Source organism: Dipteris shenzhenensis, chromosome 14, assembly GCF_047967505.1.
Source record: "Dipteris shenzhenensis isolate YYH24624 ecotype China chromosome 14, Dip_SZ_1.0, whole genome shotgun sequence".
Classification (NCBI taxonomy): Eukaryota; Viridiplantae; Streptophyta; class Polypodiopsida; order Gleicheniales; family Dipteridaceae; genus Dipteris; species Dipteris shenzhenensis.
In genome coordinates this window covers 41,123,202-41,361,164 of record NC_141609.1, presented here as the reverse complement: position 1 = coordinate 41,361,164, position 237,963 = coordinate 41,123,202, and the positions used below count along the sequence as shown (strand labels likewise).

The 237,963-nt window shown below is 44.8% G+C and overlaps 2 protein-coding genes across 10 annotated transcripts; one reads left to right on the top strand and one right to left on the bottom strand.

The window, feature by feature from the left end:
- The first annotated feature begins 18,898 nt into the window (after window positions 1–18,898).
- Window positions 18,899–190,638, top strand: LNO1 (Nuclear pore complex protein). 5 transcript variants are annotated; one of them, XM_087384480.1, is made up of 20 exons: window positions 18,899–19,096; window positions 19,523–19,734; window positions 33,236–33,428; window positions 59,845–59,994; window positions 69,074–69,198; window positions 89,487–89,599; window positions 93,723–93,862; window positions 113,317–113,479; window positions 126,812–127,116; window positions 127,208–127,336; window positions 138,469–138,591; window positions 138,714–138,838; window positions 140,835–140,993; window positions 141,148–141,205; window positions 158,819–158,952; window positions 159,132–159,250; window positions 176,363–176,735; window positions 187,613–187,877; window positions 188,090–189,904; window positions 190,137–190,638. In XM_087384480.1, exons 1-20 carry the CDS (start codon window positions 18,928–18,930, stop codon window positions 190,295–190,297), a joined length of 5,031 nt encoding a protein of 1,676 aa, XP_087240606.1. In that variant the 5' UTR covers window positions 18,899–18,927; the 3' UTR covers window positions 190,298–190,638. The 5 variants fall into 5 exon arrangements, with proteins under 5 accessions (XP_087240606.1, XP_087240604.1, XP_087240605.1 ...); XM_087384478.1 differs by having other exon boundaries at window positions 138,301–138,591; XM_087384479.1 differs by having other exon boundaries at window positions 127,208–127,414.
- A 17,100-nt stretch (window positions 190,639–207,738) lies between these two features.
- LOC147894630 (ER membrane protein complex subunit-like protein) lies at window positions 207,739–219,141 on the bottom strand. 5 transcript variants are annotated; one of them, XM_087385135.1, is made up of 9 exons: window positions 219,043–219,135; window positions 218,567–218,812; window positions 216,211–216,353; window positions 209,271–209,327; window positions 209,002–209,155; window positions 208,677–208,774; window positions 208,524–208,589; window positions 208,353–208,399; window positions 207,739–208,184 (listed from the first exon to the last, which is right to left on the bottom strand). In XM_087385135.1, exons 3-8 carry the CDS (start codon window positions 216,328–216,330, stop codon window positions 208,361–208,363), a joined length of 534 nt encoding a protein of 177 aa, XP_087241261.1. In that variant the 5' UTR covers window positions 216,331–216,353; window positions 218,567–218,812; window positions 219,043–219,135; the 3' UTR covers window positions 207,739–208,184; window positions 208,353–208,360. The 5 variants fall into 5 exon arrangements, with proteins under 5 accessions (XP_087241261.1, XP_087241263.1, XP_087241262.1 ...); XM_087385137.1 differs by lacking the exons at window positions 218,567–218,812; window positions 219,043–219,135 and adding an exon at window positions 218,445–218,543 and having other exon boundaries at window positions 216,211–216,333; XM_087385136.1 differs by lacking the exons at window positions 218,567–218,812; window positions 219,043–219,135 and adding an exon at window positions 218,445–218,465.
- Between the last annotated feature and the right edge of the window lie 18,822 nt (window positions 219,142–237,963).

The window sequence follows — 237,963 nt, the reverse complement described above, 5'->3', positions numbered from 1 at the left end:
TGATGCAAAATATATGCAAAATATACATGTATGTAGCTTGAGTGTAGCAACCTGTATACAATTAAGACCACTTCTCCTTCAATCCTCCTTCAAATATTCTTCAAGGATTAGAGATGTCAAGGTCTTTGTGACATCTAGGCAGAGATGCCATTGTCCTTCAAGGGTTGGAGAAGTTTAAAAGTATTTTTGATTCATCAACTCTAGACATTATGTATATCCAACTCTAGAAGGACAATAGCATCTCTGTGTCCCCATTTCAAGAGCCTTCTAGTTGTGGCTACTATGCTGGTTTTGTCTACTATGTATATCTATTCCAAGCACAAAGTTGGTTTATGACAATCATATTAACTAGTCTTTGGCATGAACTAGCTCGATGATATATTGCTATTCTAACATCGGGCTTTTATGACATTAAGTATAAGCTCCCGTGGTGTTTGAATGCAACTCAGCTATATTTTCTCTTTTTCGATATGAATTCTTTCCTTGCAAAAAATAAAATAAAAAATAAATACTTAAACTATACAAAACAACAATTTCAACCATCGAGTTGATTTAGGACAACCATCATCAACCTTTTCTGTAGATGACTGAGTAATTGGTGCATCTATCTCCTATGTATTTGAGGTTTTCCACTTTGATTCCTCATCAACGATTACATCTCTAGAGATAATGACCTTGCGGTTGATGGGATCATACAACTTGTATGCTTTGTTGTCTTCACTATAGCCAACCATGATGCATTTGCGTGACTTCGCATCCAATTTCCTGCGATGATCATGATGTATGTGGGCATATGCTATGCAACCAAATATGCGGAGATGCCCAATGTGTGGCTTGTGTCCAATGAATGCTTCATAAGGTGTCATACCCTGTATCGGTTCGGTTGGAATCCGATTAAGCATGTAGTTTGCAGTGGCTATTGCTTTTGCCCAATACTGATTCGAAAGATGCTTCTCACTAAGCATTCTCTAGCAATGTCTGCTAAAGTACCATTCTTCCTTTCAGCTCTTTCATTCTGCTGAGGAGTATCTGCACAAGTGAATTGTCTTCGAATGCCGTGACTTCTACAAAAGTTCATGAATGCTAAAGACATGTATTCACCTCCTCTGTCTACATGACTTTGATTTTTCTTCCTGTCTGGTTTTCTACCATGGCTTTGAATTCTTGAAATTTGGAAAGGACTTCAGATTTCTCTTTCAAAAAGTAGACCCAACAAAATCTTCTGTAGTCGTCAATGAAAGTCAAGTAGTGAAGTGAACCATTGATGCTATAGGTTTGGGCATAACCCCATACATTTGTATGTATCAAATCAAGAATACCTCGTGCTCAAGAGGTGCTTTTGCCGAAGTTGGTTTGCTTTTGTTTGCTGAAGCAGCATGCTTCGTAAAATTTTCCAAGAAAACTATAGCTTAGGAATCCCAAATGCCATATTCTGATTCCTGAGCTCTATCAAGCTCTTGAAATTGACATGTCCATTTCTCTTGTGCCATTTTGTGAAAAGTGGCATCTATTGCGGTTGAGCTAACATGGCATGCAAATCTAGTACTATGGCTAGCATTCTGAACAAGCTTCCTTCCTTGACTGTTTTTCCTACTAGCTGAAATCCTCTGGATTTGTGTCTGATAGTGCATTCATCTCTGTCGAAGATGACTCGATTGTTATGTTCTATCATTTGTCATACTGTGACAAGAGGTTCTTGCTGAGCTTTGGAACATAGAGTACATCTTTCACCAATCCTTTTCTACCAGTCAAATTGTTCATAGGGACAATGCATGTCCCTTGAACTGGGTTCGGTGTATTATCTGCTATGTAGATGACATTCTTCTGGCCTTCTAATGGTTTCATCTCTGTGAACTATTCCTGATGTTTTGTCATATGAGATGCATTGTGTTGATGTACCAAGGATCTTGATCTGCTTGATCGACTTGATAGCTGAAATCCTCTTTTGAATTGCAATTAGTGTCTAGATACACTGTCTAGATACACTATATCAATCTTTTGCATTTCCTCATTTGCAAGGAAGATATTCCCATGTTCATTTGCATAATGACTGTGACTAGAATGTCCACCACAATGATTTCCTCTTCCGTGGGAATTCCCTTGATTGTTACTGGATTGACTGCCTTAGTCGTATTGCTTCTTATGGCAATCTCTTTCATAGTGTCTAAACTTATGACAATAGTTGCACTAGATGTTTAACACGTTGGTGGATGCATTCCCTCATCCTTGGAATCTTCCTCGGTTGGAATGATTTCCTCTTTGTTGATTCTGATGTTGATGAGGATGATGTTGATGTTGATTCTGACTTTGATGCTGATTTTGTTACTGATGATGGCCACTTCACTGGAATGATCTATACCTCTGCCTCTGCTTCTATCTAAAACTGTGAATGCTTGATCATTGGAATGAACTTTGCGTGCATGTGAATGGCCTGAGTCTTGAGTTCTTCACCAAGTAAAACTAATTGAAGTTCTTCCAGTGTTGGAATTTGCCATTGGATGGCAATACCCTAGACTAGATTCTCGTATCCCTCTCTTAGTCCATTCAAGATGACTTGAACCATTTCAGCTAGATTCATGGTCTCTCCTGCTGCTGCGAGTTGATTGTTGTAATCTTTGATCCTGAGTACGTAAGCATGACTGGTGTCACTACTGTTGCAGAAACTCTAGTCGATTTGGTTTCTCAATGTGAGAATCCCGGATGTGTTCTTGGACTCGTAGAGAGCTGTGAACATATCCCATGCTTCTTTTGATGTCTTAACTGTGTTGAGCTATCCTAGCATGACATCTTGCACATTCTGCTTGATCAGATGATATGCATACTTGTCTTTATTGTGCCATTTTGCATGTGCTCAAGCAATGATAGGATCTGCTACAGGTGCAAAAACTGTTTGTGTAGCTGGAGATCGTGCTATAGATCATGTTGTTGGTGATGTGACAACAGATGGAGTAGAGCTACTGCTGTGGCTGGATCGTCCAATGGTCTAGGTGTAGATCCATCAACATACTCCCATTTGTCCTGAAATACAAGAATGGTCTCCATTCGGTATTTCCATGTGCCCCAATTGGAGTTGCCTAGCTTAGCAGATGCCTCCAGGTTGAGGTTGCTAGTCATAGACATGGTGCAAGAAATGTACTCAAAGTGTCTATGATATCACTGTCTGCATCAACTCCAAAACACTAATTGTGGCAAGTGAAATTTGAACTATCGATGAAGGTAGAACTACAATATATAATCTGATTTTTTACAAGGCTTGTGGCAAATGATGCTGAGAATAGCCAAGAGGCTTTACAAGGCTTGAAATGATGTGCACAAATGCCAAAAAATAGCCCAATTAAAGGCTTCACAATGGTGGCAATGTTAAGTGCAAATGTGCAATAGTCTGCAATCTGCCCACTGATACAATGTGCCAATACCACTGAAGACTACTCATTGATCCGAAGATGGTAGGGTTTTAAAAAATGTAATGAGTGTGAATCCACATGTGACCATAGGGACTAACTCCAAGTAGGAACCATTCGAGAATTTTGGGCATGGCTTATATTGGCAACTTGGAGAAATTTAAATCATCTCCACTATGGTGACCTAGTCTACTCTGATCTAGATCTAGACCAACCATCGATTGAAGAAAAGAATAGAAAATAATTTATTTTTCTTTGGTTCTTTTTATGTGCTGGGGCACATTTGTCGATGTACAAGCTTATGTGCATGTAGGAAGTGGATTTGTCGGTGAGGCTCAAAAGTGTGTGATAATTGCACCAAAATATGTGTATGATGTGACGAGCACATAGAGCACAAAAAATTGAGCGATTCTCCTTTTTGGAGCGCCCTCAAATTGTTCCTGGATCAAGAGATACGACTTGATCTATGTGGAGGGGTAAAAGGAGTGCAAATGTGCTAAGTGATGATGTGGCACTTAGGGGGTCACATGCAGTGACTGTGCTTGTGAAGAGGTGTGCCATTGGAACTATGTGCTGATGTGTCACCTATGTGCACATGAACTGTACACAGTGTGCTTACAGAGGACAGTGTGCCTGCAGGGGGCAGTGCTGACTAGATAGGTGAGGTGGTAGTTTGACTGACCTAACCCAGGGTCAGGTTGACCTATCAAGGTAACCATGATGATGTGGCAGTTGAGCTGGCTTAATGACGTGTTAGTATGATGTGGACACTGATGATTGGACTTGCCTACATGGTAGGTGATGACATGGCAATCGGGCCTTATCTGATGACATGGTAGGATAAGACACGTGGTAGTCGACTGCCAATGGTGACATGTCACTGCAGATGTGGTGCCACATGGCTGGTTGACCAAGCCCTTGGGTGTGATGCCCTTGAGGATAGGGTGAATGATGTGGCAAAGTTAGCTGCCATGTGTCGTCGCTAGACAAGCAAGGATCTTTTGAGATTCTGGTGGAATCATGAAGATTTTATCACAGAGATTCCATTAGTGTAGGTGCTACTGTGAGGTCGTCGGTCCATGAGTAACATTCGTTGAAGGAGGTATGTTTGTCTCGGGTCATTTTGGAGCCTAGCTGATGTAGTTGTAGTTTTGGAGTAGACAATTGGAGGGCTCATTGAGCTTTGTGGTTGACGGGCGTTGCTGTTCGTTGGGCAACCAATTGACAAAAACAATCAATGTAGAGGTGCCCGTCGTTTGTAGGCTGTGTGTGCATTGAGAGGAGCAGTTGCAGCTACTATCATTGATATCTTGATTGCTTGGATGGGCTGCCAGTAGAGTCGGTTACTGCACATGGGCTCGAGTTGCATTGGCAAGAGATAGTTCGTTGGTAGTGTCAGGCTGGAATGAGTTAGCATTGCTATAGAGAGGCGGTGGCTACTAGTCGACCGTCGCAAGTGATGTGCAATCTGACCAGCTAGAGACGTTGGCGCCATGATGAAGGCAAGTAGGTTGCCCATGGAGAGTCACCATTACTTCTTGTTGCTTGGTGGCTGGCTGCAATCTTGAAGTTTGCTGGAGGCTTGCGAAGGAGATCACTGGCTTGTAGGAGTGGACTTCAATGGTCCTTCAGTGCAACAGGAGGCGTTGAGGAGTTGTAGATAGGCGTTTGGGGATATTGAGGACTTTAGATGCTACACCTTTGGAGACTAGTTTGGTGGCTGGCTGTGAATAGGTCATGGCACCGTCTCATATGGCAAAAGGGTTGTGCAAGGAGTTCGAGGCGGATGAAGACACTACTGCAAGTAGTTGATGGAGGCCGCTGGTGGCTCAAGAAACTCAAGAAGAGCTTGTCTCTCCCTCAAAGGCTCACTAGTACTCAAAGAAAGTACATATCTCTCTCTCACAGGTCTCTCACAACAGAGAGACTCTTTCTCCCTGTAATCTATTTCTCTCAAAAGCTCTTTCTCTTTCTCAAGCAATGAACGAAAATATGGAAATTCTTCCAAAATGAATGGAATTTTCTCTCAACATAGTGAACGAAAATCTTCTTTCGACGGAATTGAACTTGCTCAAAGAACACTCAAGAGAACCTCTCAATATCAATCTCTCTCGTGATGATCTCGATGCCTCAGCAGAAGGCAAGGGAGATCTAATACCATGACAAAATATGAAGAGGGGAGAGGAGAAGAGTGGAAATGAGAAGAGAGGGCACAGCTAGAGAGCACACCACAAATGACTAACTGTACACTAGATTTAGTTGAAAATGTAGAATATATAAAAACCCATTTAGGGTTACGGTTAGGGCATCTAACCCTTTCCTTTACAGCACTCTATATGTGTTAGTGCTATGCACATGTAAATGGAGAGGTTAGCCACAAGCCATGTTATAACATCATAGCAACTTTTCTTGAGGTCATGTCAATTTGTGTCCATAAAGAACTCACTACCCATCATGTTTCCCCTATAAAGAACTCACTTAATAACACCACCACACCCATCATGTTTCCCCTTGCCATGGCTAGACCCAAGGAAATTCCACATCATGTTTAGACCAGTTAATGTTTTAAACCTTGAGACAAAAGTAAAATCCATGGGCTAATTAAATTGATAGAAAGCACCACCTAACCACACCTAATATTGTATTATCCTATACATGAGGATAATCTTTTTCAAACCATTCCCAATGCAATAGAAGGCATGCTAAACAAACAAGGTATCATGTTTCTTGTCATAAAAAATATAGAAATGGTACGTGCATCGCTTTCCTAAACTTCTGTGAGCCAACAGGCAAACTGGTATTTTTCATAAAAGAATCAAAGAGATGACTATAGGTGACGAGTTCTCTTAATAATAGCACCACATCCATCATGTTCCCCCCTTTCCATGGCTAGACTCAAATAAATTCTACATCATATTTAGATTGGTTAGGGATTCAAATCTTGAGACAAAGTAGATTCCATGGCCTAAGAGGAAGCCCCATTAGACCACACCTAATGCTTTATTGTTTCCTGAACATGGGGATCATATTTTTTAAACCATTCTTAATGCAATAGAAAGGCATGCTAAGCAAACAAGATGTCATGTTCCTTGTCATACAAAATGTAGAAATGGTAAGTGCATTGCATTTTCCTTAACTCTTGTGAGTTAGCAAGAAGACTAGCATTAGTCATAGAAGAATAAAGCATATGAGTATAAGTGATATGCACTAAATTGTTATCTGATTGGGTATTAGTGAGAGATTTGTATCGCATCTTGTTCTTGAAATAAATTATTTCCAACAACATCTACCACAGACATAATTGTGTCATGGGGAAATTAGCAAGGCATGTATTGAATTGCTTCTCTTGCCAGCTAAGTGTGAAATCATGAATTATGTATTTGGAATGGATTTAACCAAGTGATCTAGGGGATCCCTTGGCTGAGTGCTCATACTTACTTAGTAGCCGCCTCTTTTTATCTAGTCCTTCAACATTGACATGTTCAAATCTCCTCCATTTTTTAGAAACAAGGTAACCTTGCCTCGTTTCATTTGGACAAACGTGTTTTAGCTTCAACTTCATACCACAATATGATCATTTTCCACGATTGCATTCAATGGAATGCCATGTAGGGTCCATTTTTTATGGAACACTAGCTCCCACATAGACGCTAGGATACTAAACCTTGCAATCCATGACGAGGATCCAAATGATAGCATCCATCTGTGAGACATTGGCATTTATCTCCCCATAAACCAATGCTCTAGCATGATTGCAAGTAAAATCATTCAAAGCTACTGAGCCAAGTCAAAGTCTATGTGTTTTGCCACAACACCCATTCTTGTTTCTAAGTTTCTTAACATACTAGGGCTCACAATGCTGAGAGCTCCTTTTCCAAATTGAAAGGTTATTGTTCTCAGCCATAATTTTGAGATATAATTATTTTTGTTCATCCAACATGTAGAAAATAAAATTTTGACTATGAACAACTATAACAACACGATGTTCCAACCATCGGACTAGTTTTAAACATAAATTAAAGTATTAATTAAACTATAACATCATGCTATCCTAACCATTAGGCTTGTTTAACCATGGGTTGGTGTCACACTAAGAGAATAAGTCAAACTATTACTAGGTTGATTTAGGATAATCACATTAACCCTATGGGAAATAACTTTGGGAAATAATCACACCAAATGCACACCCATCTAAAGTCATTTTGCTACTATTTTTTAAAGCTTACATATTCATATTCTAGCCTTTACATCACCTTATCCTAAATCTTTAGGCTCATAATGAGCTTGTCTAAGCAATCACACATAAATAGCCTTATCGTAAATCTTTAGGTTCATAATGAGCTTGTATGAGCACTCTATTTCTTGCTTTATTCCTATGAAAATGCTATTGGGTATGATATGCCCACTTGCCCTTGGGTTGGATTTGTGTAGCAGGCATTGCATGTTAGATATAAGTCTTCTAATACAGCTCTCCTTTGGCAATACAGTTGGGGCTTTGGGAGACATTTTTTGGGCAAGAATAAAATGAACTTTCATTTTTAATTTACATCACTTATACATAGTTGACCATGGAAATAAGATTTGGGAGATATTTCTTACAAATATAATATCCTTTTGGGCTTTCTTTAGGCTAGGTACTCTTCATGCTACTGCTCTTACTCGTAAGTGCTAGTATAGAGTGTTTGAGAGCTAATTGAAGGTTCACACTACTATGAATAGAAGTTGACAGGCTTGCTTCATTGAGAGCTATGTTGCATTATTGCTAAAACAATTATGACCCTTAAACTTTCAAGCTTAAGCTTAATGCACCAATCTTTTCCTCCCATAGCATTGCGAGCCTTTCAGCTCAAGAGTCCCTTCAAAGCTTTTTTTTGAGACACGAGATGCTATCATAAGGCCCTTTATTTTCTTAGGCCAAAACTCCCTAACTCACTGCAAACCCACCTCACAAGCACTTGCAACTTTTGAATATTCTCTAATTTTGGCTTGCAAGGATCCAAAGACTAGCTACCCTAGGATCCATTCAAATATCCCTCTTTAAAAGGGTGTCAATTAGAGGCAATTGCCACATACACAAGATACAAAAAACACACCATGATCTCTCACCTTTCCAAGGCCTAAGGTCACTCTCCCCCAAAATCTCTTTCTTCCATCACAAAATTTTTGGGCTAAAATATGGGCTTCATATAAGAAGCCCTTTAACAATAGCAAAACCTCCCTCGTTCTAGGAAAGATTATGTTTATTCATTAAAAATTCCCCAAAAAAAGCCTCATCAACACCTCACAATAAAAAACTTCCTCTTGACAATCATGGTCAGGCCTTCACTTTTTCTTTCCACACCCAAACCATCCATAAACTAGAAGCATGGTCTTTTTTCTTTTTACTTGAATAATTTATCTTAAAACTCGAAGTTTGACTACATCAATCTTGCCTCCATTTCTAGAGATATTCCACTCTCCACCTCCACCAAATGCAAGCCCCCAGCCTCCACCTTTCAACTTTTGGCTCCTACTTTTCTCTCTTCCTTGTGTACTTTTCTCTTCCATTGCTCAAACTCTTTGAAAGAAAACTTGTATTTGAGACTGTGCACCATTTTTTTCCTTTACTAAGGCCTAAACTACTCTATTGGTGTCTCTCCCTCCGAATTAGGATCGTGACTCATCTTAGTTTTGAGTAATTATAAGAAAGGCACATGAAAATAAGAATATAAAGAGTTACAAGGGATTCCGAATAATTATTGACTTTTTTAGACTACATACAATGAACAATACAAAGAATTGTGACAATCTTCTAGTTCATGCGCTCTCATCACTACAAATTTTATATCTATCTCTTAGAATAAAGTATTGTCTTTACATATCAATGTCGGATTACAAAAAATCAGAACTAAATAGGCTACCAATATTTAGATCCTATTGTGAGCTAGCATAGCTATGTCATTGTGATTCTCATGCTTGCTCTTGCTAGTATAAAGTTTTGAGTTGTATTATATTGATATGTGTATGGGTAATGCAATCAAGAGTTGTTGCAACATGTATGTGAGCTAGCTTAACTATGTTGCTTTGGTTTTTTGTGTACTTATTAGAATATAGATGCCACTTCAATTGGCTTAAGGGTTGCATACTAGTAACAAGGGCCATAAAAGAGGAAATTATGAGTTGCTACAATGATGCCACTTATGAAGATTTTCTATGACTTCGTGTTCAAATGCATTCCATTTGTATCAATCTTATACTACTCAAATTGATTACCATCATGTGATCATATTACGTTATCAAAGAATAAAGCATATTACCATTATCTAAACAATGGATATGTAGTAGTAATCTAAAAAATGAAAAATGAAAAACTATATAGGTGAAATAAATATTCTTATGTATCTTGACATCACAATTGAGAGCTACTTCCAACCATTTGGTTTTCATATGGTAGGAATTGTATATCATTTTGGGGGATAAGTTCGACCTTTCTTGGTTCTTAAAAAAGTCATCATATCATCCTCTCATTTTGTTTTATGCCCTACATATCTTTTGAACCATTTCTCCATAATTGTATTGAAAAAACATGACTTTCATCTCCAATAAGACACTCACCTTGCTTTATTTTCCCTTAATTTGTGCAACCTCTCCTTTGACACTTGGATTCTCTTTATCATCCCAAAGCAGAGGCATGGATGGATACAACTATACTAAACATTAACTATCGCACTAGCCATCCTTCTTCTAGCTATACTCTAGCCTTGCATTCGAACCCATACAATCCTTGCATTGTCAAGCACAACAATTGAAAACAAAAAAATTCCACATCGCTTGAGCATATTTTTATAGTGTGTTTTAAGTTCATAATAGGGGCTACTAAAAATGTAGCCTAGTTTCACATCATCCAAAAGTATGGTAAGGCACCCATTCTCAAACTTATGAACGTGTTGAGCACAAAGAATCTAATTCACATATTATAGTTATGATGTAAGCGCTAACATTGAGATTACCTATATCATCACATGAGATGATGTATGTAACAATGGTCAATTCTGATTCCCCACACAATGATTGGGGCATAGACCCTACCATGGGCTAAGGATTTGTTTGGCTTCTAGATTTGATTTGATGCATAGAAAGAATAATGTTTTTTGTCGAATCAATAGCCATGTCAACCCCATACTGAGGATCATGCCATTCAACTAATGGTAAAGTCTTCTTGTAAATAGGGTTAAGTAGGAAAGAAAATGGGGGCATTGAGTTATATTTGTCTTGAACCCCAAGATTCAATTAATATGGAAGATGAATCTAAGAGCCGACCAAAGGATGAAGTGGGACCCCAACCAAAAGACAAAAGGAGATGCCAATCAAAAGGCATTGCAACTAAACGATGCTCCCATTGAGCAACATCTTTGAGAGAGTGGTTGAAGGTCCGAGCAAAGTGATGAGCGCCATGAAATTCCTAGCTCACTCATCTTCTGAGCACCATTCAAGAAGCAATAAATATGAGAAACAATGATGGTAGCCAAAATTCAATGCATAGAATGCTTGATGGTGAGTAGCCAAACACAATGTAAATATAATATGACAACCAAATTCAATCTTTGTTAAAGTTAATAAATGTCAAAGTCTATCCTAAATCTAATGATGATTGTAAAGGCGGTGGGTACTACTCATTGCCTCTATCAGTTGAGTGTTAGACTACTTCTATGTATAAAAGTTGTAAGAGTCTAAGTAGTTGGGATCCATTAATTTGGGAGAAGTTGTGTGGTGGAGTCCAACCAAGTGCTATTGTATCTAGCCGATTGGAAATTTAATATACTCACAAAGAGAGCAATTTTTCATGAGACTTGACACCTAGATAGGAAAAAGGCTAGAAACCATCATTGAAGAAGACAAATCTTTGACATAGGAATGTGGGTAGGCCAATCAATTCACCATCACTGACATTGACCATTGAGAGGCTGAAGGGTGTATGAAGAGAGTCAAGGTACCCCAATTCTAATGAATTTAGATGAGATTTGGCCAAGAAGCATATTCACATCACTCTACAAGGAAGACCAGAACAAGCACACCAAGTAAGTGGAAATGAAAAAAGAAAGAGCAAAAAGAAGACAAGAATAAAGAGAATAACAAAGAGAAGATCGAGAAATAAGAGAAGGGAGAAAAGACGCGATGACAAAGGTGATAGGAACTATGTCACCCCACCAGAAAGCCCGTACCGAGAATGAGGACCAAGAATATGAATGAAGTTCCAAAACTTTAATGGGTTTGAGAGAAAGAACCCCCGATCCCATGTTTAGAATTTATGAGAATAAAAGACATCATATAGATCTATCATGAGGAGGAGTACTTGTTACTTCCCCATAACATTCGCCAAGCTAGCCACTGAGCAACTGGTATGACCAGTACTACAATGGTCACGACTCAGGATGAATTGAAGGTTGCATTCCTGAAAGGTTCTTGCACAAATTCAGGAAGGAGGATGTATTGCTGAAGCTCAACAATTTCCACCAATGGAAGGGCAAAGACATGTATGATTTTGTAGCAAGGATGAGGCTGCTCATGAATCAACTCAGTAATGCAAAAGATGGAACACATTGAGGCTCTAGCTGGTGAGTGGCATAGATTTGGGACCCAAGCTATGTAGCATGGAAATAACGTACCCAACAAGGATTTATGATAGATTTCTCAACAAAGCTAAGTGTTAGAAAAGGGGACCACAAAACCTCAAAGAAGAAAGAACCCACCCATATGCCACGAAGCATAGAATACAAAATAGTGACCAAAAAGGACACCAAGAAGAAAAAGCTCAAGAAGCTGCTCAAAGAGATGGACATTCAAGGAAACCTAAAAAACGGCAAAGTCTAGTGCAAAAAATGCGAGACAAATGGTAGCATAGCAAATAAGTGTCAGTCCAATTGGTTTGGCAACATTTACAATTGTCTAGGCTGTGACACCAAAGCTTGCTTATGCAATGAGCTCTTAAAGAAATCAAGTGCCACAATAGCTAAAGAAAGCCTATTAAGGTGCTATCAAGGTGAAATAATGAGGATGAATAGTACAACATGCTACTTCTATGGAAAGGAAGGGTACCACAAAAGCAAATGCTAGCTATGGAAGAAGCAACTAGAGGAAAAAGCATGTGACAATGATGACTGTGCATCCCAAGGAGGCATGATTATCAAAGTGGTCACAAGATCACAAGGTCTAGCAAAGATTGAGACACCCAATGCAAGACAACCGTGCAAGACAACCGTATTCTAGATGGAGGAAAGAAAAGAAAACAACAACAAAGGTCAGCCACCAATAACTAAAGTAGAAAGAACCACTCGTCAAAGTGGAAGCCATTTTGGGTAGACAACTAGAAGGGCAATCAAAGCACAAACGATTGGTAGAGGGTAGCGAACCTTTGAAATAAGGAAAAGAAGATAGCCACCTAATGGAGAAAATAAATATCGATTCGGCATGGGACAAGTTCAAAGAATTTAACATCACGCTCACTATCGGCCAACCAATGGAACTTGCTCCTCACTACACAAAGTTCTTCCAAGGTCTAGTCTTGGACCAATGACCCACAACCACATCACTTGCATTGATAATCCAAGTGACCATAACTATAATCTTGAATGAAAAACAACCCATGATTGATATCAAGGTTCATAATTACAACATGAAGGGTGTGGTGATCAATGGGGGTTCAATAATAAACATAATATTGGGACAAAGTCCAAAAGAGGCTCAAGTTGAAAAGCTTAAAGACCTCTCTATTAAAAATCTAGGGTAGCCAGTGGACACTTGGTAATAGTACAAAAGATTCTCAGTCCAAGGCTATGTTGGAGCACAATTATGCCAATGTAGTAAAGCATTGTAAGCATTGCGATGTGTGTTAACAAATTCGGACCTACCCCCCCCCCCCCCCCTTTTCCCCTTAACTACTTCTAAACTACTTACTCTCTCCCTCCTCTAGCTACCTCGTTCCCTAAAATTCCCCTAACTACTATATACCTTAACTTACTCTAAACCTAACCTACTCTTACCCTAACCCAACTAGCTATCTCCCCGCACACTCACCTGCCTTCCCCCCTCCCCTGACTATCATTGACCCAACGGCCGACTACCTCAACTATCGAACTTCCCTTCCCTCTTGACTATTCCCAAATAGCTTTAAATACCCACCTCCTTGCCTACTTCAGTTCGCTACTCTACTTGATCCACCAACTCATCTCCCAACTAGTTACTCTACACTCTTCTACATCAACCTGCCATGGATTAGTGTAATTATCCCTTGGTATTAAGGGAAATATTAATCACCTTATGGTGCAGATAACTCGTAACCATAACCCATGTTATGAGAAAGGGGGGCGACTAACACTTGTACATTTTGCTAAGTTGATAGTATGAATATAGAACACTGTCTCCAAAACCAAAAGCCCGTACATTTGACTTATGCATGGGAGCCTTTCCCAAAGTGGAGGTTAGACTTTGTGGGTCCCTTTAACATGGCATTATAGCAAGGAATTGGAACATAGTGGCGGCAAACCATGTCATGTGGTGAGCCAAAGCAAATGTCCTCAAGGACACCACAACATGTAGCATAGCAAGGTTATTGTATGAGAACATGATGTGCCAATTTGGGTGTCCCATTAAAATAATGTTTGACCAAGGGGTGTACTTTATCAATTCTATCATTATCATAATGACGAATGAGTTGCTCATGCAGTACACGATGTGCACAAAAAAAGAAAGCAAGAGTAAAGAAGTAGCCCAAGAAGCTCAATTCTAGATATGGCTCAAGCAACAAGCTGGTGGGAGTGAGCCAATGGTGAAACACATGGTCAATCAAAGGAAGAAGGAGCAAGTTGTGACACTAGTAAAAAGCAAGCCCATAAAGCTCAATGACAAAGACACTCCAACGCCATCCTCGCTAGACAAAAAATGGCTTCAAGCTCAGTGCAAAGCATAGCAAGTAGGGCCAATACCGGTCTCATCACCCATTGCACTCTCCAGCCCCATCACCACTGAATATGCCTAGAAACACGCCATCAAGCAGAAGATCGACAAGGTGTTCAAACTTTGACAAATAGCAAACAAGCCTCAAGACATGCAGATCATAAAAGAATAAGTAGGTTGGAGATCCAGAGGGATTGCTACATGAAGAGAATGTCTCTTTGGTTCCAAATCAGGTAAAATCTTCCAAATTATGTGCAAATGCAAAGATCTATGAACCCCTCAATAGTAGGTAGAACAACAGATGCTTTTGTGCGCAAGTGCCAAAGTCTGAAGCCATGAGGACGTTGCTTGAAATAAAGTTGGAGTGAGTGTTGAACCTTAAACTCTTGGGCCTTTTATACATGGAAGGAGTCTAACACTCGACTAACTGAGGTGGCGAGTACTTCCCACCACATTTACAATCATTGAATTGGGAACATTTGGCTGTTATATTACAAAGATTGAATTTGGTTGGTAGACCATTAATGTCATACGTGACAACCCGACTTGAAGCGCCATATGCATTGATTTTCATTCACCACAGCCATTCCTTGTATTTACTACTTCTTGAATGGTTCTCAGAAGACAAATTGAACTGGTGGGTTTATGTTGCTCATTACTTCACCCAATTCTTTGGCCACTCTCTCCAAGGTGTCACTCTACGGAAGCATCATCTGGCTACTAGGTTCTTCACTCAGGATCTCCCCTTTTCTTTTGGTTGGAGTCCCACTTCATCCTTTGATTGGGGCTATTGGATAAGACGTCGAGCTTAGTTGAGTCTTAGTGGGGGTTTGTCAAAAGTTTTACCCCCCCTCCAATGGGGAACATAAAACTCAAAATGACCTGGAAAGAAACCAAGGTTGAGGTTGAAAGTGTCACCTCAACCTTGCTGTAGTCTCTAAGAAAAAGGGGGAACCCCTCCATTCCCTAAAGAATATAAGCCTCCTAGTTGAGGCTGCCCGGGAAGAACCTTGCATGCTCACCCAACTAGCCATCAATGTGTGAACCGTGTTAGCCCAAATACTAGCCAAGGTGTGAGAGGGATGGACGTGAGATTCGTCTAGGTCCTCTGTGCATCTGGTCCTCCAATCTGCCAAGCAGTTATGCTAGCTAGTATTAGTAAGAAAAATGCTCATAGCCTCAGCCACACAAAGAGGAAAAGAAAAGGGGCAAGAGGGCATCCCTGACGGACCGATATGGAAATATGAAACTTGTCTCCCCTAACCCCTCTTATGAGCACCTGGTTGTGGGCTGACTTGTACATGGCTGAGACCCCTCTGATCCATGCATCTGAAAATCCAAAGTGATGAAGGGTGCCCTCCAAGAAGTCCCAATCTACCCTGTCATAGGCTTTTTCAAAGTATAGGAGTATAATTGCAAGCTTTTGACCGCTTTGCATGGCCCACTCAGAAGCTTCCCAAAAGGAGGATATATTATCAAAAGCGCTTCTACCATAAACAAACCCTATCTACGTATAAAAATTAGATCAGGGAGAAAGGGATGCAACCGCTGATAGATTGCATTCTCCAGGATTTTGTAACAAGTACCCAATAGGGTGATGGGTCTCCATTGTGACACTCAATTTATGCACCCCCCTTTTGGGATTAAATGTATGAGACCATTTGTAAATGAGCCAATACATCTCCTCGGAGTCCCAAACACCCTGCAGGGTTGAGGTGATGTGATCCCCAATCATATCCCAAAAGGTCAAGAAAAAAGGAGGGCGTAAGCCCATCTGAACCTGGGGGGAACCTGGGCATTTACCCGTATGAAGGGCAAGAAGAGAAGTCTTGAATTCTAGGTTGCTAAAAGATGCATCAAGAGACGGTATGACGTGAAAGTATCTTGCCCGACTTTATACAATCACTGGCATCCAGTTTGTGCTCTTGCAAGAGTAAAACATCAATAGAGCCACCAGTAACACTTGGATGAAATCACCTATTTGCGGCGAGCGATGAGGGACACCACCAAGGCCCTGTATGTTGTAGCTAAAATTCCTCGGGAGGATTTAGAATGGAACGTCTTACTTGACCTAGTGGTAGAAACAAACCCCTCACCAAAGGAAGACCTCCTGCTCAAAGAGCAAGGGATAGAACCAAGTGGCAGAAAATCAACAGGAGAAAACACCCTTCCATCGGAACAAGAAGATGCCCTGTCAACAAGAATCCCAATCACTACCTCACCAAAAGTAGAGGGCATAAATCCTCCTCGGAGAAATCTGCCAGGATAGAAAAGGAGTTATTGTTAATCAGGGCCGACATAGGGGTGCGGAGGATCCCTTCAGAAGGGAATTGGACAAACAAGGTACCCAACCCCCTTTGGACAAACAAGGTACCCAACCCCCTTTCCTCTATCCAAGAGGGGAGTTGAAGACTGCGAGGCCCCTCCAACTAGAGAATGTGCAAGGTCAGGGAAAGGGGTTGCCACTATGATAGGGAGATGGGTCCAAGGGAGAAGCTGCAACCAGGGCTGCACCTGTAGCTAAAGCGTCCTGGACTGCATGGTGGAGGCTGCGTACGAACTAGAACCCAACAAAGTGCTATGGGTGCCGCTAGGGGACGTGAGGCACCGAAGGTAGGAGGCGGCAATACCAAAGGGGCACTTTGTCGAGGAGGAGCGCTCTGTCATGGAAGAGCAGTACCACCACCTTGCCGAGGTCGAGGGCGGGTGCAAGAGCTATCCCACCCCCCCCGTTGAGGTCGAAGGGGAGCTGCTATACCAAAAGGCTTTTCAGGCCTTTCTTCTTCTTGGGCAATCCTTGACAAAATGCCCAAGGGTCCTGTAGATCCTGCACCAGTCCTATCTGCCTTCAACCTCCACTCTCTGTTGAAAGAAAGATCTATCCGGGCACTGAAGCAAGATATGATCATCCAAAATGTTAGGGTCCTTTGTAAGGATCCTAACTCTAGGGACCTTGTCAGACCTGGTTGCCTCTGCAGCTATCAAGGGCAACTCAGGGAGGGGGGATCTCAATGACCATACCAAAGTGCTCCCTAATGACATGAAGAAGGTGATGGTAGACATGGAGGAGCTCGGGAAAACTAATGAAGAGTGAAAATGCATCCTTATCCTCCTCAAGAGGGTCAAAGCCTAGAGAGAAGGCAACAAAGAAAAGCTTCCTATGTCCAAGCTATAGAAAATGGGCTTAGAGCACGGCGCTTGTAGCCTCTGGAGAGTAAAAAACAACCTGGAAAAAACCTCATCACAAAAGGTGAACATCTCTAAATCGAGGGGTGAGGTTTGGGGGAAGCGTTGCAAGCATCTAGTCTCTAGCTTGTGACCTAGAAGGATGAGACCCATAGATGCGTGCAATCAAAGTGGTCGAGCATTCAAGCTCTAGATCTTTCTTGAGTTGCCGTAGCTCGTCTTTTGAAAATGTGATAGTTTTTGTGGTCGGCGAAGGCATACTAGGATTGGCTGTGGGAGGATCCATTGCCAATCGAGGTGAGAAGGCCATGAAAGGACGAGACATATATGAGAATATACTAAGGCTACCATAGATTATGCTATGGAAGCAAGCATGGTGGGGTCAATTTTGGGATTGACATAAATAAAGCTTATGGCAATCTTAGATGGGATTGGAAAAGATGGGGTTAGGATGAAGATTTACCAATATGGCCAATGCATCGTCTTCTAATGCACTCTCTATTTGAATGGAGGTGTTGCTGGTTCCCTTAACATGAAGAGATCTGTAAGACAAGGCTATTTGGTGGCCTTGCTCCTTTTTGCTTCGGCTGTAGTTGCACTAACATATGTGATTAAGAATGTGACATCAATCATATTTTGGAAATGCTAAAAATGATGAAGAATGTAACAACAATTTGAATATTGGAAATGATAAAGTTGCCTTCGAGGAAATCCTATAGCTTGTAGTTGTTCTAGATGATGTTGCAACAAGATCTATGACAAGGTGGATACCCTAGTAGGTCTTACTAGGTAAGGTCTGAGACTTTTGTGTTGCTTTAGGGTTTGTATTTAGTTTAAGGAAGATTTATGCATTATGGTAGCAGGATGGGGATAAACTTGCATGGATAGACACGTGTCAAGTAAGGTGGGTTGAGACAAGGGAAGATGTGAGCTATCTTGGAGCCTTATTGGGACTTGCGGTAACTTTGAAACATAGATTTGATTGGGTTTAAGGTAAGGTAAGAGAAAAGTTCAATCATTGGTACGGTAATGGAATGCTTGGGGCCTTGCATGTTCTTTATGCTTCTATGGTATACTTGGTCACTATTTCAGATTTCCCACCATTGTATCCATAAGAGGAGACTTTAAGATTAGAGCAACAAGGTGTTTGTATGCAGTGCGCCGTGGGTAGGTGTAGGTACTGGGAAGTGGCTATTTTGGTGTGATAAAGTGTTAACTGGTTAGAGTTGATTGCATCTCCTTCTTGAAGGAAAGAAAGAAACAAAGAAGAAAGGATGGTCATTGGGTGGGCTCAAGCGGCAGGGTGTTGAGCCGAAGAAAAAATAAAAAAAAAGGTCAACTGCTAAGGTTGACTAAGACATGAATTTGAAGAAGACGCACAAAGTTGTGCCTTGTTCGCGAGCTTGCCATGGCCATGGAGGTTCAGGCAGGCAAATTCACAGAAGCCCACGGCATCATCTTCAAGAGAGTCGGGCCCGACCTGCTCGTGGAGGATTCAGGCTTCAAGGATTTCATTCCTGTCCAAGCTCTCGCTGTCTCCAACAAGTTTGGTCTCACCTTTTTCGCGCATTCTAGCGGTGAGGAACACAGAGAGAGAGAGAGAGAGAGAGAGAGAGAGAGAGAGAGAGAGACCTTTTTCGCGCATTCTAGCGGTGAGGAACACAGAGAGAGAGAGAGAGAGAGAGAGAGAGAGAGAGAGACTTTGAAGATTGATAGGACGGTGAAAAACATGTTCCAATGTGGAAGACTTAAATTGTCTTTCCTTGCCTGGTTTTCGAATTTTAACGATAAGTTGTCCGTCACATAGGTCCTATTCACTGGCTTTATGATGGCAAAGGGGTGGGCCTCATGAGTATGCACCACAGCAAAATGCTGGCTCACAGCAACTTGGTCATGTATTCATCATAAAAATCAACGCTTAGGAATGTTTGATGCCAGGGTAACATGACAGGATCGTTTGTATTTAGTCTCAAAGCGTCTCTGTTATTGTTATTTTGTGGCAGGATTTTGTGTTGCACGCACAGCTGATCTTGTTCAAGCTTCGAAGGACTTGATCAATTCTCCAAAGAATGAAGGCAATGCCATTGAACGGAGTTTAACAAGTGTTTGCTTGCCGAATATTCGAATATTAATGCTTTCCAAGGACGAACTTACAATTGCTGCATGCGTAGAGAACAAAGTCCATTTTTACCACATACCAAGTCTTGTGCAAAAGGTCCCCTCTCTCTCTCTCTCTCTCTCTCTCTCTCTCTCTCTCTCTCTCTGTGCGCTCGCTTGCGCGCGTCTGCGTGTGTATTTTTTTGGAATTTAGATGCTTCCCGAGGGCGACCAAGTCTTGTGCAAAAGATTCTCCCTATGTTTCTCTCTCTGCTTTGTGTAGGTCATGTGATGGGTTCAAACATGACCTATCCCAATCTAGAGACCTTCATTCCCCTCTTGCAGGTCACAAAGGAAAGGGGAAAGACAATTTTTTGGGGATGTTTCCTTAGAGATAATGGCCTTAGTACACTTTAATTTGTGTAGTCCTGAATGGCAGTATGCATTGGTCATGGACCATCACCCTTCAATTTGTAAAAGGCTATCAACATGGACTTGTCACGCACATGGGCTAGACTGAGCAAATATCACCCCTTACTTTCAACGTCAGGCTGTTAGGCTTTCTTGGTAAGCCCTTGCTGTTCAGCCAGCCCCTGCTTCCAAAGTAGCCCGTAGTCTCAAAGATAGTAGGGCAGCATATACCTGACTATCCATGCAGTAGAGTGATGGGTTCCCACGGATCACACTAGGGATGCTCTTCTCTTCCATTGTCCCCGCCTCCATCTATTGGCTTGCCAGACTCATACACGTCCCTCTATTTTAACAGCCCGATCCTTTGGTGGCCAGATCTGGCCCTTGGTCGGGTCATATTCCAGGCATTTCAGCCCTGTATAATCCATCCACATTGTGAAAATGACATCCTAATCATGGCTCAATAGTAAGGCAACATGTAGGAGTGCATTGTGAACTCGACACCCTAATATGGGCCACATGCATAGCTGCAGGCGCTTGCATCAGTTTTCTATCTAATCTTAAATTGGATCCATAGGTGTCAAGCCGTGATGTTCATATGGGGGCTCACATGTGGGGCCAATGTTGGACAATATCCTTGTGTCAAATCAGTGCTCCAGCTGCTTCTTGGGATCATCTCTCAAGGACATCTTGACAGTGTCCTACATGGTTTAGGCTGTACTTTGACACTGTTGCTTGTCTTAGTACAGCTCCTTTCACCTTGGGCTGTTGCTCATCTGTGATATCACTAAGTGGTGGGCCAATATAGGGCTTCAACCATGCCACGTGAAAGCCGTTATGCATCGTTCATTTGTCTGGTAATTGCAGCTTCATAGAGACGTTGTTGATCTTCTCAATGAATTATGATGGGGAATAGTCCGAAACTTCTAAAGGATAACTTAGGGCATCGCTTGCCCACCTGCTTTAACCTTTGCTTTATAATTCTTAGATAAACCCAATCACCCTTTTTATAGTTGACATATCATTGGGACTTATTGGCTTGGCGTGTATAGGTTGCTTGTGCTTTGGCAAGGCGTTCTTTAACTGACTCCGTGATCTCGGCCATGGATTCTTGTTTTCCAAGAGCTGCGTAATCATCAGCTCTATGGAAACAGCAAGAAAAGTGATTTTTTCTTGGAAGAGCTCCACTACTTGGAGCACATAATTTCCAAGGATGGAATATGGATGGATCTGGCGAAGATCCAAACTATCCAGGAATGGCTAGAGCTGAAAACTGTGCATGAAGTCCATAGTTTCCTGGGCCTCTGTTCATATTACAGAAGATTTATCTCAAAGAGAAGTTGACTACAGAGCCAATTCCTGATAGCTCCTGATCTATATCAGCCTTTTGATGTTTATTGTGATGCTTGTGGAGAGTGTGTTGGGGCTGCATTACATCAGAATGGTCATGTAGTGGCTTATGAAAGCCGGAGACTATGGGATGTCGAGAGATACTTGAATCTATGAAAAAGAATTGCTAGCTGTGATTAATACGTGGAAACACTTGCAGACTTTACTGTAAAGATTGACCACCAAAGTCTGAGGTATTTCTTGACTTAGACTAAGCTCTCAGAGAAGCATGTGAAATGTGCATAGTTCACATGTGTGGGTGTGTGGATTTGTATGTGTGAAAGCATATTTTTATACTATGGTCTACATCCAGTGTTGGGCGCTGATGATGTCAGTGGGGATGTCATAGTAGCTAGTTCCTACTATGCATGATGGAGTTTATGGTTTTCAATCTTATGAATGACTATCGTGAGATTGAAACTGCACTATGTTGTATTTTTAGAGGATGAGTTTGGGAATGTTCCCGGATTCATCTAGGTATATGCTTCTGCCGTATTAGCGGACATGCAAATTTCACCTTGTGAAGTTTTCGTCCAAGTTGCGGCTTGCTAGTATTGCGATCATTCTTTCTATCTTAAATGGTGCGTTGTCCTATTAGCTAGATTTAGATGCTCGTTTGGGAGAGACTATTGTAGCTTGAATGAAAAGATTTTGGACTACTTTTAGATTAGCCTTCTCCTTTAGTGCTAGCCTTCGTCATGGCTAAGTCTGCCCTTCACCTCCGGAGTGCTGACAGAAACTCAGTACAAAGACTTTGTATAAATGGATGCTCAAGTATGTGTGGTGTGTGGATTTGTATGTGTGAGAGCATATTTTTATACTATGGTCTACACCCACTGTTGGGCGCTGATGACGTTAGTGGGGATGTCCGAGTAGCTAGTCCCTACTATGCGTGATGGAGTTTATGGTTTTCAATCTTATGAATGACTATCGTGAGATTGAAACTGCACTATTTGTGTTTTTAGAGGATGAGTTTGGGAATGTTCCTGGATTCATCTAGGTATATGTGAAATGGGCAAATATGCTGTTAATGTATCATTTTCAGATTGTCCATACTTTAGGAGCACAGAATAGAGTGGCTGATGCTTTGTCTCGAAGACCCCAGGTCAATAGTGTGACAATTACTAATCACAGGGATCTTGAAGACATGAGAGAATACTATGCCACTGATGTAGACTTTGGTGAAATATTGCAGCAAATGCAAGAGGGGCAGTCTTCAAGCTAGTATTCTTTGAAAGAAATCTTCGAACGAGATTTGATTGTCTTCTCATGACCAAGTATTGGTGTATTCCACAAAGTTGTAGACAGTAACTTGCCAGTAGCCATCTCCACATAATGTTGATACGTGTATTTAGCTTTGACTATATGATCAATAGTATCCTTCACTTTATCATCTGAAACCTGAAACAACTTTTCCCCTTTCTCCTTGCAAGATGGTAGACTATCTTTCTTATGAACCACATGACTGAACGAAGTTGTAATATATGGCACAATCCTAGAAAATTGATTTGGAGTTTGGGACTGTTTTCTTGAAATCTCTTGCATTAATTTTGGGTATCAGAGTGTTGCCTATGAAACCTTTTCACCTTGCTCTGTAGCTAGTAGATAAGCATTAATTTTGGGTATTAGAGTGTTGCCTATGAAACCTTTTCACCTTGCTCTGTAGCTAGTAGATAAGCATAATTCTTTTTATCCATATAATCATTCCGAACGAATAGAACCACTCGCTCAATAAACCAACCAAGCTATTGTTTGCGGATTGGATCGCACACTTAATGAGGGATGACTGCTTATGCATCACCTGAGATATGAGGCAAAAGATTCTGGAGGAATGCCATGCACCTCCATATGCTGGTCATAGAGGAATTGCAGCTACCACTTAGGCTTTAGAGAGGTATTTTTATTGGCCAGCTATGCGTAAAGATGTACACTAGTTTGTTACAGAATGCCTCACTTGTCAAAAGGTCAAATATGACAGGCGAAAGGCACTTGGCCTACTTATGCCTCTTCCTGTGGCTCAAGCACCATGGGAAAGTATTGGAATGGACTTCATTGTTGATTTGCAAAGATCAAAATCAGGGAATGATGGGATATGGACTATCATTGATAGATTCAGCAACCAAGTCCATTTCATTCCAGTACGCAAAACCACAAAGGCAGATCTATGGCCAGGTTTTTATGGCACAGATCTTTAAGCATCATGGAATGCCAAAGTCCATTGTTAGTGATTGAGACCCCAGAATGACCAGCCTACCTATTTTGGAGAGCCTTGTTTGCTAATATGGGGACCACTCTGAAATTTTATTCTTCTTTCCATCCCCAAATAGATGTCAAAGCAAAGTAGCGAGTTCAATAGTGTTAGATCTTTTGAAATTACGTGGTTGACCAAAAATCAGATTGGGAAAAGTACCTGCCACAGGTAGAGTTTGCACATAACAATACTTTTACAGCTCCATAGGGAAAGCTCCCTTTGAGGTCATTTATGGGAAGGTGATTCTGCCACCTATCTCGAGGACCAAAGACGAGATATTTGCAGCTGATTAGTATGTCAGAGACCTTCAGACAGCTTTCAGCCAGGTTCAGACACCAATAGAAAAGCATAAGAAGGCTGCAGATAAGCACATGACAGCTAGATTTCAAGCGAGGGGATCGAGTACTTTTGAAGCTCAAAAAAGCCAGGCTCCACAAGCTTAAAGGCAAATAAAAAGTGTGTGGTGCTGGACTGCTCGCATCGATGTCTGACTCCGGTTTGTCATTCCAGATCACCTGCATAGACTTGCAGCTGGTATGGAGGATCAAGCGTACCTACTTGATGTAATGTCGCCATAGGGTTGTGTGCTCGCTGTAATCATAGTGAGCTTATAAGCCCCATCCAATCCAGCCAGATATGAGTGTGTACCGGATTGATAGTTACTCGTAGTTGTGCTTCAAGCAGCAGCAACCGGGTCTGAGATGCTTCATGTTGACTTCTGAGGCAGTCAAGCATCAGGCAGTCAAGCATCTGGAGTGCTCTGCATCAGTGGCTTGCTGAGTGTTGCAGAGACTTGCAACCTTCAAGCTGAGTTGCACAATGCCCGCCTCCATCTACTCCCTTTGATCTACTGCCTCCCTCATCGTTTCATTCAGGGTGGACTGCAGCTTAGCAAACTGCCATCGAAGATGCTCGGTTTCTGGTGGGCTATCTGCCTCCAGGAATTGGAACAGATACGGGGCACACTGCTGGGCCACCAGTCAATCCAATCTAGTCTGTGGGGTAGCCAGGACATTTGGGGGGTGGAGGGGGTGCATGACTGAGAGGATAATCGACAACGGAGAATCTGACTTTTGCTTCTTGTAGGGCTTCAGAAAGAAGAAATCACTATCAGTTTCCTATTTTGGAAGAAGAGGTTATGCTGTCATCTTTTAGGACGAGTCACTGTGATGGCTAGTGAAAATGACTTAAATAGTCAATACAAGCACTTTAAATTGGGATTCACACTAGGTGGACAAACATGACAGCAGCATGTCAAATGCATGTGTGGCAACAGTTGCTTCTGAAATTCAAAATTCAGAATTATGGCATGCAAGATATGGTCATGTGAATAATGGAACTTTACAGTTATTGCAGAGACATGGGATGGTAGAGAATATGCCTTCTTTGGAGGTGCCCCTCCAAGTTAGGGTGAATTTGGGGAAAAATGCACAGGAATGCTTTTCCGAGAGATGGATCTGTTAAAGCTGAAGGACACTTGCAGCTCGTACACAATGATGTGTGTGGTCCTATGAGGACACTATTTTTGGGACAAAATCTGTATTTTGTGACCTTCGTAGGTCTTTTTCCCAGATTCTCATGGGTACGAAGGTCATTTTTTCAGATTCTCATGGGTTTATCCCTTAAAAGAAAAATCTGATGTTTTGCAATGCTTCAAGCAGTTTGTGGCTATGGTTGAGAATGAGTCAGGATGCAAAGTGCAGATTTTGAGAACAAACAAAGGTGGGGGAGTATATGTCAGATGCCTTCAAAGATTTCTTGAAGGAGAGAGGCATTAAGCATCAATGCATAGCTCCATAGACACCTCAGCAAAAACGTGTTGCTAAGAGGAAAAATAAGTCTTTGATGGAAATGGCCAGATGCATGATTACGGGTTAAAGACTACCGCTCGAATTTTGGCTGGAGGCAATAATGTGTGCAGCACCCTACACATGAGAATGTTGTAGATCTTTTCACCAAGTCTCTGCCTAGAGCAAATTTTGAAGTTCATCGCAAAGCTTTAGGATTATTTCCATTTGGTGCTTGATCCATCACCTTGTACATGTTTGTACTATCGCTACAGGGGGGATTTGTAAGATGGTAGTAGTGGGTTAATGTGAACACCATACCCAAGGGGCACTTTTGTCTTGAGTTAGGAGTTTGCCCCCTTCTCCCCATTTTTGACATGACATACAAAATGTTGGGGCTCTTCCCATGGCCACTGAAGACCTCATTTAAAGGCACAAACAAAAGGAGTGAGCAATAGGTTAGGGCAACAGTTTCTGGCTTCAGTCCTGCACTAGTGGGCAGCAGCCCGCTCATAGTTACCAGAAACGGCCGTTTTTGGCTTGGAAACGAAAACGCCGAAACGGAAACGGTGTTTCTTCCAGAAATGCCGTCTCGTAATCTTTGTTTGTTTGTTTTTTTTAAAGGGTGTGTGTGTGTGTGTGTGTCGGGGTGTTGTGGTGGCCCTCTTTTGATTAAATTGTTTTTGCCTTCTTTTGATTAAAACATTTTTGATCTTTAGAACAACAAAAATTCTAAATTTGTATGATTGGACTTATTCTAGTCTTACAAAGGTATATAAAACATTTTTCGCCGATTCGTCGCCTCATGTCGTCGTTTCCGTCGTCTCCCATGTTGCTGCTTCCATCCCGTTGCTTTCCAGCCTCTCCATCTTTGATTCCTAGGCCTTGGCACCCGCAACCTGCTCTCCTCTCCATCCCTCCATCCTGTAGGCTGGTAGTTGCTCTCCATCCTAAGGCTGCTCTTAGCTCTCCATCCCTCCACTACCTCTCCTCTCTTACCTCTCCATCCTCCTTCTACCTCTCATCCTCCTCCGACACCTTCTACCTCTCCATCCTCTTTCACCTCCCCGTCTTCCTTCTACCTCTCCATCCTTTCTCACCTCTCCATCCTCCCTCTCAAACTTCAGATTGTTGACACCCCTCCCAGTACAGCTTCGTCCTCGCAGCTTTTCACTCCTAGTTTATCCAGATCTTTTGTGAGTGCGGTCACAGATTTCGCTCAGTACCCAGACAGGCATGAGGATTGGGAGATCCTAGCAGATGAGATCGAGCGAGATTATCAGTCACCCACGCTGACAGGCACCTCGTCGCAGATTCTTCCTCTCCCTCTCACCTATTCCAGGAGCAGAGTTAGGACGGCTCAGCCCTTTTCAGCTCTTCTGGCTCCTAGACCTGACCCCAGGATGGTTGACAGAGATCTGTTCGTTGAGTTTTGGCCCTTTTTGGCTCGAGGGGTTACCACAGACTCCCTCACTCGATTGGAACTTCTCCCAGTGTTTTGCCGACGATCAGAGGAGGTAGAGGAGTACTTGGAATCTGTTACTCTCTCCAGAGAGGGGCACATTCTTCGTTTCTCCGCAGGCAGCTTTCGATCTCGGGGGAGCGAAAGCTGGTCAGCTGAGTTACTTGACAGGGAGATTGCTAGACAGCTCATGAGCATGACTCAGTTTTCATCGGTTCACCGTATTGTCGACTCGCAGATTAATTCATGCATTAGGACTCTTCGACCTGGCTTCGGTGGCAGGGCCTTTTTGTTTCTGTTCTTTGAGGTTCAGGGAGACTTTGATTTGCCCAGGAGTGCTGGTTGGTTTGACTTTTAGCTCCTCAGTTCGTGCGAGAGTACTATTCCCTTGGATGGAGCCATTTTACATGAGTTGGGGCAGATTTGGAGTTTGATCAGAGACCGACTTTGGATTGCGCCGTCAGAGAGAGAGATTTGTGCTGTTGCCACTGGCACCCACTCACTTCCATCCGATGTCTAGGTTGTCCATCATTTCATGGAATGTGAGAGGACTGAATGGCCGCAGATTTACCTCAGATGCAGATGGTCGTAGATCGGGAGTTCCTAGATTGCAGTTGCTTAGGGACTCCCTTCGGTTTATTTCCTCAGGGTCCCCTCCAGACATTGTGCTTATCCAGGAGCATAAGCTCTCCCAGGACAGGATTGACAGATGCAGATCCTTACTCAGAGGACAGAGCCGGACATATTGGAGCCCAACGGATGGCACGAGGGGAGGAGTTTGCATTTCAGTTTCAGCCACGTGGGCCTCAGAGATCACCCAAGAGGGTACACTAGTGGAGAGCAGGGCATGTTATGTTATTCTTCAGATTGAGAGCACAGTAGTTGGTGTTCTCAATGTGTATGCTCCCACAGATCCAGCCCACAGATGTGCTTTTTGGAGACAGCTCAGAGAGTCCCTTCCTCAGGCAGACACCTAGATTGTTGGAGGAGATTTCAACATGGTTGAATTCTTTGAAGACAAGTCGGGCGAGACAAAGGGTGGCTTTTCTGACAGGGAGAGAGTGGAGTGGGATAGTTTTGTTTTGCATGCTGGACTTCACGATGCAGCTCGATTGGACGACTTTCTTCACTTGGCTGACAGTCTTCAGTTCTCTTGGTTCGGGGTTTTCCATGGCTCTCTTTCTTTGGTCAGACTTGATAGGTTTTATATTGGCCAATGGGGCCAGGCCAGAGGAGGACAGATTGGGATCCGCCCGGGTTATGTTTTATCTGACCATGCTCCAATCCTATTGCAGATTCTTCCTACCTCTCGATTGGAGAGCACAGGCTCTGTGAGAGTTCCGGACTTTGTTTTTCAGGACACAGAGTTCGTGGAACGGTTGAGAGAGGCTTGGTTGTCAGAGGAGACTTCTGTGGATCAAGGCTGGTTGATGTGGGTAGAGGGGGCTTTGGCTAGAGTTAGCATGGCCTGCCAGTTCAGGGCAAAAGAGGAGAAGGAAAAGCTCAGAATCAGAGATCGGAACGCAAGAGCGGAGGTATCCAGATTTCAGAGATTGATTCAGAGTTTTCCTCATTCTCTTTTCATCAGAGGGCAGCTTTCGGAGGCTCAGGAGAGACTAGAGGAGATTCAGGGCAGGAGGGCCCAGTTCAGGTTTTACTCCCAGCAGACTTTCTGGATCCAGAAGGGGGATAGATGCTCTAGAGAGTTCTTCGGGGCAGTGGGTTAGAGATGCTCTTCGGACAGCCTTCATAGGCTTGTGGATGAGGCCGGGTCTCTTCAGACGGGCCCTCATCGTCTTGTTGAGATCACTTCCGATTTCTATTCCACTCTTTACACCGTCGATCCAGTCACCGAGGAGATGATCAGAGCCAAAGAGGAGATTTGGAGTCATGTCCACCAGATGGTCTCAGACAGGATAAGTCATGTTTTGGATAGCCCACTATCACTTCTAGAGATCACGGACACGTTACATGAGCTGCCCGGAGACAGATGCCCGGGGGAGGACGGCTTGTCGCCACTTCTTTTCAGAGCTCTTTGGGATACAATTGGGCCTCATCTACTCTCTGCCTTTTCAGAGGCTCTCGATACAGGATCTTTGGGCGAGACATTATGCACAGGTATGATTTGTCTCATCCCGAAAGGGGGAGACAAGACAGTCCTACGCAATTGGAGACCCATTACACTTCTAGGAACAGCCTACAAGATCCTAGCGAAGACCTTGGCTCTTCGCTTAAAGCCTATGTTGCCAGATATCATCAGAGCTACTCATACATGATTTGTCTAAGATCGGAGTATCTTGGATAACATCTTCACTTTTTGGGAGGCCACTCACTGGGCACAAGAGAGTCAGTAGTCTTCTTCTCGATTTTGAGAAGGCTTATGACAGGGTGGACTGGGGTTTCTTGGAGCGCACTATGAGGAGGCTAGGCTTCAGTGATAGATGGATTTCATGGGTCTCCTCACTTTATTCTCACTCTTCTAGCAGGATGGTGGTCAGTGGAGGCAGAGGACCGGCTTTTCAGCTATCCAGATCGGTACGACAGGGATGCCCGCTTGCACCTTACCTTTTCCTTTTCGTAGCGGAGGCTATGGGATACTTTATGCAGGCTACCAGTCATGGCACTTTGGGCCTTCATCTGCCTATCCGGTAGGAGCAGGAGCTTCTGGACACTGAGTTTACTGATGACACGGCACTGACAGTCAGAGGAGATGCATATAGTCTTGCTACTGTTGCGGATTCAATTGACAAGTTCTGCCTAGCCTCAGGGGGACTTGTCAATTGGAACAAATCAAAAGGCATCTGGACTGGAGCTCAGCAGGATACCCCAGCATGGGGAGGAGACAGAGGCTTTGTATGGATACCCAGAGGCACCTCCACGAGATATCTAGGCTTCCAGGTTGGCATTGAGGTGTCCCCGATGCAACAGTTTGCTCCAGTTCTTGAGAGTATCCGGAGAAAGCTAGCCTACTGGAGTACGGCTAGACTTTCTTTGGCCGGAAGAGCGCTGGTACTCAACCAAGTTCTACTAGTGACCATGTGGTACGTTGCGTCATGTTGGTGCTTTCATGCTGACTCGATCCGTCAGGTGAGGAGATTGCTTCGGAACTTTCTGTGGAGTGGTGGTGATGGTTCTGAGGACACTAGGGCCAGAGTTTCATGGGATACTATCACTTTACCCTCCTCGCAGGGAGGACTTGGGGTTCTTGATCCGGAGATGCAGAGCAGAGCCCTTTTAGTCAAACTTCTTGTTAGAGGTTTGACTCCAGGAGATCAGCCGTGGAAGCAGTTCCTACTGCATGGGATTCACCAGTGCACCCCCAGAGCAGCAGGCCAGTGGGCAGGTAGAGTTAGTTGGATCTTCCTGACGGACCAGCATTCTCAGCCTTCCTCACCACTTGTGAAAAGGCTTATTCAGATATGGGATCATTTTCGACAGCACCTCATCAGAGCAATTCCCTCCTCCAGAGAGGAAATTGCCCGACAGCCACTTTACCATAACCCCCTGGTTCGGTATCAGGGATCTTCCCCTGGTACAGAACTTAGGACTCCCTTGGCCCGATGGCATGCTCAGGGGGTTGTGACAGTAGGAGATTGGTTCAGGGGAGGTGTGGAGATGTCAGAGGAGGTGATCAGAGATAGACACGGGCCACTGGGACAGATTGCTGCCACCAGATTACTGATCATGAGAGCTATTCCTCAGCAGTGGAGGGATATACTTACAGTTTCAGCCTATGTTCACCCCATCTCTACTTGGTCAGGTTGTTTTAGTGAGGCTGGGCTATGCATTGGAGTTCGTTTAGGACCGGTACCGTTTATTTATTTTGAGACGGACTCCTCTCACAGATTGTATCCCACTCAGCCCGTGGATCGATAGGAGCTCCTTTGGCAGAGAGTCAGGGTCATTGGTTGCCTGGGTAAGGAATGGGCCACAGATCCTTCCAGGTTGGCCATTGCAGAGGATACTAGATGGAGACTTTGGATTTTTCAAGGTCGACCTCTTGCGGGGCTTGACTGGGACCTAGGTGAGTGGGCATGGCCTGCTCTGGTGGCAGGCAATCGTCCTCTTTGCTTTTTCCAGTACTCGACGAGGGCAGGTTACAGGCTTCAGCAGAGAGACTCTCATCACCTACCATTTGCCTCCCAGCATTGGCACGCACAGGGACTTATTGCAGAGCTCTTGCTGAGCTACTGGACTCACTTTTGGGGCATCAGTAGAGCCAGGAAAGTCTCCTACTTTCTTTGGCTCACTATACATAGGGGCATACCTTTGGGTACTTGGCTTCAGCAGATGGGTAGACCCTCCTTGTGTATGCGTTGTCAGCTTGCAGAGGAATCTAGCAAGCATTGTTTATGGAGCTGCCCCAGCTCTAGAGTGGTCTGGACAGGTATCTTCAGGTTGTTCTCACATGTTACATCCGAGTCCTTTCTGATGACATGGGGCGTTGCCCTTTGGGGGAGAGGATCTGGAGCCTTTACTCTCTTTGAGTCAGAGCCAGGAGACCATGGTTTCTTCATGCAGCGTCACCAGAGACAGGGTCCCACAGAGGCCAGCATCATGGAGCCGCAGGATTTGCTTTTGGTACCTGTACCAGCTCAGGATTCCCTGCCTACTTCAGCTGTAGGGTCAGCCTGGGAGGTGATTTCCAGCATTACCCTATGGCGGATATGGTGTTCGCGATGTTCTTTTGTCCTTGGGGGCCATTTATGCACGGAGGCTGACACTCTCGCTTCCATTTGGGCGGAGATTATCTTCACTCTCAGGAGTCAGTGGGAGCGGTGTACAAGCACCTCTTTGGCAGCTCGTGGGAGACTTATATCCTTCATGAGGACATAGGACTCCTCATTATTTTTTCATTTGACCCCTTTTGGGATGTCGTGGCATTTTAGACCACCACCATGGCTTTTTTGCCACATTGTTGAGGCTAGGGATAGAGTACTTTCTCTCCCACCTGTTGTATGATTCGTTTTGAATGGAATATATCACTCTTTTATTTAAACTTCAGATTGTTGTAACTTCAAACTTGTTAGAAGTTAGAACTTAGAATTTAGTTCATGACACATGTTGATTGTTGAAGCATCATTCATGGATAATAGATGATACTAGATAGATCAATCATCATAGGAATTTAGAATCATAGAAGCATGCATGATGCTTCAAGTATAGGTATATAATTTGCACTCTATTGATAATTGTAGTATGTATAAAAAATAATATTTTATACATAAATTGTACCATATTGCCATTTCTTCCGTTTTCGTTTCGACAGGGGACCAAAACTCGGTTTCCTTGGTTTTTCCTGTTTTCGTTTCTTCCGTTTCCGTTTTGGCTGGCAACTATGAGCCCGCTGTCCACGTAGTGAGTGCACCTTTTGGGTCCTCTCTTTGGACATTCTTATTCAGTCATTGGTTGCCATATCCTGCTGTCCATTCCACATTTGACCGCAGTTTACATCTCCATGTATGTGTGCATATCCTAGAGTTCTCAAGCGTGATCAAGTGGGCGATTCAAACTTTTGCTATGTGTTCTAACATGGTACTAGAAGTTAGGACTTGAGCTAGAAGTACATGTTTAGATATTTTCTAAGAAGTGAAGGATCAATGTGCTTGGGTGCACACTGCCTAATGTTTGTACACTCTTTAAGGGACGCAGGGGTGAGGAAGGCACTTGTAACTTGTGGAGAGTGATAGTGCAACTTTCATGTATGTAGCCAACACATAGGGTATACCTGGGTCTACCTAGGTAGGGCTCATCAGCCGTGAACATAGGCTGACCAGTAGTCGACTTGGAGATGACCTAAGCTGGCTTCCATGTGGCAATTGTGCCATGTCATCACGGGAGCCTAGAAAATGTGCACTCATATGGGTGAGTATGTGGATATGTGCATGAACAAGGTTATGACCATGCGATGCCTTTGGATGTTGTAAGTTTGGTGGGGATTGCAAATAGCTACTCCTACGATGGACGACAAAGTTGAGCCTTTTCAACCGTATGGGTGATGAGGTTAAAGACTGCACTTTTCATTTAATTGCTCGTTTTACAAATTTTTTTAAAAGGAAACTTTATATTCTAGTTTTATGATGGTGCATATATACTTTTGAAGGTGTTTCATGTGTGTGCACACGTACGTGTACACACACACACATCCTTAACTTCTGAGTGTAGTTACGTTGACTGCATTTGGTATATCATTAGTGTCTGAAATGTAGTGGATGAGGTCTATGGAGCACTTATACTTCTTTTATAGCAATATTCTATCACTCTTTGCAATTTGATTTATCATCAGCCTTTCTTTGTAAACAATGCATCTTTTTGGCAGGGAAAGGGCAAGGGTCAGACAGAAACATCACTGCACCAGTTTATATCAGTCCTTGAAGAAAATAGTAGCATTAAAGCATTTGTGTGGAACCCAACCAAAGATGATACTTTTATGGTACTGTCTAGTGGCGGAAGGTTGAACAGTGGGCGTGTCGCAGATGAACTTAAATTCATTGCAGAAGGTGTTGAGGCAGGTATGATGCTATCGTTGCCTTTGTGCTTCGTAAAACTAGCAACTTTAGGACTATCCTTTAGGGGATTTAAATAACCTTCTCGTTGCCTGTTTGCTACACTCTTTCTTTTATATTGTGACTTGGGATAGGGAGAGGATACATGCTAGCTTTCATATTTTGTAATGAGGACAAATTGTTTTATGTAAACGTAGTGTGGCTTGCAATCAAACCATGTGTAGCAAATACTATTTCTAAGATCTAGACGTAATTCCTATTATATTCAAAGAGGATAGTTTTTGAAATCTAGAAGCAAATTGTTGTTTTCTATTAATTGAAGCAACAAGGATCTGAATGTCTTGCTTTCTCAATACTTGTGGAAAAGGGAAAGGTCATGATTAGTTACAAATGGGGAGTTGACCATGGTGATCTGAGTTCAAACCATAAGAAATAAACTGGATAAAATGGTGAAATCTTTAGACGCTTTGGTAGCAACAATAGACATGTTTCATGCCCTTGCAACAAGTATAATGGATGGTCCTTATCTTATGAAGAGAAGGAGTTCAGACCCCAATGTTCGAATATTTGAATGTTCAAATCTTTACAAGAGGCTTTTAAAAATTGCCTTGATGATATTGTTATACTAAATTTTAGTTTATGCTAAAGGGTGTTTTTGCATCGGAAGCTGTAATGCCTCTTTGCTATGGAGTATCGAGGAAGATGGGGGACCTCAATATAGTTGTAAGCATAGTAGGCCCGAAACATGTTTTGGGACAGCCCGAATCATACGAAACGTTTTGGTTTTGAAACAAGCGTTTCAGGACCCCCAACCCCCAATGTTCAAAAAATCCCAATTTGTCCCAATTTTGGGAAATCTAGTGTCATGTTGCATTTTTGCCACCCGTACGTCTCAAATTGCTGCCCGTATACTGAAATCGAGACCTTCAGCCCGTACATTTTCCTTTAGCCCCGTCCAGGTGCAGCACGGACGTAAATCCTGATTCATGATTCCATGTATCTTTTTTGATTTTGAAAAATGACCATTGATGCTTGAATCTATAATGATGTGTTGTTAATTTTCTGATTTAGGATTTAGTAATATGTTTTAAGCATCCAATTTCAAATTCTAAGTGTATTTTTGGGAAAAAACATATATTTAAATACCCTATTATGCCCAAAACGTTTTTACAAATGTTTCGGGTTTGCCTCAAAACGTTTCCGTAACCCCGAAACACATTTCGAAACTCCTTGCCTACTATGGTTGTAAGTGTTGTGTTGTGTTCTCATAGAGGGGTAGAGTGGTTAGGAGTTAAAAAAAATTAAGGTGTGGCGTAAATAGGAACAAGAAGGATCGAGTGGATAGGGTGACAAGGGGAAAAATCTAGAGAGAGAAAGCACGTGGGAGGAATGGGAGGATGAGAGATGTACAAAAAGAGGGAGGTATGGGGACAGAGGTTTTGCTGTGTGTGGTTGACAAGATGTTTTTGGAACGAGCCTCTCCCTTCTTCACCCTTGCTTTCATAGACGAAGTTCATGGCCTTTAAATTTTTAATCACAATTACATTTGGTGCGGTGAGTGTGGGGGCTCGAGGTCACGGTGGGAGAGGTTGCAAGACGGGATAGTTGGTTATGAATTGATTTACTATGCTGAAAAGGCTAAGAGGAGTGTGGGAAATATTGATACGTTGCTGCAGCCAAATTATATTGACACGACCTTTTAAAAAGACGTTTTGAAGTTGACGATAGTCCTGCTCAAGGAACTTAGATGAGGTGATTGGGTTTTGATAAGGAAAATGACAATTCAAACGCTTGTACAGAAATCAGAGATACCCAAGTTTGAAGCAATAGGCAGGAGAGACGTTTCTTTAAGCTTGATTGATAGGTGACAGTCATATGATGCCCAAAGTAGTAAGTGTTGGAAAGAAATGCTTGCATACATAAAAGAGCTGTGATCATTGCTGCTCTATAAAGTCAAGCGATGAGCATGCGTGGTTGGAAGGCAACGTCATGGTTATACAGATACGATGCCAGGATTAGTGAGGCAATGTGGGTTGAGAGTGACGATGGTTGTTGACAGTTTGAGCTCATTAAAAAAATGGTGACCAGAGCAAATTCATTAACTTTGAATACATGTGATACAAAGGGATGATACAATCAAGCGAGAATTGCAGACACGCCAAGGCATCCTAGGAACTAGCCCATTCTTCAAGGGCTCAATGGCAATACCAAGCCTTGGCCTGTGCGACCAGCTACGAGCCCAGGAGTGAAGGTGTCGTGAGATAGCACTTCAACGATCTAGCGCTCTCCTCCTGTCAGTTCGTGACTAAGGGAATGCTCATCATATGCAACAAGCCTTTCCCAAGTCAATTCGCAAGCGCAACGAGAAGGGCCTTATCAGTCGCCTAATTCACCCAATGGGAACGCAACGTGCATCAACTCCTTTGCTGATGGCCCGTGCTCCACCCGACCAGCAACATAAGCTCTCTACAGATCCCGCAGTGCTCCATGCCTCTCTGCCTTCAGCCCAGCAACTAATGCGTACCCATGCCACATTTAGCCAGCCTGCGACATGCTCTCGCGTGCACCATCTCCTTGTTGTCCAGCCCACCTCTTCTCGTCGACTTGCGAGGAGCCTTCCATGGACTTCCTTTCTAAATTCAATTGCATGGGCTAGCCACGTGGCAGCCCATGATTTATTTTCCCTTTGGACCTTAAATTGCCCCCAGGCTTTCTAGTTGGTCATCACCAATGACCAACTTTCGTCATGGCTGAGTCTGCCCTTCACCTCCGGAGTGCCGACAGAAACTCAGTACGAAGACTTTGTATAAATGGATGCTCAAGTATGTGTGGGTGTGTGGATTTGTATGTGTGAGAGCATATTTTTATACTATGGTCTACACCCATTGTTGGGCGCGCTGATGACGTCAGTGGTGGGGATGTCATAGTAGCTAGTCCCTGCTATGCATGATGGAGTTTATGGTTTTCAACCTTGTGACTATCATGAGATTGAAATTGCATTATGTTGTGTTTTTAGAGGATGAATTTGGGAATGTTCCTGGATTCATCTAGGTATATACATTTGCCCCTTGCCCCTTCTATGGGGGCCATTCCAATGACCAACTTTGGATCCTAAGGGTTCTTTGCCCCCCTCTTGGTCCAAACCACAAAATTCATCCCCAAGGAACAATGGTTAGGGGTTCTAGCACATCAAGCAACCCATGCCCTCGCTCCTTGTTTGTTGGAAAGGTCACCTCCCCATTTGTAAGCCCCCAGATGAGGAGAATGTGGGGGAGGGAGACCTAGGGCAGGATGTGCCCGTGGGTTTGGTTGGAGCCAACAAATCAGGCTTGGAGATGGGCTGGTTAGGGGGGGCTGAATCCTCCAATAAATGGAGGGCTTTATGCCCTGGAACAAAGGCTGTAAAAGGGCCTAGTGTCACGATGACGTGAAATTATGGGACTTTTGATTTGCGACTCTTGTAATTTGCGCGTGACTGCCTTGAGCCTTTGGGAAGCGAGGGTCGACTTGGGGAATTAAAATTCCCTAGTGGGCCCTTGGAAATAGTGAATGTGCGCCCTGTTACTAGGCAATTAATTCCTAGGGCCAAAGTGGTGCAATTAAAAATTTCTATTTTTAGCACAGGGTTAATAAAACAGCGGGAGAGCCCTTCTTTTGGATGCAGAAGGCCAAAATCAGTTCCAGAAGGAGCCAGATCATCAGTTGGGAGCTGCCAGAGCCTGCTAAGTGCCGCTAGACCCAAATCGTCATCTCCCAGGAGCTTCCAAAGCTTGCCAGGGAAAATCGCCATTAGCCATGGCCAATTGTAGTGCATCGAGGGCCTGCCAGAGGAAATCGCACCTGATCCAGGGGCTTGTTGCAGATTGCAATTTCATCCAGGGTGTCTCTTCCATATTGCGACTTCATTTACAAGTCTTCTGAGCTGTGCCAGGTGATTGCGTCCAGTTCCAGGGCTGTTCCAGGTGTTTCCAGGTTGTCCAGGTTGCTACAGAAGATTGCGATTTTGCTTCTGGGTTGTCTAGGCTTTGTAGGAAAACTTGCGATTTGATTTCTGGAGTTTTCTGGGTGTTTTGGTAACTTTCCAGGCGGGGGGTGTTCACTTCACTTCTAAGCTGCTCTTGGGGCTGTGCCAGGGCAGAATCAGCTTTTCTTTGCAGGATCTAGGGTTTTCCAGCCCCGGTGACCTATCTTCTGTGGGTACTGGGTAGAAGAAGGCTTGCTTTTGCCGTCCCCTGATTGGTTGCTGGCTAGTTATTGCGTTTGGGTTTCTTTCCTTGTGAAGAAAGGTTGATTCTTGCTGTTGGGTGGTGGTCAGAGAGGCTATAGATTGAGGCAACCTGTTTGGGAGTGTTTTGTCGATTGATTGCACTAGAGTTTGGCTGTTGAAGGCTTTGTCTGGCAGTTGTTCAGCTGTATCTGGCTGGTTGGGCACTTGGTTATGCAATTGCAGGTGTGGCACAAACAGTGGATGCTTTTGGGGTCTCTGTTGCTTGCTTTGGTCGGCTGAGGACAGGAGGTTGTCTAGTAATTGGATGCCATTCACCGTTTGGAGTTGAGCAGGGAATTACAGGGTGGGCTGGACGGGGAGTCTGCGGGCGTTTGTTTGCCTGTGGTGCAGCCTCCCAGAGACCTTTGTAATCAGCCTCTTGGTTTCAAATGAATGTTAAATAAATACCGCAAGGGGCGCCAACGTTTGGGGCCAATCAGTGTCCTTGTTTCTGAGTAGGAGCGCTCTAGCTCCCCTGTGATTTAATCTGTGGTGCATATTTTTTTGTCAAATTACTGTGTATGCTGTAATTAAGTGGATCCTACCATCCTTTACGTTGTTGAGGCTGGTTTCAGTGGTTCCATTGCCGGGATCCACCTAACTTCTTCAAGAGGGGAGCGTGTGGTTGGCTTGGTGCAAGTCGAGCAGTCTAGGTGAAGAAGACAGCATACTGTTCCGTAAATATGTCTCACAAGGAGAGATCTTTGAGTCTTACTGGAGTCTCAGTCTTATGATGATGATTAGGGTGCAAGAGAGGAGTCCCAGCATGTTGCTGAGCATCAGGATGATCGGACTGATGAGGAGAATGTGGAATTATTCAAGGCAGAGATGTAGAGTTTCATGAATGATGAGTGCTTTCACGCAGTTCACACAGGATCCTTGCTTCCAGAAGATGATGAATTCTGATGTGCAGCCGAAGAAAAGGAAGCCCGATGATGGGCATAGGGATGTTGAAGCTAACAAGAGACCACATGTCAGCTTTCAGGATCAGCCCTCTCAAAACCTTTATGGTCAGCAGCAGCCTAATGCTATTCCGGGGCCAACTCGAGGTAATAATTTTCAGTCCATGGTTTCCGGACAGCAAGGACTTATGGCAAACCCGGCGCAGCCAGGTTATTTTGGTGTTGGTTCAGTGTTTCAGGCTATGGTCAGCCCACAAGCCCAATTTTCGGGTATGCCTGCCAGTGAAACAGTTGGATTTCATCCTAGTTTACAGCCCATGGGACAGAATATGATGTATGCAAATGTCAGTAGCAGGTAACCTTGGTTTGGGAAATATGCAAAATATGGGTGCTGGTCTGAATAATACATCTTTTCCCAATGCTGGTAGTGTGGGAGATAGAGTGAGTGCTGCTGTCCCTTTTGCCCAGGCACCTGTATATGATAATTTGGCACCTCAAGGGAAGATGAAGGGCTTTAAAGAGGCCGGTGTAGCCATAAAATTTGAGACATTTAGTGGGGTGCAGGATAAACTTAAGGCCTTGACCTTTTTGCAGCAGTTTGATGCCCTACACAGGAGGGAATTTTACAGAGTCATCCAAAATATGCCGGGCTGCAAGTTTTCTACAGGGGAATGCACTTCAGTGGTGGATCACTATGCTTATGCAAAACACCGCACCAAACACCAAGCAGGTGTTTTCACTTGCTTGGCTTACCACAACTTTTGAAGTGGATATCATGACTGCTTGGCATGAGCTGAATTCCAATAATTGTCGCAATTTGGAAAGTATAACAGCAAGTTTTGTGCGGCTTTGCTGCATGTTAGCTCCTACCAGATTGTTCCTTTCACGGAGCAAGTTGAGAAATATTACTGCGGGCTGCCTAAGGAGTTGAGAGACTACTGCACAAAGACTAAAGTTTCGAGCCACGAAATGTTCCGAAGAGCAAGAGTTCCTAATTCCACAGCGGGTTGTTTACGGCTGGTTTTGTATAACACCGTATACAGGTACTTGTAAAAAGAATTTTGTATGGCAGAGTCTGCCACTCTTTTTGGCATCCGATTCTGGATGATGTATGTTATACGGTTTGTAGGATGGTGTTGGAATGCTCTTTTTTGTCATGTGGTTTCGACAAAAAGGGAATGGATTCCCCTAGACCTTGGTTCCGGATGCGCAATTCCTGGAAGTGGTCTATGTCGTGCATCGTTGGCCGCGATGTACATGGTGTACTAGTCACATTGGGTGTACTAGTCGCTTGGTTTGCAGTGCTATACGTATTTGTTATCTGCAGCTCTACAAATCGTATATGCACTGTTGGTGATCTGTTGGCGGCATGGTTGGCTGTCCACTCAGAGTTGGATTTGATATCTCAGGTACTTCGGATGTTCATGATGTACCACTAGTGTGGGTTTGAAGAGATGGCCATAGGTGGGTAAAGCATGCATGAACTATCCTTGGGAAGTACGGGTCTGAGTATCTATGTGCATGCATTACGTGTTTACATATGCTCATGATGTACCATTGGCAGTGGGTCCTTAGGGATGGCCATACGTGAGGTGGATCGGACATCATGGGGAGCATATTGTTTGTGAATGCATGTATGCATGTATGTGGAATGTTTGCTTGTCTTTTGCCTAACAAACATTGTAGTGTTTCCACTTGGTTTTCTTTTGTAGGTAATTTTTGGCAATCGAGGACATTTGCCTTCTTTCAAGAGGGGGGTTTGTCACGATGACGTGAAATTATGGAACTTTTGATTTGCGACTCCCGTAATTTGCGCGATTGCCTTGACTCTTTGGGATGCGAGGGTCTGGCCATGGGGCGGGACTTGGGGAATTAAAATTCCCTAGTGGGCCCTTGGAAATTGTGAATGTGCGCCCTGTTACTAGGAAATTAATTCCTAGGGCCAAAGTGTGCAACAGGTTGGCCAAAAGTTACTAGGCAATTAATTCCTAGGGCCAAAGTGTGCAACAGGAGGGCCAAAAGAGTGGTGCAAGTAAAAATTTCTATTTTTAGCACAGGGTTCTAAAAACAAGAGGAGAGCCCTTCTTTTGGACGCGGAAGGCCAAAATCAGTTCCAGAAGGAGCCAAATCATTAGTTGGCAATTGCTAGAGCCTGCCAGGTGTTGCTAGAGCCAAATCATCATCTGCCAGGAGCTTCCAAAGGCCTGACAGGGAAAATCGCCATTAGCTAGGGCCAGTTCTAGTGCATCTAGGGCTTGCCAGAGGAAATCGCACCTGATCCAGGAGCCTGTTGCAGATTGCAATTTCAGCTAGGGTGTCTCTTCCACATTGCAATTTCATCTACAAGTCGTCCGGGCTATGCCAGGTGACTGCATCTAGTTCCAGGGCTGTTCCAGGTGTTTCCAGGTTGTCCAGGTTGCTACAGAAGATTGCGATTTTGCTTCCCGGCTGTCCAGGCTTTGCAGGAAAACTTACGATTTGATTTTTGGAGTTTTCTGGGTGTTAATGCTGATTTTGGTAACTTTCCAGGCGGGGGTGTTCACTTCTAAGCTGCTCTTGGGGCTGTGCCAAGGTAGAATAAGCTTTTCTCTGTAGGATCTAGGGTTTTCCAACCCCGGTGACCTATCTTCTGTGGGTATTGGGTAGAAGAAGGCTTGCTTTTGCCGTTCTTTGATTGGTTGCTAGCTAGTTATTGCGTTTGGGTTTCTTTCCTCGCGAAGAAAGGTTGATTCTTGCTGTTGGGCAGGGGTCAGAGAGGCTATAGATTGAGGCAATGTGTTTGGGAGTGTTTGGTCGATTGATTGCACCAGAGTTTGGCTGTTGAAGGCTTTGTCTGGCAGTTGTTCAGCCGTGTCTGGCTGGTTGGGCACTTGGTTGTGCAATTGCAGGTGTGGCACAGACAGTGGATGCTTTTGGGGTCTCTGTTGCATGCTTTGGTTGGCTGAGGACAGGAGGTTGTTTAGTAATTGGATGCCATTCACCGTTTGGAGTTAGGGAATTACAGGGTGGGCTGGACGGGGAGTTTGCAGGCGTTGGTTTGCCTGTGGTGCAGCTTCTTAGAGACCTTTGTAATCATCCGCTTGGCTTCAAATGACTGTTAAATAAATACCGCAAGGGGCGCCAACGTTTGGGGCCAATCGGTGTCCTTGTTTCTGAGTAGGAGCGCTCTAGCTCCCCTGTGATTTAATCTATGGTGCATATTCTTTTGTCAAATTATTGTGTATGCTGTAATTAAGTGGATCCTACCACCCTGTACGTTGTTGAGGCTGGTTTCACCTAGAAAAGACCCTTACACAGGGTCCTGGTTTGTAAGAAATCCTAGATTTACTATATTTAGAAATGTGCTAAGGAACAGAAAGGAGACTGAAAAAGCAGAGACCAAGGAATATTTGTATTGCTTGAGTGTCTATAGTGTGTCATCCATACAGTTGGGCCTCTCTTGTATAGAGAGTAAAGAGTCACACATGAAAAGGTGTGTACTCCAAAGTGTATGTGCATGAAGAGGTGTGTACCCCTTGTGAAGGGTGTGACCCTTGATGAGAGGGTACATTACAATGGTAGTGTCTCTTCAATAGAATGTCTCTTGTGAAGGGTTGTGCCTCATAGGAAATGTCCCGTCGAAAGGGCATACCCTTCCACAAGTGTCCATTCATCAAACCATCCATAAGTCTAAGGTATAGAGAAAGGAATACGTCACAGATTGTGACATCCCCTCTGCTGTCAGGGTAGTGCTGTAAGTCTTCATCAGATTGCCAAGTAGCGTCAGAGTTGTCCAGATATCGCCAAAGAACAAGAAATTTTGTGATAAGTCGATGTCGAGTCTCTCGCTGTCGATGGTTTAGAATACGCTTAGGAATAAGGAGAACATAATCATCTTCGATTTCTGGGACATAATCACCTTCAGGAGGAACTGCTTCATCGTCTGGAATGTACGTCTTTAGCCAAGAAATATGAAATGTCGGATGGATTTTACCCCATGATGGTGGTAATTCCAATTTGTAACCTAAAGGTGAATTTTTCTTGACGATCCGGAAAGGTCCATAGTATCTTGGTCGCAACTTAGGAAACATAGACTTGACCGTCTTGTAGCGATGTGGGGCTACAAATAATAGCACCATGTCACCAGCTTCAAATTCCAGGTGACGTCTATGTTTGTTAGCGGACCGTTGACACCGCTCTTGCGCTTTTCGCATATGATCCCTGACTTGGAGTAGAATGTCTTGCATCTTTTGAACCAGCTGATCAGCTAGGGCCACTCGATGTTGAAGTACAAAATTCGTTGGTACAATCGGAGTGTGTCCATAAGCTGTTTGGAATGGAGCCATGCTGATGGCACTATGGAAAGAGTTATTATAAGCAAACTCAAGGAGTGGTAGATACTCTTCCCAAGCTGCTAGGCGTGACTGAATATAGTGTCTAAGCATTTCTTCCGGAACTTGGTTGACTCTTTCAATCTAGCCATGTGATTCTGGGTGGTAGGCTGAACTGAACAGTAGAGTTGCACCCAAAGATTCGAATAGTGAAATCCAAAAGTGACTGGTAAACTTAGGATCTCTGTCGGAGACGATATTCTTGGGCAATCCATGGTGTCGGAAGATGTGTTGTATGAAGAGTTTGGCAATGTCCGGAGCCTGGGCACTTTGCAAGCAACAAAGTGTGCCATTTTGGACAATCGATCAACAATTACCATAATCTGAGTGTTATTTCTGGAGGATCGTGGTAGTGTTGTAATAAAATCCATGGAAATACTTTCCCACCTTTCAGTTGGAACTGGAAGAGGTTGAAGAAGTCCTGCTGGAAGTCATCGGCTTGCTTTCATTTGTTGACAAGATAAGCAAGATGTAACCATTTTGATGACGTCGCTTTTCATCTGAGGCCAGTAGTATGTTGCACTGAGTAACCTGTAAGTCTTGTTGATGCCTGGATGGGCAGCATAAGGAACTAAATGATGCTCTTTTAACAAAAGACGTCGAACATCCTTGTCATGTGGTACACAGACGCGATCTTGATAATACAGAAGGTCGTCCGTATAAGAATAGGAAGAGAAAATCTTCTGTTCGGAAGTCGAAGGTTGATCTTTCGAAAGAACTTGTACTGTTGTGCCGAAGTCTTTATCATTGAGATACTTCCCTTTGAATGAATTCGGAACATCCACAGATAATGTAGAGATTACCATAGTTAATGCTAGAGTTAACCTGCTGAGAGCATCTGCAACTACATTGCGTAGTCCTGGAATGTACTCAACGGTCATGTGAAAGTTGGCCAGAAACTCAACCCAGGGTGCTTGTGGAGCGTTCATTACTGGCTGAGTAAAGATATACTTTAGAGAGTGATGGTCTGTCTTTACCACTGAGTCGGCTCCCATGAGATAATGTTTCCAAGAGCGATAAGCATGTACAATGGCAAGAAACTCCTTATCATAAACCGGGTATCGGGTTTGGATATCAGAATGTTTATGGCTGTCAAAAGCAATAACTCTGCCTTCTTGCATCAAGACTGGTCCTGTAGCGATGTCGGAAGCGTCGGTCATGACCTCAAACGGAAGGTTTGGGTCAGCAATAGCCATAACTGGTGTGGTAGTGAGTGCTTGCTTGAGTTGTTGGAAACTATACTCTGTTTCAGAAAGCCACTGAAAAACTGCCGTGCTTTTCAATAATTCGGACATAGGAGCTGCAATCTCGGAAAACTGATAGACCTTTGTATGGTAGAAGTTTGCAAATTCGAGAAAAGAGCGGACATCACGAACATTCTTAGGAGTAGGCCAGTTTCGGATTATCTCGACCTTCTTGGGATCCACAGAGATGCTTTGAGCTGAAATAACATGTCCCAAATATTCGAGTTGGGTTTTGAAGAACTCACTCTTCTCAACGTTGATGTAGAGAGAATTTGCGCGGAGAATTTCAAAAACTTGGTGAAGATGTTTGTGCTCATGTAGGGATCTTCTGAAAACGAGGATGTCATCGAGGTAAACGATGACAAACTTATCGAGGAAAGGCTTGAAGATGTCGTTCATTAGTGTCATGAATGTGGCCGGGGCATTATTTAACCCAAAAGGCATGACCAAACATTCATAGTGTCCATACTTTGTTCGAAAAGCTATCTTGTACTCATCACCTTCTCGTATGCGAATTTGATGATAACCTGAATGAAGATCAATCTTTGAGAATTGTGTTGCGTGTAGAAGTTGATCGAGGAGGTCATCGATGCGAGGCAATGGATACTTGTTTTTTATGATGCAGAGGCGCATTGACTTATTCTTCTTTGTTTCCACAAGTAGTACAGGAGATCCGAAAGGGCTGTGACTGGGCCGAATGTGACCTTTGTCGAGTAGTTCGGTCACCTGTCTTTGGATTTCTTCATTTTGAGTGTAAGAAACCCGATAAGGAGGTTTTGACGGTGGATTACTACCGGGAATAAGTTCGATTGGGTGATCCATTGGTTGTCGAGGTGATAACTGCTTTAGCAATTCTTGTGGAAAAATATCCAGGTAAGGCTGGAAAAAAGGTTGGTTGAGGTACTCAGGAGGATCCTTTGTTGGTGTTTTCTCTACTGCTGTAACCAACAGAAGAAGTCTTTACTTGACGTTTATGAACCCACTTCTTTACTTGTAGGGCGGAGGCAATTGGAGTTGAAGGAGAGTCCCTAGAACCAGTTAGCTCAATAAGTTTTACCTGGTGGACAAACTGGGTAGTATGGCTGCGAAAACTGATTGATGGATCATAGTCGTAGAGCCACTGTTGTTCGAGGATGACATTGTACCGAGAAAGAGGCATGATGTCGAAGTTCAACTTGCCTGTATAATGTTGTATGCGAAAGGACAGGTTTTTGATCCTAGAATTGCACAAAAATGTAGTTCTGTTTGCGAGTTCAATCTGATAGTCCATAGGACCAGGACTGGTGGTCAACCGAAGTTTTTCGACCATAGAACTAGCTAGGAAGTTATGAGAGCAGCCACTGTCAATGAGGATAGTAACTGTTGTTCCTCGAAGCGATCCTTGGACGCAAAGTACTTGAGTGGCTAGGGAAGGTTCGGGGTTGCTGGCAAGGCTCATGTGGATGGTATTTCCCATTCGAACAGCTTTGCCTTTCTTGTCTTGTGTTGGGGTAGCATCTTCTGTTTGGGAAGTGCTAGGTTCCATATTGGAATTTTGCTTTGGTCGCTTTGGACAATCGAATCATCTATGGTCGCCCATGCAGATGGTACAAAGTCCTTTTGTGCTGGAGTTGTTCTTCTTGTCAGTGGCCGCACCTTTAGGTTGGTGATGATGGTCATGACTTTGTGAAGACGAAGAGGCGCGATCCTTGGAGGAGTGCTTCTGTTGGGATTCAGCATACGATTTCTGAGACTTGTAGGGATCTTGAGACTGTTGTTGACCTTGATTACCTGATTTTTTTCTGAACTTGGGGTTATCTTGAGAGTGAGTACCCTTGGCCATAGTAGAGTTCTGTGTTCTATTAGAACTCTGCTTCCCTGTGTTTTGGAAATCGGTAATGCGCTCTGCGTAAGCAATAGCGCCAGCTGTGGTGGTGATGTTTGCTTTGAGGACATCAATGCGTAACGAGGGATTTCGGCCTGAGATGAAAGCATGAAGGTAATCATCATCAGTTAAACCATTGATCTCCAGCACCAATGTGGTGAATTGAGAGATGTAGGAAGACAGGGAGCTCGTTTGCTCCAACTGTCGGAGTTTTGAATGTGCTTGGAAGTCCGCATTGGCAGGTATGAACTGCTTACGGAGCACGTGTTCAAAACGTTCCCAAGTTAACACACTTTTGCCGTCCTTTAAGCGTCGTTGCCACCATAGGAAAGCTGTATCCTTGAGGAGGGAGGCTGCCAAGGCAATCTTTTTGCCTTTAGTGAGGTCAATAGTATCAAAGTACATGTGCAGTCTTGCGAGCCATTGGTTAACTGTTCGGCGATTTCGTTGACCAGTGTAGGCTTCCGGAAGTTTAATGTCAAGTCTTTTAGTTTTGGAAGCTTGGAGTAAGTGGTAGAGGGCACGGAGTTCAGTGTTTCTACCTCTAGTGGAAACAAGTCCACATAGTTATCCGGTGGCATCACATCATTCTCTGTATGTGTGGTACTGCGAGAATCCTGGAGTCGTTGGACTTTCTGGACCAAGTCGGAGATGCTGTCCTGAAGCTGAGAAATTTGATGTTGAGGTAATGCGTCGCCTTGTATATTGACTTTAGGGGTCTTTTTTGCACTTGAGTCGCTTATCTCCGGAGAGGTTGCATGCGAGCATTGCGACATATCTGAGGTCCCTGTGAGAAGAGCACGAACCTGCGCTCTAGTTTGTACCATTCCTGGAAGATGATCCGGGCTGCTCCCTGAGATTGCTCATGTTGGAGGGGGCCGGCGAGGCAGGATGGAACCACCCGTGGAAATTTGGTAAAGGAGGTCCTGTTTGAGGTAACACTGGTGATGCCGAAGTGGGTGTTACTGCTCGTGAGAGTACAGGGGTAGGTTGCATAGTCCACGGATCTTAGAAGGGATAAGGAGCTGCGTTGGGAGCGGAGGATAACCAGGAGAAGGAGTGCCTTTAGAGTGTAAATGCTGTCTTGGGGAAGGTAAAACCTGTGCAGGAGGATATGTGGGAGCTGAAGGAGGTGGAGAGTACCTTGGAGATGCTGAAGCTGAGGGGTAAAAGTCTCTCCAAAGATGGACAGCAAACTCGTGAGGAATATCGGGTTCTGGGTATCTACGTGTCTCGTGAAGCACAATCTGGACTGTGCTGAGGAAGTAATGTAATTGAGGTGCCTCACGCAGAAGATATAGGATGTGGTCCAAGTCACTGGAAGGGCATGTGACACAAAAGACCCACGATGCAAAAGCTCCGAAATGGGCTGGTTGTGCAATCTGAACACGATATTGTGTGATAGATGATGCCTTAGGTGTCCTTGAAGGGATTGAGGCATTACCAGGGGTTTCCATGCTTTAAGAGGGGGCTTTCATTTGCTGTAATTTGATAATGAGCAGTAAATAACAATATGAAAGCGAATCCTTAGAAAAAGAATGGAAAGAATCCACCTGGCATAGATTAGATCTGCCAGACTGTGCTGAAAAGCGTGTACCAACGGTGGGCTTCGGGCTGGAAAGAGTACAGCATCAATTGTGAGTTGAAGGAGGTCCTGATGTCGAGTTGGTAGAAGACGAAAGTCAGGCTTCAAATTTTGAAATTAGGGTTTGCTGTAGAGGGAGGCGATTCGGCGACCAAACAGTCCGGTTGTGGGCAGAAATATGTTGCCAGCAATAGCACGATCAACCAGTTGGGGCTTGATCAGTTGATAGAGGCGAGATCTTGGAAAAAGATGGACTGGTTGAAGTGATTTGCAGTAGAAGAAGATGGCGAATTTCTGGCACCTACGCCTTGTTTGCAGAAATCCGGGCAGCGGCTGCAAAGGGGATCTGTTCAAACAAGAGGTCTTGTAGGTAGGTATGCAAAAAAGCCGGCTGACGCAGGCAATCGAGAACTTTGCAAGATGGAGGCCTGACGAAGGGCACGGCTGGGTGCAAGAAGATGGCGCAATCATGTACGGCAGAAATAGGCGAAACAGATTTCAGGAATTTGCGTTTTGATTCGTGCGCCTATTGCTGGGTGGTGGTTACCAAATATTAAAATGTGGGTTTAGAGAACCCTTGGGTAGTCTAGGTTAGGCCTTGGGTGTAGGGCTGGTTGCCCTTTTTAGGCCCTCTAGGCACCCTTTTGTAGGTTGGTGCTTGGTGCCAAAAGGTGTGTCTATTCTAAGGGGTATGACCCTTGGAATATGTGTACCTTTTCATGAAGGAGTGTAACCCTGTTTTAAAGAGGTGTGTCCCCACACGAAAAGACGTGTCCTTTTTTTTTTCCACGATGGGGTGTGTCCCTTGGGTGAGGAGTCAAAAACTCTTCATCAAAAGGTGTGTCCAATGGTGAAAAAGGTGCGTCCCTTGGTTTTGGGACAGCCCAAGCACATCAAAAGACACGATTTTTGTCGTGTCCATTCACATCAACTCGTGATGTGAGGGAGATAGAGAGGCCACTGATGACTTAGGTGGGGTTGGCGCTAAGAATTTTCACGCTCATCCTCTCCATCTCTTCCATGCACCAAAGTACATGGATATCCTTCTAGCGGAAGTAGATATGTATCAGATAGGTGCTAGAAGGTGGGGGGCTTTTCCTACAGGCAGGAGGAAATTTGCTCTGATACCACTGTAAGAAATTCTAGATTTACTATATTTAGAAATGTGCTAAGGAACAGAAAGGAGACTGAAATAGCAGAGAACAAGGAATATTTGTATTGCTTGAGTGTCTGTAGTGTGTCATCCATAGAGTTGGGCCTCTCTTATATAGAGAGTGAAGAGTCACACATGAAAAGGTGTGTACTCCAAAGTGTATGTGCATGAAGAGGTGTGTACCCCTTGTGAAGGGTGTGACCCTTGATGAGAGGGTACATTACAATGGTAGTGTCTCTTCAATAGAATGTCTCTTGTGAAGGGTTGTGCCTCATAGGAAATGTCCCGTCGAAAGGGCATACCCTTCCACAAGTGTCCATTCATCAAACCATCCATAAGTCTAAGGTATAGAGAAAGGAATACGTCACAGATCGTGACATGATTGGGCTGGTAGGGGCAGCCAACCAAGTCGGTTTTTTAGGGCAGAGAAAGTAAGCTAGGAAAAGGTTTTCCAGCTGGCTATTTTGAGGGCCCTTGGGGCCTATAAAAGGAGAGGCCCTGGGCCTCACAATTTGTCCAACAGCTCAGACATCAGAGGAGCAGCAGGAGCAACTATACTCACACCCTCAGGCCTACATCCAGGAGGTAGAGGGGACTAGGAGTTGTTGCAGACAGAGTTCATCTAGGGCTGGACCTTGGCTGTCTTCTAGGGCAGCAAGGTGTTTGGACCTGGACAGAAAGTCTACATAAGCTCAAGGAGGAGCACGTGGGCTCGAGTCTAGAGATAGCCGCAGATAGGAGAAGTACCTTGTGGTAAGATCAGAGGACCAAACCATTGGTGGGACTCTCTTTGTATTGTGTCCATAGCTTTGGACATAAATATATTATTTTGGTGTCTTCTATATTTGGTTGGTTCATTGTCTGTGGATGAGTCTGCACATCTATCCTATACACATAAGTTTAAGAAGTTTGTGATTCCACACTCCCACACACACACACTATGTGAGCTCTTGAGCTATTCTATCAGTCTTCCACTATGCGTACCCTATGTTGGTCCATTTCTAACATGGTATCAGAGCCCAAGTAGGAGGCTCACAGGTGTGGGAGCCTGAAGGCAGGGACCTTGCTGAAGGACGACCTTGATTCAGAAGCTCTTGGGAATTGACTTCCACGATTGGAGGACAGTGCTCTTGCGAGAAGGAGGGTGACTCAGGTTCAGTCAGGTGTGTTCAGAGTTCTGGTCTACTGAAGGTTGAGTTTGTTCGACTTTGTTGTGTGGTTTAGCAGCAGAGATGTCGATCTCTTTATCCTCTTTAGTCCTTGTTCTCCCTTTCTCCTCTCCTAGATTTCTTTTTTTCACTATCCCTAATTTTGGAGAGTCTGGGAAACTGGACGGGTCAACTTACCCGATTTGGAAGGTGAAGATCCGGAGTCATTTAGTGGCTCGAAAGTTGTGGAAACTGACAACGGGAGTGGAGGCGAAGCCGGAGGATATGGTGAACAAGAAAGGGAAGATACTCATGCCTATAGACGGAGAGGAGCTCGAAGCTTGGGAAGACAGAGATGCCCATGCCCTAGCATTGATCATAGGGACTACGGCGGACTCTGTGCTTCCTCACATCCAGATGGTCGAGACGTCAGTAGAGGCGTGGGTCATTCTGAAGGATCTGTACGAGATAGACAGCACATCCCGGATCGTGTTGCTTTAGCATCAGCTCTACAACCTTGATATGGATGAGGGAGATTCGGTACATGACCACTTGACGAAGGTCAAGGAGGTGAGGGATCAATTGGCATCAGTTGGTCAGAACGTGGACTCGTGCTGTTAAATATTGATAGCACGAAGCTCTTTAGGACTAATGATACTAAGGTTAGTGTGCATGCACATGCACACACACAACTCACAGCAGGGAACACACTCAACTCACAGCAGGGAGGCACACGTGTGCACCCACACCCACACACACACACACACACACACACACACACACACACTCTTGCAGGCACAAACTTGCAACACAACAACAATAATAGGGATCATGGCGATGAGGGCAATGCCGCAAGAATGCACCCTCAGTCCCTGGCTCAGAAAAGCAACATTCCCTCAACATTCTAGGGCACTGCTGTCTAGATAGTCTATAGACTGCTGATTGGTCTGGTCTGGCTGACCCAACCAGGCCGACCAGGCCCTCCTTCGCCCATAAAATGCCCTGGTGCTGGTGTCTTACCTTGCCCATTCCAGGGCCTGCACCAACCACCACACCAGCCCTAATCCAGGGCTATCACCAGCCATTGTTGCTGTCCTGGGTGGCCTACAAGGCTAGCCTAAAATCAATGTACTGTTGCTGCCAAATCGGTAACCCTCTGATCAGCCCTTGTGACAGTCCTTCCCTCTGGCCACAATGCTTCTCTGTCACCTCCTATCATGCCCACACGGGAGGTCTTATACCCATTTTACTACAGATATCAAACCCCTTAGTCCTCATTTGGAGGCTCACAGGTGTTGCATTGACCCTTATATTCCAACACCCCCTCTTAGATATCTTCATCATCAGGTTCACGATCCACACCTCCAACATCACGAGGTCTTGCTCCGCATCGTACACAAACATTTGGAACCAACCCGGAGTACTGGTATAATCATAGCACCATCTTTCAGTGGCAGTACTCATCCAAGTCACAAGCACACTGGAATTGTCAAGATGCCATGGCTCCAACATGTCCATCCAATCTTCCCCCTCAAAAGATGGTAATAGACTAGATATTGCAAATAAGCATACTTGGTTTGTTTCAACTCTATCATTAGGACCCCAATCCTTAAAACCTGTATAGTGAAATGCTTGTCCACTAACTAACCCTTTTTGAGAAGCTTTGGAAACCGCTCCCAACTACTTCCGGAACCATGCTTTCATTGTGTGCGCTCTCCAGTGAGCTCCAGTGACCATCCACAGTGCGTCCTTTTGCAGATATGTGCTCTCTACTGGCTGTAGGTATGCACTAAGATCATCTCCAAAAGGTGAGGGTTGCTTCCAGTCTGGACTGCTGAAATGCCCCAGCACTGGGGCCTTTTTATAGAGAGCTTCACACTTTCCAGATCGGCCGACCAGTCTGTAAAACAACCAACCAGCCATAGACTGGGCCGACCCAGTGTGCTGTTTCTGCCTACCTATTTATGCAATTATAAGGCCCTGTGTGTGCAAACTCTTGCTGCTGGCTCCTGCTTCAGCCTCCAGCTCTGCTGCAGCGACCAGGCCATCTCCTGCAACTGCAACAGCCTTTCAACATGTTTATCTTTGGCAGCACTTGGGTGGTCCTGCACAGCAGATCCACGATCCTTGTGGGAGCTCCAGGAAGACCTACCATTGCTGTTCCAGTCCTGCAGTACCAGTCGCACTGTCCTGTACATGCTGCTGCACCATCCGCACAGGTTTGCTTTCTTCCAGAGCTCTGTTGTTAACGGAGCCCTAAGTCCTTTATTCTGTGGCAGCCCACATGGCAGCCTACAGTGCTGCCCACGTGGCTGTCCTGTTGGGAGGCCTGGATTTACGAGTGAGAGGTTAACCAAAGTGTTGAGCACCTTCATTACACTATGGGAAAGATGTACGCCATCTTCTCCCTGTTCTAGTGATGCCCTATGGGCCCTGGTATGTGCCTTGTAGGCATAGTTATAGGCACTTAGTGTATTTTGTGCCTTTTATGCCACATAGGACACTTAGTCCTAGGGTCACCTACAAGTACTATGTACTTTTCTTTTCATTCTACTCTAGTTGACGTTATTGCTGCTATCTTTCGACTCTTGTACCTTGTACTTGCTCTCTTGTTTATTGATCCTACAGTGGTATCTGTGTTAGAAATGACCCAACAGAGGGTACACACAGCGGAAGACTTATAGTAATGCCTAGGAGCTCACACAGTGTGCATGTGGGGTGTGGAATCACAAACTTCTTTACTTAATGTGCATAATATAGATGTGCAGACTCAACAATAGACAATGAACCAGCCAGATAGAGAAACCACCAAAATATATATTTCCGTCCAAAACTATGGACACAATACAAAAGAGATAGATCCAGAGTCCCACCAATGGTGTGGTCCTCTGATCTTACCACAAGGTCTTTCTCCTATCTGCCAGTTATCTCTAGACTCGAGCCCGCGTGCTCCACCTCGAGCGTAGGTAGACTTTCTGTCCAGATCCCTTGCACCTTGCTGTCTTTGCACCAGCCTAGGTGGGCAGCACCCTCAGCTAAGTCTGCAGCTACTGTTAGCTCTCTTCTCCTCCAGTGATGAGGCCCAAGACAAGGTTCCTGCTGCTCCTTTCTGATGGGACTTTTCTGCTGCTCCAAGTGATGATGATCTCAGCACCTTGCTGCCCTAGAAGACAGCCAAGGTCCAGCCCTTCCTGGCTAAGTCTGCAGCCCTTGTTGCACTCTCTCACCTCTTGTAGATAGGCCCAGAGAGTAGGCTTCCTGCTGCTCCTTTCTGCCCTGGAACTGCTGGTTGCTGGATGATGAAATGAGGCCCGAGGCCTCTCCTTTTATAGGCCCCAAGGGGCTGGCAAAACCTACCGACCCAGGCCCCTAGATCTGGCCGACCTGTTCAGTTCTTCCTGCCCTTAAAAACCGACCTGGTTGGCTGCCCCTACCAGCCCAACCAGGGCCCTATATAAGGGTCTTTTCTAGGCCCTTTTTCAGCCTTTGTTCCAGGGATTCAGCCCCCCTGGCCAGCCCATCTCCAGGCCTGATCTGCTGGCTCCAACCAGACCCACCAGCCTCAGCCAATGGCCGACCCAGGTGCTGCTGCTCCCTTCCATGGTTGCGCCACCTGTAGGATCTGTTGCAGGCTGTCCATCTGCACACAGATGCCCTCCACATAGGCGCCTTTGTCTGTGCAACCCCGCGCCATGTCTGCTGCCCCTGACTGACCTCATGCCAGGTTAGATCCAGGACTTTCTGTCCCCGCCTTCTACTCCTTCCACAGGTTCTGTCTGTCGTAGCCATGCTGGTCTCTTTGATGTGAGGTGCTGCCCATGTGGCAGTCCCCCTCTCTTTCCTCTCTCTTGGGCACATCCTGCCCTAGGTCTCCCTCCCCCACGCTCTGCTCATTTGGGGGCTTACAGATGGGGAGGTGACCATTCCAACAATTAGAGCTCAGTTCGACTTGTCTCCTGCCCCCGGATTTGCACCTACTCCCTATACCTTCATCCGTACAGTCCGTACGCTGGTACGGGTGTTTTGTACGTTACCCATGTCGTACATCCTCCGTACAGATGTACAGAAGGTTCCGTACAACGTACCTGCTCCGCACTGCGCAATGTACTTGCTCCGTACTGCGCTCCGTACAGCCACATACTTTCTCCGTACTTTATACTTGCGCCATACATAGTACATATAGTACTTGCTCCGTACGTTGTACGTACACCGTACATTGGACCTACTCCGTACATCCGTACCGTACATCCGTACAAGAGCACTTGCACCGTCCGTACAGAACACATGTCCGTACAGCTCGTACTTGTTCCGGGATTTCCATACAGGTTTGGCACGTGTGAAGTCATATACAGGACTTTGGCAAAATTTGGGGCTTTCAATCATCTCCTCTAGTTGCAACTTCTTGCAAGAACACTAGAGTTTTGGGATTTGGTCTGCAATTCCTTGTTTGATTGCAGTACATTGGGTCAGATTGCAGGACATTGAGTCACATTTGCAGGACATTGGGTCAGATTACAATACATTGGGTCACATTTGCAAAAATCTCAGCAAAAATTGGAGCTTTTTTGTATTTGCCCTCTTTTTGGCCTATTTGCCCTCATTAAATTTGGGGCTTTTGCTAGATTTGCTGTTTTTTGCAGTGAACATTGCCTGACACAGTCACATTTGGGTCAAATTTGCATTTGCCCTTTGATCTGGGCTGGAAATTTGCAAAACATTTACTTGTAGACATTTGCTGTCATTTTTGGACAGCCAGCTCTTTGCAGTGATAGCCTTGAGGCTTTTGTGTTTTCAGGTCCTCTTTTTTTTTTTTCAGGGTATCCCATTTGCAATGGTTGGCAACAATCATGATCTATTTGGCATTCTTCGTGAAGATGATAAGTTGGATGGGACCAACTATCCGATGTGGTCCTATCTCATGATACATATTCTTGTTGCAAGGCATTTTTGGAATATTGTTTCTGGGGTTGATCTGAGGCCAGCCAATGCTACAGTGGTTGCCTCTACTGCTCGTCCCTGTGCAGAGGGTACTCCTCTTGATGCCTTATCTTCTAGCACCCCTGTTGTTGCTCCCCCAACTCAGGAACAATTAAGATGGGATGCTAGAGATGCAAATGCACATTCCTGTATCGCTTTATCATGCAAGAGAATCATTATTCCACACATCCGGTCTTGCAGGACAACAAAGGATGCTTGGGACAAATTGGCTTCTCTTTATCAGATTCGCAATGAGGCACGTGTTGCATATTTAAGAAGGCAATTGCAGGAAGTCAGTATGAATGAAGGTGACTCTATGGATGCATACTTGACAAAGGTCAAGGACCTCATGGAACAACTTGCCAATATTGATGAGGTGGTGCCAAATTCTCAGCTTGTCAGTATCACATTGAATGGACTACCAGATACATATCAAGGGTTTGCTACAACCCTTCGATTAGTGGCCATGGGTAATTCAGACCACTACTCTTTTGATCAGCTAGTCACATTGCTTTTGCAGGAAGAGCAAAGTCGAGCCAATAGACAAGCTATTATTCCTGATCATGCATTTGCTTCACAGCAGACAGGAAGAGGCAAGGCTTCCAAGCCCATGGGCAAGCCTAAATGTGCGCATAGCAGTGGCAATTCCTCCAATGCATCTAAAAATACAGCAAATAAGTCAAAGAAGAAAAGATGCAACTATTGTCACAAGCCTGGACATGACATTTCAGAATGCAGGAAGCGCATTGCTTTGGAGAAAAAGAAAGCAGGATTGACAGTTAATGCCTCACATGCAATTGAGTCCCACGAGCCAGAAGATGCTTCACATGCACATGCTCTTTAGGATGATTGGGCATGGGCTGTCCATTGCTCGTTTGATCCCTCCAAAGTTGATGCACTCTTTACTGCTAATGATGCTCAGTCTTGGTATTTTGATAGTGGTGCTTCCAAGAACGTCACATCTTGCAGACAGTTGTTTCATTCCTTAGCTAATGCACCTCGTGGGGGAACTGTCACATGTGCTAATAATGTCTCCTATGCTGTGAAAGGAATTGGAGATGTGCAACTCACATCCATTTCAAGCCATCTTGTCACTTTGACAAATGTTCTCTTTGTGCCTGGAATTGAAGTCAACTTGATTTCAATTTCAAAAATTGCCACTTCAGGTTTCAGAGTGATTTTTGATGGATACAGATGCCTAGTATATGATCTTCGTGATGACAATGCCATAGTTCTCACTGGCACTTTGCAAAAGGGCCTTTATCACCTTGATGATCACTCAGCTGCACTCTCTATTGAAGCATTTGCTATTTCAGATTCACAGCTTGCTGAAACTCATCTTTGGCATGAGAGAATGGGTCATCTGAATTATAGAGCTCTTGCCAAGTTACATTCACAGGACATGGCAAATGATGTACCTCAAACTCACACAGTTTCCAAACATGTGTGTGAGGGTTGTCTTTTGGGTAAGATGCATCGGTTTCCTTTTCAAAAGAATTGTCCAAAACTCTCACAAAGGAAATTGCAGCTAGTGCACAGTGATGTCTATGCCCAATGAGGACAAATGCCATTGGGGGGTACAAATATTTCATGACTCTCATTGATGACTTCACAAGATATTGCTGGGTATATGCTTTAAAAGCTAAATCTGAAGTGTTCTCATGCTTTCAGAGGTGGCTGAATATGGTTGAGAATGAATCGGGATGCAAGCTTGTCACCCTCAACACAGATAGGGGGGTAGAATATATGTTAAAGGAGTTTGATGCATTTTTGTCTTCACGGGGCATTGTTCCCTCATGCACTACTCCTTACACTCCTCAGCATAATCCTGTTCCTGAAAGGAAGAACAGGTCCAGTATGGAGATGGCCAGATGCATGCTTAAGGCTAAGTCCTTGCCCAATAAAATTTGGCTTGATGCAGTAATGTGTGCCAACTATGTGCTGAATAGATCACCTACAAGGGCATTGAAGACTATTACACCTTATGAAGCATGGAAAGGCAGAAAGCCTTCACTTTCACACATGAGAGTTTTTGGGTCTCTTGCATATGTTCATGTACCATCTCAGCTGAGACATAAGCTCGATGACAAGGCAATCAAATGCATATTTATTGGTTACAGCCAGGAGAGCAGAGGGTGTAGGTTATACCAACCAAATACTAGGAAGATTATTGTCAGTAGAGATGTAATCTTTGCTGAACATTCGGCTTCTCCTCTTGTGGACTGCAAGGCTAAGCCAGGAGTTGACATGTTTGATGCCTTTGACTCTTGGTTACCTCTTCCTTCCTCAAGAGGGGACTTTGACCAGCAACATGAGCCTCCTGCAGGCCCTCCAACAAGCAATGATCAGCCTGTACAACATGCTGATTTGCAGGTTTCTCTTCCAGCACAAAATGATCCCACTATTCATGATGCAGTGATTGAAGAAAGAGCTGTCAATAGACAGCAAATGCAAGTTCCCAGATGGCTTCTTGATACATTAAGGGACAGGAAACAAGATCAACCATTTGCTGCCTGGACAAGATCAGGGAATAGACAGATGCATGGTCACTTTCTTGAGTTTGCACTCCTTGCTACAGCTTGCAATGAAGAGCCTTTGTGCCATAAAGATGCTTTTGACAGCAAAGAGTGGATGGATGCAATGAAAGCTGAGTTTCAATCCATTGCCAAAAATGACACATGGGAATTAGTAGATCTCCCTCCGGTCAAGCATGCCATTGGTACCCGGTGGGTCTACAAATTGAAAAGGAAATCTGATGGCAGTATAGATCGAGACAAAGCCCGTCTTGTTGCAAAAGGGTATGCCCAACAACAAGGCATTGTCTCTTTGCAGAGACATTTGCTCTCACATCCAGGATTACTACCATTAGATGTGTCATTGTCATTGCCATTGCAGCCCATCTTCATTGGCAAGTGCACCAGCTTGACATCAAAACTGCTTTTCTTCATGGGGATCTGCAGGAAGAAGTTTATGTGACACAACCTCCTGGCTTTGAGGTTGTTAATTCTGAAAACAAGGTATGCAGGTTTAGAAAAGCCCTTTATGGTTTGAAGCAGGTACCCAGGGCATGGTATGCCAAAATTCATGCACACTTACTATCCCTTGGTTTTCAGAATAGCCCCACAGAACCCACTCTTTATGTTGTACAGTTCACAGCATTGGTAGGCAGTGAAGAGAGTTTTCAGATATCTCAGAGGCACTCAAGATTTTGCTCTCTTCTATGGTGATCAGGGTTCACTTACCATGCATGCTTACACGGATAGTGACTGGGCAGGTTGTTTGACACCAGAGTGTCGCATACCGGCAATTGTTTTTTGCTTGGCAATTCATGTATCTCTTGGCTTAGCAAGAAGCAACCAACAGTTGCCACATCTAGTTGTGAGGCTGAGTACAGGGCAGCCTTCAGCGCTACAGTAGAGTGTGTCTGGCTTCGACAGTTACTTATAGATCTTGGTATTCGCCAGACATCCTCCACTATGGTCTACACTGACAGACAGAGTGCTTTGGCCATTGCGCGTAACCTAGTGTTTCATGCGCGTACCAAGCACATTGAAGTTCATTATCATTATGTTCGAGAGCGGTTGTCAGCAGGAGACATAGAGTTGTCGTATCTTCCCACAGAGGACAACATAGCAGATATGTTTACAAAGGCACTTCCTCATCCCAAGTTTGAAGTCTTCCGACAGGCTTTACACTTGGTTCCCTTTGTTACATGATGTGACATACCTTGTACATTCATAGGTGGCTATATCCTTTTGGATGAACATGTAAAATACCAGGTATTCTGAGACGTTTCTGGAATACTTCAGCCCATACCATGGAGGGGGGTTTGTAGGCCATCTTCTCCCTGTTCTAGTGATGCCCTATGGGCCATGGTATGTGCCTTGTAGGCATAGTTATAGGCACTTAGTGTATTTTGTGCCTTTTATGCCACAGGACACTTAGTCCTATGTGACACCTAGGACACTTAGTCCTAGGGTCTACCTACAAGTACTATGTACTTTTCTTTTCATTCTACTCTAGTTGACGTGGCGGTTGCTATCTTTCGACTCTTGTACCTTGTACTTGCTCTCTCGTTTATCGATCCTACAAAAGTTGCAGTGACCAAGAGGGCTGTAGGATGGTTTGTTGCTCCTTAGTAGTGCTTAGTGTTGGCTGAGTCGGACAGGCCAACTAGTCTGAACAGTTGGAGTAGGCCGATTGAGCGGTGATATGGATTCGGCTAGAGGATTTCCAAATTCATCGAGTGCGATGTTGTAAACAAGGATTAGTGTGCAATCTAAGCCGGAGGTTGAATGGTTCGAGTTAAGTTGAAACTCGGAGTTGGAGTATGGTCGAGAAGTGTAGGGTGCTTTACAAATTTTATATGTTAAATCTTGTAAGTAGGCTGTTTTTAAAAGTTGTTCCCCACTTATTAAATCCTGTCAGTTAACTCTTTTCTTTTTTTTTTGCAAAAAAGAGACTTCTATTAAGTAAGAAAGAAACTCGCTAGAGCAAGCTCTGTGCGGAAATACAACATGCTAAGCATGTAATAAAAACACCTAAGAGGAATGAGGTAGATAGAAACCAAGGCTGCCCCCTTTATTTGAGACTTGTGGGTGTGTGTGAGTTCTGGCTACACTTTTGAAAGGATTTCTTAGTGGAAAGCCTTCTTCCTTGCTTAAATTTTAAAGATGATTTGGAAGCATGTTGGTTTGTCTCCAGCTATCTGTGTTTATGACACGCTATTATACAACCATGCAAATATTTTGTTTTCTGTAAAAGTATGCTTTGACTATCATGAAGGTGTTAAGGGTGAACAGTGACATTATTGTGATGAACAATGGCTGGGAGGAACGCCAATGGATTTGATAAATTGGCTTGTTTGCATTGAAGGTGGTATTGACTTGTTGTCTGTTTTTTGATTTGGCAGCGGATTGGAGTCCAGATGGCCAGTTCTTAGGCTTTATCACAAAAGATCGAGACTTTTGCTTTGTTGATACAGATTCGTCAGCCAATTTCGACTCCAAGCTTCCATTAGACATCTTCAGAGAAGCTTCAGATGATAGTTTAGACGCATCTGGTATGGACAGACAACTAGATCATGCAAGAACTGTGGAATCTGGATGCCTTGATATGATATCTGCATTTGCAAAATGTTCACGATGCCAGTTTTTGAATGATCATCATGCTTGCTTTTTGTCTCCTGGTTTAAAATTGCCGTCTGTGTATAGAGTCGAAGGCGCCCCTTTATCGCTTGGATTTCTTCATCTCTTGATAAATGCGTTGCCTATACGGTTTCTTACCTTTGCTTTTAAATTATTTGACTTTGCAAGATTGGATACATTCTAGCCTTTTGGAGGCATGCAACTTTTCTGTGCCTGTATTTGTGAACTAAGCTCAGGTATTCAGAGGGTCCAAGCGTTAAGTTTAATCTTGTCCTGTCAAACAAAGAGTTGAAATTTCATAGATTTTCTTAACTAGCAGTAGTCATTTCCCTTTCCGTACGTTTGGCTCTTTGCTGTGTAGACAGGCTGAGCTTTTGGATGCAATACATTACAATAATCTGTACTCGCAAATGATCAAATATGTCAAGATTATCGTGTATGGACTTTAGAGTATGTAGAGCAGGGCCGTGTTCACATGCTTTTTGAAATCTATCAGTGATCCCTGTAGGATAAGGATTCAATGCCTGTGATCCCTCTAATATAGCTAGAGAGAGAGAGAGTGAAATTAAAAAATTGACTTGAAGGAAGGGGATGCTTTACTGTTTGGTGGCTTGCTTGAACATATATAGACATGCTGAAAAACCCCTACAATTTAGGTTCTCTTTTTTAAATGAGGGACCACTTTGAAGGCAAGCATACAACTAGGAGTATCTTCATCATTTATGTAAGTGAAGAGAGAGTGTGCAACAAAATGTATTATGGACCTAATAGGTGAAAGGAGAAGCATGCCTGTTGCATAGTAAATGGCACAATCAAATTTGGTTCAAGTCAACATCCATCAACTGCAAGAAGCTTCTTTATAAAAATTAATAATCTAAACGCTAAAGAATACACTGCATGTTGCTTCGAGAAAACACTGTCATCAGGGGGAAGTAAGTGCTCAAGTAGAGCACTAATTTTGTTTACAAAAACTTGCTCCATAACAGTGAGAGTACTTAGCAAGGAAAACCTATTTAGCCCACCACCTCAAGCTTCAACTTAAGTGTCAGGAGAGTGTGTGCCTCCAATGCTTATTACCTGACAACATGAATTTGAAATTGGGGGGCAAGAAGTTCCACTCGGAGAACCATACTTGATATCATGGTGATGTTTTAAAAGGAAAGACAGGAACACAGCTCATTGTGGAGGCCAAGTGCAGCTATCAACACGCTAAATGTGTCAGAATAAAAGGGCCAACTCCCCATTTATAAGCCCCCAAATGAGGAGAGCATGGGCGAGTGACACCTAGAGAGAATTAGGGGACAAGGATGGAGGAACGGGCTGCCACATGGGCAGTACACAGGCTGTCACATGGGCAGCATACATGATCTATCTGAGGGTTGATCCTTGTTTTGTTTAACTGGTTTCCCCCTGGAAGGCTGAACATTCCACATCGGACTGCCCTTCATTCGGGCTGCCCATGGGCCTGTAGGGAGGCTGCAATGGCTTGAGTACAAATGCTAGCATTGAATTGTGGTTGACAGCTTCGTTCGTTCGTCTGGGCATGCTATTGCAATTCACATTTGTTCTGTTTATGCGGGGCAGATTGCCGTTTCTAGAGGCCAAGTTAAGCATGAGTTGATCGGAAGGAGTGCTGTGTGTGTTGGAAAGAAGGGATGAATTGTGAGGCAAAACAAGTAAACTAGTTGCTTGATACAAATGGAAAGAGAGAAGACAAGATGAAGCTACTCAAGGCAAACGATAAAATATTTCTTTGTATTACAGTGGCTCTTGGCAATATTACAAACACTATGCACCCTCTATTTGTACTTAGCAACAAGAACGACCCTGTCAACCTCTTGTCCAGGCCCTTATATACTATCTTCTTTGACAGGGTGTGGCGGGTACCATCTGCCCGAATTTACATTTGTCCGCACCTGCCCGTCAAAGGATAGGTACCATAAAGGTTGGTGCCGAAATGTCTTAACATAGGCGGCTCCTGCTGCTCGGGTTGGTGCACTCCAACAATGGTGGATTGGTCCAATGAAGACGATTCTGACTTGGGCGAACGGATAGCCCCTCACTTGGCTCAACCCTTGCCTCCATTCTTCTCCGTGTTGTTGGCACCCTTTGCTGCTAGGCCTTGGCTTCGTCCCTTTGTTCGGCCTCGCCATTATTTGTTGAAACCTTGTCTCCCTATCCGGGGGCTCAATGGTACCCCAAGCTGATGCTTTAGCTATGTCCTCACATCTTGAATCTGCTGCTTCTATGCCACGTATCCCTGCTTGTATTGGTGTTCTAAATTTGTGATGCTTCGACCTTTGAGTTGTGGTGCATCTTATATTTTCGGTCCTTCAAGATCTTCACGTATATGATGATGTCTTGCCGATTTACAGACTTGGTATCTTCTCGATGGTGCCTAGTAGTGTGTTTCAGTGGTTGGCCACTGTTATGTCAGCCATAATCGCTGAAGCAAAGAGCTAGGTTATGGTGAGGCTGGAAACCAGAGGGCTCGATAGCACTTGCAGTTAGCAGGGACTTTGAGGGCTTGGGTCTAGGGTCATACCTAGGCTTAGTTATTTATGAGGAGGTGCAAGAGAAGCCTATGGGAGGGATTTAATGGTAAGATCCCTTGTGGGACACATTACACCGCTACTTGGCAAGGGCTGGGTTTAGGGGAGGTTTCTAGAGAGAGAGAGCTCCATCTTGGAAGAAAGGAGAGAGAAGGACCTCACGGGGGGTTCACATTGAACTACAGCAGGAGCACTCTGGGAATCGAGGCTGGTTGGAGAACTAGACTGGATCCCTCTCATTCAGCTTATGTTGTTATCAGATCTTGGTGAGATTCATGGTGAGGAAAGAAACAAAATAAAAAGGGCACTGATTGTCATCTTCATTGGGAGTCTTGCCATTTCTTGCGAATCCTGTTTTAAGGTCGATGAACTGCTTCTGCTTTCAAGTAAGCCTATATCAATCTTTTATGGATTACTTCGAGGCAGAATACAACAGCAACCTGCTGTCTTGAGCACATCTCTTTCGGCTTTCTTGTTGATTGCAATATGAAGTAGACGCGTTGCCAAACAAAATAGGCTGACAAATGATTTACACACAGGTCCCTAGAAGACGATGATGGTCGTGTAGTAGCAGTTGAAAGTCTATTGTTGCTTGCTGGCTGCAATCTCTTCCAAATAATGCTAATCTTCCAAATAACGCTTCTACATCACGCTCTTCTTTGAGGTCTATACGCAGGAGGAATCGTTGGCCATGTTAGCTTTCAAATTAAAAAATAGGAAAGCAAAAATTCTCAGAAATGCAGAAAGGATTGCTCCGATGGAAAAAATAAGGAAAGATTAATCGATGGGTCTAAAGCATTGCTTATCTTCTTAAAAGCCAGACTCGACGGTGGTCTGTGTATAGTTCATATCTGGGTATATGCTGCAGTTAGTGAGGGAAAGAAATTGTTTTTTCCAAACAAAGCCTAGAAGCTTGATCCATTGAGGCTTACTGCACGTATGTTTTTTGAAGTACAGGTGGCTAGAAGAACAATCATTTTGGGCTCAATCTATTCAAAAGAAGTATTTGAGGCTATGCAACCTGCAAGCATTGTATTGAGTGAAGCATAGACATGATCATCTGCAAAACCAGGTAGAATGTGGTGACGCTACGTAATACACAGAGAAAGACCACAAATCAAAACAGGGAAGCCACATCATCTTAAGGAAAAAACCTTAGGGGGGAAAAAGAACACATCATCCTTTATTTTTAATCCCTCTCCAAGGATTTCTACACGCCTCGAAACTTTCAAGTTCAAAGTTCTCCTATTTCAAAGCAAGGGATTGGCAAGTGAAAGGGTCAACTTTTGAGATCGAGCTCGTGGATGAACTGAATTTAAAAAGTGGGATTGAAAGCCAAGAACGTGAAACAAAAGCGCGAGTTGACTTCGAAGACAAATCCAAGGTCTTGAACAAAAGTGGACATCGTATCGTTCTCTGTTTGATAAAGCTTTTTGCTTTATAATTTCGGGAAAATTCTCATTTTTATAATGACGAGTCAAGAGAGAGAGAAAATGATTAGTGAAAGTGATGAAAGGGTGAGAAAAGGCAAGGTCATTGTTGAAGAGGAATCACATGATGAAACACACAAGGCAACTATGGATTTGGAGGATGTGGATTATGGTGATTACGGAATTTTGTACTTCGAATTCTAGAATCACTTCATTGATGGTGGCCTTGATGAGCAGACTGATCTGTAGAAATGGCTTCAGCACAAATCCTTCCCTGGTTATATTTTAAATATTGATGCTATCTCACCACAAGCAATGAAGGATATTCTAAAAATATTCTACGGACACATGATGTCATTAGTCATGATCTATAGATGGAATCCAAGAGATGCAGCAGTTGAAACCACCAAATGTTTCACAGGTGTTATTGCTAATTGGTGGGAGTTCTTATCAGATGAATCCAAAGAGCAAATCTTTGCAAGTGTTGATGCCAATCATCAACCTAATGCTCCGGATTCCCTCATAGCTGCAACGAAACCCGAACACAAAATATACAATCACGGTAGAGTCTATAAATGACTCTTGAAAAACTCAGTCATCTCTAAGTTATTTGATTCTGTGCTCGGTCTGCAATCTCGATCGCAAGTGCTCATCTTTAGCCTCAGCTTGACATTCTCATGGCCCCAAGGCAGCTAGCTTCCTTCTTCTCCCCTCTTAGCTTCTTCCCCTCAGCCTTTCCTCTCCCTTCTCAGCCTTTTCCCTCAACCTCTCCCTTCTCTGCCCTTCTCCTCAGCCTCTCCTCTTCCTTCTCAGCCTTTCCCCTCAACCTTTCCCTTCCCCTCAGCCTCTCCTCTCCCTTCTCAATCCTCCCCTCAGCCTGCCTCTCAGCCCTTCCCAACCTCTCCCTTCTTAGCCTTTCCTCAACTCATCATCCTCTCCTTCTCTCAGCCCTCCCCCTCTCCATCTAAACCCCTCTCTCTCCCCTCAACGTCCTCTTTCCCTCTTCTACCCTTCCTTCCTAACCCTCTTCTATGACGGACGGAACTTCAATTGGTTTGAATTGGCCTTTGATCCTTGATTGATGAATGGCAACCCATCCAATCAATCCTCCCCTATTCCACTAGCCGTGAGAACTTGTATTTTCTCAAAAGACGAGCTGCTATAGTTGCAAAAGAGCTCTACTACTCTTTTTGCACGCATCCATGGGTTCCACCCTACTAGATCCCAGGCTAGGGATTGGATGCTTGCAGCATTATTTGAGGACCTTGCCCGTCACCCTCACTGACATTAGATTATTGGGACGAGGATTCTTTCAGATGGCTTTTGACACACCTGGAGCTGCGAGCACTGTGCTCAAGTGCAACCCCTTACTGCTTGGTCTCAGGAAGATCTTCTTCAAGCCCTTCTCTCTCGGTTTCAACCGTGTAGAGGAGGATAGGCAGATGATGTCTCTCTTCATCAAATTTCCAGGTTTGCTCTAGGTGTATGTACCATAGGATCCTTGCCACGATTGGAGCTACTTTTGGAGTGGTCATTGAGATTCCTCCCCTCCCTCATTTGCTTTCTTTAGCGGCAGAGGTGATCAAATCCGATGTGGTACCTAGAGTTAGGGTCATTGTCTCTGACCCTAATTGAATTTGTAGGGTCTTTGGGCGTTTTGCTAGAGATTGCCCAAAGAAGAAGAAAAGACATAGTGGTGGTGTTCCTTCTCGTACTCCTCAGAGTGTATCTTCGGCACCATCTCGTCACTCGACACGAGCCGCACGTTCAGTATTTCTTGCTGGTCTTCGCTGGGTTCCGGTTAGGGTCCTTGCTTTTTCACCACCTGCAGATCAGGAGGGGCCCTCTCTTGTTCCGGACCCAATCTCGGACGGACCTTCGGACATTCCATTCTGGTTGCTGCTAGTGATTCTCTTGATCCTCCTTAGGCTGCGACGAGTATTATACATGAGGCTATCCCGTGCTCAGCTTGGGATGCTATTGCCTTGAAGGTTGCCTCGATTGTTGCTCCAGATGATGCCTAGATAGCAGCTCTCCACCTTGACCCGATTATAGCCTCGGTAGATCTTCACGGTCATGGTTCCTCAAATGAGCATAGCAACCATATCATGATAACCCATTTGTGTCACACGCAATGCTGGTATGATCTCCCGGTACTTAAATTTTCCTCAATGCTCGAGAGGAGCACAGCAACTTGATCATCTTCCCCTACAAGGGCCTTCAGACTAGCAAGCTGAGTGACAAGGGGTTCCATATGAATCAAGTGAGCAAGAAGAGAGTCTTCATGCTTCATTTGCAGCTTGAAGAATTCCTGTTTGAGGAATACCTTTGAATTGATGATTTTGTTGCCGAACAATTCTTCAAACTTACCCCATAAGTCATGAGCAGTGGAGTCAAAATCAAAATGATGAATAACTTCATCACCCAACCCCAAACCAATGAGAGAAAGAGATTTGTCATTCAGATTCTCCCAGTGTACATTTTTCTTTTCATCTGATTGTGGCTTTTTCTCCTTGCCACTCACAACATTCCACACTCCATCTTTCATAAGTACAAGACGCATCTTTGTTTGCCATGTAGGGAAGTTCTATCAGTAAACTTCTCGAACGAAATGGTAGTTGATTTGGAAGACTCCATGGCTGGAAAAGAGTAGAAATGCAAGTGTAACTATGGAAAGATCACCTTGGTAAGTTCTTCATGAGCTGGAGCAGGTCTGGAACTTTTTCATGGCAGACAGAAGTAGAAGGACAGCAGCTCCAAGAGAATGACGGGCAGAATACGGTCACCAACTTGCGGGCAGCAGCTCCAAGAGAATGTCAGGCAGAAGGAGCAAATGACGGGCATGTCACGTCAGTACGGAGGGTTGGTACGGACTTGTTGTGCGCAATGGCAGAAGCAACAGCAGTTGGTGGCAGTCCCGAGGATTGGTACGGGCTTTGTACGGCCTGTTGTACGGATCAGTCCGTACTGTTGCATACAGTCCATACGGCCTGTTTGCAGAGGGTTGGAGCAGTTGGAGGCGAGGCTACCAAGATGGCTGATGGCGAGGCAAAAGAAGCGGCTGTTGATGAGGCATTTCGGGCTGAAGAAGGGCTAGTTGATGGCGAGGTAAATCAGCTCCAAGTCAGCTCCCGTTGATGAGGCTTGGATATGAGGAGAAGAGAGCTCAAGGAAGGAGAGAAGAGGGCAGCCTTCCAAGGAGGATGAGGTAGAGTAGCTTCATTGGCCTCCCTCACCTAAACTTCTTGGAAGGGAAAGGGAAAGGGAAAGAGAGAGCAGGGCTAGGAACATGGCTCTGATACCACATGAAAGATCATAGTGGTAGGGAGAGAAGCAAGCTAACACTAGGAATGGAAAGGAAAGATAACAAGCATAATGGAAATGAAATGGAAAGAAAATGAAAGCAATGGACAAGTAGTGTCACACTATATAGTGTTGTACTTGTCTTGAGTCTTTTCATATCAGTCAACATCAAGCTCTTTGGTATCACGTGAGTAGACTCTAGAAAGCCATAGTGTATATGGGATAACTCCCAATATGACACGTGGCATGTCTAGGACTCACTAGACTATAAAACACCCCCTAGACACTTAGAACACTCATTTTTTGACTCACTTTGGCTTCATATTCCAACAAAAAGATGGCTCCGTTTGCTGCAGCCTTTGAAGTAGGCGGCTCCTCTTCTGCCAAGTGCCTTTATGTATGCTTGAGTAGCTGCTCAAAAATGACTTGTTACCATAAAGCTATAAGGTATCATACCTTACGGATTACGAAATAATAGAAAGGTGAAAGTGACAAAGATTGGGGAAGAAAACTATTGTTTCAAAACACCACCAATTTATTCGTTCACCAAGTTAGGCACAAAATCATGAATCATCTCCACTAGGGATTGCCGAGCATTCGGTACTACTACTTGGTTGTTCTTTGTTGACATGTGCTTCCTTTGCAGCTCTCCTACTGGATGTAGTTGTGCAGGTAGGTCTGTTTTGGATCTGCTGGATGGCTGCTCCGACATGAACCTCCTTGTTGGCCTGGAATGCAGCCTAAGTTTCGTTCACTGGAATAGATGACTCTCCCCTCATGGGGCCTATTGTTAGGACATACAGCCCTCATTCCTGGCGGACCTGCAGCAAACTAGCCGACCAGTCTGTCAGCCAACCACAGACTTGGCCGACCCAGTCTGCCCCTTCTATGCTTAGTCAACCCTGTCTTGGGTCTATTTAGGGCCCCTCTTGTCAGGTATTACCCCATCCCTTTGCAATCTGTCGGCCTTGCAACAGACAATAATCTCGAAGCTTTACTGTCGACCAGCTCAGTCCCTAGACTGCTCCAGTTGTGGTACCTGCCGTACATGCTGCTGTCTAGCCAACTTGATCCTGCTGTCCTGGTGTACAGTCCTGTTGACGCAGCACCTTTCCAGTCTATGGCCTGCACCAGCCTCTGCATATCCTTCTCTCCAGAATCTCTGCCAGCGATTGCTGTTGCTGGGGTGGCCTTTGAGGCTGCCCTTAAACTAATACGAGGAGGTATATATCCTGCCCATGTGGCAGCCAGTCTGCTGCACACATGGCAGCCATCATTCTAGCCTCTCCATCCAATCTAACATTATATGTTATCCTCCCCCATGTCCTCTTCATATGGGGGGCTCAAAAAGTGGGGAGGTGACCCTATTATTCTAATAGGAACTAGGGAGCTCCGAAGAGGGAAGTAGGAACCAGCGAGTGTGTAGTTCTGGGGGCGTAAGTGAGTGAGGAGTTGAGGGGAAAGCACTAACGTGCACAGAAAGGAGGCGAGATGGGATGAGAGGCAAAACATTGGGAAGATGTACATGTGCTAAATCTGTAGTCCAGACTGTTCAATGTGTTATGTAAAGGCGATGTCATGCATTGTCTAGGACAACATTGTTGCAACGCTTTAATATTACTGAATTTTTTGGAAGCTTTGATTAGGATGGTTTTTTTGAATGGCTTTTGGAGACTAATTGGTTATTATGTGCTATGTTCTTCTTGCAGTTGACATGTTGAAGTGGGTTCGTTTGGATAGCTTGTTGATCAGCTGTTTGTACATGGATGGTGATGGGCAAGAAGTTGATTTTGGGATTTTTTTAGTTTTCTCCACTGAAGGACATATTGCCAAGGTTCTTATGGAACAGTTTTTTTTGGGAATGACAATTAATAGCATATGTGCTTAAGCTGCGACTTGTTGGCCATCGTATCTTTTAAAAGACAGTGAACTTCTCATGTGGAGCCCGGAATGTGAGCTTTTGTAATATGTCGTGAGGTTGCCAAGGTTATTTTCTCATAGTAAAATATGAATCCAGCTTCTTTAGTAAGACAGTTGAAGGTGATTTGATTATTTAGCTAGCACCAAATGTGTGAAACGTCCAAACATTTTTAGGTTCCAAATGCTTGGTAAATTTGATAGATGGTGGTGAAGTTTCCATGTGTGTATTGGTTGTAGATTAGGTTCCCATTATAAAAAAAAACTGCTCTAGCTAGCCCCCATTTCCCCTTCCTGCCCGTACCTCTTCTGCATTCTCCCCTCCCTCTTCCATTTCTTTTCTCCCTCCCCATCAGCTTGTCGCACGGGAGTGTTAGCAGCCCGTTTCTTGGCTGTTGCTGGAACCCGCTTGAAAACTCGGCCTACGCAACTTTATTCAATGCACAATTTCTCTCCCTCTCTCTTCCTCTCTCCGCAAATAGCTAGGGCCCAGGACAATCTGTCGGGTGGGACCCCCCAGAAGGATTTTATTGCTTGAGAGAAAAATGAAAACAAGTGTTCAGCGTAGAGCTGCCGTTACAAATTCCAAACGTGAATCGCTTTTTACAAAGAGCTCATGGCTCAATACTTTGGCAACATGCCAAGTGTAAAAAAAACTAACTAAAATTTAGTACAGGCCACAAAGGGCAATGTCAAGGGTCTTCGATGTTCCTTGGTCACACGAACATCTTCTGTTCGCTTGCTAAGCTCCTTAGCGCTTGGGAAATCAACCCTTCTTAGTACCTGCAACAATTAATCAAAGCTCACCACCATGGCTCCCATTAATTGTTAGCGCTGTTGCATGCAAATAATAATCTGTGGACTAATCCTAGTCACAGTGGGCGTCCCCATTGAACACATGTGCGCACAAGATAAAACATTCTCTCTGGTTGACCGAGCACAACTCTCCAACCGAAGTTGGCACAATTCTCCAACCGAAGTTGGCACATCTTGGTTAACCACAGTTAACCCTCTTGGTAGAAACCAAGTCTTCCTGACCGAAGTCAGGCTTACTTGACCGAAGTGAAGTATCTTTGACCAATAGAAAAACTCTTTTGACCATAATTAACCTAGATGGAAAACTCTTTAATTATGATCAAATAAATGGTCAACTGTACTTTGACTTAGGATATTTACATTGTGGATGTCAGGATATTTACATTGTGGTGACATCCCCTCGGCTTCTAATTAGTTGACCTCAACTGAAAAGCTTCCTTGTAAACATCTAAAAGCTGTGGATGATCAGTCAACATGTCCTCATCCATCCAATTGGCATCCAATGCCGAATAATTCTTGAATTTTACAAGATACCTGTAAAATTCCTTGCCCTAAGGGCCTTTGTGTACAGATGGTACACAATCTGCTCTGGCTGAAGGACACCGTCACCTCCAGCTGCTGCCGTTCCTGTTCAGGTTGCCTCTACTGCTGCAGATCTGCCTGCCATTTCTGCCCCGATTTTGTGAGCTGAAGGAGCTGCCTACGACTTTCTGAAGCTGCTGCCCGTACCTTTCTGTTAGAAACAATGGAGGAGCTGAAGCTGTTCTATCTCTGCCTCCTTCATCGGCTCAAGGGGCTGTCTCTGCCTGGGATTTATTGCGCATCATCTAGAGGCAGCTGCAGATCGACTTTCCTCCTGTTAACGAGCTATTTGCTGCATTCAGTTCTGCCATCACTTCCTCTTGAAGAGTCTACAAGGTACTGTGCATTGTCTCTTTCAGTTTGCTGAGCAGTCCTTTTTGTTATTCTCATATCTGCGAACTGCTGGTTCCTTTCTGCAATATTGTAAGGGAATAGACACTGCCCTTGCATCTTAGCAAGAGGTAAGACCTTCCCACATGGCCTCTTCTACTCATTCTCTCATGTCTATCGACAAATTCAATGGGTCCAACTTTCATACTTGGCAAATCAAAATCAAGTGCCATCTTATGAAAGAAGGTCTTTGGGACGTTGTTCACCGTGCTGCTCCCGAAGATTCCGACATTGAGCAAGTTGTCACTTATGTTTCCACTGCCAAGAACGACAAAGCCTATGCTATCATCTTGCTCGGTCTTGGAGATGATTACATTCATCACATCTCCGACATACAGTCTGCTTCTCAAGCATGGATCACTTTGGATACCCTTTTTGGACCCCGATCTAAAAACTCTAAGATTGCACTTATGATCTCATTCTTTGATCTACATATGCAGGAGGGAGCTACTATAGCCTCTCATGTCAATTATCTTCGCAGTCTTATGGTTGCATCTCCGAAGATATTGCTATTGCTATGCTTCTCAAAAGCTTACCTGACACCTATGCTACTCTTGTCACTACCTTCAAGTATCACAATAATCCTACTCTTGAAGGTATCATCAATGCTCTCCAAGAAGAAGAAAGAACTCAACAACGAAAGGTAACTGACACTGCATTTTTAGCAAAGAAAGGAAGTTCTAAGGTAAGAAAGCCTTGCACCCATTGTGGCAAAACTAATCATATGGAGAAGGATTGCTTCAAGGCTCATCCATGCACCATTTGTGGCCGTGATAATCACCGGGAGAAGGACTGCTACTCCAAATCCTCTACATCAGCCCCTGCATCTACCTCAGCCCATGTTGCTGCAACATCTCCATCAGCAGATCTTGCTGTTCCTTCCTCATATGATGAGATGTGGGCTTTCTGATTACTTTATATTTCTTGTCTACTACTTTGACCACCGATGATGTAGGTCAAGGGGTTCTAGTGTCTTACTCATTTTGCTTTTGGACCTGAGGAGGGAATGTCTCCAAGGTCTATCTGTTCGTCTACAGTCAGTCTTCTGTCTATCTAGTCTTTGTCTGTTTGTCTATTTGTCTATCAATCTGACTGTGTTTTGTTTTAGATCCATCTTGTCCCTACCCTTGTGGACCCATATGAGGATATCACTTGAGGAGGGGTGTCTCAGGATCTCTGTCTGTCATGTCTTCTGTCTTGTCTCTCAGTCTATCGGTCTTTATGTCTGTCTTCTAGTCTTGTCTTTCTGTCTTCCTCCTAGTGTCCACTTAAGGAGGGTGTTGGAGATAAGTGCACACTAGGTGTACTATTTCCCTAGTCTACATTTGTCTAGTCTCAGTTTAGTCTTTGTGTCTTGAGTGTGTGCCATGTGGCACCTCTACAATTATCCCATAAGCACTCTTGCTCTATGTCTTGTACTTTGGCCCATATATTCATGGGTCACATCATTGCAATCTATCTAGCTTGTGTCTTGTCTACACTCATCTACAAGGTAACTCTTTGTCTTTCAATCTTGTTCTTATTTTACTTCTAGTTTTCTAGTTTCTAGCTCTTGCTTTTATATTCCTACAACAGAGTTAGTGCAACTCAGCGAGAGGAGATTATGGCTCACGTACAAGACTTGTTGTCCAAGGGGCTGATTCAGCCCAGTTCTTCTCCTTTTTTGCTCCCATGTACTGCTGGTACAGAAGAAAGATGGTTCATTTCGAATGTGCCTCGATCATTGCGCTCTTAGTAAAATGACCATCAAGAATATATTCCCTATTCCGTGCATTGATGATGTGCTAGATCAGTTAAATGGGGCTTCAGTTTTCAGCAGGATAGACTTAAAGCATGGCTATCACCAAGTGAGGATACAGCCTCAAGATGTGCATAAGACAGTGTTCCGCACTACTTTTGGGTTGTATGAATATCTAGCGATGCCTTTTGGATTGACTAATGCCCCAGCTACTTTCAATAGGATGATGGATCGTATCTTCCGACCCTGCAGACAATTCACTGGTACCTTCTTCGATGACATTATTGTATTTTCCAAGTTCGAAGAAGAGCACAAACATCTTGCTACGGTATTTCAAGAGTTGAGAAATCATCAGCTCTATGCAAACAGCAAGAAAAGTGAATTCTTTCTGGAAGAGATCCATTACTTGGGGCATATAATATCCAAAGATGGGATCCGAATGGATCCGGCAAAGATCTGTGCCATTCAGGAATGGCCAGAGCTGAAAACTATGCATGAAGTCCAAAGTTTCCTAGGCCTGTGTTCTTACTACAGAAGATTTAAAAGGCATTTTGCGGATATAGCCGCTCCACTCCACGATCTTACTAAGAAAAATGCAGCTTTCAGATGGGGAATTCCACAAAAGACAGCATTCACCACACTCAAAGAGAGGCTGACCACAGAGCCCATCTTAATAGTTCCAGTTTTGTATCAATCATTCGAGGTGGATTGTGATGCTTGTGGGGATTGTGTTGGGGATCTGAATGGTCATGTAGTGGCCTATGAGAGCAGGAGACTCCGGGATGCATAGAGATATCTGGGAATCTATGAAAAAGAGTTGTTGGCTGTAATTCATGCCATCCATACATGGAAGCATATCTTTTGGGTGCAGATTTTACTGTTAAAACAAATCACCAAAGTCTGACTTATTTCCTGACTCAGACAAAACTCTCCGAGAAGCATATGAAATGGGCAAATATGTTGTCAATGTATCATTTTCAGATTGTCCATATTCTAGGAGTTCGGAATAGAGTTGCAAATGCCTTGTCTCGAAGACCCCAGGTCAACAATGTGACTATGCTTATCATCAGACATGAGGAAGCAATATGCTAATGATGCAAATTTTGGTGAGATTTTACAGCAAATGCAAGAGGAGGTCCACCAGTCACTATTCCTTGAAAGATGGGTATTTAATGAAAGATGATTGCCTATGCATCACCATGAGGAAAAAGATTTTGCAAGAATGCCATGCACCTCCCTATGCTGGGCATAGAGGAATTACAGCAACAATTCTAGCACTAGAGAGGTATTTCTTTTGGCCAGGGATGCGGAAAGATATACATCAGTTTGTTACTGAATGTCTTACATGTCAGAAAGTGAAGTATGATAGACGGAAGGCACCTGGCCTAGTTATGCCTCTTCTCGTGCCTCAGGCACTGTGGGAAAGTATTGCAATGGCCTTCATTTTTTATTTGCCAAGATCAAAGTCAGGGAATGATGGGATTTGGACTATCATTGATAGATTCAACAAGCAAGCTCATTTCATTCCAGTTCGCAAAACCATAAAGGCAGATCATATGGCTAAGCTTTACATGGCACAGATCTTTAAGCACCATGGTATGCCTAAGTCCATTGTGAGTGATCGAGATCCCAAAATGACCAGTCTATTCTGGAGAGCTTTATTTGATAATATAGGGACGAATTTGAATTTATCTTCTTCTTTCCATTCCCAGACAGTTTAAAGGCAAACAGGAAGTGTATGCAAAGTTATCTCCCAGGTACTATGGTCCTTTCAAGGTTACAAAAGAAATAAATGAGGTTGCAAACAAGTTAGCATTGCTAGAGCACTAGAGGATGCACAATGCTTTCCATGTGAGTCTTCTAAAGAAATTCCAGGGGCCAGAGCCTACAGAGCCAATATCAGAGGATCCACCGGAAGATAGCAGCAACGTGGAGAAGATGGGCAGAAGATGGAGATGGCGGGCAGCAACTTGGAGCGGTCTCCACGTAGGTAGTAGAGGGCCTCAAGAGGAAAGAGAGCATACTCTCTTGCACTTAGAGAAAGAGAGAGAGGGCATGGCTTCTCTTTCTGGCCTCCCTCTCCTCAATCTCTAGGAGTAAGGGAACAGTGGCTCTGATACCATGAAGGAATATAAAAGCAAGAGCTAGAAACTAGAAAACTAGAAGTAAAATAAGAACAAGATTGAAAGACAAAGAGTTATCTTGTAGATGAGTGTAGACAAGACACAAGCTAGATAGATTGCAATGATGTGACCCATGAATATATGGGCCAAAGTACAAGACATAGAGCAAGAGTGCTTATGGGATAATTGTAGAGGTGCCACATGGCACACACTCAGGACACAAAGACTAAACTGAGACTAGACAAATGTAGACTAGGGAAATAGTACACCTAGTGTGCACTTATCTCCAACATCTTTATGGGGGTCTATTGGGTGGCTCACTGCCAGGAAAGAGTTCTATGCCATGATCCTCAGGTCTCTTAGGGGGTAGCTCCCCGGGCAAAGCGTCAGAAAAACAATCTTTAAAATTTTCAAGAAACTGAAATTTATTCTGATCTGCCTCACTTATTTCAGCATGCATTTCCATCTTTCTCTCTTTTACAAAAACCATGTAAGCTGAAACTGCATACTTTATTTGTTTTCCAATAGAACTATTTGATACAATGGGAATTGTTTCCCCTCTATTCCTAGCAACTACACGATGTGCTTTGCCCCTATGTACAAACTCGAGCACTCTCTCAGGAAGAGTCAACTTCACTGCCTTGCGATGAAACCAAGGCATACCCAAGATTACATCATGATGTTTCAGTGGAGAAATGAAGAAGTCTTCCTGATCCACATAACTCTATACATGAAGACGGAGCTTCCCTATCAAGGGAGTGACTGGCATAGGGTTCCCACAGAACATCTGGTCGCTATCCAGAGCCCTGCCCAACTCCTCCGTCTTTATTTCCAGCCTCAGGGCTAGATCCTCTGATATAAAGTTATCGGTAGCCCTGGATCAAATAAAATCAGCGCTTTCTGGTCTCTAAATTTGTATGATTGGACTTATTCTAGTCTTACAAAGGTATATATATAGCTTTCTGGTCTCTAACTTTGCCCCATGATAGCAGCAATTCTCGTTCCTCTGGGTTTGAAACATGACCCAGTATGCCAGGAATTCCTCCTGCCATTGGCTTGTGCAGTCCCCGTGGCTTCTCTACCTCTTTTCCCTTCGGAGTTGAAGGCTTTTCTGGGCACTGGGCAGCCACATGCCCCTCTTTGGCTTTCCTGAAAGTTTCAACCTGTTCAGGGGTAAACTATGGTCTTCCCTTATAGGGCTTTTGTACCTGGTTTCCCCTCGGCTTCTGACGCTGAAATCCCCTCTTCTAAGCCTTGGGAAACTCTCTTGTTTCAAAGTTGGGGGTCGTTGGCTTTTAATCCCCCGGTATCCCTGCCTGTAGTGAAGGCACACTAGTAGGATCTTGCATGTACACGAGACTAGCCACATTGGCTGAATGCATAAGATTATTTCTTTAATATCTTTAGTGTTCACTTGGGCCTGTAGCTTTGGAGTGAGCCCTGCCCGGTACTTCCTAAGTTGTCTTGTTAGAATTTTTTTTGAAAGGTGAAACCTGCAATTATGAATCCCAAAATTTCTGGTTGTAAGACTCAACTGTATCTTGTGCTTCCATATGAATGCTCTCCCAACCAAGAAGGACATGATCCCGAAACTGTTTGGGAATAAAATGTTTATAGAAAGCTTTCTTGAAGTCCTTCCATTTCCTGGGGGCTACATAGTTGGCTGTTTTAGCTATCCACCATGCACTGGTTGTGCTAGTCAAGTGCAAACCAACCATTTGAAGCTTTGAGGACTCACTGAAATTTTCCAGGCTGAAGGCAGCATCAAACTGCCTTATGAACTGCATTGCCTTTTCAGCTTGGCCATACTAGCCATTGTAAGTGGCAAATCTTACTGACCTCCCACCGTCTTTGAATTCTTTAGTCTTTGCCTTTCTGCTGGACTTCTTCTTCTCCTTCTTCTTTGCTTCTGAAGATCCAGAAGAAGGAGGTGATGTTGAGGATGAAGAGGTAGAGCTAGAAGAAGAAGACGAACTGGATGAACTGTGATGATGCTTCACCTTTTTCTTCTTGGAAAGAGGACCTGCTCTTTTCCTCTTTTTGCTGTCCTTATGGCGACTCGCGAGACTTCTTACTCTTTCCCAATGTATCATCTGTGGAAAGAGGAGTGGAACTCAAAGATCTCTTTTTGTCCACCACTTCTTCCTGATCTACTCCAGAGGGAGGCTTCTCTGGCTTTTCCTCAAAAAGAAGATGTACCAACCTGCTAAACAATGGGTCGCTTGTTGCCTCTCCCTCCCAACTGAGTAATCAACTCTCTATAGGCATTCTCTTTATTTATCTGTATAGCCTCTGCCTGCTGTACTTGATCAGACTTTGCCATTCCCTCATGGGATGATTGGGCATGCTGCTGTGAAGCCATCTCTGCAACTTGTCTGAGATCTGCAAACTCTCACATGCACTGTGTATGCAACTGATGCACTCAGCCTTCTCTTTCCAAAGAGAAAAATACATCAACAAGAGGTGTATTGCATTCACAACTTGTGCCAGTAACGGGCTGTCAACTCAAAGCATAAACCCACAAGGTTGCCAAAGCATCAACGGCTGTGTTGCCTCTTTCTTGGTTGCTGCAAAAAGCACTCAGAATGCATTTATTTCAGCTTTCCTGTGCACAAAGGCATGCATTTTTTCTTTTTCTGCAAATCTCTGATTTTCTCTGATTTGTGCTTTTTCTGACAGTAAATACTGTCTCTGACAGGCAAAGAAAACTGTCGTCATTCTGCTCTGTTAGACTGTCTTTTTTTTTGTTTTTTTGAAACAGTAACTGGATGAGTAACCGGCTGGTTACACTAACCAGACTAGTCAGGCCTGATCTGGTTGGCTTTCAACTAGACCTCAACCAACCCAGTCTGATTTGGTTAGACCAACTAACTGAACCTTTGACCAGGGTTAACTAACCAAAGTTAACTTAACCACTGGTCTGCCACGTCAGCCTGCCACGTGTCTTGCCACATCATCTGCTGAGCTGGCTGCCATGTCATTTCTGCACACGCTTATGCCACATCACCCTTGCACTTTGCATTGCCACCTCAGCATTGTGCAGGCATTGCCATGTGTCACTGCAGTGTTAGCCACACGTGTGCCATGTCAAATCACACGTGGTGCCATGTGTAAGCGCCACATTAGCGTGCGTGCTTTGCCACACGTAAGCGCCATGTCAGCTCAGGTCTCCACATGTCGGGTTTGCCACATTAGCACTTGAGCAGAGCGCCTTCTTGAACCTTCATGAAAAATTTTGATGTAGATCTCTGCCGTTCGTCTGCAGATTTTACACGGGACTTTGAAAAATGAAACTACAGCACACGTCCGACGGAGATCATGGCGCCAAGCAAATTCAGAGTCCTTTGAGCAGATGCCTTGATCTGGAGCGCTTGTGTGGAAAAGTCACTACGCGTGAGGGCGTCTCCCTCTGCATGATAATTGCCAGCGGGAAATTCTAGCTTGCCGTCGAGGTTATATGCCTATCTATCACGTCACTTGGAAGTCTCTTGCAAACTCGGCGCATACACAGGTGACGGGGATAGCATAATTAGGATCAGTAGACACGGGCCCAACGCTTGTAGTATGCACATCATTAGTAGTAATCACGACACCCAATTAGCGCTCGAGATGGACAAGCACTTGCGCCCTACTTTTCCTTGCTTGCCCTCTTCACGCGATAGCTTACTATTATGACACGTGTACTCCTTCAGCAAGGTAGCTGCTCATTGCTAGTATGTGGGTGCAAAACTGCATCTCAGTTCTTTGCCAGTAGAGCTCTCTAGCTAACCAACGGTCAAAATCACGTTGCTCTCCCAAGCATCTCTTACAAGGTGTGGGGTGTCTCGAAATTCATAAGTGCATCGTTTAACAAAAATAAACGGCCAAGTACTAAGCAAAAAGTTGTCCGCGCTGGGATTGTCATTCTCTGAGAAGAACGTTGAAACTTGGCTCTGATACCAATGGAACTTGCTTGAAAACTCAGCCTACGCAACTCAACGCTTATTCAATGAACGATTACTCTCCCTCTCTCTTCCTCTCTGTTAATTGTTAGCGCTGTTGCATGCAAATAATAATCTGTGGACTAATCCTTGTCACGGTGGGCGTCCCCACTGAACACATGTGCGCACAACATAAAACATGTTCTCTGGTTGATCGAGGTCAACCCTCTTGATCATGATTAAGGGGCTTTGACCAACGGTCGAGGCGCCTTGATTATAATCAAGTCTCTCCAATCGAAGTTGGTACAACTCTCCAACCGAAGTTGGCACATCTTGGTTAACCGCAGTTAACCCTCTTGGTATAAACCAAGTCTTCCTGACCGAAGTCAGGCTTACTTGACCGAAGTGAAGTATCTTTGACCGTAGTCAATTCTTTGACCAATAGAAGAACTCTTTTGACCATCATTAACCTAGATGGAAAACTCTTTAATTATGATCCAATAAATGGTCAATTGTACTTTGACTTAGGATATTTACATTGTGGTGACAATTGCCCCTTGCTTTGGGGCCATCTGTGCTGGTGGGCTTCCTGCCTTTCTCCAACACCCTTGGTTGTGTTTGCACCTTGTGGTGCTGTCTTGGAGGCCATTCGGTTCCCCCACACCTCTACAAGGGCTCCATTGCCCCTAAAGCTAGTTCCAGCTCTATTAGGTGCTCATGACCCCCCAAACAGCTTGCAAAGGGCTTATCTAGACCCTTCGGAACCTGCAACCTTTGAGTGCTTTTCGAACCCTTCAAAGCTGCCCCATGACACTTAGTGAAGGCCTTTGGGATGCGTGTAGGCTGCCCCCCTTCGTTACTCTCTCCCCGCAACCTTCGAGTGGCTTTTCGAACCTTTCATGACACTTAGTGAAGGCCTTTGGGGTGCTTGTAGGTTGCCCCCCCCTCTTTTCCCATCTCTTAATCTCTCCCCAAAAACCTTTTGGTATACTTGGCAAATGATGAAATCAGTTGACAGCATTATATAACTTTCTTTAACGGAAAGTTGGATGTGACTTATTGAAAATCATTTAGTAAGTTAATAGTCAGCTTACCTGATATCCTTTGGGGAATAACACTCCATTCGGTATGTCTTTTTAGTCACACTCTCCAATGCAAAAAGCAAGATACTACAATGTATCAAGCTATTGAAGTTCTCAGCTTGGAACTTCTTTGGCTCTCAATAAAGTGATCAATTTTACCAGTGCCAACCGTATTCTGAACCTTATACCCAATTTCAAAGTCAGGGGCCCATTGGTGATTTTGTTGAGCTCCCTACTAGATAGGAATTATGATGTATCCACAATAGTATCCATAGTGTCCTCCATACCAGTACAGACCAATCTTCAGGATGACCTGTGTGGATCATTAAGTGTATACCTATGTAGGATCCAATGTTCAAATCAAGTCTGCTAGGATCCTTCGAATATATTGTTACATTCTAGAGAGTCATTCTTCCCTCCCTCGCTCAAAGATAAAACATAAGGATCCCATACGTGTATCACAACACCATAGCCATGAGGGAGAGGCATGGGTGGAAACTCACTCAAGTACACAAGTTGACTTCTTCAGAGCTTGCTTATACAATAGGAAAGTACATGCGTAATGTTTGACAAGACGGGTTACTTGATCGTGCGTGTAGGAGCAACTCCTTGTATCCTTCTAGCCAAATCCAGGTAGAGGGAACAGGACTTTAAAGTTTCAATGGTACTCAGTGTTACAATCTTGGGCTTAAGCCTAAGCTCTGGATGAGATGAGTTTAAGAAGTTCCCTCTTTTCAGCTATCATTTGAGTGAATCCTCACCACAGAATAAGCTTGATTGGGGATCATATAACCTCAGTCCTGCAGGGCGTTTGGGACTAGGGTGAGATGCTTGGCTCACTAACTGATGGTCTCATTCATCTCAACCAAAGGGAGGTTGCAGAAATTTAGTGTCCTAGTGGAGGTGTTGCAAAATCCTGGTAAGCCTGCGTTTGCAGCCCATACTTCCAGATCTTATTCATGATACGTAGACTGGTTTTGTGTATGGGAGAAGCATTTTTGACAATATCTATATGGGGAAGATTCAAATTGAGCTATGCAGAGCGGCCAGAGGCTGACGATTCTACTCTTGGTTTTTGAGAAAGCTTATGAAGAGTAGATTGGGGCTTTTTGGAGGGCACCCTTCTTTGTTTTGGTTATGCATGGATAAGACAGGTCTCCTCTCTATATAGATCAGCCCACAACCAGGTGATTATTGGTGGATTAAGGGGAGACAGTTTTCAGATTTCTAGAGGACACCCACACCCCAGATTGGGGGAATGACATAGGGTTCACTTGGATGTAGAGGGGTGTCTCTGTCAACTTTCAAGTGTTTGGGATGCCAGGTCGGTTTGGGCATCTCTCCAATATAATAGTTTGCCTCGGTGTTGGAGAGTATAAGGAGAAAGCTTCTTTTTTGGGGTTCTGCCAAGCTTGACCTTGTCTTGAGCTTGGTTTGTTTGCTCTTGCTGGTGCCGTTTCAGTGATTGTATCACTCAGCTTAAAAGAGGAATTTTATATGGAGTGGGCTTGATGGCACATAAGATGTTACAGCTGGGGTGGCTTGGGATACTACTTTGGAAGGGGACCTAAATATAATAGATCTAGTTTTACAGTGTAGGGCCTTGCTTTGCAAGATGGTTGTGAGGGGACTTATGTCTAGGCAGGAGCCGTGGGAGGACTTTTTCATACGTAGCATACAATCCTACACACCTTCATTAGGAGAAGACTGGATGGATAGTACCAGATGGATCTTACTTCAGCCCATCTCAAATCTCCTTCTTCCCCTCTTATGGCTGCTATCTTGAAAGCATGGGTCAGCTTCCGGAGTACTCTTTGGAGGGTTTCCCCTTTCTCTTGTGAAGAGATCGACCTGCACCCTATCATGTTGAACAATGGTATATTGGATGAGCATGGCAGACCACTTGGTGCTTCTCACTACATGCAGTGGTCCAGTTGGGAGAGGGGCCTTCCTCCCCTATGGGATCCTGGAAAGATTTCAAATAGCTTCCAGAGGATAGGAAATCTCAGATGGTTAGTCATCTCTGAGGGAGTGCAGGGAGAATTCAGTAGATCAATGCAGCATTGCTACTGGGTTGGGTGACATGCCAATTAGTTGTTCCACTTCGATGGCTACTTTCACAAGTATGGGCATTCCACTTTAGGTTATTGTAGTTCGATATGCACATGAGGATGCCTTGGTTTTTGATGTGCATTCGGGAAGCAGGCTGTCCAGATCCACATATCATATCTTGCTAGAGAGAGCATTTCATCTTGTTAGGTTTGTGGGTTATGTGGAGTTTGGTTTTGTCTTACAGTGTACGTGGATCCTGACCCCCTTCTTATTTCCCTCGGATCATGGAGGTTATGGCTCCCCATAAAGTTCTTGCAGTGGGACCCAGGAGAGTGGGAGTGCATTGACAAAGGGCATCGAGAGAAGAGCGTCCCCTTCTTTCGTTATGCTATCAGTAACGCTAGGAGATTTCAGCTTAGGTGTAGGGGTTGGAGGCCTTCCACAGCTCTTCATTGGGATAGTTTCCATATGACTTGCATAAAAAATTTTGAAGGAGGCATGGAAATCCCACAGGAATAGAAAAATCACTCTCTCTTCTGGCTTTCTATTCATGGTGGGATAGTAGTGAGTCTGTGGAGATCCAGGGTCGACCCTACATGTCCCTCGTTACCTTTTGGTTGTGGAGACTATTCAGCATTGCTTATGGGATTGCAGATAGGTGAGGATTATTTGGAAGGGGATTGCTAGAATTTTCAGCTCTTTTGCTCTATTCCTTTTCTTCATGACTTGGGGCTTAGTTGCTTGGCTTTCTCTTTCGGGGCCTCAAGTCTTTTACGAGAGACACGACTCATCTTTGACCCTAGCAATCAGACGATACTTGGTTGAGACATGCTCTCTAGATGATGTTCTTGCCTTACCCTTTAGGGCTATGCATGCCTTGGTGGATTCTTATTGGGAGATACTGGCGAGCATATCAGCTTGGCTTATTTGGAGAGCCAGATGCATAGAGCCTTTGGATGGATCCGAGGTTCACCCCTCCCACACTTTTTCCAGTATATGGACAGACACATACATACACTGATGGCCATCTGGACGAGTATGCAGGGATCCTCTCGGGCAGCTTCTGCTAGGGGGGGCTATCTTCCTCAAGGAATGGAGGGCTCTCCCTTCTTCTCTAAGACTTCCACAGGGTTGAGGTGGCATTTTCAGCCTCAACCATTGTTATTCTCTACCTCTTTTTGAGGAGTTTTTTCTCATGCCTTTAAGAATTCTAAAAAAAGGAGCCAAAGGAATTAAAGAACATAGCAAGGTTTTAATTCTAAAGAGCTCCAAAAAAGTGAAACAATCCTAAGGGGGGAAGTTCACACCCTTTAAGAGAGTCGTTACCAAAAAAGTTGACGACCATCAAGATTCATAAGGCATAATGACCAAAAAAATTGAAAGAATGAAAGAATGGGGGGGATTCCACACCCATTAGTGCAAACATTATCTTTTGTGTAAATGTCAAAAGGCAAAAATCACCAGGGTTCTCATATGTCGAGCCACCCCGGAGCTAGAGGTCTAGATCACTGTTGTAAAGAGCCAGCTAGCCTCGAAGTCCATACATGTGTCCCATACCACATCCTCTTTCTCTAGCTTTTGCCCCCAACTCAACAAGTCTACGTACAGAGGAGCGCATTTCCCGGATCCCTGATCATGAGCCTCTGGCCTATACTTATAGACCAGGCCCCCAGCTATCTTTAGCTGTGAGCCTATAATTTAGCATGCATAAGTAAAGTAATTTTACTTTTCTTTGTAGCCACACTTTGCTAAGTATAGCTCGGCCTGCCACACCTTGCCACACCTTTAACGGGCTAGCTCAATCCATAGGATCTAGACCTCACCTTTGCTAGCTTTGGTCTCAACCCTAGGTTATTAGCACTGCCTCCTTAGAGGGAGTGCTATAGTAGAGGATTGAAATTGTTTGGCCTCTACATAGACGAGCTTGAGTCTTTTATGAGGCCTCTGGGAGGTGCTGGTTGTTCTCTCACCGGTTACTTGCTCCAGATCCTTTTGTACGCTGATGATGTGGTGCTATTATCCTCATCTGCTGAGGGGCTCCAGAGACATTTAGATGCACTACTGAGGATCTCCTACAACTACACCCATTCAGGACATGGGTAGCACAGGCAGAGCTCCCTGTGAAGCTCAGCTTCTATCGGGACCATTGCTTACATATTTCAGCAGAGAGTTTCATAATTCCACTAGGATACACCCAGATCCACCTACCACATTCACTCAGGATTTCCCTTTGACAGTTTCGTGTGTCATCGCACCAGCTTCGTATCGAGAGCGGGCGTGTAGAGGGGATACCCAAGGAGAGTCGCATCTGCACATTGTGTGAGTGCCATGAGGCGGAGTCAGAGGAGCGCTTTTATTTCCATTGCCCAGTCTACTATGAGATTCGTGGATGATACCATTGCCTCTTCAGAGACGGGTTCAAGGGCCTCTCCAGACGACTCCTATACCGAGACCAGAGATGCCTCCTATACCGAGACCAGAGATGCCTGGCAGCTTTTATTCACGAGGCGGTCTGACGTAGAGATCGTCTTATCAAATCGAGGAGATAGGAGCAGGGGACTGTGCCCGGCCCATCCCAGAGTATGATCACAGTGTTCTTCTAGGCAGAGCAAGTTGTTGTCACGGTTAGCAGGATAGGCAGAGACCCTGAGACCGAGATGCGACACACCAAGTAGAGGACAGACGCACAGATCACACTCTCTAACATCTCCTCTCTCTTTAGGCCTGGGAGGCAGCCGACCGGGGTTACAATGGCGATCGTCAGACACCGAGTAGCAGCCTTGAGGACGTGACAAGCTACTCATCCAGATAGCAGACAACGATCCATTACTGGCTTCCTACCTACACTGCCTAGTCCGCTGTCGGGTGTATCTTGAGGTTCTATATGCCTATTGTATCGTATTGGATTAGACTGACTGTGTCTCCACATGAGGATGATGATGCAAGATGGCTGTTTAGGTTTTTTGGTGGACATGTACTATGATATCACTTACTATGTCTACACAGTTTTCTAGCATGGGTTAGAATGCTCGCTGAGTAGCTCCATCTTTTGCTCACTGTATCACATTTGGTTGAGTCATGTTCTCTAAACGAGGTTCTTGGCTCTCTGTATAGACATGCACATGCATCTGTGGATACTTTTAGAGATCCAAATATATAGAAAGCCTTGGACGATGCCCAGTTCCACCTAGTGCACATGTTGGCTAGTATATGGATGGACATGGTACACACTTTGGTAGCCATTTGGGGAACTATGCAAGGGACTTCATGAGCAGGCTTTACTAGGAGTAATGTCTTCTTGAGGGATTGGCACAGCTCCCCTTTTCTTGTCAGAAGCCCCTTTAGGGTTGAAGTGGCACTATGAGCCTCAACTTTGGTTGTTTTCTCGCTCTGTCACATGAGCTTGATTTGGATTTGGTTCTTCACACTTAATAGAAGTCTCTTTTTTGCCCAAAAAGAAAAAGAAATTGAAGGACATGGCCTTACCAAGCAATTTGAGAGCAAAAGATTGCCATGGTGGCAAAAACCCCAATTTTGGAAAGGGAAAATGTGCCCAAAGGGGGCAAATGCATACAATTGCAAAACAAACTGTACTAGGCCAATGTGACCTGCAACGTGCTTTCAATGTACTAGGAAGTCCCAATTTTTGACGGCTGCAACAGTCCCAAAGTTAGCTCAGTTGAATGTCCTGCAAACGCAAGCTCCAAACATCAAAATTGAGCTAGAAAAAGAGCATGTAGCAGTAAATACCAACTGAAATGAGACTGACAGTGGCAGAAAATGGTCCAAATGACTGCGCAATAGTACGGACAGAGTTTGGAGCTGATGTCAGTACAGTAGCTAGATTTCCTCTTGGGGACTTGTCAGGGCACGCCAATGTTATCTGGATGTTGGTATAGGGTGGTACGAGGCAGTGAATGAGGGGTTGCTCTCTCTATGTCCTTTATGGTGGAGAAGGCTATCTTGGCTGCATATTGTAATTCGTCAATGGTGGGTCGCTCACGGATGGACTTTACATGTAAAAGCAGGCTGATGGGAGTGGGTTGATCTTGTATCCATTTTTGCCCAAGATCTTTCTAGACCTGGGGCTAGTTGCTCTGTATTTGGTCAGTTGCATGAGGACCTCATGGCTACGTTGTTTCCTCTTGATTATCCTCTTTGTTGGCTGTGATTTTATTTTCCATGGTGGTGGCTGTCATTACTCAAATTTGACATCCTTACAGCCGTGGTCATACCATCTATTTGATGGGATATCTCAAGGTGTATGCCTCAGGCACACCTTGGTTTCTATGTGTGAGTGCTAGAGGCACAGTTAGGTGCCCACAAGCACAGTTAGGTGGTGGAAGAGCCACATAGGATGATTGAGAGAATCTAGGAGCAGATTGAGGAGATGATTGTGGAGCTCTGAAGTCATCAGTGATGTCAGTGAGCATGTATGAGGTGCTTACTTAAGGACCTCACTCTTCTTCATTCTACAAGCAAGTATACAAGCAAGTAATGCAAGAATTCTGAGTTTGTGTCCACTCTTTCCTTTCCTTTCAGCTTACCAACATGGTATCAGAGCCCTTTGATCCCCCTTGAGCCCATTTTTGCCACATCATCTTCTTCTTCTTCTTCATCTTCTTCTTCTCCATTTTCCTCTTTCTTCCCAAAATCTTTGAGAGCTTGGTTCTCCACCTACAAACGACCATTGCCCAAACCCTCTGAGCTAGAAACTCCTCTAGTATGGGCGAACTTCCACCTGCAAGCAATTGAAGAAAAAACGTCTGTGGTGGCTGCCATTCCCCAAACAGCGCATTTTTCGCCATTTCTTCTATTGCTCAATACTCCCTGCCTGCTCCGCCATTGCCTGAGTCCTCTTAGGAGTAGATGGGCGACCTCAAGATGAAGATTTTGAGCCATTTTTCAGCTCATTTGGTTCAGTAACGAGGGAGAAATCGTCAAAACTCAGGTTCAGCCTGTAGCAACTCTCCCGGGCAAAAGTGCGCACCATTTCGTCCAACCTCTGTGCTGGACTCTCTCTGGTATATGAGCTTTCTTTTGCTTCAGAAAGCCCTCTTTTCCTTGCTTTGAAGAGTGAGCTACAAGCCCTCCAAGTTCAGCCTTTTGGTTTTGACAGTTTTGGACAAGTTTTTGAAGATGATGCTACATAAAATGCTACTCTAGCATTTCTGGTTTTTTGAAACTTTCAATAACTTTAGTACAAGTGTGGCTTCAGTTTTGTTTTGAATTGCTAGACCTGGTTTTGATTGGAAAGTATTCATTTTAGCCACCTCTATGAAGCATGTAAGAAGAAGCATCATTGATTGAATATTGGTCACTAGTCTTTGCTACATCAAGTGCTCATATTTTGAAAGTCTTTCAGTTATTCTTTGCCTTGTAAGAGAGATAGACACTGCCCAATATTTGGGTTAGACCCTCTCATGGCTACCGTATTGAATCTAGAGAAGTTCAATGGAAAGGGCTTCCACACATGGCAGATGAAGGTGAAATTTGCATTGATGAGGGAGAACTTATGGGGACTTGTCAAACCGACTCCTACCGCTTCTTCTACGGCCTCCAATGCTGGAGAATCCTCAACTCCGACACGACCGGCAAGGGATCCAGCTAGAGAAGAAAAAGCATATGGTATCATTGCTCTTGCTTTAGGAGATGATTATATTCACCATATCTCTAACTTGGAGTCTCCTTCAGAAGCTTGGCAGAAGCTTGACATGATTTTTGGTGCTAGCTCTCACATCTCTAAACTATCACTTAAAATCTCTTTCTTTGAATTGAAGATGGCTAGTGGTACTACTTTAGCAGCTCATGTCAACTATATGCGGAGTCTTATGACTCAATTAGCTTCTATCAATTCTCCTATCACTCCAGATGATGCTATGGCAGTGTTACTTAAGAGTATGCCTGAAGATTATGATCACATAGTTAGCACTTTGAAAAATCTTCCTAATCCTAATCTTGAAGGTATTATCTCAGCTCTCCAAGAAGAAGAAGGCATATGGAGCTCAGGAAAGGCAATGACACTGTTTATGCTGTAAAAGTCCAGAAGGGCAAGTATACCCCGAGCAATCACTGTGGAAAGACAAATCACCTTTCAAAGGAGTGCTTCAAAATTAATCCATGCAAGCACTGTGGCAAGAACAACCATAATGAGAAGTTTTGCAGAGCCAAAGCAAAGACAGAAAATGCAAATCTACTTTCAGTTGATGAGCCTCCACAAGATGAGGCATCCTTTGAAGATTATGCATTTTAAAACATCTCTATGTATGCTCCAGATCTCTCTTTTTATGTCAAGGTACTCAGCCTGGATAGTCCTCCAAAATGAATGAAATAAACTATTGTGTTTTGTGTGTTTTGTAAACACCTCTGGTCACCTTATGATGTAGGCCATGTGTATGTTTTGCTCCATGGTACCTCCTGCAGACATTGTGTGCATGTACATGCAGGGGAGATAACCATTGGAAGGTCTTTTTGTATCCCTTTTGTTTATCTTACACCCATGGGAACCCTTGCTAGCATGAGAACCTAGTCATAGATTTATCCTTGACCACCATGAGATGGCATGAGAAACTATGAGACTAGATGTATCCTTGACATAGCCTGAGGCATTCCCTTGAGGGGGGGTTTGATGGGATATCTCAAGGTGTATGCCTCAGGCACACCTTGGTTTCTATGTGTGAGTGCTAGAGGCATAGTTAGGTGCCCACAAGCACAGTTAGGTGGTGGAAGAGCCACATAGGATGATTGAGAGAATTGAGGAGATGATTGTGGAGCTCTGAAGTCATCAGTGATGTCAGTGAGCATGTATGAGGTGCCTACTTAAGGACCTCACTCTTCTTCATTCTACAAGCAAGTAATGCAAGAATTCTGAGTTTGTGTCCACTCTTTCCTTTCCTTTCAGCTTACCAACACTATTGTGAATACAAAGCTTGAATGTGCACAATCCCGAGCAGAAAGTAATGTTAGTAGTTGTTGATGCTCTCCTAATACTGACCACATGTAACATGCATCGTCATTTTTGTAGATGTATGGAGTCAAGTTATTATATCCAACAAACCATGCCTCTTGTGCCAAAAACTCTTTTGGATATTCGAGTTTCCCTCTATATGTCTATTTTCAAGTACACCCACGTACCGGAGCAGGGGATGAGAAGGGTGGGGAGAAGTGGGAGTACAATCAAGGAGAGTAGAGACTTTATTCCGCTTTGATAAACTTGACTTTACTGAATGAGTGCCTTTGGCTAATACTTCGCTACATTTCATGATTGCTCTCGTATTGCTTTAAATAGTCCAACATGATCAAATTGGAAGCGTGTAAAGACACTTTTTTCTCAATTGAAGGATCAAGAGAAGTGGGGGTAGAATTGAGGAGAGTAAAGGCTTCCCCCTAGTGTTCCAATTTAATAGGGTTGGACTTTATTGAGTAAGTGCTTTTAGCTAATGCTTGCTAGTCATTAAATTGCAAGTCTATCAAGGCATTGACAAGATAATTGTTTATTGCAGGATCCAAAGAAGATCAAGGTGTCCTCCTTTGAACAATTTTTCCCATGCGTTGATGCATTTATCTTACCTAATGGGAGTGGCCCTTATGTTTTGACTAGTCAAATACAATCTTGGTATGTTTTATGTCATACTCTGACTTCTTACATAATCAATTTAATAGTTTGATCTCACAATTTTTAATAGGGTGTTTGTTGCTTATTTGTTTTCAAATGATGTGCCAAACGACTACCAAGAGGACCTTATTGTTTGAAGCTGAATAAAATAGTGCCATTAAATATGCAATTTGGCCAATTTTGGTATAGGAGCATTTTTGTTGAAGCTTGGCCTTAAGTGTTTGGAAGACTCATTACAAGCTACAACTTGAGCTAAGCATGTCTCAAGCCTGTGTCTTATGTCCATAGAGTATACCAAAGGTAGTTAAGAACTAGTGAAGGATAGTGGCAACCGTAGGTCAAAGTAAGGATTTATGGGATCATTGACCCACACAGGGTTGACAACGATAGATTGAGATCATAGATGGAGTAAGGTAACTTGATAGTATTTAACCAAATATATTTAGAGCTCGAGTTATTTGGCTTCTCAAATCATCAAGTGTATGACAAAGGACAAATGGTGCCTCAAAAGATTTGTATGAAGGTAAAAAACTGATCGATCATAGTTGCAAGCATCATTTGCTATTGTAATTTTTATGGATGGCATCTCTCATGTGCAGAGGTGTGAATTTTGAATCAAAGCTATCTATTGTAATTGGATTGTATGCATAAGTACTATTAAGTGCACGTGGGAGATTTAATCAAAGCACTTCCTTACGGATTGTCTTATTACACTCGTTGAGGTCACTACTTGCAGCGAGTCAACACCTTACTTAACCACAACTCTTTATAGCTAAACAAGATCTCTTGACAATACCTTTTCTCTTGAGGGTTAAAAAATTTATTTGTGGGTGAACAAGGTATCAAAGAATAGTTAACATGTATGAATTGGTAGCTGTTGAGTGGGAGTAAAGGGGAGCTGAAAGAGTAGGAGATGAACTGAAGTTGTACTATTAGAATAAAGACTGAAGGTACAAAGCACTAAGTACAACCATAAACCCTATGTTAGGACTAAGTGTCCTAATGATAGATAAGACTAGCAATACTAACTATACTAATTATCCTAAACGGATTAAATCTAGCTTGCAAGGTTCATGCTAGGGAAAATGTGGCAAAAAAACCCGCCTCCATGGTATGGTTGATGTACCCTGGAAATGTGATAGGAATACATGGAAACTAAATCATGGTTGCACATATTCATTTTTAATAGTTATAGCAACCTATGAGAGTACATGGATAGCAGTTTCACATAATGAAAGGTACCAGGTGTAAAGCTTACCAAAACGCTTCAAACTTGGGGCACGGTGATAGGACAAAAAATGTATCTGGCTTTTGTGCACTATCTTGTAGATATGGGTAGGCACTCAGAGTATGCACTGAGCCAGGAGATAGGCTTTGGGGGCACTAGGAGTTTTTTTTTCTCATTTGATCATGCTGGATGTAAATATTTCAAAAATGTATCGGGGAAATGATGGGCAAAGGTGATGTTGGCCCAAGGTCACCAATGTATTGGGGTTTCGTTTGTGGGGTGTTGGTTTGTTGGCTTGTATGTGAAAATGGATAATGATATATGTGTGGGGTGTGTTGTTTTGAAAGGGCTAGGTCCCTTGGTATTTTTTCCTTGTCAAGGTTGTGCATGGGATTGTTACGTGACAAAAATGCTATCTTGGTGGGTTGACGGTTGACGGCATTCGTGAACTTGGGTGACGGGAAGAGGCCTTTGGATTGTGGAGTTGGCGATGGTTCGTGGTGATGGGATTGAAGGAGAGTTCCAGACTTTGGATCGAAGAAGGAAAGGAGAGCATTTGCTGGATCATTCTAGAGAGGAATCGTGGAAGAGGAGCAATCGACTGGGTGTGAGGTGTGGGCTGTATGCACGTAGAGCTCCATGGCAGAAGGCAGAGGGGCTGTTTTGGATTGAGGAAGCTGTGTGTGCCATCTGGCCTTCTGTCGGACTGCTGCGTTGAAGGTTGATGGGTGCAAACACAAGTCAAGGCCCCTTTGCTGGACGAGAATTCTGACAGAGAGTCTGATTGCCAATTGGTCTACGCTCATTGGCCACGAACTGCTCAAAGACGATCTGTTGAGGAGAGAGTGTTCTCGGAAAATGCCTGTAGCTGCTGAGTCAGAGATTGGCTTTTTGTGTTGGGGGTTTTGGTGTGTGATACGAGGAGAACTTGGGCTGCTACTTCACTCTCTGATCCTGAATGATACCCTTGTTTTTTGAGCTTCATTTCTGAACTGGATCACAGTTTTTTATCTTCATCGAAGAGTAGACGATGATGTTTGAATTGGGTTGGCTTGATATTAAAGTAGGGATATCTTCATTTTTGTTATCAGCGGTAAAGCCTTCATGAAGAGATCTTCTGTCATGGCAAAAGATTGCTACAAGTCAGCCTTAAAGCTACAATTTGCTTGAAGATGACCCAGTTATAAGCATGTCCTCCACATAAATAATAATAATGAGCAAATCTGCTCCACATTTCCGGACATGAAGTGTTGTTTTAGTAGGTTTGTTCTGGAAACCAAGGCAAATCAGATGTGCATGAATCTTTGCATACCACGCGGGGGGTGCTTGCTCCAATCCATATAGGGCCTTACGCTGCCAACACATCTTATTTTCAGATCCCTTAACCTCAAAACCTCTTCAAGCAAGTCACCATGAAGAAAGGAAGTCTTAATGTCCAGTTGATGCACTCCCCTAACTCCCCTATGCCTATGAGCTGCAATAGCAATGACACAATGAATAGTAGTGATGCGTGAACTGGGGGCAAAAGTTTCTTTAAAGTCAATGCCCTGTTGCTGCTGAGCATAGCCCTTGGCAACAAGACACCCTTTGTAGCCGTCAATGCTGCTATCAGCTTTTTGTTTCAATTTATAGACCCGCTTTGTGCCGATGGCATGCTTGCTAGGAAGCAAGTCAAACAACTCCGAAGTGCCATTGTGGTGAATGAAATCTAATTCTGCCTTCATAACATCCATCCATTCCTTGCTGTCAAAAGCATCCTTGTAGTATAAAGGAAGCTCATTATAGGTTGTGTGCAACATCTAAAAGTTGGCCATGCATCTAACAGGCAAAGGTTCAGCTGGCTTGCTATCATTAAGTGTATCCGACAGCCATCTCAGGACTGTTTTGTGCTGTCTAATAACAACCCTTTACTCAGTAACCGCTTTCTCACTGACATTGTCCTGAATAGAAGGCATATTAGGCTGAATGTTTTCAGCACTCTGAGGCTGAGAATGACTTGCTGCAGGGAGATCTAATTTCAATGGCTGATCTGGATCTGTACTGGACTTGAAAAGGGGCAGCTTGTTTCAAAGACATCCGAGGCATTAACTACAGGTTGTTTTTCAGAGTCCAGCCAAGGTAAATCTGAGTGCTCATCAAAGCTGACAATTACTTTGCCGGTACCTTGCTGGTACAATCTGTAGCCTTACTTTCTGAGCTAGAAAATACACTTCACTGCCTTATCCTCCAGCTTGTGCCACAGCTGAGATGGTACATGTGCATATGAAACGACTAGCTTATGGCTTGTCCATGCCTCATAGGGTGTAACGGTCTTTTGTAACTTACACTTTTATTTTGTGTTTCTTTTTTATGGAAGTCTGTTAGTAAAGCTGGCCTATTCATCATTTCTTAAAAGTAATCTTGATGACTCATTTTTTGTGTGATAGCCTTGGTCTTAAAAGAAGTCTACTTTTTGGTCTCTAGACGCGATAGAAAGGCATCATATTGGCAAAATGTTTGACCTGCATCTACATCCTTTAGCACTTAGCGTGCACTGGTTGAATGAAATGATGACAAGGCTATTGGATTAGCTTGTTCATATTTGTTAGTGTCCATCATGAGAGAGTCCTCTAAAGAGGTGATAAAAATTTAGCATGTGTTTATGTAGAGTGTATAGGTGTATTGGTAACAAGGTGGATGCACACATAGGATCTGAGTCCAGGGCTTACGACAAGATTATGGATATTAAAGCGGTGGTGCATGTTTTGATTGAAGCTTGTGGGTGAATTTCGTGAAGTGAAGATTGACTTCTTTGTGTTTTAGGAGAGAGTTTTTGAAGGAACCTAGGCTTTTCATCAACCTAGTACGACTTGCTTTGTTTCCAGAAATGATTTAGAATGCTTTTTCTTTTTGTAGGGAAGTCATTGTTGCTACAAGTAGGAGGAGCATTGATGATCACATCTCTCTTTTGGGCTGGTTACAAGAAGATGCCACGTTAGAAGCATATAAATTTGATCTCGTTGATGATAGACACATTCCAAGAATCGAGTTGCAAGGTGCAGCAAGATTTCACACTGCTTAGGTTACTGCTGTTAATGCTGTGAATATCAACAAGGTGCAATCTGTGTTTTCCTTCTTGTCCTTTACTTTTTTATGGGAGGGTTCTGAACATGAACATAATGGAACTAGCCATCAGTAAATGCTGTGTTATTTCACATGTGTCAAGCCTTCGGATCTCCATCTTCTTCTAAGTGTATATGGAGGTGTTCCTAACTGTAACTGAAAGCTGCCTTGTTATACTGAGAAACAACGCTCTGCTCCTGGCTGTAGATGACGACCTTCTCACTTCAACTATCACACCTCTGCAGTTACGAGGTGGAATTTGCTACAAATATGAAAGCTGAAAGAAAACAGAGGACGATCACTAGATGATCCTGTCCCACAGTTTCACAAGTACAATCTGAAAGGCATGCAATTAATTGCAGCGGTCTGAAAATGCCAATCACTGGCTACAACAATGTTCTGAGATGGATAGATGCATACATCAGAAATTGCAGCAACTAGCTGCAAATATAAGGAATCCAGAGCACATAGCAAACCTTGAGGAGGTGTGAGGGTGAAGCTAGCCTTGACTGTTAGGATCAAACCTCGCATGTGGCATTGACACAGTGTGCGCAATTAGAATTTAGAATACTCCATGCGATGCTAACCTCTACAGAGTATGTGAGGTGAAAGCTGAAAGAAAACAGAGGAGAATCACTAGACTGTGATGCCACAGTTTCTTGAGTAGAATCTGAAATGCAAGCATTGAATTGCTGCAATCTGAAAATGCCAATCACTGGCTACAACGCTTATCAGAAACTGCAGCAACTAGCCTGCAAACAAGGAATCCACAACACATACACATTGAGGAGGTGAGAGGGTAAAGCTGCCCTCTGATCACTTAGAAAGTTAGGGTAATGCTCATCAGAAACTGCAGCAACTAGCCTGCAAACATAAGGAATCCACAACACATACACATTGAGAGGTGAGAGGGTAAAGCTGCATTGACACAGTGTACTCAGTTAAAGTATACTAACACACATGCATGGATACCATGTTAACATGTGATTGGTTGTCCTAGAGTGTGTGAGGTGGTGAGTGCTTGCTTGTTTGACACTGTAACATACGTGAATACTAGGGCGGTAGTCAGCTAAATAATGGGCCCTGTTAGCCAATAAAGGGTTTCACTAATTGTAGCTACTTTAGTACTTTTCTGTACATTTACGTTTTTATGAGGGCATGCCACATGGCACCCCTGTTGTATTATCCCATATAAGCAATTGGGTGCTAGCCCACTTTTCTAAAACTATATAAGGGGCTTTAGCTGTAATTTCAGGGCATTCAACAGTAATGCAATCACATTTCATTTTATGAGTGTTGGTAGTTTCTAAGCATCATACTATTGGCTACACATGCAAGGACTGCACCTAGCTCCAAGCTAGCCAACCACGTAGGAGCTGCTAAATCCGATGCCCTCTTCCAGTAAGAGTGATCTATCCTCTTCCCTCTACTTCCTTTTTTTCCATTTCTGTTATATAGTTTCATAGTTTCCATAAAATTAGTCACTGTTAGAAGCCTTAGTAGAAGCTATGTTTCAGTGGTATAAGAGCGCCTGGGATTTAATGGTCAATTTTTGTGATCTAACCTTGAAATTTGGAGCACGAGCTCTTGATCCTTGGGCCTACCTCCCTGCAAAAATCTATCACGGACAGGGATTTCTATCTCAAATTGACACGTGTCAGCCTATGATTACCTCCAAATTCCAACCAATGGAATTCCAAGATTTGAGCCAGAATTGCATTGGGTATCAGTGGCGCAGGCAGAATCCTATTTTGCAGCGATGCGGAGATTTGCTGATCCAAAAACTGATTTGCTCACATACAAGGAGTCCCCACAGCTGCTGGAACACCTTTACCAGGTTTGACTTTGATCAAAGCTTTTTTGCCCCTGTTTTCGCCTCGAATCTGTTTTCAGGTAGCGCAATTTAGGGCTTCTCTGCCTACAAACCAAGGCATTTGGGTCTTTAATTCCTAACTGCAATTCCTACTATGCTCTATTCTGCTCATGCCTAAATTGGAGCATTTGAAATTGAGCCCTAATTCAGCCAATTGTGCAAATTGTCGATCTTGGTCCTATTGCGATCATACTTGGGCTCAAAACACTAGGTAAGTTTACTACGAATTTACATGACATGACAATGAATTTCCAAGACATGGGCAAGGAAGTCTACTTATCTGGCATTCAATCTCAGAAATTACAGTTGGAAACAGCCAAACAATTCAGGAGGCTCCTCAAGAAAGTGGTTAGTTTATTTGATTTAAAGGTTGAGGCTGGAAGCAATCAGAAATCCGGTAAGGAGGTCAAAGTAGAGGAAGTTGACATGCTGGGACTGTTACAGCAATATCGGGACGTGTTCAGGGATCCCCTTCCTGGTCTTCCCCTAAGGGAGAAGTGGATCATGCCATTTATTTGGATGAAGGAACTAGACCTATCAAGAAGGCTCCTTACAGGTTATCAAAAGCTGAAAAAGGAGAGGTTGCTAATCAGATTCAGGAGTTGTTGGATAATCGTCAATCTCCGTTTGCCTTCCCTGTTTTGTTAGTGGAAAAGAAAGATGGTACTTTCAGATTATGCATTGACTATAGGAAGCTCAATAAAATAACTATTAAAAACAGATTCCCAATCCCTAGGGTGAATAACTTGTTGGATGAACTAAAGGGATCTAAATACTACCCTAAGATAGACCTCAGGTCAGGGTATCACCAAATAAGAATTAAGGAGGGCAATGAATATAAAACTGCTTTCAGGACAGAAAGATGAATTATGAGTTCAAAGTGATGCCTTTTGGGCTCACTAATGCCCCTCCTACCTTCCAATATATTTCATGAATTAATCCTTGGTCCTTACCTCTCCGAGTTTGTGTTGGTATTCTTTGATGATTTCTTCATATACAGTAGGATTGAAGAGGATTTCTTGGCTTGACATAATTTTACAGAAGATTCATCAAGCATCATACCAAAGGAGCAGCTGCACTTGCTGATTTTCTCAAGAAGGAGCTGTTGTATGGGACCCTTCTGCTCAATCAGCCTTCAATGATCTCAAGAAAGCCCTTATGACAGCCCCAATCTTGACATGTCCAGGTTTTTGAAGACCATTCCTGCTAGAAGTGGAAAAGGCATTCGAAGGTCCTCTGGACGGGCTCAGGTGGTATGGGACGCCTGGGTTAGATAAGGGCCTATGGATAGAATGCCGAACCGGTCCATGATGAAATTCTCTTTTTTTTTGGTATGATTCTCTTTGTTCTAGAGACGTTGCACTCTCAAATGCTCGCTTTAGATCATCACAATCACTGCACTTTGACATTTGTTGCCTTTTTGGGATTTTAACATGTACAAAGCTCTTCTTCCAAAGAGTATACAAATTGTGAAAAGATGTCGGAGCATGCCTTCTCTTATGCATGATCATAAGAGAAGGAGACATTGGTTCGTGAATAGGGAGGCTTATAACGCGATGCGTGATCGCTGAATTCTGGAGCGGACGACAGGCCTTCGATGATTCGGCGATGGTGACACAGAACAGTGTGGAGCGCTAGTCGACGAGCAGCTGGCCCCGTATTTAGGATTTGGACAGCGAGCACGTAAGCTGTGACTGCAGACTGGTCGCAGGAGCGCAGGGGCTTGAACAGTGCGGGAGACTGTTGGCTGGATTTGCATGGAACCAAGAAGGCTGTGACGAAATCGTTGATGACCAGGGAGCTCTCTTTGACCTCCATCAGTTTCGTGTTTTTTTTTCTTCTCGATTTAGTCGGTTGATGCTCTACTTTCATAAACAGGATCTCGTAAAGAATTAGTCTGCATGAAGCTTTGATGCTGTAGCAGGGACATATTATGCTTGAGGTTATGCCTATGTGCTGCAGTCAGAGTTAGTTTGCAGGAGCTTCCCTAGGATAGGGAAAAGCGCTATTTGGGATATATGCCTGTGTCAAATGCCTAGTTAGTGTGCATGTGGGATTGCAGGAATTCCCCAGTATAGGGAATTGTGTCAGAGTGTCAGTACGCTGAATTGCGTCAGTTTGTAAATACAGTTTTCTAGCGGTGTTAAAAAAAACAAAACAAAACAAAACAAAACAAAACACCCATTGAACTGAATGGAAGCAGAAGAAGGGGCTTCCAGGAGGGACCCTGGTGAGTCAGGAGTCCGGCCGACCTAGCAGGTGTCACGCCTAGTAGCTCACACTTTATCTGGTAGGATTGCATTGCTTGAGGATGCCTTGCAACAGTTATTAGCGCAGCAGTTGCAGGCCAATGCAGGGCACTCTGAACTTAGGAGAGCGATACACAGTATATCTGCCAGACCTTCTTGAGAGGAGAAGGGAAAGGCTCCAATGGAACCGGAGTCTAGCGTCCATACAGTTGAGCCTAGGAAGGCTAAAGTGCCAAATATTGCCAATTATAGGCCAGAAAAGTATTCTGGTCGGATGAACGACCGTAGCTCCGATGTCATTGAGACCTGGTTACACAAATGGGACGAGGCGTTCGCCATTTGTGAAATCAGAAATGACATCAAGAAGATCCGTGAGGCCACCCACATGTTTAGTGAGGCAGCGGATCGGTGGTGGATTAAACAACAAAAAGATGGTATAGCATCCACTACCTGGGAGGGGTTTAAAAGAGAGTTCAGGAAACACTTCTTACCTCCTGACGAAGCATCCCGAGCTTGGGATCAATATAGGAACCTTCGTCAGAGAAATTTATTAGTGGCAGAATACACTGATAAGTTTCGAGAGAGTGTAATGAAGGTTGATGAACCCCTGCCTCAATCAATGCAAGTGAAAGATTTCATATTTGGATTGAATGATCGAATAAAAATGGAAGTTCGAGCTAAGTACGCGAACACGTTAGATGATGCAATAGCCATAGCCCTGAATTATGAAGATGCCAAGGGCAGCAGGCCAAGTGGGTTTGCACAGGTCGGAACCCAGTATGGGTATCCAAAGAAATCTGGGTTTAAGAAGAAATGGATTAGCAAAGGGAGTGGTTCTCAGCCGAGTGGTCAAGCCAAGCAGGCGAAACCGGCTGAAACTCCTAAATCAAGTACCACCATTGGAGTGAAAAGGAAAGTAACCCCAATGGCAGCCTGGGCTTGGTCTATGTCTCCCTTAAACCCAGAACAAAGGGAAAAAGCGAGGAGAGAAGGCTTATGTTTTGGTTGCCTTCAGTCTCATCAGTGGAAGGATTGTCCACGTAACAAAGATCGTCGGATGGCTGAGATGGTGATCTCAGAATGCGACGTGGAGATGGAGGGAAGTCCCAGAGCAGAAGAGATGCAGATTCAGCTAGCGGGATCTTCTCAGAGGTTAGTACCTTGTTTGTTACGTGTGTCTGTTGCTAAGTTAGTGACGAGTGCACCTGATAACATCCTATCTAAGCCCGCAGCAACGGGGTATACAGCCTTTAATGATACGGAGTTAATTAAAATGAAAGGGCAAGTAGCTAATCATGATGTCATTGTGTTGTTTGACTCGGCGTCAACTCACAATGTGATTAACTCCAAGCTCGTGAAGAGGCTGAAATTAAAGACAAGTCCATCTGACTATGCGTATACAGTTAGGATGGCAGATGGAAGTTCAACTGAAGTATGGGACCAAAGGGTTACCCAGTTGGAGCTTCGTATTCAGGACTATGCTGAGAAGCTTGATTTTGAAATGACCAAGCTTGCTCATGCAGATATAGCCCTGGGTATGGCGTGGCATTTTAGGAAGAATCCAGCCATTGATTGGAAAAAGCACGTATATTAATTCAAGATGAATGATGTGCTTTATGTCTTGAGAGGTGAGAAAGATATACCTCAGGGACCGTTGGTTTCCGTGATGGAAATCCGAAAAGCTCAAGAAGAGTTTTTATTCCTTTGCACAGCATCGGTAGAGCCGGTTGATGATTCTTCGGCTAGCACTGATGTGACGCAAAGTGGTGACATGGCCAAGCTGGCTAATCTTATAACAGAGGAGTTATCTGAATGTTTTAGGGATGAACTACCTGATGGGTTACCTCCAGAGCGGAAAGTTCAGCATATGATTGAACTGATCCCGGGGGCAGAACCTGTAAATAGACCTCCCTATAGAATGAGTTTTACTGAAGAGGCGGAGATGCGTAGACAACTGGAAGAATACCTCAAGTTGGGGCAGATTCAACCAAGTTTCTGACCTTTTGCTTTGCCAGTGATATTAAAGAAGAAAAAAGATGATACGTTTCGCCTCTGTATAGATTACGGAGCATTGAATAATATCACTGTTAAGCACAGGTATCCGATGGCTCGGATTGATGATTTGCTAGATGCATTACATGGAGCCGTGATTTTCAGCAAGATAGATCTTAAGTGTGGCTACCATCAGATCCGGATTAGAGCCGAGGATGTGCATAAAACCGCTTTCAGAAGCAGGTTTGGTCATTATGAGTTTTTGGTAATGCCCTTCGGAATTACCAATGCTCCAGCGACACTCGTCATGCTTATGAACGATTTACTACGTCCGTATATCGGAAAGTTCGTAGTACATTTTATTGACGATATCCTGATATTCAGTAAAAGTATTACTGAGCATCGTGAACACTTAAGAATAGTGTTCAGTACTTTGAGGAAAGCCAGTCTTTATGTAAATAAAAAGAAAACTATACTGTGTATGGTTAGGCTTGAATATTTAGGATTCATAATTACTCCACAGGGGGTAGAAATGGATCCGACGAAAGTGGCTGCGATACTGACTTGGCCAATCCCTCAGAGTCTGACCGCGTTGCGATTATTCTTGGGATTTGTCCAGTTTTATAGAAGGCATATCAAAGGATATTTCGAAATAGTATCGCCATTGACTGATCTGACCTCAGATAAAGTACCTTTTATATGGGGACAGAATCAACAAGAAAGTTTTAACACCATAAAACAAGATGTGGTCACAGGACCGGTGTTAAAAATAGTTGATCCCCAGAAACCGTTGTTCCTGGAAACCGATGCAAGTGGCATTGCGGTAGGAGCAGTTCTCCTTCAAGAGGGAAGGCCAGTAGCCTTTGAAAGCAAGAAGCTTTCTCCCTCTCAAAGGAATTGGCCAACTCATGAATTGGAGTTGTATGCTGTTATCCATGCTTTGAAAACATGGAGGCATTATTTGTATGGTTCAGAGTTTTATGTGGATGTGGATCATGATACTCTGAAACATTTTTGTAAACAGCTTGACTTGAGGGGCCGCCAAGCTAGGTGGGCAGAGCTCATGCAGGAGTTTAATTTAACGATTCGGTACCGAAGAGGAAAAGATAACAAGGTTGCTGATGCGTTGTCTCGCATTATGCACAACCTGAGTTTCACGGTATTAGAGAGTTCTCTAATGACCGAAATTAGAGAAACTCAGAAGGTGGACGAGTTTGTCCAGAGCTTATGGCCTAAAGCTCATGTGTTAAAACCCGGGGAATATGAAAAGGATGGCCTGGCATCCAGAAAAGGCCAAACATATGCAAGATATACCATAAGGGATGGTATGCTAGAAAGAAATGGCAAGGTTGTAGTACCTAGTTAGAATGGTCTCAGGTAGAGAGTCATTCGATAGTGCCATGATAGCCCGTGTGCGGGACATCCAGGGGTCGAGAAGACATATGATCTCGTGAAGCGAGATTTCTTTTGGCCAAAGATGAAAAAGCATATTCATGAATATGTGACACGGTGTTTCTCGTGTCAGGTAAGTAAGGCCGAGCGGGTGAAGCCACCCGGACTTTTACAGCCCCTGGAAGTGCCAGTAGGTAAGTGGGAGAGCATTTCCATGGACTTTATTGTAGGGCTGCCTACGACACAAGGAGGGTATGATTCTATCCTTGTGGTGGTTGATCGTCTAACCAAGATGGCTCACTTCATTCTGACTAGAGAGTCTGTTAGTGCCCCGCAAGTGGCGGATTTGTTTATTAGACATATATTTCGTCTGCATGGATTGCCTAGATCCATAGTGTCAGATAGAGATGTGAGATTTACCGGTCATTTTTGGACAGCGGTATTTGAGACACTAAGGACTGAGTTGGGAATGAGTAGTGGGGATCATCCTGAGACGGATGGTCAGACGGAGAGAGTCAACCAGGCTTTAGAGGATATGCTGAGGGCATATGTGTCATTGAGGCAACATACATGGGACAAGTGGTTGCCATTGTTGGAGTTTGCCTACAATGATAGAAAACATTCCTCTACAGCGTTCAGTCCGTTTGAGCTGAACTATGGTTATAGACTAGCAAATCCAACTATAGTTGGAATACCTCAGAAAGTGCCTAGTGCCGCGAACTTTGTGGTTCAGATGCGGGAGATGCTAGCACTTGCGAGAGCTAATATCCACCAGACTATGGATAGAGCCAAGGTGTATGCGAATGAAAACCGGTCTATAAGAGTATTTAAGGAAGGAGAAAAAGTTTTTCTCAGAGTTCCTTCGCACTCGAAGTCATTGACTTCAGGAGAGTGTGCTAAGTTATCACCTCGATACTGTGGGCGGTGGTTAATTCTAAAGAGAATAGGCAACATAGCCTATAAATTAGAATTGTCACAGGGGTGTAAATCCAACTATAGTTGGAATACCTCAGAAAGTGCCTAGTGCCGCGAACTTTGTGGTTCAGATGCGGGAGATGCTAGCACTTGCGAGAGCTAATATCCACTAGACTATGGATAGAGCCAAGGTGTATGCGGATGAAAACCGGTCTATAAGAGTATTTAAGGAAGGAGAAAAAGTTTTTCTCAGAGTTCCTTCGCACTCGAAGTCATTGACTTCAGGAGAGTGTGCTAGGTTATCACCTCGATACTGTGGGCCGTGGTTAATTCTAAAGAGAATAGGCAACATAGCCTATAAATTAGAATTGTCACAGGGGTGTAAGGTGCACCCGGTTTTTCATGTTTCGCGCTTAAAGAAATTTTTACATACAGGTGACTCACTAATCGAAGGTGTGGTTTTGTTTCAGGAGATAGAGGATAATGCGAGGCGCAAACCAACAAGAATCCTGGACCGAGGAACAATGCAAATACGAAATCGGAAGATACCCACGGTGTTGGTTGCATGGCATGGTCAGCCTCTATCCGAAGCTACCTGGGAATCCGTATACCAGTTGCGGAGAGTGTTCCCAGATTTTATCATCGAGGACGCTGATGTCTGAAGAGGGAAGGAATGTTACGCTCTAGCCGAGGTAGCATGACCTCGGAAGAATCAGTCGACATTTCTTTTAAAGGATCTATGTTTGTAATTATTTGTTTGCGCTTCATGTAAATGATCGGGAGGGAATTAATGTCAAGGTCCTAGGTGAGGGTTGATAGCACCAGACTAGGTGGATCTAAGGCTAAGGGCCTAATGCAAGGAATGTGCCTAGGGGCAAAAGATATTAATGCATCCCAAGAGAGGGGTGAAATGTTGCATTAGGAAGGCCCTGTGATGATGACATGTGGCATCTAGATCCATCTAGGGAGATGGGGCTTGTTGAAGCTAGAGAGAGAAGAGAATGTGATTTTCACTTATGGTTTTTCTGATCTGAATTCTCTGTCAGCTCGTCAGCTTCAGCAAGGTTGGCTGGGAGAAAAGAATAGGTGCTGCTCCCGTGATTTGCAGTAGGAATTAGTTGTGTTGTGTTACAGCATGTCTCGGTTTGAGGCTTTGTGTGGATATCAGGCTCAATTACCTTCTACAATTTGAGAACAACTCCTTCTTAATCAGCATGCATGGGATGAAGTGGACAGAATGCAAGCCATTTTACAGTTCGTGAAAGATAATCTTGTCAAGGAGTCAGGACAATCTTGAATGAAGGAGTTTGCTGATCCAAAAAGAAGGCATGTTGAATTTCAGGAAGGAGAGTTGTATATCTCAGACTTCACAGATCAACTGCTCCTGTGAGCTTCCCCTCCCTACCGCCGCTCGCTCTACCTCCCCTTAGCTCCTCCCCCCGCCGCGACCACCTCCGCTCCCTTCCCTCCCCCTCCGCCCTCGCCCCCCGCCCCCCCTCCCCCTCACCCGCCGGCCACCTCGCTGCGCCCCTCCCCTCGCCTCGCCTTGCTCTCGCCCCCCCCCCTCGCTGTTCTCTCTCGCCCGCCGCTCCGCTCCAACCCGCCCCCCTCACTGTTCTCCCGCCCCGCCCCGCCGCGCCGCTCCATCTCCCCTCACCCCCGCCGCCCCCTCCCTTCGCCTCTACTCCCCCCTTCTCCCCCGCTCCTTCTCACCTCACCCTCGCCGCCCCCTCCTTACGCCTCCACCCCCCCCCTTCCCCTCGTCTCAGCCGCCCTCTCACCCCCCCTCCGCTCTCATCCACTCCGCCCCCCTCCGCCCCACCTCGCTTCACCCCTCCCCCCCCCTCGCTTCGCCTCACCCCCTCCCTCCCCCGCTCTGCCTCACCCGCCGTCCCCTCTCACCTCACCCGCCCCCCCGCCTCCATTCCGCTCTCCCCGCCCCCCGCTTTACCTCTCCGCCCCCGCCACCCCCCCCCGCCCCCCCGCGCCCCCCCGTTTTTCCCCGCACCCCGATCCCTTCACCCCGCCCTCCGCTCCAACCCCCCCCGCCCCCTCACCCCGCCTCGCCCGCCTCACCCCCAGGCTCCACCTCCCGCTTCGTCCCCCCTTTTTGGGGTGGCAGCCTGTTCATACTCCCCATCGGAAGCTTGCAGTTAGTCTTGGCGGTATGGCGGCCCCCTGCCCGGATCCGGAGGCCCAGTCGGACCCTCCCTCTCCAGATGCCTACCGCGTTATCCTGACAGAGCGACAGTCATCTCGTGTTCAGGAGGTTGCCAGTGACTTTGCGCGTACCTCTGTTTACGGTAGAGTCATTGGTCACTCCCCCTCCAGGTTAGCCATCAGGGACTGGCTCCAGTCCACTCTCCTGCTAGAGGATGGCCATATTGAGGAGGTGGCCCTTATGGGAAGGGGCATCTTCTGGCTCAAACTCTCCACTGAGAAAGCTGCGAGCAACCTGATTGCCAGTTCCCCCACCTCGGTGGATGGGAAGATTATCATGATAGTCCCGTGGTACCGTGGATTCAGCGCAGCGGAGTTCGATGCTCGGTTCCGCATACCTCGACACCCAGTGACACTTGTTTTTCCAGGGCTTGCTGCAGAGTTGCGCCCGATTGTCAGGGACTTGGGCTCCCATTTTGGCTGGGTTATGCACGACACCTTTGCCGACGCGGTGACCACGGCAGGAGCCCCCCGAGTCCGAGTGGCGGTGGCGGATCCTGCGACTCTCCCTGCTGTGATCGAGATTGTGACAGGTGCCGGCAGTATCACCCAGAGCATGATAGTCACCGGACAGCCAGGTCAGTGCCTGCGGTGCCACGGCTTTGGGCACTTCGCGGCTGCTTGTCCACGTTTCGCCAGCTCGTCTCGACCTCCCCCGCCCCCGACCCCTCCGCCCCCACCCCCACCCCCACCCCCTGGACAGCCACGTCAGGAGGAGCCGAGACAGCAGGAGTCGGGTCCAGAGGTAGTGGGCGGTTGGACCGAGGTTAAAAGGAAAAGGGGAAAGAACAAGAAGACTTCGGATAAAGGCAAGGAGGCAGAGGTTACCCTTCCTGCAGCAGCACCCCAGAGACCTGTCAGGCAGCCGCCCCAGGGGTCTGGGAGAGCTTCTTCTTCGACGGCAGCCCGCCCTCCACAGCCTCAGTTCCCCCTCTCTCCCGTTCCCCCGCCCCTTTCCTCCCTGCCCCAGCCCCCTCCCCAGTCTCCCCCCCCCCCCCGTCGCCCGACCCGCAGTTTCAGCCCCCGCCTCCTTTTCCTCAGTCTTCTCTTCCTCCCTCTCAGCCCCAGCTCCAGCTGCACCCCCATCCCCCCCCCCCCCTGGTCCCCCTCGCCTCTCCCTCAGAGTTAGCTGCACCACCGGCTTCCCAGCCGTGTGCAGCCCCCGCTCCACCTCCTCCACCTCCTCCGCCAGTCGCCTCCGTGGAGTCAGAGCTGCCTATCCCTCAGCCTCCTCCCCCTCCCCCCTCGCTGGCAGGACACCCGGAGTCTACACCACCAGTGGAGCAGGCTTCCCTTCCCGCTAGCCCCTCAGTGGTAGACTCAGTTGGGTCTCAGCTCCATGAGAGAGAGCTTCCGCGAGACTTCTACAGATCTGGCCCCTGGGACTACCTGGATGTGGCCGACCTTGGGACCTTCCCGGCTTGTCTCGACATCAGTATTTTCCTGCTCCGCAAAGGGGCGGATGGGAGGATTGGTGCCTTGGCTCCCAGGGATGGCCCTAGCTTCGCTTTCACGTTCCTCAGTGATGGCACCGAGACCTGGACAGACGACTCGGTTTGGGAGGCTCTCAGAGAGCAGACGCACGCCCAGGTGTGTTCCTGGATAGGCCCGTCCGGTGGGCAGCTCCTCGAGACTCAGTGGTCCGAGGGCGACGTGCGCTTGCGGTGGCGTTGCGCCGTCAAACGCTTCCGACTGATAGTGATCCTCCGACCTCCCCTGTCATGGCCTCTCCCCCAGGATGTCAGAGCTTGGTCCCAGCAGAAACTCCGAACCTTCTACGGGATGACCTCTTCAGAGATCTCGAGCTGGCTTGAGAAAGCATTTGCTCATGGCACCAAAGGCCTCTCGCCTTTGCTGAAGGTGTTGAAGAACGGGCAGGACGACCCCGTCTCCCCCTCCAAACCTTCTCATAAGCGGCAGCGCCTCCATTCCGATACGTCTGGTTCTTCGACTTCGACCGCGAGCAGAGAGTTGTTCGCAGCCCCCCTTCCCTCTCCATGAGCTTACACCTCGTATCCTGGAATGTGAACGGGTTTCACTCCTCTGGCACCCGTGGTCCCAGGAAGCTCATTTTGCGGCAGGAACTTCAGCCTGCAGTGATTGGTCGTTTGGATGTACTTCTGCTCCAGGAGCACAAGCTTTCTGTGGCTCATTCCCGTAGCTGCGGGAAGATTCTCCCTGGACGGTCCTACACTTATTGGGAGCCCTCGATCGGCGCTCAGGGGAGGAGTGGGGGTGTCTGTACTTCCGTGTGCGAGCAGTTAGCCCAGGGAGTTTTTGGTCACGGCACGTTGATTCCTGGCCGAGCCCTTTGGGTAGGCCTGGACTTGGAGGGATCCAAAATAGGCATCCTCAACATTTATGCCCCCACAGACCTCCGTTGCAGAGCCACCTTCTGGAGGACACTTACAGGGATTCTTCCAGACATGGATTCCTGGATTGTTGGAGGAGACTTCAACAACCTGGAGACCCTGGAGGACCAGCAGGGCAGAGGCCCGGAGTTCACAGGTATGGCCCAGGCAGAGCAGTCAGCTTGGGACTCTTTCATCTTCGAGACGGGAGGGAGGGACAGTTGGAGAGACCCGTCCTTCCGGCGTTGGCACGGGAGCCTGGACTTCTCTTGGGGCTTCCGCAGGGAAGGAGGCAGACTCCTGGAGAGGCTTGATAGATTTTATGTCAGTGACTGGGCCATCAGCAGAGGCGGCCAGGCGGGTATAGTTCCAGGGACGACACTCTCCGATCATGCGCCTGTGCTCCTTTCCTTAGATTCGGCAGCCCAGACCCTCCCCTCCCGATCATGCAGGATTCCCGACTCCATCTTCTCGAGGGTGGACGTGCGCAGCAGCATATGCAGTCTTTGGGACAGAGATTGGGGGGAGGGCGTGGATCTGGTAGACTCAGTCGCACAGGCTCTGCAGGAGTCTAGCCAGATCTGCCAGCTCGCAGCTTTACAGGTTCGACAGGATTGGTGGGGCAGAGAGAGAGCTCTTCGGAGGGACCTCGCCTCCATTCAGCGACTCCAGCAGGCTTCCCCGGGTTCGGAGGAGCTGCGGATCCAGGCCCTTCGAGCCAGAGCCCTCCTGGAGGAGACATTCCAGCGTCGTTCCGAGTTTTCCTTTCACGCCTCTCGCTCCTTTTGGGCCCGAAAGGGTGACCGGATGTGCAGGGAGTTCTTTAGGACGCATGGCCAGAGAGCTGCAGGTGATCAGCTTCGGAGTCTCAGGACAGCGGAGGGTCACATCGTTACGGATCCAGGGGAGGTCCTGGGGTTGGCCACGGACTTTTACAGGACCCTCTTCCAGCAGGAGCCGCTTGCCCCTCGTGCCAGTCGTGCCCGTGAGGAGGTGTGGAGGCACATTCCATCCCTGGTCCAGCCTAGCATGCAGGCGACGTTGTTGGCGCCTTTCACCTCGGATGAGATGTTGGAGGCCTTGATGGCTATTGATGGTCAGAAGTGCCCAGGTGAGGATGGGCTATCCCGAGCTTTCTTCACCTCCTTCTGGGACCAGATCCATCAGCCCCTCCTTGCAGCTCTGCAGGGGATTTTCAGCAGCGGTCGGATGCCAGAGAGCCTCTCCTCGGGACTGATTTGCCTCATCCCGAAGGGAGGAGATAGACAGGAGATTCGCCAGTGGCGTCCGATCACTCTCCTTACCTCTGCCTACAAAATCCTCGCCAAGATGATCAGTGCCAGAGTTCGGCCTCTACTTTCAGACCTCGTCCATGACACTCAGACAGGCTTTGTCCAGGATCGCAGTATCCTGGATAACGTCTTCACCTTTTCAGAGGCGGCGGAGTGGGCTCAGCACAGCGGATCACACCTTGCCATTCTACTTCTCGATTTCGAGAAGGCCTACGATCGCGTGGATTGGTCCTTTTTGGAGGGGACTCTGGAGCGGCTAGGTTTCCCGGCAGGTTGGATTCAGGGTATCTCAGCTTTGTACAGGACAGCGTCTAGCAGAGTCATCATTGGAGGCAGGTTGGGCGAGCGCTTTAGCTTGGAGAGATCAGTACGTCAGGGCTGCCCCCTGGCTCCTTACTTGTTTCTCTTCTTCGCCGAGGCCATGACTTACTACCTTCGGGCGAGGTCCACAGGGCTCAGGGGTATTCGCCTTCCACTCCGGGAGGACACGGAGCTCTTGGACTCGGAGTACGCAGATGATACAGCCCTTTATGTCCAGGACGACGAGCGGATGCTAGAGAGGGTGCGGATGGCCCTGGAGGTTTTCTGCTCGGCCGCTGGGGCGAAAATCAATTGGAACAAATCCGTTGGTTTTCTCACAGACCCTGGGGCGTGTTCTCAGTGGGGGCGATTTTTGGGCTTCAGATGGATTCCACGTGGACAGACAGCTAGATACCTTGGCTTCCAGGTTGGCCTAGACATCACACCAGCTCAGCAGTTTCTCCCGGTGCTAGATTCCATCCGACGGAAGCTGGCTTTCTGGAGCACTGCTAAGCTCTCTCTTGCAGGTCGTGCCTTGGTAGTCACAGGTCCTCCTAGCCACGGCTTGGTATGTGGCTTCCTGCTGGTGCTTCTCGAGATCCAGCGTGGCACAGCTCAGGAGGTTGGTTCGGAACTTCCTTTGGTCTGGGGAGGATGGTCATAGAGATATCAGAGCCAGGGTTGCGTGGCAGACAGTCATTCTTCCGCAGGCTGAGGGTGGCCTGGGGGTCATTGATCCAGAGCTTCAGAGTCAGGCCTTGTTAGGCAAGCTTGTCATTCGCGGTTTGACCCCAGGGGGGCAGACGTGGAAGATGCTACTTCAGCAGGGAGTCGGCTCTTGTGTCCCGCGCCGAGGTGGAGATTGGCTACCGTCCTTCAGGTGGATCTTCACCTCCGCCCCGCTCACTCAGCCCCGTTCCCCTCTAGTTCGTAGCCTCCTCATGGTCTGGAGGCGGCTCCGTCTCAGTCTCATTCAGTCCCCTCCCAGCTGTCAGGAGGAGATCGATCGCCAGCCGCTTATCTGAAACAGTCAGGTCAGAGATGCCGAGGGCCTTCAGTTGGGGGAGAGATCACATATCAGGTGGGACGGTTGGATGAGGGGCCCAGTCCGATCCCTGCGTGTCTGGAGGGATACGTACAGACATCTAGAGATGACAGATCTTGCAGACGCAGCTGGAGGTGCACGTGGAGCCCAGGCGAGACGCATGGAGATCGACGGAGCGATCCCAGCGGCTTGGTTGGCCCCACCTGAGCCCCAGATCATCATGCCTGGTGACACCCGATGGCTGGGACAGTTCACCCCCCGTGGCATTCCACTGGTGGTCGCAGGACGTTTGGATGACTCTTCTATTTCCTTCTTCGCGGTTTCTGGGGAGGGACGACTCAGGACAGAGGGTGCGCTCATCGACCCCCTACTCCCGTGGCAGAGGGTTCGGGTCGTAGGCCTCTTGGGGAAGGTCTGGCATACCGACCCTAGCATCGAGCAGGACCAGGTGCAGCTCTGGCGTCTTTGGCTTTGGGAGGGGCGGGCCTTGGCAGAGCTTGATTGGGATCCAGGAGAGTGGTGGTGGCCAGAGATTGTGACAGGTCAGGGGCCGACCTCTTTCTTCGCCTACAGTACGACTTTGGGCAGGCGAGTTCTCGGGAGGATGCAGAGCCGCCCCCCCACCCAGCGACCCAGCTGGTACGCACAGGGTCTTTCCAGGTTCTTTTTACAGGCATTCTGGAAGGCCTTGTGGGAGAGTTGGCGGCCACGGAAGATCTCATACTTCCTGTGGCTTCTTGCCCACAAAGGTCTTCCAGTGGGGAGCTGGCTGAGGCAGATAGGCCAGGACGGATGTTGCCAGATTTGCCATGCGGATGAGGAGACACCAAAGCACTGCCTGTGGAGCTGCACTCGCGCCCAGGAAGTGTGGAGGTGGACTTTTGGGATTTTTACTCGCGCAGCACCAGAGCTAGGATTGATCACTTGGGGCGCGTTCTGTTGGTGCAGCACCGCACCTGGTCTTCATCACTTTTTTGAGGCATGTCAGCAGGACCCCACTTTCCTTGTCACACAGGGCACGTGGGGACCGCTCGAGGGTATCCCACAGCACCTAGCAGAGGCTGACACAGGAGTCCGGGAGAGGCAGCCAGTATGGGAGATTATTAGCAGCATTACAGGGTGGCACATCTGGACCTCGCGCTGTGCGCAGATCCTCGGTGGCACCTCCTTATCGACTGCCCAGATCATGGCGGAGATTTGGAGTGAGATTATCCATACCCTCAGAGGCCAGTGGGACCAGATTCAGGGAGACTCCCGGGCCGGTCAGGAGAAGCGGAGACGCTTCCTCCGGACTTGGGACACACAGGGCCTCTTCTTCGAGCAGACTACGCAGGGCCTTCGGTGGCACTACTCACCACCCCGATGGCTGTTCGTTCATACTCGTTTTCTCCCTCCGTGAGAGGATGGTTTTCTATTTTGCTACCTTTTAGGGCTGTGTCCGATTTGTGACCGCAGCCGTCAGCTATAAGCTGACCCCTTGTATCTTGTTCTCAAAGTAATATAATTAGCACTGTTTTTTCGGAAAAAAAAAAATATCTCAGACTTCACACGCATAGGTATGCCTCACTGAAAGGGAACACCAACACTAAGCTGGCTCACAGATTATAGGCCCTTACAATATTCTTAAAAGGGTTGGTGATTTAGCCTATCAGTTGGACCTGCCTTCTTCCACCGAGATCCATGATGTATTCCATTATCCTTGCTTAACAAGCATGTGGGAGGAGATATTCCAATTGCAGCAGAGTTGCCTCCTATGGATGAATCTGGGAAAATAGAGTACATACTAGAAAAGATATTGGGCTATAGAGACAAAATTCTCAGAAATAAGGGTTTGGTGGAGTACTACATTAAGTGGAAAGGGTTACCAGAGGAGGACTCAACATGGCAACTTGAGAACATTTTGTAGGAGTTCCCTATATCTTGACCTAAGCTGGATCCCTTTCCATCCACAACTGGTTACAGTACATGTACTTGTCCCCCCCCCCCCCCCCCCCCCATTCTGTTGTATTACTCGTGTCTATTAGGAGGGGATTGTAACATCAGTGAATGCGAGGGTAGCAGTCAGCTAGATAATAGGCCCTATTAGCCAATAAAGGGTCCCACTTATTCTAGCGACTCAGTACTTTTCTGTACATTTAGTAGGTTTTTTATGAGGGCTTGCCACATGGCACCCCTGTTGTAATATCCCATAAGCGATTAGGTGCTGGCCCACCTTTCTAAAACTATGTTAGGGGCTTTAGCTGTACACTTTCAGGGCATTCAACAGTAATGCAATCAAATTTCATTCTATGAATGTTGGTAGTCTTTTAGGATCAGCCTATTGGCTGCACATGTAAGGACCTAGCTAGCCAGCCACGTGGGAGCTGCTAAATCCCATGCCCTCTTCTAGTAAGAGTGATCTATCCTTTTCCCTCTACTTCCTTTTCTGCCATTTCTGCTATATAGTTTCATAGTTTCCCTAAACTAGTCACTGTTAGCAGCCTTAGTAGAAGCTATGTTTCAGACACATGGCAAAGCCACATCAATGATATAGTGCTGTGTGGCACCACATCGCCCTCTATCCATGGTGGATGTATGTTATGAATCAGAGAGGGCAAAGCTAGCATACTAACCTCCAAGTCATAGGCGTAATACATCAAACAAACCTTTAGCCTAATCCTAGAGCTAAGTCATCTTGACATGAAAAATCGATCCCATACTACGTGCCTTGATTGTGAGGGTGATGTTCCAAAGATTCTTGCTTACCCAAGGGTATTGACATCTAGTTCCAATTGCAAAAGAGAGAGATGTTATCCAAGGCAGTAGCAGCATTAAGGTCCAATTGCAAAAGGATATACATCACCCAAGGTGACAATGGTAATTAAATTATATGTAGGCATGGTTGCTTAATCCCTAGGACATCCATTACTCATTTGGAGTATGGAATAAGAAGTCCTCTTAGTTGATCAGTTTGTTTATTGAAACCAAGTCGCCTCTTCCCAAATTAATTTGGAAGACTTACATAGTAGATTGGGTGAAGATTCAGATTGGGGGAAAGTAATGCAAATGAAGCGAAAATTGGAAAGAACCAATGCAACAACGGCTTACCGAATGATGTAGTCCGAAAGGACAGTTGTGTAAGGCTCTGAATGCGTTTTTAGGCTCATGCTCACCATGGATAGGATAATGCCGTCGTGGGTTGTGATCAATAAAATCACTCTACTTCAATAAAGGAGTCTAGGGTCCCCAAGACTCGAGAGGATGGCACAATAATAAGTTTTTGCACCTTACATGTGGCATTGTGCCAACATGTTGCTGTAGGGCTTAATCTAGTTGTAGGGTTTGGGGTTCCCTACAAAACCCACTGTTTTTTTGTATTCTGGACTCGTGTGCAATTCATTTCAGTTCTCAAGATTTCTCCAATGTTGTGTGTTCTCTCTGTCTCACAAACTTCACAAGTGGTATCAAAGCCTCTCTCTTAGGGTAGTCTTGCCCGTGCGCGCATAGGCACACACGATGAGTAGCTTTAGCAGGAAGACAATAGCAGAAGACAAAACAGCATAACTGAACGTAGATTGCGGGACTGTGTGAAATGAAAGTACGAGTCATAAGAATGACTAATCCTAGGACTAGGGTTAGGACTGGTATTTCTAAAAGTCATACGCTGATTAACTGTGCAGGGTCTTTAATCAACAGGATTTTGGAGTATCTATTACCTCTTTGATCTATCTAACATTTTAGGGGCTGTTTTTTATTGGGGGGGGTGTGTGGAATTGCAGCCTCTGGTGATGACAACAGCGTGGTTGGATTGGCTATTGATCAAACGACTGATTCTGTTCAAATCCCAGCACCGAATGGAGACAGTGGGGAAAAGCTTCCCCCTGGTCCACTTTTACTTTGTATGACTCTTGAAGGAAAGCTGAGCCTCTTTTCTTTGGCAAGGTATTACTATTCTCCTTTGATGATGATGTTTTTCTGAAAGGGCTTGCAAAGAGCTGTATTAAGTGTTTTAAAGGTAAACTTTATTTTTCCCCCCCGGAAAGATTGTTGTATTATTTCTCAGAAAATATATACAATGAAGAACCAGTCATATAGAATCAAAATTCCCTTATACAAGGCTTGCTGGTTAACAAAAACCAGAGAAAACCAGAGAAAGATCCCCCCGATCTAGGACAATAGCAGAGAGAGGAGCTTTTCACTCCACAGGTTCCTCTTTGACAGGAAAGAGAGAAGGCAGCACATGGTGTTGTAGGTCTTGATGCGTGGCCTCACAATGAGTAAAGAGCTGGTGATGCTCCTGGACTGCTGAGTTAAGTTGGTAGATCTCTTCATTATAGTTATGAATGTCTTGATCAAGAAGGAACTTAGCCCTAGGAAAAAGAAGCAGCAGTTAGACAGCATAACTGTAAAAGCAAAAGGAAAACAACATTTCTGCATTAGTGACCTTGTTGTTAAATTGGAAGGCATTTCCGGAAATCCAAATGTGCCAGAGTGCATGTGTTCTAATCCAGGTCCAAGTGGCCTAAAGAGTCTTCAAAGCATCTTCCAAAAGAACGGCCTTCCAATTGATGGGTTCCCCTAGTTGTATCTGGACAAACTTCCAGACTCTTCTTGCAGTGGGGCATGAGATAAAAGGATGGAAAACATCCTCTTGCTTGTCAATGCAATCTCCCTAGAGATTCCCTGCGTCGATGCACCTCTCGCTTTTACCAGTAATCATTTCTGCAGACAAACTCTCTCGATTCCTCCATGAGGTTGGCAGCAGAGGGAGACGAGCGATGCTGGTATGCACGGACTCACAGATGGTTTGTGAGACTAGGGTTCCACATGGATAGGATACCTCCTTTTCAGTACAGTTTAGATGCCCCTCCGGTACTCCCACCCACCATCCCGATTGGGCCACACACCAACCAGGTCATTCGAGAGGATCTCCTGCAGCTACACACCGTTATGACCTGGTTGGAGCCGAGGGAGCTTCCAGTGAAGCTGAGTTTCTACAGAGATTACTGTCTTCATATTTCGGAGGAGGGATTCATCACACCACCGGGGTACATTGAGCTTCATATGCCTCACTCACTACGGATCTCCATCGGACAGTTTTGGGTATCATCACACCGCCTCCACATAGAGAGCGGCAGAGTAGAGGGGATTCCTAGGGAGCATCGCTTATGCATATTATGCGACTGTCAGGAGGTTGAGTCGGTGGAGCATTTTATTTTCAGGTGCCCAGTGTACTACGAGATCCGAGGTCGCTACCACTGCCTCTTCAAAGACGACTCCGGGCTCCTTTCTAGATTCCTCGCCTACCCAGATCAGAGATGCCTCGCGGCCTTCATTCACGAGGGGGTCCGACACAAAGAGTACTTACTCAGGCGACGGGGCTTGGCCACATCATCAGACACCTCTCAGAGTAGGATCACAGAGTTCTTCCCACCGAGTGACATTGATCGTTCAGTCTCTAGCCGCATACGTGACAAGACCTGGACCCGACGACCGTAGCACGACACACGAGACATCGAGGGGATACACAGATCACTCTAAGGGATCTCCCGTCATTGTTTAGACCACCCGGGATACGTCCCACGGGAGTCACGGTGGCTCTGGTCTTGTGTCGAGCCTCGTCCAAGAGACTGAGACGCATGGCATCCCTTGACAGGCGCCAGCGTCCCATCACCAGGTATGCACCAGCTAGGGCGACATGACATGGAGGATTTTGCTCCGCTCCAGTCCTTTTCTTTTCATTGTTACATCCAGATGTATTTGATTATGTATGATCAGACTTAGGGCTCAGCACGGGTGATGATGCTCGTTTCAGTAGCTCCACCCTTACTGTGATTTAGACCATAGTAGAGGATGACTGGCGAATACCAAGATCTGTAAGTAACTGTCGAAGTTAGACACACACTACTGTAGCGGTGAAGGCTGCCTTGTACTCAGCCTCACAGCTAGATGTGGCAACTGTTGGTTGCTTCTTGCTGAGCCAAGAGATACATGAACCGCCAAGTTAAAACAGCTGCTGATATGTGACACTCTGGTGTCGAAACAACCTGCCCAGTCACTATCCGTGTAAGCATGCATGGTAAGTGAACCCTGATCACCATAGAAGAGGGCTAAATCCTGAGTGCATCTGAGATATCTGAAGACTCTCTTCACTGCCTGCCAATGCTGTGAACTGGGCATGTACATGAACCTGCCGAGCTGGGATACTGCATATTGTAAGTCAGGTCTAGTGTGGCTTAAGTAAATGAGACATCCAACAGTCTGCTGGTAAAGAGTGATATCACATGGTGGGCTCCCATCATGAGCTGAAAATTGCAAGCCAGGGTCCACTGAGTAGAGATTGGCTCGCAATCCTCAAACTGAAAACGATCGAGGAGCTGTCCAATATACTTGGACTGTGACATCATAATACCCCCCTCAACATGAGCAAATTGAATGCCCAAATAATAGTGCAGCTGTCCCATGTCTGACATTTCAAAAGCTTGCTGCAAATCGGCCTTGAAGGCTATAATATGCTGAGTCTCAGGGCCCGTGATCAGCATGACATCCACATATAGAATCAGCACTAAAAAATCAGATCCACTCCCACGGACATAAAGAGTGGGCTCTGTGGGGCTATTTTGAAAAGCGAGGGACAGTAAGTGTGCAAGCTGAATGTTCAGCAAAGATTACATCTCTACTGACAATAATCTTCCCAATATTTGGTTGGTACAACCGATACCCTCTGCTCTCTTGGCTGTAACCAATAAATATGCATTTGATTGCCTTATCATCAAGCTTATGTCTCAGCTGAGATGGTACATGAACATATGCAAGAGACCCAAAGACTCTCATGTGTGAAAGTGAAGGCTTCCTGCCTTTCCATGCTTCGTAAGGTGTAACAGTCCTCAATGCCCTTGTAGGTGATCTATTCAGCACATAGTTGGCACACATCACTGCATCAAGCCAAAATTTATTGGGCAAGGACTTGGCCTTAAGCATGCATCTGGCCATCTCCATAGTGAACCTATTCTTTCTTTTAGGAACATGATTATGCTGAGGAGTGTAAGGAGTAGTGCATGAGTGAACAATGCCCCGTGAAGACAAAAATGCATCAAACTCATTCATGTGGATCCGGATCCGACGCACAAACACCCGTGACCTTTTCATAGCAATATGCTACTTTCCGCCAGACACATCCCACTTCGCCAGAGTGGCACGAGAGGAGGGTGAGACATCGCCATATGCACCCTTACATCAGGATATCCCAGACCTTTCAGCCCGCGAGGAAGTTCTCCTTGTTGGGGACTTCAATGCCAGGACGATGCCAGGACGAGCACACGCCAGGCACCACTCCTGGACTTTCGAGACGACTCTATCATGCTACCATACATGGACCTAGACGGAGCAGGTATGACCAGGACCTCATCGGATCGACACGGGCCTGTTACACCATATGGACACGCGCTCCTTGATCTGGGCAGGATGCATGATCTCATCATCTACAACGGGCTTGACCTATGGCCCTCCTCAGGTGGTTTTACTTGCTTCCCACACGGGGGGGGCACTAGTGTAGTAGATTACATCATGGGATCCCCTACCTTCACTTCATGTATCATCGACTTCAACGTAGTACCACTCCCTCCAGGAGCTAATCACACATACCTATTCTTCACTATTGCCACCCCACGCTTAGCCACACCACACACACCACATTGGAAGCACGACACCTACCACAACATACACTTTGATCACAGCCTCTCACCGGCCTACTTTGGATGCCTAAACAAACTCCTAACCTACATCGATCACATACCACTCGTAGAGGACCGTGCTGCCCTGATTAGTCGCACACTCCACGAGGCTGCCCTCCAAATCTTTCCCCACACCACACGGTCCACTAGACCACCACCTCTTGGTTCTGTACCCTGCAATAATTGGTACGATGCGGAGTGCAAGGCTTATCGCCAACAGCTACCAAATGTCACCTCCCGAACACACCAGACACGGTACACAAGTACCGACGTCTCGTACGTCGAAAGAAGCATGCATTTCTTCGTCGAAATGAGGAGGAGCTACTGCACATCTTGTACAGCAGCAACTCTAAGGATTTTTGGCGGAGATTCCTTGAGCGTAGGTCTCCATCACCCCTCACCGACATGAGAGTCTGGCACACGTATGCACACCATCTTTATGATGTCCCACACCAGCCCACTCCAGATCTCATACACACACCTCGCCCCACCACTTGCACGTTGTTCACCAGAGGGGGAGTCAAGGACGCGACATTGAAACTGCACAATCGTCGAGCTAAGGATCACGAGGGGCTATGCACTGAGTTTATCGCATATGGGATCGACACGTTAGCCCCGATCCTAGCAAAGCTATTCAATGACGCTGTTTGCCTTGGCTTCCCCCGCACTTGGACACTCAACACCATCACCCCTATCCACAAGGCAGGGGATCCCATGGACCCGAGTAACTACAGGACTATCATGATTGGACATGTGATGTCCAAGATCTATGCAGCTGTATAGGAAGCGTCGGTCAGCCTGTTCGCGGAGATGAGAGGGCTCAGAGCAGAGGGTCAGGCCGGTTTCAGGCGAGACCATGGGACTATGGATCACATACTCACACTCAGGAGTGTCATTGAGGAGGCCAGATCACGAAAGGAGGGGGTATATTGCTTCTTTGTGGATTTTCGCAAAGCCTTTGACACAGTACCTCGAGCTCGTCTCATCACACGCCTACAGACAGTGGGATTTGATCAGGAGATCCTCTGGGCAGTCATGGCACTGTATGAGAGTCTCAGGCCGAGTTTGGACGGGCGCAGGTCGGACAGATGAGATCTTGAGTACCACAGGGGTCAAACAGGATTGTCCCTTATCACTGACCTTGTTTGGCCTCTACATCGATGAGCTTGAGACTTTCATGGGGGCGTTCGGAGGGACCGGTTGCTCACTTGCCGGGATCATCATCAGGATTCTTCTTTATGCAGATGACGTGGCACTCTTGTCGTCCACACCCGAGGGGCTCCAACGACACCTGGATGCACTACAGGATTTTTGTTTATCCCATGACTTGGAGGTCAACCTTGGCAAGACCAAGGTCATGATCTTTAACACCTCTCGAGCAAGCATGCAACGGAAGCAATTTACTTTTACTTTCGGTGGGTCACCAGTTGAGATCGTATCCTCATACACTTACTTGGGGGTCATCTTCTCCGACCCGATCTTCGCGATGAGACCAACGATGCAGGCCAGACTAAGCAGGGGATACGCCTCACTGGCTCGGCTAGAGAGACAATGCTTCCACTCCCACTTCGAGGACCCTCGGACCAAGGCTCTTCTCTTCGACTCCTTGGTGCGACCAGCCGATATGTATGGCAGCCCTTGTTGGGGGCCTAACATGTCAAAGATAGAGTGGACACGGGTGGAGCGCCTGTAGATCCTCATGCTCACGGATGATCCAGGGGAAACCATCTGTACCACATCACATCATTCAGGCCGAGTTTAGTGCTTCTCCACTCTAGCTAGATGTAGCCTTTCAGACCATTCTATATCTACACCGGGTTAGATCATATGGGGACTGCACATCAGGGAGATAGAGGTTGCCGTGGTTGGCTCTTGATTCCTCCATGAGGTTGGCAGCAGAGGGAGACGAGCGATGTTGGTATGCACGGACTCACAGATGGTTTGTGAGACTAGGGTTCCACATCGATAGGATACCTCCTTTTCAGTACAGTTTAGATGTCCCTCCGGTACTCCCACCCACCATCCCGATCGGGCCATACACCAGCCAGGTCTTTCGAGAGGATCTCTTGCAACTACACACCTTTAGGACCTAGTTGGAGCCGAGGGAGATTCCAGTGAAGCTGAGTTTCTACAGAGATTACTGTCTTCGTATTTCGGAGGAGGGATTTATCACACCACCGGGATACTCTGAGCTTCATATGCCTCACTCACTACGGATCTCCATCGGATAGTTTTGGGTATCATCACACTACCTCCGCATAGGGAGCGGCAGAGTAGAGGGGATTCCTAGGGAGCATCGACGCGACGATCGCAGCATGACACACGAGACATCGAGGGGACACACATATCACTCTGGGGGACCTCCCTGTTTAGACCCAGGATACGTCCCACGGGAGTCACAGTGGCTCTGGTCTTGCGTCGAGTCTCGTCCAGCACAGCACCCCTTGACGGGCGCCAGCATCTTTCCACTTTTTGCTTTCCATCCTTTTCGCTTTCCGCTTTTCACTTTCATGCTTTCCTCTTTTTGCTTTTCACTTTTCGCTTTTCTGAATTTTTGCTTTTCGATTTTCCGCTTTTCGCTTTTCCACTTATTTCTCTCATTCTCTCTCCTCTACTCCTCTCCATTTGACTTTGTTGCTTTTTCAGGTTTTGTCTTATTAGTTGTATTTATCATGTATCGTGCTTCTTATTTGATTTTATTGTTTGTGTTTGTGTCATGACTATTGTCCAATCCCTTTAAAGTAGTCATGTCATCACGTCACACGTCTGGGGAGCAGAGTTCAGGTCAGCAGACCCCTCGGGATGAGCAAACTGCTCGTAGGAGGAAAGATCATGGACTCTACAATCTAGAGGACTTTCAGTCCATCCGGCCTACTCCTCAACCGGCTCCCCCTTCACAGACTCCTTTGTTAGGAGCCACAGGCTTCAAGAGTCCTAAGGATTGTGTGGCCTCCATGAGTCCTAAGGAGAGCTAGACCGATACTTCTCCTTGATATTCTCGAGACGGACCTCTGCCATGCTATCTCCTGTAGCTTTTGGGGCATCCCCAGCTGCATGCTCTGAGGCCTCATCACCTGGTAGTCGGCGCCCAAGACCCGAAAAGAGTAAGAAGAGTTGTGAGTGTTGTGGTGGCTTAGGAGATGTAGATGAGTTTGTACACTCCCAGTGTGTCAGGTCCCCCCCTGTGCATGAGATGCAGTTCGACTCTAGTCCGCCGATGTCCACCCCTCTCATCGGCTTGGGCAACCCTACTTCTGCAGAAGCCAGGGCGACATGACATACGGAGAATTCCGCTCCGCTCCAGTTCTTTTCAGTACGGACAAATCTAACGCGTAGTATGGAAATCCGTACAATTGTACAAGGGTGTACGGACGAACTTACGCGCAGGTGTGCGGACGGGAGTAGGCGATGTACGGGATCCGTATAGTTGTACGGACATCAGGTCGCGTCGTGGGAGCTGGAGCTGGAAGCAGGAAGCTGGGAGTAGGGAGCAGGTCCAGGAAGGAAGTGCTCTGATACCACTGTAGGCTCACGGAAGCAAAAGGATGCAAAAGAGTGGAGCAAGAAGTGGAAGCCGTCACATCAACAACTAGAATGAAAATGAAAGTACAAGGTACTATAAAAGAGAACCTTAGGACCTAGTGTCCTAGTGGTACCACTAGTACTAGGTATCATAAGACACTAAAAGTACTAGGTGACCTAAGTGCCAATAACTAAAGCTACATGGCACATACCAGGGCCCAGAGAGCATCAATACGATTGGGAGAAGATGGCCTGCATTAATGTCCACGGGAGACCAACAAGTCTATGGGACAGCAAGAAAACCTTCTAGTACATCTGCTTTAGGGAGGGCACATGGGAGCTCCTAGGGAGTGCAAAAGCAACCCCAATTATTTAGAGTACCTACATAATAATCTGAAAGAGTAATCAGCCATATATCAGTTTAAGACTGAGAGTCTTTTGGTTTGGATTTAAACTCTTTGATTATTGCTATGCCTTCATGGTAAACTGTCCATTTTCCATCCTTCCTAGCAGCCCTGACGCTAGCTAATTCCGTTGCCTAATTCTCCAACTGAGCTCGTGTAAGTTCCTCAGCTATCCATATCTTGGTTCCTTTCAACTTGTAAGATTGTCGAAGGAGCCTGATTCATAAATCTCGCGACTTAAGTGTAAGGATAGCATGTCCTGTGGAGTGCCGGATATTAGTCATCATCATCATTATCATCATCAACCTTCCATTCAATAATAGGCATGGTTGCTTTGACATGTGCTAAAGTCTCACTGAAAGGGTCATCATCTTTGAACCATCCTTCAGGGAGGCCCCCCCACTCTAATCTTCAACGCATTATTGCGTCTGGCTTTGTGTTCTTTGATCTCTTCTTGGATATCAGTCTTGTTTGCCTTAGTGTCGAACTTCTCAATCACTTCTTTCTTGATTGATTGTACTTCAGTATGGACCATATCTTTGATTGTAGAGACTAGCTGAGGAGTAGGAGGAGAATTCTTATATGAGTTCACAACCTCAACAATTACTACCTGCTTGCCAGGTCCCTCTAGAACTGAAATCGGGCTTTTACTTCTGCCAGCTCAAGCCTTAACTCTCTGATTGCTTGCTGTAAATAATAAATCTGTTCATGTTGCCCAGTGATGGGCTGTTTGGACCCTTCTTGTTGGTAATTGCGTGCATACAGAGAGGGTGTCATGGCTGCAACTGTAGAGTATCGAGTCCTGATAGTTGAGGTTGATGGAGTTGAGGGGGATTTGGAGGAGAGGGTAGGCCATTCCAATATTGGCCATTTCTCTAGAACCCCCTAGCTGAACCTAACCCCCGGGGTTGGGTTGGGGGTTTAACCTAACTCGGGGCTAGAGACCTTAGGAGCTTGCTACGAGGTGAGCAGGGGGGACTGTTGGCAACGGCGCTGCGCAGTTCTACTGCTGGCGGCGCTATTGCTGGTTGTTGGCGGCGCAGCTAGCTAGTTAGCTAGCTACGTTGCTAGCTGCAGCTAAAGATGCTGAAGTAGCGGAGAGACCAAAGGGAAGGCGATGGGTAGAGCGGGCGGATACATGGCGGTTCTACTGCTGGCGGCGGTATTGCTGGTTGCTAGCGGCATAGCTAGCTATGTTGCTAGCTGCAGCTACAGATGCTGAAGCAGTAGACAGACCAAAGGGAAGGCGATGGGTAGAGCAGGCGGAGCTACATGACGGGCAAAGCAGGCTGCGGCGATGGAGGGCTGCCGACTGAGGGCGATTGGGGGGGGGGGGGAGAAAGAAAGAAAGAAAGAAACTATTATTATCGTCCTCTGGGGGCTTGAAATCGACCCATGGGACCCAATGGAATGTTACAAAAAGTCTCCTTCTTTGAAGAAGGGTGGAGTGGACAGCTAGCATGTTGCTACCTGTGTAATACATTGGTCACGGTATGCAAGGACCTCGTGGGTCTATGAGACAAGATACAAAATATATGTAACCCATACAAGCCACTATGGGCTGAAGCAAAGGGGTCACTAAGGCCCTTGCTGAGTGCTAAGTGCTAAAAATGCAAAAAGCTAGTACAAAATATAGTAGGAAAAGAGCAATCAAGTACTGCTCAGAACGAGAGCTCCAAGTGCATGTGCAGGCTCTATATAACCCGGCTCCCTGATGGCCTTCTGATGTGATGCAAAGAGCTCACGTATCTGTGTTTGCCGGGTTGTCTCCCGAGGTGGCGGGGGGTGCGCTCTCCTGGATCTCTGTATTCGATGGGCTACATCGAGAGTAATGCCTCGTCTCTAGGAGCGCTAAGTGAGTGATGCATGTGAGTAAAGTGGAAAGGTGTACAAAGTACTGAGATGAAAGGCTGCTTTCAAAATGTATGTCATGATAAGTATAGTGTGTGCGGTGTCTGTTGTAAGGCGTGGGATGGATGTACTAAAAAATAGATAGGTGTGGTTCGCTCTTGAAGGTGGTGGTGAGACAGAGAAATCCGTGATATGCAGAGGATCCATCAATCACACTAGAGCCCTCCCCCATGTGGGAAACAAGTGAAACCACTTGACAAGGACCAGCGATCCAGGCCATTATAAATGAGAAGATCATGTATCCTGCCTATGTCTAATAGTGCATGTCCATAAGATGTTATTTTTTGTGCGTCTATCTGCCGAGACTCGGGACATCCCAGCCTCGTCTAGATCAACATCTAGTATTAAGATAGAGTCATCACGAGCATCGAGAAGTTGTTGGAAATGGTATGGTCACCTCCCCATCTGTAAGCCCCCATATGAGGAGAGCGGGGGGGCGGGAGGGGGGGTGCACCAAGAGTTGATGTGGCTGCCACATGGGAAGCATTTAGGCTGCCATGTGGGCAGCAAGCTCACAGCAAGAAAACATGAAAGCCTGGGGCACATGAGTCAGCCATGTGGGCAGCACAACAGGGAACTTACCTGCTAGATGGAAGCTCTCCTGAGGGGCAGATCTGGCATGGAATAGCCACCAGAAATCAGAGGGAAGAAGAAGCAGATCTGCGCAAGGAATGCAGCCTGGAAACAAAGCGATGACATGGCACTGATGTCAGCAGCTGTATGGAGGCCTTCAGAGACAATACGGAGCTGTTTGGAGAGCATCTAGGGCCTGGCAATTGCCAGAACAGAGACAGATTGCAGGTGGAACAGAGAGGCTGAAGAGCTGACTGTTTTGGAGAGGCTATGGGCCTGGAAAAAGGCCAGTAGGAGGACTCGCTAGGCCACTTGCATACTGCCATGTGGCTAGGCAAGCCCTCAAATAAAGTGCCTCCATGAGTCGGTTTTCATCGATGGGGTGGGTCGGTGGGGCAGGCTGCTGGTCGACCATCTGGGCCTCTACCAGGTCAGTTGGTTGGGGGGGTACCAGCCCCTATTAAAGAGGAGCCCCTATGGCTCATTAAGCATGCGCAGACAGAGCTTGAAAGGGGCTGCACACCTAGGCTGAGAGTTAGTGCAGCAAGGTGCAGGGATCAAGGCACATTGACAGTCGACAGAAGCTCGACTCTTTTGGTAAGGACAGAGGACTGCGGTATGGTGGGACTCTGGAGTCTTTTGTATTGTGTCCTTTTGTGGACGGAAATATACCTAATGTTGGTTCTATATCTCTCTTGGAGCATTGTCTATTTACTGGTCTGCTCACATGGATGTTGAGTACACACAAGCACATAAGTTTTGGATTCTGTAGTTTAACACTTCTGAGTTCCTGGGCCCATATATGAGTCTTTCGCTTTGTGGATACCCTCTGTTTGGTGATTTGTAGCATGGTATCAGATCCCTGATCGGAAGTGCACGAGAAGTGGAGCCTAAAGGCAAGGACATTGCTGAAGGTCGACCTTGATTAAGAGCTCGGGGTAAGCTACTTTGACATTTGAAGGATTGTGCAATTGTGAGGAGGGAGTTTGAGGTTTAAACAAGTGTACAACTCTCTTCTGAGTCATTGTCATGGCCCAGAGATATGCTATTCCTAATTTTGGGGACACATGCAAGTTGGATGCGAGCAATTACCCATTGTGGAAGATGAAGATCTGGAGCCATTTATCGTTGAGGAAGTCGTGGGAGATTTTGATGGCTAGAGAGTTAATGCCTCAGCCCATGGTGACTCCAGCTACAGCGACTACACTAGCAGTGCATGTTCTGGCAGATGCAGTGTTAGTGAGAGCCTGCCAGACGTGCGATGCGAAGGCCTTGGCCATCATTGTTGGTACCATGGCAGATGCGGTACTTCCTCTATTCAAATGACAGATACTTTTTTTGACGCGCCTGGACCACTTTGAGGCACATGTACGAGCTGAATAATGAAGTGAGGATTCTCAACCTCAAGATGGAGCTCTATGGCACGAGCATGGATGAGGGGGATACAGTATCACATCAACATGAAGGTGGTGAGGGATCAGTTGGCAGCAGTTGGTCAATGGACGAGTTTGACTAGGATGGCTCTGACGAGAAGCTATGGTAGTTTGGTGTCTACGATGATTGCAGGGCAGAGGGCGGCGGCGTTAAAAACGTTCGAGAAGCTTGTACGATTGGTTTTGCAGCATGAAGCTTGGGAGAAGAAATATAACGGAACTAATGACAAAGCCTTGATAGCTCAGGATGGGAGCAAAGGCAAGGGTAAGGGTAATCCTGGCAAAGGCAAGCCCAAGAAAGACAATTCTGATGATGGATCGGACTCTTTAGATGAAGAAGAGGAGGAAAAAAGAGAAAAAGTGCCTCTATCGAGATCAGCCATGACATTTGCGAAGGATTGCAGAAAGAAGAAGGCAGATTAGACGAAGAAGAGGGCCAGCTCAAATTCAGAGGAGTCAAAGAATGCTGCTCATGTGCTAGTCACCGAAGAACTTTTCTTGGTGACGTCTTCAGGTGTTGCTGAGGTAAGTATGCAGACCCCGCTGTTACGGTGACGATGTCTGACATTGAGAGATGGTCAGATGAGAAGTCAGAAACCTTTGTAAAGGTGGTGGACAGTGATGATAGCTTAGAGCCATGTAGGTGCTTGGCTGGTATTGCTGACACTGAGGAGGATTCTTCGATAGGACCTATGGATTCAGAGTCAGATGGATGCTGTGAGAGGGGGACATTTCAGGACGACACATGGAGGCTGATGGTCCAGGTAATCTGGATGTATGCTTGTTTGGGATTTGATTTCTTGAATATGTTAGTTTGGTTGCAGACCTTGCTAGATGGATGACGGGTTGAAATAGGCCCTGAGAGCATGGTCCTTGGAAGAGCAGATCTGCGCAGGGAATGCCTCCTGGAAACAAAGCGATGACATGGTGCTGACATCAGCAGCTGTACGGCGGCTCCAGAGATAGTACGGATCTGCATTCAGGGCATGGCAATGGCCAGAACAGAGGCAGATTGCAAGCGGAACAGAGAGGCTGAAGAGGCAACTATTTTGGAGAGGCTATGGGCCTGGAAAAAGGCCAAGGGCAGGTCAGGTTAGGACTGTCTGGGCCAGTGGCATCCTGTCATGTTGCCAGGAAGGGCCTGCAAGCCCTCAAATAAAGTGTTCCCACCAGTTGGTTTTCACAGATTGGGTGGGTTGGTGGGTCAGCCATTTTGGCCCCTACCAAGCCGGTTGGTTGGGGGACTACCAGCCTCTATAAAAGAGGACCCCCTAGGGCTCAATCAGCATGCACTTGAGGAGACACAGCTTGGAAGGGGCTGCACACCTAGGCTGATAGTTAGTCCAGTAAGGTGCAGGGATCAAGGCACGGTGACTAAGTCTACAGAAGCTCAACCAGGAGTACACGGGCTCAAGGATCTAGAAGTGCCAAGGAGGTAGTAGGAAAACTTTTGGTAAGGACAGAGGACCATTGTTTAGTGGGACTCTGGACTCTTTTGTATTGTGTCCTTTTGTGGATGGAAATATATCTTACGTTGGTTCTATATCTCTCTTGGAGCATTGTCTATTTACTGGTCTATTTACTGTGAGAGAGAGAGAGAGAGAGAGAGAGAGAGAGAGAGAGAGAGAGAGAGAGAGAGTCTTGCCATTGTGCTCGGATTGCACATACTGATCCGCTCTGTTCCAAATTACATTACAGGACTGATCCAAAGTGGAGTAGAGTTGATGTTGTATCCACTCCTGAAGAACTTCCTGAAGTGGATGCGTCTGTTTCTTTGGGAGTAACAAATATTCCTCATGACATCCCTGATTCTGAGAAACAATCACAGCCAGTTAAACTTTGGACTGGAAATGAGCAGCCTATGACAGGTAGTACAGCACAACCAGTGATGTTAAACCTCACATCCTCAGGGGCGGTTAAGAGTGCCAGTGTGCTGTCACCTGGAAAATTGGTCAGTACATCAGAAGCAGAGTTGAATGCAGGGCAGCCAATGCCACAAATAGGTAAGTTCCTTGCAGAGCTGCATTAGATCTTGTTTGAAACGTGCTTGTACCTTTTCTTAAGAGGCGAATTCAGATGAAGAGTATAATGCAGGGCCTCCAAGGACATCTCAACAGCTTTTGGAAGAGGACAAAAGCAGTTCTGAGCGAATACTTAGTTCATCTAAACCGGGTGTAGCAAGTAAGGAAATCACAGGCAACACTCCACAGAGCCCAACAACGGGTTTGTTTTCTTCTTCAAACTCCTCGTCGTATAGCCTTGATGGTAGTTCACTTTCTTCTGCAGATGTCAACAAGATAGGTACGAAATAAGCAGAAGTTTTGTTTACACTTCATAGAAGTATGTCCATCAAAGTTACAAGCTCATAATACAAGCTGGTCAAAGCTGAACCGCTGCCCCCCTCCCGACGACTCCTCCTTCCCGCTCCCCCTCTCCGCCTCTTCCCTCTACCTCCTCCGCTACCTCTCCGCTCCCCCCTCCCCGTCTCCCCTCGCCTACCTTCCCCGCCTCCCCCCGCCTCGTCTCCCCGTGCTGCCCCCTCCCACCTCCCCTCTCTGCTTCCCCGCTCCCCCTCCTCCTCCCTCTCCCCGCTGCTTCTTCCGCCTCCCCCGCTGCCCCTCCCCTCCTCCTTCCGCCGCCTCTACCTCCTCCCCCCGCCGCTTTCTCCGCCTCCCCCCGCCTCTACCACCTCCCCTCCCGCCCACCTTCTCCGCCTCTACCACCTCCCCTCCGCCTCCTCTTCGTCTCTTGCCTTCGCCTTCTCTCCCTCCTCGCTTTCTCGTCCCCCCCTCCTTCTCTGCCTTCCACCCTCCTTGCCTCCCTCCTTCCTCTTCCGTCCTTACCCCCCCTCACACCGCCTCGTCTACGCCTCCCCCTCTGACATTTTTCCCCCTTTTTTCCTTCCTCCCTACAGCGGGAGCATTTGCACTTGTTAAGGTGAAAGAAAACCTTGGTGGTGACCCTTGGTCTGGCCAGAGGGGCATCTATGGCAGCACCCTCGAATCCCACGGCCGTTAAGGCTCTTCTTTCCCCAATTAACAAGCAACAGGTATAGCGGGCCCTCCAGGACAAGGCGCTTGTAGGCAAAATTGTGGGCCTCACGCCTACACGGAGACAAGGACGAGAGTGGATCCAGGCGAGCTTGGCATTAGAAGGAGACCACATCCAGGAGGTCACCATCTATGGACGAGGCGTTTTCCTCATCCAGCTGATCTCCCCTGACACTGCCTCGACACTTGTGGAGGAGAGCCCCATCCTCCTCAGCCACATCTTGTTTACCTCTTTCCTTGGTATCATGGGTTTATAGTGGAGGACATGGATAAGACACACCATGTTCCACATTTCCCAGCTACACTTCGCTTTCCAGGGCTCCCCAAGGAGTATCAAGCCATCCTCCTTTCCATTGGTTGGGCATTTGGCACAGTGCTTGAGTCTCTGTTAGAGTTGATCGCCTCAGTTTTAGCAGATGATGGAGTCCTCAGGATCAGACTGGTGGTTGAGAGCCCAGAGTCCCTCCCAGAGTTAATCCTTCTCGAGATCCTTGAAGGGGGCACACTTCGCCAGAGGGTGGAGAATTGGGGGTTACCAGGCCAGTGTCTTTGGTGCAGACAGATGGGTCACCTCGCCAAAGATTGCCCTCGTGGCCTTCCTCGTGCGCCCTCCCCCCCCTCCGCAGAGTACACAGAGTCAGCAGGCTCGGGCTCAGTGTCCTCTCACGCAGGAGCAGCAGGATTCTCAAACCCCTTGGGTTACCCGCTCAGAAGGGGACTAGACCCCAAGTTAAAAAGAAAAAGAATCCAAGCAAGCAGGCCCGCAAGCACCGTAGGCAGAGGGCCAATTGTAGAGAGAGGGACAGGATTGATCGAGAGGCCCTGAAGGAGGAACAGTAGGAGCCACCTCCTCCAGCGGCAGGGGCCACCGCCCATCCAGACGGTCCTCCAGCTTCGGAGGTTCAGCTTCGGATTCCACCCTTGCAGCAGCAGTGAGCCCCACGAGCTCCAGATGCGACGATGGTAGAAGCCGCAAGCGCTAGCCCGATGGGGGCCGCGGAGGAGCCGATCTAGAGCCCCGGCGAGCTTGACCAGCAGGGGGGCTCTGTGGTCCTTGTTCCTCCTCCTCCCCCTCCTCCTCCTCCCCCCCAGACCCTCCCCCCTCTTCTTCTTCACTTCCCCCTCCCCCTCCAGGGTTCCCCTCGCCCCCTCCCCCCCCCCTCAGCCCCTCCTCCTTTAGTCACCCTCACCACCTGCCCCCCTCCCTCTATCCCCCGCGTCCCCACCGCTCCCCCACCTGCTATCCCCCTCTCCACTTGAGCAGTAGGTTCTTCCGCTTCGACACCCCTACCAGCTCGCAAGGGAATGATGACGCCCCCTTCTGCCTCCTCATCGCAGCAGCAGGCCCGTTTAGGGAGGGATTCTGAGGGACGAGGCTCGTCTTCCCAGTCAGCGGCCCTTAACCTCCAGCCTGGGCATCCCTTACCGCGGGACTTCTGGAGGTTAGGACCTTGGAACTACTTGGAGGTTTCGGACTCTTATCCTCTACCTTTGGAGGTAACGCTCATGCTCCTTCAGCCCCGAAAGGGGGGTTTGATCAGTGCAGTGGGATATCTGACACACCCCGTTTGGAGGTTTCCGTTTGCCTTGATAGGGGTGGAGAAATGGTCCCTGGGGGTGTTTGATGCCATTTCGGGGAATCAGATTACACTCATGATGGATGAGTGGATGGGGCCACATGGACTAGACCTTTGGTATGTCCATGGTGCAGAGGTCAACTTTCAGTTGAGCTTCACACGCGAGGAGTCGGGGTGAGGTTTGGCGACAGGAGTTATCAGATTGCCGCTGGAGGCAAAGGTGGAGCAGGCACACCTCTGGCCCCTCCTTCATGATGAAGTGGGCACGGAAGATCGGTATTGAGCCTGTATTCACACTAGTACGGCGATGCCCAGATATTGACTACTCGCCCTCTAAACCCCCGACAAAATCACACAAAGCAGTCTTTCTGGGACACGAACCCACTCACAGGAGAGCCTTGTTCCCGACTCCCCCGTCCTCATGAGCTGGACCATAGTGAGTTGGAACGTACACGGGCTCCACGACTGTGTTCGTAGCCAACCGCAGCACCTGATACTCCGGCAGGAGTTGCAGAGGGTAGTGGTAGGACGGGCAGTGGACATCCTTATGATTCATGAACACATGTTTTCAGCTTCAGACATCAGATGACGCCATCACCTTCTCCCAGGGAGAGGTCCAGAGGAGTGGTCCCCTGTTAGAATTATTATTATATTCTAGGAGTGACCAATGTAATGTAATAAGTAGGTTAGGGGCACTTTTCCCTCTTTAGAGGTTTTTCCCCCTTACCACAGTTAGTTCACTAACTACGGTTAGTGAAGGATAAGGTTTTGTCACTTAGACAAAACCTTTCCCTCTTCTTGTATTCAGTCACTTCATCTGTTGCAAACCGACGTTCAACTCTCTTGCTCTCTTACTCTCCTCTTCCTCACATTTGGTATCAGAGCCACTACTTCTTCCGGACCTGCGCCTTGCTTAGCTCTTGCTCCTTGCCCAAGCTTCTGTTGCAGCTCAAGCTCTTGCAGCTCGGACCAACACCTGGACCAGCTTCGTTTGCAGATTTTAGCTCCATCCATACATCAACTACAGTTCAATTAATAGCACTGTTACTCGTCCGTACGCTGCTCCTGCGCTGCTGTCCGTACAGTCGTACGGACTGTTTCTCGTACAAGCCGTACAATAGTCGTACCGTACTAGTAGTACCAGCTTAGCGCCGTACGTATCTACATCAGCTTCAGCGCCGTACGAATCTACGGGTGCTTGACAGCCTTCTGTATTGTTCTGCACCTGTCCCGTCCGTACATTTGTACAGCAGCAGCCCGTACCTGCATCATCTGTCCGTACTACTGCACACTTTACAGTCCGTAAAACTATTCGTTGTCTGTACTTGTTTCGCACATGTGACGCCGTACAACGTACGATCGTCCGTACAGGCTCGAGGTGTACGTGTCTGTACAGCTGTACCAGATCGTACAGCCGTACATTGCGTCAGCAACCATACAACTATACGTTGTTGTCCGTACAATCCCAACTCATTTGGTGGATTTTATTGGTAGCACGAACTCTGACGTACAGGTGCAAGTTCAGTTAGTAGGTGTTTTTCTTTGCATTGAGCCATTGTTTGGGTGTGTATTCAAGGAATTCTGTGGGCAATTGTGACCACATTTGGAGAAATTTGGGCCTTTTTGGTATAGTTTGGGGCTTTTTGTGAATTTGCCCCAATTTCAGCTCAATTTCTCCCCAAAATTTGGGGCTTTTGGTTTTGCACTGCAATTTCTTGCATAATCGGGGCTTTCAATTAATTTGCCCTCTTTTGGATGCAATTTCCCTCAAGAAATTGGGGCTTTTGCAAGTGGGTTGCAATTTTGCAGTGAAAAAGCAATTTGGGAGTTTGCAGGCAATTTTGGACTCATTTTGAGTGACATTGTAGACATTGGTAAATTTTGCAGTGTTTTTTGGCAGGTTTGGAGAGCATTTGCAGGATAATTGAAGTGCATTTTGAGCCTTTGACAGGCTGTGACAGTATTTGTCACTGTGGGCAGCTTTTTCTTTGTAGATTTTACTCGTGCATTTTATATCCCAGGAAGGGATGTCACTTGGTCAGTCTGCTGTATTTTTTGATATTTTCTTGTATAAATGGCTCAGAACAACTCCAATGAGGTGTTCGGGGTTCTCACACAGGAGGATAAGTTGGATGGCACCAACTACTCCTTGTGGAGTTTCATGGTTCGCAATATCTTGGTTGGCAAACATCTTTGGGATTATGTCAATGGGGATGAAGCAAGACAGATACAGCTACTACACCTGTCACTCCTACAGCTGGAGGCAGGGGTAGAGGTATAAATGCAGCATAGGTGGTTGGAGCAGCCGCTCCAGGAGCTCCCACAGCAAAACAGAAAAGATGGGACTCTAGAGATGCACAAGCTCTTTCAGTAATTTCTCTTTCTGTCAAGAGGTTCATTATACCTCATATTCGGTCATGCAAGACATCTATGGCAGCTTGGGAGATACTAGAGAGTATGTTTGCAGCAAGAAATGATGCCAGGGTTTCCTTTCTGAAGCAAGAACTTTCCCATACACATATGGAGGAGGGAGATTCCATGAATTCTCACCTCACAAAGCTTTAGGACCTTAGGGAATTCTGGATTCAGAGATGATCACCACCACTCTGAACTCTCTTCCTGAGTCCTATCTCAGTTTCCACACCTCGCTGAATTTGTCATTGAGGGGGGGCAGCAATCCTCTCTCCTTTCATGAGTTGGTAGGACTTCTGTTGTAGGAGGAACAAACTCGCAGAAATATGGCAACCCAGGCTGGCGAGCATGCTATGCTCTCCAAATTCAAGCCCAAGGGTAAAGGGCAGCAAAAGCCACATGCCAATCAGCCCACACATCAGCATAAAGCTGATTCTGGACAGGCTTCTTATAAGGCAAAGGGTGATACAAATAAGCAGAAAAAGAAGGGCATCTGTCACCTTTGCAAGAAGCCAGGTCATTATATTGGAGAGTGCAAGAAGTGCATAGCCAAAGAGAAGAAAAGGGATTCTGGTATGGCTGTGTCAGATGCATCAGTTCCACATTCTCATGATGGAGGAGATGTTGCAGCCAACTTGGTTGAAGAGCACTATGCCTTTCTGTCTTCCTTTTCAGATTTTTCAGTGGGTAGTTCTGATATTACAGCCACTAAAGATGATGACCCATATGCTTTCTTGACTTGCAATTACGATCCTTCAAAGGATGAATGCTCCTTTAGTGTTGATGAGACACTTCACACTTGGTATTTTGACAGTGGTGCTTCAAAGCACATCACTTCCAAGAAAAGTCTGTTTGTAACTCTGCATTCTTCACCCACCAAGAAGAAGGTAACTTGTGCGAATAATTCTTCTTATTCAGTGTGTGGAGTGGGAGACATTATTCTCACATCCGTTGATGGCACAGATTTCAGAATTTCAGATGTACTCTATGTGCCAGGGATAAAAAAGAATTTGCTTTCAGTGTCCTCACTCAATAGAGGAGGATTTCAGGGTGTTTTTGATGGACAAGTGTGCAGTCAGAGACAAAGAAAATGACTATGCTTTGATGTTGTCTGGCACTTTGTATCGGGGTCTTTTTCAGCTTGATCTATATGAAAAAAGATCCCATCTTGCTTTATCAGTTAGCACTCCCACTGCTGCGATGCAGAATGCGGAGTTATGGCATGCCAGGTATGGGCACATGAGCTATGGCAGCTTAATGACAATTCAAAGGCATGATATGGTTGATGCATTGCCTCCTTTGGAGTCGCCTCCTCCTCTTGCATGTGAAGGCTGCATTCTTGACAAAATGCATAGACTTCCCTTCAAAAAGGATGGTGCAGTGAAAGCTACACGAAAATTACAGCTTATTCACAGTGATGTCTGCGGTCCCATGAGGACACCTGCTTTTGGGAGTTATCTCTATTTTGTTACATTCATAGATGACTTTACTAACTACACTTGGGTCTATGGTCTGAAGGCAAAATCAGAAGTGTTTATGCATTTCAAACACTTTGTGGCTATGGTTGAGAATGAGACAGGACTGAAGGTGCAGACACTTCGAACAGATCGAGGGGGGGAGTATATGTCTCATGAATTTGAGACTTTTTTGAAAGAAAAATGTATCATGCATCAGCTTACAGTGAGGCTTACACCTCAATAGAATGGGAAAGCTGAGCGGAAGAATCGCACCGCCATGGAAATGGATAGATGCATGCTCACAAGTAAGAAGTTGCCTCACAGGTTTTGGCTGGAAGGCCTCATGTGTGCCAACTATAGTTTAAATCGGGCTCCTACAAAGGCTTTGAGGACAATCACTCCCTATGAGGCATGGCATGGGAGAAAGCCTTCAGTGGACCATTTTAGAGTTTTTGGTTGTGTTGCATATGCCCACGTGCCTGAGGAGTTCAGACACAAGTTGTCAGATAAGGCACTCAAATGCATTTTTGTGGGATATAGTTCACAAAGCAAAGGCTATCGTCTCTACAATCCAGCTACACGCAAGATCTTTGTTAGTAGAGATGTTATATTCTCTGAAAATTCTGCACATACACATGCTGAATTTCAGATTCCAGCCTCTTTAGATGATGTGTTTGAGGGGATGCTTCCTATAGCATTTGGTTCCCCCACTGAAAGTCAAAATTTACAGCAACCTCCGCCAGATCCACATGTACAGATTCAGCCCCTAGCTGAATTAGTACAACCTCAGGTTGTGGATGAAGTTGTCAGGCAAGAATTTCAAGAGATACACGCAGCCAAAACAGTCCCGCATTGGTTGCTTCAGACTCTCAGGGAGAGTAAGCTTGAAGCTCCATTGCTTGGCAGAACTCGTAGGTACTCTTCTTGATGAGGAGGAGTCTGAGACATTTGAAGAAGCAAAGGATAATGTGCATTGGATGAATGCCATGCACGATGAATTGCAGGCCATTCATAAAATCAGACTTGGGATGTCGTGGATTTGCCACCAGGTAAGAATGCCATAGGTACACGTTGGGTTTTCAAAGTCAAAAGAAAGCCAGATGGGTCCATTGATCGGTACAAGGAAAGGCTGGTTGCAAAAGGATATGCTCAGAAAAAGGGCATAGATTATGAGGAGACTTTTGCTCCTACATCCAGAATGACCACCATCATGTCAGTTATAGCAATGAATAGTCAGAGTGCTATAGCAGTGGCAAAGAATCCTGTGTTTCATGCTCGCACGAAGCACATTGAGGTTCACTATCACTATGTCAGAGAGAAGTTGCATGCTGGGAGCTCTGGGAAGCCCTCAAGGCTCTCCCGACCTAGAAGTGCCCGGGTGAGGATGGCTTGACTCCGGCCTTCTTTCGGAACTTCTGGGAGATTATCTCCACCCCTTTCCGTCTAGCTTGCCAGGAGATTTTTGACACAGGCCTTCTCCCTCAGTCTTTGAGGAGGGGGTGGATTTGTTTGATCCCGAAAGGGGGAGATAGGTCAGAATTCCGACAGTGGAGGCCAATCACTCTGCTTGATACTGCATACAAGATCCTCGCCAAGGTCTTGAGTTTGCGGCTACGGCCCCACCTTACCGACATCATCCATGACACACAGACTAGGTTTGTCTAGGAGCGTAGCATCCTCGGTAACATCTTCACGTTCTAGGAGGCAGTGGATTGGTCCAGAGAGAAGTCATAGCCGTTGGCCGTCCTTCTCTTGGACTTTGAGAAGGCCTACGACAGGGTGGAGTCTATGAGGAGTTTCAGCGCTATATGCAGGGAGCTCTAGCCAGATGCTTATCGGAGGACACATAGGCGAAGCCTATCCTCTCTCTCGCTCAGTCTGCCATGGCTGCCCACTTGCTCCCTTCCTCTTCTTGTTTGTGGCGGAGGCTTTGGGCTACTATTTGAGATCACAGGTGGCGGGTCTCATAGGGCTGAAGCTCCCAATCAGACAGGAGGAGAAGCTACTTGACTCGGAGTTTGCAGACGACACGGCCTTGTATGTTGAGGGCACCACAGCGAGTCAGGAGAGAGTCAGGGGCGCCTCGGGAGCACGGATCAACTGGCTATTTATTGTGAGGCCTCGGGGGCACGAATCAACTAGACGAAATCTATAGGTTTCTTCACAGGCTATTTATTGTGAGGCCTTGGGGGCACGGATCAACTGGACGAAATCTATAGGTTTCTTCACAGGCTTTGAGGAGACACAAGAGATCCGGGAGTGACTTTGGCTATTTATTGTGAGGCCTCGGGGGCACGGATCAACTGGACAAAATCTATAGGTTTCTTCACAGGCTTTGAGGAGACACTGGAGATATGGGAATGGGGAAGTGACTTTGGCTGCAGATGGATACCGCGGGGCCGGATAGCAAGATACCTCGGATGCCAGGTGGGTATTGACATTACAGCAGAGCAGCAGATTGCCCCGGTCCTTGAGAGTGTTCGGCGCAAGCTTCTCTATTGGAGCTCGCCCAAACTCTCCTTAGCAGGTCGCGCCTTAGTGGCAAACCAGGTCCTTCTTGCCACGGCCTGGTATATCACCTCCTGTTGGTGCTTTCACAGAGGTTGCATTGGGCAGCTCTGACGGTTGGTACGGAACTTCCTTTGGGCAGGTTCAGACAGTGATCACTAGGACACGAGGAACACTAGGGCCCGAGTAGCTTGGCAGACAGTGATCATGCCGCCGCAGGCACTGGAGGCTTGGGTGTCATTGATCCGGAGATGCAGAGCAGGGCCCTTTTGGGCAAGTTGGTGGTTCGTGGCCTCACCCCCGGGGCAGAGCCTTGGAAGCTCCTCTTAGAGCGAGGGCTTCTAAGGAACACCCCATGCACTGGGGGACATTGGTAGCCTTCACATCTATGGATCTTCTCAGAGGCCCCCCTTACGGGGAAGGGCTCCCCCTTGATGAGGAGTCTTCACAAGGTATGGCAGAGACTGGCAGGGGGTCTCATCCGTGCTCCGCTCAGATGCAGAGAGGAGTTTGAGCGCCAGCCCCTTATGTGGCACCCAGAGATAAAAGATCAGGAGGGCTGTATGCTCAGACAGTGGACTCACATTGGTTGGGCACAGTGGGACAGTGGTCCAGCAGGGTCCTTTGGCCGCTGGAGCAGACTACCTATGGAGACAGAGGTGAGGCTTGATGCCCTAGCGCATCTGCGGGGGGCAGGGCAGCGGATGGGCGAGATTGACTTAGCCATTCCGGAGTCCTGGTGGGAAGGACTTCACGTTTGGAGAGACAGCAGATGGTTGTGGCAGTTTTCTCGTAATGGTGTTCCCTTGAGGATGTTGATGTAGTGCGGCAGCACGCACCTCGGCTTCTTCCGTGTAGGACCCGGAGACCTACTTCAGCCACTCACTGAGAGTGACCCCGAGATAGATGGGAGTCTTGATGGGATACACTAGTAGATGATCAGAGTGGTGGGCCGTTTGGGGAAGGAGTGGCACATTGACCCTCCCAGTATTTCAGAGCAGGATCCCTCTAGATGGCGCCTTTGGCTGTGGGAGAGTAGACCCCTGAGGGAGGTCCGGTGGGATCCGGGAGAGTGGTTTTGGCCCTCCAGGGGAGGCCTAGCTGAGCAGGTGGATGAGGTGCCCTTCTTTTCCTACACCACACGGATTGCCAGGAGGCTTCAGATGGACTCGTTGAGGTGGACCCCTTCGAGGGAGAGACATTGGGTGACCCAGAGAGTGCCCCGAGATGTGCAATCCAGGTTCTGGACACGGTTATGGTCCAGCTTGCGGGCAAGGAAGATCTCTTACTTCTTTTGGCTGGCCGCCCACGGAGGCTTGCCCATCAGACCGTGGTTGGAGCAGATGCGAGTGGACGGGCAGTGCCATTGTTGCTCCAATGGTGCCCTGGAGACTATCCCGCATTGCCTGTGGAGTTGTCGTAGCGCAGCGAGGATCTGGATGGGAGCCCTCAGGATCATGCCACGCATGTAGAGTCTTCATAGAGACTACACCTGGGGGATGGTGGCTTGGTTGAAAGAGGGAGGACACGCGTTTCAGATTGATGAGATCTCCCCAGCCTACCGGATACAGGGTCAAAGCATCCAGAGGATCGCACTCCACGAGGCAGTCCCCCTTGACAGTCTAGCTCCTCCTCCTACTAAGGAGAACAGTGTCTGGGAGGTGGTAGCCAGCGTCATGGCTTGGAACATTTGGGTGGCTCGCTGCAGTCTTGTGATGGGTGAGCACCCGGTTCCACCCGCGGCTATCCTAGTTGCCATATGGCAGGATATCATTTACACTCTACGGTCCACCTGGGAGCGCGGGACTCCAGGCTCCAAGAAGGCGACTATCGAGAGGCGTGCTCGTTTCTACAAGGCTTCGCCTGCAGGTGTTTTCTACATCTTGACTCCATGAGGGATTCGTTGGCTGTATAGCCCCCCCACTTGGCTGTTAGCCCCAGTTCCAGAGATCCCCTAGGCAGTGAGCTGGGTTTCTCTGGAACAGGCCGGTTTTTCTTTCAGCCTTTTCCCGGTTTTTTCCATACTCAGCACCTTCGGGGCTGCTGTCTTGTATGAAAATCTTTCAAGCATTAATAGAAGGTTCCTTTCTTTGGAAAAAAAAAAGAAAAAAAAGAAAAGAAGTATGTCCATCACAATTGTTTAAAAAAGTATTTCTTAACCTTGTCTCTATTACTCTTATCAGGACATCTGAATAGTAAGAAGGATCTAGTAAAGCCATCGGAAAGTTTAGGGTATCCAGAGCAGAAACAATTCCGTGGATCTACTGTATCAGGAATTCAGTCCGATTTTGTCAAGGAACTTGACAAAAGTGGTTTTGAGGGAATAGTTAGTTCACCTAAACTTGGTGTAGGGAGTAAGGAAAGCAGTAGCAACACTTCACAGAGCTCGGCAAAGGCCTTGTTTTCTTCCTCCAACTCCTCGTTGTATAGCCTTGATGGTAGTTCACATCCTTCTATAGACGTCAACAAGACAGGTATGAAATAAGCAGAAGTTTTGTTTATACTTGAGTTCATAACAGTCTGTCCATCTCACGGTTGTTACAAAAAAGTCCGAGAAGGTAATGACTTAACTTTATCTCTATTACTTTCTTATCAGGACATTTGATTACCAAGAAGGATCTGGCACAGCCATTGGAAACTTTAAGGTATCCAGAGCAGAAACAATCCCGCGGATCTGCTGTACCAGGAATTGAGTCCAATTTTGTCAAGGAGCTTGACAAGGTATTTCTGTGTTTGTGTTAAAAAACTGTTTCTTGGCTCTCTCTCTCTACTTCTACAAAGCCTTAAAACTTTTACATCTAAAGCACAAAAAATCCATTGACTGGTGTTGAGTTCAATCTTCATTGCCTTTGTTTCAGTTAATATTGAAGGGCCCCTGTTTTTGTTTTCTATAGTCCCTTCTGAGTGAGTGTCTCATCAAATTTCTGCAGCCAAGTATTGCTTTACTTTGCTAGTAATTGGTCTAAATGGGAAATACGCTGCGTAGTTCAATAAAAAAGGGCGTTGAATATTGAATATGAGAGCTTTAAAGAGCATTCCCTGTTCTGGGTAATATCATAGAAGAACAATGCGTTTATAGTATGCACTTTGACAAGCTAATGTGGAGGTTGCTAATGAATGCTGCTTTCCTTGGCATCTCTGTGGTCCACTGCTGTAACACAGTATTATCACATACCAGGGAAAGCCTTAAAATGCATCTTAAAAAGAGGTAAGTGTCAAGGACTTGGGCCTGGAAATCGTGGAAGAAATCTTACTTATAGGCTCACCTGATTTATGATTGTGGTCTAATGAGATAGAAATGCTATTTCCTATATCAACCACATATCAGCTATATCGAGGACGCAACACTGGTACAAGATGTGACTGAAAAGAAAACATAACTATTAGTAGGCATATTAAGCATTTTTTTCCAGAGAAGAGAACATTCTATTAATAAACTCCGTAGTGACACGGACACACAACTCCCCAATAAAGGGTACAAAATAAGGATATCCCCCTGGCCGGCTGCTTTACCTCAAAAGTATACCACCATATTTGAACGAAGGAAAGGGCCTGGCTCCCATATACTTATAAAAGTAGGCCTTTTTTTTGAGAGAGAGAATAAAATTCTATTAATAAACTTCTTCTTGACATGGGCACCAAGGCAAATAGAACTTTCCAATGAAGGGTGCAATATAAAAAACACAAGGATATCCCCCTGGTATGGGGGATCACCTCATACAAAGGGCTGAACAAATAGCCACTCCGTGGTTTATAATGCCATATTATATGACCATCTATCAATTTAAGGAAGGAACTGGCTCCCATATACTGATAAAAGCCTCCCTGGTGTACCTAGCACGGTCCGAATCTTCCTGGTGTCTATCCCATCTACCTCTGAGAGTATGAATGATATCTAGCCAAATGCTGGCCAGTGTCTCTGAGGCTGATATGATATGCTGCTCTATTGCCTGCATGCATCTAGCTTCCTATATGTACAAGGCAATGATGCTCGTTATCAGCTCCCATCTATGACTGTGTCTAGGTGCCCACACTGTCACTGTGAAGTCCAGAGTAAGGATGAAGGTCAACTCTTGCCCTACCAATCTGAAGGATGAATTCTCCTGGGTGTCCTTGTACCGGCAAGGAGGTCCTCTGTCTGCACTGCTCCGCAGGTCACCACCATCTCATCTTGAATCCCAGCAAAGAGTATCCTCAAAGCTCTCCTTCAGACCTCGTGTGCCGCATTGTTAATGAACACTGTTGGACATGGCAAATTTCTTGAATGAAATTTCGTGAGCAGATCCCTATTAACTCACACCTGCATGGATTGTATATGTTAATGTTCAAGCCTACCGATCCTACTCAAAGAAATGCTAACAACTCAGCAGTTGGTATGCATTTTGAATGGATGCTAAACTGAACTTCGGTTTTTGAATGCAATTTGCATGTACTTTAAAAGGCTTTTGACACAAGAAGAGATGCTATAGCAAGCTTTGCATATCTGTGTGCACTCATTCTGCATGTGTTTATATGCTGTGTTTTGAAATAAATTCTGCATTTTTCAGACACCAAACAAATTATGTAAACAATGGTACTTCAAGTACTATGCCTTGTTGACTTTGAAAACATTTTCCCTGTAGTGGAGCACATAGTGCAATGTTCTTTTTTTGTGAGATCGAAACGGTTGACATATGTCACAATGTTATATTTAAAAACCGCTTCCATTTTCTTTTAGGTTCAAATGATGGCAAAGGAAGTTGACGAGCTGGTGGCCTTTACTGAAGGCAGAAGCTATGGAATGAGAAGGGATCAGAACAAAATATTCACGAAGTCCATGTTGGAAGGCATAGAGTCTGGAATCCAGAAATTAACTAAAGAGTGTCGAGACTTCCAGGTTGTGAATATTGAAAGTAGTACACATCGATTAATCCTTTTGGTGATCTTGTCAAATGGGAATTATTTACTTCTAACCTTATTTGAGAAGTTGACCTCCACTGTTCGCATGACTTATGTAGCCTTGACTTGTTGCATTATGTTATACTTCTTAGGAAGAATTGGAGGAGCAGGGACAAAGCATCGGTGATCTTCGTGACGAGAGCATGCAAGGTTGTGTTGTTTGATTTTTTTGGAGACAGTATGTATATTGTGCGTAGTACAATTTTCTGGATTCATAAAATGGACTCTGTTTGATGTGCTCATTTGTGCTCATTGTGACATAAACCAAAGTAAAGAGGAAGACTTTCTTTAACCAAAGAGGCACTCCCTAGGACTCACGTGAGAGACCAACTTCAAGTGACACTCGTGCAAAAGCCAACACCCAACAAGGAGAGAATTTGCAAACGAAGATCCTGGTATACTTGGTTATTATGTAGTTTAGCAGCCCTTGATACCATTGCCGCCTCCTGCTTTGGTGGACATGAGTTGGGAGATTTTTGCTAGCATCTCTGCCTCCTGCTTCATTGGCCACCTGCTTTGGTGATCAACAAATGAGCAATCAAATGTAGAGTGATTGCAAAGCTGTGACTCATTGGCATGTTTATGTGAAGTGGAATCTTCTACCCATGCAACCGAAAGTTTCATCCCATATTTAAAATGGCGCTCTTTTGCATTTGGGCTAGAGGTGTCGTGAGCATCCTCAGTGTGCCTCTAGCTCTGGTTCTCTCTCGTGGTGATCTTCTACCTCTGCCTATGCCTGTGCTTGTGCCTTTACCTTTTCCTTTTCCTGCAAAAGTACCTTATTCCATGTTTGCCTTTTTCCTTTTTCTTTTTCTAGGTGATGGTGTGGGGGTTGGTTAAAAGTGTGGTTTGTATACAATTTCCAAAAAAAGAAGATTACATTATTGAAGTTTCATTCTCTCTCCCATACAGGGAGGATGCCATTAGGGGGAAAAAACAGTTGTGATCAACGTTACTTGTAGAAATTCTTTGCTAGCAGAAGCCAGCACCCAACAAGGAGAGAATTTGCAAACGAAGATTCTGGTCTACTTGGATTAGCTTCCATGTCTTCTTTTGATATTTATATAGAGCTGCTCTTATGTTGTCTTTCTCTTGTAGAATCATGTTAGAAAAGAAGCTTCAGGGTTGAGCTGATATCATTAAAGAAAAAAGCATTTCTTGAAATCCAAATGCGCCATAAAGCATGGGCTCTTATCATTGAGCACATGGCTCTCTTGACCTTCCATGCATCCCCATATATTTCCATACCTTCCTAGCAGTTGGACACGCCCGAAAAGATGGAAGACACCTTCCATAGAATGTCTGTGCCTTTTGCAAGTGGCATCAGTTTATCTAACTGTAAACTTCTAGCACTAATCCAGTTTGCTTTGTGTAGAATAAGCCACATCGGTACTATCATTTTAAAGGGAAGTTCACTATCCCAAACAAGGTTGATTCATCTCTGCTAGATCAGAAAAGAATCACTTTTCTTCCACATGTGGTTTAGTATTCATATACCTCCCGTGTGATAGTGACTTCTCAGTCAGCTTGTGACCGGCAAGGGCAAACCATCACTCGTCATCCCCCCTTACTCTAAACTGGGTGGCCAATACCATCAACCAAACTAAAACACAATACAATCATTTTTGGGGGACAACCCAGGGCAGAGGATCTCTTATTGACTCCAAATACATTCAATTTAGAGGGACAACTCAAGGCTGAGAACCTTTATGTGACTCAACACAAACACACATAGCATAGGGGCCTAGAAAGCCCAACCTTGGTCAAATGGGTCCTCGTCGTCAAGAGAGAGACCATGAACCTCTGCTGTAGCTGCATGTATCTCCTCTGGGGGCTCTTCAAGTTCAGCTTCGTCTTCAGCCAGAAGATTGGCATGATGCTTCTCTTGTTCCTATGCTTTCTTCTTGAAGCAATGGGCTTCAATGTGTCCTTTCCTTTTGCAAAACTTGCAAATAATGTTCTTGTTGGTCTTCCACTTGCTTGTGGAAGCAAATGCATGATCAATAGGAGAGGCAAGAGCAGCTTCCTTATTGTGACAATCCTTCTCAATGAGGAGGGCCACCATATCATCAAACGTGGTAGTGGCAAGATGAAGGATCTCAAGAGTGTGTTCAAAGCGAGAAATGCCATGCATACTCTTCATAAGGATGGCCATCTATCTTCATCATCAGGAACACTCTTCAAACTTGAGAGTTGTTGAACAAGAGATTGAAACCGGGCTAGATGATCACTCAACTCATCATTCTCTTCCATTTTCAGATCATAAAATTTGAGCTTCAAGAAGACTTTAGAGTTGGTGATTTTATTACCAAAGAAAGTTTCGAGGCGACTCCAAATCTGCTTAGCTATTGACTTGAAATCCACATGGTTGATGAGAGAGTCAGCTAAGCAAAGACCAATGCGGGCAATGGCCTTAGCATTCTGCTGCTTCCAAATCTTTTGGTGTTGTTGATCAAGTAACTCAACCTGGTCATCCTCCTCAACATCCCAAACTCCTTCACGCATAAGGAGAAGCTGCATTTTGGTTTGCCATGTGGGAAAACCTTCCCCCTTAAACTTCTCCACGAGGATGGAACTTGAAGACAAAGAACTCATGATTGAAGAAGACTTTTTGAAGGTGGGCAGCAAGCTAAGATGAAGAACCAACAATCTCCAAAACATAAGTGTAGATCTCTGAAGTGGAAGTCGGCTCCCCAAAACAGCTCTGAATGCTGTAGCAGGTCCGAAACTGATCAGGCGGCTCTCTTGAGTATGCCAAAAGGAAGTACCAGGCCTCCAATATGCAAACCGACTGTTGTAGATGAGCTGGAGGCTAGGATCAGTCCCGAAAATGCAGCAGCAACCCTAAAATGAGTCACAAATGCAGTAGGAGCCCTCATGTGTGCAAGACGGCTAAGGATGATCTCAAAATCTGCAAGATGGCTCAGCAAAGACAACTTCGAGGTGCTGTAGCAGAGATTCGAAGGTTTGAGGTGCTCCAAAAGGCACACAGCAACAACAAACCTCCGAAAATGCGGAGGCTGATGAGTTCGCAGCACTTGGAGGGGCTGAAACTGTGCGCAGGTAACGGCTATAGTGCTGGAATTGCTTCGAGAAGGTCTGGTATGCAGCAGCAACTCAGGAGAACTTCGAAACAGCCCTCAAAGGTTCCCACGTGCAGGCCCAATGAGCCGATCAGCAAGTAATAGGCTGTCAAGGGCGCTTAAAGCTCCAAAAACTCCCGAATGGAGGCGGCAATGAAGGCAGGCTGTGGAGAGGCTCTAGTCGGGTGCAAACAGCTAGAAAATGGAGGTAAAACAGGACGAAATGGAGCAGGGCTAAGGTTGCAGGAAGAAGGGCTGAAGCAGAATTAGGGTTAGGGCAAGAGTAACGAATTAGGGTAGGGCAGCTATGGAAGGTGGCTCTGATACCATGTTAGAAACATGGTGAAAGGAGAGAGAAGAAGAAGAAGAAGAATATATTATCGTCCTCTGAAGACCAAAACCGGCCTATGGGACCTGAGCAATACAATATCACAAGTATATGAAAGCTCCTCCCGAAGATGGGAGGGTGGAAAGAGAAACCACCTTCTAGGATTCAGGTGGATTCCTATGCTTGAAGAGCTTATACACAAATGTTCCTAAAGCTGAAGGTGACCCTTTATGCAGCAAATCAGCCAGTTTGTTATGTCCCTCAAGGAGGTGATTGAACTCTTCCCTAATGTGTGCATAGTGAGGGCATATCATTACCATGTGTTCTTCTGTTTCAACCATACCTTGATCACATAGTTGGCATATTCTACTCTCCCTTGGCATCTTTTTCCATCCCCCTGTTTCTATGTGCAGCTGGTGTGATCGGGTGCGAAGTGAGGCTAAAGCCCTCCGTTTATGCACTGCTATAGGTGTACATATGTACTTCTGCGTTGTTGTCTCCCTTCCTGTATAAATTGACCAATATTCGGGGTTGATATATGTGCGATAGTACTCAAATTTATCTTTGTTTTCTGCTGTTTGCCATTTCCTGTGTAGTGCATTCAGCAGGTCATAATGAAAAGCCTCTTCATCAATCTCCTCTAAAGAGTAGTTTAAATACTCTTCTACTTCCCACTTCTTGAACCATTTTTTTAGGTCCTGTGCCCATCCGGATGTCAAAATCTTGCCCTTGTTTGTCTTTTGAAGCTTCTGACTTTCATTCCATGCTCTCTTTGGTAGCCTTTCATTATCCATGCACTTGACCTTTGTGATGTATCTGAGTACTCTCTTCAGAGCATGTAGCTCTATGGGTATACATCCTGTTTCTAGGAGTAACAAAGAGTATGGTGTAGTAGCCTTGATGCCCAGGTGCCTCCTAATGAAAGACTTTTGCATTTTCTCTATCTCATTCCACGTTGATGGAGATATACTCCCACCCCATACCTCTACTCCGTAGAGTACTGTCTGTATCACATATGCCCCCGAGAGAGAGAGAGAGAGAGAGAGAGAGTTAGGGTGTGAGGAAATAATGCTCAAATGAAGACATGAAGAAGGCTTTCATCCATTCATCAAGTATATCAACACAAGTGAAGTACAAGCCTTATATAGGATACTCACTCACACACTAGCACCTAGTGCTTATGGGATAAGTCCCATGATGACACGTGGCACTCACACAAGACTCACACACATAGACTAGTACTAGATCACCTAGTACTACACACTAACACACTCTTTGACTACGATATCTCCAACAAGGTCTAGCATCTGGGAGCTGAATTCGTATCCACACGTGTCGTGGATGCTCCTCTCTCCAAACCACAGATATGAGCGGTCTTAGATGTGATTTGAAGAGGACAGTCACCCCCTCGGAGCCTCGTACTCCGCTATCTCTTCTCAATTCCTTCCTGTGGGCTGACTCCCACGTATATCCTGTCACTGTAGGCAGCCCTCTCTTAGGGCTCTCATGTGTCTCAGTGTAGAAGATCCGGTCTCTTTTAGTGTGTGTCTCTGAGAAGCCCCCAGGGTGAGACCACAGGGTGGCATTGCAATTCCACACTGCTATCTTCAGCTTGTTGTGTGCTCTCATGAGTCTGACACCATCATGTGTTGTTCACTCCACCTTCCCACTCCCCTCTTTCTGCCCTCTCTTGGATAATCACCTTTCCATCCCTGTAGGCTGCCCATTTCCCTTCTTGCCTTGCTGCCGTAACTCACACCATCCCTTCCCTCCTATGCTCTTGCTGTAGGAGTGTGAGGTCATCATCCAAATAGTTTTTGGTGCCCTTCAGTGTGGTCCTCATGTCCAAGAGGGTGGATCTATCACTTGCTGTCCGCAATTTAATTACCATGAGTCTTGTCAGTGCATTTGCCTACCCACTCTCCAAGCTGATTAACAGGTGAGGTCGACGCCCATCTTTTCAAATAAAGCCTTGGCCTCTGACATGGGGGTATCCCCCACTGTTAGGCCTCTTACTAGTACATTCATAGCCTTGCTGTTACGCCTCTTTTCTTCTTTCAAGGTTTCAGAAATGAGCTCTTTTTTGGGTTGCAAGCATTTTTGCCTTCCCCTTCGTGATTTGTTGTGCGAACTCAGCATGTTTCCCTTGCATAGTGGCTTGTAAGGCTGCCATTTCCTTCTTGAGCTGCTCATTCTCAGATTTCAGCTCATCATTGAGCTTACTCCCCTCTTCTGAGGTCCCTTTTGTGTCCTTGAAGTGCTTCATTTGTTCTTTGATAAGGTTCAGCTCTTCTTGGATAGGTGGCTGAAACTGCCCTTCCTCCCAATGTGCACCTGCGTTCAACTTCTCATTCTCATCTTTGAAAGTGGTGACTTGGACTTCTAGAGTCTCAATTTGGGAGGCAAGAGAGCTGGTTTTCTCATTCAGCATTTGAGTTACCTCTTTTGGCCATTTCGTTTGCATTTCCCCTTGTCACTTCTTCATGTCATCTTGTAATTGAGCACATAGGTTGGAGAGCTCATCATTCCTGTTCCCCCCTAATTTTTTTTGCATGCATTCAAGCTCAGCATGCTGAAATCTACACACCTCCTTGTTTGTTGATATGCAATCTTTGATATTCTTGTCTTCTATTTTCTCCGCTTTGGTCCAGATGACACTATACTTGCGCTACTTTCCGCATGTTTTTTGGTCCTGTGGGCTGCCCATTGTTCCCATTTGGTCTCAAAAAAATTCTTGGATGTTCTTGATGCTTTCTTGGAACTGTTTTTTCCCCTCTTCAGTCCACTGTTTTGTGGTTCCAAAATGTGCTGGCAGCAATTCGTGGAGGCCTTCTTGGAGCTTGGAGCAGGTGGGGGCCTGCTGTGTACTTCGTGGAGCCCTATGCAATGTCTAGGGGCTGTATAGGTTGTGCCGTGCAGCCTAGTGACTGCTGTGAACAGTCACGTGGCCTGGCAAACAGGGCCAACAGCCACGTGGTGTCCATGGGGCCTTGGAGATGCCCATGAGGGCACCATATTGAGGCGCAGCACCAGCGGGAGAAGCAGCAGCACCAGATGCCGTAGCAGCAGTGGGCGCAGCCAAGGGGGGTGTCGCAGGATCCCCAATGCAGGCTGAGGGGTGTTACGGGAGCCTTGGGCAGACAGGTGGGGGCTGAGAGACGGGTAGAGGGGTAGCATAGGAGTCCCCGAGCAGGTTAGCGGTAGGTAGAGGGGTGGAGAGGGACGGCTGAGGGTGGTGAGGGGGAGCTGAGGGTGGTGAGGGAGGGCTGAGAGAGAGAGAGAGAGAGAGAGAGAGAGAGTTTATTACAGTCTTTGGAAGACCGATGGGTCTATGAGACTGTGAAAAACAAAATGAGCTGTGAGGGTGGAGCTACTAAACAAGCATCCACTCAAATGCAGAATGCAAAAATCCAAAATGTCAGTGGTCGACTACATATCAATCTCATCATCGTCATCAAGACATTAGGGTGGATGAGGCAATGGAGGCATGAAATCGGCGATAGAGTGCTGTCTGTTGCTCACGAGTGCGGCCTTGTGACATCTCCTGGTCATAGCTTTGCGCCTAACAAGGTCCACAGTAACCCCATTAACCCCTGTAAACCGGGCTCCGACTCTGAATAGAGACGGGATATCCCCAAGTGTAATCTGCACGTCAATCCTCTATCTGAGTTGTCGGGTCACTAGCTCTAGGTTACGATCATGTCGAGGCCTCGTCTCGTGGGGGTCCATGTGATCTGGCAGGAAGAACTTTGTAATAGAGCTCTGAGAGGGATCAAGCCAAGGAAAAAGTGTGTTCATGTCTCCGTGCTCGAAGTATCCTCTCGCGGTGTCTGAGTACCTCATGAATGAAACCTTGCCAAACATCGTTTGTCTGGGTAGGAGAGGAATCGGGCCGGAATCCCATAGCTATCTCTGAAGAGGCAGTAGAAATACCCTTGGATCTCATAGTAAACAGGGCACGTGAAGATGAATTGCTTCTCCGTCTCAACCTCCTGCATGTCACATAATGTACATATGCGTCTCTCTCTGGGTAGGTATTGTGCTCTGCCGCTCTCGATACGAAGTCTATGTGAAGAGATCTGAAAATGCCCAATAGAGATCCTCAGTGAGTGGGATAAGTGGATCTGCTTGTATCCTGGTGGGTCAATGAAACCCTCCTCTGTGATGTGCAAGCAGTGATCTCTGTAGAAGCTGAGCTTCACTGGGACTCTGTTCGGTCCCAACCAGGTTCAGAATGTGTGTAGTTGTAAGAGATCTTCACGGATTACCTAGTTGACCTCGTGTGACAGGAGGGGAGACAACGAAGCGTCCATACTATACTGGAACGGAGGGAGTCTATACATATGGAGCCCTAGTCGCTCAAACCATCTCTCTTTGCATGCATACCAGCATCTCTAGTCCCCTCCTGCCGAAAGTGCCATAGAGGAGGACAATGCTAGCCAAGGTAGTTCGCTGCGCCCAGAATTGTAATCCTTGTACTCCCTGACTTGGTACAGATACGTGATGACCTAAAATGCAGCATCCAGCTGTAATGGGGATGACCCAAACTTAGCTTGAATGATCCGGCGAAGAACGGACAGCTTACCGCGAATCATCCGCGATAGCATGAGAACCTGTAGCTGCTCCACACCAGCTCACTCTATATCCGAGAAGTCTACCCCCCATCAAGGTCTACCATACATCCCCGCTGGGCGGACCAAGGAGTCAAAAAGCAACACCTTGGTCCATGGATCCTGAAAGTGCGAGTGGAACCACTGCCTCTCTAGTATGGCCAATGAAGCGTATCCCTTGCCCAGGCGAGCCTGCATCGCGGGTCTCATAGTGAAGATGGGTCCGGAGAAGACAAACCCAAGATACGTGTATGATGAAACTATCTCAAGAGGTGACCCATCAAACGTGAACTGCTCCTAGTGCATGACGGATCGAGATGTATTAAAGATCATAACCTTGGTTTTACCCACGTTGACCTTCAAATCATGAGACTAGGGTGTCTCTGGAGCCCCTCTGTTGAAGAGGACAAAAGAGCCATGTCATCTGCATAAAGCAATATTCGGATCAGCATGCCCGCAAGAGAGCAACCCCCCCTGTGTCTGCATCACTGTCTCAAGCTCGTCAATGTAGAGGCCAAACAAGGTAGGTGATAATGGACACCCTTGTTTTTTTCTTTTTTCAAGAAAATTACTTCATTAAGTATGAATGAAAACCGCGAGAGCAAGCTCAAATGCGGGAGTACATCATGCAATGCATGAGGAAAAAACAGCTCAAAGTGAGCTAATAAAGAACCAAGGCAGAGGCTGAAAATGCCATCTCAACCCGGAAGGAAACTCAGAGAAGAAAGGAGATCCCCTCCAAACTCTCCTAGCAGTGGTTGCGCTGTGGAGGATCCGTGCATGTTTGCCCAAATGGCGATCAGAGTGTGTACTGTGTCAGCCCAAATACTATCCATAGTCTGGGAAGGGTGAACCTGGATACCCTCCATCGCCTCTGTACACCTAGCTCTCCAAATATGCCAAGCTGCAATGCTAGCCAAAATCTCCCAAGATGTGTCTACTGAGGCATGAGCAGCTCTGAAAGGAGTGAGGGGAACATCTTGGAGGAAACAAGACTCCACTAAGTGTGGCCATACAATGAAAGCTGGATTCGGATCATGTCCCTCGAAAAACACCTATGGGCCAACAAGAGATAACCAAGCCACTGAACCCCAGGTCATAAAGAAAGGTGTTGTATGAAAGATGCTGAAAATCCTAGCAACACTTTTCCAGATCGTCCTTGCTTGTCTGCACTCCCAAAGGCAATGCTGTACTGACTCAGCTGCCATGTGACAACGAGGACAAGTAGGGTCAGCCCGAACCTGGATCTCCACAGGTTCACTACAATCCCTCCATGAATAGAAAGCCAAAAGAAAAGAGTGATCTTTCTATTCCTAAGGGATTTCCAGACCCTACGCCAAAAGTTCTTCCGCACAGCTAGGGAAATCTGAAAACTATCCCAATGTGGCGCTCTAGAGGGCCTCCAACCTCTACTGCTGAGCTGAAACCTCTGGGCATTTCTAACTGTGTAGCGAAAGAAGGGAAAGCTCTTCTCTCGGTGACCCTCATCAATCCATTCCCACTCCCTTGGGTCCCACTGGAAGAACCTAATAGGGGAACCACCATGCAGCCAGAGTCTCCAAGACCCCAGCGCAAGGAGAATAGGATCAGGATCAATATACCACTGTGAATCCTGCTCCACTACATGAATCCTGCAATCCTGACAGGCTGAAATGCAACCTCCAAAAGAATATCATCAGAAGATCTGATAAGTTTGCCTCCCGATTGAACATCAAAGACAAGGGTATCCTCATGTGCATCTTGCAATGCAATGATCTATAACGGAATGCCCGTCCCTGAGAACGTTCCCCACCAAGTGGACTCTGTAAGTGGCATGCCATCTATGTCAATCCACTCTGGCGGAATGGCTGCCTGTATCTGCTGTATCTTGAGTGCACTCCCTCTGAGGTGGCCAACTGCTAAAAGTATCTGATCCTCTGGAAGTCTCATAAAAGCCTGCCAAGCATCTACAGTAGAGGCAGGTCCTCTCTCCCATCTAGACCACTGCATATAATGTGACACTCCAAGTGGCTTGCCATGATGATCCAAAATCGAGTCATTCCACATGACTGGCTGCCTTTGAGTCTCTTCACGAGAAGTGGGTGGAACTCTGCGAAGTGTGTTTTTAAAGCAACCCCAAGCTTTCAGAATAGCAGCCATGAGAGGGGAAGGGGGGGATTGGAGATGGGTAAAGATGCATCTGCTGCTGTCCAACCAATCTCCCCCATGAAAAGGGGTGCAAGACTGAATGCTGCGTGAGAAAAAATCCTGTCCAGGCATCAATCCACGTACTACAAACTTGCAGAGCAAGGCCATACATTGCAAGCTCGGGTCAATAATATTGAGACCCCCTTCTCCTGTGGGGAGAATGAGGGTCTCCCAAGCCACCCTGGCTACAACATCTGAGGTGCCATCTAAACCGCTCCATAGGAAGTTCCTGATAGGTCTCATGAGCTGAGCGATACAATCTCTAGATCTGCACCAACATGAGCAAACAAACCAAGCAGTGGCCAACAATACTTGGTTCACAACCACAACTTTGGATGCAAGGTAAAGTCTGGCTGAACTCCAAAAGATGAGTTTCCTCCTGATACTCTCCAACACGGGAGCGAACTGGCGTGCTGGAGAGATGCCCAACCCAACCTGACATCCCAGATATCTGACGGAGACTCCCCTTTGAATCCAAGTGAACCCTATGTCAATCCCCCAGACTAGAGTGTCCTCATCACTGATCCGAAAGCCATTGGATTTGTTCCAATTAATGTGTGCACCTGCCGCAATGCAAAACAAATCCAATGCTATCCTAAATGAGTTCAGTTATTGTGAAGTAGCATCCAAAAATACAGCCGTGTCATCTGCAAACTCACTGTCTAAGAGCTCATCCTCCTGCCTCAAAGGAAGCCTGAGCCCTACGATTCCAGCTTGAACTCTAATGTAATAGCTCATAGCCTCAGCCACAGAAAGGAATAAAAAGGGGGCTAGGGGGCATCTTTGACATCTGAACCAGGACAATTGCCCTTGTGAAGGGCAGAGAGAGCAATCCTGAACTCTACGTTGGTGAAGGGTGCATCAAGTGAAACAGTCATATCCCCTGTCACCAACCCAGGTAAGTGTGGCCAAATAACCACTCTAGCATCATCTGTGGCCTGAGTGTGTGAATCTGTTGTAAGAAGGGAGGCATAGAAATCGGTGGCAACCTACAAGACAGCATCTAGATGTGTCTAAAGAACTCCGCCTGAGTCAATAAGCTGTGAGACGCTCTCCCTACTATGTCTGGGGCCAAGAGTAGAGAAGAATTGCTTGTTGATCCTACCTCCCTTCTATGTCCAAAATGACTCCCTGGCCTGAAAGGCATACTCTACTCTTTGATCTAAAAGTGACTGCTGCTGAGCCCTTGCTGCAGCAAGGCGCTCTTGAATCCAAGCATCTGTAGGCCTCTTCTGCTTTTCCCTTTGGAGGGTCCAAAGGCAGCCAACTGTTGGCGAATACCTATCTCACGGCTGAGGATCTCACCCCTTCTGATACAGGCAACTAAAAGATAAGTCACTGATATCAGAGAGGATTGTGGCTAATTCTGAAGGAGAAAGTTGCCCATCCTGCAAATGAGATACCCAGGTCCTCAACACTATCTCTGTAAGGCCCTCCTCTGCATAGAAAGAATCTGGAATCCTAACACTGGCAGAGCGGCGCCTCACATGAGGATCTGAGACCATCAAAACCACTGGAAAATGATCCGAAGTGGACACCCCAGTTGCAATGCAAATAGTACCACCTCTGTCAAGAGCCCCGTGCATGTATAGGCATCTGCAATCTCCTGTTCGACCAAGAAAACAGGAGAGAATGTGGCTGAGTGTGAAAAGCATCATCATGCCAAGCATCCCTGCCACTGTACTGAAAAAGGAAGGCATCCCACGCTGCTCTCTCTAGGGAGTGAATGCCACCTTCCCTACCACCCCTTTTGTCTAAGGGCATTTCAACCATGTTGAAATCGCCCCCTATAATCCAAGCATCTGCAATATGCGACCAAGAGAGGAGTTCCTTTCAAAAAAGAACACAATCCCCTCTAGAATTGGGTGCATAAAGGTTTAAGAGACCAACCTTATGCCCATCAATCAAAACTATAATCCACTGAGCTCTGGAAGGGACTATGATCCCGTGTCCAATCACCAAGGGGAGTATAGAAGAAGAAACAGAAATGCAAGTACCTCTCTCGGTGCCCAAGGCGGGTGACCAAAAAGTGTGGCTTGAAAGAAGCTTACCCGACTTGGAACAATCCTTGGCATCCAATTTGTGTTCTTGAATCATTAGAATGTCCATGGGACCCCGAGTAACACCCGGATGAAGTTGGCTACAAATCAGCTGCCTGCGGCGGTGGTGAGGTACACCCCCGAGGCCCTGAAGGTTCCAACTGACAATCCTCATCTGCGAGAGGAGGAGGCCGGATGGAAGATCCTACCCGACCTGGTAGCGGAGAAAGCCCTCTCCTTCGAAAAATTCCTCCTATCAAGAGGAGGGAAGTCAAGTAGGGAAAGCACACCCCCCCTGCTGAGGGGGAAACTTTGTCCTGGAAGATGTGTTCCCCAAGCGTGGAGGGCACAAACTCCTCCTCTGCCTTAAACTTAGCCAAGTTTGCCAAAACCGAAAATGAATTCCCGTGAAGTATCTCTGGTGCAGGAGTGCGAAGGAGCCTTGTGAAAGGAGAAGTGGAACCAATAACCCCCTTACCTCTGTCAGGTGTAGACAGATGTGGCCACAACTGCATAACCTCAGCCACAACTTTTTGTCATTGTTTTAAGTAAAGCACGGGTCTCTGCAGAAAGGTTCTCCTTAGATGAGCGCTCTTGTATCTGAACAGGGTCAGGAGCAGTCTCATCTGCACATGGAACCAGGATAGGGATGTCTCCTGCCTGAAGAGACGGGTCCGCGGCCCCGTCAGTGGTAGCATGAGGTACTCCCTCACCAACTCTGACAGGCACCCAACAGGGGACGACTGAAGCAGGACGTGCTGACTGCACTGTCCGCGCTGTAGAAGTACCAAGACGAGAGCCTCATGGTCCTAGCTGTGAAGTCGAAGGTCTAGTAGTGTGTGAGGTGGTAGAAACTGGTCGTGAAGAAGGTCCAGGTTGGGTGAAGCTATGAGGTGCACCCATGGATCTTTTTGGTCTTTTCTTTTTCCTTGGGCAATCTCTGGCAAAGTGCCCAAGGGTCCTGCAAATCCTACATTGATCCTGTCTCCCTGCAATCTCGACTCTCTGTCTGAAGAAGGAGCCATCTGGATGCTGAAGCATAATGTGGTCATCCGAGATGTTAGGGTCAGAGACAATGACCATAACACGCAGTACCCCATCGGACCTGACTGCCTCTGCTGCTGAAGTAGGCATCTCAGGGAGAGGGGAGATCTCCGTAACCACTCCAAAGGTGGCTCCAATGGAATGTAGCGGTCTCAATGGTACACATGAGGAAGGCCTTTAAATCTGATGAAGAGTGACGTTGTCCGGCTGTCTTCCTCGACAGGATCAAACCCCAATGAAAAAGGGGTAAGAAAAATCCTCCTGGAGCCCAGTGCCAGCGGACTAGCTTGAAGCATCGTACGTGCTACCTCTGAGGAGTCAAAAACAATATGGAAGTAACCTCGCCCAAGCAGACGAACATCTGAGAAGTGCCATGCGAGGTCTCCAGGTAGAGCGGCGAGCATCCAGTCCCTGGCATGGAACATGGAAGGGTGGGACCCATGGATGCGAGCAAAGAGCGAAGTCGAGCTCTCCTGCTCTGTATCTTTTTTGAGCTGTTGCAACTCGTCTTTTGAGAAAATGATGGTTTTTGCGGCCGGTGGAAGCGGGCCAGGATTGGTTGAAGACAGAGCCATCATCAATCAGGGTGGAAAGGCCGACGCGAACACAGTTAAACTCCGTTCGACTAAAATGCTGCAAGGAAGGAGAAGGAAGAGGCTGAAGGGAGGAGACAGGAAGGGATAGAGCTGAGGTAGGCAGGGAGAAGCTGAGGGGAGGAGAAGGGCTGAAAGAGGGAAGAGGGGTGAGGATAGGGGCAGGGGAAAGGAGGTGGAAGAGGGGCTGAAGGGGGTGGGGAGGGGGGGGGGGGATAGGGGCGGGGAAAGGCGGGGGAGGAGGTGGGGAAAGGGGACGGGGAAGAGAGGGTAGGGAGGGGGCTGAGGGAAGGGAGGAGAGAGGGGCAGGGAAGGGAGGTAGAGCAGCAGTAGGGAAGGCGGGGAGTAGCAACAGCTCGTCACGAGGTATGAAAACAAAAATGAATTTGGACAGTGCACCAGTCCAAAATTTATGGACACCCTTGTTTGACCCCAATAGTGCTCATGATCTCATTTGTTCTTGCTCGGACTCTGCCTGAAACTCTCTCATAAAGTGCCATGACAGCCCATATGATCTCTTGGTCATAACCCAAATCTTGTAGGCGTCGTATGAGGCGGGCTCTCAGAACCGTGTCAAATGCCTTGCGAAAATCCACAAAGCAATAGTAAACCCTCTTCTTCCATGCCCTCGCCTCCTCGATGATATGCCTGGGCCTGAGAATGTGATCAATGGTTCCATGCTCCTGTCGAAATCTAGCCTAACCTGCTGCCCTAAGTCCTCGACAATCTGCAAATCGATTGATCTAAGAATCAAGCACTGATGCATAAATCTTGGACATGACATGTCCAATCATAATTGTCCTCTAATTCTTCGGGCTCATGGGATCCCTTGCCTTGTGGATGGGTGAAATATTGTTAATGGTCCAGGTACGTGGAAAGCCCAAACAAACAGCTTTATTAAAGAGCTTTGCTAGGATCGGGGCTGGGAGGTTAATCCCTTATGCAATGAACTCTATCCTGCTGCTCTAAGTCCTCGACGGTTTGCAAATCGACTGACCACAGAATCAAGCACTGATGCATAAATCTTGGACATGACATGTCCAATCATAATGGTCCTCTAATTCTTTAGGCTCATGGGATCCCTTGCCTTGTGGATGGGTGAAATAGTGTTAATGGTCCAGGTACGCGGAAACCCCAAACAAACCGCTTCATTAAAGAGCTTTGCTAAGATCGGGGCTGGGAGGTTAATCCCATATGCAATGAACTCAGTGCATAGTCCCTCATGATCCTTTGCTCGGCCATTATGAAGTTTCATTACGACATCCTTTACCCCCCCTTAGTAAAGAGGGTGCAGGATATGGAGCGTGGCATATGTAAGAGGTCAAGGAGTGGCTGTTTTGGGATGTCATCTAGTGTGCGTGCATAGTTATGCCAGACTTGAGTATCTGTGAGTGGTGAGGGGGACCGTCCCTCTAGAAATCTATGCCAAAATTCCTTAGAGTTGTTACTTTAGACTTGACCGTCTCAGTGAGTGGTGAGGGGGACCGTCCCTCTAGAAATCTCCGCCAGAATTCCCTAGAGTTGTTACTTAACAAAATGTTCAATAGTTCCTCCTCGTTTCAGCGAACAAAATCTAGTTTCTTTCTACATAATAGTTGACGATACTCACGTAGTGTCTCTGGTTTGCTCTGAAGATTGTTTTTGGTTTTGAATCTGAGCTGACGGCGTAAAGCCTTGCACTCATCATCATACCAACTATTACAAGGTATAATGGTCTTGATAGATGGCCGCCTCAAGTGGTCTCACATGCTTTCCACATGGAGGAGGCTCTAGTGTTGTTGATTACATCATGGGATCCCCTACCTTCACATCTCGTATCACTGATTTTACTGTGGCACCTCTTCCCCCAGGAGCTGATCATACCTACTTATTCTTTAGTATTTCCACTTCCCGTCGCACATCACCTTCCACCCCACTGATTTCTTACTCCACCTGCTGACTACTAGTAGTGGGCGCTCTGGACTCTGATGTGTCTCTGTGTAGAAGACTATGTCGTGACCTATATAGGATTGAGAAGTTCCCTGGTTTTGACCATAAGATACCATTACAGTTCCAAATGGTGCAGGATAGGGTCTCGGAGATGTGAGTCTCATAGACCCCGCCTCCCTATGTGGGAAGGGGGGCTGATGCCCGACATGGGCGTGTAAGAAGTGGTCCATCTCATAGTACTGCCCACTTTCCATCCTTATGAGCCTGATCCCGCTGCTGCAACAGGTAGCGCCTCTCCTCAACCTGTAGGGGGGTGAGGTCCTCATCCATGGAGATTCCTGGCTGATCTCGCAGGACTAACCTGCGTCATAAAGTCGAAAGTCGTGACCGTATGATCAGGGGCTGCTCTCGGTTGGGGTCTCTTCCCACCTGCCACCCACTCTCGATCTTGTGCTCAACTACACCCAGAGTCTCTTCCAAAAGTTTTTGTGTAGATTAGCAGAGTTCTGAAAACTATGTCAATGAAGAGGTCTGGAAGGTCTCCAACCTCTACATCTGAGTTGGATGTCCTGGCATCACTGGTAGTATAACGAAAGAAGGAGAGTCTCTTCTCTCGACGCCCTATGTCAATCCACTAGCACTCTCCTGGATCCCATTGCAAGAACTTTATGGGGACACCTCCATAAAGCCATAACCTCCATGAGCCCAAGGAGATGAGAAGGGGGCCAGGATCCAGGTACCACTGTGAATCGGAGCCAAACTCCACATAACCCACAATTGTGACAGGCTGAAATGCAAACTCTAGCAATATGTCATGCGTAGATTTGGACAGCCTGCCTCCTGAAAGCACATAAAAAACCAGGGCATCCTCCCGTGCATCGCAAACTGCAATAAACTGAAGTGGAATGCCGTAAACGCAGCCATCAAAGTGGAGCAAATAAGAGGCGTGCCCTCTGTATCCACCCAATCCACTAGCAAGGCTGCATCAATTTTACTGAATTCTCCCTGCACTCCCTCTGAGATGACTAACCAAATGAAATTTTCTTTCTTCTGGAAGGTTTTTAAAAGCTTTCCAGGATCCGACAGTAGAGGCAGGTCCCCTCTCCTAGTAGCTGGACCACTGCATGTAGTGAGATGCACCTAGCAGTCTGCCATGCTCATCCAATATATTGTCATTCCAAATGACAGGCTGCCTACCGATCTCTTCACGAGCAAAAACATGAACCCTATGTCATTTCCCCAATCTGGAGTGTCTACATCACTACAAAAGACATTGGATTTATGCCAATTGATGTGAGCCCCTACAGCAGCGCAAAATAAATCCAAGGCTGTCTTGAAAGATGTGAGCGTTTGTGGAGTGGCATCCAAGAAAATAGCAGCTCTACTTCGCGTCTCAGTGGAAGCCTCAGGCCAAAAATATCAGCTCGAGATCTAATGTAGATACTCATACTTCAGCCACAAACAAAAAGAGCAAGGGGGCATCCCTGGCGAACTGATCTGGAAATCTGAGAACTCTCCCCCTTTAACCCCGTCACATCCCGTTGCCACTTTAAATCAGGCTGATTTGGTGCATTCTTGCTGCCTTGTTTTATCCAATCCTTCTTAAACTTCTCTCTCACCTCCATTCACTATGCCCTTGCCCTCCCTTCTCAGTCTCTCTCAGGGCCGGTTGCTGACCCTTATTTCAGCCCACGCTACCTTGATACCTTGGGCCCATGTGGTCCTAATAGAAGCTATATAATCATTGGTTTTGGACTGCCGACCTAATACAAATGGCCATGAGCAATGTATTCAGTGTCGCACCCAGCAGCTTGTTTTGAAACCAAGTGTAACGTGATAATTGTATGCCACTTTCTTTCTACTGGCTATAGCATTGTTTATGTGGCTTTTAATATGTAGCAATAATAAAGCAAGTAATTTAGACTTCTTATCTGTGTTCCTTGTGATCAGTGGATGCATGGAGGATCTATGTGCAAAGTCTTCTTGAGCAAGCATCTGACAGTCGCTATCAAGATCTTTGGAAGAAACAAAAGCTGCATCCCGAGATGGACGCCATGCGGAAACGGATTCTTAAGGTGGATCAGGTACACACTAATAACTTCCGTCATGTGGGATGGTGATGATGTAGTTAGTTACAATCTATTGTGAGATAAGTATAAGCATTTGAAATCAAATAGTATTTGCTTAAAGTGTCTCATATAGAAGCGCTTGGTGGAGGGTCAAGAGATGGACTTAACATTTTTTTGCCATACCTTACTGACAGTTGTTGAAGCAGCAGATTGCTAAGCTGGAAGAACACCTACATAATCTTGAACTTTCTCAGTGGGGAAAGACACGCAATCAGTCCAAACATCAAGCCTCTACAGTTTTGCAAAATGCTGAGTATGTTTTTTGATATACTGAATTCTAATCCTGTTACAAAGATGATTAGCAAGACATGGTGTACCTGTTATTTCTCTTATAAATCAGGGTATCTATCTGAATGAGGGTGAGGAGAGAATTCACAACATGTGCAACATATTAATATCTAAAAGTGCTAAAAGAAAACATTTTCTTGTGAGATTCTTTTATTCTCAAATGTGTGTGTGATACGACTAAGGCCAAACTTGTCCTGCAAATCACGGGCATAGGCACGACTATGTTCCACCCAGCCAACCCGTACTATAGCAAGCTCCAAAGATACGTAATTAGAAAAACCTGCATGCTACACATAGAGCCCACATATCCCTAGATAAAAGTCTAGTCCGCCAAATGTCATCATTTGAGGGCATCTCCTAAAAGCATCATTTACCCCTCTCTTGGGATGTCATTGAAATCATTTGCCCCTTGGCACATTTAATGCATTTAGACCCCTTAGCCTTAGATCCACCTAGTCTTGTGCCATGTCACCCTCACCAAGGACCTTGACCTTGATTCCTTTTGATCATTTACATGAAGCCCAAACAAATATAATACAAACATTGATCCTTAAAAGGAAAATGTCCACTGACCCTTCCGAGGTTGCCTCAACTTGAGTGTAGCATTCCTTCCCTCTTTAGGCATCAGTGTCCTCGATGGTAAAGTCTGGGAACACTCTCTGTAATTGGTATACAGATTCCCAAGTAGCTTCTGATAGAGGTAAACCATGCCATGCAACCAACACCGTGGGTATCTTCCGATTGCGTACTTGCATTATTCCTTGGTTCAAGATTCTTGTTGGTTTGTGTCCTGCATTATCCTCTATCTCCTGAAACAAAACAACACCCTCGATTAGTGAGTCACCTGTATGCAAAAATTTCTTTAAACGAGAAACATGAAACACTGTGGTAATTCTACTTTATAGGCCACCTCGCCTATTCTTTTTAGAATTAACCACGGCCCACAATATCGGGGTGATAACTTAGTACACTCTCTTGCAGTCAAAGACTTGAGTGCGAAGAAGCTCTGAGGAAAACTTTTTCTCCTTACTTAAATTCTCTGACGGATCTGTTTTCATCTGCATACGCCTTAGCTCTATCCATAGGTTGGTGGATGTTAGCTCTCGCAACTGCTAGCATCCTGTTGCTCTCTGATATGTCGTCGTAGTGTCTCTATGTGTCGTTGCATCTCCATCAAGTAGAGCCCAATAGAGACCTGGTCCTGGAAGTGGATCAGTCGTGAGAGTGGGCCAAAGCCGTGCCCCTACTAAAAAAGGCAGTGGTAGTGCCCTCGGATCTCATAGTAGGCTGGACAGACACATAGGAAGTGCTCCTCTGTCTGGACCGCCCCCATCGTGCACAACCTGCAAGTCCATTGCTCTATGGGTATGCTTGCAACTCTTCCTGTCTCAATCCTCAAGTGATGGGACGATACTCGCATCTGTCCGATGGTCGTCAGCGTGTGTGAGACTCCTTTGTCCTCGAGATATTGAGGTTTGATGATGAGCCCATCCTCCGATACTCTCAAAAAATGGTCATAGTAGAACTGGGTCTTGGTGGGGAACTCCTGGTCCCCCCCCAAGTGCGACATGTGTGGAGTTGGAGGAGATCTAACCGTATGATGCGGTGAGAGAGAGAGAGAGAGAGAGAGAGAGAGAGAGAGAGAGAGAGAGAGAGAGAGATGTATTAACGTTTGCGGAAGACCTCACGGGCCTATGAGACAAGGTACAAAGTACACTAAATGATGATCTCATACAAGCCTCAGTGTTTCGGAGAAAAGGGCGCACTGAGGCCCTTGCTGAGTGCTAAGACTGCTAAACTGAAAAATTGAAAAATTGATAGCTCTACAGAGCTCAATGGCTCAAGCAAAATCGGGTATAACCCGGAGACTAGCAACTATTTGAGTGCTAAAGCATGCTGAGATGTGAGGCTCAGGCTAAGAAGCCAAAGCCCGGCACCATGGTGGCTCGCCTGTGATCGGTGAAAATTCTCGGATCTGCATCTATCGGGCTGTGCCATGCTGTGATGGCGGAGGGGGACGTGGTCTCCTCGATCTCTAAACCCATTGGGCCATGTTCAGAGTAATTCCTTGCCTCAGGCGGTCTCCTCTAAGGAGAGTTGTGATAGTACGGACCTCAATAGAGTGTGCTTTGGTCACTCTCCGTGCTGCAGGTGGTGCCTGCATCCCTCTCTCGGTAATCCAATCTGTCCGCATGTCAGCTATCTCCTCCACCTCCACCCCGATGTGTCCTGGAGCTGACTCAAGGAAGTCTGTGACGTGGCGCTGTGCTTTGTCAGCCTCCTGTCCTGTGGTCTGATCGCTTCCTGTTGCTCTCTGATCTGTCGTAGTAGGGTCTCTCTGTGTCGGCACATCTCAAGTAGATAGCCCATTGCAAACCTGATCCTGGAAATGGATCAATCGTGAGAGTGGGCCAAAGCCGCTCCCCTCCTGGTAGAGGCTAAAGCCGCTCCCCTCCTGGTAGAGGCAATGGTATCGTCGCTTGATCTCATCGTAGGTTGACAGACACATAGGAAGTGCTTCTTTGTCTCAGTCACTCCTAGTGTGCAAAGCATACATAGCCGCCGCTCCCTGGGTATGCCTGTTGCTCTCCCCGTCTCGATCCTTAGCTGATGAGATGAAACACGGATCTGTCCAATGGCAATCCTCAATGCATGCGAGACTCCTCTGTCCTCTAGATACTGGGGTTTGGTGATGAATCCCTCCTCCGATACTCTCAGGAAGTGGTTGTAGTAGAACTGGGACTTGGTGGGAAGCTCTTGGTCTCCCCCCCAAGTCCAAGACGTATGGAGCTGAAGGAGATCTAACCGTATGATACGGTTGATCTCATCTCGCGGGATTGACTCGGCGGGTGCGTCCATGCTATACGAAAAAGGGGGGAGCCTGTTTATCTCGATACCATGCCTGGTAAACCATGTGGATAACAATGGATACCATGTGTTTGCTCTACGCTCTGCTAGTTGTCTGGAGGACTCCAAAGCCAGTCTCGGTAGTCTCCATTGAGGCAAGTCCCAGACTTTGTGGATGAAAGTCAGTGTCTGAAAGATGGCATTGATTTGTAGAGGAATCGTGGCGAACTCTGCCTGTACTATCTCATGTGGAACTAAGGGCTTACTCCAAATCATCGTGGCCCCCATAGTCACCTGTAGCCGCTCAAATTTCCTCCGCTTGGTCTTCAGTAAGTCACATCCCCAAAAGGGTGCTGCATACATGGCCGTCGGTCGTACTAGTGTGTCGAAGAGCGAGCTCTTTGTTGGTGGATCCACACAGAGAGAGAGAGAGAGAGAGAGAGAGAGAGAGAGAGATTAACGTCCGCGGGAGACCTCACGGGTCTATGGACAAGGTACGCACCAAAAAAGTTGCAAATACATCTGGGTATCCAAAGAGTTGAGGGAGTGCTCAAAGGCAACTCAGTCCCAATTATTTAGATGCATAACTAGCCACAATTCTATCTTAGAAAAACGGCTTGAATAAGATCTGTTTAAGACTGAGAGTCTTTGGGTTTAGATTTGAAATCACGAATCAAGGCTTGTCCATCACGATGGACTGCCCATTTTCCAGCTTTGCGTGCATCCTTCACTTTAGCAAGCTCAACATTCCTTTGTTTGAGCTGAGTCGGAGTGAGCTCCTCAGATATCCATATCCGTGTACCTTTCAGCTTGTTTGTCTGTCGGAGAATCTTGGTTCTTCCTGCTCTCTGTGTGAAATAAACTTGTACTTATGCTCCCTTTTGAGAGATACAACTGATGGCAATTTCATCCCATTCTATCTGTGGTATCTCCTTCTTGAGACACGCGAGCTTTTCTTCTTCTGTGTATCCCTCAATAAAAACATCAACCGGACAGCAAAGGCAATCCTCTGGCAGCCCCCCAATGCGCAATTTTTGCTATGGTTTCCTGCTCTTTACCTCTGCATAAAGATGTGCTTTGTTGATTTTATTATTGGCTATAATAGCCATCTCTTTCTTGGCTGAACTAACTTGAGTGGTAATCATCTCTTTGACGGTGGAGAGAAGTGTTGGTGCTGGTGGAGATGAGCTGCATTTTTTTAGAACTTCAGCAATGATCTCCTGCTTGCCATTATTTTCCATCTCCTGCACTTTCTTCCCGAGAGCTGCTACCATAAGCCCGAGCTCTCTTACATCCTACTATAGATAGTAGATTTTCTCCTTCGGGTCTGATCCAATCCTTCGCTTAAAGTATAGTGCATATGGGCTGGGTGTCACCGATGAGGCTACAATATCAGAGTATGAGGGCTTGTTGATTGGTGTGGTGGCGAACTGCTTCATCCTAGGGGAAGAGGGGGACTCCATAATGGTAGCCTGTGCAATCTATGGACCCCTTAGCTGAAGCTAACCCCTCAAACTGGGCCAGGGGATCAGCCCAGTTTGAGGTGTATTAGATATCTCCCCTTTTTCTCTGCTCTGGACGTGAAAAGGCTGCTCTGCTGTTGTACGGACGGCGGTGGCGGCTGTACGGCCTGTGCGGGAAGCTGAGGGGCTAGGCAACGGGAGGGAGAGGCAACGGGCAATGGGAGGCGGGAGGGCGATGGGAAGAGAGAGAGAGAGAGAGGGAGGGAGAGAGAGAGAGAGGGAGGGAGAGAGAGAGATTAGCATCCATGGGAGGCCTCACGGGCCTATGGGACAAAGTGACACCAAAAGGGGGAAAAACTCATAGAAGCCACAAAGGGCTGGAGCAAAGGACACGTTAAGGCCCTTGTTGAGTACTATGCTGAAATAAAGAGAGCTCAGTAGCTCAAGTAAAGTCAAAGTACAAGACATATGATATCATATCATATCATGTGCTATTTGCTATCTGGAGCAAGTTGAGAACATGAGCTGGAACTCAGAAACCGAAACCCGACACCGTGGTGGCTCATCTATGAGCGATGAAAATGTCTCCGATTTGAGTCTGTCTGGCCCTCTCATGCTGTGGTGTCGAAGGGGGGTGTGGTCTCCTCAATCTCTGAACCCATTGAGCTATGTTCAAAGTGACCTCTCATCTTGGGCGGTCGCGTCTGAGGAAAGCTGTGATAGGACGGACCTCAATCTAGTGTACTCTGGTCGCTCTACGTGTTGTGGATGGTCTTTGCAATCCTCTATCGGTAATCCAGCTTGCCCACATAGCAGCTAGCTCCTTCTCCTCCACTCCAGTGTGTCCTGGAACTGACTTAAATGCATAGAAATCTGTGACATGCCGCTGTGTCTGGTCAGCTTTGTATCCTGTGGTCTGATCGCCTCCTGCTGTTCTCTGATCTGTCATAGCAGGGTCTCTCTGTGTCGATGCATCTCAAGCAGGTAGAGCCCAATGTAGAACTGGTCATGGAAGTGGATCAATTGTGATAGTGGACCGAAGCCACTCCCATCCTGATAGAGAGTGGTATCGCCCTTGATCTCGTAGTAGGCTGGGCAGGCGCAGAGAAAGTGTTCCTCTGTCTCAACCACTCCCAGTGTTTATTAAAGCCTACGAAAGACCGATGGACCTATGAGACTGATAAAAACCCGATACAAACAAGTAGAAGGGTGGAGCTACTAAGCGAGCATCATCACTCATGCTGAATGCTAAGTCCTAAAATACATAGTCATATAGCATGAGTGGTGTCATCAACATCATCCTCATAAGTACAATGTGACCTCATGATGGTGTAGGTGTCAAGAGGGACTTGGGGGAAGGACAAGATCGCAATGATGTGTAGCTTGTGATGGAGGGCTGGTGGCTGTTTGTGGGTGCAGTCCGTCTCTGTTGACCCTGCTCCTGACCAAAGCTACTATAACTCCGGTGGGCTGTGCTCTATGTCTGAACAAGGAGGGGAGGTCGCTAAGTGTAATCTGCATGCCCGTTCGCTGTCGAGAGTGGGGAGTCTCGGACTCTGGGTCTCTGCTGCTGCATCTCCCAACAGGGGCTATGTGGTGCGTATAGCTTGAATGGAAAAACTCAGTAATCTTGGATTGGGCTGTGTGTCGAAAGCTTGTCTCTATGCCTTGAGTAGAAGCTCTCTGTGCCGGAGTGCCTCGTGAAGGAAGGCAACAAGACACCTCTGGTCTGGGTGTGTAAGGAGCCTGGTGAGGGGCCCAAAACCGGCTCTGACGAGGCAGTGATATCAGCCACGGATCTCATAGTACACTAGGCACCTGAATGCGAAGTGTTCCTCTGACTCTATCTCATGTCGATCAGACAACGTGCATATGGGGCTCTCCCTAGGAATCCCCTCGGCTCGTCCACTCTCGATACGGAGTCGGTGCGATGACACTCGAAACTTCCCCGTTTGAGAGACATTGCTGGTCTCAATTTTTGCGATGACACTCGAAACTTCCCCCTTGTTGATCTTTGGAAGGAATCGCAGCCCATGTTGCCAGGCTATACTTTCCAACACAATGCAGAGTCCTCTTATCGGTACAGGGTTAATCTACAACATTATCATAATTTCACTTGTTGAATGTGGGTCCACTATGCCTTTACGCATTCGGATCATGCCCCTTTATGGTTGAGGATATCTCTTCATGAAATGCCAATCGACAGATTGTCATAGAGAAGGCTTCTCATTGTTAATAATAGTTACTTGGAGCACGATACATACAAGGCAATGGTTTGTGATGCCATTAAGTCTCTTTCACATCAGTGCCATATTGATATTAATTATGCATGGGATGCTTTTGTTGCTAGAATGCAAGCAGTCATTCGTGATTATGGCAAAAACTACATGAAGAGATTGAGAGATGCTGTTGCTCAGGCCAAAAACACTTGTCAAACATTGACTGAAATCAGTCATTTTGCGGCCTTTCTCTTTGGAAGAAAGCACATCTTTATGCCAGGCTGAACACTCTTTGCAATGCAATGATCACAGAAAAATTACTAAATGTGAGACACGAGCAAGACATAAGGCTTTGTTGGATAATGGTCGCTCGTCAAAAGAGTTTTTTAAAAGCCTACATTAAAAGAGACAGTCTGCAAGTATTTGCAGAGTCCTCATGCTTGGTGGTTGTTGGACTTGCTCTCGATCACAACTTGCTATAGCTTGTGTCGCTCACTTTGCTCAACAGTTTGGGCATGCAAATCTCTGTCGCAGGAAGTTTTGTGTGCATGACGACAACTTTTGTAGCATGTCTTTCCCATTGTTTCTCCAGCACAAGCTTTGGAGCGAGAGGAACCTTTCACTCAACAAGAGTTATCTGCTGCCATAAAATTGGGTGGCAGATGGAAGTCTCTAGAATGGGATGGTCTCACTGTTGAATTTTTCTTCCCATATTGGGATGTCCTCAAGTCTACTTTGCTTCATATGATCAATTGCACTTGGCAAAACTAACAAATGCCGGATTCCTAGAAGAAAGGGCTTCTCAAGCTCCTTCCAAAGAAGCAAATATGTGAATCATTGGTTGATTGGAGACCTGTCACTCTGATGTATGTTATTTATAAGATAATCACAAAAATGGTGGTCGATGGCATCAAAGGTTACTTTCATGATGTCCTCCACCCGCACAATATGGGTTTGTTCCTTGCAGGCAGATCATTGATAATATTGCTAATGCCTATGTTGGGATAGAATATGCAAAATACACCGAGCAGTATGTGCTCTTGTTGCAAGTTGACATTGCCAAAGCCTTTGACAGAGTTCAATGGGATTTGATCTTGCAGACCATGCATGCTTTGGGATTTGGCCAAACATGACAATAAAGCTGCTTGTATATTGTCTAGAGATGTTTCTGAAAATTGGACTCTCCATTGTTCGGTTTGACAAGATGTCCAATTAGTGCGCTTTTGAATGCGTATGCTTCAATACATGGATCATCTTGTGGCTACAAACATGTTGTAGGGCTTGGAGATTCATTGAAGTCGCACTACGGTTGCTCAAGCATATGCTGATGATTCTTTTTAAACTCCAAAGAATACTAAGAGGGATCTTTCTTCCCTTATGCATGCTCTTTCATTATATGGCCTAGCTGCTGGTCTACATATGAATTTTCAGACGTCTAAGCTATTGCCATTGCATTCTAAAGACTGGCATAGTCTTTTATGGCTTCAGGAAATAGTCCTGCCTACTCAGTTAGTTCGCCATCTTGGTTATCCTTTGGGATGGATGATTACTCGTCGCCGACAAATTGACTAGGTCCTTGCAAAATTGAAGAAAAAGCTTGAACACTGGAAATGAGTAACTTGGCTGTTGCATGTTCAACTCCGGACAGTCTAATCTATTTTGATGGCATACATTCGATTCTACCTGCTTTTGATCATGTTTGGTAGGGGAGATCTTACATACTTTATGTCAGCCATTATGGAAACTTTTTGGCGTTCCAAACTGGCCGAAAAAGTTTAAGATTCCTCTATCCCAGAGTGCCCTGGGGCTGAGTCGAATGCATAGAAATCAGTGACTTGTCTTTGCGCTCGGTCTACCTCGGTACCCTGTGGTGCGGTGGTCCCACCCTCTTACTCTCTTATATGTCATAGTAGTATCTCCATGTGTCGCCGCATCTACATCAGGTAGAGCCTAATACAGACCTGGTCCTGGAAGTGGATCAGTCATGAGAGTGGGCCGAAGCCGTACTCCTCCTAAAAAAGGCAGTGGTAGCACCCTCGGATCTAATAGTAGGTTGGGCAGACACAGAGAAAGTGCTCCTCTATCTTGACCGCCCCCATCGTGCACAACCTGCAAGTCCGCTGCTCTCTGGGTATGCGTGCAGCTCTCCCTGTCTCGATCCTCAGCTGCTGATGGGACGAGACCCGCATCTGTCCGATGGCAATCCTCAGTGCCTGTGAGACTCCTCTGTCCTCGAGATATTGAGATCTTATGATGAGCCCATCTTCCGATACTCTCAGAAAGTGATCATAGTAGAGCTGGGTCTTGGTGGGGAACTCCTGGTCCCCCCCCCCCAAGTGAGAGAGAGAGAAAGAAAGAAAGAAAGAAAGTTTATTAAAGTCTTCGGAAGACCGATGGGTCTATGAGACTGTGAAAAACCTGATACAATGAGCTGTGGTAGTGGAGCTACTAAACGAGCATCCACACCAATGCGGAATGCAAAAAAATGCAAAATGGTAGTACTAAGTCCTAAGTACAACATAGTCATATCCCGACTATATATATATCAATCTCAGCATCATCGTCGGCATCATCATAACCATCATCATCATCATCATCGTCGTCGTCAGCAACAGGGCATCAGGATGGATGAGGCTGTGGAAGTGGAGACATGAGGTTAGCAATAGAACGCTGTTGCCCCCTCAAGGGTGCAGTCTTGGAACGTCTCCTTGTCGTAGCTCTGCGTGTAACCAAGGCCACTGTGACCCCCGTCGGTCGAGCTCCGACCCTAAACAAGGAGGGGATGTCACCAAGTGTGATCTGTGAGTCAACCCTCTGTCTGAGCTGTCGGGTCACAGGCTCCGGGTCACGGTCATGTTGAGGAAGAGATGGGTGCCTGACAGGGACCTGTAAGGAGTCGTCCATCTCGTACTACTGCCCACTTTCCCTCCTTGTGGGCCTGATCCCGCTGCTGCAACCGAAAGCGCCTCTCCTCAACCTGTAGTGGAGTGAGACCCTCATCCATGGAGATCGCTGGCTGGTCTCGTAAGGCTGACCTACGACGTAAAGCCGAAAGTCGTGCCTAGGCATCATGGAACCGTATGATAAGGGGCTGCTCTTGGTTGGGGTTTCTCCCTACCCGCCATGCTTTCTCAATCCTGTGCTCAGTTGCCCCTAGAGTAGTGGCCACGAAGGCCATCGCATCTGCCATCGCCTCGAGGGGGTCTATGTGATCTAGCTGAAAGAACTCCGTGATAGAGCTCTGAGAGGTATCAGTCGAGGGAGAAGGCTGCTCCTATCTCCGTGCTCGAGTATCCTATCGCGGTGTCTAAGCATCTCATGAATGAAACCAGCCAAGCATCATTGGTCTGGGTAGGAGAGGACATGGACCAACATCCCATAACTATTTCTGAAGAGGCAGTAGAAACGCCCTCGGATCTCATAGTAAATAGGACACCTGAAGATGAAGTGCTCCTCTGTCTCAACCTCCTGCATGTCACACAATGTGCATATGCGCCTCTCCCTGGGTAACCGCTCTGCTCGGCCCCTCTCGATACGAAGTCTGTGTGAAGAGACCCGAAACTGCCGAAGGGAGATCCTCAACGAGTGAGGTAGGTGAATCTGCGTGTATCTTGGTGGATCAATGAAACCCTCCGCTGTGATATGTAGGAAGTGATCTCTGTAGAAGCTCAGCTTCACTGGAAGATCACTCGGGCCCAACCAAGTCCGGAATGTGTGTAGCTGTAGCAGATCCTCACGGATAACCTGGTTGACCTCGTGTGATAGGAGGGGAGAGAAAGGAGCATCCATGCTGTACTGGAAAGGAGGCAGTCTGTCCATGTGGAGCCCTAGTCCTGCAAACCATCTCTCTGTGCGTGCATACCAACACCTCTGATCTCCCCCTGTTACAAGTGCAATAGAAGAGGACAGTGCTAGCCATGGTATCTTGCTACGCCCGGATGTGTAATCCCCATACTCCCTGACTCGGTACAGATATGTAATGACCTGAAGTGCAGCATCTAGCTGTAATGGTGGTGACCCAAACTCCGCCCGAATGATGTGGTGAGGGACAAATGGCTTACCACGGATCATCCGTGATAACATGAGAACCTGTAGCCGCTCCACCCTGGCCCACTCTGTATCCGACAAATCTGGCCCCCAACATGGGCTGCCATACATCCGTGCAGGGCGGACCAAGGAGTCAAAAAGCAACCCTTTGGTCTGTGAGAGAGAGAGAGAGAGAGAGAGAGAGAGAGAGAGATTAACTTCGTACGTGGTGTCTTTGAGTTCTTGAGGGACTTGAAACTTTTCCAGTCTTTCCCACTGTCACGGGGGCGTGAAATTCTAGGTACCTTAATGTACTACAAGACCGTGACAACTTTGGTTTTAAAAGTCCAAGCGTGGGCTTAATAATGTGTAATTAAACGCGGCATGGTGCCTAGCACATAAGCGTAATTAATCCCTAGGCCCAAAGGCATTCCAAGGAAATAAAAGAGTGGTTGTTGGGAAATGATGATGTGGCATTTTTAATGGGCCCCCTAGAGGGCCATGTACCTTCAGTGGCCCCCCTAGAGTTCCAGGTGGCTCTAGTGCCTTCTACATGCTCCTTTGCCATTCCTGGACCTTCCTGGGCCTTCTAAACTTCACATGTGGTTTTCTCTCTCATCTTCTTCCTTTGTTGAGATTTTGGACTGGTTTTTCAGCCTCCTCCAGGTGAATTCCGTTTTTCTTCATAACTCCTCACCCGTTTGGATTCCTCGACTTCCGTTTGGCCCGATGGCTTCCCCTCTGCCTCCCCTTCGTAGTGATATGCTTTTCCCTCCGTGCGTTTGGTAGAACGGGCAGAGCTGAGCACTTCTTTTGCTGGTCGAATTTGCAAAAGTGGCTTTTTCTGGACCTTTTTTCTTCTACCGCCTCCTGGGCCTCTCCTCTTGCAAAGCTACAGCTTTCTGTTGAATTTCGAGTGGTCCGACGCGCTGGTTGACTGGTTTTTCTCAGTTTTGGAGGACTTTCCGGCGATGAAACTTCTCCAAAACCTTCTCAATGCATTCCTCTCTGAAGCACGCTTCTTTTGAGCCCAAGAACTCCCACTTCTTCGCGACAGAAGTGCTTCTTTTCGCATTTTTCAGTGGAATTCTTGCTGGTCGGCTCTTGTAAATGCTCTTTCTTCATGCCTTTGCACTCCTCTTTGGCTGAGAATGCAATTGGGCATTGGCTACTATGTCCTCTTGGCGATTGAGGACTTGGTTCGAGTTTTCAGGGCTTGGTGAGTTGTGAATTTGCTACTGCAATTTGTTTTTGCCATAAGCTATTGGTTGGCCTTGTGTGCCGCCTCTTTCTTGGCTCGCAGGTGCCCAGGCAGAGCTACATGAGTCATTCTTTGGTTGGGTACTTTGCTGATTTTATTTTGGGGCTTTGAAAAGCTTTGTGAATGCCATCTGGAAACCACTCAAAGAGAGTGCAGCTGGGGTGCAGTGTGATTGCATCTGGACAGCCAATGGAATTGCACTCGGAAAAGAGAATGCCTTTGGGTTGAGCCTATGGGTTAAGTGCACTTATGTGATGGTGTTCTATGCTTGAAAGCCTTGCGAAGGCTTAGTGAATTGGGGCTGCGTGCTCAGTTGCAGGGAAGGTCTCCCAGATGCAACTTGTAATCATTTCACTGTGAAATATAAAGAAATACCGAAAGGGGCGCCACAGTGTTTGGGGCCAATCAGGTGCACTTGTCTATGTTTGTTGAGCAGGGGCATTCTAGCCTCCATCCCTTTTTCAGTGGTTTTGTTTGTGAACAAATGGGTAAATGCCAAATGGTGATCATGCAATGGTTAATGGTTGTGATATATGCTTTGTGAGCTGTAAATAAGTGCTGAAGTGATTAAAGGTTTAGTTCCACTGCCCTCTGAGTGATTAGAGGCCGGTTTCATTCAGTTGCAGGGAAGGTCTCCCAGATACAACTTGTAATCATTTCACTGTGAAATATAAAGAAATACCGAAAGGGGTGCCACGGTGTTTGGGGCCAATCGGGTGCACTTGTCTATGTCTGTTGAGCAGGGGCATTCTAGCCTCCATCCCTTTTTCAGTGGTTTTGTTTGTGAACAAATGGGTAAATGCCAAATGGTGATCATGCAATGGTTAATGGTTGTGATATATGCTTTGTGAGCTGTAAATAAGTGCTGAAGTGATTAAAGGTTTAGTTCCACTGCCCTCTGAGTGATTAGAGGCCGGTTTCACCCACGGCTTCTTATGTGCTATTTTATTGAAGGCTTTTTTGAAATCCACAAAACAACAGTAGACAGCCTCTTTCTTATGCATGGCTCCCTTCGTTGCAGCCCTTATTGCAACCAAATGAGCTACGGTCGAGTGTTTGGGACGAAACCCTGCTTGGGATGGTGCTTTGACTCCTTGTTCCTCCACCCTTTTGCTAATTTTTTGCTCAAGGATAATGCCATATAGCTTTGCCATTCGCTCACCATGATTGTCCAAGAATTATTTTCCATCTTGCTATCTCCCCCCTTGTGGATCAATACAATCTTGCTAAGCTGCCATTCTAAGAGGAACCCTACCTTGAGCCATATGAGAGAGAGAGAGAGAGAGAGAGAGAGAGAGAGCGAGTCCTTAAAAGTCTTCAAAAGACCAAAAAGGGTCTATGAGAAATTGATACATTGAACTAATGAGTGGAGCCACTAAACGGGCATCAACACCCAAGACAACACAAAAATCCATAACCAAAAACCATGATCCATAACCCTGCCCATAACAATGTCGGTACATAGAAGAGGCGAACTCTTTGAGTGGAAGCCAACAAGAGTATCAGCCCTAGGCAGGGGGTGTCGATGTGTGAGGCTGCAAAAACCCTGTGATAGGGTGCTGGCAGCTGTCGGCGTGGGTAGCTCACTGAACTCTCATGGCTGTAGCCCTGTGACGGAACTAGTGCCATAGTCACTTTGGTGGGTCGGGCATTGGGTAGAGAGAGAGAGAGAGAGAGAGAAAGAAAGAAAGAAAGGAAGAAAGAAAGATATATTAATGTCCACTGGGAGGCCTCGTGGGCCTATGGGACAAAGTGCACAGAAAAGCGAACTCATACAAGCCTCAGTGGGCTGAAGCAAAGGGTACGCTAGGACCCTTGCTGAGTACTTATTGAGTACTAGTCTATGCTAACAGAATCATAATCATAATTATAATCATATCTAGCAATCTATCCAGGCGCTGGGACGAAACCGAAGCCTGGTACAGTGATGGCTCTTTGGTGGGCTGCAAAATGTCTCGTATCTGCATCTGTCGAGCTGTCTCGCGCTGCTGCGGTGGGGGGCGCGGTCTCCTCGCTCTCTGGACTCTCTGGGCTATGTCTAGAGTAACCCCTCGTCTCTGTCGGTCTCCCTTGAGGAAAGCTGTGATAGGTCGGACCTCAATAGAGTGTACTCTGGGGGCTCTATGTCGCACATGTGGCCTCTGCCCCTCTCTCGGTGGTATTGTGCCGGTTGCTCATCCAAACTGCTCTCATATCGGCTAGCTCCTCTTCCTCCACTCCACTGTGTCTAGGGGCTGACTCAAATGTATAGAAGTCTATGACGTGCCGCTGTGCCCGATCACCCTTTATGTCCTGTAGTGGTCTGACCATCCCCTGCTACTCTCTGATCTATCGTAAAAGTGTCTCCCTGTGTCGCCGCATCTCCATCAGATAAAGCCAGATACAGACCTAGTCATGGAAATGGATCAGTTGTGACAAAGGACCGAAGCCACTCCCCTCTAGGTAGAGACAGTGGTAGCGTCCCGGAATCTCATAGTAGGCTTGGCAAACACAAAGAAAATGCTCCTATGTCTCAACTGCCCCCAGCATACATAGCGTGCAAACCCACTGCTCTCTAGGTATACACGCTGCTCTCCCTACCTCAATCCTCAGCTGATGGGATGAAACCCGCATCTGACCAATGGCAATTCTCAGTGCATGAGATACTCCTCTATCCTCAAGATACTGAGGTTTGATAACGAACCCCTCCTCTAATACTCTCAGGAAGTGGTCGCGATAAAACTGGGTCTTGGTGGGAAGCTCCTGGTCCCCCCCCCCCCCCAGTCCGGGATTTGTGAAGCTGGAGGAGGTCTAACCGTATGATACGGTTGATCTCATCTCGTGGGATCGACTCAAGAGGTGCATCCATGCTGTACTGAAAGGGGGGAAGCCTGTCCATCTGGATACCGTGCCTGGCAAGCCATGGAGATATGCGTGCATACCATGTGTTTGCCCCGCTCTCTGCGAGTCGTCTGGATGACTCTAGGACCAACCTTGGAAGTCTCCAATGGAGTAGGTCTCAGACTCTGTGGATGAAAGTCACTGTCTGAAAGTTGGCATCAACTTGGAGAGGTGTCATGGCGAACTCTGCCTGTACTATCTCATGTGGAACTGAGGGCTTACATCGGATCATCCTAGATCCCATTGTCACCTGTAGCCACTTGAAGCTCCTCCAGTCTGTCCTCGGAAGATCGCACCGCCAGAAAGGTGCTGCATACATGAGAGTCGGCCGTACTAGTGTGTCGAAAAGACAGCCCTTCGTCGGTGGATCTTGGAAGTGCGCCTGGAAACACTGCCACTCTAGTCTAGCCAAAGCACTACGCCCTCATGTGAGTCGTGCTTGGGCTGCTTGTTTCATCGTGAAGATGGGTCCTGTGAAGACTACTCCCAAATATGTGTATGACTGCACTATCTCCACTGGTTCACCACGATAGGTGAAAGTAAGTCGGTTAGTCACTGCTCGTGAGGTGTTGAAGATCATGACCTTAGTTTTCCCAAGGTTGACCGTCAGAGATCTCTCTCTGCAAAACACCTCTAATGCCTCCAGATCTCTTTGCAACCCCTCCACTGAAGAGGATATAAGGACTATATCATCGGCATATAACAATATCTGTATGAGGAGATCCCCTAATAATGAGCCCTCGCCACCTAGGCGATCTATGAAAGATGCGATCTCATCAATGTAGAGTCCAAAGAGAGTCGTTGAGAGAGGGCAGCCCTGCTTCACCCCAATGGTGCTCTCAACCCAATCCGATAGACCGCGTGGGGCACGGACCCTATCTCTGATTGACTCATATAAGCTCATCACACCCCAAATCAACATCTATGGGATCTGCATCCCCTGTAGTCTCCTGATCATGCAGGATCGTGGAACAGTGTCGAAGGCTTTTCGAAAGTCTACGAAGCATGTGTAGACTCTCTGATGTCTGGACCTCGCCTCCTCAATGATAGCCCTCAGAGTGAAGATGTGGTCTAGAGTAGAGTGTTGCGTCCTGAATCATGCATGCCCTAGTGCTTGTTGCCCTCGTGCCTCTGTATGACTGCTGATCTCTCTCTCTAGTACCGATCCATAGATCTTGGCTAGTGTGTGGCCAATCATGAGGGTGCGATAGTTCCCGGTGTCCATGAGGTCTCCTGCTTTGTGTATCAGTACGATAGTAGTGGTGCTCCATGCTGGTGGGAAGCCGTGACAAACTGCAAGGTTAAACATATGTGCAAGGATCGGTGCTAGGACCTCCTGCCCATGTGCGAAGTGCTATGTCCGAAGGCCTTCGTGATCCTGTGCTTTCCCGTTGTGGAGTCGGCGAAGTGCAGCCCGCACATTCTGCGTAGTGAATAGATGACAGGTAGTGGGCCTGGGCATAGAGGACATGTCTGCCGGTGTCTGCCTTGGGACATCATATAAGGAGCATGCATAAGTGTACCACACGCCCGGATCCGTGATGGGGATGGGTGGCTTCCCATCCGAGAGGAATCCCCACCATGTGGTTGGGTCTCCTCCGCGAAATGATCTGATCATCTCATCCATCCTGTGTGAGGAAGGCTCGTCTCTTGCGGCGTGTCAACCGCTGAAAGATCCTGTGTGCCTCATGTGACATCAACTGACCCAAGGCACGCTCCCGTGTGAGGTGGGCTCACATCTCTCTACATTCATCATCAAACCAAGGGTTTTGAGGTATCTTCCCATCTCGTACCCATGAAGATCAGGTCGTAGGAAAGGATCTGGTGGCAGCATCCTGTATCACTATGACAAGGGTGGCTAAGGCGTGGGCGAGGTCTAAATCAGCCTCCACTAAGGCCGGAAGAGCTCTGGCTAAGTGACACACATACACTGGATCAAGGGCACGGTCAAAGTGGGTCTGGGTCCGTCGGGTAGTGGTAGGAACTCTCCTTGTGCCTTGTGTAGTAGCAAGAACATCGAAGGCCAGATATGAGTGGTCGACTCCAAGTGGGGGGGGGCCATGGTGAGGTCATGTATCCGTGTGACAAAAGCCAATGGGCCCAATAGAGAAGTGCACCCATTGTATTTAGATCAATAGGGTTAATGTATCACTCCTTCATTGCAAAGTAACATGAATGGGCTAGGGCATATATGGGCATAAATTTTGATCCAGGCATTCTTCTTGCCTTTTACACTATTTGACCTGGCAGTTTTGAAATTTTGTTCTTTTTTATTGAATCCCTCTTTGAAAGGCCTTGAATACTAAATTTTCACAGGCATTTTTACCACATTATAATTGATTTTTCTCTTAAAGAATGTGTTGATGTTTCCCCTGAAGCAGGAAATTCTATCGTTTGCAAAGCCTTTATGGTACAGTGAACACACAAATGGCTGTGGCAGAGCAGCTGACACGTCGTCTTGCAATGCAAATGGAAACCTTACAGATATCTGCATTGTCAAGAGATGATATGAATGGCCTTGTCAGTATGTCTGCATCAAAGTTACAGAACATGGATCTAGAGGAGCAGCGTCTCATGAAGCCTTCAAATATTTTGAGTAGGTCAAAAGCAACCTCACGTGAATCGGGTGATTTTTCACCATTAAGGACAACAACAAACTATTCTATGCATACACCAGCAAAGCCAGATGCTATGGTTGGAACAAATCTGGGCTTACAAGACAGCACTCGCAGAAGAAGGGACTCTTTGGACAGAGTATGGCATACATTATCTTTTGTTTTTTCATAGAGATTGCACGTTTCCGTTTGTGAATATTAGGCCAACCCTAAAGGCAACCAATTTTGAAATTTCATAAAGGAACATTAGGCTAATATGCATCTTACTTGTTTGTCTTCAAAGGTTGTTTGCTTTATGTCCAATTGTTGAATTTCCTCAGAAAAAGTTTACACTTTGCCAATTAATCATGATAATGTGTATAGTTTTACAAGTAGAGGTGAGTTAAATCACTCTATTATTAGACATGCATATGGGATATTGGGCATGTGTAAATGCAGATATGGATTAAAACTACTTGATTGCAATGCAAGTAGATGTCCTCGTGGGCTTGTAGCCAATTGTCTTGGCAGAGTTAAATGTATATGTGTGCAGCAATAGTTTCAGGAGGCAGTATGAGGTCTTTCGATATGTTTGTCTATTTTAATCTATTTTAGAGCCAAAAGATCCACTCTTCATAAACTTTCAAGTATGATGCTACAGGCTCAAGTATATGCTGACACGGCATATTCAACATGGATGCATAGACATAGGCATGCCATTGAAAATACACATGAAACACGTGTACTCTCTGAGTTTCTGAGTTTTCAGGTTTTTTTTTAGAGATCAGCCTCTCAGCAAGGGCCTTAGCGCGCCCTTTGCTTCAGCCCATGGCGGCTTGTATGAGTTATTCTGCTTGTTGTACTTTGTCTCATAGGCCCGTGAGGCCTCCCGAAGACGTTAATGCGACTCTCTCTCTCTCTCTCTCTCTCTCTCTCTCTCTCTCCCCCTTTTCCCTCTCTTGCAGTTGCACACATCGATCATGATGGTCTAGAAGACTATTTTTTTTGTCATATGGTAGGTTCATATGGTTTTACAACACTGCTACAAGAGCTGTATCCAAACTCAATCCCTTTGTTAGTGACAGGGCAAGGTGGAAGTGGGGGAGAGGATGCACAGATAGAGAGCAGACCAAGCAAATGATTGAGTGTACTCTAGATTAGTTGAAATGTATAAATATATAAACCAATCCTTGAGGGCTAGGGTCAGGACTTCCAACCATTGTGCTATTATAGCAGTATATAGCTTAACACATCATTCACCTATGCACATGATGTTGAGGTTGCACTCTCAACACCTTCCCTCAAGATGATTATGGAAATGAAGGAGTGACCATTATTGCTTTATCTTCACACTTGATGGAAATGTCCTTCCTTTGTGTCAATTATCAGTGTTTCTGAAAAAACTATTTTCCAAGTGATTTGTGAGATAATTACAATGGTATCTCTGTTATCCCAATGCTGTAGTGTGATGCCACCAAGTAGTACGCTTTCCTTGATGTAATGCTCTCTGAGATCAATGTGTTTCACAGTTGAATGATAGCATGGATTCTTTTCTAGTGCTTATGCTAATCAATTATCACAATAGACACAAGCCTAGCCTCAGATGTGAAGCTGCAGCTCCTCCCCGTTGTGCTCCCTCCCTTCTTGCTGCCTCCGCCCACCCCGTAGCTGCCTGTCTATGCTAGCCCTGGCCTCTCCCCGACCTGTCTTCCCCTGACCTTGCTGTTCTTTAACCCCCACAGGCAGCTTTCTGCTTCACACTGCTGTTTTCTCCCTTCTGCCATACCCGCAGCCTGCTAAACCAGTTGCCCCAGCTCCTTCTCCCCTCACAGCTGTCGTGCAGCCACCCGCAGCTGTTCTCCTCAGTTGCAGCTGCATTTCAACCTCCTGCAGCTGTTTCTGCTCCTCTCGGGCCTGCCTATCTATGCGCTCTCTCAGCCCCTATTATCTCATCCTCACTGCCTACTCTCTCCTTCTCAGTCCCTACTCTTCCATCTCAGCCCTCCCACCCTCTCTGCCCTCTCACTCCTTCTCATTCCCTCCCTCTACCCTTTTCAGTCCCTCTTAGCCTTCCAGTCCTCTCTCCTTTCAGCCTCTCCCTTTAACAGCTTCAAGCAATGGATGGAAATTTCAAGTGTGTGAATCGGCCTTCCATCCTCGATTGATGAATGGCTGCACATTTAGTCAACCTCAACCAATTCCACCGGCCATGAGAACGTGTACCTTTTCAAAAAATGAGTTGCTGCAGTTGCAAAGATGTGGAGTTTGAGAGCTGCACCAGCCTCTTCGCACATATTCATGGGTCCCACCCTTCCAAATCACGACCTAGGAACTGGATACTTGTGGCCTACCTTCGGACCTCACCCTTCACCTTCTTGATATTCAACTATTGGGACGAGGTTTCTTTCAGGTGGCCTTTGACTTGCTTGGCGCCATGAGCATGGTACTTAAGGCTAGCCCCTTAGCGCTTAGCTCCAGGAAGATCTTCGGATCTCACCCTTCACCTTCTTGATATTCGACTATTGGGACGAGGTTTCTTTCAGGAGGCCTTTAACATTGCCTGGCGCCACGAGCATAGTGCTTAAGGCTAGCTCCGTAGCACTTGGTTCCAGGAAGATCTTCTTCCTTTAGATTCAAACCGCTATAGGAGGACAAGCATATGAGTTCAATTTTCATTAGATTTCTAGGTTTGCCTTAGGTGTACCATCGACTCCTAGCTAGGATTGGAGCTATATATAGGCTGGTCACTGAGATCACCTTGGTTTACCCTCTTCCATAGTAGAGGCGATCAGATTGGATGAGGTTTTTAGAGTTAGGGTCATTGTTTTGGACCCTAATATTTTTTGTGACCACATTATGTTGCAGTGTCTTGATTACTCATGTTTTAGGTAGAGATTTGAGATCGCGAGAAGGCATGATTAATGCTGGATATGCAGGACCTTTGGGCATTTTGCTAGAGATTGCCTAAAGAAGAAGAGAAGGCCCAAGAAATCTTCTGGTGCGGCCCTTGACAGAAAGTTCCTTTGGCATTGCCTACCATCCGGTACTCACTACACATCCTGCGCTTGCCACCCCGTGTTGGGCTGTAGTTAGAGTTAGCGCGCCTCCACCACCTACCCAGCCTTCTCTTGCATTTTACCCCACTCCAATCGGGGCTAGGCAAATTTTAGTGTAACATGCGGAGACTTGTTGTGCAGAAAAATAGATGAATATAAAAGGCAAACTCAAGCATTGAGAGACACGAGAGATTTGCCTAACTATAGTACACTGCTTTATTTATACATGGTTGCTGCCCCTCAGTCGGGTGACAACACCTCAGGCCACACTCATATGTTGGCTTCTGAAACACAGGCATGGTCTGATTTTTAGCTTTAGTTGCACCTGGTTGATCTCTGGAAGGAATTACAGCCCATGCTTCCGGGCTATACCTTTCAGCATAATGCTCAATCTTCTTATCGGGCACGCTTGGACAAATGGTATCAGATTGATCCACAGCATTGTGATGCCTTTACTTGTCAAATTTAGGTTGATCATGTTTTCACATATTCGGATCATGCTCCTCTTTGGTTGAGGCTTTCCTTACATGAATTTCCCACTGATAGATTGCCTTGCCGAAGGCTTTTGCTGATTAATAATAGTTATCTGGAGCATGCTGACTTTAAAGCCTTGGTCTCTGATGCTATTCAGCCTCTCTCTCGTCAGATACACATTGGTTTGGATTATGCCTGGCAGGGTTTTGTTGCTCGGATGCAAGCAGTTATTCGAGATTATGGCAAATCCTATATGCAAGCCACAAGGGAGACTGTAGCACATGCCAAATTTACTTGCCAGAGTTTGACTGAGCTTGCTCATCTTCGTCCTTTGTCTTCAGAGGAAAGCATGCTCTTATGTCAGGCTCAATTCTCTCTTCAATCTTGTGGCAGATGGAAATCCTGTGGCAGATGGAAATCTTCAGGATGGGATGGTCTCACTGTTGAATTTTTTCTTGCATTCTGGGATCTTCTTAAATTCACCTTGCTGCAAATGGTAAATACAGCATGGCAAAATCAGCAGATGCCTGTGTCATGGAAAAAGGGTCTTCTCAAGCTGATTCCAAAAAAGCAGCTATGTGATTCACTTGGTGATTGGAGGCCAATCATGCTCATGCCAGTCATTTACAAGATCATTGCCAAAATGGTGGATTAAAGGTTCTTTGCATGATGGGTTGCATCCCTCCCAATATGGCTTTGGTCCACGTCGCCATATCACAGATAACATTGCCAATGCTTATATTGGGATTGAATATGCCAAATACACGCAGCAAGATGTTCTACTCTTGCAGGTAGATATTGCAAAAGCCTTTGACACAGTTCAATGGGATTTCATCTCGCAAACTATGCGAGCTTTGGGGTTTGGACCAAAAATGCAGCAGGTTATTTACTGGCTTTACAGAGATAGCAATGCGGCTTGCATTCTTTCTGGTGATATCTCTGATGAGCGGACTCTTCGTTGTTCGGTCTGCCAGGGATGCCCTCTCAGTGCTTTACTGTATGCCATTGCTACTCATCCTATGCTGCAATATATTGATCATCTTGTGGCTACAGGATCACTTCATGGCTTGGAATTGGATGCTAATCGCAGCATGGTTGCTCAAGCTTATGCTGATGATTCTTTCTTTACCCCGAAGAATACGCCCCATGATCTTGGTGCCTTGATGCAGGCCCTCTCTGTTTATGGTTTGGCAGCTGGTCTTCATGTTAATTTACAGAAGTCTAAGCTGCTCCCTTTGCATTCCAAAGACTGGCATAGTCTATTATGGCCCGGGGATATAATTCCACCCACTCAGTTTGTTCGTCATCTTGGTTACCCTTTGGGGTGGGAACTCACTCGCCGACAACAAACTGATTGGGTTTTGGCTAAAAAAAGCTTGAGTATTGGAAACTGGCAACCTGGCCTTTGCCCATTTGTCTTTAAATAGTGCAGTCCATCCTTGTGGCATATATTCAATTTTACTTGCCATTGATCATGTTCACTAAGGCAGATCTTACATCTTTCATGTCTGTCTTTATGGAAATCTTCTGGCGATCCAAACATGGCAGAAAATGTCTCAGACTGCTTTTGATGCATCACATTTGCTCTCCCAAGATGCATGGTGGATTGAACATCACGGATATTCATGTGCATATTCTTGCGCACAGGGGAAAAATGTTGCTGCAATTTCTGCAAGGTGATCAGCCTTGGGCTCTTATGATTTGGACTCTGGTCACTCATATGAGTATTTCTGCGTTTGGTCATTGGCAACTTGATCACTGGGATTTCTTTTTTGGCTGCACTGATGGCACTTTGCCTGGCTTTCCTTTTGTCTCCCGCTTGCTTCTTGACTGGAAGCATGTTCTTTCTCATCTGGAATGGAATGGACGGCAATCTTTGCTTGGGAATTCTTTGAGAGCTGAAAGCATTCACAGGTCGAAAGTCTTTCAGCCTCCCTTGGCTTTATAGGAACCTCGACGTTCCTACTTTGTCTCGTTTAAAGGCATCACCTCGGTTGCTGATGTTATAGATGATGCTTGTATGGTGATGAGCCCTTGATGTAGCAAGGCGATCCTGAATCCAAACATCTGTAGGCCGTTTCTTCTCTCCTCTCTGAAGGGCTGCCAGTTGCTGACGAATTACCACCTCTCACGTAAGAATCTCACATCTCCTAGTGCGAGAAACTGAGTGATAAAAGTCACTATCATAAACTCCAACTAGAAAGTCACCTCAAGGGAGAATTCAAGAGATTGATGCAACCTTACCCTTGCATTGGGTTGATAGAGATGACCTCACTATCGCTCTACTTGGCTTGGTGCCTTTACGAGATCAAGTATCCTACTTTAGGTCATAGGAGTACGATATTTAGACGGGGATGCCTTGGTCTTTGATATTTAGATTGGGGGATGCCTTGGTCAGAGGTCTTTGATATTCAGATTGGGGGCTAATCGGGCAAGTCTATAGATGGGCACATCTTTGTGGATGTTTCTTTTCAGCATGTCAGGGTTTTAGGTCCTCCATCATGTGGAGGAGTGTCTTTTGGCTTCAGGATGATATCTAGACCCTAACCAAGATTGCCTTTTCCTTGGGTTCATGGAGGATTTGGCTCAGTGGAGGTGTCCCCAAAAAGTATTTACTGTGGGACCTTGGAGAGTCCCTTATACATGGCCTTTGGGTCAATGACTTGGTTCTCTCTTTCGGGGCCTCAGGCATGATTCTCTATTTTGGAGCCTTAGGCATGACTCTTCTTGGGCTTTTTCGGTTCGACGACATCTAGTTGAGTCATACTCCCTGGATGTGTTCCCGGCTCTCCCTATGGACCTGTACATGCCTCAGTGGATACTTCCTGGCAAATTCTGGCGAGCATTTCAGCGTTGCACATTTGAAGAGCAAGATGTGCAACGGCTTTGGATGGCTCTCGAATCCACCCTTCACACACATTGGCCAATATGGATAGATACTATACACATCTTGACGGCCATTTGGGCTAGCGTGCAGGGGTCTCTCCAAGCAGCTTCTATCACGAGGATTGTTATTCTCAGGGAGTGGAGTGGCTCCCCATTTTTCTCAGAGTCCTCCATAGGTTGAGATGGTACTTTCAATCTCAACCTTGGGTTTTTTCTAGCTCTGTTGGATGAGCACGTCATTTACCCTATTAGGAGGTTTGGTTTTCATGCTTTGCATGATGTATCTCTACCATTTGTACGATTGGATATATTCTATTCTTACAAAGGTATATGTATCTCTATCATGAGCTCCACTCTTGGTCTTTCCTTCATACTTGAAAGAAATCTTTTGCGATGAGGGGACCAAGATAAGAATCAAATTTTAAAGATACATGGGTTGAGAGGGTGAGAATCCTCATTTCCATGTGCAAAGTTTTTCCCCGTCCCACTACTTCCACATTGACAGATGGAAGCCCTATGCTGAACCTTGGGCCATGATTCCCTCGAGTCGAAGTCGAGTCTTCCACCAAAGACAATGTCAAAGTAAACTACTAATGCAAGCCATCAACATTTTGTGGCATGTCCAAGAGAACGTCCAGCCTCTTGGTGGCACAGAGTTAAATGAGGAGAGGGAAAGCCTCCAAGCAACATGTGCAGTCCTACAGAATGAAAGGGCAAGCTGGCAGCTGGAAAGAGCGAGGGTGATCGAAGAATGGGCACAAGTGATTCTTCAGGCCGAGAACAAGAAGTCAAGGCGCAGAAGGAAGAAATGAAAATGATGAGACATGTGAACAAGAGAAGAAAGCACAGGGCAGAAGATGTAAATGATGAATCTGGACCAAGTCAAAAGGGAAAACGTTGACCTTAAGGCTTGTATCCAGGTCCTAGAAGCCCAAGTCAACATTGCCTCAGACAAGGTACTAGCAAGAGCCAAGCTAAGGCTAGGTCTCACATGAGGCATCAACAATCTTCAAAAGCATTCGTCAAGAAATGAGACAAATTGCAGGTGGAGGTGGAGGTGGAGGAGCTCTTGCAAAGCCCTCTGGTCAGAAGCCGAAGAAAGATGATGACTCGGAATCAGGAACAGAAGGGCGTCCACTGCAATGACTACAGCAACCTCAATGGTCAAGGCCACCCCCACCGAGAGAACATCTAGAAGCACTAGTCACAATCAAGGGGGGCAAAAAGATCAAACGCAGGCAACCAGACCAGCACAAGAGCTGCTCCTCGAGCAGCAGCGAATCCAAGAGCTAAGGGCGCAAGAACAAAGCTAAGAGATTGACCTTATGAAGGTCAGCCCGAGGAATTTGTCAAAGAAGGGCCATAGATGTCTCTTGTTGCACCGCAAACCCAACAACAAACCTTGGTAGTTCTTGAGATGCAAAATGAATATCCATGCATAATACGTGTAAAACCCGAAACAATCACATGGGAATGCAATCAAAACATTTTTGGGATAGATTGGATGTACACACAGCAACTCATTACTCACAATAGAATATAGAGTAAGACAGACAAGATTGCATGAATATTATGATAATGGTTGAATGAATATTATGATAATGACTATGCAGGTGATTATGCTAGCTGAGCATTTACACAAGCGTATCCATTTTCTTTGGACAAGAAGATGTTTCTAATAAGCAATGACTAGTTTCTCTATTATCAACAGAAGTAGAATATTGAGCCCAAACCAGTAGGCCATGTGAAGCTATATGATGGAGAACATTGCTAACTACGAGTGGTGGTCAGCATGCTGATTCGTTCATTTGGTGGTGCTTTCGTGATTTGCTTTCATTCTGGGTGTTGCGTGGTGAATTGCTGTTTGCAAACTATCAAATGGAGTGTGCGTTCGATGGAAAGAGCACGCTGAGGTGGGTGCAACGAATTGATGAATGCAAGGCAAGTAAACAAGACATTCACTCAAGACGAAGTGGAAAGAGAGAGGTGTGCTCAAGGCAATGGAATGGTTGAAAGCTGCTTTGTATTACTTAAAAAATATATGTGCAGAGGTAGTACAACCGGCTCACTGGCCGAACACCACACACCCATAGTAGTTAAAACAAGAATTGGATGACCCTATCTCTCTCATCAATCCCTATATACAACTCCCTCAACAGGGCATGGCAGATACCACTCGCCAACATTTACATTTGGCCGCACCTACCCATCACCAGGGTAGGTGCCGTTAAGGCCAGCACTAAAATCGTTCTAACAAGGTGGCTTATGGTGCTTGGCTCAACAGGTTCCAAGAACAGCACTATACATGTTTGGTCCACACAATGACCTGAGTGAATGGATGGTTCCTCGTTTCACCCGGACCGTCTCTTTGTTGTGCACTTATTTGTTGGTGCCCTTCATTGGTCTGCTTCGGCTTCATCCCTTTGTTCGGCTTCGGTTTCATCTCCTATTGAAGCCCTTCATTTAGGGGGGGTCAACATTACGTCCAACTATCGTTCTAGCAAGATTAGATGTCGCATTGTGCACCTTGTACCTTCTCTTGGTGTTCACATTCCATTGGGCATTGATGGCTTGCAGCACTTGTGAAGGAGTCATAGATCTGGGCAGCCTCTACTTCGGAAACGTAGTGCATCTTGTAGTACTAGTCTTTCGTTATCTTGAAGTACAATATTAATTTTTTGTTCGGTGTGCAGACTTGGAATATGTCCATCAACGTGGTCCGGTGATTTGCTGCCACCTCCCGAATCTTCTAAGGCTTCGTGATGTGCAACCGGATTGCCCTTTGCCATGCCTGCTCAGTGTTCAATGGGATGCTTAGAGAGTTGGGGAAGCCAACTCCTGTGTCTGCACTTTGGAGTGCCACGTTTGATTAGTTTCTAAGCGGAAGTGCATGAGACAAAGATGTTATCAATCTCTACAAATAGGCTTTCCTTGGGCTTTGTGATGAAGTTTCATTGCTGCATGTTACTATCACGTCTTTCCCTTCAACTTTGTGCATGTATATTGTCATCAAGATAACCATTTAAATGCACTCTGCACATCTAATTGATACTTTTTCTATCTGCTGATTGTTACTGAGTGATACCAAAATTATGATTGAATCCATATATGCCATTTGACACGACTATACTTATTTTCCCCTTATTCAGAAGCTAGCATGGGCTGGTAATATATTGTAACTGCATGAATGTTGGAGCAACCATGATGATATATTGAAAAGGCAAATCCAAGAAACTTTGCAGACTCGAGAAAAGTTCACATGAATTGAAGCAATTGCCTAGAAGTTATTGGGCTTGAATAACAACTTGATATCCTTTGGACTTACCTTTAATCAGCCATTATGAGACCAAGTGTGAGGTATATGATTAGAAGAAACTCCTCTAAGTGCAAAACTAGAAGTGTCTAGCACACCTCCAGAGGTCTAATACCAAAAACTGAAAACTTAAACTGAATGTGGATGCATAAATACACTCTGAATATATATGCATGCCTCCTAGAGGGAAGCCTAATGTGTATCGCACATGAGTGATCGAAGGTTTGTGTGGGCCTGAATGGGGTCTCAATCGGAATCCCCGTGTCCATGGAACATGCAGAGACTTGCTGTCGTTGTCCCGAGTTGTGCTACCTCGGGGTGAACCAGAGGGTGGCATAGGTAGCGTCACATTGTGATGCTGCAACAGGGTGCAGTGCCTTGAATGGTACATGACCTAAGTTGAACCTCTTTCCAATCGTATGTCCCAGGAAGGTGTGCTCAAGGTCCCATTTCCTACAGCTTCCATTAAAAATGCTTTAGATGCGGTTGTCTTAAGTTTTCCAAAATAAATCCTTTGGGGAAACAGTTTCTAAAATAAAACACTTTATAAGCATTTCTCTTAAAACTATAATATATTAATAAACTCTATATACAAGCATATAGAAAACAGGTTCTATAGTACAATTCACATGCCGGTGTTCATGTGGCAGACATTAGAATTTAAATTCTAAATAGAAGTAAGTTCTGGGGAAGGTTCTTACTCATATTTGGTATGATTGTCTTTTCTACTATGTTCATGTCAGTACCATGACAAGTCTTGAGCCCTATAAAGTTTGTTCCAATGCATTACCCTTCTTTCCATTTTAATTGGGAGTTTTGTTTAGACTCTAATCTAGAAGGGGCAAGAGCCCTACGTTCTGCAACTCCTTGTATCCGAAATGCACACATGTTGGACTGCCAGGCTATCTCGAATCTTCTTCATTATATCACGTGTTTGCCAAGGCTCACATCATTTTAGAAATGTATTTGTTTTTTTTAAAAACTTCAGATCAGTGCAGGCTAGCCCATGTTCTAAGGAAGGCAGGACAAAGTCCTAGCCTTGTTTGCCTTTTCAACAGAATGTTTAAGCTTTCCAGGTGTTTCTGACATTTGAATAGGGTTATGCTATTGGTTACACTAGAAATGTTCACTATGTTTGTACATCTGGGTCAGGTGATTCACCCAAGTTCGTTGTTTTTGGTCCCTTGCATTTGTGGTGGTGTAATGCTCTTGAATGAACTGGTTTTTGTAGTCTCTCATGTGAGTATCATTTTTATTGTAATTTGCAATTACACTGAAGATAAAAAATGAATGTAATGTCACTTGCAGCTATGGGTTGATGCTGGGGCTGCAAAAACTACTGTGAAAAGGGCTGCTCCAGTTAGGCATTTGGAAGCAATATTCACTTCACCCGGTGTTGAAAATAATCTCTCACAATTAAGACATCCATCAGGATTGAATGCAACTCAATCCAATACCCCATCTTCTCAAGTCTCTTTTGCCAAGGCAAAGATTTCTTTTTCTAGCGTGCCAACTGCAGGTGCTGACAAAACTCCTGTACAATCAGGGATCAGTGTCACTATTGGGCATCCAGGTAAGTTATGGGACAATCAGCTTGTGTCATAGGGTTCGTTGGGTTCTCAGGGGTGTTTCTTTGATAATGAGCCCTATTAATGCATTGAGATGACTTGTTTATGTTTTCATTCCACCAATCCATTGTAAGTTATTTTGGGGTTGGATGAGCATTGGTTAATGGGAAAAATGTTTGTCTGCATTTTGACCTATCTCCTGTTAATGGCTACACAGGATCTTTCAGTAGAGAACCTGCTTCAATTGATTTATCAAAAGTATCATATGGGAGCATGTTGCCTAAAGAGACTCAGTACATGACTATGGCTCCTGAATCAGTATTGAGTTCATCCACAGCAGTCAGCTTTTCTTCCCAACCTAAAAGATCAGTGGCGAATTCTAGTACCTCGATCAGCAGTGTGGCTTCCTTGGCTTCTAAGGATGATGCAGTGGTCAATGCAAAGGTACAGGCGTCAGCAACCATGGACTCTTTGTTCAACTCTGCCGCTCTCTATAAGGGTTCATTGACCACACGGCCTCAGTCTTGGGGGTTCTCAACATCTCAACCTGGAATGGTAGGAGCTGGGTTGATAGCGGAGGAAGATGCTGGAATGGTTGCCCCAAGCTTTCACTCTTCCGTAGTCCAGTTGCAAGGTGCAAGTACAATGGCAAAGAAGGGTGATTTACCAAAAACAGAGAGCAGCAATATGGACAACAAGCCACACATACAGCTAAACCCAAGAACAACTGACAAAATACAAGAAAGCGCTAGTAAAGAATCTTCTCTTTCTTCAAAAGTTGGTCCCCAGTCAAGCAGAACCTTTTCCAGTGCTTTTCAGGGAAGCACTCCTGCTGCCCTGCCAACTGAGAAGCCTAGCTTTGGACCAGCGATCAGTGCACCAGCAGAAGCAGCTATCAGTCTAGTGGTCGCTTCATCCTCAGCTGAAATTGATCATGCTACAGCTGTTTCTAGTATCCCAGCTACAGGCACCTCTTCAAGGCTGCCAGTGTTGCCTTCTTTTAAACCTGATAGTGCAATGTTGAATTCTTCTAGCATGCCAGCCACGTTTACAACTGCGGCCACAACTCCAAGCTCAACACAGTTTCCGTCTGTTGGATCTGCAGGTGCATTGTCCAGTGCATCTGGCGCACCACGTACAATTCAACCTCTAGGCAACTCTTCAAGCACATCAGTGTCCATTGGATCTGCCAGTGCTGTGGTTAGTTCTTCCAGTCCAAAGTTAACAGGTGCCATGGATCAGGCAATCTTATCAGAGTCTGCAGCTTCAACTTTCAATTCTGGGAGCTCTACACCCTCCTCTTCATTTACCTTTGGGCAATCTTCTGCACCCTCAACTGTCAAAGCTGCAAGTTTCTTTGGTGAGAGCATAACATCAGCTCCTCAGCAGGTTTTTCCATCAGCTGCCAGTGCATCTGCTCCTTTGGCTTTCTCGTTTCATGGACCCCCTACCACCAGTGATGAAGAGGAAATGGAAGAGGAGACGAGTACCCAAATTGACTCAGGCTTTGGTGGCTTTGCCACTTTTGGTCTTGGCTCTTCTGCACAATCTGCAGGGTCCCAGAAACCTAATCCGTTTGGAGGTTCTCCATTTGGAAGCCAGTCTAGTCCTGCCACCACGTTATCTGTTCCATCTGGGCAGCTCTTTAAGCCTGCTGCATTCAATCTTCCAACACAACAGTCACCTCCACCGCAGGGTAGTGGAAATGCTTTTGGAAGTGTTTTCTCGTCTGGGACTGGTGCTAACTTTGGTACTGGGAATAGTGGATTCGGTATCCCAGCACAGTCAGCTGTACCTGCATTTGGGCAACTAGCCCAACCTGGGCATGGGCAGCAGGCTTTAGGCAGTGCCCTTGGTACTTTTGGACAAACAAGGCAGATTGGAGCTCCCTTTGGGGCAGCCGCCAGCCCTAGTGCAGGTTTTGGCTTTGTAACAGGTGGTGGTTTTGCAAACGCTGCAACAGGTGGTGGTTTTGCAAATGCTGCAACAGGTGGTGGCTTTGCAGGTGCTGCCTTTGCGAGTGCGGCCACAGGTAACCAGACATCTGGGCTTCAGTTGAAAAAATGATCTTGAGAGTGGATAAAACACTGCACGGTTGTAACTTTTTCTGTGATTTTCCTGTTGGAGGAAAGAAAAATATGGGGAGCTAGCATAAGTTCATCCACCTGTCAACACATCTGATCTTTTCATTTTATTGCATGATTTCTGTACTTTCCTAGTAGTGCATGCTTAGAATTGTATTGAAACATCTCATGTTTTTTCAGGTGGAGGCTTTGCAGGGTTCAGTTCCTCTGGTGGTTTTGCTGGGACCAGTGGAGGGTTCCAGTCTCCTAGTGGTAATCAAGGATTTGGGCCACTTAGTGGTGCAGCTACTGGGTTTGGAGGGAATGTAAACTCAAGTATCTTCACTCAGATGCGGAAATAAGCTTATTCTTGAGATCTGTTTTCATCGCTAGTGCCTTGACAGGAATTCTCCTTGAGATTTGCTGAATCTATGCAGCTTTTGGCATCACATCTTAGGACAACTGAAAGCCCTCTACTTTTTGGACAAGTCGAAAAGTCTGTGCTTGGAAATGAGTGCAGTTCTAGATTCTTAGGGTTACAGTACACAACGAGGGAAAATATGTAATGTCAATCTTCGAAAGGATTGATGACTCCTTTAGACTATGTGCTGCATCAAAGGTCTCGTTGAGAGGATCTGCTATAGCAAAATTTTTTATGAAATATGGACGTATATTGTATTCTAAGCTGTGTCAAATATTTGTAATGGTAGATGTATATTCTGTTTAAATCCTGCAATGGATTGCATAGTTTGCATCTAAATTTTATTCTCTGACCATATCAAATTTCCTTTTCATTATGGTCGCTCGATTTGCTTTACTGCCATCATTATTAAAAAACTTGGCCAGAACATACTTAGCTGGCTAGTCTTTGCTCATTAATATAATTGCTGACCGTGTTCTAGGAGTTCATCCTGGTACATAGCTTCAGCTTGGCTAAGGCTATCTAGTTCATTGTCTAATTTGTAAGCGGTGAAGTTCTTTATGTTCCTGTTCAGAGTATTGCTTATCGTTGCGTATAACAAACTTTTCTTGCTCGTTCAAGAAAAATCCATTTCTTGAGCCAAGGCTCATGCCAGCAGGTAGCTGAAGGTGCTTACATTTAAGGGGATATTGGCTGCTGAGGGGTGGCTGGGCCATTGATACTTGGATTGGGCCTATCTCAGTTTATCCCTCACCATCGAGGTCATATAGGGAGATACGTGGCCCAATTCTCCACCACATAGTCCAATTTTTAGTGAATATTGTTGCGCACATGTTGCAGACATAGGTTGCACCTTGCACTAAGTAAAACTTGTATTCTCTTGTTTTTTGGCAAAACACCAATTTGGGGTCCAAATCTTCCCGCATGCTTGAATACCGAAGGAATATTAATCACACCTTCGCTTGTGAGTCTTATTCCCCAAATGTTCAGAGTCTTAAGTGGTCCCTGCAAAGTTCTATTTTTGGAATACTGTATTATCTCCATCATTTACTATTTTCACTAGGATCTAAGGGTAATGTAAATTGCGAAGTCAAGGATATATCTTGAGCCCTTTGGACTGTCAAAGTCAATAAATTGTAGTGTGATACTCCTTTGAAGGTCTCCAATATCTTTGTTAACGTTTGCAACCTCCCTGATCAAGTTTGAACCATTTTAATGGTAAAATTTGAAAATTAATATGCAACTTTGTGTTTTTTAGCAAATGTAAAACACATGGTGTAGACGGGTCATTTGTCAACTTCACAAGTGGAAGCTGTGTTTCTATGAACATAATTAGAAGTTTTTTAGGAATGTCAGTTTTGAATTATTTTGTACCATGAAGAAACAGAAGTGCTATCTAGAATTAAGCACATCATATGTTCGAGGTACTCAATGCTTTAACATGGTATCAAAGCCATAGTAGCTTAGAATTATCTGCAAAGTGCTCTAGGTCTGATTGTGCATCTTGTCCACACGCTGTGGAGTGTTGAAGCTTGCTTTAGCACCATCCTTTTTGCAATTCCTTTTTGCTCCTGCGAGCTAATCTGGATTTTTCCAAGGTGTAAAACTTTGGCCTCGTCTTCTTTTAGAGAGTTGAGCTTGATTTTCTTAGCACTCTGTGAAAGGTCACCTGACATGACATTGATTTGCGACACACCATTAAGTAGAGATGTCTGAAAGTATTCAGGTTGTGCTTTTATTTAGTCACAACCCAGGACTAGAAATCCATATAGGCAGAGAGTGTCTACAAGAGAGGAAATGCTTGGCAAGAGTGCCACATCAGCAAGACAGTGCAACGTAGCACATAGCATGGTATCTGCACAATGCATCAAAGGCAAAACCAAGAATAAACCATCGTGCATCAAGGAGCATGAAGTGCACATCAAAGAAGCTACCAAAGAGCCGAGCATCAAGCCAGAGAGTAAAGACCAAGTGCTAAGAAGCACACCACAAGATGAAAGAGACAAAGAGCTAGGGCAAGGACATAAACAAAGCAAAAAGAAGAGTGAAGTGAGCACTAGCAGTCTTCATGAGTGAAGAGAAGAACCCCAAAGACCCACTTCTGTAAAGCAAGAAGCAATCAACAAGCCTTACTACCTTAGCCCATGATTTAAAACGTCACCATATGAGTAGACCTAGTTTTCTTTAATCAAGCACCTCAAGGATTCGATTTAAATTGAGTGGCTCTTAGACTTTGACTCAATTGAGTGGTTCTTATAATGACTCCATTGAGTGGTCCTTGTAATTTGAGATGATTTCAATCACTAGGATTTTGAGGTGATTTTGATCAAGATATATAAATTACCATATGATTTAGATGTAAGTTTAGTCAAGACATAAAATATCATATGATTTAATCAAATGCTTTTGAGAGAGGATCTTATTCAAGCTAAATAACAATACTGTAACTATAGTTGTAGATGATTTTAATAAATCCATATAACTATAGTTGGGGGTGATTTTAATCAAGGTATATATATCCATACTATATGATTGAATCAAATTATTGGAAGTAATTTTAATCAAGCAATATAACCTTACTATATGCTTTAATCAAATGTTTGAGATGTTATTTATATACATGATATTTTTTATGTTATCACAGCTTGCATAAAGCCATATGGGAAGAATGATTTGGCATGCCACGATGCTGACTTTCATATCTCATGTTATCCATGCATGTGCATGCAGCACACCCTAATAAAGTGGCACATCAATTTTAAGGACATGTGAGGGATGAGGTGGCATGTAGGACCTTGATGTGGCACCAAGCAAGATGATGCCATGTCCCTCATGATGTGTTGCCTTATATGTTGTGGCAAGTTGAGATGGCAAAGTAGGACCTTGCATGGGATGATGTGGTTGGATGCACTTTGATGGTATGGCAAGTTGAGGTGTTGCTACGCCACTGTTAATAGTTCATGCAAGTGCTGGATATTTTGTCGCAATACCACACTCTAGCATCTTAAGTAGCAATGTATGCAATAAGGGGAGGTGATGGACTTATCTTTTTTAACTCGCATCTTACCATCTTGCAGTAGCCTATACATCATGGCACCAAAAGGAGGTGTTGAGAGTTGTGGTGCCATGAGCATAAGAATAGAGGCAAGGTATTAGTAAAGGTATGAAGGCAAAAGCATGTTGCCACATGGCAAGGAGGCTTTATCCCACATGTGGCAAGCAATGCAATATGTACTCCACTCCTATAAAAGAGAGACCACTTTCAAGCAACAATATAACGCAAGCTTTTAAGTCTCTCTATGAGTACAAGTCCTAATCTTGTAACTTAATTGAAATTGACTCTATACTTATTTAGTCTAGCTCTTCATAATGTGCACACTTAGGATTCATCCATTTTAGATTCGTTTAGGCACATCATAGTTCTTCTGAGGCACTCATGTTTTAATAGGGTTTGCTTTTCACCCAAAAGGTCTTGCGATTCTTGCCCTTATGCCATAGTTTACTATAGGAAATTATCTAAAGAACCAGTGCTATTTTTATTGTCAAGCTATTGATAGAAATGCATAATTTGAGTAATCTTATTCTAATGCTTGCCTAGGATCTTGATAGAGGTATCCATAGAAGATAAAGTGACGTGAAAAGAAAAAGATACTTTGAAATATGATATCAAATATGATTGATGTAGTAATAATAAGTAGTAAGACACCAACCTTATAAAGCTATCATAGAATATGGTGGATGAAACACATATACTTGAACCCTTAGCTTCTTATTCTAATCCTACATAACCTTCAACGCGTCATGCCACTATCAACAACTGATCAAGCGACAAGACACTATTCTAAGGATGGGATAGGACTAAAAGTGGAAATGAAATTGAGAAAGATATAGAAACAAGAGAATAGAATTTGAATCATACTTGACGGGTATCACAAGAACCAATGCATTGACTTGCCTTGTAAATTGTGTACTTGCATATCTGAAATGAAATCATATTAACATTTAAGCTTTTATATTATAGCCAAAACATATATCATTTTTTACTCTTACATGTGCCTTAATAGTTTTGCTTGCATATTTCGAGATAGAGTCTCAACCTGTGAGGTTAAATTTGGTTTTACTTAGATCTAGAGAGGTGTCCTTGTTAGGTATCTGAGCTGCTAGGTCCATGTGGTCATATCTCCATTGTAGCAATTTGCGCCTCTGTTGGAGGGTGTTAGAAGGAGCTTGTTTTTTGGAATTCAGCCAAGCTTAACCTCGCTTCCAGGGTAGTGGTGGTCAAGCAGGTATTGTTAGCCATGGCTTATTTTATTTGTTCTTATTGGTGCCATTCAAGGGGCTACATCGCTCATCTCAAAAGATGGACAAAGAGACACCAGGTCCAAGGTGGCTTGGGAGACACTTATGATACTTGAGTGGAAAGGTGTCTAGATTCAGACTTGTAGAGTAGAGCTTTATCATGCAAAGTGGTGGTCAAAGGACCCTTGCCAATGTAGGAACCTTGGCATGATTTTTTTCATGAGATGTATAATTTCCTACACTTCTTCCATTAGTGGATATTGGAAAGATAGCACTATACATATTTTTTGTTCATCTCATCTCAAAGTTCCTTCCTCCCCTCTTATGGTTGCTGTCCTAAAAGCTTGGGCTAGCTTTAGAAGCATTCATTGGAGATTCTCTACTTCCTCTTAGGAAGCAATTGATAGGTAGGTAGTCATGTGGAATGATATTAGACTTGACAAGCATGGCAGACCTTCAAATACCTCGCACTATATGCATGGTCTTCTTGGGAGAGAGGACTTGGTTCCTCTAACGGCTCTTGGAGGATTTTCAAATGCCTCCTAGATGCTCATAGGTTCTAGTTGGTAAGTCACCTTAGAAGAAGTGCAAGGACAATCCAATAGATTGATGCAGCATACCTTTGGATTGGGTTCTTTTGGGTGATAGGTTTCACTCTAAGGACACGTGGCTAGAAGCCTTTATGAGATCATAGATCTTTTTTAGGTTGGGGGACTTACAAGGGTTAGATGGGGATGCTTTTTTGATGTTCACTCTAGTGGTAGGTTATCTAGATCTGTGGATGATATTCTTATGTATTTTGCATTTCAACCTATCAGGTTGTAGGTCATGTGGAACAAAGTTTTTTAGAATCAGGATGGTACCTGGACCTTGAGCCAAGTCACATTTCCTTGGGCTCATGGAGATTTTGGCTTTATTGAGGTGCTCCCATAAAGTATTTACAGTGGGACGCTGAGGAGTGGGAATAGATTGATGTAGGGCGTAGGGAGAAGAGCCTCCCCTTCTTTTGATACATAGTTAGTAATGCTGAGAGGTTCCAGCTCAACCTTCAAGGCTCGAAGAACACCAAATCTCCCCACTGGGAGAACTTTTAGATTTGTACCACATAGACATAGGATCTCATGCAAAGCATTGTGTAGATTAAGTTGTAAGTTGCACACAAGGGGAATTTAGAACCTACACAAGGATCCTACTCTTGTTTACTCAGGCTTTAGACAATCATTGGGAATATGGAACCAACCCTTGTCAAAAGGCAACCAAGAAGCACCAGCACCACATCAACACAACACAACACAACACCAAAATGAGCAAAATCATTGCATAGTTCAAGTTGCCAAAATACATGGGAAATGTACAACTTAGAAGGTCTCTATTCATGCATGTACTCATGAATAATACTTTGCAATCCCTTAGGAATAGAAAAGCCACTCATTTCTTTTGGCTTTCTATTCATGGAGAGATTTCTGTGAACTAGTGGTGGTCCACTATCTTGGCATTACATAACTCTCATAGAAGGGGTATTGGAAGTGCTAGCTTCCAACCCTCTAGTACTTCATCTTCCATTTCATTCTCTACTTCCACATCTTCAAATACATGTTAGCTTCTAGGGGCAACTTGAATCACAAACCACCATTGGTTGTTCTCTCAATCGGGTTCATGTAAGCACAAGTAGATGCAATTTGATGTCCATGATACTTGTTGGAAATTCCTTTTCAATTAAACATATGGCTTTGATGGCGAGAATTATCATTTCCAAGATGGATGATTTCTTGATCTCTTTTGATAATATTCACTTGCATTTATATATATCCTCCCTAACAACTTCAACATCTTCATCTGTTTCAGGGTGATGGAGCATCAAAGTAAGTGCTTATCTGTCATGCATTATTTCATCCTCATTTAGTGCATCTTCCTCTTCAATGCTTCTATTTTGTTGCTATTCTAGCTCTCAATCTTGCCTTAGAGTGTTTCGATATCCTTGGGTCAACATTGACTCATGAGGGGGATTATACAATGCGTGTCCTCTCAAACTTCCTAGAATAATTTCATCTCCTTGCATGAAAAGGATTTAGTGAATCGTCTCGAGAAAGTCACATCCAAAAACGAAATTTTAGCCAAAATAGAACTTGTATCGCATCATTCAACTAAAGCTCAAGTAAAGTTTATAAGAAACCATATCCCTTTATGTGTGCGATTGGTATGGTGCATAGTCTCCTTATTTTTCCTTTGCATTGCACACAATCACACAAGACTCATTGATTTGCTCTACTAGTCTCTTCTTTAGATTTTGATAAGGTTGAATTGCTTCTTGGTTTATTATTTGATAAAGATTAGGTCCTAACCACTTCTTCAATCGTTCTTTTAAGTCCCTCATACAAGGACATTGGGATGTTGTTTTAACAAATTTTGTTAGTGCTTAGAATATATGGGCTCCATTATAAGAATCATTATTAGGGATATCTTAATCTCCTTTTAATATTAGATATAATGAGGTTTAGAGGCCTCCATTTTAGGATGGAAAAAAGATGGCTACCCTATATTGTTGCAAATCCCTTATAGTTTTGCATTCGGAATGCAATTGTGTTATGTCTAATATTTTCCTGTTAAGTATGATTTCCACCAAGGATGTTCTATTTAGGTTCTTTTTTTACGATCCAAAAACAAGTAGCATAATTGGTGTTTGTTTTCAAATTTAGAATATAAAATGTCTTACTTTTTTGCAAGGCTTCCCACCTCAACCAGTGCCCTTATTGATTGAGTTTAATTGTTTATATTACACTAATGTCCTATGTGGAATAACATGCCATATTATACCTTATATATCTATGCTCTATTTGTAATCTCTTCCTCCTCCACATCCACTAGCACCTCCAACACCACCTCCTCCTCCATATCCCCATGTGCCTCTTGCTAATATTCTATACTGTTTTCCACATCCTCCTCCATCTCCATATCAAGCTCTTGCACCACCACTGTCATCCTAATATGTACACATGTATGCATGTAACTGTGTATCTTTTTGTATGTATGTACTTATATATATATGTGTGTGCATCCGAAGGGGCATCACTATGCCATTGAGCTAGTTGTTTAAGTCCTATGACCTAAAACATAACTCCTAGTTGTAGGTTTGGCTAAATCTAAGTGGCTTCAAAAATTTCCCATGAACCCTTTGCCCCTATACTTTAATTAATCACTAAATGAAAGTCAAACTTGGGGCTAACCTTAAGGCTTAGAAACCTAAGCTAGGAGACTTAGAATTTTCCAACATTGGCAAATAAGCTTGTTACAAGTGCAAAAAGGTTTTATGAAGTGTTTTGCCTAACAAATAGCACTAGACTAAGTAACGCCAAAATTGACTAGTTCTGCAGGCCATATCCATTACGCTCATCATAATTTCCACTGACATAGAAGACACAGATGTCAAAGACATCTAAAGTCCTACAAACACAGATGCTCTAGATAGGTAAGAAATTGATTTGCACATTGGGCCATGTGTCAAGTACACTACCAAAAGGATGGTGATTCAATACAAATCTACATGTGTTCCAATAAACCCTAGATATGGAATAACCATTAGTACTTACTATGAAAGGTGCATGCATACATGCATGTGTATGTGCTTGTGTGCACGTGCATGTGTGTATGCATGTGTGTGTGTGTGTGTGTGCGCGCGCGTGTGCACGCTCGCTACTGGGCACTCTAGACTCTATGGAAGGACATAAATCATAGAGTCTTTGGTGATCCTACTTTATCAACTTTCTCTTTTTTTAGGCACTCTTTGCAGCAATCTCTCTGTCATTGTTTGCAAACTCATTATATAGATTATTGTCATATACTGAGATCTTCTCTTGATGTATTTTGACACATCCCATTTTGGGATAGTTAGTCTATAATATAAAGCATAAAAAATTTTCACAAAAATAAAATTAAATGTGTGCTACACGAACTTCTAGGTGCTTTCTTTCAGCCGTAGAGACTTTTCTTGAGATGGCAAACCTGATTCTCCTTTCCTAGTTCAACATAACTTGCAGGTTATTGCATGTAGACTTCCTCGTCTAGCTAACCATTGAGAAAAGCATTCTTGACATCGAGCTCATACACATTCCATCTACTGAGTGTTGCTAGTGATATCAAAAACTGTATGGAATCCATTTTTGCTATTGGAGCATAAGTTTCATCATAGTCTTGACCGTACTGCTGTGAAATCCTTTTGCAACTAGTATGGCTTTGTATCTTTCAATGCTTCTATATGGATTGTACTTCACTTTGTATACCCATATGTTTGCTATGGCCTTCTCTCCTAGTGGAAGGTCGCATAATTCCCAAGTATTATTTTTATACAAAGCTTCTATTTCTTCATTCATAGCGGTTTTCCATTCTGTCTTGTCAATTGTGTCTTCAAAGTACACTAGCTCTTCTGTAGCCATGCTAGTCATAAGAGCATAGTTGGTGGTTTGAACCACCTGAATTGCTTTGCCTTTTTGAGCATATGTCAATCTGGCTTGTGGTCTGCTTCTGAGTTACTGTGGCTCTTCTCGGAGTGCTATTATCAATTCTTGAACTTCAAGGAAATCTAGCTTATTGCAGTGACATTTTGAGACCTACATTGTGTCAAGCATGTGTATGATATCCTTGTTATTTTAAAAAATCTTGTGTTGTTGTGCTAGAGAAATTTCACTCTAGGAATGACTTTCTTACTTAGGCTGCCTCTCTTTTTTCATTTTTCGTTAATGCCCATAGACTCCTCACATAAAGATGGAGTTGCATCGCTTCCACTTTGTGGCCAATTGTTGAAGCCACGTTGGTGCTTTTGATTGACATCTTTGATGTTGTAATCCCAAGCCATGTCTCCTTTGTTTTCGGGAACACCAACATAGCCAATATTGCTCTATTTGCAGCTAGTTGATCTAAGTTGTGCACCCCTTTCAATTTGTGTAGGCCATCTCTTTAGTCTCCTCAACATGCATCTCTTGATGTGTTGGCAGAGTTGTCACTCTATGAATTTTTGGGGTGCAGGCTAAAGCCTTTGAAGATTTGAGATTGGTAGACATCTAAAAGGCCTTATGTTGTTGCCTCAAATACTCCCATCACTAGTGAGACCACAGCTCATTTTCTTCACTCTAATGGCAATGTATAAATGTGTGCATCTGCAACCGCTACTTGTTGATACTCTACAAGGAGTCTTTCTTCTTCGTGTTGTTTCTCTCTCTACAAACATTGCAAACATGTCTTCCAAATTTATTTTGATATTGTGCCATTTCTTTCCTCGGCTATAGCCTGCTCCTTGTGCCTTGACCAAACTTTTTAGCTATCTGGTTTCTTGTAAGCCACGACAAGCTACATCTTTCCATATGTGCATGATGGCATGTCAATGATCAATGAACCACTAGAGTTCACAAACCAACTAGCTTGTGAAGTAAGCAAAAAAAGGAAGATGAATAGTCCAAAAAACTTACCCAAATAAATGAGGGAGATGATACCAAACAAAATTGTGCACTAGAATGAAGTACTAGGCACTGTAGTAGGTCACAGGGAGACATAACTTTTTATGTATTGTATTCAAGATTTACTAGAGCAAGAGGCATGGAAATTCAAAATCCCACATGGGAGATGTGCTCGAGATGTGAAGTTTCATTTGCCATGGTTTTCTCGATTGGCAGTATATGTCAAGAATTGGATATACTAGTTTCCCCCAAAGCAGGTGCAATGTGGCCTAATTTAAAGAAAAAACAAATAGACCAAATGGTACACTAGTATGTTTGATGCTATGGATTATGAAATGCAATGACCTCTGACATGATTTTGGCCTTATAGCAAGGAAGTTCATGGAAAAACAACTAATGCAAAGTTATCTATAGTATTGGATGGATTCAAAGATCTCTACACATGCATGAATTGAATAATTTTAATTCATCAATTTTAGGGGGAATCAAAACACCAATATGGCCAAAGTTAAATGTTTTAAGATCATGCACTATTTCCATAAGTGTGAATTCTATTATTCAATCTTTTTGCTTTTCCTTACTTCAAGAAGTAGGTGTGTCCTTTGGTTGATGGATAATTACATGGTTGCATGTATCTGTAGAATAAAATTTTAATGAACTTTTAAATAAATTGATGTTTAAGATACATGCTTCACATGTAATATAGCATTTGTAATTGTTTAACAATCTCATTCAAGATGTTGATTCCATATTTTTTTGGTCTCAGGTTCAAGTATGAGTGTGTACTATTTCTTGGAGACCTTAAACCTTGCGAAAGCTACACCCAGGCTTGTATTAACCCAAGAAGGTTGATAGATTACGAAAGTAGACCCATATTGGAAACTGGGTATGTAGGAACTCATCCACACAAAAAGAATCAGACTAAGAGATGGTAATCATTATGTTTCCATTGATGCTTGGGACTTTGTTAAGCAAACAGTCCCTTTGGCCTTGGTTCTCCACCTCGAAGAGGTAGGATGCCTTATTCATGCCCCTTGCTAGCAAATTGCATTCTCCTAAGGGAGGAATTCTCCCTAATCTCTTAGATGAATCCATATCCCCACTTTGTTTTCCTAAGGAGCTTGACTATGAATAGCACGCCAATATCGATATCCCATAAGGATGTTATGCATAGTGATGACCTTCTCATGCTTTGACACCTCTATGTGTTTTCCACGTAGCACTTCTCTCATTTAGAATTTGGAAATTGCACATGCAAGGTGCTTACATGTCTGCTTAGGATTGAAATTTGACCATTGATGCTTTTCCTTGTCTCCATAAGAAGGACAGAGTATGTCCTTGTGGGTTTTGACCTCTAAAGTATTGCCACAACCCCTTGGGTCTAGTCTATGAGGGTCTCCTTCTGAATCTTGTCCTCTTTCTTACACTCTGTGCACATCTTGTCACGTGTCAAGCACGTGTCACACTTGGCACATTGCTTGCAACTATCTCTTAGCCTTGTCCAACATCCATCCTCCACAAGCTCTATTGGGTAAGGTTGGAATGATGAAAGGCCTGTAGCCTCGTGATACTTCTTCCCATGTCAAGGTGAGGGATGGCTGTTGTTGCACGCGAGCACCCAAGGCATCCATAGAAGAGGAGCTATCAATCACCCTTAGCTAATATAATTCATACCCTTGATTGTTGCAAAAACTTGCTCAAGTCTCTTTTGAAGAGGACATGATTTTAAGCCTATTCTTTCCTATGGCTATGGCACGTTGTTAACATACTAGCATTCAATTAAGTCCTACTTCCACTAACATATCTTAAGTCCTACTTCCACTAGCACACATCATTTGTTTTTTTAGATCTCTTTTGTTATATAACCTCTTGCTCCATTTAGTGTTTTCTACCAAATTGTGCCCCATTTTGAAAATATTAAGATTGAGAGGAGAAGATGGAATTCCACAAGAGGCATTGGTTCCACAAGAGCCACAATATTAAGATCAAGAGGAGAAGATGCAATTCTTCATGGCATTGCACAAGTTTTGTGAAGTAAAAAAAAGTTCCCTTAGGGAAAAGATTAGCCATAGTTAACATTGATATGGAGAGAGCCTCAGGAGAATAAGCAGATGTGGTTTGGAGTTTTCTAAAGTAAAGATAATGAAAAGATAGGGGATAGCAATCCTTATATGGAGTTCACGCGGAGGAGGATGAGCTCATGTGGTTTGGAGTTTTCTGATGTAAAGATAATGAAAAGATAGGGGATAGCAATCCTCATAATATGGAGGAGAGATATTATGGAGGTCACATAGAGGATGGGAGGGGAAGATGTGTCAATGTGGTCTTTGAGACACATGGTAGGTTCACTTTCACGTTTATCCCAAATGCAATTTGCTCGTATGAAGAGAGGAATGGAGAGAATGTGTGCCTTAAGAAGATGAGGAGACCCAACTACCTGTATATAAGTCAAATACTCCATTTTTTAGGAGTCACATTTTACACTATCATACTAGATTCGTGTGAAGAGAAGAATGGAGAGAATGTGTGCCATAAAAAGATGAGGAGACCCAACTACCCTTACACCACCTTTCTTTATATAAAGTCACATACACCATTCTTTACAAGTCACATTGTACACTATCAAACTCAGTTCCTTGCCTGAGCCAAAAACATGGCGTCCTTCCCATCAGCTCGCTTCCTCATTTCCTTGGCTTTCATCTTCCTGCTTCTCTCCTCAGACTCTCTCGCTGATGATAATTGCAGTGGCATCATCTCAGGATTGCTCGCCAACTGCAAAGACTACGTGCTCGGACCTTCTCCACCCAAACCCACTCCCTCCAGTCCTTGCTGCAAAGTTGTTGACTCCCCCGGTATCCCTTGTATCTGTAATCGCATCCCCCCTTACGTTCTAGATGTCATCAACCACCAGGCCGTGATCGATACCATCCATAGCTGTGGCTTGAAAGTCCCTCCCGGCAGTACGTGTGCAGGTACAAAGATCGCCCATTCTCTCAGTTTAGCAGCTAGTGTTTACTTTGCTTTCTTTTACTGTTCTTGCCTTAGTAACGCCGTTTGGGCATTGCAATATTTTGTGAGCACAAAACATAACTAAACGCGATCTTATGAATGTTTGTTTTCAGGATTGAAGGTGGGCAATTGATCAGACTAGAATGTGGGTGTTCTTGCCAACGGACATTTTAATCGGTAGCAACAGACTACAATGCATGTTTAATGTGCAGTACACCGTACAGAGTTTCCTCCGTTCTGATCAAAGCCAGTAAATAAGTGGATTCATTAAAGAAATCCAACACTTGAATGCTATTATCAGCAAGACTACGAACTTCCTCCTCGAGCAATACGACTGAAGACTTTGTAGCTCTACTTAGGGGCCTGGGCAATTCACCAAAAATTTAAAAAAAGCTTTACGCAATTCCCTATTGCTGAAATCATTTTCCTAAATGAGATCCTGATTGGTTGAAATACGTTTAATTCACCCAACTAGAATCGCGGAAGGACCCTACATGAGATCGTAATGCCGTTTAAATGGGCTTAATTCACGTAAACTTTATATCAACAGTTTTCGAACTTTTGATAAAATGGATCGATTCACAATATCATACGTAAATGAAAATTGGGACTCGTTGTAAACTCCATGTGTCGTCAGATATTGGAGACGAGGTGCATCGAGCAGACACAGCAGCATTAAAGGATTAACGTTTGACACGTTGGCATTTGTGGAATGTTACCATTGGAGAGATGGAGAGGTGGAATTCCAACAGGCTTGCTGTGTGCCCTGCTAATTGCTTGCTGTCAACAGCTGCTTTACTGGCGAAGAATCCATCGCGCTGTGCTCGTAGACTACCTCTTGGCTTTGCCACAACTTGGTCAATCGGATTATGATAAGGTTTTGGATTTTGGAAAACAGTTAGAATGCTTGGAAGTTGGTTGTCTAATAGGTAGCTAAAACCACGAAAACCTTGCAAAGAATGCAAGGATTGTGTTTTTAAGAATATTAAGAACTCCTTTCCATGGTTTTGTACACAACGTCACACAATAACCTACTTCGCCCTCAGGGCGGTTTGAAACTTCCATCTTTTGTTACTCATACATAATATTTTATTCTTATTTTTTAATTGATTAGCATAGATTATAATGGTGTGTTTTCTTTTCTGAGAGGGGATCCAAAGATTTTCTATTTAATTCAAAATTTCTATCATTCATGCCCTTGTGTAGTTTAGGAATCCTAATCTTTTTGCAATCTATTAAAAAGAAGCAGGCTATAAAGAAACGGTACTTCAAATTCATTGTTTTGTCTAACAACATGATCTATTCAATTACAAGCATTCTTTATGAGCAGATGTTATATGTTGAACCTTGTGAAAGCAGAAGCACCTCTTGCCAAATGATATAAATGTATATGCAACCATTGCTTCAAAAGTTGATAAGAGCATTTGGGCAACCTATACATGAGAGTGAGAGAGAGAGAGAGAGAGAGAGAGAGAGGGAGGGAGGGAGGGAGGGAGGGAGAGAGAGAGAGAGAGAGAGAGAGAGAGAGAGAGAGAGCTACTAAAAAGGAGAGCAAGGAGCTCAACATGAGTACAAGTGTAACAAGTGAGGCTTATATAGTCATCTATATCATTAACTAATTTTTGCTCTTTCTTGCTAATTAGTCCCTAGTGCTGACCCCTTTAAATTATAACTTATTATCTCCCTATAATACACCCATCCCATCCCACTACACCATTTTTTATATAGGGTTGATATCTAGCTCCCTTTGAAAGTCATTTTGCCTCTCTATATAGACTCTGCCTATTGCTTAAGGAGAAGAAAACATTGTGAGTTGTTACTTCATTTCTAGGTTTGGCTGCTGCTTCAGCAGGCCACCTATGCCAATTGCATTTTTGTCAATATTTCTTTGCATGTTTTGGGACGTTGTCGGTCACCTTTGCAATTCATTTTACCGCATGGAGGTCATGGTTCTTCAACACATAGGCTTGACCTTTTTTGGACATGCCACAGTATCACATTAACATTTTATGGGCTTCTCTATCTTGATTTTAGCAACCTAGCCCATTGTCTCACCTTCTAGAGCTATATGCATTGTTTGTTTGTTGAGTGACATCTCATTGGTTGCTATTTTACCTTTTGGATGTGTTCACGATCTTCTGTAGCACAATTTTAAGGTTGCAGAGGTTGCCCCTCTTTTGGTAGTGCTCTTGGAAGTCTTGATTCTAAGTTTGTGCTGGTTGCTGCTGCCTTTGCTCTCCAAAAGAGCATAGCCTACCTCTTTTGTTGGCCATCCTCCCCAACACACTTCTATTGCAATATAAATTTGTTTCTCTATATTGTTTCCAACATTTGGATGCTTATAGTATGACAGTGTGAAGTAGAGAATTCTCTTGGATTCTTACATAGGATTATGCTTTGATTCTTCTTGATTCTTACATAGGATTATGCTTTGATTCTTCCTGCCAAATCTACCTAGTTTTTCCTTTTGGTCCGCTTGAATTCAGCTTCTAGATTTGTTCGAGTTTTGCCTCTAGATTCTCCTAGATTCTACATTTGGATTTTGTCCAGTTTGGTTCCCAAATCCATTGTGGCCCCTAGATCCACCTTACTCCTTGGATCTACTTGAACTTGAATCTTCGTACACTCAAATCATCCTACTCTTAGATATTCCTACACCTGTATCCTCTTGTACTTGGATCCTCCCACCTCAAATCCTTTTGCCACACTTTTCCCATGGATTCTTCCTCGAATCATCTTATCCTGAACTCACCTTTGTGTCAATCCTCTAGCCTTGGCCCCTTCTATCACAGGTCATCCTCCCTTATGTCGCATTCTTAGATCCTATTTTGTTCTCAGATTCCATCTTGATCTTGGATCCTATCTGGCTCCTCAAATTATTGTTCTATCCTAGATGTGTGTTGACTTAGATATTTGGCACTTAGACTCCTAGTTTTTGATCTTTTTCCCAAATTTCCAACCTTAGCTTTGCAAGTTCAAGAATTTATAAAGAGTTGCATCAAGTTGCCCTAAAAATTTTGGGGCTTTTGCTTTCTTTTACTTGCATTTTTAGACCTTGTACCAATTATACTTATTTGTAGGTGCATTTAGTGATACTATTGCTAAGAATGAGATAAGGGTCTCATTTTTTAAGAAGAGCTTGAGAATTTAAGTATGCGTGAGGGAGATAGTCTGTCAAAGCATCTGATAGTAAAAGTTATAGAATTTTATTGAGATCTAGGATCTTAGGGTGCACGTACTCAATATTGATGAGATTGTCTCTAAAAGAGATGATCTCTAGGACGTTGTAATCATTGCCAGATTCCTACCTAAGTTTGCACACTTCTCTCACCCTGTTTTCAAGAGGCAATTCTCAAACTCTACAAATTGAGGAGCTTGTTTGCTTGTTATTGTAGAAGGTATAGACAAGGATGAATACATCATCCTCTTCTTGCATCCGTGATCAAGTACCTATTGTCGAGAATAAGGTAAAGTCAAGACACAAGGTGATGTGCAATTTAAGGGTAAGGTCAACCATCTCACAAGACAAAGGATGATGCAAAAGGACAAGGAAAGATGCCATTATTGTAAGGAGCCAAGTCATCATATCAAGAGGTTAAAGAAAGAGAAGAAGAAGGAAGTTGTGACGTTTGTTTTAGTTTCCAATGCTTCAAATGCTGACAAACATAATGCTTCAACAAACTATGTGACTAAAGAGTGGTCTTTTCTTATATGCAGCTATGATCCCAAACTTGAGGATAGCTCACACAATGTGAGTGATACCTCAAAAGTTGTTCAATGGTATTTTGATCGTAGTGAACCAAGGGTGAATCACGGCACATAAATCCCAAGAAACACTTGTTTGCTGATTTGTAGCTTGCTGGTGTTGGCAAAAATATATCATGTGCCAACAATTCTCTAAATCCTATGAAGGGAGCAAGGACATTTTGGGAAAGATGCAACTTCGTGACATGTGTTGTCCCATGAGGATCCATGGAAAAGTATCTATATTCTGTTCTTTTTGTAGATGACTTTTCAAGATTTACTTGGGTCATACTTTGAAGAAGAAGTATGATCTGATGGTATCATTGACAAGTATAAGGTAGATTCCAAAAGGCTATTCATAGTAGAAGGGAATAGATAATGATGAAACTTTTGCCCCGTGTGTTGTTTCATTGGTTATTAATGATGGCTAGAAAGTACATCACTTGGAGACTAAAAAAGATTTCTAAATGGAGACTTGTAGGAGGAAGTGTGTTTTTTCATTGGTTGCTCATGGCTAGAAAGTACATCAGTTGGACATCAAAAAAGAATTCTAAATGGGGACTTACGGGAGGAAGTCTATGTAAGTCAATCCATTGGATGTGTGATGCCAAGATAGAAGGTCAAGTATCTAAGCCGCATAGATCATTGTATGGTTTGAAACAATCTCTACAGGCTTGGTGTGACAGGATACACTTGTTTGACTAGCTAGGGTTTGAAGAATAGTCTAAATTGTAAACTTGATGTTTGCTAACTATCAATTCTCAATTTCCAAGGATGGATAATTTCCGTACAAAATGTATGCGTGTGGGGGTAGAGAGAGAGAGAGGGAGAGGTGCACATATGCCTGCACACATGCCCACCCCCGCACCCCGACACACATGGTAGAGCACACGAGATTACCTGTTTACTTTTTGCCCTCTATATTTTACTAAGTGCCCTGTTTTTTTCCCAAGAGAAACTAAGTGCCCTGTTATGTGGCATCACCTCAATTCAACAAAGAGAACAATGCTTGGCCAACAAAATTCCACAATTAAAAATTTTCGTAGTCCCATGGGCCATAAAATCTTTGTTTCACCTAATAAATATGAGATTGCACGTTGGTTTCCATTCTGACTTATGCTAGTCAGACAATTTCTTGAAGCATATCCATGATCCACATTTGCTGCTGACAAGCATCAGCTTCTGTGTTCCTCCACTGAGCAAATTAAAACAGCTATTGAGAGCTGTAAAATCAAGACATTCTGGTCCAAATTGTAGTTCAACCTACACATGATGCCTCATATAGTTCAAAGCCACTTTCACATCCATGGGAAGGAATGGACCCTTTATCTGCCATCCATAATCCACCATATTAGACCATTCTCAACCCTTGACGAGGATAAATTGCCAAACAGACCAGCAATTCATTTTCCTGTAAATCTCACACTCTGCCGTTCCCAAGAAAAGTATATGTACTTAGCAATACGTGAAAACCACAAAAGTAAGATTAGGCTTTACCTCCAAAGTCAAGTAAATGGAACCCCCCCTCCTGAAAACTCAACCATCTGGCACCAAGCAAAAAGGACCAAAAAACATTTTCTCATATCCAAAAGTCCAACATGAGGGTGCCATTACAAGAGATCAAAGAATTTATTAACTTCGCCTTTAGAGTAAGTAGTCCCAACTTACTGGTGGAGGAGGAAGGGAAGACACCCAATCCGATGCATGCGTCGGAAGAAGGCCAAGCGAGTTCAGCTGTAAAACAAACACCAGCAATATAAGTGGCCAAAGATTGTATAAGATGACTGAGGAGTAGAATTGAAACCTGGAACACGACAGTACCTTCCAGAGACCCAGTAGTAAACCTGCAATGTTGAGAGAAATAAAAACAAGCTTGGGGAGTAGGATATCTGTCCGAGCATCCTGAAAAGGCTCAAAAACTGCAGAAGTCCAGATTCAGTGTATGAGTTCAAGTAATCAAAAAGCCTTCCCTGCATTGAAAGGTGCCAAAGCCAGATACACGTGCCTCTATTCTAACTCCTTCCTTTTTTCACTTTTGCAAGGGGATTTCAAAAACGACTTGTGCCAAGTTGCAATTCATTTTGAACTTGGGAAAATAAAATTTCTTGGGCCAAATAATATGATAAGGACTAAAAATGAGGCGTACCTTTGCCAACACCCTGGAGAGCACTTATAGGTTGCCAGAGTGCCGAGATAGTGATTCCAATGCTGAATAAGTGTACAGTATTACCCGCCATCCACATCATGAAGCCCATCATGAGTAGATTTTTGAAAGGTGCTTGAGCAACCTCCCAGGCTTTCTAGAAAAATAGGTCCAACACCAGTGCCACTGGTAAAGGCTCCAGTCGGAATAAGAAGCACAAAATACAAACAAAAAACAAGTATCCAAGTGTAGAAGGCTCATCAGAATTTTACTTGATGTTTCCAAGATGTATCCATATCCTTTTTCTGACGACCAGCTCCTGTCTCATCCTAAGAAACAGTCATCAGAAATACCTTTTAGTATCACAAGCAGTGAACCAAACAATGCCCATTAAACAACGTTATTAGTAATAATGATTCATATACAAGAATGCTTCATTGAAACATGCGCCAAAATATTCAAAATAAAACAAGCTATCAAAACCTTGCATCCTCCTTGGGCAATGCTTGCTCCAGAAAACAAATGCAGATCTTGATCAACCCGCCTTTATTCTAGCTAGTTGTGCGGCCTGATGATGCTGGTCTTGATCAACCTGCAAAGTACGCGTGGTAGTATATCCGATAAGTGTGTAGCTGACTGCATCTATATGCTGGTATTCAAGGGGATGACAATGTTGGATTAGGATTGGTCACCTCCCCACCTGTGAGCCCCCAAATGAGGAGTGCATCGGGGGGGTGGACCATAGGACAATAGGACAATAGGAAGGGACATGGGGCTGCCACATGGGCAGCACATGGGCTGCCATGTGGGAAGCCGACAAAAGAAGGAAGTAGCTGGCCGAGGAAAGCCACCATGGAGGGCAGATCTGGTAGAGGCTGTCCACAGATGGAGAGGACGGGTCTACACATGGAAACCATCAAGAAGACAAGGCTTTGATGCAGCAATGATGTTAGCAACTGCCTGGGCTCTACATCAGCATGTACGGAAGGTTTTGCAAGAGATCCAGAGGATGAATGGGGCAAGGGAGGCGGAATAGGCGCAGCAGCATGGGACCTGGAGAGGCAGGGAAAAGGGCTGCAAAGGGCAGTGTTCTTGCCCTTATATAGGGCCAGGGCTGGCTGGTTGGCTGGCCAACCAGGTCGGCCAGTACACAGACCAAAGGAGGCCTCCCACAGGACCAAATCAGGGCTGTGGGTCGGCCCACCGAATAGCAGCCAGTCGGCTAATTTTGGGCATATCCAGCCCCTATAAAAGGAGGCTACATGGGCCTCATTTTGGCATCCAGCAGAGCAGTCTTCACAGAGCAGAGAGGAGCAGCAAAAGACCTCTCTTGGGCCGACATCCAGGAGGCGAAGGAGGCATAGAAGAGCTGCAGATTTAGCTCAAGAGTGGCTGTACTCTAGGCTGTCTTCCAGGGCAGTAAGGTGCGGGGATCACGGACAGAGAGTCTACATAAGCTCAAAGAGGAGCGTGCGGACTCTAGATTAATAAAGTGCCCTTTTTGTTCTGAAGGTTGTTTTCCCCTTCTCCATCTTGATCTGTTGGTACCCTGATTTCAGATCAGTTTTTATGGAGTATTTAGGCCCTTGGTCCAAAAAGTCATCCACCTTGGAATAGGGTGCCTATTTTTGACAGTAAAATTGTTAAGGTCCCGATCATCAATACACATTCTATAGGTACCATATTTTTTTAAAAGCGATAGGAAAGGCAAAGCAAAAGGAGGTCGGTTTGGTTGCAGAAAACCCATCTCAAGCAGCTCTTGGACTTGCTTAGCCACTTCTATCTTATATTTAGAAAGCCTATATGGAGCCTTATTTACAGGGTTGAATTCTATATGGCATGATAAACTTCCATACAAGGAGGTAATTATCTGGGCATATAAAAACATCTGCATATGGTTGTAATAACTTGGCCATTCTTTGTCTTTCACTTTAAGTCCCTGGTCTCCCTCAAGCTGGACAGCTACAATGAAAAAATACTGCAAACACCCAACTCTCTTGAACTGCCTTGAAGAAATTAAGGAGCTTTTTTTAACTCTAAATTCCTTTTTTCCCAGAGAAATTTGACTCTGAATTACTCCAAGTGTACACGAGTATTATGTCCATAGTGAGTTTTCCAGGAGTTTTGAGCAATCACAACCAGCACAATATCAATAGGACCTATATCAAGAACAATGAGATTCACATTCATAATATACGAGAAAGAGAGAGAGAGAGAGAGAGAGAGAGATTCTTATAGATGAGCAAACAGAATGTACTTAAAAAAGCTACTTCAACTTTCAGTGGATCTTTATCAAGTCGAGGAGAGAGTTTCAGTTAACAAAGCTATGCGCACCGCCCGAATCAACATGAATAAAAGCAGGCCTTCCATTGACACAGCCTTTCAGTAGTAACTTCCTTGACGAGCTTATGACAGATTCAGCTACATATGATGCCGACAGATGTTCAGAAACTCCCACTGTAGATTACCCTCGGCTCATGATCCTTGAGCATTTGGGACATTCAGTCATTCAGGCGATCAGGCCCCCATGGAATCTGCCATAGTCTTCCACTATCATATCTTTCAGCAGCTATATGGGATATTTTTACAGAGCACAGTCGTACCATACTTGCTCCTTCAGCCCCTGATGTTACGTTTTAGTGGTCACTTAAATGGTTCCTTATTTTCCAAAAGGAGTTCCTATTAAGGTTCTAGGATCACTCTAATTTAATGCTGAAGCATCTTTTAGTAGGAAAACTTTCTAGAACTTTTGGAAGGACTCTGTTTCTAGAGAGGTTCCATTTTTACAAAAGTATTCGGGTACTTATACCTAGATGAATCCAGGAACATTCCCAAACTCATCCTCTAAAAACACAACATAGTGCAGTTTCAATCTCACGAGAGTCACTCATAAGATTGAAAACCATAAACTCCATCACGCATAGCAGGGACTAGCTACTATGACATCCCCACTGACGTCATCAGCGCCCAACGGTGGGTGTAGACCATAGTATAAAAGTATGCTCTCACACATACAAATCCACACACCCACACATACTTGAGCATCCATTTATACAAAGTCTTCGTACTGAGTTTCTGTCGGCACTCCGGAGGTGAAGGGCAAACTCAGCCATGACGAAGGCTAGCACTAAAGGAGAAGGCTAATCTAAAAGTATTCAGGTACTTTCTACTTTGAATACCCTTCCTTGGCTTTATGGGAGGAAGCCTATTTAGATGCCCTCTTTTCCCACACCTATAGCACTTGCTCCGCTTTTTCTTGTGCATTGTCGAAAGTGCTTCAACATCACCTTGAGTGACCCGTAGCTGTCCCTCAGATATGAGAACCAACTCCTCCTCAAGGAGAAGGGAGCCAAGTCATCAAAGTCCAGCTGACTTGTTGTGACCTGGCACCTCAAAGCTCAAGAGACCATGCCATACTGTGGCGGAAGCTTGATTACGATGAGGTCCACCAACCGGAGAGATGTGAGGGCAGCACCCATCACCTGCAGTTGATCATGGAGGACCTTAGCCTACATCAAGAATGGCCGTATGGTACTCCAAGTGGGTAGCTCGAGATCATAAAGCTGTCCCTGCAAAAGTGAGATCCTCCAATTTAGACCATATTTCGGATGCATCGGTTTGCGTTTGTACTGCTGGAGAGACTCCTTGGTGATCATGCGTACTAATGCTGAGTGTGCCTCGGAGTCATGCTCCTTCAATCTTGGAGCTCCTCTTGGAAAGCATCCCCCTTACCAGCATCCCAATGGTAGAGCTCTTGGGATGTTCAGACTTCCATTGGTAGCCCTGAACTATCTCCTATAAGCCCTTGTGATAAACCAAATCTTTAGATTCAGTTTCCAGTGGGCATAGTTTGTGCCATCGATTTTACATCCTTACTTATACAAGGGGGTCCCATAGAACTGTTGGGGTAAAGGCACATTGCCAACCCTTCATTAAAAGATAGGACACCTATGACTGTCTTAAGACAGTCATAGGGTAAACCTAATCCTAATAAAACACAAGTGAGTTTGTGGTGTGGCTCATCATTTTTCACACCCGCATCTTGAGTCTCTCTCTCTCACTCTCACACTCTTGCTCTTCTTCCCCCTTCACTCCCTTTCAACTGGTATCAGAGCCATTCCCCTCCACTCCCTAGCCTACCCACCCCCTTTCGTACGGACGTACGGACAGCGCCGTACGACCGTACGTCATCCGTACAGTCGTACGGACGGACTTCGAGCGGGCGCGGGCTGTGGCGTGGGCACGGGAGCAGCGCGGACGCGAGCGCGGGTACGGCGGCGCAGCAGATCTTGGCGCATTTCGCACGCAGGGCGGCGGCGCATTTCCAAGCTAGGGCGCGAGCATCGTTTTGGCGCGGGCCCTTGCCTTGTCCAAGGGTATCATCGGTGTGAGACCGATCATTGCTTGTACACCAAACGGGCAAAGGATGGCAGTTTGATGCTACTCATTCTATATGTGGATGACATGCTTATTGCCAGTAAATCTCAGCATGAGATTAGTGCTTTGAAGAAACAACTGCATAAGTCTTTTGATATGAAAGACTTGGGTGATGCAAATCATATTCTTGGCATGAGGATTGCTCGTGACAGGTTCAAGGGACTTTTGTTTCTGTCACAAAAGGAATATATTGACAAAGTACTGCAGAGGTTTAAAATGGAGGGGGGGAAGTCTATTAGTACCCCGTTGCCTCCACATTTAAAACTCAGCAGTAAGGACAGCCCCAGATCAGATGATGATAAGGCTGAAATGGCCAAGGTTCCGTATGCATCTGCAGTTGGATCTTTGATGTATGCCATGGTTGCCACTCGTCCGGATATTGCTTTTGCGGTGGGAGTCATCAGCAGGTATATGGCAAATCCAGGCAAGCGGCACTGGGAAGCAGTGAAAGGTGTCTTGAGGTATCTCAAGGGTACCAAAGACTTGTGCATATGCTATGGTAGGCAGGATGCATTGGTGCATGGTTTTACAGATTCAGACTATGCAGGGAATGCAGATAACCGGAAGTCTACTACCGGTTATATTTTCACATTTGCAGGAGGTGCTATATCATGGGTGTCTCGGTTGCAGAAATGCGTTGCACTGTCAACCACAGAAGCTGAATATGTTGCAGCCACTGAGGCCTGCAAGGAAGCAATATGGCTTACTCGGCTGGTGGGAGATTTGGGCATTACAGGAGATATGCCAGTTTTGCATTGTGATAGTCAGAGTGCTATCATGTTGGCAAAGAATCCGGTCTTTCATCAGAAGACCAAGCACATAGAAGTGAAATATCATTTCATCAGGGAGGTACTGGAAGACAAGCGACTTGAGCTTGTGAAAGTGCATACTGATGATAATCCTGCAGATTTGCTCACTAAGAGCTTGCCTACAGAGCGGTTTGCACATTGCCGCCACATCATGGGATTAGGATGAGACCATTCTTACTTTATGGTCTTGTATACAGTAACTGTATATTGCTGTAATTTTTATTCTTTTCTCCCCTTTAGGCACATTGGCCTTTAGGTGGGAGGTTGTTGGGGTAAAGGCACATTGCCAACCCTTCATTAAAAGATAGGACACCTATGACTGTCTTAAGACAGTCATAGGGTAAACCTAATCCTAATAAAACACAAGTGAGTTTGTGGTGTGGCTCATCATTTTTCACACCCGCATCTTGAGTCTCTCTCTCTCACTCTCACACTCTTGCTCTTCTTCCCCCTTCACTCCCTTTCAAGAACTATTCACATCTATGCTGATCCTGGCAAAAACAGTCCACAGAGTGGAAAAAGAGAGGGAAGGCAAGACAGGGGTGGAAGAAAGAAAGAGAATGCCTGGTTGCCGTCTCCACTGCATCCCCTACAAGGAGCCGACTTCAACAGGCAGCATCTGGTTCAAGGCGAGTTGAAGAAGAGGGATCAGGGAGCTGTTCAGAGGTGCCTTCCCTGACGTAATATGACATTGCTATATAGATCTGAGACATTTTGGGGGAGCTCCTTATGCTCCCCTGGCCCCTCATCGACCATGACATCTGTTACCATGTGAGTGTGCACGGAAGCATGAGAGAGAGAGAGAGAGAGAGAGAGAGAGAGAGAAGTGAGGCAATAGCAACTGTATATATTTTCCAGGAAACAGGTTGGCAGAGAGAAAGAATGCTCCAAGAGACCCCTGTGAGACAGGAGAATGACCGAGGGAGGGAACCTTTTCTAGGTCCCTACCCTGCCTCATCGGTCTGCCAGGAGCAGGCCAACTGGCCAACCATCAGGTCGGAATGACCCGACCCAAACATTTGGGTTACGTCTGACCTGGTTGTGGGCCCCAACCCAGCCCTAGAATCTAGTATAAAAAAGGCTCAATAAATCCACAAAGAAGAAAAGTTGAGTTTGAAGAATGTGAGGATGTCTTTCTGAGAGTATCTTCAGTCTTCTGACACCCTAAAGACCGATGAATGCCCTAAGTTGTATTTGAGGTATTGTGGACCAATAGCAATACTTTAGAGGATTGGTAACTTACAAATGAGCCTTACCAGAAGGATGTAGAGTACATCCAATATCCATGTTAGTTGTTTAAAGAAATGACTACTTCAAGGTGAGAGTCTCGTAGGAATCGTTGACTTGATTGAACCTTCAGTGCTTCCCTATGAGCCCAAAAGAATTCTCTTTCATTATTACCCAAATCACTGGCAAATTATGCTCAAAACTGAAACCATCACAAGTTCAAGCTGGCTACTCATGACACGTGATGGCAACTCGCCGTTTCTCTCCTTGCTTGGCATTTAAATTTGACAATTCACCTATTTAATGCTCTTGCTTACTTCTATATCATCCTTTCCACATGTTGGGTGCCTATCATTCATGCATTCTTTATTCAAGGTTAGTTCAAGATGTTATATACTAAACCTTACGTGAATACACTACAGTATGCATCAAACCACTGATAAAGTAATGGAACAGCTTTGAAGTTAAAAGTACATATGCATCTCATTCCATTTAACAGATACCAAAATCCCATCTGATCAACCCTAAAGCCATGTTAAAAAGCTTTACATAAAAAATCAGTCCTAACGTCCTCACATGTGAAGTACATAATCTCAAAATAAAACTTTTACCAGTCCACACATTTTGGCATAATTTTATTTTGAGTTTGAGAATAATATGCACTTGGTGCACTGTGTCAAATACAATACACTTTTGTTTCCCTGAAAAGATCTCCTTGTTTTGGGTTAGAAGAGCTTACCAAATCCATAGACGCTCGAGAGAAACCAGGAGGATCAGATACATCGCGAGAGGAGGAAGACGAAGCCTCAGATAGATCAATAGCCCATTTGCGGCCTCCTTTCATCGTCACTTTGTCCATGACCTAAAGTGTGTAGAACCAACCTATCAAATATAAAAACGCCTTACTCTCATCTCAATTCTTGATGTTACAAAAAATGCAAAATAAAAATCAAACTTAAAAAAAAGTTCTCATTACCATATCTTTGGTGAATTGTACCCTCAATATGTTCACGCATAAGTTTCATTTTGTTGGAAGCTTTTGTGGACAGATGGATGCAAGAAGAGGAAAACATCATGTACTATGAATGATGAGGCTCTCGCACTCAGCGACGCGTAGCATGTATAATAAGAGAAACTTCGGACTCAACAAGCCTAGACCTACTTACACCTAAATTATATATTTGAAATCCTGAATCACCTGTCAAGCTTGTTTGCCCATCATATGGATAAGTATCCCTAGCTAAGCACAATTGTAGCAAACCTACGTATATTTATTTCCATTTCTTTGCATTTCCTCTCAATGCTTTATAGACATATTACTAATCACATATGTGAGTTTTTTGTGCGAGTTCATGTTTCAGGACTTAACACACAGGCTGCTTATTGATCATTAGCAAATCCTATACACTAGTCTCCTTCAGTTCAGCAGTACCACTTATCATGTATCACCATGCTCATCACCTTTAGTGTGATCACACCACCCTTAGTGCAGTCATGTTTCTACCATCTCACTAAGGTAGAGCCATCTTTAGTACAGCCTTGTCATGTTGGGTGTGATTTCACCATCTTCAATATGGTGTTCATTATTCAATTAGCCTTTGTTGACACTTGCAGTTGTGTTCAACCTTGTTAGCCAGCTTCGCTCATCCACAAGGGGTTTTAACACCCTTGCAGGCATTCACATCAAGACCTAACCAAGGTAAATAATATAAATTTCTTAGCTCAAGTTGTGAGCCTAGTAACCCGTTAGTCTTCATGTTCTAGGCCTAATGTGTGATTAATAGTATGCATACAGTATGGGTAGAGGCATAATGGGAAAAATTTTTGAATTGTTGATTATTTAGAGCCCATTTAGGTTTGAATAAATAATTTTAATATTAGTTTTCTAAAAGCTGCTTTTAGCTAAAGCTTTCACTTTCTAGTCTCTAGTTCAGGATCTCTTCTCTGATGTAGTCTGTCACCTAGAAAATTGTGATTTCCTCGTAGGTTGCTCCTTGCACTCTATTGCATTCTTCATGCACCATTCCGCTGCAGGGGTGGCTGCTTCATGCTTAGATACCCTCTCTCTACTTTGTTGCAGTTTGTGCACTTGGGGGCTACATGCTGTGGATATCCCAAAGGAAGGAGGGGAAATCAGAGAGCTTCATGCAAAAAATACTGCAAAAATTATGGCAAGACCTGAGAACAAAATGGAATTCTACGAGCAAAAGATCAATCAATTTGAGAAGCACAAAATGCAGGAACACCTCGGGGAGGGTATCCCAATGTTCAAAAGGCACATAATCCAAAGAATAAGAACCAGCTCTCACGATTTAGAGGTGGAAGAGGGCAGATGAACTCGGCCAAGAATTTCAAGGGAGGTGAGAATCTACCCAATAAGGGAAATATAATTTCAAGGAAGGTGAGAATCTATAAAATCTGCTGCATATCAGGGAAAAGTACAGTAGCAATGCCCTCAGCCTAAGAGTCCTTATGAGTCAGCTAGCCAACAACTGGGTGCAGACCTAAAGGGAATTTCAGGAGACAACAGTAAAATTCTGGACAAGGCCAACCGGTCAACCAGCAGCTGGCCAAGCACATACTAACAACTTGAAATTTCCAAAATTGTATGAGACAGATGTAAAGAGCTACTCTCGTTTTGATTGTAAATTCTAGTCCCATATATCCCGTAGGGTCTCAAGCAGACTTTGATACAATCATCTCTCTCTCTCTCTCTCTCTCTCTCTCTCTCGTTACATTGGTATCAGAGGATTTATATTTGAATTAATGAGCTTGGTGTTACCATGATCAACACAATTCTTGGCCAAATAAATGCAGGACTGACTATCAAACCAACAAAAACCAACACTTGATATGTTTTTCCGAGATCTCCAAGCAATCTCTGAAGGCAAATGGCTTCACATACTGCTGCAGTAGCTGCCATATAGTTACCTTCTGTAGAGAAACAGCTATAGTGTTCAGATTTTTTCTTACACATTAAATACACGCACTTCTGAGTGAAAAGGTATCTGTAGTGGTCCTTGTACCCGCCCAATTATGCAGCTGTGGACTGCCCATTCATAGTACTTTTGATGTTCGTGAATATGCTATAGTACCTTGCTACCTGGACTGCCCATTCACAAATCCAAAAAGGCAAAGGACCTTTGACGTGCGCCACTCTAAGCGATCAGCCCAAAAGCAGAATTGCAGCCCATGCTCCAATCCTACCCAACGTGACCACTTTCCACCGTGATCATCGCAGGAGGTTGATCGCATGAGATTTTTGGGGAGTTCCACGAAGGTGCGTAACAAACAATCCTCAATAGGTGCTGGTAGAGATGCAAAACCTTCGCTGTCAAAATCTGTAGCCTCAATTTTGATACAGCCGCAAAAAGATTGAATCAAAACATCTCCTTTAAATGAACGGAACGCCAAACAGGGGAAGCAACAGCTATAATAACGAAATCGACGAATGCAGAGGCAGGGGCAATCAAGGCTTGGTTGCTCAACCAGACGTGTTAGTCCGCAATTTTAGAGACTAATCGAAGGAGCAAAGGAGATGGAAGAAAGGAAGAGAAGGAAAGGGAGCGACCTCAAACTGCGAAGATCCTCCTGAAGAAGAAAAGCAAAGAGGAACTCCTGCAAACAATTCAGTTCAACGATTCAACAAATGAAACACCAAGTTAACAACCAGTAGTTAAGTGGAGGTTATAGTGTGAGTTTATGGGTTCTAAAGCTTTGTTAGGGTTGGCTCCTTTGGCCTCTTGTGCACATCTTTAGTGAGTTTGCCCTCACTCGCTACTTATGCGGGTTGATTCTGAGGGTTTGGTGACACCTCGGGGCAGCTGAGCAATCTTTACGGTAGGTAGCCTGAGTTTTTTGAGCTCTCTTGTCACAATCGTGGGCATTGATTTCAAGCAAATCTAACGGTGTGAAAAGCAAGGTGCAAAAGCATAAGCTTAGTTAAGCTTTTTATCAAAAGGATGGCAGTCAGCCTTTCCATCGTGGATCACGTATTTACTAACTCAAAATTGAAGCTGAATCCTTATATTTTATCAAATTGTTAAGGAAAAAAGCAAATGAGTAAAATAGTGGACATGAGACGCGACACAGAGTCCGTTAGGGGTGGTGATTTATTATTGATTTTGTGATGTCCATATTTTGGAAGCTGAAGTCCAACAAATGCATGAATAAGGCAAAACAATAACTAAACCTCGTTGCACTTCATACAATATTGTCACATGGGCTACAACCATATGAATAAAGGTGTAATCATCCTTCAATCTTGCATCCATCTTGGATTTCATTGCTCCCTCGCATCGATAACATGCATTAAATGAGAGGAATGTTGTAAGAATTTAGATTGAAAACAAGAAATTTTGAATGGACGAGCAATTGAACATACTTATATGATAATATATAATATATAATTATGATAACCAGACATTGTGTGGGCTCCCTGGGGAGGCGGCGTGCTTCCTTCTGCAAAGAGTTATAATCCGAGGGAATGAGCCCTTCCCTGGGTGCCGAGATAACGCTGAGAATATTAGTGCCGAGGATAAGTCTCTCGAATGGATAAGAGTCTAGCATATTACATGAATGTCAAGAGTCGTAATCATAGTCGAATGCCGATAAAATCACTACGAGTTGTGCGATAGGAAAAATTCAAGTTCTCATCGCATTTTGGGCCTTTTGGCGATTTCTTTGATCTTACAGACAATATCCCAAAAACTTGCCAATGTGAGCCTAAGAGGCTCTGCGTGTGTCCTTGAGCGGGATGATTCCAACATTCTTAGATCATTCAGTAGAGTCTCCACATCACAAAAAGATAACTATCATTAGAGGAAGTCCGAAGTAGAGCAAGTAACATTCTCACTCTCCAATTAGCCACCGTTACGTGCCTCTCCAACCTCAGGAAAATGGAAGTTTGAACATTGTAGTAAGTCGAGCTCTTAGGCTTGTGAGAGTAGAGCATAAGGTCATCGCAAGGCTCTCAAAAGCTTCACATGCCAAGGCTATGCCACGTTAGCATTCATCTCTTCAAGGCCCTTGCTAAGCTTATGTGCTAGCACCTGCTTAAACACAAATCCATTTTGGCTGCTTGCAGTTGCTTAACACCAAATCCTGGAGGCTGGCTGAACCTAACCACATTGTCTCCACTATAGCTAACGTGGTATGTGGAGTGATAGACAAATAGATAGATTGATCAGCATCATTCCCATAGAGCTCTAATCTTTCAATTGTCTAGCAACCTCAAATCTATAAATAAAAAATACTGAATGCACATTGAGACTGGGATAGAATCTTACCTCGAAATCTTAGTTGAAGACACTCAAGCAACCAACCTCTCCACTATTGCTTTAAGATACAAACAATGCTGGCAATCATGTGCTTGTTATGAATTATATAGATTTATGACAAAAGCACTTCTACGCTTTTCTCCCATCCTTTTGATAAAAAGCTTAACTATGCTTATGCTTTTGCAACTTGCGTTTCACACCGTTATATTAGCTTGAAATCAAATTCCCCACGATTGTGACAAGTGGCTCAAGGAGAGCTCAAAAAACTTAAACTCTAGACTGCCTGCTGTAAGTATTGGGATTCAGCTTCAATTCTGAGCTAGTAAGGTACGTGATCCATGATGGAAAGGCTGCCTGCTACAAATCTAGTTGCATTAGCTGGAGCTTCAAAGTGGATCTAAAGCGGAGGTGAAGAGGTGCTAGTCTTGAAGAAGAAGAGATGCAAGCGGCTATAGTTGCTCATCGTGATTAATAAAAGGAATGTTTAGGATTAGAACAAGGCGTCTCTTTGATGAGGGGAGCTATTCTTGGCTTCTCTATTCATGTGAGGCTATAAAAGTGCATCAAAAGGGGCTGTTGTATTAGGCAGATTCGTAGCTACTCTAATACGACTTAGAAGAAGCATGGTGTTGTGTATGCATGCTAATCTCATTTCGGTTTTGGATTTATGGCTATAAAACAGGTAAGGCGGGTGTTTGACGCTAGTTGCAAGCTCTTGCCTTATGTCTATTGTTGAGGATCGTTCCTGTGTTATCAATATTATTTGGTCATGGTCACATAGAACTACTGTTAGAGATGCTACCTGTTCAATGTGGTAGTAGAGCTGACTGTTTGTTCGGCTTTTGTGTTTGGTATAATAGCTCTATCTCCGCTTTCGTTTGCAGTTTACTGAGACGCTCTGTTTCAGTGTGAGTAGTGCGTTGTGGAGTCTGAGGTATGCATGACATGTGGAATGTAAGTGCTGAACTAGTGCTGGTGGATAGAACCGTGTTGTGGATGCATAAGGTACTCTATGAGTTTGTTTTATAAGGGTCCATGCATATTTTCTGGCATCCCTGAGCCGATAGTAAGGGACAATTGCATAGTACTTTATCGCATATAAACTCTTTATGAAAAGGTGCAATAGATGCTGGCTTGCAGCCATGATGCCTGATGTGTAGATATGCAAAGAATAAGAGGACAACACACCATCCAATCGTGAAGCAATGTGCAGAGGCTTTAACAATCTGCATTCATGCTGAGGCTTTGACAATTTGTGCATTGTGTTATGGATGGCGTCAGTAGAGGATATGTGAGTATTTTGATTTGCCCTTTGTTCTTTGTCTTGATTTCAAGTGTGTTGTTTCAATCATGAAGCAATGTGCAGAGACTTTAAGGATATGCGATCGTGCTGAGGATTTGATGATTTGTGGATTGTGCTATGAATGGTATCAGTAAAGGATATGCACTTATTTTGATTTGCCCTTTTGTTCATTGTTTGATTTCAAGTCTGTTGTTTGAAGCAGAGGTGTGCAGAATCGTGAACGGCCTGCTTATGCAAAGGTTTTGTGGATTTGTGCGTGCAATTTTTGGATCATGTTGTTTTTGAGTATTTGTATGTTTGTGGACTGTGCATTGCGAGCTGTGAGGTTGAGTGTATGAAACTGAGCGATTTCCAAGTACATGCATTTTTGTAAACTATGTATTATGAATTGTGAGGTTGGGTTTGTGGAATTGTATTGTAGGGACAATTATGTGTTGTGTGTTGCTTTCTTGTGGTGGTTGAATTTTGGTTAACATATTGTTTGTATAGTTGCATGATTGCCTTAATATTTGCATTGGCGTATAGGACAACACCCCTACATTTAATGACTAAATGAGATAAACTTCAAAATTATAATTGCACTGAGAGGCCAAATTTTGTTTATTAGTCTATATGCAATTCATATTAAGTTTGAAATAAACATCTTTCCATAAATCAATGAAAAGATTAAATTTATGAGTTTCCTTGCTATATAAAACCATTAGAATGGAACTTCACTATTCACCTTACATTAGGTACAAACATGGAGATATCAAATTTTTAGGAATTAGCAAACTATTTTAAATATTTTGACAAAAGTACTTTTGTTGCAAGCAGATGTTATTAATGCCGAGGGAAAAAGAAGCAATGTTCTTGAAATTGACACCTCCCCGATAAGTGTGCATGTAGCAAGCCCTTCTTTACTGAGTGGAGTCACATCCCTTTTGAATTGCTCCCTGTCGCCACCTAGTGTGAAGACATCCCTAAACAATAAGGTCCTTCTAAAAAGGAAGCTTTTTGAGTTACAAGCTTTGGATGAAAAAAGGGCTAGAGAAAACAGATGAATACCCTCCATCTATTCCATCCTTAGAGACATTGAGTGTTCTAGCATTGTATGAACTCGATAATTGGTGTGCTGATGAGAAGGAAGAACCTGTAGTAAAAGTCCACCAAGTCTTGGACATTGATGACTTAAAAAAATTGCACGTTCGATGGGAAAGTGCTAAACAAATATGGAACCTTTATGCTCTCCAATGTTAATTATCCCAAGTGCCTAAAGGTAGACCTTGTTGATAGAGTTGGCCTTGGTTTAATAACTTTGCACATTGATGAGATTTACTACAGTGAGTTTGTGAAAGTCTTGAACATAGGAGATTGCATTAGAGTAACAAATTTCTCACTGTGACTTAAGAATCCTAGGGATGTTGGCAGAATGACGGATTACACAATGACTTTTGATCCATCAAGTAGAGTTAAGAGGATTCCACCTTTTAGTGTAGTGCCCTCAATTTATCCTCAAGGTACAATCTTGCAATACAAAGAGAGGTGAAAAGATTTAATTAACAAGGGAGAGGGAAGCCAATTACCCCTTGCCACCCTAATAATGGTTGTGATCAAACTAGGCACTTCCTATAAGTAGAGAGATGAGATCATTGTAGGAGATGGAGAACTCCATGAAGATTTGATTATTGTAAGCATCTAAAACCTTGCTTTGACAACACAATTACATCTTCATGTTATGTGTCAAAAGACTTAAGTGATGTATGGATGTTACATATTTTTGCACGTGGTTAAATTTTTGGAGCAATAGACGTTTGAACTTTGTTAAAGTTGCTAAGAAGTTCAAAATGTTTGGTGAGGCACAATTTATCTTGCACAATGTGGGTTGCAAGAAAAACTCGAAGCCCATTTCCTTGAAGATGGTGGACATCACTATAATCACTCCCATGAAGGAAGCTTCTATTTGAATCTCTCTTTCCCGATTGTTGAATACACATATTCAACAAATTGGCTATCGCAACCAGGGCTCTTATTTGATAATTTCAATGCATATTAATAATCTAATATTGTATTCAGTATTTTCTAATTTCAAGCACAAGTGGATCAAAGGGTTAATTTCTTTTTACTTGCAGTTGGTCAGCACTCTATCTGTTACAGGAGTCAACTCATCATCGTATGAAAGTGCATGTTCTATTTGTATAGGCAACAAGATACCAAGGGACTTTGAGAAGGTGTACTACTTGGCTTGTGACAAAATAACTTTTGTGGTCAAAATAAGCTGTGATAACTACTCTCGAAGGAGCTTTTGTTGAGGTCATTCTCAAGGATGCAATTGTGGACAAAGTATTGAAGCTGCCTCGCCTGTTTTCGGAGATGTTGAACACAAACACACACTTGTTGAAGTCTTATGTGTTTAACATGAAGGTTGAGGGTCGCTTTTTAACAAACATGTTTGGCATTCTCACTAGATTCATTGCTCCTAGAATTGAGGCGGCATAAGCATGCACATGTCAGTAATTATCAGTCAAAATTATATTTGTAACTCCTCTCTTTATTCTTTAAAGATGATGCTCTAAATATTATGTATTTCTTTCTCTTTCAGTGACTCATCATTGTTAAGGGTCTCTTTCCTTGTTTAGAAAATGTAAGATATTTTTGGAACAAAGTAGTTTCAACTCTTCGGTATACTATGAAGGGAACAACTCTTATAGAAACTCATGGTAAAGAAGTTTATAGGTAGAAAAAACTAGATATTTCCCACTAGAAAGTATTTAGTTGTATTGCATATGTGCATGTCCCTAATGAAAGGAGAGCTAAGACGCATCCAAAAGTAGGAGATTGCATCTTCATTGCTTATTATTTGGAGCAACAAGGTTATAAATTCTATGGGCCTACCACTCAAACAATATGAATGAGCAATAAAGGCAGCTAGTATGCATCAATAAAGGTAGTAAAAGATACATCACATCACATGCATAGCATCAAGCCTAGGTACTTAGTGGATTAAGAGATTCCTTTGAGAGTGGATCCAATTCTAGTCCATGGAAAGGAAGGTTGAGATCAGATGCATCATCTCATGGCACTCCTGTTATGTTTGATGTATTTGTAGGAGAATTCACATTTTAATGGTTAGTCAAGTGGCTCAGAGGAGAGCCTTGATGAGGAGCTTAGGTTTCTTTATATTACTCTTCGTGCATAAAATACGAGGAATACTTTGCAGTGACCTTGGTGTATGCATATCCATAGTAGCTACATACCCTATTGATAGGCTGAGATATGATGGGTAAACAACCCATCATTATGCATACATGGCAAAAATTATTCAAGAGAAAATCTCACATGCTTTGAGGATGCTATAGTATAGGCCATAAACATTAGGAGGAGTCTATGGATGAAGAGATGGCTACCCTAGATGTAAACGAGACATGGGAATTGATGCCATTGTCTAATTAGAAGAAGGGAATCGAATGCAAATGATCTAGAAAGTGAAGTACATGGGTGCAAGTTGGTAGAAGAAGGAAATCGAACACAAATGATTTGGAAAGTGAAGTACATGGTTTCTAATGAGTATGCTCAAACCTATGGTATTGATTATAAGGAGACATACAACCCAGCTTGTAGGATGGCACCTCTAAGATCAATTTGAATGGCTCCAGCAAAGTAGTGGTGTCCACATCAGATGGATGTGAAGAACGAATTATTATGTGTATATTTGCAATCACAGGTTTATATGATGCAACCACCAAGGGATGAGGACCATGAACACCTTGATTATGTGCAAACCCATGAATGGCTTGAGCCAAGATCTAGAGCATGGTTCCACAAGGTAGGAAAATATCTTGTCAATATTGGTTCTCGAATTGCTCATGCAGATGGTTGTGCAAACCCTTGAATGGCTTGAAGCAAGCACTAGAGCGTGGTCACACAAGGTAACAAAATATCTTGTCAATATTGGTTGTCAGATTGCCAACACAAGTTTCTCACTTTAAATAGCATGATCTGCTTCTCTCTCTTTTCCACAGGTCATAAAGCTGGTTGTTGCAAAGGTAGTATGGTTTGAACATGCTATTCAAGTATGTGAACAGACATATGCATGTGCAAGGTACACAAATGTTGACTAGACAAGTAGTATCTCATACAAGAGATCCACTAGTGGTTTATGTATTCTCTTGGAAGTGCTATAGAGTTAGTTGAAGCAGCTACCTTATCAAGTATAGAGGCAAAATACAAGAGTGCAACTATTGTTGCACCCCTATACAAAAATGTATGAGCACACAAATGTTGAATGGGTTGGTAGTATCTCAAGCTTGTGGCTTTATGTTTTCTCTTGAAATTGCTACAATAGCAGCAAGAAGCAGCCAATAGTTTGTCTGAGTATAGAGGTAGAGTATAGGGGTGCAACTATGGTTGCATAAGAGATAGATTGGTCACATAATTTATCGAGGTCAATTAGTGGATGGTATATGTGATTCATTGTGATATTTTTAGCAACACAAAATGGGTGTACAATTGGCTAATAACCTAATTTCTCATGGTAAAACAAAAAAAATTGAGATGCATTATTAATTTGTAAGAGAGATAGGCTCTCACAAAAAATATTAATCTCATTTATGTCGGCATAGAGAATCAAATGGCTCATATTTTCACAAAGGCATTGCACATAGAGGCTTTATTGATTTAAAGCCTTACTTGTTGTATAGGGGATGGAGTTATTTATGTCAATGCACAAAATCAAGTGGCTAATATTTGCACCAAGGCATTGCACATAAAGAAGCTTCATAGATTCAATAGGTTACTTGTACAAGAGATGGATTTGATCTTGAGAGGAAGTGTTGAGATGTGAAGCTCAACTAGTCGCTTTCATGAGACACCTCAATGAAAATTTCACACTTATGTCACTAGTGTAGTTAGTGGTTGATATGTTCAGTATGGAACAATGAATAACAAATGCTTAACAGCTACGCTAGTGTACTAAAGTTATGGCATAGTTAGTATGCCAACGTATTTGGGTTCACACTATGGACTATGTATTCTAGGGTTATGGAACAACTTGTAGAGATATAGTATCTTCCTATAGTTTTCTATTATTATGAAAAGAAGAAGATAATACACTTTTAGCCTTCCACCTTTTGTCTTCCCCCTGTCTTCCCCATTGTGTAAGAGGAACTATTTCACCCATTAAAAAAAAATGTGTGAGAAGAATGCTGAAAAGATCTCTCCTCTCTTGCAATCTATACACCACAAACTATGGGGTCTAGAGAGGACCCAAACATGCTACCACAACTAGACCATAAGGGCCTAGGAGCCCTCGCTTGTGTGTTTTGTTGATACTACATCGATTTGTGAGAAGTCTCCTAGTTCAGGAATAACCATAATGATAATACCCTTTACAAAATTGACAATTCAGATGCAATTCAATTGGCCTTGATGTTGCTATGACTTCATGAAGACACATGCAGTTAGATGCAGTTCAATTGGCCTTGACATTGCTATGACTTCATGAAGACACATCTAGTTATGGAATCAACCATCATGACCTAGAATACTCCCTATCATCCTAATTTCCACCATTATGACACTATACTAGATAAAGTAACCATACACACCCATCCTATTTTGGTTAGGTCATATTTCAACATTCTAGGACACTACCTATTTGTCAATTTTTGTACATGGTGCTATATCCATTTTAAACATTAAAGCATAGTTTTTTTATTACACAAGTCACTAAATCTTCCTAAGGTTGCACTCATCTCAAGTTTCATGGGGATAAAGGTCTTGTCAGGATATATGTAAATGACAAGAATAAGGCATTTCTTGTAAGATATTACCTTCATGAAAATAGCTCTACATAATACAACCCCTCATGACTTATGATATTATATAATAGGATATATAAACTACTGCAAGAAATGTACACAAGTACCTTAAATTTTCGCTAACTTCCTACCGCCTATTAATTTTCCCTATATTCCTTTCTTCCCTACTCTCCTATTTTTTCCTTTTACCCCACTTTCCTAATTTTCCTATTTATCCCTTTTCTCTTATTTCCCTAACCTCCCTAATTTCCAAATTTTTATAAACCTTTTTTCTTATTTTTTCCTATTTTTCCTATTTCTCTAAATTTCCCTATTTATTTCCTTATATTCCCCTGAATTTCCCCCAAACCCCCCTTATATTTCCCTATTTTTTCTACTTTCTTAATTTCCCTAATTTCCTACTTTCTATTTCCCTACATTCCTCTAAATTTCCCCTAATCCCTCTCCCCCCTATCGTACCTTAATTTTTCCCTAATCCCCCAAATTTTTCTAAAAATAACCCCCCCCCTCCCCCTTGTTTTCTCTTTTTCACTAATTAAATCACCCCTAGTCCCCCTCATGTACATGCTTTACTAAAGCCTCCCTCTTCATTTTCCCTCACTACGTGACCCTGTCCATTCCCCTCAGTTCACGTGCCTCTCACCTGACTCCTATGCTTCCTCGCCCTTCACCTACCTGACTCTCGACTTCCCACTTCCCAACCGACCTCTAGCCCTATATAAACCCCCTCCACTTAGTCACCAAGCAACTCCCTATTGTAGTGAACATATCTCATCGCTCCCCAAAGTCCCTTTGAGGTCCCTTTGCACCTCACTACCTCGCTTTTTGCTCCCACTCCCGCGTGTCTAAAGATCTGTGCTCGCCTTTCCCCTACAGCTCTACCAACTCTTCTACCCTTCAAGCCTCTTCACTATATCCTCTTTACTCCACCCCATTGCCTCATGATTCGCTTCTCTCCATGACCGTCTAAGGTGACGTTGTTGCTGCAGTCTACCCCCGTCGTCTTTCTCCCATTAATAATTACCTCGACTACACTACTTTGGTCCTCTCCACTCTGTCTACCCTGCTTTGTTCTGCACCTCACATTACTTCCGCACGAGCGGCATGACTTCCCCCTTCGAAGGTTCTCTGTACGGGTGGCACGGCCATGGACTCACAAGTCCTTCTAGGCTTCTTTATTCATTCTTTTTTTGATTTTTGATTTTTCATTTAATCCACCCCCCCTTCCCCTTTTTTCCCCCTTTTTTCTTTCTCCTCACCTATGCTAAGTCTCTTTATATTAGTCATTTTTTATCTCTTACATTAGTCTTTAAATTTCCTTTTTTTAGTTATTCTCCTGTCTTAAAATTAGTCCTTCTTCTTAATCTCCAATGCTAACCCTTCCCTTTTAATTCCCGCTATAATCATTTAGCATTGTTTTTTGTTTTTCTCCTCACTCCCCATAAAATTGCTTTTCCTTTAGTTCCTCTTTATACTTCTAATTTGTTACAAAAAATATATTTCTTTAAATCTTTGAAATTTTCTTCAAAACCTTATCACGGGTTTTTTTCTCCCTTTCCTTTCTTTTGCTCTATATTTAAAAACTTTATCTTAGCCTAAATCTCGTCTTAATAGTCTCTCCAAATAAACTTCCTTTCTCCCCCTATTTTTTATATTTTCATGACTATCTATTTGTCCACTGAATCTTAATTTATGTGTATTTTTTCTACCCTCACTTTACCACCCCCTTAACATAACTTCTTCACACCACTAGTAGTCACACCAGTACTCCTTACAATTTTGCACTTATTTTTTCAACTAGCTTTTTAAGTCAATGGTTTAGTGTTTATTATTATTGTGACTACTTTATCAACACAAACCAAATCTCATTGGACTCTCTTGCACCTTTTTAAACACTCACATCTCCCTTTCCCCCCCTTTTCTTGGAGATTTTTCTTCCACATTTGTTTGGGAGAAAAAACTCCTCAATTTTCCCACTAGATCCCTTATTTGCTACCATAACAATTGATTATTTGCTACCATAACAACTGACCATTTTCATCATCTTACAAAGTCTACCTAACCTTTATACTCCCTATCCTTTACTCATAATTTGATGAATTTGATGCCTTTTTTCATTTATCATTACTTATTGACATTTGCAAGAACAACGGTTTCCTTCCCCATAGAATTAGTAAAATTATTCACAACTACATTGCCTCAAACTCCTTCCACTTCTTAAACTTAATGTACACACACTTCTTTCCCTTTTCGGGTAGACAGTAGGTCATAACACTCGGTGATGACCTACCGTCTCACCTTGTGTGATGTAACCTACTGGGGCAATGGTGGGTACACACACACACACATACACACACACACAATCACACACTTCCTATTCATTTTTTCCTTAACATTTACTTTACATTTTTTCCTTCCTCCCCCCCCCCCCCCTCTTATAGTTACACTCTTAGTTCCTTCTCTCTCATTTACACTCCCTTATTTCCCTAATTCCCCCTAACTTCCTACCCCCTATTAATTTTCCCTATATTCCTTTCTTCCCTACTCTCCTATTTTTCTTTTTACCCCACTTTCCTAATATTCCTATTTATCCCTTTTCTCTTATTTCCCTAACCTCCCTAATTTCCAAAATTTTCTAACCCTTTTATCTTATTTCCCCTATTTTTCCTATTTCTCTAATTTTCCCTATTTATTTCCTTATATTCCCCTATATTTCCCCCAAACCCGCCTTATATTTCCCTATTTTTTTAACATTCCTAATTTCCCTAATTTCCTAATTTCTATTTCCCTATGTGCCCCTAAATTTCCCCTAATCCCTCTCCCCCCTATTGTACCTTAATTTTCCCCTAATCCCCCAAATTTTTCTAAAAACAACCCCCCCTCCCCCCTGTTTTCTCTTTTTCACTAATTAAATCACCCCTAGTCCCCCTCACGTACATGCTTTACTAAAGCCTCCCTCTTCATTTTCCCTCACTACGTGACCCTGTCCATTCCCCTCGGTTCATGTGCCTCTCACCTGAATCCTACGCTTCCTAGCCCTTCACCTACCCGACTCTCGACTTCCCACTTCCCACTTACCAACCGACCTCTAGCCCTATATAAACCCCCTCCACTTAGTCACCAAGCAACTCTCTGCTGTGGTGAACCTTCGACTATATCTCACTACTCCCTAAAGTCCCTCTGCACCTAACTACCTTGCTTTCTGCTCCCGCTCCCGCGTGTCTAAAGATTCACGCCCGCGCCTTTCCCCTACAGCTCTGCCAACTCCTGTACCCTTCAAGCCTCTTCACTATATCCTCTTTACTCCACCCCATTGCCTCATGATCCGCTTCTCTCCATGATCGTCTGAGGTGGCGCTGCTGTTGCTGTCTACCCCCGCTGTCTTTCTCCCATGAATAATTGCCTCGACTACATTGCTCTGATCCTCTCCACTCTGTCTACCCTGCTCTATTCTACACCTCACATTACTTCCATACGGGCAGCACGACTTCCCCCTTCGAAGGTTCTCTATATGGGCGGCACGGCCATGGACTCATAGGTCCTTCCAGGCTTCTTTATTCATTCTTTTTTTGATTTTTTAATTTTCATTTAATCCACCCCCCCTTTCCCTTTTTTTCACCTTTTTTCTTTCTCCTCACCTACGCTAAGTCTCTTTATATTAGTCATTTTTTATCTCTTACATTAGTCTTTAAATTTCCTTTTTTTAGTTATTCTCCCCTCTTAAAATTAGTCCTTCTTAATCTCCAATGCTAACCCTTCCCTTTTAATTCCTGCTATAATCATTTAGCATTGTTTTTTGTTTTTCTCCTCACTCCCCATAAAATCGCTTTTCCTTTAGTTCCTCTTTATACTTCTAATTTGTTACAAAAAATATATTTTTTCATATCTTTGAAATTTGCTTCAAAACCTTATCACGGGTTTTTTTCTCCCTTCCCTTTCTTTTGCTCTATATTGAAAAACTTTATCTTAGCCTAAATCTCTTCTTAATAGTCTCTCCAAATAAACTTCCTTTCTCCCCCTATTTCATATATTTTCATAACTATCCATTTGTCCACTTAATCTTAATTTATGTGTATTTTTTGTACCCGCTTTACCACCCCCTTAACATAATAACTTCTTCACACCACTAGTAGTTACACCATTACTCCTTACAATTTTGCACTTATTTTTTCAACTAGCTTTTTAAGTCAATGGTTTAGTGTTTATTTTTATTGTGACTCCGATAACAAGGGAGGGATGTTTATGACACCTATCTTCCCAACTAAGGTTTAACTAGTTCTCACCATGTTTTTCTTGTTGGATGGCAGTAGGTAGGCAGACTCCCCTCTTCAATAAATGTGCTACTGCCAAACGACTTTTCAAAGTGCTACTGCTCACTTTATCTCTTTTGAAAAGATTGTTCTTCCTCTAATGATGTCACTTCCTTTTTTGTGGATATTTTGCAAAGTATTTCTATTAAAACATTTCTCTTTTTCACTCCAAATTTGTCTACTTTTCACTATGAAAGGGGTGTTGTTAATTTCTACTAAACACACACACGCACATGCACACACACACACACACACACACACACACACACACACACACACACACTTCCATGTTGAACCACACTTTCACCATAATGTTACCAGTAGCAACCACCCCTTTTGACCCCGGTTGTAGCCTTTACAACCCCTAGTTCAACATTATCCCCTTCCAACCCTAGCTTAGCCCTTCGTTATGTTAAATTTAATGAGTAACATCCTATAATTTGTTTCTTTTAAATTGGTAGATGCATCAGTTCAAATTGAGTTATGGATATTACCCCTATTCCCCCCTTACCTCTCTTGTCTTTGGAAACCCCCCCAAGTTTTATTTGCCCTAAATAATCCCTAGTCCAAGTTTCCCCCCTCATTATTATTTTCATTTTAAGTAGTATTTAATCCCTAAATTAATAGCCCCCCCTTAACCATCTCTAATAATTTCCACCTACTGATGTACTATAAGAGCCTAACCTAACTAGTAATCAACCCCCTCTTCATTTTATGGTTTAGCTAATAGTTACTCATATATGAATTCTTTATATGAGGGTCTAAGCATGGTTAGGTGACATACTTTTTGTGCTTTATGAAAGCACATAGCACATTACTTATAGCACAAATTATGTACCTTAATGTATGAAAATTTTTTAATATCAATGTTCTTTAATGAACTTACAATATTGTAAGAGTCAAAAGCACATTTTATCATTGAAATAAAAATTTAAGGTTTGAAATAGGTGTCCTATACCACTAAAAGCAGTAAATGTCCCGGACAGTGCTTTTTTTGTCACCTTCCCATGCTAAGATCCATAACTGTATGGGATAATTTAAATACACTTTCCATTGCACCTTTTACTTCTGTTATGCATTTTATGATTGTTTTCCTTATTTTCCCCCCCTGCCCCCACCAAAGTTTTTTCTTGTTCGTTCAGCATGATTACCTTGATAGCTTCTAAGTGGTGATCCTTCTATTAATTACTTTTCTTCCCTCCCACTACCTTCTTATAGGAATTTTTAAAAAATTTCCCCTTGGTAGTGCTACTACTTGTTTTATTGTTTTATGGCTACATTTGGTAATATTATTTTGCCTATATTAAACTTTTGGTTAATTAAACCCATTTAAAAAATGTAACCCTCTACTAAACCACTCCCTACCCTACGTGACTCCTCGTTCTATTCGCTCAACTGCATATGCATGGTAGCCGCCTTCATCAGTTTCCTTGGGTCTCATCCCCCAATCCCCCTCCCTAACCCAAATTGCCTGACTAGTCCCTAATACTCCCTATCTCCCCCCTATTTAATCCCCCTTGCACTTTCCCCATGTCCTACATTGGCCAATCCATGAGCTACTGTGTCACGGATACCATCCTATGGCCTAGGAGCTCCTTCTATAGTTCACTTCCCCAGAGTACTACGTACAATAACCATATCACAACATCTACTGTGTCTGTGCAATTCGCCCGCAGTCGGGTGGTCCCCCCGCCCCCCCTTGGCACCATCATTAGCGATCACGAGTCCTCTATTTCCTATCAAATCCCTAATTGATGAAAGCATGTTCATATTTCAGGCTCCACATTCCTCTTAAAAGAAGGCTTGGTGCACCTTTATGCCTACATCCCCTCCACACATTCCGCGAGGTCTGCCACTCTCTTCTATTCGCCATAACGATGACTGTGGTTGCTCTTTACATTAGCAATGTATAGTTAGTGGGTGTGGTAATTAGTAGTTAGAGTTAATACGGTTTGGGGTTTGGTGGGCTAGTATGCATTAGTACAGTGTAACTGGTTCGTAGAGTTAGGTTAGTAGATGGTAGATAGTTAGCTTAGTTAGATTAATGTCTGTTAGCTAAGGATATATTTCCTTCTCTAAGTTATCCTCCCTCCCCCCTTTTGTTCCATATATTTTTCTCCCTAACCCTCCTTTCTAGTGATTTATAAATTTCCCCCACCCTCCTCTCCCCCTTTATTTACATACTTAGATAATCTTTTCCCCAACCCCCCTCTAAATATATATATATATATATACCCCCCTCTATGTTTTCCCCCTTACCCCCTCTCTTATTAATAATACTCCCCTTTAAAAATACCCCCTTCTTTTTTCATATTTAAGTTCCTTACATCTCTGTCTACATCTTTAATTAATTAATTTCTCTTCTTAAGCTTTTTTGTATATATGCTCTAATCTTAAATATATAAAGTCTATCTCTTCATTGTGGTGTAATTTCTTGAGATTCTTTTCCTTATCTGTAAAAGGGAGAGAGAATTTTCCTTCGTAATTCCCACTATGTACTTTAATTTTTTGCCTTTCTGTTTATTAGTTAAAAGTTCTAATGATAAGGAAATTTTTGATCAATTAATATGACCATTGAAATAATGTGTACTATGGGTGCCTGATTCTTGCCTTCTCCTATGCTAGTAATTTTTTATAGTGGACCGTTTCTTTCATTTAAAGGTATTCAAGTTACTCTTTATTCCTTGTACTCATTCAATGCTTTACTAGACTAATCACAAATTGTTTTGGCTTGTGTAAATAAATGTAGTATCATATTCATTCTTACTCATTTAGGCACTCTGTCTATGAGTTGTGCTTTCAAAAAATATATAAATGTTATGATATTTTCTCATCCTCTTGAAGACTGAGAGCTACCCCCCTACTTATTTAAAATGAATGGTGTACCACCCCCATTATATCAGAAATTGGGATATCCATTGGAAAATTTTGATGGTTTTCTAGGTCTTTGGTATAATGATAACAAGATGGGTGCACTTGCATTACCTGTCTTCCCTCACAAATCTATGTTGTTGTAACATCTAGTATTATTTGGATGGTGGCAGGTAAGTGGATCCCGACCTCAGAGCCTAGACTACTGGATGGATTCGACACTTTTTTACCAGTTGTACTCTCATGAGAATCCATATATCATTGTTAATAAGAGTTTTTTCCACCTTTATCTAAGCATCGTGTGCCATGTTGTTTATAGGTTTTTATTTTTCACACACGCACACACACACACACACACACACACACACTTTATTTCTTTTGCTTTTCACACACATGCCCCCATATAGACAACTCCCTCGCACCCTTTTTTTATTGCCTTCTTACTAGAATCCCCCTCCCTCTTTACTCACTTTTTGCTAATTACTTATAGCTATTTAGTTATACTTTCTTAAATTTTTGATTTAAGTATAACCCCCTTAATATGTATTAAGTGTGATTTAACTTATGCCTCACGCCATCATCGATAATCAGATGCAACCTGTTGCTTCTCAATGTTTCCATGTGTAATGTTGACAAGTGCTTCTTGCATTAAATCATTTTGTTTATTGTCCAGCCTATTATAATATGTGCTTTCTATGTCTCATTATTTATGTCTCCTCTTGTACTGAACAAGCTCCTCCTCTCCAAGCCCCATTCTTATGGAATCTAAAACTTTTGTAGACTATACATTAGAATAAACACTGACAATGTACACTTGCATATAAAAACAAAAGTATGCATGAACAAACTCTGCCAATGTACATCTATATATATATATAAGGAAGAGTGAGTTACAGAAATGCCTCAACTTTTAGCCACACATAGAGGGAGCTGACCCAACTACTAAAGCCCCCTTGAAACCAAGGGTTCAATTGATTTTTTTTTTTTTTGCAAATTAAAGAGACTTCTATTAAGTATTAAAGAAAAACCGTTAGAGCAAGCTCCATATGGGATACATCATGCAATGCACGAAAAGCTCAAGAGCCAAAAAGAAAGGATTGAGGCTGATAGTGCCATCTCAATCTAGTAGAAACCTCTGAGAAAAAGGGAGAACCCCTCCAAACTCGAAGAAATATAGTCCTTCTAGAAGAGGCTGCCCGTGAAGGGCCCTGCATGCTAGCCCATATGGCTATCAAAGTGTGAACCGTGTCAGTCCACATACCCGTGAACAACTGTGATGGGTGTATCTGGGTGCCATCCAAGGCCTCAGTACATCTGGGTGCTAAGAGGAAATGCTAGCCAAAATCTCCCAAGAGGTGTCCACTGAAACATGAGAAGCTCTGAAGGGAGTAAGTGGTACATCCTGAAGAGAGCAGGGCTCTATCACCTGCCGGTGGACCGAGAGTGCCCAAGAAGAAGGCTCACCCTCATAAAACACTTGGGGCCGTGTAAGAGATAACCATGCGACCGAGCCCCAAGTCATGAAGTGTGAAAGATGCTGATAATATTTTGAAGGTGCCATTCTGAACAATTACCATGAGCTATACAGGAAAAATGCTTTCTTCTAGTTAACGCGATAAAAAATTCCTTAGAAAATTTTCCATACTATACTATGATAGCATTTGCAAAGCAATTTTGCCTTGCCTTAGAGCATTATCTTGCCTATTAAATGCAGTAAGAACACTATGAGTCTTAGTCCATGAGTTTCAACTTAACAAAATCCATGCTACCCACATGTAAAACTAAGAAGCGAAAAATCATGAAACAAGCATGACATGATTTGCAGCCCATAAAACAAGATGAGTATATGGTCACTAATGCTTGATTCACCAAAACAAAGGGAACAAACCATAAAATTGCACTATGTTGAGCCAACTTACCTTGTCAATGCCAACTTTCATGCTCATTTGAATTGCCAATGACTATTCAATAATATGCTATTCCAAACAAGTTCCATAGCTCATTGCTCATCAACATGAACTTTTCTCTCAGTGACTATGCTAGATTGCTACTTCTCATTCCACTCACTTCTTCCACTCATTCTCGCAACACTATTTGGAGCATAATTGCCAGATGTTGACCTCTTTTCCCTTGCCCCTTAGCTGACCCGTGGCTTCTCGACACTTGGTGAGTTAGTGCTTGGTGCTTGAAAGGGTTCTTGCTCTCAAAGATGTTCTCTCTTGCACACCTTGGTTATGTGTCAACATGCAACATCCTAATAGTGCTTGGTTGCAAGGTAACAAATATCAACTAGACGGGGTTGCAACAAGCATGGATAGATGTGTATGGACTTGGGTGAATGAGCAAACTAATAGATAGAGTGATCAAATATGTAAGGAACAAACTACTGTATGGATATAGGGAAAAAGGATAATCACACATTACAAATACCATAGTTGCAATGGGAAGTGCTCATACAATAAGGTGTTGGTGCAGTGAATCCTTACACATGCACCTTGGCTCAAGGCACAAATATAACTCTACCTTGAGCAACACTATCTAGACAGTATCTCTTTAACTCAGCCACTCAAGCTAGGTAGGTACACTAACCAAGGGTTTACACACACACGTACGCGCGCGTGCGCATCCCAAAGGGACGTGTCCAATATCAAGGGGGTATACCCTCGATGACATCTAAATGGAAAAAACCCCCTATTCGTTTCATTTTATCTCAGTACCATGGGTATGATTGTATGTGCATACAGTAAAAATAAACACTAATATAAACATGCACAAGGAAAAAAAAAGCCCATGATGGATTGTATAGTTGAACATATAGGCGAATACCTTATGGAGGTCATGTACACCTTAATAGATGTACACATGAATGCACAAACCTTAATGACGGAAAGACATGCTAAACACATAAATGTGTACACTCAGGGACCTTTG

Bases quoted from the DNA above. Each gene is read 5' to 3' on its own strand.
- LNO1 (XM_087384477.1), top strand. From the start codon at position 18,928: ATGGCCATGGAGGTTCAGGCAGGCAAATTCACAGAAGCCCACGGCATC. The intron at 69,199-89,486 runs GTTCTTATGGAA...TGTTTATTGCAG, and splicing joins CTGAAGGACATATTGCCAAG to GATCCAAAGAAGATCAAGGT. The intron at 187,878-188,089 runs GTAAGTTATGGG...ATGGCTACACAG, and splicing joins TGTCACTATTGGGCATCCAG to GATCTTTCAGTAGAGAACCT.
- LOC147894630 (XM_087385134.1), bottom strand. From the start codon at position 216,330: ATGGACAAAGTGACGATGAAAGGAGGCCGCAAATGGGCTATTGATCTA. The intron at 209,328-216,210 runs GTAAGCTCTTCT...ACTGTTTCTTAG, and splicing joins CTCGAGCGTCTATGGATTTG to GATGAGACAGGAGCTGGTCG. The intron at 208,400-208,523 runs GTAAGTTGGGAC...GCTTGGTGCCAG, and splicing joins CTTCCCTTCCTCCTCCACCA to ATGGTTGAGTTTTCAGGAGG.